This window comes from Oryzias latipes, chromosome 16 (genome assembly GCF_053564925.1).
Source record: "Oryzias latipes strain Hd-rR chromosome 16, Olatipes_Hd-rR_3.1".
Lineage (NCBI taxonomy): Eukaryota > Metazoa > Chordata > Actinopteri > Beloniformes > Adrianichthyidae > Oryzias > Oryzias latipes.
This window is the reverse complement of record NC_136252.1, coordinates 31,381,911-31,643,814: the sequence shown is the minus strand read 5'-3', so window position 1 is coordinate 31,643,814 and position 261,904 is coordinate 31,381,911. Positions and strand designations below refer to the sequence as shown.

Here is a 261,904-nt window from a genome sequence, read left to right as displayed (position 1 = left end):
AACTGGTTCATCTATGTGGATTTTAACATGTATAAATTGATCTATATAGATTCCGAGAAATTGTATTGAGTCCAACTGTTTTAGAGATCGTCCATCTATATTTATGTTTAATTTCCCATAAGTGGATTTGTGTCTGGAGTTGAGGATGGTGCCGACTCAGCCGGCTAAGCGGACGCACCACGTAACAAAGTCAGTTTTTTGTGAAAAGAGTGAAAAAATAACAAGCATAAATAACCAAAAACAGATTGAATTTTTATTTATTTTATAAAGGTATAAGCGGGACAATGGCCATCGAGGTGCGTATTATCAGAAATTAATGCATTTGGAAGTGCGTTCATTTCTGATAATACACACTTTGAAGGCCATTACACCTTAATTAACTAACTATTAATAATTTGGTAACTAGGTATAACTAATATTTATTATAAATATATATACAAATACATATATACTTCTATATTCCCACATGGGTGGGATTATATAAATTCACTGCCTTCTACTCCCTTTTAAAGTAATATTTAATTTTATGTCTAATTATCACTGTATGAATATGTAACTGATGATTGTATTGACTTTGTGTATTGTTCTTATGTGGTTGCTTGAAATAAACCATTTCAAATAAAATAAAAATTGTTACCAAATTTGGATTGACCACAGTCTGTATTTCAGGATCATAATTAGACACCGCTACAAGAATTGTCTCAAGGCTTAGAGAGATTTCTTCAGGTTCTCAAGCAGAAGTCTCAATATAAATGTGTTCACATCCGCTGCTGGATTTGAACTCCTAGCGCCCTTTGACCGGATTCTGAGCTGCCACAGTGCTAAAGCGGTTACCACACTGTATGTAGAGCTCCTTTTAGCCAGTTATGAAGAACCTTACTGAGTTGTATTTGCTCTGAGTGTGATCCGAAAACTTCAACTGTTTAAATGCCAAAGGGCAGGTGGGGCAGATTGGTAAATGGCAAATGCTTGACTCATAGTTTTATTCATCCATGTAGGCACACATTTACGCACTGATGGCGGCTTTGCTTCCAAACACTAGCTGCGTTTTCATCAAACAAGTGCAAAACTTAATTAAAAAACACAATTTCACAATTACACTTTTTCTTTTAAAGCCTAATTATGCGAATGAACACAAACAAACTGACGCTATGAGTCATTCAAAAACACAGCGAGGGATGTGAAAAATACTTTACAGTATATTTATTATAATATAATAAATATATAATATATAATATATAATATTGGAATAATTATATTCCAATTTACAGTAGAACATTCACATTTCTACCACGGCACTAGCGCTCATTATCATCTATCAAAGGAGACGTTGGCGTCTCTGAGGCAGTGGCTATAGATGAAGCCATTGTGGGAAATGTCGGTTGGTGATTTTACAGAGGACCTGTGGATCTAACAATTCCACATGACACGCTCAGCTTCTGGTGTGATGCTGTGGGACCTCTGGTGGCGCCCACTGTGCAGCCAGTTCCTACCAACAAGCGCGTCGCCATCGCTAACTATCTGACTCATTTAATTTGTAAAAAACGAAAATAATTTTTGCGAAAATGTGTCGAGTTCGATACGCCTCAAAAACTTTTTTTGTTAAATGCATGTTTTTAGGAATTGTCGTGTTTCACTTTGGAGACTATGTTATCGCAAATCCAATTTGCGCAATTTCAGTCGATTGAAATGCAGGCAAGGGTACCAACCTTCAACCAGCAGAAGCAGTGTGGGTTCAGTGTCTTGCCCAAGGACACTTCGACACACAGGCGGGCAAAGTGGGAATCCTCCAATCAGATGTCGATCACCCTACCTCTGCACCACGGTCACAGAAAGTATTTAGGGTTTCAAAATCATCCCCTTCCCGCAGATTCTCTCTTCTGTTGTGTTTGTTTTCATGTGAAGGGGTTCACATCACACACAACAGAGGATAAAAAAGCTGAGCGGCTTTTTTGATGGCATTAACCCCTACCTCATTATTTTTCCAGGTAACTAACCGCATGGACAAGTTCCGAATCTCCTCGTTCTGAGAAGGAGTTTGACAAACCTGCAGAACTGGAATCATTTGCTGCTGCTAGACTTGGCATGAAACTGAGGAGGAGCAAGTTCTAACAACCTGGTTCTTAAAACCAACTCGAGGTTGGAAGGAGTTGATTGAGCACTCACTGATAAGACAGAGGAGCGCGTAATGTTTCAGCATGTGCTTCTGTAGATAACAGAGGATGAGGGGGGGGGGGGGGGGGGGGGCAACCTTCATTTCAAATTTAGTCCACAAATCCTTTATTGATCCCTGAAGGGAAATGAAATGAGCTTGTTCTTTTTAAAAGCAAGACCTTCAGTCCCATTCGGTTTATGGCACCCACATTGACAAATCCTCTCATGTGTTAGACAAACGTCCAAAAAGCTCCACACAATCCCAGTTTCATCCAACTGAATCCGAATTTGATCCAAATTTTGAATCAATGACGCAACATTTCCTTTAACTTCAATAACAGCCATCTTAAATCCACCAAAAAGTTCAGTTTTCCACTAAAAACAAACCATTTCTAATTTACCTGTGAAATGAGATGAATTAAATGGTTTAGATTTAAAACAAACACCGGCTGTAACCCAGAAAGAAAGGGGGAAAAAATCCAAAATCATACAAGCATAACATAGAAATCTAATATATATAATGTAAATAATTGAAATCTATTAATGTCCAAAACAGTTCAGCTAAATGAAACTCTTAAAACGAGTCGATGGAACAACTTTAGAACACGGTAGGTCACCGAATCATTTGACTCCATTTTTTATTTTGGAAAATCCTGGAAGTCTGGACAGCTGGTCCACATCTGCTTTATGGATCTTAGATGACATCTGACTGATGCGGTGTGAGTCTAATACGCCGGCCTCTGCAACACACGTTCAAGCGGCCTCTTCCAATGAAAAGTTGTTGCAAACGTCTTTACGCACATTTTTAAGAGCGTGAGCCACAGAAAAGCTAGTGTCAGGAGCATTGATGCCCAGTGTTCTGCTGGTTGGGATGTTTTCTCAAGTAAAAAATTAATGAACGGACGGAGATTTCTGAAAAAGTTTGAGAGTTCAAAATGATCAGTACATCCACTGAGAGAGAAAACACAAGACTGAGGAATGGCACTAAGGAACGTCATGGCTTTTGTTGAAGCTATGGGTATTTAGATGAAAAATATAAAACGCATGTTTTGCCACGTAAACAAACTCATTCCTCAAAAAGAATCAGAATTCAACTAGGACAAGATAAACATTCTTTCTCACCTCACCCAAACCTTTAGATTCACAAGTGGTGATGTCAGTTTGGTTGGATGCATGCCCAATGACTCCACCTTTGTGGCTGCTCACTTCCTCACACATCCACGTAACCCGGGCCCCTCTGAACAGTTTAACATTTAGAGATCCTTCTGCTGAGTTTTGTCATTTCTGTCCCTTCTTTGTCCCGTTGATGACTTCAGACACAAAACAACACAAAGACGCCCATGGATCTATATGTCCGAATGGCTCGAAGACTGTAGCACCCACGTCACCTACCCCTGATTCACAACAGTTTGAATAAAGAAATACTCATACCTACAGTTTAATCTAAAACCATGAAAACTGTGAAAAATGCTAGAAGAACATGTTGAAAACGCCCAAAACATGATCATCATTGGAGTGGGTCTTTAATCCTCTGGTTCACAGGTTATACACAGATATAAACTGAGGTGTCATCAGCATATTAATGAAACTAAAATCACCATTCTAGTTAATGTTTCTCAAAGGGAGCATGCACTGTGAACAGATCAAGTCCAACTTATGAACCCTGTGGTACACCAACAGTTAGAAAAATAAAGAACTTGAGACACTCCGTTACACCAGGAATCAATCCCTGGATTCCTGTATGGCAATCCTTCACCCTACCAACCAAGCTATCCAGCCACATAGATGACATTGTAAGTTGGGGCCACATCTGCAGATATTCCCTGAGATTCTACAAATTCAACGTTTAATTTTGTACTTTAAAATGCAGCAAGAGTGACATGAGGGATTTGAAATTTAACAATGATTTACCCATTAGTTCAAGGGTTTGTATTTTTATCATCCCTGATAACATGCTGCCTTGCTCAGAGGACATGCCCAAAATGTTGGAGGGTAACACTGCTCGCCTTATAATGATCTAAAAAATAAAACAAAGCATTTTTCCTTGTTGATTTTCTTTACGTCAATCATGTTTTGGGTGTAAGGTTGAAGTTGGTTGTACGTCTTTTACTTTTCTGTGTTGGAGGCTGTTGATGTTCTTCACAATAAGGGGAATTTGTGGATTTGTATTTCAGATTTGCTTTAAGCTCCATACGTTCTTCCAAAGTTGAACTTTCCTAAATTCTAGTTGTGATGTATTCATCAGGATGCTTCTGAGATAGGAAATCTTCTTGAGTTGTGGCCGAACCCTTAAGGTATGTGTAACTGTCACTCAAAGTTATTTATAATAAACCAGGTTCAAGTTGAAATGGGAAACCCAGGTCACACAAGCTGGATTTTCCCATGGTATCCCCAAAACAAACTATCCGCTGACAAAGTCTTGATCTTATCCAAGAACTGGAGCAGGTGAAGCATAGGCTCAGCTTAAATCAAAAACAGGGCTTTGTGGCCTTGGCCTGGTTCTATACTGCAGCCCAGCACCACCCAGATGCAGACCCTCTGCTTTTTAAAGCAGACATAGTTTTCCTGTATTTCAGGCGTTTGATCCCTAATTGACATATATTTGAAACAGGAAGAGAAGTTCATGCAACTACGTCTATGTAGAGGTGTGACTGGTAGAGACTAACCTTGTTAGTTTAAGATTTCCAGCAGAGGACGAACTGCAGGCTCATTTCTAACAAGAGTTCCTGCAAACTAAATATGACAGATAATCCTATGTTCCCGACCCAGGGTGAGGGAGAAGAAGGTGTAACAAAGAAATAAAAGAATGGAGGGCTGGGCCAAAGTGCTGTTTTTACAGTTTTTCTCAGTTGCTTTAGTACAATTCTCAGATCAGAAGGAAATTCCCAAAACTATTTGTTCAATCTTCACATCATGATGTCACTTGTGCACATCATATAAGCAGTTTCTCACTTCTTTGAACAAGTTGCAATTGCTTTGGTACATCCATGCAAATGATTATGTACAATTCTCTGCTCTTTGCTACATTATCAATTGTTTATGTCATGTTGATCAAAATGTATTATAAAGTTCACTGTGCAATAGTCTTATACTTACTCCTCAAAACACCTAGTCATTAGTTCATCGTATTAGTCATCAACTGCAAAATGGTTGACCAAGTTGTCATAATGTGACAAACATATTTTGCTGCATTGCAAGAGAGGATATTCGCTGTAATGTGGATGAGAATTTGTGGCCTAACATACAGGAACGACAAGAGGTCATCACATCACTGTGAGTAATCAGGAGATGTCCCCTCAGTGCCCTAACCGCCAATTTTAACTGCACCCCCTTAGTACACACACCCTTTACTCCTCCAAATATACATTCCAACATAAACATACATACTTGCACACACACACCCTCACAAACACACACGCATTTCGCAAGGAAGGTGGAACCTTGGACCATCTGTCTCCTACCCCATCCCTGGTAGGGGGTACTGGTCCCTTGGCAACGTCCCCTGGGTGCTGGTTTCCTGGGCCCGGCAGTGCTCTCTCCACGCAGGGAGAGGGATCCTTGAGTTCTCTGGCAAGGCCAAGAGCCATCACACCTGAGCCGGAGTGTCCGTGTCCCTGTGGTGTGGGTTCTGGTTCTTGCCCCTGAGTGCTGGGCCTCGCCAAATTTCCAACGGTGGCCGAGTCTGGTCGGGCCAAGTTTACAACACCCCTTGTGGGCCCCCTTTTCTCCTGGGTGCCCTCCTCCTGGGCGGGGACGGCTGGCCCCTGCCTTGCTCCTTCCTGGACCAGCCGTGGGCCAGCTGAGTGGCTGCCTGGAGCGCAGAGCGGGTCTCCCTTTGGGGGTCCTGGCCCGTACCTGAGGTGGGGCAGGGGGATGCCCAGAACTCCTGGGTGGTGATGAGGTGCTCGTCTGGGGCTGCGGGCACTCTTGCCGGGTGGGGCCCAGCGTTGGGCCCTCCCGGCGGGGGGGCTGCTCTCCTGGTTGGGCCGGGCGGCACTCTCTGTCCCTCCGTGCCTCCCTGCTCTTTGGCTCTGGGGGCCTCGGGGCGGTCCTGCTGGCCCTGGCCTGGGTGGCGGATGTGATCACCCGGGGCGCGGTTGTTCTCTGGTTGCTGCCGAGTGGCGTTGGGGGGTTCTGGCTGCCGCAGCTGCTGCGGCGGGGGTCTTGGTGTGGGGGTGGCTGGGAACTCTCCCTCCTTCTTTTCACATTCCACCATAAATTTTAGAAGAACATGAACACTCACCTGAGCACAGGTGTTAGCTCACCTTTGCACAAATAGTTTGCGTGATTGAATGAAATATTTCACACTAGTTGGCTTCGAGGCATAAGTATGCGTGTGTGAACACCATCTGTATTGTGTACATGTTGACATGTGGACATTTTTGCAGCCAATAGGTGTGTTTATAACATTTGAGTGTGTGTGTGGACAGGCCCCGCCCCTTCTAGATTTGTATTACATCTGAACCTGACCGTATTGATAAACATCCAGCAACTTGTTGCTTTATGCTGCTTTATGATTTCACCCTTCTAACCCCCCCCCTCTAAAATCCCTCTCTCTTCTTCCCTCCTTTCCTTTTCTGTCCGGTCCAACACAAAAGATTTTCAAATACGATTAAAATGAATAAAGTTTGGCCTGAAGTACAAAGGGGGTTTATTCAGACATACCTCTGGTTTGTCAGAAAATTCATAACCACTGATGTTAATTAAAATATGTCCAACACAAGAGGCCTTCAGCTCTCATCTGTTTGCCCAGCTATTGGACAGGACAAGTAAAAAAAAATAATAATAAATTCATTTCTTTGGGCTAACATGGCTTTAGAGTTAGATTGAAAAATTCTTCTGCATTTTTGCTTCATTCTGGGTGAATACACAATAGCCGCACAACTTTGTCATGTGATTCTGTTATTGTGAGATAATTTTTAACCTTTTATTTTCGCTTTTCTTTATCACTATAAAGTAACTTTTCCAAACATTACTCGGTTCTTGTTTTGAACTTCCACCAAACGGTCCGCCTACAAAGTGTTTAGCAACAATACCAGTGTTGCAAAATAGTAAGAATTTGAAATTAAGTCCTGAAGGCAAATGAAAATGAAAAAGACGGAGGTGGTTCATCTGGTCTGTTACAAACAAATGTTTAAAGAGATGTCACTGTATTAAAAATAGACTAACTAAACCCTGATCTCATTTGAAAGTACAGATCTTTCTTCAAAATCATATCTGCAGTTTTATTTAGAAATATTCCATTTAATTCTTCCTGTTTCTGAAGTCCAACTTGAGGCCCAAAGCCTCCAGACTTTCTATTTCATGAGGTCATCATCGCACAAGCAGCCGAACGAGCACTGTGGTTGTGTCAACAAAACTCCATCATGACAAACCCACTCTAGCAAAAAAACACGCATACATACAAACAAACACACACCAACCCAAACAAACACACATATATATGAACATGCACAAACACACGCAAAAAAAAACAAATAGACACAAACACACACTAGAAGAAGGAAACATAAAAAATACACATATACACCCAAACACAAACACACATACTTGTACATACAGAAAAACAGACATGTGCACATGCAAACACGCATGCAAATAAACAGACAAACACAAACAATGACACAAAACACATATACGAATAAACTCACAAAAATAATAATACACAAACAAAAATACACATACACAAATAAACACATAAATGCACAAACACACACACACAAACTAACAAATAAACATACAACAGACACACACACACAAAGAGACAAAAACTAACACAAAAAATGCTGTCTCTAGCAGGACACACAGTCTAATTCTGACCCGTCACACCTGACCGCCTTCAAAGCTTATTTTTTAAAAATGTTTCCAAAGTGGTTGTCAGACACACTCAAGCACAAAACCCACCAACACTCTTTCACTAAGGACATCATTTCAAGGGTTGGTCTGGAGAAGTATGCACACATGCACAACGCTGGGAAACTTGAAGAGGTCGAACCGCAGCTTTTGTATTTAGCGGTGGACCAGCTAACCTCGCATGTCCTTCAGGCTGTCATGTTATGACCACAAAAATGGCAGCATTCTGGCTGATGGTTTTATCTTTATTGTGTCTGCGAAGGCCTGAAAAGTCTGACCTTTCAGGAACCTTTTCAGTTCTTTATCTTCTTTGTTGTTAAATACATTTAATGTTAAACAAATACAGTTGAAACCAGAAGTTTAAATGCACTACATAAAAACAAATGTGTTTTTTGAAAATGATAAAATATCCTGAAAGTAAACTTTTCCTGTTTTAGGTCAATTACATTTTAAAAGACTGTGTCCATTTGCTAAATGTCAGAATAATGAGACTAGGGATTTTTTAGAAAAGTTTTTATTACTTTACCTTGTTGCCTTTAAACAATTTGGAAAAACCCTAGATGACGATGTCATCTTTTTGGAAGCTTATGATACATTTATTGACAGCTATTGAGTTAATTAGAAACACACCTGTGAATATATATTAGGGCACATTTGAAACACACTTGCTTGTTTGTAAAAACTCATGTCCATGGATGTGTGATTGAGGCCCCGGGAGAGACTTTGGACCTCGCCCCAGCCTTCGACCACAAGTGGCTGGGAAAGGCTCCGGCAGCCCCATGACCCTGAAAGGGACAAAAAGGGTTTAGAAGATGAATGGCATTTATTGTCGGAGCCGAAAAGGCGTACATGTGTGACCTACAAACTTGGCTCATTTACACCAGTTTTGTCAGGAGGAATGGACCAAAATTCTTGTGAGAAACTTGTGGAAAGATATCCAAGACGCTTGACCCAAGTTGTACAGTTTTAAAGGCATTAGTACCAAATACTAATAAAATGTATGTTAAAGTAATAAAAACATGTTTAAAAAACCCTTGTCTCATTATTCTGAAATTCAGCAAGTAAAAAATGATTTTGTTAATTGTAATTGGCCAAAAACAGGAAAAGTTTACTCTTATTTCATGTCTGACGGTGAGAAAAAAAAGCACGTGTGTTTTTTATATGGTATACGTAAATTTCTGGTTTCAACTGTCCAAAAACGAACGGCCCCTGTGTGGCAACACTGAATAAGACATTTATCTTTAACATTTAAAAAGGCCTCCCCAGAGGCCGTGTTCATCTGCATATGTGCTTTTTTTATTAGTGTTGTTCCTCTTGGTACAGCAGATGGAGAAGTTTGTTTTACATTGGGCGTCTTTCACTTCTGAGATCTGCAGCCAAGTTTAATATTTCATTTTGAAAAGGTCTCCAATAGAATACACCTAAAACCTTTTCAGTATTACTTTGGGTGATTTACCTCAGGTTCATTTTACATTTAGCTAAGTCTGACTCATTTTTTTAATTGAACTCAATATTTAAAAAATAATATAAAAATCACAAATAAATAACATCAGTAAATGGGATTTAATCTTTGTTGTTACTCCACTGTAAGGTCAGTTGGCAGCCAAATAAGCAACAGGAAACTACCATCACTTTGTGCAGCACGGCCCTGAATTTAGTCTTTCCTTTAGGCTTCTTCCTCACATCATATTTCACAGTAAATTTAAGTTTATTTTATGGAGAGGTTTGTGTGGTTTTGTGCTCTAGCTTTTATTTTTTGTCTATCTTGGATTGTAGGATCTGATCTGCTCTGTTCTTTCATGTTTGTCTTTAATCAATGATCACTGATTCATCATTGATTAATCCTCGTTGTTTTGAAGCCACTGGTTTCCGGTAATCAGTTTTTGACCCTTTCATTTTCACCCGGTTCTTTAAGTCATTTAGGTTTAGTTACATTTAAAAACCCGCTCTGATCATCTTATGATTTATTGTTAAAGTGTTCACAGTGGTCTTGTAATAAGGCTGTTTTTTAAGGGTTTATATGTTGTTTTTCTTAAGCGGGGAGCCGATTTAGCTCGTGCTGGTTTGCGGCACCTTCCATCCGTGAACCCAGGTTCGAATCCGGGCTGCTCCCTGTTCCCCTCTCTGCCTCTGTGCCGGTCCCAAGCCCGGTTGCTTTGAGAGGGTTGCGTCAGGAAGGGCATCCGGCATAAAACATTGCCAAGTTTACCATGCGACTTGTTCGCTGTGGCGACCCCTGATGGGAAAAGCTGAAAGGGAAACAAACAACATATGTTGTTTTTCTTAAGCCTTTCAGAGTAAACGACATCCATATATACATATATTACCTTTGGCACAACAAAGAACATTTTTTAAATAAAATATTAGTTATTTTTTTACAGCTAATTTTCCTGCCCGGAAGTAAGACGGCTCAATCTCTAATGCAACGCCTCTTGCTGCTTTTTGGGTGCCGCCTCTTTCAAGATGTCTGTCATTCTTTCTTTTTATTTTTGACAAAAGCAGCTTCATTTTGAAATGAAAAGGCATTTCTGGTATTGACTTTTTTTTTAAATTATGCTATAGAAATTATGCTTTTGCAAAGATGGATGTGCATATTGTTCATATAAAATAAAAGCGTTTTGCCGATCACCGCTAGCACCATGGAGAAAGTGGGTGTGTGTGTTAGCCTGGGGGCGGGGCTGGCTCTTCCTGGAAGGGGCTGTTCCCCCCTTGTGATGTCACAATGTGGGGACCCAATTGTTTTTGAAGATTGGGAGAGGCTGGTGATCAGAGAGCAGGTTTTTTAGAGGAATGCTGAGAAATGCGTAAGTGGATCAAAATAACGCTTTGGGGTTGTTTATAGTGAGGAATGAACAATATAATACAAACTGTATTTTTTTTTTTTTTGTCTGCTCCTGATTCACAACTGAGAAACACGCCTCTGTAATCGGTGTGGCTCTTTACATTTGTCACATTTGGGTTTAGTTTAGTTTAAATTCTGTTCTTGGTGTACGCAAGACTGTGTGATACATTTTTCACTTCTGCTTTTTTTGGATTGATTAAAATTTAACCTAAAGATGTTGAATTTTCACACTTATGTTATCACCTCACGCAGGTGGCCGCACAAATTTATGATCTAATATGATAATTTGATCTCACCTCGTGTTCATGTGTTTGGGTTTTCTTTAAGTGAACTTCCTTTTTAACTGTTCATGAAACATTTGTGACGCAGAAACAACAGAGTTTAATCCATTTGACCGCTGAAAATGACCTGAAACACAGAACTGAACCATCAGTGGAGGTGTGTTGACCAAGCAGAGGAATTAAAAGAAGTGGCATTTACCTGACCCCCCCCCCCCCCCCCCCCCCCCCCCCCCCCTCCAGCTGGCTGTTTTCACTTCAACATTCCTGTCTGCAAGTGTTACCAGACAGAAAAACCCACCAGGCTTCACTATCTTGTGGGGAGCTCTCAGTTCTCTCTGACCTTTACGGACCTCAGCTCTGTTACAGTCATTTAGGATGCTGAGATAACAGGAACACAAAGAGAATTTAAATGCTTTCATGCCCCCACTGGGGTCACGCTTCCTCTATTGGGACTTTACATTCAGCAGGAATCAAACATTGCCCTTACCCGCCCCCCCAAACACAGTAGTGTGATTGCTGACAAGTTATCCTGTGCTCTTTTTCATGTTAATATTTAACTTGCTGCTATAATTAGTAACAGATGGCGAGTAGCTGTTGAAACAGTGATCATTAATGACTGAGGTCATAGAAAAAAAATAGATAATCTTTTATGATAGAACAACTAACATAACAATAAATATTGCAGAATTTGAAAGTAAATTAATCAAAAGTTTCTCAGCAAAAGGAAGAACGGAATTCCTAAAAATAGAAAATGACCTCATAGAAAATGATGTCTGTGAGGTGCAGATTAAAAGTAAATATCATCAGTGGAAAGGAAAAGGCTCATCAAAACAAACCTGACGGGACTGCAGTCCAGGAGGGAAGTCATCAGCCCTTATATGGAGCCGGAACGGGAAGAAGAATGGAAATATGAAAGAGAAAGAGATGTGTTTGTTTGTGCTCACAAAGAAACGTCCTGTGTGTAAAAACTCTTGTGTTTTGCTGTCAGACCCAGATTCTCATTGGAGAATCATGATGTTTCAAATACATGAAACATTAAAAAAAAAAGGTTGGGGTTATATCAGGGTGGGGTTATATCAGTTCCTCCCAATTCCTGTAACCAATTCATTGAACTCTATTTGACAATTATTTTGTGTAACGGATTTAATGTGATGTATACTGTCAGTCCTTTTGATGTTTTTGATTTATTTTCTTATCAATATGTGAATAGGTGAAATAGATTTGATATATCTACGTATTTTAACTTGTATTGTCTTTTCTTTTGTTTTTAGTGCTACAAATAGCTTGAAATAAAATAATAAAATAATTAATCAGTGCAGCAGATTTAGTGGCTTTTTACGGCAGAGTTCAAGGCCAGTTAAACCAATCTTTTTTAATTCGACTTCAAAGTTATACAATTACGAGACTAAAGTTGTAAATTTACGACTTTAAATCTCATAAATTCACAAGAAAAAAATTCATAATTTTATGATTTTATTTCTGCATTGTATGCTCACTTTAATTGCGTAATATTACTTTTTTTATTTATTCTGCTGGCCATAAAACTCAGTCATTGCTTTTGTACATACATTTAAACATAAAAAGCACATATAAATTACATTTTATTACTGTATTGATTAAAACATCATAATAGTTAAAAATATATATTTTGATCGTGTTCTCCAACATTAAAATATACTGAATTCAGTTTACTTTCACAATTTGTTTGGTCCTACATGCTGAGTCAACGGTAGATTTATTGCTCCAGCATGCCCTGCGTGAAGACAGAGAGCAATAACTAACCTCTGACAGGAAGTAATCTCCAGCAGAACCAGACTCAGAACTGGTGGTCATCTATTATGATGGGCCGGGGTCAGGAAGGACATGGAGGAGGTGAACACAAAACACCAGAACATCTTTTGAAAGACAGAAGAGAAGTCGGTGTCCATATAAATGATATTAATGGAGGCAGGAAAGAGAAACTAGATGTGCAGTTTGTGACAGATTCACACTCAGTTTTCCACAGTGTGTTCGGCTCCATTTCACGCTCAGACACAATGAGGGGAACCGTCCTAACTGAGGATGGCTAGGAAAGGGGGTCCCAAGCTCTGTTCAGTGGACCTGCTGTGAAACGTACTCTATAGAGCCATTTAGTTTTCTTTTTAACTTGTCCTGTCCAGCAGCTGAGCAAACAGATGAGAGCTGAAGGCCTCTTGTGCCGGACATATTTTACTTTTAAAATAGGGGGTTAAAAATGAAAGTTAGACAAACATGATGGCTTCTTTAACTCTCACCAGAACTTTGGCTGTAGAACTGTAGAGCTGATTGTAGAACTAGAATCAGCTGGCTTTAGAAAAGATCACAGTTATCAGAGTAATCTTCAATCCTGAAAAACTCAGTATTTTTTTAATGTTTACAATTTTATTTACTTTTTTGTATTTTATATTTTTGACTACTTTAATGGCCTGTAGTCAAAATGAGAATTTCAAATTTTCACATTAGAATTAGATTTTTGCTGCGCTCCAAAACTAAAATCTTAATCTGAAATTTGAAAAATGTGCCAATAAGTCATGTTTTTGTGATGAACAGTCAGAGTTTGTGTTTGTGTGTTTTTTTTTCATGTCCGCAAGCAATTAATCACAGTCAGCCCACCTACTCTGCTGTGCAACTCAGACACCAATACTCACTGTTTTATATTTTGCTGTCAAGGAATCTGACTGTCTTGTGACCTTTTAGAGTTTACCAAGGCAATTCATCTATTACCGGTGTGAAGCCTCCTGAGACAACTGTGTTGTGATATTGAACTATATAAATCAAATTAAATTGAATCTCTAATGTGTAGAAGAAGAAAAAAAGTTCATAGTTTTTTTTTCTTTTTTTAACTTTTATTCTGACAGATTTCTTTTTGTCTGGTTCCTTTTGTTTGTCATGTGGACAGAAGTTGCGTTTGTTTCCGCCACCACCACACAATAGCAGATGAGCTCCTCTGCCATGGTGATCTGTAAACGTTGTGCTTTTTAAGGGAAGGAGCCGAATATATTCACCTCATCACGTTGTAATGTACAGACATCAGAGTTGATCATTCTGATTCATGTTCTCTTACTATTTTCTGGTCCCAACGTGCTTCTGCATGCTTTCCTTGATCTATAATGAGCATGTCACTTCCTGACATGCCAATCACACCTCCACCGTCATGCTTGACCACCAAAGATGATGCTACAGATCTGCATTTGCCTTTTAAAAGGGTAAGGTCGTGAAAAGCAATGAGATAAATAGTTTCACCAACCATGAAAAAAGGGGGGTGGAGGCGATGATCTCCTGTGTTTTTGTTACAATGAATGCACCTCTTTGAGCATGAATTTTCACTGTGTGGGGAATTACTGCAACACGGTTTGCAATCACAGAAAAATCACATTTGGAGAACATAAAAATTCAATTTTCAACAAAAATAATAAGTATCCCATCACTTTCTTTTTGAAATACAAAGGGACTGGCTCTAAGTCCTTAAGTGAGTGTCGAGTCTTTTGGTCTCCCCCAGCTCCTGTCCGACTCGATAGACCATGTTTTCCAAAGGCCATGGAATCAACTCAATCACTCATCTACTTTGCTTTGCCTTTGTGTTTATTTTGGCTGATATTTGATGAACATGATAGGTTGAAAACCGTAAAAGACATAAATCAGAATTTCCATTGAACATTTCAAAAACTTAACATGTTAAACACATATCAAAATGCTTTTAAATTTAAATTGTGACCGATAACCAGCATTCAACAGAAAATATATTCTTAACTCATTATTAGTCCATACCGGTTGTGTCTTTGGTTTGGTTTCTGGAGCTGGAGTGGAATCAGACCAAACGAAGCTGTAAGTTTGTTCAGTGATGAAGGTGATGAGTTGGGTGTTTGTTTGTTGTTCACATGGGCATGTCTGGCCCGGGTGGAGACTATAGGCTTGCCCCGGGTGGAGACATTCCCAATTGCTGAGATGTTGAACATGACAGTGAGTTCGACCTCAGGAGGTCATACAAAAGGGCGCAATATGCCGCACGCGGCATGCTAGCTTAAAACTTTATACAGGCTCTGTAACACATTTTCACACTCACATTTTTCTCATACATACCTGGTAATAAACAAAGAGAAAAACAATACACTGTGTGATCCGGCCCACTCCAGTTCCTCTACAAACAAAACAAACCAAAATTAAGCTTTAACAGTGAATCCCCAAAATATCTCTCCTAAACCATCAATCCCTTTGAATCATCACATCACAAGTTAGAAACAAATATTGCTGTAGTTATACAAATAAAAATTAAACCCAAAAGGGCAATAAACAATAGGATGGATTGGGATTATAAAATTATTTTTGAATGATGGCACCCACCTCTCTGATAGGAGGTCATACAAAAGGGGTGGGGAACAGTAGCCTTGGGAATACATAGGGAAGTCAAAAGAAGTAGAAGAAGAAGAAAGGAAGGAGGGGCTATGACTAGGAGTGTAATGCAGCAGTTTGTTGGAGATCCCTCAGGTATGGTAACCCTTGAACAGATTCTGTGCTATTATAAAATAAGATAAAGGCTGTCCCGGTTACACTTGAACTAAATTTACATTTGCTTCTGGAGGACCTGATACATACTTTTGAATCATGTCTGAAGGCTGGATAGGCAGGGAAACCTAAAAAATACAAGTGCTTCACCCAGGATTCACTGCACAGATCCCCTCTGCTGAATCACTTTACCTGTAACGCCTGTTGAAAACCCATCGAAAGCTCAGAGTCTGTGCGGAGCTTACGTTCACGACAGACCCTAAAAGGTCATAAGTGAGTAAACTAGATACTGTTGTCACTGTATGCGTTAGTCATCTGTCTTTTCGAAGCAGCTTCATCTCACCAACATGAAACTAAAACAGCCTCACACAGCCTGGATGCCTTTGATCTTCAGAGCAAGCCAAGGTGTTTGCGGCTGGATTTGTTTTTACACCCACGCAAATGTCAAGAAAAGAAACAGGTCTGTCGTGAAAATCTTTGCACTTTGCGTAGGAACACTATTGGTACAAATGACTAATAAAAGGACGACGAAGAGCAGGGATACAACACTTTCCTTGGTGTAAATAACCCATAAGAACCCAGACCCATTTTTTACTTTCAATTAAAATTATGTGTACTTTACCACAAACCAAGTGGACCACAGAATCCTTTTCTGATATGTTTCTGTGACGCTGATGTCACCATGGGATTTCATAGGTGTTTGGCAGGACTTACATACAAGCTTTAAATACAACATTTTAGCTGCAAAAACTAAACGAAAGGCAAGCTGCAACAGAAAACACAAAAGATAGAAGATGCAACAATTGACAGTTTCAACACTTAAAGGATGCACAAGCTGCAACAATTGAACAACAGCGGGACTACAAGTTTTTTGCAACACAAACGCTGCAGGTTTTCCTTACATGCTAACTGTTTGGACATTATGGGTCATAGGATTTTCCTTAAATAAAACCAGCATTTGAATGGCAGCTGAAGCAACTGTCTGTCTAATGCATGAGTCCTTAAACCAGCATAAATATGTCAAGTTAGGTACAACTGTTAGTTATCATTTTCTACCTTAATCACACATTTAATTTAAAAAGTTAGCTACAAAGATTGTAAGTAAACATTCACTTAAACTTAATGGAGAACTCAGCGTCTGTTTTTCTTCTCTGGATGTTTTATTTAACGAAGTATAAAGATGTAGTTTTCTTTGACATGTTCTGACTGCTGGCCTGCCGTCTTCCTGAGTTTTTTTTTTTTGCTCATGACACGCCACTATGAGCTGATCTGAACGAGTATCACCCACCAGAAAAAACAGACAGTTGCAGCACGCATTGGAACGCTGCCGCTGTAGACCAAGAAAAACAACAGGAGGAAAACAAGGAAACAAGAAACACAACAAAAAATAACAAAAAGAACACAAGAAAAAGGCAACAAATAACTATATTCCATAAAACTGGGGAATGACAAAAGTAATACAAAAATCCATTAGGAGCAGCATAAACTCTACACCTCAGACACTTGTCTGAGGTCACCCAAAGGACAAAAAAAGAAAAGAAAAAACAGAAAAAGTCTAGTGGAACATTGGGAGAAACAGGACACACATTTAAGGCTTAGAAAAAGGGAGCAGTTAAGCAGAAAACCGGAAGATTCACAGGATCAAACAAAAAGAAGAATAAGCAGAGCCACAAAAACCTTAAGCCAGAAATAGCAGATCTTTACAAAAAAGAAAACAATCCCATCGTGCACTGGGACAAAGTGAAGGTAACAGGAATAGGAAGAAGCAAATTTTAAGAGTGGATCTAAGAATAAAAAAACCATAAACCGAGATGGCGAGGGCACATATGCTGTCACGTACTTGGGATGCTCTCCTCCAGAAGCACAGCCGGACAGAGGGAGGTCAGACAGATCGACCTGACAGGTTTGCCTGGAGGGCCACGCCCATCATGAACAGCTAAAAATGACACCGGATGATGGTCCAAAACCCTTCTGAGGAAGAGTAGTCTTCCTCACACTTGATATAAAGAAAAAAAATCTTCATCTAAGTACATGTTCCCCGGATGTTTGTGTGACTGACCAAAACCACTGCAGAGTGCTGCAGGTTAACGCACCGACAGGAAGTCAGTCTGGGACACCAGACACCAGTTGTGAGTGTCACGAAAAGTTGGGTTTTCTTTTCCAAACAAGTGGAACGTACAAGTGTGCCTTTCTCCAGTTTGAAAGTCTGATTACTCAGAAATCCTGCTCGAAGCTTCACCGTTTCCATATGTCACCGCAGAACTGGCAGGTGGCAAGTGTCGTTCGAATGTTTCTCGGTTGCAGTAAGATCTGAGTAACTTTTAATTTTTTTCACAAATGCTATACAGGTTATTTGTACTTTGTATATATAATTATTTGTTATATTATTACTCAAAATAGTCTGCACCCTCTGTTCTATTTGTTAAATTTAAAGAAGTCCCAATAGCTGTCATGCACCTAGTTTGTTCTTCACATTTGACCCATCCCCTGGGGCAGCGGTGAGCTGTGGACACAGCCGCAATGGGGAACCATTTAGTGGTTTCACCCCCCCAATTGACCATGCTGATTGTCAAGCAGGGAGGTACTGGGTCTCATTTTTAAAGTCTTCTGTTTGACCTGGCCTGGATTTGAACTCACCATCTTCAAGTCTTAGCGCAGACACTCTACCATAAGGCCGCTGAACTAATAATTGGTGGTGGTCCCCATCATTATGCGGCTGGTCTCCCAGGACATGGAATTCGTCAGCCTGCTTAGTTTCACATGCAGGTAGGTCTGGGCCACTGATAACACAAATACACACATGTAAACGTAATACATATGCAATTGTGCATGATTTTGCTACGTCTGTTACGTGAATGTTGTGATGTGTGCTTATGTGATGAATAGATGTTTGAGTGTGAATATGTGAGTGTGTGTGCCCAGAAAACTTGAATTTTTAGTATTTATATTAGTATAAATTTAATTGTATCTTGATGTAAATTCTGTTTATTAAAAATTATTTAAATTATGAATAAAAAAAACTAAACAGTTAATACAAAACAACATTACATTTCAGACATCAAATCAAAATTCCAGAAACCAAAACGTAATTAAAAAAATAAAACAAAATAAAAACCAAAACAAAAATAAAAACCAAAAATTCCCAGAAAATGAAATGTTAAAAAAATGAGACAAGATAATGAACAGGAAAAGGTAGGACATCACTGATTGGATGATAATGTTTGTTCACCTTTTTTATCAGAAGTTATTTGGCATAGAAACATCTCCTGACACGCCCACTTGAAAAGTTCAGTGATCGTTCAATCAACTCTGTTCTGGAAAAACATTCCTCTGCTTTCCCTTTTCTTCAAAACTGAAACATCATTATCCAATCAGTGACATCCCAACTACCTTCTGATTTCTGGAAATTACTTTTGCTTTCCAAAATGTTTTTTTTTACTTTTTGGTTTCTGGAATTTTGCTTGGATTTCTGATATGATGTGTTGTCGTCCTTTTATTTGTTTTGCTTTTTTAATTGTCGTTGCAATCTTTTATGTTTTTGAGATGAGTGATTTGTTGATTTACACTTCAGGGCCGCAGTAGTTGTAGTTTTTATGAAACAGCCGTTTACAATCAAGGTTGGCTTTAAGCTTCACAAAAACAACACCAAATCATCCACATAACCTTAATTACTTACTAATTGTAATAATTGGATTTATTTCAGATTTAATAGTCTAATTTAGTGCAGATGATTTCATAAAAGCCAAACTGTTGTAATTATGTACAAAGAGACGGTGACAGTGGAACCCTCCAGCGGAACAAAAATCTGTAAAAAACACCGGAAAACCTGTTGCAAGATAAGGTGGTTCCGAAACTCTAGCAGTGAGAGAATGTAATCATAGACATACTGAACAGTTCATCTATCTATAGGATTCTCAACAGCTAATGTACCGCCTAGAGAATGTCTAGCTAAAGTATTTTGTGGACGTAAAATGACACGTCAGGAAACTTTGGATCCACAAAATGAAATTTGTGTGCTTTTGAAATACCACTTTGAAATTTTGTTTAAAACAAACATTTTTGATTTGGAGGAATGAAAGAAAGTTTGTAAAAATCAGTAAAATTTTTGCGGTCTAGTTGGCCTGTGCAATGCAGTGTGCTGATTGGCTGGTTGGTGACCGAGAAAGAAGCTGATTGGTTGATCAAATCTGCCTTAAAAGTCGCAGGTTGTTACTTGACTAGATTAGTGCATGTGCTCTGTAAAGAAAAAGACTTTTGCATGTGTGTGTGTGTGTGTGTGTGTGTGTGTGAGTGAGTGAGTGAGTGAGTGAGTGAGTATGAGGAAATTGCTCCTTTATGAAACCAACCTCTAGTGGTTGTTTGTGGAACTGCAGCTTGATGAGTTTCAAATAGAGCAGATTACACAGGGCCCACTGTAACATTAAACCAGTTAATTTCAAAAGATTATCAGGTTTTATCTCTTTTTTTAACTGCTGCACAACATAAAATGCATAAAGGTAAAACTATTTTTTTAGTTTATGGTCATTTTTTGTTTCTTTTTAATTTTGCTGTGCTATACTATTCAAAATGTATCTTATTACCTGACAAAAATAGTTTTTTGCATCAGTAGCTTTTAAGAAAGAAACTGGATATTATTGGAAATGTTTGTTTTTTATAGGTAAGACATCATACCCCTGGAGATGTGATGGAGTTCTGAGATGGGTGAGAAATCCAGCTGTGTGTGAAACTAAATACTAAAAAGGTTTCCTCTGTGATCCACTGTTAGCTTCTGCTGTGAGAACAAGAATTGATTTTATCATTAATCTGAGATTAAACTTTACAGGAAATGAAAAAGTTCACATCATTTTTTTGGTCTAACTTTGAAGCCACAAGAGGTTTTAGGCAGCAAGTACAAAATAGAAATGAGTTCTCATCATAAACCAGCGCTTTTTAGACTATAATTTTACCCCAAAACAATTTAAATGTTTCTGATTTTTTTACGCGGGTTTGGAAATAGATGTGTAACCTAAGGACATAAAAACTTGTCAAACCTGGGAATTGAAGCAGCAGATATAACAAGCAGTAGGCGGCGGTTCATGCTACCTAATAAAAGCCGGTTAAAATGACTGCAGCTATCTTACAAGACAGACAGCTGTTGTGAGGAAAGCAGGACCCAAAAACACAGATGAAAGAGTTTAAGTCTTTAGGAAATTTAGCTCATGAAATTAAAAAAAATAATAAAGTTTTGTTTGCTTCATTTTTCCTTTGATTTTGGGCAGTTCGTCTCTTGTAATTGGACATATACTGAGTATAATATTCCACGTGAGTTCCTCTCAACAATCATCTCCTCACAAACCTTTTATAAATAACATCTAACACCTAAATACATTGATTTTTGATCCACCTTGGTCTCAAACCTGAGGTCCTGGACTGTTTTCATTGTTTTATGTTCTATTTCCTCCTCGAGACGCCGTCTCGGATCCAAACCAGTCAAGGTGGATGTTACCCTCATTTTTGGTTTGTAGACAAATGTGTCATTTTTGCCACAAGTATGTGGGTCATTGAGTGACACACGGGTTTGTGGGTGAAACTCCCAGCAGCTTGATCTTGTTGATCTCGCCCCACTGACTCAGCCTGGGGAAGGGGTGAGAAGAAAACAACTCGGTGATGTGAACTTCTCGTTTCGTGACAACCTTGCACCTGGTGACTGTCGAGTTAAAGTGTAAAGCGGGTCACCCGCGTGAGCAAATGGCGTTTGCCTGCAACAGCTCCCTGCATTAACCCTCCTTCTGCTTTCCATCCTTCACTTCCCTGCTGGGTCATCCGGCTCCAGCGCCTGATGACTTCACATTTCGGGGATTTCACGATGCAAACCATGATCAAAATCAGTGAAGGACAAAAGAAACCTTTTCTCACGGACTGATGGAGGACAAAGGTGGGGGAGTTGGGAGAGGAACAAGTCGACATTTTGGACTGAACAAGGGAAGATTTAGGGGCTGAGGGGGGAGGGAAAGCAAAAGGTCAGTCAAAACCAAATCAGGTTGGAGTATGTCCAGCGCTGATGAAAGAAGCTCCTTGTGTTTTGCTGAAATTCAATGCAAAATGGTGAGTCACAACTTCAAAATGACCCAAGAAAAATCTGTTGATGTCAGCTTTGGGAGGATTAACTGATCCTCATCCAAGATAAAACTATTTCCCCTGTGGGGGTGGGGGGATGAGCTAAGTCAGTAAATAAAAAAGTAAAAAACAGAATCCCTTGTGCTTGAGGGTCATGCTAGGGAAGGCTTATTTAAATAAGTTGTTTATTTTTAGCAATTGAAATGGAAAAAAAGGGAAATACGCACACCCTCATGCAGTGCAACCCCCCACCCCCACCCCCACGGAGCTACCAGGCAGAATGGAAACATTCAAATCTGCTGAACTGAACGCCATCTCCCGACTGTAACCGATTAAGGTAGTGTTTACATTAACAAATAATGTGGAAAAACAAATGATTGTAGCAGGTAAAAAGCTGGAACACAAATGGAGGACAGTGGGGAAATAAACAACCACAGAAAGAAAAACAGCTGAGCAAACACATCCTCCTGGGAAGAGACATGATCCAAAGCAAAAATGGGCAAAACACAAACAGATTCCTCCCAGAGTCCACCACCGTTTATCAAAGATTCCTTAGTATGAATGAACCGCGAATATGCAATCTTTCGGGTGTTTCTGCTTCATTCACTTGTTTAGCGAGCTTTTGAGCAATCCTCCGCCTGCTTCACAGGAATACAGGTCTAGACCCGGCACCAGAGGTAAACCGTCGGGTTAATTCCGAACCATGCATCACTTAAATGACCTCAACCTGTGTCTGATGTGAGAAAATTGCCTCATTATTATGATAACATCCTCTCTTTCCTTGTGAAGTCCCCCATTCTTTCCTGCAGCAAAACAGCCCAATACCATGATACTCCCACCTCCATACTTCACAGCTGGAATGTTTTTGAGATTTATTCTTCACACTGGGTTTTCTTTAAAAAAACAGAAGAGTCCATTTCCCTCTTTTTTTGTTGTTGCCTGTAATCGTCCGTCTTTCTTCTGTTTCTCAACTGACTTTGCTTTTTTAATCTTTAACCGTATCACTTTAATTTTTAATTTAAAAAATACTAATAATGACAGAAAAAATTACCAAAAACGTTTTAAACTCATTAAGGACTTTTTTTTTTTAAATTGAGACACAAGTCAAGCGTGGCCTCTGCATGAAGCCGTCCATATGAATGCCTCCCGTTCTTCTGTTTTCATGTGTGTTAAAGGAGTAACTTCCACCCTGATGTCTGTCAGTGCCGTCCTCGATCTGTGTGACCTCGTAGAGCCTTTCGGTTTGTGTTGGGACAACTTGTTTTGCTGACAGTAACGATCTTTACCAGCAGTTTCTGCTGCATGTTTGCCTGATTTTTTTCTTGGGTTTGTTTGAACATTTTGTACCAAATCATCTCTTTAATGGATGACCTATAAAAAAGTTATGATTCACAACATTAAGCACGTTGGACCAACATGTTTTCGATGATCTATGGTTATTTTTTCTACTTATTAATTGATCTGAAACTAGAAAACCTTCCTGGAGAATGTTGTCGCCAATAGCAGCTGCTCACAAACGAGCATGTCAGGATGTCCAAGTCAAAGTCTTCATCTGTATAACTGAGAAGAGGAGGGGGCCACAGGAAGAAGCATAATCGTCTCTGAGTGAACGTTTGCCGTTGTGTTACATGGGAGAGTACGATGATGGAGACGACGTTATCACACGGCAAAATCTTGTGGTCGTTTGTGTTTGCATGCTGGAAACAAAGAGTCACAGCAAGATGGGAAGGTGCAATTTCACCACCACAGATTTACACACGAGGGCCAAACAAATAGTTTGTGTGTTTACCCGCTTTCACAGCATTTCAGCCACAACAATTTAACAAATCTGACAGTTAAAACAGGCCACAGAATTAACCATCACAAAACAAAACACTTCCACAAGAAGGAACAGAACGCCTTAACGCCGTTAAAACAAAGAAGGAAGCATTCGGTGTACCACAAAAAGCCAGAAAATCATAGAAAACACGGAAAATCTCCCAGATAGCTTTACAATCAATCACAGTCTAAATTATATTAAATATCAATTTTTTGCTTCTATTAACGATCAAATAAATATGAATAAATACAAGGCAGAAAACAACAGGAAATTTTCACAAAGCTGCCACGAATGACATAAAATGTACACAAACTTTCACAAACATGAAAAAAAGCCAGAGATGAACAGATGTGACTGCACTTTATGGAAGGAATGAGAAAAAAAATCCCCCAGAAAACTCAAACTGAACCACAAGGAGGTCTACTTAAATAATCCAAAATGACCACAGACAAAACTCAACGGTCATGTGATAATAATCCAGAAGAAAGCAGAAATAACCCACATGTAGCCTCAGCACCACTTACAGGGCCCATCTTTAAAAGTCGCCGCTCAGAGCTTCCTAGTAAATCCAAGAGTGTAATCGCTTTCACTCCACTTCTGGCCAGAAGGCTAATCCTCCTACACTAGAAAAACAAACAACCTCCACTTTTAGGAAATATCTTGTTGATCGCATGTGCCATCTTACCTTAGAAAAAAATCAGATTTTCAATGAAGGGTTGTGCCACAGGATTTTTAACGTCTGGCAGCCAGTTCTGAGCAAGATCAAAAATTTTGATCCATCGCTTCTTTCTGAGGGGTAACACTGTTACTCCAATCAGTAAAATTCTTGTAAATTGTATTGAATAATTTTTTCTTTTATGGTGCAACAGGGTGGGTTTGTTTGTAAGGGGTATATAATAAAAAAATAAAATCAAAACTAAAGTTTAAATGTCTTTTACACTGTATATGTTGCTGAATACTCAAATAAAAAGAAACTTGGGTAAAAAAAAAAAGTCACCGCTCAGTAATGAGAGTCTTGTGGTTTCTGGTTTAATCAGTCCGATACTGCCTATCTGCTTCTACGCAGATGATGTAATGAAGAGTTTGGTGCAGCCACATTGTCTTATCATTAGCCGGAATCTGTAGAAAACCAAATGTTGAGCATGTTTGGTCCACACCTTCTGCTTGCTTTGGCCCACATGTGTGCAGTTCGGCTGAAGTGGCTCAGGCGGTTGAGCAGGTCGGCCAATGATCAAAGGGTCGGGGGTTCGGTCCTGCTCCCTCCAGTCTACTGTCGTTGTGTACTAGGGCTAGACACTTCACCCTCCCTGCCTCCAGTGTGGCGCCACTGGTGTGTGAATGTGCATGAATGTCCCAGTGAAGGTCTGAGGGGCCGTAGGCGCGGCTACATCAGTAGCTTACCATCACCAAGTTTGAATGAATAATGGACACATTGTAAGCGCTCTGAGCGTCTGGATAAATCCAATTAAATCCAATCCATCAATAATATTATTAATTCTTCCATAGCCAGACTGGTGCTTTAAGTTAGGGGGCCAAATGTAGCACAGATAAAGTCCCTATAGAGCAACAATGGTTCACACTCTCATTCACTTTTATGGGGGAAAGTGGAGATGCTGTCCTGTAGAGCCAGAAGAGGAGGTTCTGTTTGCATTCTAATTTAAATAAACAATAAAATGTCACAATGTTGTGGGGGAAAAAAGTCATTTTCTACTTGACCTTCTTTTATTAAGCTCTAAAGTGCAGCAGCTGCAAGTTCCACTTTCACAGTAACGTTCCACTCTGGCAGAAAGGCACTGCAAAGTGCTCCCTGTACACACATGCTGAGGTGACTGCAATGATGCAGCACATCCCTCAAAACCAAAACTTAGAATGCACCAGCTCAAGTGGGGTTTTGGTAGGGGCGTGCATTTTTACTTCTAGCAGGATTTGATATGCATCGTAACACTTGAGACATAAAACAATCAACTCACTTCATGACGATGTTATACAGTCCAATTCTCTAACCTGAATGGATACAATCTTGATATTTATTATTTTATCTGACATTTAAAACTATAAATAAAAATGCTTTTTAACAGAGAAACTTTTTTTTTCTAACTGGCACTTTTGATTTTAATGAAGTCAAAATTTTAGCTTCAAACATTAAAACTTGTCATTTTAGGTTGTTTCGACTGTTTTGTTCTTTGTGGTTAAAAAATGGTCATTTTAATTTACTCAGGTATTGTTTGAAGTGAAAAAAATTGTTGGTGCACACGACACACATCCCTCGCTGTGGTTCAGCTTCAGTTGTAATTGACTCGACTTGGTAGAAGCTAGCTTGTGATTGGATGTCATTTTGCTTGTATCTGACAACAGGATGAGAAACTAACAACGTTTTCCAGAAACCGAATATTCACTTCCCGATGGATGTTGTACTTTTTTATCAACACAGTCTTGTGGCTTTTAACCAATACTACTGTTAATCTCAGTACTAGATCCATTTTTTTAAATCCTTGTCCTTTACATCCCTGTATTTGGAATTTTGCATCTATAAGTGAGACATTATTGGTGTTTATAACTACTTCAGACATCACTGGGAGATCAGACAAACACAGCAAATGCTTTATGTTGTGTTCCACTGGCTGTGTGAAACTGCGGGGCATGAGTTCTGTGCACACTGTTGAGTTTCAGCCACACAAACGGGACCGATTATCTCTGACGTCACTGGAGGGATTCTGATGGGCAAGATTTAAGGCTGAAGTGGGTCGGGCATTTTTACCGGGGTTTACTGTGCCCACCACAACCATGTTACAAAAAGGCCAACAGGTAGGTCAAAGTAAAGTGAGAGTTGAATCTGAAGTAAGAAAAACCACATACCTTCAAATGCCCAAACTTCAGGCCTGAAAGAATGAAAAGTGCTGAATCTAGGATATTAGCTGCCCCCCCCTGTTGTCATTAAAGCCCCACTCCAATCATCGGTAGATCAATTTTCTATGACAGAGTTTTAGGGCCAGTTTAGTTTAGTTTTTTATTTTAGTTTTAGGGCCGGCTCTCCAGGTTTCTGTGTCGGTAAAGCGGAGTTTCATATGTAAAATACGTAGCTCAGATACATGTTTGGTTGTAGAGGACTCAGAAGCAGAAGTGTAAAACCCGTCAGTCGAGCGCTTTGAAAAAAGTTGCATCACTGTGAAACAGAAAGCCAGACTTTCTGTTTTTCCTTTCCACGCTGGAGTGTGTTTTCCAAAAGTACAGAATGTCATAAGGAAAATGAAAAGGTGTAAGTTATATTTTGAAAAAAAAAAAAAAAGGATTTCTGTTCAAAGTAGAACTTTTTTGATTTTTTGTTGCTTCTGCATTTTGTAACAAGCTGCTGTAAAAGTCACTGTTGTATGTTTCTGCTTAAAATAAACACCATGAGTGGAACGCTTTCGAACACATCAGTGTTTACCGTCTCATATTTGCATACTTGGCATAACCTCTGCTTTTGTAGTAAAGATAGATTTGCGTAAACATTATAAACAGAGTCGGAGAAAGTTTAAGGCTGTTGGTGAACACAACAGCAATGATGTCATAAAACTCAATTGGTGTATAATGAGAGTTCTTTCCAGCAGCGGAACTCAGCTGCTAATTTGATGCCATGTAGGCTAATGTGTGAAGTCAATAACAAAACTAATACCGTGTATTTTTTTGAAGCAGTACACATGTGTATAAGTAGTGTGAAATCTTAACATGTTGGCCATGATTTGAACCTGAGCCCTTTAGAACAACATTTGGGCTTAAATGTATGTCATTTTTCGAACCGCGGCCGCTTTGCCATCCTAAAACCACTGCTCACTGCGGTGAAGCTGCATGTTCTGAGACTTTCCCTGCCGCCCTTTCCTCTCTGCGTCCTGGTCGCTGTGCTGCCGCCGCTGCTGAGCCTCCCGCTCTGTCTCCACTTACAGAGTGACATCACTGGAGTTTCCCTTCTGCACGGGCAGCTGCAGTAGCATAAATACTACAAGCGCCCTTGCAGAAGTTCATTCTAACACATAGAGAAGTGCGAGGAGACAGTTCACCCAGGGCGCAGCATCCAGACGACAAAACAATGGTGGAGTACTCAGCTGCAGCAACTGATGTGGAGGCCGGCGTTGAGCAGAAGATGGCGGTTTTGGTGGAAAAGAAAAGATCCATTGGCTGGATGTGGAAGATACTTGTGGTCCTGGTCTTGGCAGCCCTCTGTTTAGGAGGCGCCCGGCTCTTTGTTTGGTATTGGAGTGAAAGGCCAGAAATAATGGTGAGGAGCATCTCTATCCATCACAGGTTGTCATCCATGTTCTATGTTAGAATTTCAATAATGGAACTTTTGCTCTCCATTCAGAGTCCTACAGAGCTGCCAGAAACACCAACTGCAGAAAGCTCTTTCCACAAAACAGGTAAGTTCAGGCGGGGCTCGTTACAAATGATTTTAACCAGGGGAATAATTTAAGACGAGCTCACGGTTCTCTTTTCTCCTCAGATCCTCATCACTCTCTGAAACAAATCAGCAGCAACTCCAAGGCGGCCATCCATTTACAAGGTGAATTTGGGTCTCCTAAAACAAGAACTTTGCACTTTTTTGCTCCAACTGTGTAATATTAGCAGCTGGTGCAACCCTTGTGCTATCCTAGGCACTTTAACGTTGAGAGTTGGGTCATCTAGACCCACTAGACAGTGCTCTGAACCTTTTTTCTTCAATGATTTGTGATCTTCACTGGTGTCCATGGATTACATGAAATCTTTCCACCTTTATCCACCTTTGTCATGGTAGGGAGAACGTGTAAATGCAAGGGTGGGGTCATCTAAGATAGCACAAGGGTTTTAACAAGCGATTATTTAAATTCCTGTAAATCTGAAAAACAGGACCGACAGCTGTAAAATAATCATTTGAAATGAATGAATGGCTCAACCTCTCATCTCTTTGCAGGTCTTGAGGAAAACTCTGTGCTGAAGTGGGCTGATGACGAAGGCCATGCGTTCTCTCGTGGCGGTCTCAAATTAGTGAACAACGAAATTATCATCCCCAGAGAAGGCTTGTACTTTGTCTACAGTCAGGCATCATTCAGGGTGTCCTGCGGTGACAGCGACACAGAGGGAACGTCAAAAAACCCCACACACCTTAGCCACAGGATCCAGCGCTTCTCAAAATCAGTGGGAGGAAAAACTTCAGTGATGAGCGCACTGAGGTCAGTCTGTCAAACCGGTGCACAGGTCGCCGGCAGCGCCGAGCACAACTGGTACAACGCCATTTACCTGGGCGGCGTGTTTAGCCTGAACCAAGGAGACAGGCTGTGGACAGAAACCAGACCACTGTTGGAGCTGGAGACCGACGACGGCAGCACGTTCTTTGGTGTGTTTGCTCTTTAGGAACAAGACCACATCCGAGCAGAGCCAATTTGGCTTCACAATGGCCTTTTTTTTTTTTTTTTAAATATTCAGATTCATCCTAATGATGAAGTAGAAATGTTTAGATCTCAATGGAGATCAAATTATTTTAAAAACGTTATAAACTGTAACAGTTTGCAACTTTATTTCTATTTTAGGCACTTTTATTTAAAATGACCTAAGACTGTAGTACGCTACACTTTACTTGAGAGTTTAGATGTGAGAATTATGTACAGATGATCACAACTTATTGTCCAAACACATTTGTATTTATTTGTATTTATTTGTATTTAAATTTGGTGGGTTTTGGTGATGTGCATTATGTTCATGTATTTTTATGATTAAATACAAAAAAAACAAAAAACTTTTATCTGCAGTTTGTCTCATTTTGTATCAAAAATCAATTATTTAAAGTTATTAGACAAAGAGAACGATATTGGCTCGAGTGTCAATGTGTAACATGGATTGAACCAGAGGTAAGCAGTTTTATTCTGAAATGAAACAACAAATCAAATGGTCCAATTAGATAACAGCTGGCTTTTTTGCTATGTGCTCTGTTGCAGGTCCTAAAATATAGGATAGTGTAATAATTTAAAACAGAGGTACTTTCTCTGATTTAATGTTTTAGTAAAAAAAAAAAACAAGGTTGTTTTTTAACATTTGGAGAAAAAAAGTGAGAGTTTTATTTTGTTTATCCTTATGGTCACAGGGGTGAAAGTGTAGTTGAACTTTTTTCCTTTACTTTCAGGACTTGAAGCAGAACTGATAAAGGAAGTGAGGGTCATGTGACCGGTTACATTTAGATGTTAGTTTGAAGTGTAAAGAGTTGGAAATTTATTTTCAGAAATTTATAAATATTTTTATTACATTATTTTTAAGTGCACAGCGCTAATATTTCTTTTTTTTTGCAAGTCCATTTTGACTTTAATTTGAGCTCATTACGTCAACACATGAGCACACAAACTTGGCAGACGCTGCCTTGAAATTCCTCGGCAAACTGCAAATACTTCCTTTGTTAGATCTCACAAGTGGAGGGGAATTTCCTCTTTTTTTCTCCCTCTGACTGCTGTGTCAGGTGGAGTCTCAGAAGCCTCAACTCCGAGCGGGTTTTCCCCAGTGACGCCCCCACCCGCCCTCACACACACACACGCACACCCTGCAGAGCGCCTCCACCAGCATTACCACATAGCTCGCCTTCAGTCAGCTGGAAAGAGGCATGACACGGGAAGCTGTGTGCACTGTGGGATCATGGGACAGCACCACATCTGGTCTTTGTCACGCTGTCATCGTCTAAAAACATTCACTCTACAAACAGCGGATGCACTTGGGAGCAATTTATCTCCTCTTGTGTGATTTGCTTGCTGACATCCTGGTATTGTCTCGGTAATGAGCTTCTCATGCTGCCGGTCATTGAGGTGAAAACCGTTTGTTTAATGAGGTCTTCTTCTGGGGTTCATTTGCTTCTTGGTGGATCCAAACAGGGAAAGTGGAGTTTTTCTAAAACCGATAGTCTTAACCTTTCAGAATGAACCGCTGCAAAGGTCACAGCAGCTCTGGAAAACGACGGACAACTGCTGACATCTAGTGGACGGATTAAACAGCTGATTGTGAGGAATTCATGAAGCTTTTTCAAGGTCTTTTCCAAACATTTTACTTCATAATTTATATTTACTTATAGGATGAGTCCCATTAAAAGAGAGGCTAAAACTCTGAGCTGTGTTGTGGGAGGATGAGTAATTTAGGCCAACTTGGACATGTTTGCCTTATTGGTTTTGTGAGGCTGTCAAAATGACAGTTTCTTAGAATACGTTAGGCGTTTTTAAGGTGCCATCTATCAAAAGTTGAAAAGCATATGAGATGAAGGTTACATACGTTTTCAGTTCTGTTTTTAATCAATTAAATCCTGTGGTATAATAAACAAACACCACTTTGGGAAAACAGTCCAAATAAATATTTTATGGACCATGTCTGTGGATTGGAACGGCCAAAGCACGAGTCAGCAGATGCACTCTCTTGTGATGAGTTTGCAAAACAATAAAAATAAAAATCGCTTATGTGCTTGTAGTTGTTTGCAAAAGTAAAAAAAAAAGTTCATCTTCGTGTGCAGCCTCAGCTTTGTTGTCAAGGCAACAGTCTGGGATGGGAGACTGACCCCTTCTCTCATGCAGATCATACTAGCAAAAAAATAAGCGATTACAGCGTCCCGCTATAGTTAAAGTGTTTACCTCAGCTAATACATTTGGCACATTTGACATTTAATAAATAGTTTGTTGAGTCCACTTCATTCGGAGTCAAATTAAATTTGGATTTTTGCATTTTTGGTTCAATAGTGTGCAGTCATTTTTAGGGCTGTAACAGAATCAGCCGTCTGTCATTCTTTTCGCAAGTTTTATTCCGTCTTTGAACCACGTACCCCGAAAACCCCGAAACACAACCAATCGAGTGAAAAAACATTGAATTTATTCACTTTTCCCATATACTTGCATACACATACTCTGAAATAACATTAAAGATCATAGATAGTGAATACAAATATCCCCACAATCCATGTATATTAACATATATGTGCAAGATAATAGAACTTTTTTTATATTTCTGCATTCATATGTTACACTATGTAGTCCATGTTCTGCAGAGTTAATAAAATGGCCTGTTTCATTCATTCCAGTTGACCATTGTGCCTCAAAACCCTGAGCTTTCGAACTATAATGTGTGATCATTTCAGGATAAAGTGCTCCATCAGATGAATATAGCTTAACAGATACTGAAACATTTGTCATTTTACCCGCCGATCGAGCTCTTTAGGCATCATTGCTTCGTAGGTCATGAATGAAATAGAGCATTCAGATTAACTGCTGGATATATAAACGGTTCCTTGTGTTACTCTTTGTTCACCTTTCAAAACATCGCGATTTATTTGAAGACCTCAAAAGAAAAGAAAAAAGTCTGCTATCATTCTCGATTGTCACATAGAAATTAAAAGAAAAAAAATGCTCACAAGAATGACGAGAAACAGGTTCCAGGTAAGAAATCTCAAGGAAAAACTGTGCTTTCTCTAAATACCTGCAGGAAAGGCCCTTATTTTAAAGCAGGAAATCAGGAAGTGGCTTGAAATTTCAGCTGGGGGGGTAACTATTTTTGCAAAAACAGGAAGGAGAGACAGACTATACCCATTCTGATGTAAAGTTTCCCTTTTACAAGCTGAGTCTGTGAAGATTGTGATGATTATCACAAAGTAATTGTGCCTCACACATTTGGAACCTGAAATGTTAAGACGTCTGTCTGCGCGGATGTGCTTTTGCATAAACTGCGGCATTTTTCTATTGTCAGCAGATGCTTCTCCAGCCTGAACCGCAGGGGTGTGCGGTGGAAATGAGTCCAGTATTGCTTTGGAACAGTATGGGACCAAAGATTCACCAAAAATGCAGGCGGCGGCGACGACGGCGACGGGAGGGTGGGGTGAAAATCCTCCAAACAAGAATTGGGAGATTTTTTTCTTTCGTTCTACAAAAACAAATACCTCAACTTTCATAAGGATCCAAACTTTTCTCTGCAGGCGTCCAGCTGTTCCTCTTCGACACAGTTTGTTAAGCGAACATCGGTAAAGGTCATTAAAATGCAGTACTCAATACACAGCCCCGACACCACACATGCGAAGCTCTCTGGCCTGTAGGTTATGGCTATTTCACTTCTGCGTGAGTCTGCTGCTCCGCAGAGCTTCTTCTTCTTCTGTCAGACAGTTCAGAAGAACCTCATGACAAATAGATCAATCATTACAGAACAATAAAAACCACAAAGTGAAATCGACAAACTCGAAGGACGAAAGATGAAATACCAAAGACACAAACACGGTTCCTCCACCTCCTCCTCCTCCATGTGGTGTCTCCACAACATAAGCAGATAACGGATGAGGAGGCACTCCAAAGTTTGCTGGAGGTGTCGTGCTGCTCCTCAGAGATGTGCTTTTGTTTTCGGCTTGAACGCAGTGAGATCAAAGCTGTGAGGACGAGCGTGGCTTCCTCCACAGCTGCCGTGTTCTCATTGTGTTTACGTCGCACCTCTGCGTGCTCCACCCGAAAGAAGTGAAAGTCACAGTGTCACGTTGTGTTTCGTGTCCCCAACCCCACCCGTGTGCGCACCTTGAGGCCCCGCCCTCGCGTTTTTTACTTGTACAGCAGAGGGATCTGGCTGTTGTGACAGTGGTTGCGACCCATCTTGCTCTCCGCTGGGTAGAGATTGGACGAGTTGGAGAAGGAGGGCGGCATGGAGTGATTATCCATGGTGGGGTTCGGGTAGCCCGGTGGGGGAAGCAGCGACTTGGGGTCGGCCTGGGCGTTGTGGTTCTGATTCTGGCCAGAGGAGGGTCGGCGGCGGTTTCGCAGAGCCTGCCGCTCGGCCAGCTGGTTGCGCAGCGCAGACACCCGCTCCTCTTTCTGCAAATGGGAAACAGACAGAGCTCTGTAGATCATCTACCTCCCTTTACAGCAACAGCATGCAAACTAAAAGATAAAAAAACAGAAGCTTTGACGGCATGTGCCCCCCCTGTTACCCCTGAGGCCTAAAGGACATATATGATGCTGTTCTTAAGCCTCCCAGAGTAAACTATATCCATATATATAATATTTTTTTTTTAATTTGGCACACTAAACAACTATTTTTTTTAAAAATTAGGAGTTGTTGTTTTTATGCAGTTCATTTTTCTACCCGAAAGTAAGGTGACTGGATCTCTGAGGCTCCGCCTTTCACTCCTCGTGGGTGCCGCCCATTTAATGACGTCATCCCAGAGCCGGCCTCAGCAGCGCTTCTGCTTCTCGCCCACACAAACAAACAACATCTGAACTTTCGCAAAGATGGATGTGGAGATTGTGGAGCCTCATAAAAGCTTTTTTTGATTCTCCACGGAGAAAGTGGGCGTGTGTGTTAGCCTGGAGACAACGGTGGCAGCAGGGCTGTTTCTCACTTTATGACATCACAATGTGAGGACCCACTCGCTTTCGTGGATTGGGAGGGGCTGGTGCTCAGAGAGCAAGTTTTTAGGAGAATACTCAGAGATGCATGAAAGGATCAAAATGCCACATTGGGGTTGTTAATTAGAAATTCATCTCAGTGTTGTGGGCAGCACTGTTGGCATGGAGCAATCCCGCCCCCTTCCCCTTCCCATTGATAAGAGCTCTGCATATTTTCTATGTCAGAGATGAACTTATGCCAACTGCTTTTTTTCTTCTGCTCCTGATTCACAATGTTTTGAATAAAGAAACACTCAGAAATTCTATTTTAAGCTTAATTCTTTTACTACATGTCCTCCATCCTCAGAAAAAGATGCAGGTTAAAAACACTATTTTCATGAGAGTGGGTCTTTAAAGTAACTCAAAGCCACAGTTTATAATTACAAAAGCAGTTGAAGAAACGAAGGAATTTAGGGCCAAAACTGCATTAAAATTAGACTTAATTCCAAAGCGCTGATGAATGTGCGCTTGCATGTTTGTCTCTCGATGTTCAGTTATTCTTGGCAACCAATATTTGTTTACGTTCTTCATGCCCACATGGTTTGCACAGTTGCCACAGCAACGTTTTTGGTGGAGCGGAGTCACCGACTGGATTATTGTGACTCGCACAAAGACTGACGAGTGTGCCAATGTGTGTTTGCCTGTGGATTTAGAGGCTTAATTTTTTTTGGAAGGTTTTAAAAGAAGTTCCGGGGTTTTACTTTATTTTGAAAACCTGATGATTACATTTTTGGTCTTTTGTGTTGATTTGCTGTTGAAGGACCTGGTTTCAGAATGACGTCTTCACATTTGGCTTTGACTGAAGAGTTTATTATCCATTTCCTGATGCTGGGGCTGTATAATAACCCCACATGACCATTACATCACCACCGTGCCAGTAAGTGAAACATCTAGTGAGCCAGTTTTTCTGTCTGAGAAGCAGATCTTGCTTCGGTTTGTCTTGTTGTTGCTGAATTCCTTGAACCTTGAGCTTGATGCTAAACTTCAACAGATGATGTTTACTCCAGTTTAGAGGCTAGAAGTTGGGGATGGATTTGCAGGACAACTCTGGCAGAAGTGCAACATGATGTAACGCAGAAGCAACAGCAACTTAAATTAGATCATGTTTTCATTCACCTGTGTCAGAAACACTCAGACTACTTTTTGATTTGGTCTTATTTTTTATTTTCAATTTTCCAGTTGCCCTCGTCAGCTGATCTGGCTCAGCTAGACAGACTGTGAGTCTTTGATTTATTTATTTTTTATTTATGTTTATCATCTAAAACTGAGATTTCAGGGATTTGATCAAGGCCTTTTTTTTTTTAGACTAAATAGTTATGAATTAAGCTTAAGACGGTTCCTGCTGTAAAGCAGTTTCTTTTGTCTTTTTTTTGTCATTAAAAAAAAAAAAAAAATTAGGATATTTCAGTAAAAGTAACTTCACTTATCCTAAAATGTGGAGCATAAGAAACCCAAATTTTCTCCATGAACAGTAAAACATCACAGCTAAAGACAAAAGACAAGACTCTCTGCCACTTTAAATCATGTAAAAAAAAAAGTTAATTACTCTGAAAAATCGGCGTTGGATGGAAATTTACCAGAGATCCAATAATTAAATTAAAGCTACAAGTAGCATTTAGCGGGCCCGAGCACGTGCCACCGCCTGGCACGAGCGACCGCCCCGTGAGCAACGCCCTGCTCGAGCCATTCTCGTCGTTTTTTCTTGTCCATTCTGGAGCTCCAAGCTAATGTTAATATGACAGCAGCCTGTGGGGGGGGGGGGGGGGGGGGGACTATAATCTGTTGCCTTAAAGGACAAAGACTTTTGCATATAGCATGAAAAAAATTCTTAAATCTAAGCCTCGTTTAGACCTGCTCATTTTCTCATCAAGTAGAAGGTTTTTATCAGATTAAGAAACAAGCAATGATGATAATTGCTATCACTGTCCCTAAGGATGAGAACAATAGAACTCATTCAATTTTCACTACAATGTCTAGATGAGTGTCAGCTATGTCTGATAACTTGGCCAATTAGCTGGACCGGGATCTTACAAAGTGCAGGTGGTTAACGTCCAGTGTGATGAGTCTGTGGACGGCAACAGTTCAGCATAGCTTTTGGTTTCCACAAGAGAAGAATTCCTGACACATCTGCCCTAACAGACAACTACAAGAGGAGTTGAAATGTATAACACGGTGAAGGAGTTTTTGTGCAGAAAAAGGTACCATTAGAAAAGCTGGTAGCAGTGACTGCAGAAGGGACTCCTGCTATGATCAATAGACAAACAGGTTTCATCACTCACTGTAAAGCTGACCCAGACTTTCCAAAATGTCTGCATTACTGCTGCTTCTTTCACCAGTAGGCCTTATGTGCAGAAGTGATTGGCTCTGGACATATAATGACTCCTATTGTGAAAATCATAAAAAACCTCACCTGCAAAGCAAAACAGAACAGGATTTTTAAGGTGCTATTGGTGGAGATATCTGCTGAATATGGTGAATCTGAACTTGTATTCTTGACTGACATTACTGGAAAACTAAACCAGTTGATCTGCGAGCTGCAAGACATTGGCAAAACTATATTTTTTTATTGACCAGCCTGCCTGAGCCAGTGTTTTTCTTGTGGGGATCTTTTCTGCCAGGGCTTGTCAGCTTGGTCAGTGGATGTTGCTGCAGTTGTCTCCCTTGCTGGGACAGCTGGAGTTAAACACAGCAGCTCACGGCTCTGAAGTGGACCCCGTTGCTGTCCCAGTCTGGATGGGCACTGTGGTGATGTTCCAATGTTCAGGCTGGCTCCTGGTATGAAGAGATTCCCAAGTACCATTTCCTAACCGCAGAGCCAAGGATGTGTTTACATGTTTAGGTCAAAAATGTGATGAACAGCTTCATGTTGTCTATTGATGTAAGTTTAAACCTAAACATGTTTCCCTGTTACTAATCCAGTTGATGTGGTTCTCCATCTGTGTCTAGGTGATAGAAAAGCATTTTTTTATATTTAGAGCTCTAAGCAAACAAACAGTTGTCTATATAAGAGCTTTTACAATTGTGGACTTTTAGCAGGTCTCTGAATACATGTGACCAATGTATGGTGGATTTTCACAGACTTTGTGTAAAACTGAAGGTGACAGAGACTTTGGAGAAGTGGCTACATTGCTCTGGACTTCTTTGTTTCATCCACAGAAGAGTAAAATATGTGATTGATTTTGAAAAGCTGCTGAAAAATGTATCTTTTTAAAATTGCAATTTCTAATTTGGGTTTTACATTTTGTGTTCCATTTTTTGTGATTGTATTAGAAAGATTTGTTATTTATTTGGTGTTTAAAGGTGGTACATAATGTATATACACAATCTTCTTAGAGACATTTGCTATATGTTGTGTTTGTTGTCGTTGTAGTTTAATTTCTTTGGATGTATTGAAAGGAAATGAAAAGAAGTTGCAGCATTGATTAAAAAAGCATAAAAGAGACATTTACTGTCTGATGTTACATCTGTAGGAGTGTACTGAGACTGGGTTTTGTTTTGGAGGGGGGGGGGGGGGGGGGGGGGGGGGGCTAACTCCACTCCTGCAGCAGGGGAGACTGATGAAAGCTTGAGGATGTAAGATTGAATAAATAAAATCCTAGAGTTGACCAGTTCATTTTATAAATGTAAATATTTTTTATTTTGGTGCTGATAAACTAAACAGATGTTATGATAAAAATATTTGTTTGAGTCAAAATGTCCAAAAATTTGCTTTCAGCACAATAGGGTGATTAAGGTGGTTAAATGTTTCTCGTACGTATAGTGCTGCTTTTCAAACGTGGAGCTTTGTAAGACGCATTTAATTCTGAAATCTCAGCTTCCTGAGACAAACGGCTGATTTCCTATGAAGCTTGATTATATGATCATGCTTCATGATCATTTATGAACATATATAGCTCGTCCAAAATTGTCATATCCATGGGTTCAGAATGGAAGTTTCATCAAATCTATTTAATTTCAGTGAGATCAGACAAGGAATGTGAACGTGAGAGCAACATTTGTGCATGGCGAGATACCCAACTTCGCCGCTCTGTCACGACCACACCCCCGCGTTGAAAGATTTGTTTTTCATCAGAGTAAACTTCAATGGTTTTTCAACAGGTGGACGTCATTTTGAGGTGTGTTTGCTCATCCTACTTGGAGCAGTGATGCTCCAAGTAAAACATGTCATTTCCTGTTGCCAACAGGTGGCGCTACACCTGTTTCGGATTTTTCCACTGCAGATTTGTTCAAAGTCAGACTACAATCATGCACAACAAATTTGGATCAGATTAGATTATTTATGGCTGAGTAATGGCCATTTTTCTTTTCATGGCGTGATTTCGAAACAACCTCAAATTTTGACGCGCCGCCACGGTCACATACAACCGTAAAAACTTAAAAGCTTCACAATTTAAGATCGGACATGTGTTTAGTTTACAAAACCAAAGTTTGGAGTCATTGTTCAAAAATCTCTAGGAGGAGTTCGTTCTAGAACGAGGCCTGCAAAGGACCAAAATAGAGCAAAACTGACATATTGACATCAATATAGCAGACTTCCTGTGCGACTGACAGCTTGGTCCCAAGAGACTTTTTTGTAGGTTTCCATCTGATGAACATGTCCTGTAAATATCAAGCTTGTATGTTAAAGAACATGGCGGGGCTCTCAAAAACAAACATGGTAGGTGGCGCTATTGAGCTGTTTTTGTTCACCCATGCAAGTGCTGTATATATAAGTTGGAGATATGTATGGAGGCATCTCATTCTGAAATCTCAGCCTCGTGATACAAACGGCTGATTTTTTATGAATTTTTAATTATCTGACTGCAACGCAATCAACCACTTCCTGTTTGGTGGTGGCTTGCGCAGGCACCGTCAGGTGTACACCCATGAAACTTTAGACGATGAGAGAAGACCCTTATGAGTATCTCCTGTTGTAATTTTATGAATGTCGGACAAAGCACAGAGAAAAGATAGGTCAGAATGTGACATAAAATGTATTTGTTAATATCTAGGTGGCGCTATGGAGCTCGTCCAAGATTGTCATATCCATGGGTTCAGAATGGAAGCCTCATCACCTCTATTGAATTTCAGTGAGATTGGACAAGGAATGTGCACGTGAGAGCAACTTTTGTGTGCATGGCAAGACGCCCAACTTCGCCGCTCTGTCACGACCACACCCCCGCATTGAAAGTTATGGCTTTTTATCAGAGTAAACATCAATGGCTTTTCAACAGGTGGACATCATTTTGAAGTGTGTCGGCTCATCCTACTTGGAGCAGTGATGCTCCAAGTAAAACATGTCATTTCCTTTTACCAGCAGGTGGCGCTACACCTATTCCAGATTCTTCCACTGCAGATGTGTTCAAAGTCAGATTACAATCATGCATATCAACTTTGGATCATATTGGATTTTGCATGGCTGAGTAATGGCCATTTTTCTTTTCATGGCGTGTTTTCAAAATGACCTCCATTTTCGACGCGCCGCCACGGTCACAAACAACCGTAAAAACGTAAAAGCTTCGCAATTTAACATCGGACATGTGTTTAGTTTACAAAACCAAAGTTTGGAGTCATTATTCACAAATCTCTAGGAGGAGTTCGCTCTAGAGTGAGGCCTGCAAATGTCCAAAATGAAGCAAAAATGACATATTGACCTCAATATATCAGACTTCCTGTGCGAGTGACAGGTGGGTCCTTTCAGACTTTTTTGTAGGTCTCCATCTGAAGAACATGCCCTGTAAAAATCAAGCTTGTACGTTAAAGCGTATGCGGGGCGTCGGGACAAAAGTCACTGTAGGTGGCGCTATCGAGCCGTTTTTCTGCGCCCATGCCAATCTCCTATAAAATACGAAATTTTTCGCGACTCCTGATGTGTGTGCCAAATTTGGTGAGTTTTGGGGTATGTTAAAGGCCTCAAAAAGGCGACTCTTCCGGTAGAATAATAATAATAATAATAATTAAAGCTACAAGTAGCATTTAGCGGGCCCGAGCACGTGCGACCGCATGGCACGAGCGACCGCCCCGTGAGCAACGCCCTGCTCGAGCCATTCTCGTCGTTTTTTCTTGTCCATTCTGGAGCTCCAAGCTAATGTTAATACGACAGCAGCCTGGGGGGGGGGGGGGGGGGGGCTGTAATCCGTTGCCTTAAGGGACAAAGACTTTTGCATATAGCATGAAAAAAATTCAAGCAATGATGATAATTGCTATCACTGTCCCTAAGGATGAGAACAATAGAACTCATTCAATTTCCACTACAATGTCTAGATGAGTGTCAGCTATGTCTGATAACTTGGCCAATTAGCTGGACCGGGATCTTGCAAAGTGCAGGTGGTTAACGTCCAGTGTGATGAGTCTGTGGACGGCAACAGTACAGCATAGCTTTTGGTTTCCACAAGAGAAGAACTCCTGACACATCTGCCCTAACAGACAACTACAAGAGGAGTTGAAATGTATAACACGGTGAAGGAGTTTTTGTGCAGAAAAAGGTACAATTAGAAAAGCTGGTAGCAGTGACTGCAGATGGGACTCCTGCTATGATCAATAGACAAACAGGTTTCATCACTCACTGTAAAGCTGACCCAGACTTTCCAAAATGTCTGCATTACTGCTGCGTCATTCACCAGCAGGCCTTATGTGCAGAAGTGATTGGCTCTGGACATATAATGACTCTTATTCTGAAAATCGTAAACAACCTCAGCTGCAAAGCAAAACAGCACAGGATTTTTAAGGTGCTATTGGAGGAGATGTCTGTTGAATATGGTGAATATGAACATTGTGAATCTGAACTTGCATTCTTGACTGACATTACTGGAAAACTAAACCACTTGATCTGCGAGCTGCAAGACAATGGCAAAACTATTTTTTTTTGACCAGCCTGCCTGAGCCAGTGTTTTTCTTGTGGGGATCTTTTCTGCCAGGGCTTGTCAGCTTGGTCAGTGGATGTTGCTGCAGTTGTTTCCCTTGCTGGGACAGCTGGAGTTAAACACAGCAGCTCACGGCTCCGAAGTGGACCCCGTTGCTGTCCCAGTCTGGATGGGCACTGTGGCGATGTTCCAATGGCCAGGCTGGCTCCTGGTATAAAGAGATTCCCAAATACCATTTCCTAACCGCAGAGCCAAGGATGTGTTTACATGTTTAGGTCAAAAATGTGATGGACAGCTTCATGTTGTCTTTTGATGTAAGTTTAAACCTAAACATGCCACCCTGTTATTAATCCAGTTGATATGGTTCTCCATCTGTGTCTAGGTGATAGAAAAGCATTTTTTTTTATATTTAGAGCTCTAAGCAAACAAACAGTTGTCTATATAAAAGAGCTTTTACAATTGTGCACTTTTAGCAGGTCTCTGAGTTCATGTGACCAATGTATGGTGGATTTTCACAGACCTTGTTTAAAACTGATGGTGAGAGAGACTTAGAGAAATGGCTTCATTGTTCTGGAGTTCTTTGTTTCATCCACAGAAGAGTAGAATTGGTGATTGATTTTGAAAAGCTGCTGAAAAAAGTATCTTTTTAAAATTGCAATTTCTAACTTGGGTTTTACATTTTGTGTTCCATTTTTTGTGCTTTAATTGGGAAGCATTTGTTATTTGTTTGGTGTTTTTAAGGTTCTGCAAATATACACATCATTTTTTAGAGACATTTGTTATCAGTTGTGTTTGTTGATTTGTAGTTTAATTTCATTGGATGTATAGATGTCGTGTGGGGGGGAGGCTCGAGAGCAGGTAGGACCCAGGCGCAGAGACGGGAGGCAAACGGGTTCAGGGCAAGTGGGTTTATTTAACTAACAAAAAGCGCTGCAGAGCAGGATGACAAAACTAAAAACAAAAACTTACTGTGGCATGGCAAGGGACATGGACGCCAGACAAGAAGACGTGATCAACATGAGCAGAAGTTAATGGACCAGCACAGGAGGAAGGGAGAGACAAGACTTATATACAGACAGGGCAGACAAGACACAGGTGAACACGATTAGGGCAGATGGGGACCAAAGGAAGTAAAACTTAAGAAACATGACAAGACAGGAAACCTTTCAAAATAAAACAGGAAACAGAACCAAACAAGACAGAACAAGAACTAAAGCGAAAAACAAGACAACAAACTGAAACCATGACAATAGAAAGGAAAAGAAGTTCAAACATTGATTATAAAAAAGGATATAAGAGATAAAAAAAAAGAAAAAGGAAAAGAAAAAAGATAAAATATTGATTTAATTGCATTTTGAATGAATAAAAAACAATGATTAATAGAATCAGAATCAGAATCAGAAATCAGAAAAAGTTTTATTGCCAGGTTCAGTAGAGCGCACTTTACAAAACGAGGAATTTGACTTGGTGTATAGTGCAATTAAGAATAAGTTAAAAATTAAGTTAACAACAACAACACACTATATACAGTAGAGTAAGGTGAATTAAAGTGGGAGCACAGATGGGCTGGGATGGTGGGGCCTGTAAGTGGCACCGACAGTCCTTTGGTGGGCGGGGGGGGAGGGGGGTCACCTGGGGGAGTTGGGGTACTGTTCAGCAGGCTGGCTGCAGTGGGGAAGAAGCTGTTCTTGTGGCGCGAGGTCCTGGTCCTGATGGACCGGAGCCTCTTGCCAGAAGGGAGGGGCCGAAAGAGATTATGTCCTGGATGAGAGGGGTTGGCTACAATCCTGGCTGCCCGCCTCCAGGTCCTGGAGATGTGCAGCTCCTGGAGAGACGGGAGGTGGCAGCCGATCACCTTCTCTGCTGAGTGGATGACGCGTTGCAGCTTGGCCTTGTCTCTGGCCGTGGCCGCAGCGAACCAGACTGTGATGGAGGACGTGAGGGTGGATTCGATGATGGCATCGTAGAAGTCTACCAGCATCTTTTCAGGGAGGTGAAACTTCTTCAGCTGCCTCAGGAAGTACATCCTCTGCTGGACCTTCTTAGTGATGGAGCTGATGTTCTGCTCCCACTTGAGGTCCTGGCTGATGATGGTTCCCAGGAAGCAGAAGGACTCCACAGAGGTCACCGGGGAGTCACAGAGGATGACAGGGGGGAGGGGGGCTGGGGCCTTCCTGAAGTCCACTGTCATCTCCACTGTCTTCAGAGCATTAAGCTCCAGGTTGTTAGCGCTGCACTATGACACCAGCCTGGCTATTTCACTCCTGTAGGCCAACTCATCTCCGTCAGAGATGAGGCCGATGAGTGTGGTGTCGTCAGCAAACTTCAGGAGTTTGACAGACAGGTGACCAGCTGTGCAGCTGTTTGTGTACAGGGAGAGTAACAGGGGTGAAAGGACACAGCCCTGGGGGGATCCGGTGCTTGTGGTCCGAGTATCTGAGACGAGCTTCCCCAGCCTCACATACTGCTGTCTGTCCGTCAGGAAGTCTGTGATCCACCTGCAGGTGGAGTCAGGAACATTCATCTTGGAGAGTTTTTAATACTAAAGATGTATGAAAGACATACCGAAAAATATGTCTTTCAGTGTTTAACTGGCTGTCTTTGGATTATGCATGCCTGAGTAATGGCCATTCTTACTCCTCATCTCTCTGTTCACTGCTTGCTAATTTACATAGCAGGGGTCCCAGCAGGAGGGGGCGGGGTTGTAACACGACTCCTTCAGCAGAGCCAGGCTGAGAGAGGCTTTGACATGTAAGATGTTAGATGTTAGAATGCTAGATGTTAGAATGACCAGTTCATTGTATATCTATGAAAATATTCAGGGAGCTATGGGACATGTTCAGCTATAGGTGTGTGAAAATTGGTGTCGATTGTTGAAACATAAGTTACCATAAAAAAATGTTTGTTTGGAGTCTAGACAGATTTAACACAGGTTTTTGGATGAAAAAGGATTTTTTATAAATCATCTGTTACACTTTTAAGTCTGAAAAAAATATGGAAGGCAGCAAACACAGATCTCTACCGTTTTTAATTTTTTTGTGCTGATATTTGAAAGATAAGTTATGCAAAAAAATAGGTGTTTGCAGTTTTGCCTAAAAAGACGTTTTCGGACCTTTTTGGATCAAATGTTGTCTAAAAGTTCACCTGTAACTTCAATCATTCTGAATTTTTTTAGGAAAACTAAACCACTTCAACTGTGATCTGCAAGGCAATGGTAAAACTATATTTTTTATGGAACAGCCTGCAGTGTTTCTTGTGGGGATCTTTTCTGCCAGGGCTTGCCGGCTTGGTCGGTGGTTGTTGCTGTTACCAATCCAGTTGATATGGTTCTCCATCTGTGTCTAAGTGATATAATCAGAATCAGAATCGTTTATTGTCATTGTACATGGGGATACAATGAAATTGCAGCAGCCTTGGAGTGAAGGAGTTACATAAAATAAAAATAAAAATAGAATAGAAAAAGAAATACTGTATTTACAACTCTTAACAAAAAATGAACAATATGGACAGAAACTGTTAAATATTAAATATTTGTGAATAAAATAGAAAGGAATTACATGAGTTGCTGTGAGCACAGCTTAATAAATATCAAGTTATTGCACAGTGACCCGGTTAGACAGTCAGGATATTGCACGCATTGTAGTAAAATTAGAGTGAGGTGTGGTTGGTGGACGTATGTGCATTCCGTATGATAATTGCCTATGGAAAAAAGCTGTTTCTTAGTCTGTTTGTCCTGGTTCTGATGGACCTGTACCTCCTTCCAGAGGGCAGCAGTTCAAACAGAGGGAAAGCAGAATGGGTGGAGTTAGTGGTGATGCTAGTCACTCTGCTGATGCAGCGAGACTGGTAAATGTCCTTCAGTGAGGGGAGGGGGCAGCCGATGATCCTCTGCGCTGTCTTTACCACTCTCTGGAGACTCTGCCGTTCTGCTTCAGTGCAGTGGGAAAACCACACTGTGATGCCATAGGACAGAATGCTCTCAATGGTTGAGCGGTAGAACGTTACCAGCAGCTCCTGGCTGACGTCGTTCCTCCTAAGTTTTCTCAGGAAGTGCAGGCGTTGCTGGGCCTTCCTGATGACAGTCATGGTGTTGTTAGACCATGTGAGGTCAGCAGAGATGGTGGTGCCCAGGAGGGTGAAGCTGTGGACCCTCTCCACACAGTTTCCATCGATGTAGAGTGGGGGTGGATCTGTTCTGTTCTGCAAACTGGTGGGGGACGAAGATTGGAGGGAGGGAGTCTTTGATGTGTCCCAGGAGCAGCCGCTCCAGACACTTTGTGATTACAGCAGTGAGTGCAACTGGGCGGAAGTCCGTGAGGAAGGCTGTGGATGAGGACTTTTTGAGTATCGGGATGATAGTGGATGACTTCAGGCAAGCAGGGATGAAAGCCTGAGCTAGCGACAGGTTGAAGATTTTTGTGAAGACCTGGGAGAGTTGATCGGCGCAGGCCCGCAGAACCTTTCCGGGAACTCCATCAGGTCCCGCCGCTTTCCTGGGGTTTACCCTGCTGAACATCCGTGCCATCCGTGCCACGTCCATAAAGGCATTGTTTTTATATTTAGAGCTCTAAGCAACCAAACAGTTGTCTATATAAAAGAGCTTTTACAATTGTGCACTTTTAGCAGGCTGAAAAAATTATCTTTTTAAAATTGCCATTTCAAATTTGGGTTTTAAATTTTGTGTTCCATTTTTCTGTGCTTGTATTGGAAGGATTTGTTATTATTTTGTTTAAAAGTGCTACATATTGTATATACACATAATTTATTTAGAGAAATTTGCTATAGGTTGTGTTTTTTGGTTTTGTAGTTTAATTTCATTGGATTTATATTAAGGAAAAGAAGTTGCAGCATTGATTAAAAAAGGATAAAAGAGACATTTACTGTCTAAGTCTTATGTTATATCTGTAGAACTGTACTGAGAGTTGGGTTTTGTTTTGGAGCACATTCATATGTTTTGTTTGTAAAAAAAAAAAGATAAAATATTAAGTTAATTGCATTTTACATGACTAGAAAAGCAATGATTATTCATAAAAATCTATGAAAGACATACAAAACAAATGAAAAAGCAGTCTGCCCTCCCTCTTGTGTCTAAACTATTGTCACCTCACTTCTGGGTTAGTTAGCATATAAACAGGCAGCTGGTGTTTGTGTGTGTGTGTGTGTGTGGGGGGGGGGGGGTGAAATTTGACTCCAGCAACAGGGATGATTGAGGAGCAGGCTGCAGCATGAGGAAAAGACTGAACCATGTAAGAGGAAATGACATCCTACAGTTGACCAGTTCATTTTATATCTGTAAAGAATATTCAATAAGCATTTAGACATGTTCAGCTATATGCGTGTTAAACTTGGTGTGGATATTTGAAGCATAAGTAATTTTAAAACACACTTGTTTGGAGTCCAGACGGAAAAAGCACAGGTTTTGGGATGAAAAAGGATTTTTTTAAAATCATCTGTTTCACCTGGACTTCTGAAAAAAATATGGAAGGCAGCAAACACAGATCCCTACATTTAAAAAAATAAATGGTGTTGATATATGATGATTAAGTTATGAAAAAAAATAGGTGTTTGTAGTTTTGCCTAAAAAGACGTTTTCGGACCTTTTTGGATGAAATGTTCTCTAAAAGTTCACCTGTAACTTCAATCATTCTGAATTTTTTTAGGAAGCAGTAGCACATAAATGCCTATGAAAGTTGAATTCTTGGTGCTGATAACCTAAACAGAATTTATGCTAAAAATCTTTGTTCAGTCCAAAATTTCATTAAAAAAATCAAGTGATGAAGTTTCTCGTAGACCCTATAGTGTTACATATCAAAGCTGGAGGTTATTAAAGGCATCTAATTCTGAAATCTCAGCTTCCTGAGACAAACGGCTGATTTATAATAAATTTCTATTATTTGGGTGCACATAATCGACCACTTCCTGTTACGCAGGCACCGTCAGGTGTACACCCATGAAACTTTACATGATGAGAGAGGACCCTTCTGAGTATCTCCAGTTTTAATTTCATGCACATCGGACAAAGCAAAGAGAAAATACAGGGCAGAATGTGCCCAATGCAATAACTAGGTGGCGCTATAGAGCTCGTCCAAGATTGTCATATCCATGGGTTCAGAATAGAAGCTTCATCATATCCATTGAATTTCAGTGAGATTGGACAAGGAATGTGCACGTGAGAGCAACTTTTGTGTGCATAGCGAGATGCCCAACTTTGCCGCTCTGTCACGACCACACCCCCGCATTGAAAGTTATGGTTTTTTGTCAGAGTAAACTTCAATGGCTTTTCAACAGGTGGACGTCATTTTCAGGTGTGTCGGCTCATCCTACTCGGAGTAGTGATGCTCCAAGTAAAACATGTCATTTCCTCTTGCCAGCAGGTGGCGCTACACTTTTTCCAGGTTTTTTCACTGCAGATGTGTTCAGAGTCAGACTACAATCATGCACATCAATTTTGGATCAGATTGGATTATGCATGGCTGAGTAATGGCCATTTTTCTTTTCATGGCGTGTTTTCGAAACGACCTCCAATTTTGACGCGCCGCCATGGTCACAAACATCCATAAAAACTTAAAAGCTTTGCAATTTAACATCGGACATGTGTATAGTTTACAAAACCAAAGTTTGGAGTCATTACTCTCAAATCTCTAGGAGGAGTTCGTTCTAGAGCGAGGCCTGCGAATGACCAAAATACAGCAAAAATGACATATTGTCATCAAAATATCAGACTTCCTGTGCGACTGACAGCTTGGTCCCAAGAGACTTTTTTGTAGGTTTCTATCCGATGAACATGCCCTGTTAAAATCAGGTTTGTACTATAAAGCATATGGAGGTGCTCGCGAAAACAAATTTTGCAGGTGGCGCTATCGAGCCATTTTTGTTTACCTATGCCGTTCTCCTATAAAATATGAAATTTTTCGCGACTCCTGATGTGTATACAAAATTTGGTGAGTTTTGGGGTATGTTAAAGGCCTCAAAAAGGCGACGGAAAAGTCGGAAGAATAATAATAATAATAATAATAATTAAAGCTACAAGTAGCATTTAGCGGGCCCGAGCACGTGCGACCGCATGGCACGAGCGACCGCCCCGTGAGCAACGCCCTGCTCGAGCCATTCTCGTCGTTTTTTCTTGTCCATTCTGGAGCTCCAAGATATTGTTAATACGACAGCAGCCGGGGGGGGGGGGGGGGGGGCTGTAATCTGTTGCCTTAAGGGACAAAGACTTTTGCATATAGCATGAAAAAAATTCAAGCAATGATGATAATTGCTATCACTGTCCCTAAGGATGAGAACAATAGAACTCATTCAATTTCCACTACAATGTCTAGATGAGTGTCAGCTATGTCTGATAACTTGGCCAATTAGCTGGACCGGGATCTTGCAAAGTGAAGGTGGTTAACGTACAGTGTGATGAGTCTGTGGACGGCAACAGTACAGCATAGCTTTTGGTTTCCACAAGAGAAGAACTCCTGACACATCTGCCCTAACAGACAACTACAAGAGGAGTTGAAATGTATAACACGGTGAAGGAGTTTTTGTGCAGAAAAAGGTACAATTAGAAAAGCTGGTAGCAGTGACTGCAGATGGGACTCCTGCTATGATCAATAGACAAACAGGTTTCATCACTCACTGTAAAGCTGACCCAGACTTTCCAAAATGTCTGCATTACTGCTGCGTCATTCACCAGCAGGCCTTATGTGCAGAAGTGATTGGCTCTGGACATATAATGACTCTTATTCTGAAAATCGTAAACAACCTCAGCTGCAAAGCAAAACAGCACAGGATTTTTAAGGTGCTATTGGAGGAGATGTCTGTTGAATATGGTGAATATGAACATTGTGAATCTGAACTTGCATTCTTGACTGACATTACTGGAAAACTAAACCACTTGATCTGCGAGCTGCAAGACATTGGCAAAACTATTTTTTTTTGACCAGCCTGCCTGAGCCAGGATTTTTTCTTGTGGGGATCTTTTCTGCCAGGGCTTGTCAGCTTGGTCAGTGGATGTTGCTGCAGTTGTCTCCCTTGCTGGGACAGCTGGAGTTAAACACAGCAGCCTCACGGCTGTGAAGTGGACCCCGTTGCTGTCCCAGTCTGGATGGGCACTGTGGCGATGTTCCAATGGCCAGGCTGGCTCCTGGTATAAAGAGATTCCCAAATACCATTTCCTAACCGCAGAGCCAAGGATGTGTTTACATGTTTAGGTCAAAAATGTGATGGACAGCTTCATGTTGTCTAAACATGCCACCCTGTTATTAATCCAGTTGATATGGTTCTCCATCTGTGTCTAGGTGATAGGTAAAGCATTTTTTTTTATATTTAGAGCTCTAAGCAAACAAACAGTTGTCTATATAAAAGAGCTTTTACAATTGTGCACTTTTAGCAGGTCTCTGAGTTCATGTGACCAATGTATGGTGGATTTTCACAGACCTTGTTTAAAACTGAAGGTGAGAGAGACTTAGAGAAATGGCTTCATTGTTCTGGAGTTCTTTGTTTCATCCACAGAAGAGTAGAATTGGTGATTGATTTTGAAAAGCTGCTGAAAAAAGTATCTTTTTCAAATTGCAATTTCTAACTTGGGTTTTACATTTTGTGTTCCATTTTTTGTGCTTTAATTGGGAAGCATTTGTTATTTGTTTGGTGTTTTTAAGGTTCTGCAAATATACACATCATTTTTTAGAGACACTTGTTATCAGTTGTGTTTGTTGATTTGTAGTTTAATTTCATTGGATGTATAGATGTCGTGTGGGGGGGAGGCTCGAGAGCAGGTAGGACCCAGGCGCAGAGACGGGAGGCAAACGGGTTCAGGGCAAGTGGGTTTATTTAACTAACAGAAAGCGCTGCAGAGCAGGATGACAAAACTAAAAACAAAAACTTACTGTGGCATGGCAAGGGACATGGACGCCAGACAAGAAGACGTGATCAACATGAGCAGAAGTTAATGGACCAGCACAGGAGGAAGGCAGAGACAAGACTTATATACAGACAGGGCAGACAAGACACAGGTGAACACGATTAGGGCAGATGGGGACCAAAGGAAGTAAAACTCAAGAAACATGACAAGACAGGAAACCTTTCAAAATAAAACAGGAAACAGAACCAAACAAGACAGAACAAGAACTAAAGCGAAAAAAAAGACAACAAACTGAAACCATGACAATAGAAAGGAAAAGAAGTTCAAACATTGATTATAAAAAAGGATATAAGAGATAAAAAAAAAGAAAAAGGAAAAGAAAAAAGATAAAATATTGATTTAATTGCATTTTGAATGAATAAAAAACAATGATTAATAGAATCAGAATCAGAATCAGAAATCAGAAAAAGTTTTATTGCCAGGTTCAGTAGAGCGCACTTTACAAAACGAGGAATTTGACTTGGTGTATAGTGCAATTAAGAATAAGTTAAAAATTAAGTTAACAACACACTATATACAGTAGAGTAAGGTGAATTAAAGTGGGAGCACAGATGGGCTGGGATGGTGGGGCCTGTAAGTGGCACCGACAGTCCTTTGGTGGGCGGGGGGGGGGGGGGGGGGGTCACCTGGGGGAGTTGGGGTTCTGTTCAGCAGGCTGGCTGCAGTGGGGAAGAAGCTGTTCTTGTGGCGCGAGGTCCTGGTCCTGATGGACCGGAGCCTCTTGCCAGAAGGGAGGGGCCGAAAGAGATTATGTCCTGGATGAGAGGGGTTGGCTACAATCCTGGCTGCCCGCCTCCAGGTCCTGGAGATGTGCAGCTCCTGGAGAGACGGGAGGTGGCAGCCGATCACCTTCTCTGCTGAGTGGATGACGCGTTGCAGCTTGGCCTTGTCTCTGGCCGTGGCCGCAGCGAACCAGACTGTGATGGAGGACGTGAGGGTGGATTCGATGATGGCATCGTAGAAGTCTACCAGCATCTTTTCAGGGAGGTGAAACTTCTTCAGCTGCCTCAGGAAGTACATCCTCTGCTGGACCTTCTTAGTGATGGAGCTGATGTTCTGCTCCCACTTGAGGTCCTGGCTGATGATGGTTCCCAGGAAGCAGAAGGACTCCACAGAGGTCACCGGGGAGTCACAGAGGATGACAGGGGGGAGGGGGGCTGGGGCCTTCCTGAAGTCCACTGTCATCTCCACTGTCTTCAGAGCATTAAGCTCCAGGTTGTTAGCGCTGCACTATGACACCAGCCTGGCTATTTCACTCCTGTAGGCCGACTCATCTCTGTCAGAGATGAGGCCGATGAGTGTGGTGTCGTCAGCAAACTTCAGGAGTTTGACAGACAGGTGACCAGCTGTGCAGCTGTTTGTGTACAGGGAGAGTAACAGGGGTGAAAGGACACAGCCCTGGGGGGATCCGGTGCTTGTGGTCCGAGTATCTGAGACGAGCTTCCCCAGCCTCACATACTGCTGTCTGTCCGTCAGGAAGTCTGTGATCCACCTGCAGGTGGAGTCAGGCACATTCATCTTGGAGAGTTTTTAATACTAAAGATGTATGAAAGACATACCGAAAAAATATGTCTTTCAGTGTTTAACTGGCTGTCTTTGGATTATGCATGCCTGAGTAATGGCCATTCTTACTCCTCATCTCTCTGTTCACTGCTTGCTAATTTACATAGCAGGGGTCCCAGCAGGAGGGGGCGGGGTTGTAACACGACTCCTTCAGCAGAGCCAGGCTGAGAGAGGCTTTGACATGTAAGATGTTAGATGTTAGAATGCTAGATGTTAGAATGACCAGTTCATTTTATATCTATGAAAATATTCAGGAAGCTATGGGACATGTTCAGCTATAGGTTTGTGAAAATTGGTGTCGATTGTTGAAACATAAGTTACCATAAAAAAATGTTTGTTTGGAGTCTAGACAGATTTAACACAGGTTTTTGGATGAAAAAGGATTTTTTATAAATCATCTGTTACACTTTTAAGTCTGAAAAAAATATGGAAGGCAGCAAACACAGATCCCTACCGTTTTTAATTTTTTTGTGCTGATATTTGAAAGATAAGTTATGCAAAAAAATAGGTGTTTGCAGTTTTGCCTAAAAAGACGTTTTCGGACCTTTTTGGATGAAATGTTGTCTAAAAGTTCACCTGTAACTTCAATCATTCTGAATTTTTTTAGGAAGCAGTAGCACATAAATGCCTATGAAAGTTGAATTCTTGGTGCTGATAACCTAAACAGAATTTATGCTAAAAATCTTTGTTCAGTCCAAAATTGTATAGGAAAAAAAGAGGTATGAAGTTTCTCATAGACCCTATTGTGTTACATATCAAAGCTGGAGGTTATTAAAGGCATCTAATTCTGAAATCTCAGCTTCCTGAGACAAACGGCTGATTTATAATAAATTTCTATTATTTGGGTGCACATAATCGACCACTTCCTGTTACGCAGGCACCGTCAGGTGTACACCCATGAAACTTCAGATTATGAGAGAGGACCCTTCTGAGTATCTCCAGTTTTAATTTCATGCACATCGGACAAAGCAAAGAGAAAATACAGGGCAGAATGTGCCCCATACAATAACTAGGTGGCGCTATAGAGCTCGTCCAAAGTTGTCATATCCATGGGTTCAGAATGGAAGCTTCATCATATCCATTGGAATTCAGTGAGATTGGACAAGGAATGGGCACATGAGAGCAACATTTGTGTGCATGGCGAGACGCCCAACTTTGCCGCTCTGTCAAGACAACACCCCTGCGTTGAAAGATATGTTTTTTATCAGAGTAAACTTCAATGGTTTTTCAACAGGTGGACGTCATTTTGAGGTGTGTCGGCTCATCCTACTTGGAGCAGTGATGCTCCAAGTAAAACATGTCATTTCCTGTTGTCAGCAGGTGGCGCTACACCTTTTCCGTATTCTTCCACTCCAGATGTGTTCAGAGTCAGACTACAATCATGCATACCAATTTGGGATCAAATTGGATTATGCATGGCTGAGTAATGGCCATTTTTCTTTTCATGGCGTGATTTCGAAACGCCTTCGAATTTTGACGTGCCGCCACGGTCACAAACAACCATAAAAACTTAAAAGCTTCGCAATTTAACATCAGACATGTGTCTAGTTTACAAAACCAAAGTTTGGAGTCATTGTTCACAAATCTCTAGGAGGAGTTTGTTCTAGAACGAGGCCTGCAAATGACCAAAACACAGCAAAAATGACATATTGACATCAATATAGCAGACTTCCTGTGCAACTGACAGCTTGGTCCCAAGAGACTTTTTTGTAGGTTTTCATCTGATGAACATGTCCTGTAAATATCAAGCTTGTATGTTAAAGAACATGGCGGGGCTCGCGAAAACAAACATTGTAGGTGGCGCTATTGAGTCATTTTTGTGCACCCATGCGAGAGCTGTATATCTAAGGTGGAGATATGTAAGAGACATCTCATTCTGAAATCTCAGCCTAGTGATACAAACGGTTGATTTTTTATGAATTTTTAATTATCTGACTGCAACGCAATCAACCACTTCCTGTTTGGCGGTGGCTTGCGCAAGCACCGTCAGGTGTACGCCCATGAAACTTTAAACAATGAGAGAAGACCCTTGTGAGTATCTCCTGTTGTAATTTTATGAACGTCTGACAAAGCACAGAGAAAAGATAGGTCAAAATGTGACAAAAAATGTATTTGTTTATATCTAGGTGGCGCTATGGAGCTCGTCCAAGATTGTCATATCCATGGTTTCAGAATGGAAGCATCATCATCTCCATCGAATTTAAGTGAGATCGGACAAGGAATGTGCACGTGATAGCAACTTTTGTGTGCATGGCGAGACGCCCAACTTCGCCGCTCTGTCACGACCACACCCCCGCATTGAAAGTTATGGCTTTTTGTCAGAGTAAACTTCAATGGCTTTTTAACAGGTGGATATCATTTTGAGGTGTGTCGGCTCATCCTACTTGGAGCAGTGATGCTCCAAGTCAAACATGTCATTTCCTCTTGCCAGCAGGTGGCGCTACACCTGTTCCGGATTCTTCCACTGCAGATGTGTTCAGAGTCAGACTGCAATCATGCACATAAATTTTGGATCAAATTGGATTATGCATGGCTGAATAATGGTCATTTTTCTTTTCATGGCGTGTTTTCAAAATGACCTCGAATTTTGACGCGCTGCCACGGTCACAAACAACCGTAAAAACTTAAAAGCTTTGCAATTTAACATCGGACATGGGTCTAGTTTACAAAACCAAAGTTTGGAGTCATTATTCATAAATCTCTAGGAGGAGTTCGTTCTAGAACGAGACCTGCAAATGTCCAAAATGCAGCAAAAATGACATATTGACATCAATATAGCAGACTTCCTGTGCAACTGACAGCTTGGTCCCAAGAGACTTTTTTGTAGGTTTTCATCTGATGGACATTCCTTGAAAAAATCAAGCTTGTATGTCAAAGCATGTGGCGGGGCTCGCCAAAACAAATTTTGTAGGTGGCGCTATCGAGCCATTTTTGTGCACCCATGTCAGTCTCCCATAAAATATAAAATTTTTCGCGACTCCTGATGTGTGTGCGAAATTTGGTGAGTTTTGGAGTATGTTAAAGGCCTCAAAAAGGCGACTGTTCCGTCGGAAGAAAAATAATAATAATAATTAAAGCTACAAGTAGCATTTAGCGGGCCCGAGCACGTGCGACCGCATGGCACGAGCGACCGCCCCGTGAGCAACGCCCTGCTCGAGCCATTCTCGTCGTTTTTTCTTGTCCATTCTGGAGCTCCAAGCTATTGTTAATACGACAGCAGCCTGGGGGGGGGGGGGGGGGGGGCTGTAATCTGTTGCCTTAAGGGACAAAGACTTTTGCATATAGCATGAAAAAAATTCAAGCAATGATGATAATTGCTATCACTGTCCCTAAGGATGAGAACAATAGAACTCATTCAATTTCCACTACAATGTCTAGATGAGTGTCAGCTATGTCTGATAACTTGGCCAATTAGCTGGACCGGGATCTTGCAAAGTGCAGGTGGTTAACGTCCAGTGTGATGAGTCTGTGGACGGCAACAGTACAGCATAGCTTTTGGTTTCCACAAGAGAAGAACTCCTGACACATCTGCCCTAACAGACAACTACAAGAGGAGTTGAAATGTATAACACGGTGAAGGAGTTTTTGTGCAGAAAAAGGTACAATTAGAAAAGCTGGTAGCAGTGACTGCAGATGGGACTCCTGCTATGATCAATAGACAAACAGGTTTCATCACTCACTGTAAAGCTGACCCAGACTTTCCAAAATGTCTGCATTACTGCTGCGTCATTCACCAGCAGGCCTTATGTGCAGAAGTGATTGGCTCTGGACATATAATGACTCTTATTCTGAAAATCGTAAACAACCTCAGCTGCAAAGCAAAACAGCACAGGATTTTTAAGGTGCTATTGGAGGAGATGTCTGTTGAATATGGTGAATATGAACATTGTGAATCTGAACTTGCATTCTTGACTGACATTACTGGAAAACTAAACCACTTGATCTGCGAGCTGCAAGACAATGGCAAAACTATTTTTTTTTGACCAGCCTGCCTGAGCCAGTGTTTTTTTTGTGGGGATCTTTTCTGCCAGGGCTTGTCAGCTTGGTCAGTGGATGTTGCTGCAGTTGTCTCCCTTGCTGGGACAGCTGGAGTTAAACACAGCAGCTCACGGCTCTGAAGTGGACCCCGTTGCTGTCCCAGTCTGGATGGGCACTGTGGCGATGTTCCAATGGCCAGGCTGGCTCCTGGTATAAAGAGATTCCCAAATACCATTTCCTAACCGCAGAGCCAAGGATGTGTTTACATGTTTAGGTCAAAAATGTGATGGACAGCTTCATGTTGTCTAAACATGCCACCCTGTTATTAATCCAGTTGATATGGTTCTCCATCTGTGTCTAGGTGATAGAAAAGCATTTTTTTTTATATTTACAGCTCTAAGCAAACAAACAGTTGTCTATATAAAAGAGCTTTTACAATTGTGCACTTTTAGCAGGTCTCTGAGTTCATGTGACCAATGTATGGTGGATTTTCACAGACCTTGTTTAAAACTGAAGGTGAGAGAGACTTAGAGAAATGGCTTCATTGTTCTGGAGTTCTTTGTTTCATCCACAGAAGAGTAGAATTGGTGATTGATTTTGAAAAGCTGCTGAAAAAAGTATCTTTTCAAATTGCAATTTCTAACTTGGGTTTTACATTTTGTGTTCCATTTTTTGTGCTTTATTTGGGAAGCATTTGTTATTTGTTTGGTGTTTTTAAGGTTCTGCAAATATACACATCATTTTTTAGAGACATTTGTTATCAGTTGTGTTTGTTGATTTGTAGTTTAATTTCATTGGATGTATAGATGTCGTGTGGGGGGGAGGCTCGACAGCAGGTAGGACCCAGGCGCAGAGACGGGAGGCAAACGGGTTCAGGGCAAGTGGGTTTATTTAACTAACAAAAAGCGCTGCAGAGCAGGATGACAAAACTAAAAACAAAAACTTACTGTGGCATGGCAAGGGACATGGACGCTAGACAAGAAGACGTGATCAACATGAGCAGAAGTTAATGGACCAGCACAGGAGGAAGGCAGAGACAAGACTTATATACAGACAGGGCAGACAAGACACAGGTGAACACGATTAGGGCAGATGGGGACCAAAGGAAGTAAAACTCAAAAACATGACAAGACAGGAAACCTTTCAAAATAAAACAGGAAACAGAACCAAACAAGACAGAACAAGAACTAAAGCGAAAAAAAAGACAACAAACTGAAACCATGACAATAGAAAGGAAAAGAAGTTCAAACATTGATTATAAAAAAGGATATAAGAGATAAAAAAAAAGAAAAAGGAAAAGAAAAAAGATAAAATATTGATTTAATTGCATTTTGAATGAATAAAAAACAATGATTAATAGAATCAGAAATCAGAAAAAGTTTTATTGCCAGGTTCAGTAGAGCGCACTTTACAAAACGAGGAATTTGACTTGGTGTATAGTGCAATTAAGAATAAGTTAAAAATTAAGTTAACAACAACAACACACTATATACAGTAGAGTAAGGTGAATTAAAGTGGGAGCACAGATGGGCTGGGATGGTGGGGCCTGTAAGTGGCACCGACAGTCCTTTGGTGGGCGGGGGGGGGGGGGGGGGGGGGGGAGGGGGGGTCACCTGGGGGAGTTGGGGTTCTGTTCAGCAGGCTGACTGCAGTGGGGAAGAAGCTGTTCTTGTGGCGCGAGGTCCTGGTCCTGATGGACCGGAGCCTCTTGCCAGAAGGGAGGGGCCGAAAGAGATTATGTCCTGGATGAGAGGGGTTGGCTACAATCCTGGCTGCCCGCCTCCAGGTCCTGGAGATGTGCAGCTCCTGGAGAGACGGGAGGTGGCAGCCGATCACCTTCTCTGCTGAGTGGATGACGCGTTGCAGCTTGGCCTTGTCTCTGGCCGTGGCCGCAGCGAACCAGACTGTGATGGAGGACGTGAGGGTGGATTCGATGATGGCGGTGTAAAAGTCTACCAGCATCTTTTCAGGGAGGTGAAACTTCTTCAGCTGCCTCAGGAAGTACATCCTCTGCTGGACCTTCTTAGTGATGGAGCTGATGTTCTGCTCCCACTTGAGGTCCTGGCTGATGATGGTTCCCAGGAAGCAGAAGGACTCCACAGAGGTCACCGGGGAGTCACAGAGGATGACAGGGGGGAGGGGGGCTGGGGCCTTCCTGAAGTCCACTGTCATCTCCACTGTCTTCAGAGCATTAAGCTCCAGGTTGTTAGCGCTGCACTATGACACCAGCCTGGCTATTTCACTCCTGTAGGCCGACTCATCTCCGTCAGAGATGAGGCCGATGAGTGTGGTGTCGTCAGCAAACTTCAGGAGTTTGACAGACAGGTGACCAGCTGTGCAGCTGTTTGTGTACAGGGAGAGTAACAGGGGTGAAAGGACACAGCCCTGGGGGGATCCGGTGCTTGTGGTCCGAGTATCTGAGACGAGCTTCCCCAGCCTCACATACTGCTGTCTGTCCGTCAGGAAGTCTGTGATCCACCTGCAGGTGGAGTCAGGCACATTCATCTTGGAGAGTTTTTAATACTAAGTCTAGACAGATTTAACACAGGTTTTTGGATGAAAAAGGATTTTTTATAAATCATCTGTTACACTTTTAAGTCTGAAAAAAATATGGAAGGCAGCAAACACAGATCCCTACCGTTTTTAATTTTTTTGTGCTGATATTTGAAAGATAAGTTATGCAAAAAAATAGGTGTTTGCAGTTTTGCCTAAAAAGACGTTTTCGGACCTTTTTGGATGAAATGTTGTCTAAAAGTTCACCTGTAACTTCAATCATTCTGAATTTTTTTAGGAAAACTAAACCACTTCAACTGTGATCTGCAAGGCAATGGTAAAACTATATTTTTTATGGAACAGCCTGCAGTGTTTCTTGTGGGGATCTTTTCTGCCAGGGCTTGCCGGCTTGGTCGGTGGTTGTTGCTGTTACCAATCCAGTTGATATGGTTCTCCATCTGTGTCTAAGTGATATAATCAGAATCAGAATCGTTTATTGTCATTGTACATGGGGATACAATGAAATTGCAGCAGCCTTGGAGTGAAGGAGTTACATAAAATAAAAATAAAAATAGAATAGAAAAAGAAATACTGTATTTACAACTCTTAACAAAAAATGAACAATATGGACAGAAACTGTTAAATATTAAATATTTGTGAATAAAATAGAATGGAATTACATGAGTTGCTGTGAGCACAGCTTAATAAATATCAAGTTATTGCACAGTGACCCGGTTAGACAGTCAGGATATTGCACGCATTGTAGTAAAATTAGAGTGAGGTGTGGTTGGTGGACGTATGTGCATTCCGTATGATAATTGCCTGTGGAAAAAAGCTGTTTCTTAGTCTGTTTGTCCTGGTTCTGATGGACCTGTACCTCCTTCCAGAGGGCAGCAGTTCAAACAGAGGGAAAGCAGAATGGGTGGAGTTAGTGGTGATGCTAGTCACTCTGCTGAGGCAGCGAGACTGGTAAATGTCCTTCAGTGAGGGGAGGGGGCAGCCGATGATCCTCTGCGCTGTCTTTACCACTCTCTGGAGACTCTGCCGTTCTGCTTCAGTGCAGTGGGAAAACCACACTGTGATGCCATAGGACAGAATGCTCTCAATGGTTGAGCGGTAGAACGTTACCAGCAGCTCCTGGCTGACGTCGTTCCTCCTAAGTTTTCTCAGGAAGTGCAGGCGTTGCTGGGCCTTCCTGATGACAGTCATGGTGTTGTTAGACCATGTGAGGTCAGCAGAGATGGTGGTGCCCAGGAGGGTGAAGCTGTGGACCCTCTCCACACAGTTTCCATCGATGTAGAGTGGGGGTGGATCTGTTCTGTTTTTTCTGAAGTCCAGGATGATCTCCTTGGTCTTGGTGGTGTTCAGGATGAGGTTATTAGCCTGACACCACCTTGAGAGTTTCAGGACTTCGTCTCTGTAGGCCGTCTCGTCGTCCCCAGAGATCAGCCCCACCACAGTAGTGTCGTCTGCAAACTTCACCACGGTGTTGCTGGTGTGGGCTGGTCTGCAGTCTGCTGTGTACAGTGTATACAGCAGAGGACTCAGCACACATCCCTGTGTGGAGCCTGTGCTCAGCGTCCGGGTGGAGGAGAGGTGGGGGTCAAGTTTGACTGTCTGTGGTCTGTTTGTCAGGAAGTCCTTGATCCACAAGCAGGTGAGTGGGTGGAGTCCTAGTTCAGACAGTTTGTTGACCAGAATGTCAGGAATGATTGTGTTAAAGGCTGAGCTATAGTCCACAAAGAGCATCCTGGCGTAGGTGTCTCTGTGTTCCAGGTGGCTCAGCGCAGTGTGGAGGGTGATGGAAATGGCATCATCCGTTGATCTGTTTGCTTTGTAAGCAAACTGGTGGGGGACGAAGATTGGAGGGAGGGAGTCTTTGATGTGTCCCAGGAGCAGCCGCTCCAGACACTTTGTGATGACAGCAGTGAGTGCAACTGGGCGGAAGTCCGTGAGGAAGGCTGTGGATGAGGACTTTTTGGGTATCGGGATGATAGTGGATGACTTCAGGCAAGCAGGGATGAAAGCCTGAGCTAGCGACAGGTTGAAGATTTTTGTGAAGACCTGGGAGAGTTGATCGGCGCAGGCCCGCAGAACCTTTCCGGGAACTCCATCAGGTCCCGCCGCTTTCCTGGGGTTTACCCTGCTGAACATCCGTGCCATCCGTGCCACGTCCATAAAGGCATTGTTTTTATATTTAGAGCTCTAAGCAACCAAACAGTTGTCTATATAAAAGAGCTTTTACAATTGTGCACTTTTAGCAGGCTGAAAAAATTATCTTTTTAAAATTGCCATTTCAAATTTGGGTTTTAAATTTTGTGTTCCATTTTTCTGTGCTTGTATTGGAAGGATTTGTTATTATTTTGTTTAAAAGTGCTACATATTGTATATACACATAATTTATTTAGAGAAATTTGCTATACGTTGTGTTTTTTGGTTTTGTAGTTTAATTTCATTGGATTTATATTAAGGAAAAGAAGTTGCAGCATTGATTAAAAAAGGATAAAAGAGACATTTACTGTCTAAGTCTTATGTTACATCTGTAGAACTGTACTGAGAGTTGGGTTTTGTTTTGGAGCACATTCATATGTTTTGTTTGTAAAAAAAAAAGATAAAATATTAGGTTAATTGCATTTTACATGACTAGAAAAGCAATGATTATTCATAAAAATCTATGAAAGACATACAAAACAAATGAAAAAGCAGTCTGCCCTCCCTCTTGTGTCTAAACTCTTGTCACCTCACTTCTGGGTTAGTTAGCATATGAACTGGCAGCTGGTGTGTGTGTGTGTGTGGGGGGGGGGGGGGGGGGGTGAAATTTGACTCCAGCAACAGGGATGATTGAGGAGCAGGCTGCAGCATGAGGAAAAGACTTAAGCATGTAAGAGGAAATGACATCCTACAGTTGACCAGTTCATTTTATATCTGTAAAGAATATTCAAGAAGCATTTAGACATGTTCAGCTATATGCGTGTGAAACTTGGTGTGGATATTTGAAGCATAAGTAATTTTAAAACACACTTGTTTGGAGTCCAGACGGAAAAAGCACAGGTTTTGGGATGAATCAGGATTTTTTTAAAATCATCTGTTTCACCTGGACTTCTGAAAAAAATATGGAAGGCAGCAAACACAGATCCCTACATTTAAAAAAATAAATGGTGTTGATATATGATGATTAAGTTATGAAAAAAAATAGGTGTTTGTAGTTTTGCCTAAAAAGACGTTTTCGGACCTTTTTGGATGTAATGCTCTCTAAGATGTCACCTGTAACTTCAATCATTCTGAATTTTTTTAGGAAGCAGTAGCACATAAATGCCTATGAAAGTTGAATTCTTGGTGCTGATAACCTAAACAGAATTTATGCTAAAAATCTTTGTTCAGTCCAAAATTTCATTAAAAAAATCAAGTGATGAAGTTTCTCGTAGACCCTATAGTGTTACATATCAAAGCTGGAGGTTATTAAAGGCATCTAATTCTGAAATCTCAGCTTCCTGAGACAAACGGCTGATTTATAATAAATTTCTATTATTTGGGTGCACATAATCGACCACTTCCTGTTACGCAGGCACCGTCAGGTGTACACCCATGAAACTTTACATGATGAGAGAGGACCCTTTTGAGTATCTCCAGTTTTAATTTCATGCACATCGGACAAAGCAAAGAGAAAATACAGGGCAGAATGTGCCCAATGCAATAACTAGGTGGCGCTATAGAGCTCGTCCAAGATTGTCATATCCATGGGTTCAGAATAGAAGCTTCATCATATCCATTGAATTTCAGTGAGATTGGACAAGGAATGTGCACGTGAGAGCAACTTTTGTGTGCATAGCGAGATGCCCAACTTTGCCGCTCTGTCACGACCACACCCCCGCATTGAAAGTTATGGTTTTTTGTCAGAGTAAACTTCAATGGCTTTTCAACAGGTGGACGTCATTTTCAGGTGTGTCGGCTCATCCTACTCGGAGTAGTGATGCTCCAAGTAAAACATGTCATTTCCTCTTGCCAGCAGGTGGCGCTACACTTTTTCCAGATTTTTTCACAGCAGATGTGTTCAGAGTCAGACTACAATCATGCACATCAATTTTGGATCAGATTGGATTATGCATGGCTGAGTAATGGCCATTTTTCTTTTCATGGCGTGTTTTCGAAACGACCTCCAATTTTGACGCGCCGCCATGGTCACAAACATCCATAAAAACTTAAAAGCTTTGCAATTTAACATCGGACATGTGTCTAGTTTACAAAACCAAAGTTTGGAGTCATTACTCTCAAATCTCTAGGAGGAGTTCGTTCTAGAGCGAGGCCTGCAAATGACCAAAATACAGCAAAAATGACATATTGTCATCAAAATATCAGACTTCCTGTGCGACTGACAGCTTGGTACCAGGAGACTTTTTTGTAGGTTTCTATCCGATGAACATGTCCTGAAAAAATCAAGCTTGTATGTCAAAGCATATGCGGGGGCTCGGGACAAATGTCACTGTAGGTGGCGCTGTCGAGCCGTTTTTGTGCGCCGATGCCAATCTCCTGTAAAATACGAAATTTTTCGCGACTCCTGATGTGTGTGCCAAATTTGGTGAGTTTTGGGGTATGTTAAAGGCCTCAAAAAGGCGACTCTTCCGTCGGAAGAAAAAGAATAATAATAATAATTAAAGCTACAAGTAGCATTTAGCGGGCCCGAGCACGTGCGACCGCATGGCACGAGCGACCGCCCCGTGAGCAACGCCCTGCTCGAGCCATTCTCGTCGTTTTTTCTTGTCCATTCTGGAGCTCCAAGCTATTGTTAATACGACAGCAGCCTGGGGGGGGGGGGGGGGGGGGGGGGGGGGCTGTAATCTGTTGCCTTAAGGGACAAAGACTTTTGCATATAGCATGAAAAAAATTCAAGCAATGATGATAATTGCTATCACTGTCCCTAAGGATGAGAACAATAGAACTCATTCAATTTCCACTACAATGTCTAGATGAGTGTCAGCTATGTCTGATAACTTGGCCAATTAGCTGGACCGGGATCTTGCAAAGTGCAGGTGGTTAACGTCCAGTGTGATGAGTCTGTGGACGGCAACAGTACAGCATAGCTTTTGGTTTCCACAAGAGAAGAACTCCTGACACATCTGCCCTAACAGACAACTACAAGAGGAGTTGAAATGTATAACACGGTGAAGGAGTTTTTGTGCAGAAAAAGGTACAATTAGAAAAGCTGGTAGCAGTGACTGCAGATGGGACTCCTGCTATGATCAATAGACAAACAGGTTTCATCACTCACTGTAAAGCTGACCCAGACTTTCCAAAATGTCTGCATTACTGCTGCGTCATTCACCAGCAGGCCTTATGTGCAGAAGTGATTGGCTCTGGACATATAATGACTCTTATTCTGAAAATCGTAAACAACCTCAGCTGCAAAGCAAAACAGCACAGGATTTTTAAGGTGCTATTGGAGGAGATGTCTGTTGAATATGGTGAATATGAATATGGTGAATCTGAACTTGCATTCTTGACTGACATTACTGGAAAACTAAACCACTTGATCTGCGAGCTGCAAGACAATGGCAAAACTATTTTTTTTTGACCAGCCTGCCTGAGCCAGTGTTTTTCTTGTGGGGATCTTTTCTGCCAGGGCTTGTCAGCTTGGTCAGTGGATGTTGCTGCAGTTGTCTCCCTTGCTGGGACAGCTGGAGTTAAACACAGCAGCTCACGGCTCTGAAGTGGACCCCGTTGCTGTCCCAGTCTGGATGGGCACTGTGGCGATGTTCCAATGGCCAGGCTGGCTCCTGGTATAAAGAGATTCCCAAATACCATTTCCTAACCGCAGAGCCAAGGATGTGTTTACATGTTTAGGTCAAAAATGTGATGGACAGCTTCATGTTGTCTAAACATGCCACCCTGTTATTAATCCAGTTGATATGGTTCTCCATCTGTGTCTAGGTGATAGAAAAGCATTTTTTTTATATTTAGAGCTCTAAGCAAACAAACAGTTGTCTATATAAAAGAGCTTTTACAATTGTGCACTTTTAGCAGGTCTCTGAGTTCATGTGACCAATGTATGGTGGATTTTCACAGACCTTGTTTAAAACTGAAGGTGAGAGAGACTTAGAGAAATGGCTTCATTGTTCTGGAGTTCTTTGTTTCATCCACAGAAGAGTAGAATTGGTGATTGATTTTGAAAAGCTGCTGAAAAAAGTATCTTTTTCAAATTGCAATTTCTAACTTAGGTTTTACATTTTGTGTTCCATTTTTTGTGCTTTAATTGGGAAGCATTTGTTATTTGTTTGGTGTTTTTAAGGTTCTGCAAATATACACATCATTTTTTAGAGACATTTGTTATCAGTTGTGTTTGTTGATTTGTAGTTTAATTTCATTGGATGTATAGATGTCGTGTGGGGGGGAGGCTCGAGAGCAGGTAGGACCCAGGCGCAGAGACGGGAGGCAAACGGGTTCAGGGCAAGTGGGTTTATTTAACTAACAAAAAGCGCTGCAGAGCAGGATGACAAAACTAAAAACAAAAACTTACTGTGGCATGGCAAGGGACATGGACGCCAGACAAGAAGACGTGAACAACATGAGCAGAAGTTAATGGACCAGCACAGGAGGAAGGCAGAGACAAGACTTATATACAGACAGGGCAGACAAGACACAGGTGAACACGATTAGGGCAGATGGGGACCAAAGGAAGTAAAACTCAAGAAACATGACAATACAGGAAACCTTTCAAAATAAAACAGGAAACAGAACCAAACAAGACAGAACAAGAACTAAAGCGAAAAAAAAGACAACAAACTGAAACCATGACAATAGAAAGGAAAAGAAGTTCAAACATTGATTATAAAAAAGGATATAAGAGATAAAAAAAAAAAGAAAAAGGAAAAGAAAAAAGATAAAATATTGATTTAATTGCATTTTGAATGAATAAAAAACAATGATTAATAGAATCAGAATCAGAATCAGAAATCAGAAAAAGTTTTATTGGCAGGTTCAGTAGAGCGCACTTTACAAAACGAGGAATTTGACTTGGTGTATAGTGCAATTAAGAATAAGTTAAAAATTAAGTTAACAACAACAACACACTATATACAGTAGAGTAAGGTGAATTAAAGTGGGAGCACAGATGGGCTGGGATGGTGGGGCCTGTAAGTGGCACCGACAGTCCTTTGGTGGGCGGGGGGGGGGGGAGGGGGGGTCACCTGGGGGAGTTGGGGTACTGTTCAGCAGGCTGACTGCAGTGGGGAAGAAGCTGTTCTTGTGGCGCGAGGTCCTGGTCCTGATGGACCGGAGCCTCTTGCCAGAAGGGAGGGGCCGAAAGAGATTATGTCCTGGATGAGAGGGGTTGGCTACAATCCTGGCTGCCCGCCTCCAGGTCCTGGAGATGTGCAGCTCCTGGAGAGACGGGAGGTGGCAGCCGATCACCTTCTCTGCTGAGTGGATGACGCGTTGCAGCTTGGCCTTGTCTCTGGCCGTGGCCGCAGCGAACCAGACTGTGATGGAGGACGTGAGGGTGGATTCGATGATGGCGGTGTAAAAGTCTACCAGCATCTTTTCAGGGAGGTGAAACTCTTTCAGCTGCCTCAGGAAGTACATCCTCTGCTGGACCTTCTTAGTGATGGAGCTGATGTTCTGCTCCCACTTGAGGTCCTGGCTGATGATGGTTCCCAGGAAGCAGAAGGACTCCACAGAGGTCACCGGGGAGTCACAGAGGATGACAGGGGGGAGGGGGGCTGGGGCCTTCCTGAAGTCCACTGTCATCTCCACTGTCTTCAGAGCATTAAGCTCCAGGTTGTTAGCGCTGCACTATGACACCAGCCTGGCTATTTCACTCCTGTAGGCCGACTCATCTCCGTCAGAGATGAGGCCGATGAGTGTGGTGTCGTCAGCAAACTTCAGGAGTTTGACAGACAGGTGACCAGCTGTGCAGCTGTTTGTGTACAGGGAGAGTAACAGGGGTGAAAGGACACAGCCCTGGGGGGATCGGGTGCTTGTGGTCCGAGTATCTGAGACGAGCTTCCCCAGCCTCACTTACTGCTGTCTGTCCGTCAGGAAGTCTGTGATCCACCTGCAGGTGGAGTCAGGCACATTCATCTTGGAGAGTTTTTAATACTAAAGATGTATGAAAGACATACCGAAAAAATATGTCTTTCAGTGTTTAACTGGCTGTCTTTGGATTATGCATGCCTGAGTAATGGCCATTCTTACTCCTCATCTCTCTGTTCACTGCTTGCTAATTTACATAGCAGGGGTCCCAGCAGGAGGGGGCGGGGTTGTAACACGACTCCTTCAGCAGAGCCAGGCTGAGAGAGGCTTTGACATGTAAGATGTTAGATGTTAGAATGCCAGATGTTAGAATGACCAGTTCATTTTATATCTATGAAAATATTCAGGGAGCTATGGGACATGTTCAGCTATAGGTCTGTGAAAATTGGTGTCGATTGTTGAAACATAAGTTACCATAAAAAAATGTTTGTTTGGAGTCTAGACAGATTTAACACAGGTTTTTGGATGAAAAAGGATTTTTTATAAATCATCTGTTACACTTTTAAGTCTGAAAAAAATATGGAAGGCAGCAAACACAGATCCCTACCGTTTTTAATTTTTTTGTGCTGATATTTGAAAGATAAGTTATGCAAAAAAATAGGTGTTTGCAGTTTTGCCTAAAAAGACGTTTTCGGACCTTTTTGGATCAAATGTTGTCTAAAAGTTCACCTGTAACTTCAATCATTCTGAATTTTTTTAGGAAAACTAAACCACTTCAACTGTGATCTGCAAGGCAATGGTAAAACTATATTTTTTATGGAACAGCCTGCAGTGTTTCTTGTGGGGATCTTTTCTGCCAGGGCTTGCCGGCTTGGTCGGTGGTTGTTGCTGTTACCAATCCAGTTGATATGGTTCTCCATCTGTGTCTAAGTGATAAAATCAGAATCAGAATCGTTTATTGTCATTGTACATGGGGATACAATGAAATTGCAGCAGCCTTGGAGTGAAGGAGTTACATAAAATAAAAATAAAAATAGAATAGAAAAAGAAATACTGTATTTACAACTCTTAACAAAAATGAACAATATGGACAGAAACTGTTAAATATTAAATATTTGTGAATAAAATAGAAAGGAATTACATGAGTTGCTGTGAGCACAGCTTAATAAATATCAAGTTATTGCACAGTGACCCGGTTAGACAGTCAGGATATTGCACGCATTGTAGTAAAATTAGAGTGAGGTGTGGTTGGTGGACGTATGTGCATTCCGTATGATAATTGCCTGTGGAAAAAAGCTGTTTCTTAGTCTGTTTGTCCTGGTTCTGATGGACCTGTACCTCCTTCCAGAGGGCAGCAGTTCAAACAGAGGGAAAGCAGAATGGGTGGAGTTAGTGGTGATGCTAGTCACTCTGCTGAGGCAGCGAGACTGGTAAATGTCCTTCAGTGAGGGGAGGGGGCAGCCGATGATCCTCTGCGCTGTCTTTACCATTCTCTGGAGACTCTGCCGTTCTGCTTCAGTGCAGTGGGAAAACCACACTGTGATGCCATAGGACAGAATGCTCTCAATGGTTGAGCGGTAGAACGTTACCAGCAGCTCCTGGCTGACGTCGTTCCTCCTAAGTTTTCTCAGGAAGTGCAGGCGTTGCTGGGCCTTCCTGATGACAGTCATGGTGTTGTTAGACCATGTGAGGTCAGCAGAGATGGTGGTGCCCAGGAGGGTGAAGCTGTGGACCCTCTCCACACAGTTTCCATCGATGTAGAGTGGGGGTGGATCTGTTCTGTTTTTTCTGAAGTCCAGGATGATCTCCTTGGTCTTGGTGGTGTTCAGGATGAGGTTATTAGCCTGACACCACCTTGAGAGTTTCAGGACTTCGTCTCTGTAGGCCGTCTCGTCGTCCCCAGAGATCAGCCCCACCACAGTAGTGTCGTCTGCAAACTTCACCACGGTGTTGCTGGTGTGGGCTGGTCTGCAGTCTGCTGTGTACAGTGTGTACAGCAGAGGACTCAGCACACATCCCTGTGTGGAGCCTGTGCTCAGCGTCCGGGTGGAGGAGAGGTGGGGGTCAAGTTTGACTGTCTGTGGTCTGTTTGTCAGGAAGTCCTTGATCCACGAGCAGGTGAGTGGGTGGAGTCCTAGTTCAGACAGTTTGTTGACCAGAATGTCAGGAATGATTGTGTTAAAGGCTGAGCTATAGTCCACAAAGAGCATCCTGGCGTAGGTGTCTCTGTGTTCCAGGTGGCTCAGCGCAGTGTGGAGGGTGATGGAAATGGCATCATCCGTTGATCTGTTTGCTTTGTAAGCAAACTGGTGGGGGACGAAGATTGGAGGGAGGGAGTCTTTGATGTGTCCCAGGAGCAGCCGCTCCAGACACTTTGTGATGACAGCAGTGAGTGCAACTGGGCGGAAGTCCGTGAGGAAGGCTGTGGATGAGGACTTTTTGGGTATCGGGATGATAGTGGATGACTTCAGGCAAGCAGGGATGAAAGCCTGAGCTAGCGACAGGTTGAAGATTTTTGTGAAGACCTGGGAGAGTTGATCGGCGCAGGCCCGCAGAACCTTTCCGGGAACTCCATCAGGTCCCGCCGCTTTCCTGGGGTTTACCCTGCTGAACATCCGTGCCATCCGTGCCACGTCCATAAAGGCATTGTTTTTATATTTAGAGCTCTAAGCAACCAAACAGTTGTCTATATAAAAGAGCTTTTCCAATTGTGCACTTTTAGCAGGCTGAAAAAATTATCTTTTTAAAATTGCCATTTCAAATTTGGGTTTTAAATTTTGTGTTCCATTTTTCTGTGCTTGTATTGGAAGGATTTGTTATTATTTTGTTTAAAAGTGCTACATATTGTATATACACATAATTTATTTAGAGAAATTTGCTATACGTTGTGTTTTTTGGTTTTGTAGTTCAATTTCATTGGATTTATATTAAGGAAAAGAAGTTGCAGCATTGATTAAAAAAGGATAAAAGAGACATTTACTGTCTAAGTCTTATGTTACATCTGTAGAACTGTACTGAGAGTTGGGTTTTGTTTTGGAGCACATTCATATGTTTTGTTTGTAAAAAAAAAAAGATAAAATATTAAGTTAATTGCATTTTACATGACTAGAAAAGCAATGATTATTCATAAAAATCTATGAAAGACATACAAAACAAATGAAAAAGCAGTCTGCCCTCCCTCTTGTGTCTAAACTCTTGTCACCTCACCTCTGGGTTAGTTAGCATATGAATAGGCAGCTGGTGTGTGTGTGTGTGGGGGGGGGGGGGGGGTGAAATTTGACTCCAGCAACAGGGCGGATTGAGGAGCAGGCTGCAGCATGAGGAAAAAACTGAAGCATGTAAGAGGAAATGACATCCTACAGTTGACCAGTTCATTTTATATCTGTAAAGAATATTCAAGAAGCATTTAGACATGTTCAGCTATATGCGTGTGAAACTTGGTGTGGATATTTGAAGCATAAGTAATTTTAAAACACACTTGTTTGGAGTCCAGACGGAAAAAGCACAGGTTTTGGGATGAATCAGGATTTTTTTTAAATCATCTGTTTCACCTGGACTTCTGAAAAAAATATGGAAGGCAGCAAACACAGATCCCTACATTTAAAAAAATAAATGGTGTTGATATATGATGATTAAGTTATGAAAAAAAATAGGTGTTTGTAGTTTTGCCTAAAAAGACGTTTTCGGACCTTTTTGGATGTAATGCTCTCTAAGATGTCACCTGTAACTTCAATCATTCTGAATTTTTTTAGGAAGCAGTAGCACATAAATGCCTATTAAAGTGTAGTCTTTGGTGCTGATAACCTAAACAGAATTTATGCTAAAAATCTTTGTTCAGTCCCAAATTGCATAGGAAAAAAAGAGGTATGAAGTTTCTCATAGACCCTTTTGTGTTACATATCAAAGCTGGAGGTTATTAAAGGCATCTAATTCTGAAATCTCAGCTTCCTGAGACAAACGGCTGATTTATAATAAATTTCTATTATTTGGGTGCACATAATCGACCACTTCCTGTTACGCAGGCACCGTCAGGTGTACACCCATGAAACTTCAGATTATGAGAGAGGACCCTTCAGAGTATCTCCAGTTTTAATTTCATGCACATCGGACAAAGCAAAGAGAAAATACAGGGCAGAATGTGCCCAATGCAATAACTAGGTGGCGCTATAGAGCTCGTCCAAGATTGTCATATCCATGGGTTCAGAATAGAAGCTTCATCATATCCATTGAATTTCAGTGAGATTGGACAAGGAATGTGCACGTGAGAGCAACTTTTGTGTGCATGGCGAGATGCCCAACTTTGCCGCTCTGTCACGACCACACCCCCGCATTGAAAGTTATGGTTTTTTGTCAGAGTAAACTTCAATGGCTTTTCAACAGGTGGACGTCATTTTCAGGTGTGTCGGCTCATCCTACTGGGAGCAGTGATGCTCCAAGTAAAACATGTCATTTCCTCTTGCCAGCAGGTGGCGCTACACTTTTTCCAGATTTTTTCACTGCTGATGTGTTCAGGGTCAGACTACAATCATGCACATCAATTTTGGATCAGATTGGATTATGCATGGCTGAGTAATGGCCATTTTTCTTTTCATGGCGTGTTTTCGAAACGACCTCCAATTTTGACGCGCCGCCATGGTCACAAACATCCATAAAAACTTAAAAGCTTTGCAATTTAACATCGGACATGTGTTTAGTTTACAAAACCAAAGTTTGGAGTCATTACTCTCAAATCTCTAGGAGGAGTTCGTTCTAGAGCGAGGCCTGCAAATGTCCAAAATGAAGCAAAAATGACATATTGTCATCAAAATATCAGACTTCCTGTGCGACTGACAGCTTGGTCCCAAGAGACTTTTTTGTAGGTTTCTATCCGATGAACATGCCCTGTTAAAATCAGGTTTGTACTATAAAGCATATGGAGGTGCTCGCGAAAACAAATTTTGCAGGTGGCGCTATCGAGCCATTTTTGTTTACCTATGCCGTTCTCCTATAAAATATGAAATTTTTCGCGACTCCTGATGTGTATACAAAATTTGGTGAGTTTTGGGGTATGTTAAAGGCCTCAAAAAGGCGACGGAAAAGTCGGAAGAATAATAATAATAATAATAATAATTAAAGCTACAAGTAGCATTTAGCGGGCCCGAGCACGTGCGACCGCCTGGCACGAGCGACCGCCCCGTGAGCAACGCCCTGCTCGAGCCATTCTCGTCGTTTTTTCTTGTCCATTCTGGAGCTCCAAGCTAATGTTAATATGACAGCAGCCTGTGGGGGGGGGGGGGGGGGGGGGGGACTATAATCTGTTGCCTTAAAGGACAAAGACTTTTGCATATAGCATGAAAAAAATTCTTAAATCTAAGCCTCGTTTAGACCTGCTCATTTTCTCATCAAGTAGAAGAAGGTTTTTATCAGATTAAGAAACAAGCAATGATGATAATTGCTATCACTGTCCCTAAGGATGAGAACAATAGAACTCATTCAATTTTCACTACAATGTCTAGATGAGTGTCAGCTATGTCTGATAACTTGGCCAATTAGCTGGACCGGGATCTTACAACGTGCAGGTGGTTTAACGTCCAGTGTGATGAGTCTGTGGACGGCAACAGTACAGCATAGCTTTTGGTTTCCACAAGAGAAGAACTCCTGACACATCTGCCCTAACAGACAACTACAAGAGGAGTTGAAATGTATAACACGGTGAAGGAGTTTTTGTGCAGAAAAAGGTACCATTAGAAAAGCTGGTAGCAGTGACTGCAGATGGGACTCCTGCTATGATTGACCGACAAACAGGTTTCATCACTCACTGTAAAGCTGACCAAGACTTTCCAAAATGTCTGCATTACTGCTGCTTCTTTCACCAGTAGGCCTTATGTGCAGAAGTGATTGGCTCTGGACATATAATGACTCCTATTGTGAAAATCATAAAAAACCTCAGCTGCAAAGCAAAACAGAACAGGATTTTTAAGGTGCTATTGGTGGAGATATCTGCTGAATCTGGTGAATATGAATATGGTGAATCTGAACTTGTATTCTTGACTGACATTACTGGAAAACTAAACCACTTGATCTGCGAGCTGCAAGACATTGGCAAAACTATTTTTTTTTATTGACCAGCCTGCCTGAGCCAGTGTTTTTCTTGTGGGGATCTTTTCTGCCAGGGCTTGCCAGCTTGGTCAGTGGATGTTGCTGCAGTTGTCTCCCTTGCTGGGACAGCTGGAGTTAAACACAGCAGCTCACGGCTGTGAAGTGGACCCCGTTGCTGTCCCAGTCTGGATGGGCACTGTGGTGATGTTCCAATGTTCAGGCTGGCTCCTGGTATGAAGAGATTCCCAAGTACCATTTCCTAACCGCAGAGCCAAGGATGTGTTTACATGTTTAGGTCAAAAATGTGATGAACAGCTTCATGTTGTCTATTGATGTAAGTTTAAACCTAAACATGTTTCCCTGTTACTAATCCAGTTGATGTGGTTCTCCATCTGTTTCTAGGTGATAGAAAAGCATTTTTTTATATTTAGAGCTCCAAGCAAACAAACAGTTGTCTATATAAGAGCTTTTACAATTGTGGACTTTTAGCAGGTCTCTGAATACATGTGACCAATGTATGGTGGATTTTCACAGACTTTGTTTAAAACTGAAGGTGACAGAGACTTTGGAGAAGTGGCTACATTATTCTGGACTTCTTTGTTTCATCCACAGAAGAGTAAAATATGTGATTGATTTTGAAAAGCTGCTGAAAAATGTATCTTTTTAAAATTGCAATTTCTAATTTGGGTTTTACATTTTGTGTTCCATTTTTTGTGATTGTATTAGAAAGATTTGTTATTTATTTGGTGTTTAAAGGTGGTACATAATGTATATACATAATCTTCTTAGAGACATTTGCTATGTGTTGTGTTTGTTGTCGTTGTAGTTTAATTTCTTTGGATGTATTGAAAGGAAATGAAAAGAAGTTGCAGCATTGATTAAAAAAGCATAAAAGAGACATTTACTGTCTGATGTTACATCTGTAGGAGTGTACTGAGACTGGGTTTTGTTTTGGAGCACATTCATATATTTTGTTTGTAAAAAAAAAAAAGATAAAATATAAAGTTAATTGTATTTTGGATGAATAAAAAAGCAATGATTAGTGCTAAGGATGTATAAAAGACAAACAAAACAAAGGAAATTGCTGTAATTTAGTGTTGAACTAGGCTTTCTAACTGTTCTACTTTCTGTCTGCCACTCCTGGCTAATTTACATGTGAGCACACAGCCGGGGGTTGGGGGGGGGGCTAACTCCACTCCTGCAGCAGGGGAGACTGATGAAAAGCTTGAGGATGTAAGATTGAATAAATAAAATCCTAGAGTTGACCAGTTCATTTTATAAATGTAAATATTTTTTATTTTGGTGCTGATAAACTAAACAGATGTTATGATAAAAATATTTGCTTGAGTCAAAATGTCCAAAAATTTGCTTTCAGCACAATAGGGTGATTAAGGTGGTTAAATGTTTCTCGTACGTATAGTGCTGCTTTTCAAACGTGGAGCTTTGTAGGACGCATCTAATTCTGAAATCTCAGCTTCCTGAGACAAACGGCTGATTTCCTATGAAGCTTGATTATATGATCATGCTTCATGATCATTTATGAACATATATAGCTCGTCCAAAATTGTCATATCCATGGGTTCAGAATGGAAGTTTCATCAAATCTATTTAATTTCAGTGAGATCAGACAAGGAATGTGAACGTGAGAGCAACATTTGTGCATGGCGAGATACCCAACTTCGCCGCTCTGTCACGACCACACCCCCGCGTTGAAAGATTTGTTTTTCATCAGAGTAAACTTCAATGGTTTTTCAACAGGTGGACGTCATTTTGAGGTGTGTTTGCTCATCCTACTTGGAGCAGTGATGCTCCAAGTAAAACATGTCATTTCCTGTTGCCAACAGGTGGCGCTACACCTGTTTCGGATTTTTCCACTGCAGATGTGTTCAAAGTCAGACTACAATCATGCACAACAAATTTGGATCAGATTAGATTATTTATGGCTGAGTAATGGCCATTTTTCTTTTCATGGCGTGATTTCGAAACGACCTCAAATTTTGACGCGCCGCCACGGTCACAAACAACCGTAAAAACTTAAAAGCTTCGCAATTTAAGATCGGACATGTGTTTAGTTTACAAAACCAAAGTTTGGAGTCATTATTCACAAATCTCTAGGAGGAGTTCGTTCTAGAGCGAGGCCTGCAAATGTCCAAAATGGAGCAAAAATGACATATTGACCTCAATATATCAGACTTCCTGTGCGAGTGACAGGTGGGTCCTTTCAGACTTTTTTGTAGGTCTCCATCTGAAGAACATGCCCTGTAAAAATCAAGCTTGTACGTTAAAGCGTATGCGGGGCGTCGGGACAAAAGTCACTGTAGGTGGCGCTATCGAGCCGTTTTTCTGCGCCCATGCCAATCTCCTATAAAATACGAAATTTTTCGCGACTCCTGATGTGTGTGCCAAATTTGGTGAGTTTTGGGGTATGTTAAAGGCCTCAAAAAGGCGACTCTTCCGGTAGAATAATAATAATAATAATAATAATAATAATAAACATTCGAATTACAATAGGGTCCTTGCACTCCGTGCTCGGGCCCTAATAATAATAAACCTAACAGATACAATAGGGTCCTTGCACTCCGTGCTCGGGCCCTAATAACTCTTACAGATACAATAGGGTCCTTGCACTCCGTGCTCGGGCCCTAATAATCCGAGTAAATACAATAGGGTCCTTGCACTACGTGCTCGGGCCCTAATAATAATAAACCTAACAGATACAATAGGGTCCTTGCACTCCGTGCTCGGGCCCTAATAAACCTAACAGATACAATAGGGTCCTTGCACTCCGTGCTCGGGCCCTAATAAACATTCGAATTACAATAGGGTCCTTGCACTCCGTGCTCGGGCCCTAATAATAATAATAATAATAAACATTCGAATTACAATAGGGTCCTTGCACTCCGTGCTCGGGCCCTAATAAGAAAAAAATCCCACTAAAATCCTTCAAATCCTTAATTAAATTCCCTCTTGTGGGATCAATGAACATTCTAAAGTTCTATCTAAAGCAGAGGAGTGAGTCTTTACCTCCTGGATGATCTTCTGCAGCTCTCTGTTCTCGCGCTCCAGCTGCCTGGACTTCTCCTCATCGTTGTTGTTGGTGGACGAGCCGGTCTTCAGCGTGTCCTGCTGCTCGGACTGCCACTCACCGCGGGTGATGAGGCGCCGCATCTGCAGGAGCCACAACTCAGTGAAGAACGCACTTGTTCTGAGAAAATCTAATTAGACATCTCTGATGTTGGCAGGCATTTTAGTTACATCACTCTGAAGGATATTTTCAGCTCATAAAGTGTGATTTTTTTTTCTCCTTTCTTTTCTCAACAATTATTCTGATGACATCTCAGCTGCTCAGCGCTCGCTGCTGTTCGTTCCCCACAACTCCAGAAATAACCTGACAATCAAACTGTGATGGCGATGCTGCCATCTCAAGTTAATGAGGTTTGCATTTCTGCAGATGGATTTTTCTGCTGTCTGAAATGAAGGCAGACGTGTGGAAAAAAAGCAGAACACTTTTTCCCTCTAACTATAACATTTGACAGCCGCTACAAAGTCAGAAGCTTCATTTATGCTTTCAATGAGAAACAGGTGGGATTCTAGTCAGTTCAACGCTGCACAGGACGCAGGGATGTCGAGATGTTTTCAGTTGGAGTTTTGTCTGACCTTCTTTTTTGAAACTTTGCATAACAGTCTGACATGGAGATGAGAGTGAGTCAACAGTCAGAGCACCTTGGGTACAAAGAGCACCACCAGAGTGATGTAGGCTGAGAAGACGATTGCAAGAGAAGCGAAGGCGAACGAGGCGTCCTGCTGCGAGGACAGGATCATCGTCACCGGAGCCGTGATCAGACACAAAACCTGCGAAAGAGGAAGATGAGACCATCGTCACATTCATAAAGGCATCAGGCATCTGTTCATCACTCTGCAGAGGACTCCTGTGTGAAAACAGCATTAAAAAGTCATGAGTGGAGTGACAGCGGCGTGCTGACGATCACCACACTGCTGTCTCATCAGGGCCCGAAGCTCAGAGAGGAAGGAGGTCCCCCAGCAGATGTCATTAACTATTGACATCGTCATAAAACTGAAATGTGTGCATCATAACATTAAACAGCAACATTAGACTTGTCCCCCGTCACGGGGCGGCGTGATGAAAACAGCATGCAAGCTTCATTTAATGGTCTCGTAAATAAGCACAAGTGATGGATAAATGATGTGTTTATCATTATCTGTTTGTATCTCATTACGGTCCTGTCTGATTTTTATGTAGCAATCAGTACAGAAAACCTGAAGGAAGAAAAAAAATGATGGAAATAGAAAAAATAAGAAAAACTGAAACTTAGAGCAGAGAGATAGAAGCATTGAAGAATTGAAGCGTAAAATCCTATTTCAGTTGAAGTTTAGAACATCTTAAAGAGTGTCAAATGATGCTGCTTATTGTAAAAACCCAAAGAGCCGTTCTATTTTCTCCTCTAGTACTTCATAATTGGAGGATTTTCATTTTGATAGATGGAGTATCAAGTGAAGAAAGCTCAATGACCCCCATTCCAAAGACGGCGATCGCATTTCGCTGACATCGTAGGCTGGATTTCAGATTAATGCTTTTAAGCTCGCAATGAATCATATCTCTTTAATTTTTGAAATAGAAACTGTTGAAGAGCTAACAATGCTTTCGATCAGCAAAACACGAGAAAGAAATTTGTCAATAAAACTGAGAGAGAAAAAGATGGTGTTTTTTAATTCCACTGGTGCCCCCCAATAATCAGCGTGGATTGTGAGTGGCGGCGTGGCGGCAACCTAGTCATAAGAACCCATAGGGGATCAAGAACCTGTGATCAGAAAAATGGAATCCAGATTTAAACGGATGTTTCTAACCATGACAGGTCTAAGGCAAACACTGTGTCCATCTCTGCAAAAGGGGGCAGGCCGATGTAATGCCACAGTAGTTTCCGATGAGGAACTAAAAGAGTTCAGGTCAGGATTTCTCCGTTTCTGTTCTTCTTAACTGCAGTGATAAAATTAATGCAAAATCAACTATTTACCTGTGCTTACATTGGTAATTACTCTTTACAAAAATTAATGGAAAAGTTGCTTTTAAAACGTAATTATAAAGAAACTGGAGGTGTGGATAAACCCTGATGGCCAAATGGACATTTTGTGCTTTTAAGCAACAGTAAGATAATTGCAGCATTGGTTCAGAACCCTCCAGAGACAGGAAGACAATGAAACAGTGTGATGGAGTGCCGGTGTGAACTCACAGCTACGTTGTAAATAGCCATCCCTACGGCTCGATGGTCGTTGATCTTTTCAGTGGAGACAGACTTGGTCTCGTAAGCCAGGAAAATGCCCAGCAGCAGCAGCAGACCCTTGTAGCCATAAACCACACCTAGAAGAGAAACAGAAGACGAGGAGGAAACAGAATAACATTTCTCTGCTTAAAAACTGGTTTTGTTTAGCAGATTTTGTGACCTCAGTCTAACAGGAGACCTCAGCCCCCGTTCTTTCACCAAAGTTCCCCTCCTTATTAACTGGAAAAATTGTTTTGTGAGACCTTAAAGCTATTTTCTCTGTTTGGTTACTGCAAAAGCTCCCAATTACTTTTAAGATAAAAAGTCTGAGAGTTGATTAAAAAAAGGAATTATCCCTCCACAGTTATTATGAACAGAAATTAAATTTTAACACATCAAAAGTATATTTGTGATGTAAAACCAGACATATTACAACTTTAAAAAAAAAATAATCACAGAAGTTTACACACTAAAATAAAAATATCCACCCAACTTGAAAAATTCTACTCTGATGAGCAAAACACCTCAGCAGATTTGCAAAACTCCAAACATTTTCACCCCTTAGACACAGAAAAGGATTGGGAGGAAGTCACTTCCTTGTCCTTATGAAGCCCTGGATCGCCAACGACCACACTAACGTACGAACTGAAGTGCCACATCCCAGGTGTGGAAGCACACCTGCTAATTCGAAAACACATCACTCAGCTGTGCTAGAACAGGCAGCTGGTGAGTTCTCCTGTCTTAAAAAAAAGTAAAGGAAGAAGACGAAGAGGAGTGAAAATGAGAGGACATAAAGAAGGTAGAGAAAGAGGAGAGGGACTGGACGAGTTGATAGAATCTGAACAAAGAAGACGAGAACCAAATTTGACCCAAACGTCTGTGAAGCACTTTTGTTGTCGATCATAGACTGACACTGATGGAAGCCAGACAAAGAGTTCAACCAAATCTCAGCAGAAATCCTTTTGTGTCAGTACTTTGAACATTTCACCTTGATAAACACACAGTACATTTAAAAAAACAAAGCACGCTGTACTTATCATCAGCATTGTTCACTGTAACATTTGACAGTGGGCGGTAGAGGTTTACCTTCTATATATTACTTTTCCATAGGATTGCTTTCTCAATGGAGACACAGCCTGTGATGTGGATAAAATCATATGGTCTGATCCAGCCAGACGGAGAAATTACAGTATTATTGTTGCTTTTGCAGGAGTTTCTCTTCCAAGTGTTAGTACCTCATGCAGTCATTCATATTTATCTGCAGATTATATGTGCTTCATTTATTTCATTGTTGTTTGATTACTGTAACTGAATAAGATAGAGAAATACCATAAGTTTTGAAATAAATTCTTGAAATCTTCAGTCTGCAGTTTCAGTGTTGTGCAGTGCATGGTGGGCCTGTTTGTCTTCGTTCGTCCTATGTGTCAATCTAATCATGAAGAATGTTGTGGGTTTGTCTGGGCAAAATTCTAGTGCATGCTATTTCAAAACCTTGCTTTTTTGTTTTTTCAAATGTGCTTTCTATTCATCACAGCAATGTCTGACTGACTGCAATACGTCTGATTACTGATGACTGTATTTGATAACTAAAAGCATTGTCACTATTATGTGGATGTTTTGACAAAGAATTTGATAATTTTGCAGATAGAGTATGGTGTCTGGATAGCTGTGATAATATCTTGATAAAATGAAACTGATAAAAAAAGATGTTGAAACTGTAGTGGCCTAGTGGTCTTTTGAGGAACTACAATAGTTGTAGTTCAAAGTTGTCTTAAAATTTTGATTGAAATAGTTAGAAACATGAGTGAGTGGTTATTTATTTCAAAGTTTCAAATTATTATTTTTATTATTACTATTACAATAATAAGTAGATTTATTTTGGAATCATAAACCAGTTTCTCTTTTTTGTGTTGATAGTCTACCCATTCAACTATTATCTGTAGTAGTTAGCCTTGTTAATTTAGAATAGGAAGTATGTCTGAAATGTTTTTTTCATGTCCATTCTTTTAGTTAAAATTAGATTTTAAAAGAAAATTTAACAGAAGAACTTTTTTACTTAAGAGTCTTTCCTGAAGCTGAAAAAGATCAGCTTTCATATAAGCAACAAAGCAGAAAAACAAGCTATCAAGTAATCGTCTAGTTTTTGTCTTTTGTTCCCGATGTTAGCTCTACAGGCTCTTCTCTAACTTGCAAACAGATCAGTGGAAGGACTTGTTTATCTTCTCTTTAAGCCCTTGTTGAATTTTATACTCAGGCTCTCATATAAATGTCCATGACTGGGTCAGCAGAACCCTCAGAATAAAGTTTTCACATCTTTTGAATCACTGGTTCATATTTGTAGAGTCCCTGGGGGCGGCATCCAAAGCCAAACTAGTTTCAATCACTAAGTAGCCACAGAAATTCTGTTTTAAAGTTTTCTAAGTGTTTTGGAGATGAATTCAGAGCTTGAAAGCTTTTCACAAACGCCTGGGAAATATGCAAACGGTGCTCTTTGGAGTCGCTGCTCTGATGCTCCACAGCAACAATATCAGGCACCAACAGCAAACACTGCAAATGCCATCTTCAAATGTTAACTCCTGACAAGAAAAGGTTTTTAGAAGACGGCCAAGGGGTAGCTGAAGAATGTCACTGAACCTCCAGAGATCACACAGAGTTCAACTGCCTTTACTTCTAACCTTCTGCCTTTTGTTTCCTCGTTTTGTGCTTTTTCCTTTTATTCTCTGCTTTTTTGTGCACAAACATTTATCAGTGTTAAAGGAACATTAAAAGCTGTCTTTGTTATCTAGGATTCCCAACAAAAAAAATCCCAAAACAACACCTTCCCTCCCTCTGGTACAATTCTTAAAAAAACATCTAAAACAGTAGATTTGCTGTCAGAATGATACAGTTTGTAATCAGGCTTTTGAAAAGGAAGAGATCCTGCTTAATGTACCAAACATAAGTGGTTGTTTTTACGTTTTTATCCAAATTTTAACTGTATCCACAACATCCCTTAGAGACCCCTCGAGAGGAAAAACACAGTTATGCCCTTTGGGTTGTTTTAGTTCCATTTAATTAACAAACGTGGTTTTAAACTGAAGAAAACGCCTAAAAGAGAATTCTCAACCATCAATAAAACTAATTTGATGGAATTAAAGTGCACTTTTGTACAAGCTTTATATTTCATACAGGTGTTCAAAGTTACTTTGGTGAATTTTAAATTTATTGTTAGATTGTATTTGACTTTTATTTTATTTATTTTTATTGGAAACCATTTATCATTTGTCCCTCATGGGTCTGCATAGCAGAAACTCCAGCACTGCTGTTTGCTTTAAAATGAGAGAACAACTTATGTTGCCTCATTGCTTAGAACAACTCGAGTGTGAGATTCTTCACATTGGTCCACATCTTTTAGGAAGTAAATGAGCTCATCAAAAGGTTGAACTGAGCGTCACATGAAAAAGACTTAAACAACCAGAGAAAGGGGCTTCAGGGGAGATGGTTCATATATAAAACTTTTGGTTTTAATCGTTAAAAGTGATAGACTTTTAACGACCTATTGTAGGCTACACAATTCATCTTTTTATCTGCATTCTTATTTCCTTTACATCTTTTTTTTGTCTTTTTTCTTTGCTCCCAAGATCAGTTTTCCTCACTTTAAAAATTATCGGTTTTACTGCAAATGAGAAATGAGAAATTTAGAAAAGCATTGAATTGTAAGACATGAATGCAGCCACTAGGGGGCCTAAGCCGGGGTCTCACTGTGCCACTCCCATGCCCGGATAAATACATAAATATCAAACGTACATTCTATGCCAAACCAAATATGCAAACTGACTAGTAAAACATCCCTTTGGATGTAAAAAAAGGCTGAATCCAAATTCTTCCCCTACCCCTTCTGCTTCTCCCTACCCCTCCATTTGCGGGGGCATTTGAAGCTGTCGTGGTGTCCGAAAGTGTTTTTTTAACGGATAGCCGTAGTGACTTAGGACTACAAATCCCTCTGTCGAGAGGGTGATCCGTGTCGTGCTGTGCCACAGAAAAAAAAAGCATTTCTTCTCGTGGTTGTGCTCTGAAGCACAGACGTGTTATGTTCTGCACGTGTTTGTTTGGTTTCTGCTGGTGTTTCACCTCTTCAACCTGTGCAGGCTGACTGTGGCTCCTCCCAGCTGATCCACACCCTCATCTTAAAAGATTTAGCTTGCTCCCTATTTAAGCTGGCTTCTTTCTGTATTCAGTGTTGCTTCGTTTTAGTATGCTCACCCGGTGTTTGTCAGTTCAGCTTGCTCGCTTGGCTTTACTTTTTTTCCTCTGGTGAGGTTTTATTTGTTATTAAATCATTGGACTTCTTGACTCGTGCCTCACCCTCTTTCCCTGCATCTGGGTCCTCGCAAACCAGCCCGTGACATAAACGTTTACATTCAAATCTAAGTAATGACTATGAGTTTTAGCATGACTTTTTAAAGTTACAAATCCGATGTTTTGTATTGTCCGAGCACTGGCAGCTACATGCTAACGTAGTTCACCGACGATTATTCGTGATGTCATCGAAGGGTAGTTTCGTCCAAATATTTTTCCATTACTCTTCTCTTGGACGGCTAAGTTTAAGGGGGGGAGAAGATGGAGGGATAGGGGGAGTAGAGTAATTCATCTGATAATTATTATCTTGGAAGTGTTTGCACATATTAACTTAACCAGTCTTTTATAATTAACAGTTGAAGAAAAGCCGGGAGGCGGGAACGAGGGTTTGGGAAGTGACCTATGAGAGTTCAGCAGATGTTGAGTGTGAGGCTCTAAGCTTTGCGCGTGGCCCACCCGGCGCCCTCTGGAGGACACTTTCTGTGTGCGCTCACGAAGCAGAACTGCTTCTTCTTGATTAGTTTTGCTCTCAGTGACATTCATAAAACCTTCAGGTGCTCAGTGTTTTCCAGTGTTTTTCAGGGAGGGCACACTTCGTCACATTTTTGAGTTTCAAAACTGATGTAGAGCACGAAAAGACTCAGAGAAAACAAGATGCTTCAAAGAAAAAAGAAAAACACATGGTTGTTGTTTAAAAAAAAAGTTCAGTCAAACTGGCTGCTGAGCTACTGAAATAGAATTATCATCCTTATTTCTTCAACTTTATCTTACAATACATTTGTCATTAACACTTCAGTTTCCCCTTTAGGGGACACTACAAAGTGTAGAAACTTCCTGAAACTGCTTTTTAACAAGAGCTCACTCTAAAACCCCATTTATACTTCATGAGAGGAAAACTGCTTTGAGCCTCTGTCCCAGTTTGTGACCCACATTGTCTTAATTTTAAGATGATCACACTTTTATAAGAGCAGCCACAATAAGAAAGCCATCAGGGACATTGTAGAGAAACGACAAAGACAGAGAAAAGATAGAGGCAAAGAAAGAAACATCAGTGGGAGGGGCTTAAAGAGTATCAAGAATGGTGACTTAAGCTTAATGTAACTTCTGTACTTCTGCTGAAATTTCCTAAAAACATAAACTTTTGTTTTGAACTCCATGATAAAATGGCTCTAAGATTTAGGATTTGTTTTCTTCCTGATCAAAGTGACTTCCAGGACCTATTAGACGCTTTCATTTACCATCTGATCGCACCGCTTCAGGAAAACTGATCATAAATAAAACAGCAGCAGAGATTTTATGAGGTCTGTGGGAACAAATAAGACGGTGTGACTCATGGTCTCCGGTTGTCATGGTGATCCCTGTATTTTTGGGAGCTCTGCAAACCAGGGATACAGTTGGGTGAAACATTTAGCAATAATCAGCGCTGAGCCTGTTTCCACAGGCGTTAGCCTGAGATACCCTGAGAACTTCTGAGGCATAAAGCTTCATTTGTTTCTGCGCTTAGTGTCACCATGTGGAGCATCAAGCAGCAACGCTGAAACCAGAAAAACATGTTCAGAGCCTAAAGTATCAGTATTCTGCACCAGTGCATCATCATTTAAGGAAAAGAACAAAATTCTGGTGTATTTTTAATTTTACATAGAGTTTCAACATATTGATTCAAATATTTCAAGTCTTTCTTTCTTGTAATTTTGATGAATATGATTGATGACAAAACCACAATTATTAATTTTGTCGTCCGTGTTGATGTTTACTGGCACCTTCGTGATTGAGAAAGAACGCCGCCCATACGCCACTGCCAAATCAGAGTCCCTGACTGGTCAAAGTTCAGCTGTTTTGTGATTTAGCAGTCAGAAGTTCAACGGGTTGACCTTCCAGCGTGCGATCAACAAACGTCTGTTGAGTACTTAGAGCTTGAGACTTCTGAACACAGAAGCCCAAAACGTGGATTTACGTGCGTTTACTCACATTTTTCATGGCAGCTCCACTGGCACCAACCTTTAACCACCGGGAGCAATATGGGGTTCAGTGCCCAAGGAGACTTCAACACATGGGTGGGCAAGGTGGGAACTGAACCTGTGAGAGGTTGACCGCTCTTCCTCTGTACCACGAGCGCCCCAATATTTATGATGGTTATAATTTGACCTCTATAACCTGTTAGTAATACTAACTGACTGCAGTCACAAAAGGGCAACAAATATACTAAGCTGTTTTCCACTTTGCTCCATCATGTCTAATTATCCTAAGTTAGATATTTATATGTATAGATACATATTTCTTTTGTTTTTCTTCTTTAGTTGTTTGTTTTTATTGCTTAAAATAGATAACTTTTTTACTGTTTTTAATGGTCTCTTGCACCTGACTGATTCATGCTAGATCATAACTGTTATTCTAGAACGAATCCTCATCAAGTCTTGCCTTGAATCTAGTTATCTGGGCCTAAGTACGGATCCCCCCACCCCTAAGAACCAGGCGGCAGTTTGCCATAACCAGCAATAATTCAATTAGGAAGGGCTTTTAGTGTTCCCGACATCACAGTTCAACAAATTTAGGAATGTTTACATGTGTGCTCAGAACTGATCGATCCCTGTACTAAAGTGTAACGAATCCAACTGGAAGAAAGTGGGATAAAATTCCTTCGATTTTGTGTGTTTTAGGAGGTTAAATATCTAGAAATGAGTAGTTTGCCAAACAGCTTTTTCAATGGCTGCTTTTCACTGTATTGACAAGTTTCACCTTGCACTGAATTTTCTGCTTTGTGTGATTTTTAGAAGCTCTTACCATCTAATATTATAAAGATAAATTGCAAATGTTCAATGCCAAACACGCTTTCATGAATAAAAATAGGAGATGGACTCAGTTCAAGTCTCTTTTTTTCCTCCCTTGAGGCGCAGTGAGTTGCAGAAACAGCTGCGTTCTTCAACCCTTGATGTCCCTGATGGTCAAACGGGGACGCTGAGTGGCATTTTTAGAGACTTTGGTGTGACTTGCCTAGGGGATTCGAACCCACATTGGTTTAGGGCAATCGCTGCAGCAGCGAGCTGGGATTGGACAGAGGACAGTGGTATGTGCACGTCTGTATAAACACAGGAGACTGACCGAGCCACGTGTTCATCTTCTCTGAGCTGCAGTGCTCCAACAGCGGCTGAATCAGGACATCCAGATCTTTTTTGGGGGCCTCCTTCGTGAACTTCTACTCATGCGGCAGATCAGGAGGGAAAGGAGAGAAGAAAAAAGACAGATAATGAGAGAAAAATGAGGATAACTCAGTAATATAAGTGACTTCAAACGCAAAATCCTGGTCACTAAAAAACAAGAAGATGAAGTTCTAATGGAAAATATTGGAACCTACTAATGGACTTTTCTGACAATCCTTACAGTTTACTTTTATTGTGTGTTTTTCCTTTTGTTTTGTTTTTTGTTGCTCAAATTATTTGCATTTTGTATCTTAACCAGCGCACGTCTGAGGATTTAAATGAAGATCTGCGGTAAACATCGCCGCCGCGCTCCAAAGCAGATCGGCGACGTCTGCAGAATTTAGTGGAAAACAGGAAGTGAAACTCATCAAATGCAACCACAGAGGTGATTCAGCGGGACAAACACTTGATGCGTTTACAGCTCATGTTTTCCTTCATTACAGCTGTTTACGCGTTGCTCCCAGCTGCTGCAGCCAGATGGTTTGGGTAAAAAAAGCCCTGAAACAGCTCAGCAAGAGGATGCAGCTGATGAACGCGGAGCAGGAAGCTCCTTCAGAGGCTCACGAGGAAATGGCTGGAGGTCAGAAATTCCAGCTCGTAACAACGTTTGTTTTAATGCGAATCTTTAAAAAAAAATCTGAAATTCTTAACCTAATTTAAAAAATCTTGCTGAATTCAGGATAAAAAAAAAACACTTAAATCAAATTCCCATGTTGTCAATGATGTGAGGATGGATGTGTTTCTGTCTTTACGTTGAAAACCATGAAAATGAGGTTTTTACTGTTTTTATCATGTTCTGCTGGCATTTTTCTGATGATGGAGGATATTTAAGAGCAAATCTGCATTTCTAAGTATTTCTTTATTCAAATTGTTGAGATCAGGAGCTGTGGATGTTTTTTCACGCATAATTCAAAGTCATATGCAATTCTTTGTGGAGAGGAGAATCGTGCACCATGACAATATCTTTTGCAATTTAGAATTATTTATGAAAAATTACAATCCTCTGTGACAATTTTAAAAATAAACTTAAAAAAAAAATCAAAATCAAACGCATTGAAGACTGTGACTTTTTTTTTCTATAATTCAAAGGAAAATCTATTTTGCAAATTACAATTCAATGTTGAATTTTGTCATTTGGCATTTTGGAAATGACGCTTGCAATTTATAATTCAATACCAAAAAGTTACATTTCAATACATCGTTTGTTTTGCGGTTTTTCTCCCATGGTTTGGCTCATTTCTTGAAACAGAAATTACATTCTCAAAACTCTAAGATCATTTGGCAAAACAGTTCAGCACAACACTATAGCTCACTTGCAAAATCTAATATATCTCCCAAAACTGTTCACTCATGCTTCAAAACTAAAATCCTTTCCCATGTAAAGAGTCAGTGCCACCAAAATACTTTTTTCCTTTCGCATTGTGTAAGCACTGCAAGTCAAAATGATTAGATGTTTTGCCACTATAGCAGAGGACCATTGAAATAACCCTCATGTCCACCTTTCAGTCTTAGCTCAGTCCTTTATTGACAATGGTAACTGTACTGTTTTTGTATAGCTAACAGAATACAATTTTGTATAAAAGTGAAAAAAAGAAAAAGGATTTCAGGGTAAGAGTAGCCTCTTAGGTTTAACTGCACACATTAAACTCATACTGCCAAGGAAACTGTAACCATTATCATTCACACACATAAAGTGACTTTCATACATCAGAGTAAAAAGAAAATGTATACAGCATAATGTACTTTATAATTTAAACACAAACAAAAAACAGTGAAAATGATATGCAGCCTACAGTGCTGTAAATAATGGTTGAGCTTCACAACTAACAGTTCTTCACTGGTCGCTGTCCTCACCCTCCCTCTCCTGGCTATCGTCCTCACCCTGCTGCCCATCCACACGCTGCTGTCTGTCTGGCCACAGATTCTCGTCCACATCACAGTGTATATTCATCCATGGGATGCAACGAAGGAAAAAAACGACGTGCATGTCGCAACCATCCCCTACACTGATCTCCTGAAACATCCTCACACGCAGCATCCATTGCATGGAGCAGGGACCTCTGATCTTGAGCCCGATGCTCATACACTCTCCACCTCCAAGCGGAGAAAAACTCCTCAATAGGATTTAGAAAAGGAGAGTATGGTGGTAGGAACACTATGAACATCCTTGGATGAGTAGTGAACCAGGCCCTGATGAGCAGGCCATGGTGGAAATTCCCATTGTCCAATACATTATAATATAGTCGTAGGTGAGGCCCTACGAGAACTCTCTCATTTTCAGGGATCAAATCAAAATGAATCCGAGAAGATGAGGAGCTTCTGTGTATTGTATGGGCCAAGACTGGGGATATGAGTGGCCACACCATTCTCAGATATGGCAGCACACATAGTTATATTGCCCCCTCTCTGGCCTGGGACATCCGCCTTCGTTAGTCAAGTTCTAGTTTCACCTGACTGTCAATTGCTGTAATAAATGTATCAAATTTTCCAAGGGATTCATATACCATATTCATGGTATTATGTTCTCGACTAATTTTGACGATTGAACAAACTATTGTACATGTGATGACTTACACAATGAAATGATGCTGACTCATTTTGGAACAATAATCAACAATCAGTTTACATCAACAAGATCTATTCACTTGGAAATTGTGCTAAATAAAGGCTACCTGTACTTAGTCAATTGAAAGATGTACTAAGACATTTGCAATTTGATGAAACTAATGATAAATTCCATTCTGTTGTGAACAATTGCCAAGTGGTTGTTTTGTTGTTTTGAGAATGTAATTTCTGTTTCAAGAAATGAGCCAAACCAAAGGAGAAAAACTGTAAAGTAACTTAAAATCTATTGTATTTTATTATTATTTTATTTACAAATTCAAAAGAACTTGCAAAACAGCACATATTAGAATTGCATATTACTTTGAATTACAGGGTAAAAAAGCGTCCATGGTTTTTGTTTGTTTTTGCAGTTTTTGTTTGTTGTCTGAGCTGGCATCTGTTTCAAACTGTACAGCTAGACAGCTCTGATATTGCTCAACATTTTTGTTACTCGGGTAATGTTAGGTTGGGGGTGTGAGGAGCTGTAAGCTAACGGGAGAGATTTGCAAACAAAGGGATGATGGGAAATGAGGGAAGGCTTATTCTGCACCCACAACTCTGGGGCAAATTTCTAATGAACTCCTGCCGCTCTGCAGAAACTATGTCCTAAAAAAATGACATAATAATATTAATAATAATAATAAAAAGGGCACTGGGAAGGATTTGAATGCATATCAAAATAGGACCAGATCTGGACTTTAAGACGAATAAAGATGAATTATTTAAAATCACAAGTCAAGTACTTTTGTGTTTTAGATTTTCTACTGTTTAGTTTCAATTTCGTTTTTTTTATAGATATATATTTATATATATATCTATAAATAAACCCAAACGGGTTTCTTCATACACCATCATAGAATCCTATTATCTGCCTTTAATTATCTTTGTAGTAGTGTGAATATTTTTCTTATGAATAAATCAAATCAAATCAAATCATAGAGAAGTAGACAGATATATACTTTCATTGCAGCTGCTTGTCTGAGCAAACATTAAGGTTTAATGTGTTGTTTCCCCTTCATCTCACTGGGATGAAGGGGATAAGTAGATGGAAAGAACAACAACATATCTACCAATCCATCACAATAATTAGCCCAAAGTAGGTCAAGCTTATCGACTGGAGTCGACAACCCCACATGTTAGAAATGCTCATCAGGCTGGAAATATGTTTATTTTTGGTGTAAAATCTGACTCTTATGCATGAGACTCAATGTGAAACTTTGGAGAAAACGTTGCTGGTTCAAATCCAAAAATGTAGGTGCTCGGTAGAAAATGAACATCTCTACTTTTAGAAGAATGTATTGAAATAATGCCGTTTTTTGGGGGACAAACAATGAACTTCTCGACTCCCAACACCGAGCCTCAAGAGATTCCAGAGAGGACAAACCTGTCTGCTGCACATTTGAGTTTTCCACGATTTAAGAACAAACCAAAATGGAAATTTCATCTATTTTGGCAAAATATATTTATTTATGCATATTCTAATGCATGTGAAAATGTAATGTTCACTGTCAATTGGGCTATATCTTCTTTTTATCTGGAAAAAAAAAATAGTTTTTCCTCGTATTTTTGATTCAAGCAGACCCATGACAGGTTATCCGTCTGTGAAGGCTCAGAGTCTCACGTTGAATGAGAAACACCTGCTGGTGTGTACCTCCACGGTGATGTGCAGGGGATCCACGCCCTGCCAGATCACCAGCGACAGGAAGTCGATGCCCAGCAGAACTCCAACTGTTGCGTAGAGTTTCCACGGCTCCAAGGGCTGCTGCAGGAGCAAACACACACCGACACAGGAAATCAGACACACAGCGGCCGCCCTCCAAGGGTATCTCCACAAACGAAGACAAACTACCCGGACCAACAACACGCCGGGCGTCCTTGTGATTTCTGCATGAGTGGGCATGATTGTGTTTTTCTGTGCGTCTGAGGAGCGCCGGGAGACTCTGCAAGCCGCAAAGGCTGTTTTTGCTCCGCCACCTGAGATCCGGCCTCACAGGGAGGATGCTGCCCGTCCAGCCCTCAACAAAAATGAGCTCTTTTCTTTCTATAATTGAACCATCAAGGTTGCAGCAGCAGAGAAAAACCTCCAGAGCTGAGACACACATCACAACCCGTTGCAGGGAAGGGGCAGCTCTCTCCGTTTGTTTCTTTCTACATGCACACAAAGCTCTCTGGCAAACTGCCCTTCTGCGGACATGAAGAGCTGAAAGTCAACTCAATTGGATGTGCTGGAGCTCCAATAGTAAAACCCTAAAGGCTGGATTTCTGTGTGCAGCTTTAATGCTCATCTATATTCATAAATATTCCGTAAATGGGTTTAATCTCTCATTCTTTTGATTAGGTTTTCTACAAAAAGTCGCAGATTGTCAGCATCAGACTGGCTGCAGGATACCCTATCTGACGTTATCTGCGCCGCTGCGGGCGCGTGCAGAGGCGCTGGCCTCTCACAAGCTCACGTTTGAAAGTTTTAACTGAGCTTTTTATCAGCCAAAGCCACGCGCGTCCCCCTACACTCCCACTCCTCACCTTCTTTTTCTCCTTCTTCTCATCCTTCTTGGTGAAGAGGGTGTGAACCCACCAGATCTTGGTGAACATGCTACCGTACGCCAGGCTGAAGCCGAGGCCCAGGAGCCACAGGCGAAACTGCAAAAACGAAACCAAATAAAGACATTTAGATGTAACTTACAGGAAGGAAATGCAGAAATTATTTTAAAAATAGATTTTGATTTGACATCAAGTGGAAAGAAAATCGGTTTCTATTTGTTAAAGTAGTTTATGTTTATTATCGGGGAGGCAGTTCTGTTCACCCCCAAAGATAAAAGTGGGAAATTTCTACAAAAATCCTGACACTTTCCAAAAAATATTTTTGATTTTCTCTCAGTTGCAAATCACATCAACAGATTCCTCAACGCAAAAGCAAATTAAATCTCACAACGACGATGAAAAAAAAAAGATAAAAAAAAAAAATCCCAAGAACTACAATGCCAAAAATAAATTGGAAAACTAAATAAAAATGAAACAAAATATGAAACAGTAAAAGGTAGATATTATGGGACATCACTAATTGGATAATGATGTTTGAGTTTTGAATTAGAGGGAAAGCAGAAGGATGTTGAGCCCGAACCGTGGTAAAGATTGATCACTGAACTTTTGCGGTGGGCGTGGCCAGAAGCTAAAAGAAATATCTTCTGTCGGACAATATCACCAAGCCAAATAACTTCCTGTTGAAAAGGTTAACAAACTTCATCATTCAATCAGTGAATGATTGAAAGTAGGTCCCGTTTCATTTTTTGTGTCATTTTTTAACATTTCATTTTGATTTTGTGAAATTTACTTTTGCTTTCCAAAACGTTTCCATTTCATTTTTTGTATTTTTCTTTTTAAGAATTACGGTTTGGTTTCTAGACTCATTTATGACGAATGAATCTTCAACTCCACTCTGATACATTGTTAACTATCAGCTGACCCTAAAACCTATAACTCATAACTAAAGTTAGAAGTAATTTATGTATTTTCTCAGTTTAATTTTATAAACTGACTGTACGCAGTTGCAGGCCAGAGTGATGAGCTGCACAAATTCAATTTCTGTTTATTTAAAAAACAACCATCAACCTTTAGGGCGTTTAGGGTTCTGAACATTCCTATCTTTTCTATAAAAATTCCACAGCTGTTGTGTTTCTTGTCGTTATGCTGCAGTATTTTTTCCACATTCCAAAACCTGTTTATAGTGGAGTTTTTGTGTTTGCTGCGGTTCCAGCAGCTTTTTGTTTTGGGTTCAGCCCGCGCTGAGACCAAAGGTCAAACAAGAAGTGAAGAAAACCCACAAGTAGGTCAGGGCTGAGTGAGACCAACATTTTTCGAAACTCCTGTTATTGTGTCAACACAATTCAGAGGAAGAAAATGCACCCAGACAGGGCGAGTTCAGTGTGGTTTTACCAGTATTGAAAAGAGTTTAACAAATAAATACATATGACAAAACAGATTTCACAAATATTCATCAGAAAGGAAGATGTTTTGGTCTTCTGTTGAATGAGGAAAAGCAAAACGCCTCCACTTTTGGAATATTTGCACGCTAAGATAGCCAAGTATGTTTTTACCCAAAACGAGTCTCAAAGTCTCAAACCTCGAGTTCAAAGTTGTTAATGCACTAAATAGGAGTAAGCCCTGGCTGCAGCCTGCAGAATGGCTCAACGTAGTGGAATGCTGGAACGCAGAGGAATGTGAACACGCTGTGGAATGTTAACCCCGCCCACGCTGAGCCCGTGCATTTGATTCACCTTTGTCACAGCAGTTGTGATAGCAGGAAAGGGGAAGAATCAGTGGAGCACATTTTGTGTCATTGGTAATAATTGTATGAGGAAGAAAGAGAACAGAGGGGAGGAAAATTTGAATGGTACAATGTTTTTTTCACTCAAAATAATGATTCAAGCCCCTCTTTCATGTAACACAATAAATTTCTGTTTGTTTTATTTAAAAATATTTATTTTAAAAGAATGTATCTACATTTAATTGACCTAAAACAAAATGTATTAATAGTTTCCCCTATAACTCCAGTACAGTGATCCCTTGCTATAACGCGGTTTGCTTTTTACGGTTTCGCTACTTCACGGATTTGCATCGTGCATTGTGTTCTGCATTCTGATTGGCTAAAAAGTCACTCCGCTTCTTCTCTACCTGTGCGTCAATAACGTTGCCGTTTTAATATGTGCACGTACTTAAATCAGCTTGCCAAATTTTCATTACTACGTGCAAATTCTCTTGATGGTGGCATGTCGGTGTATAAGATCTTTTTGCAAAGCAGAAAAAAGAGCGACAACAACTGCCTATCACTATGCACTTCTCCCGAACAAACACAGCTGCACCGCGGGCTTCAAAAGAAGAAAACACTGCAGAGCGGAGTCAGGATGCAGCGGCTCAGTCTGTAGAGCAGTGAAATACACCTGAGTCACTATTTGTCCCACTGTACTTTGTATTTTTTTCATAATCATTTTAAATTTTCTCCCGTTTAATCCAATACTCGGGTCGCGGTGGGCGGGGCTAATCTCCGCGATTTGAAGCCTTCTGTTCACATTCATTAAAATTATTATTTGTCAGTACAGTACAGAGTTATTTGTTGAAAAAAAGGTTTCTAAAGTACTTTTATTTGTGAAACAAATGCTTGAGCCTGTAAAGTGGTTTGTTCTTTCTTTTCAATGTATAATAGAGTATTTAATTGTATAATAATAGTTAAAAAAAATAAAGGTTTCTACTTCATGGATTTTGCCTGTCACAAGGTCTTTTTGGAACGTAACCCCCGCGAAAAACAAGGGTTTACTGTAATCCAAAATAATTGAGTTCAAGTAAGGGGCATGCTGTTGAATGCTGTTTTCCTGTTTCTCTTTATTTATTCTTTTTGCCATCTTACGGCTACAATTTTTCACCTATTTTAACCATTCAACTATTAAAATGTTCAACTCCTTCGTCTAATGTAATGCACGGTATGACTTTTGGTCCTTCAAATCCTTCGACTTTTCAAAAGTGAAAACTTTCATTCGTTTTTTCCACGTAAAAAACGAACTGTGGCATGAAATCGTTTCAACTCAGCTTCTCCCAATAAGACAATTCACAACGAGCCTCATTTATGTAAATAACAAATCTATTTGTTTATACCGGCAGCTTTACAATAGCACAAACCTTTTGGCTCAGTGGATTAGTTAGCGGGTTTAACATGCAGAGGTTCTGAGTTCAAGGCTGGCTTCAGACTGTTGTTGCATGGTTTTTTTACCTTGCCTTTCTTGATAAAATGAAGTTCGATTAACTCAATTATATTTCGTTACATGGAAGAATTTTCTTTGAGGTGGGGTTACTCATATTTATTGGATGGAAATCCTGCCCACAATTAAATTGAGTTCATCCAATGAGTTATTTTTTTGAGTCCGTGAGGCCAGACAAAATTTATCAACTCCCTAATACATGCACATGGAAACTTGTAAAAGGCATAAGAAGACAGCAATCACTGTATAAATTCTCTAATTCAATTAAATATTTTTTTTTATTTAGCGCCAATTCGAATTGCAGACGTCTCAATGGGCTTCATACCGGTAATTGTAAGGTAAACATACAATGAAAAAGCGATCATTAATACAAAGAATGCATTAGGATTAATACTAAACTTTAACAAAACAGATTAATCTAAACTGATATTCCTGCCCTTAGACCCCCCCTTCACGGTAAGGAAAAACTACTTAAAAACCGGTGGGTGGCAATATTGCACATGGAAACTTGTGAAACCAAAGAAGAAGACGGGCTCAGCATGGGCGGGGTTAACATTCCACAGCATGTTCACATTCCTCAGCGTTTCAGCATTCCACTATGTTGTGCAATTCTGCAGGCTGCAGCCAGGGGTAGTTGCTAAATAGGGCATTTGACATTTTTTGGGGAGTGTCCAAATAATTTCCCAGAAGTCTCTGCAAAAAATTGTGTGCACTGATGCTCACTATTGGTAATGCACTTTTTACTTCAGCAAATGGGTGAAAATGTAGTGAGCATGAGCAGTGAGCTTCTCCTCTCCTCTATTCTTCATCCTTTATTCATCATTTGGTTCTCCATGCCTCTGCTTGGTGCAGCGTGATGCATGTGTTGTCCCTCATTTTCAGATTGCAGTTGGCTCCGACTTCGCCTCTGGCTTGTCTCGCGCCCCCAGCCAACCCCCAGTTCTATCTGGATTAGAGCCCATCTGCACTATTCAAACATGTAGTTGTAGAGTTAGATAAGCTAATTCTTCTCTAAGAGTCCTGGCACAATTTTCCCTTTTTATTTTCTTTTTTATGAACAAATCAACTTTGATCACATTTTGAACCAAAGAATTAAACAAAGGGTACAAAAGAAAAGCTTATCTTTGATTCATATTTAAAAACACAATTTAAGTTGCAATTGATCTGTGTAAAGAGGCAGTTTATGAAAATGCCCTACTTTGAAAACAAAAGATGGAGGGTTACGTATTCCCAAAATCACTCCACTTTTTTATTTAATAGGCTGTGGTTCAAATCTAAACACCGCCTTAAAAAGTGAAAGAAAAAATACTTTTTAGTCCATGAAGGTTTTCTTATAAAAATACTACACATTCACACACGACCAGCGCATGTTACACTTTTTTTTTTTAAATCAAAACTGATCATAACACCTGCCAAAGCAGACATTTTCCCTTTTTCTTGTCTCTGCATCGGTGAGGAAACGAACGCAGAGCGAATCGACACGGAAAAGGAGACAGAAAGATGAAAGTGCCAAAAGACGAAAGAGTTAAAGAAGGACAAAGACTGACGGACAGATAAAAGAGCGCAAGAGGCAACAGGGGAGGCTGAAGAGGGGGCAGGAAAGAGGCGATGATGAAGGGAAAAAGCAGACAGTAAAAGGTAGCAGCAGAGAGAAAAAGGCTTCTGAGTGCAAGAGACAATTACTGGACAGGAACAAAGAGGCGAGAGTGGCAGAAATAAAAACCTGTGTCCCCCACAAAAGCTCAGCATGGCTGACCGAGCCGTACTCCCACTCCTCATTAGACTCCATCATCCACACTTTTCCAGTTAACAGGAAGTCCCGGCCGCGCAAGAAACAAAAAGTCAAGCAAGAATTTGTGTCTGTGTGTGAATTTGTGCTGCTCTTCTCTACGCTTTTAAACATCTGAATGGAACATTGCAGAGTAAACTTTAAGGAGACATTTACCACGGTCTGGGTGAATGCTCCAATCTGATTGGGTGCAGGGTGTCCATTAAAAAGTTATAATGGACACCTGAAAAAATTGTTCTGCTCATATTGCCTGAATGTTCCATATTATTGCGCTGGTGTAAACGTCAATTGGTAACTGGAGCAATAAAAAAGTGGACCATATGTGGACATCCATTATTTTAGTTTATCACAACAGTGGAAAAAAATTCTGTCCTTCTAATGTCTCTATGATGGACATAATAGGATTTCTATCAACAATTTTGCCTTTAATTTTAAATAGTTTGTTGTCTTTATTTATCTTTTGCTTGATACAGAGTAAATATATGTATACAAATAATCTATTATTAATAAATGAAAGAAATTGTGTGTTGATGCACATTTAATGGTGGATATTTCTTCAGCCAAAGCGACTGAAGCAAAGGAAAAAACTGAGATGGATTGTCATGGTAACAGCTACTGAACTTGCAGCTGGTGTATTAGGACTAACCAGCGGAGGAAAGTGGTTTATATGCTAAACGCCATGTGAAGAGACACAAAGCAACATTTCAGAGGGGAATGGTTTACATCACATCGCATATTAAATACTCCTCTTCTTGTGAAAAACAATTCAAAAGTAAAAACAAAAATAACAAGATTAAAGTACAAATATTTGAAGTAACATTTACTTCTGGACTCCTGGAAGTTCTAATGAAAGGAGTCTCTTAACAGAAATGAATAGGGGTGTAAGGATTAATCGATGAATCGATGCATTGATTAATTCAAACAGGTCAATCTGTCTGGGGAAAGTTGTTAATTGAATCAAATGGAATCAACCTACACCAATTATAAAATTGTTTCAAAATTAAATAAATCGATAATATGGATATTGGAAAATACTATTTGGATTGAGGCATGGTAGGTTTATTTGTCTATAATGTAAAAATGACTTCACAGCGCACAACACAAAGAATGTTCTAAGAATGTTCCCTTTGGATTATGTTGATGTGGAAAAACAACAGTGGGTTGAAACTAAAATGTTAATTGATTTGCCATAAATTCTTGTTTACTTGTTTGTTTTTACACATTTTTAATTTACATTTGCCTCTCTTGCAAGAAAAACAAAGAATCTGGAAAACTTTCCCTGTACTGTTCAGTAACAGGCATTTATCTTTACGTCACACCGGTTGAAGTTTTGGCGAAAGACTTCCTGGATCCATTTTTCGGTCAGTGAATCGGATCAGAGTCGTTGTTAAAATGAATCGTTACACCCCTAATAATTGGTGGATGTTGCGAAAGCGTGAAACATCTAATAAGCGGGGGGACGGTTGTTTCATTGGGCATTATCCCGTAAACAAAACAATCTAGATTGACTTTTCCTTTATATGTTTCTCCACCCAAATGAATTATTTATGAGGCTGTCAGTTACAGTGAAGTTCAAAAATCCTTCGACATTTAAAGTAATCTGGACTCATTCAACAGCCAGTGTGCCAAAGCCCTGCTTTTCCTTTTCATTCTTTTTCATTCTTTTACTCATCTTCTTTTTCGCATTGTCTAAATTCCGTCCATGCCTTCACATCTATTTCATTTCCTGACTGGTTAACTGTTGATGCTTTATGTGAAAACCTGCATACACCTCACCCCTCCACTCCCACCTGTCTGCCCCCCCCCCGACTCCAAACATTTGCATAAGGCTGGTCGCTGCAGACTAATGTCACGCAGCACAGAAAAACAACCAGCTTGTTATGTGGATCTGGGCTTGCAGAGGCGTTTCTTACTTGTTTGAGCAAAAGAAACATCCGCGTTGACTGTAGGATGACACGACGCTGCCTCTGCTTCTCGCTGCTGCCTGCTTTAGTGGTCTCTGCTGTGTACATTTCCAATAGTTCTCCTCATTCCTGCCATGCTAGTATACTTATATTTTTATGTTAAAATATTGTTTCAAAGGCAACTTTTGTAGTCTTTGAAATGTTGTTTTCTTTTCAATAGAACTGCAGCGTTTCATGTTTTAAATCAACTTTAATTTATTAAAAATATATATTTTTTATCATAATAGGATCGTTTTTTAGTGAGTTCACGAGGTCGAGTGTGTTTTCTTGTTTGCAGCTTGTTTGAAAGTGATTTAATGCTCCGCTCTTCTTCGACGTACCAGCAGTTTACCAGCTTACCCATTTTTCTGTCTCTCATGCCTTCCAGCTAATCTCAATCAGTCAAAAAATGTTATTAATCGTAATTACATACATTTATTTTTATTATAAAAACAATAAAAAATACATTTAAAAATTTGCTGAGGCTGTCTTCGACTGACAAAAGTGGTTTTAGGGAGCTGAGGTTTTGTTAATTAGAGTCTGACATTTGAATGTTTTTGTGACTTCTTTTAGATTTAATGGGATTGGATATGGATGTGCCCTCTAGTGTGTGTCTGCACCCCCTCTGGTACCTGGCAGACGACGGGGAACTGTGATCTGTGGACGTGGTGGCCGTCGATCCCCAGCGGAAACACTGCAGCCAGCGCCATCATGCAGCCCACCGCCGTCATGTTGTTCAGGTAGGGCTGGGAGTTCTGGATGTAGCTGGAACACAATCAACCCAAGACACAATTTAAGACCCTTTGGACAAGTCATGCCTCTGCTGAAGGGTAAACAGGTGGTAATTGTTTTTTGCCGTCTTCTGCAGTCGCTCACAAATGCCACCAATTGATCTTAATTGTTGTAATGTTGTTTTTCATTTACTGCTTTTGTCAGGTTGGCTGGTTTTTGTCACACAGAGAAGAGCTCCAAACACGGAAACCCTCCAGGGTGTCTCCTTTGAAGTGTGATTTCCAGGCACAAGTCTAATTAGTGTTGACAGAAGGTGACAACCCGTCATCTGCACAGCAGAGCAACAGGACAATTTCAGGTGAGGAAAAAACATTCGTTTTCACCAATTTACACAGAAAAATATGTATTTGTTATGAAGAGGAGGAGAAACTATTATATTTTTCTGCTTAACGGTAAATTGGCACAGCTGGAAAAACTGGTGCAACCAGATTTTATCTGTTAAATCTTTATTGAAAAAGGCCAAAGCACAGTGGTAAATAATCACCACCAGCTTGCAGATGTAAGTGTTGCCCCAGATGCACACTTTACTGGTCATCAATCAATCAATGTTGTATGGTTTTCTGTCTCACAATAGCATCAATTCTACATCTTGATTCTGTGTTGAAAATGTACCCAAAAAAAAAGAGAAAAAGAATCTGAAATTATACTAGAAAACTGTAGTGAACCTATGAAGAACTGTTTTGATTTATTTGTCAACAGAAGTTTAACATTTTTCTTCACTCTATGTTTTTGGGTCTGCACCTCAATGGCTCCAAAAGATGGAAACAACTGATAGATTTCTATGTTTTTGTGTCAGAAAAACTGACAAAACTAAAACACATGAGAAGCTGGAAAAGAGACACAGCTGCAGCAAAGTCCTCAGATGTGCTAATTTTGTCCCTTTCTTTGCACCGTAGCCTGAGCCTGCTTTCCTCCGTATAAGGTCACATTAGTATTCAAGTTGACTGAATGTCCTTATGGATTCTCTGAAACCTCAAAAACTCTGCCTTTGCAGTAAGTAAAGCAGTCTAGCTTATAATAAAGTTGTTGGAAAAATGGGGGGAAAAACAAAGTAAATTGTTATTTTGTTTTGTAACCCTGGAATTTAAAACAGTGCAAATAGAAGCAAATTAAAAAAAAACATCACAAACAAAGTGAGATGATTTTTAAATCATTACAAATGTTTAGTTTTGACTTTTTGTTATATTCTTCCTTATTTTAACTATTGTGCAGAGGTCTGGGGAAAAGCTTAGAACACCCACACACCCACCCACACCAACGCAGCCGAAAGAACACCTACAATCACTAATAAATGAGGCGGTAGAAAACACACCAATAATTTGTTTGCAGAATCCCGCCTGCTCAAGTTGCCAAGTTGCATCTGATCTAAAAATTGTTTTCATTATGATTAAGTCCAAATTAAAAACACTTGTCAATCCTCATTTGTCTCAGAAGCTGATAATAATAGGAGAAAAAATAGAGACAGACACAAATCAGTTTATGATATTAGTTTGCAGAATGTACTGAATATAACATTTAAACAAAGTACAACACAGTTCAAATGAAAAAAAATGTTTAAAGATAATACATTAGACAAGATACACTACAATGATGGAGATATTTAATTATGTTACCTCAAACTGGATCGTTCTGGAAAGAGATTATGATTTTGGACAGAATTATTGTAGTTGTTATTGAATTAATGTAGTTGTAGAGTTAGATAAGCTAATTCTCTCTAAGAGTTCTGGTACATTTTAGGAGTTTTTCCTTACCAAGAAGGAGGGTCTAAGGCAGGGATACACAGTTTAGCCTAATCTGTTTAGTTTAGTCATTACCTATTAAATTCTATGAATTCATGTTCTTTATGACTTCATGTTTATTATAAAATTACAGGCATGAAGCCTATTGACACGACTGTTGTTGTAATATTGGGCTATATAAATAAAACTGAATTGAATTAAACTGCTGATGTGCTGAAGGTGCAGATAAAACAAGATCATTTTCTTCTGTCTCACTCCTGTTGTTCAAAGGAAATAGCCTCTTTTATTTTGAAATGTCTTGTATGAACAATGATCAATAAATATATTTTTTTCAAACTGTAAAAAAACGCACTTTTGGGGCTCAGAAAACGTACAGCACAACAAGCTGTTTTCGCTGCAAGACAAAGGGTCCTGGGAAACATTTTAAAAATGACAAAATTACCAACAAAAAAATTAGACATTGCTTTGTAGTTGTTGTTCCGTGGAATCCTTAATAAAAAAGTTCATTTTTGGACAATTTTCAACAAAATGTTGACTTCATTGAGAGTTTATGAATGTTTTTTTAGACTGAGCTGACAAACAGAAAAGTTTGTTCATTCCAGGGCAACTGAGGAAGATGAAAATGCTTCGTCACTCTTCAGATGAGACCTGTGGCGCTCTGAGAAAAGAGTCATGTCTGAAACACAGTTTGCATCTGTCAAACATTGATTTCTGAAAATAAATTAGTCACAACTGCAAAATGTTTAAGCATTTGAAGCTTTCGCAGCTGCCATGGTTACAAATTTACCAGGTGGCTGACAAAAATAATTAGTTTTTTTGATTTGATATTTCTTTATGTTTTTCAGTCATCAGACAGGTGTTTCAAATGCTCCTTTAAACTTTTAACCCTGAAAAACCCACGGGGTCAAATTTCCTCACGGTTTTTCTTTATTTCTTATTTTTCTTATATTCATCTCTTTAATTTTAACAACAAAAAAAGTCAAATTAACTCTAAAATTCTAGAAGAAATTTGTACTTGGACTATGAGACCCTCGTTAAAAAATAAAAAAAGGCTTATTTTCTGTCTTGCAAGAAAAATAATCCTATCAAGAAAATTTTTTAATTAAAAAAAAAAAGAAAAAAACCTTTTCTTAAAAGATGATGGCAATTTTTCTTTCCCTATTGGCAGATTGTTTTGCCTATTTGTAGAATTTCTGATGCAGTTGTTTTTGCAGTGCGGGTTCTGCGGGCTGAACGGATGCAGAGTTTCGGGCTGACCCTAATCATGACATCGGAGAGTCTGGGCTGTTTGGGAGGAATCCTCCCTCCTATTTGAAGCGAACACATATGTTTGACAAAAACAACTTACTGTCTGTAAATGCAGGCATTTATGGAGCACCTGGTTGATTGTTTTGTATTTTTTTCATAATTCTTTTACCCACCTGGATCTGTTCATTATGACTCACGCTTGGTGTTACGATTGAAGCCGTTTGTGGCTCATCTGCAGCTGTAGACATGAAAAACTGAAACTGCCAGCTTAGAAACTTTGGTTGAAGTAGAGGTGAGCAAGATGAAAATGCGCTTGAAGGCCTAAATGTGTTCAGATTTTCGTTTACGTGGTCGCTTGGAGACTTTAGATAGATTTCAGCGGAGAGACTCTGCAGAGGAGGGCGTGTCTGAAAGCTGGAAGCAGCCGTCTTCCCCCTCTGCGGCGTTTCTGACCAGAGCACGTCATGGACATTTCATTAGGACCCCAAATGCGTCAACTGGAGAAAAAAAGGGCATTATTTCTCTCCTCTCAAGTTTCAAGAGCTTTATTGTTCACAGTTCTCTGCCTCCGTCTTTGAACTCAGATTAAAGTTTGGTCTCTGCATTTGAGTGTGACGGTGGCATTTATGTTGGAAAGCTTTATAGCTAGTGAGTTCAAACTGGAGCTTCAATGATAATTAAAGCGTCTAGCTGTAGACTCGTCTGTGCACGGACCTTCTAAGTCTTCAACCATCACAATAAGTGTTGGGTTTAAACAGAGTCAGCTGCTTAAAGAATGATGGAATGTCACAGTTTTGGTTTGAAGCCACTGCCCTAATTTATCGAGAGCTGATAAACTTTTTATGTCAAACTCTTTTTTTAAAGATAATTTTCCACAGCAACTAGTCTACACACACTCTAAAATTATTTATGGTTAAATCAATATGTTGCAGTTGATGTATTTATCAGTTAAACTCAGACATTATTTTTTTTATTTATTGGGTTTGTTTTTGTTCGTTTTAAGTGAAAATTTACCCTATTTAACCCATAAAAACCCAGATCCATTTTTTCTTAAAAATAAAATTATGCGTATTTTACCACAAATCCATTTCTAATAGTTTTCTGTTACACTGATGTCACCATGGGTTCCTATGGGTTAAGGTGCGGATTCGTAAAGAAGCCAGGATAACGTGATTTTTCATCTTTCAGTTATGTTTCTTATATCAAGTCTCAAAGGTTATTTAACTAAAACCGGACAATATTTAAGTTTTTACAGGGTTTGTCATGCTACCATTAATTAATACTAAAGGAAATATCAGTATGTTGAGCTTTCATCCAGTATGGTATTGTGCTTCAGTTTGACGAAGTTGCCAGAGCAACTTGAGTAATTTCCATACTTGCTTTTAAGAAGATTTGAGTCTGGATTGAACTAACCCAACAATGAGCCTGAAGATGAGCTCATGAGAATTTAAGGTTGGTTGAAAAAATAGCATCTTTGCTTGTACAAAACCAGGAATTAGGGCCACATCGGTTCTGTCCTCAGCAATTTGCACCAACTGTTTCTCTGGGAATACATTTTAAAGGGCCTACATCATGCAAAATCCACTTTTTTGAGCTTTTAAGTGTATTATAATGTTCATTCCTCACAATAACCAACCCCAAAGCGTTATTTTGATCCTTTCATGCATCTCTGAGTATTCCACTAAAATCTTGCTCTCTGAGCACCAGGCCCTAACAAAACGAGTGGGTCCCCCACATTGTGACATCAAAATTGAGAACAGCCCCTTCCAGGAAGAGTCTGCTCGGCCGCCCCCAGGCTAACACACATACCCACTTTATTATGAAGAATAAAAATACATTTAAAAATTTGCTGAGGCCGTCTTCGACTGACAAACGTGGTTTTAGGGAGTTGAGGTTTTGTTAATTAGAGTCTAAAATTTGAATGTTTTTATGACTTAATTTAGATTGACTTCATTTAGTTGATCACCAGAGCGGTGATCAACTAAATGCTTCCATTTCATATGCACCATTGGCACATCCATCTTTGCAAAAGTTTGTATGTTTGTTTTCGTGGGCGAGACACAGACACGCTGCCGAGGCCGGCTCTAGGGAGACGTCATGAAATGGGCGGCGCCCACAATGAGAGAAAGGCGGTGCCTCAGAGATTGAGTTGTCTTACTTCCGGTTTAGAAAGAAACTTACTAATATTTAATTTAAAAAAATTTGTGTGCCAAATATAATATGTTATATTATCATGGATATTGTTAACCATAAAAGGTTTAAGAATAGCATGGAGGCCGTTTAATGCAGCTCTGCTTGTCTTCATGTCTCTCCATGGTTTAGCACTGACGTGCTGCTCTCATATGGACCAGCTGGGACTGCCACTTTCTCATTTTATTTATTTAAATGTTACTTTTTCATGTTTCAGTTCATTTAATCAGGTCTTTAATTTCCTCCTAAGCCTGCTTCAGGTCTTCCTGCATTTTGGTTTTTGCTGCCTTTGCTTCATAACAGAGTAGACGAAAATGGAACTTCCCCGTTCAACTCCATCCAGTGCAACGCCTCTAAAGGCAGACTGTATTAACATGACAGGACCGCTTCATTCAGGATCTCACAACAAAAATTGAGGCCCACACTTCTGAGAGGGGAGCCGACAATGGATGTTGATCTTATTTGGCTTTACTTTGATGCTGGGGAGTTTGGTGAACATGAGGGAGAGAATAAATAAAGAAATCGGAGAAATAACATCATGACCTCTCTACCCTTATTTTGACAGTTAAAGTCATAACGGTGCAAAAACTCTTTGGATCCGTCTGTGTTTATCCATCTGTGTCATGAATTTTTATTAAAAAGTTCTTAACTTTCTCCCCTTTGCATCTGTCTTTTAGTCGGATTTTCCCATTGACGTTCTAGGCGAGGTTGCCCTGAGGCTGCACTTCCTACTGACTCTGCAGCCTCACATTTACATATAAACAATTTTGGTCAGCTGCACTGACCTCAAATCTATCCATTAAAGCCCCTTAAACTTTAAACTCGGCCTTTAATTCTGGAACATTCCAATAAAGTATGATGGAGTTATCTCCTGATAGGAAGAGCTGCTTTTTATTTTGCACAGTGTTATCTTGCAGCTTTGAATGATGGAGGGCAAAAAAAGCCATCTTTTTTTGGCATGTTTTTCTCAGAGCAACTGTTCTTAGGAGATATCAGGTGTACTCCTTTCTGTCGTTTCTTTTTAAACTCTGTGACACCAGAGAACATGCATTTATACATCAGCAGCATGAAATGCTGCAGCATCTGCTGCCTGTTGCCAGATTTTTCTTCCTCAATGAACTGATTCAGAATTGGCACTAAGCTCTCTGTAAGTACAAACAATGAAGTCACAAAGCAGAACTAAAAAGGAGCATCTGCTTTTTTTTTTTTCAAATTAACTAATCCCAAACTGTGAAACCACTGGAAGGTCGAAGGTTTGATGAACGTCAATGAAGCTCTGGAGAAATCCAAAGGTCAAACATTTCAGGTTCAGCTGCCAACAGACTGCACCTCAGAGACTGTTTTTCTTGCTCTTAAAGTAAATCGATTTTGAATTTTCACCCTCTAACAGGCCAAACTTGTTTGTAAAAGCAGCTCTGCTGAATACATTTGATTTGATCTGACTCACACTGTTTTGGCTGCTGAGTGCAACTCGGTGAAACTGGGTTTGAATGCCATCAAAGCTGGAAGAAAGCCTGACGAACACGTTGGAGCCAGCCAGAGATCCCCAACGGAGGGAAACTCGCCAGCTCTGTAAACAACTCATAAGCTATAATCTTACAGACGTTTTGGACGTTAACTTTTTCTGACCCCAGACAAAATAAAACACCTTCAAAGGATGTAAGACAGAGACAGAGCCCCTCATCTAGATACACATATGGGGCTTAAGCATTTTAAAATATGTCAAAGCAATGATTGCATCAAGTGAACTTGAACCTTGGATTTCAAACTTTTTTTTGTCTCACATCAACTCACAACAACTCACATTCACACTTGGGCTGTGAATGTGGTGACTGATCAGCACATGTGGATCAGCTAGAGGTTGTGTGAAGACGTCATCCCCATTCACTTCATGCAGCTTTGCCCCCTTTCATCCAAACTGAGACTGCTCTACTAAAACGAGCTCATAAAAACTTTCTTTTTAGAGGTTATTGCCTAAACAGACCGAGGTGTGTTCCATCAAAAGCAGCAAACGAACCAATCCAACACAAGCCTTAGTCACATGCACCTGTTTGGATACCTGTGTCCTGCAGGTATTTGAGTTTGGTCCCGTGGAGGGTCGTGAAGAAGAGCGGCTGCGTCTTAAAGGGATTGCAAGTGTGTCTTGCAGTTTTCTCAAGAGACGTCATGAAAATGGACCCTTCCATTGTCAAATGCGCGGTAAATGTATTAATAAGCATTAGTGCCCTCATGCCACACTCTAGTCATTAGTAAGGTGGGCGCACTGGCTCCTTACTGACCGCACACAAATGCTTTCACGTATGGGGTGTGCACGTGATGTTCAATTGCCAAGAAGACGCCCATAGGATTTCCACACAACTTACACTCTGATTGTCCAATTTCCTCATTTCTAACAGTCAGGGTTCACTCACGGAGCGCACACTTATCACGTCTACAGCACTAACGGGCTCCTTTGTACAGTGCTGAAGGTTTAGGGGGTAACATACGACATGTAAGGCGAAGTAAAGGTTTTAGTAGGCTAGACGCAGCGTGTTGAACATATGTTCACGACGACCTGTCTCCAATTTCATGCTGGTAGGAAAAAAAAATGTGCATGAACATTTTCTTTCTACAGGTTAAGCGAGCGGTTTACGACTTTGTTATTTTGTGTGAACCACCTGCGTGCCCTGTACAGGTTTGCCCATTGTTCACCCGCAGACACCCCCAGTCCAACCACAAGGGCAGTTGGGTCTAAAGCTCAACTGGCAGTCCCTAAGAGCTGGAAACTGTTTTCAAAGTGGCCTTGGAGGGCCTTTGCTCCAGCACAGCTGTGGCTGTGTGACCCGTCTGCAGGAAAACTGCTGTCCCTAAAACGTTGCAGATTCTCAGCTGACTCTGTGATGGGTATACATTTGAAATGTTTACAATTTTGTAGAATTTTCGTAAATTAGCCACTTTGCTTTAACCTTGCACAACTCATCTTTTCACGTTCAACGCCATCAATGTTCTTTTGTGGATTTTCCTCGTTTTAAATACACAACCTTTTAAACATGTGTGGAACCTAAAAATGTCCATTTCCATACCCTCACACGCGTGATGAGTTTTTAACCACAACACTTTTTCTCTACACACCTGAAGTTGATGGATATGTGGCAGTTTTCCCGTCTCTACTTCAATTCATTTTGATTAGCAGCCAGCCTGAAAGTTGGACTGGTCTGCATATCATTAGAAATAAATTATAGACTAAAGCTTTTTATTTAAAACAGACTTTCAAATGTGTGCCATTTTGCATTCATTTGATAACTTTTGAATGAAATCCCTCTAAACCCAAGGATCGCCATCTTTTTAAATGTTTTTGGTAACATCCAATGGTGCAGATCTTCAGATCACAGTGACCAAAAACAAAAGAATCAGTTGGAAGACTTAGACAAATACAAATGTATGAAAATATAACAAATCAGGTTCTCCTTTGTAATAAAGTAGTGTCATTCTTAACAGCAAGGAGCTGCAGCAATGATTTAACAGCTGGACGAACAATGAGATCAGCGTGGTCGCACATCCCCCCCCCCCCCCCCCCCCCCCCGTGAGATGTGTTGCCGTTAACTCTAAAAACACGTTTAACTCGTCACTGTTGTGCTATTGCCCTTTTTAGTGATATTTGATTGAAATGTTTAATAAATCTTTTTGTTTATTGGAAGAAAAAAGTAAGAAAAAAAATACTCAAGAAATTACAAGTTTGCTACATTAATAAAAGAAAAAAAATGATGCAAGATCGGGCAAGTCTGTTCGAAAGAGTCAGGAAATAAGTAAATAGAAAAATCCTGCAGAAAATCCATACTCTGGCAGGACCGGAGTTCCCCGGCAAAATGCTCAAACATCGCTGTGCTTCACTCAGTCTTTCTATCCACATCTGACTCCTTGAAACTTCAGCATCTTCTAATGATGCTTCTATTATTGGAAATATCATTGAAAATAAAGAAGAGAACTATATGGAGTTTTTGTCACAGTGCAATCACGACTCTGTAACACAGCATAGGTGCAGCAGGAGGTCCCCTCCACGACCCTTTACGAGGATAAGATACCAAGGATAGAACCCAAGCCACAAATTAGGCAGGTCTCACCACACAGATGTCTTCTGTAGCTTCAATAAAGACCTGGCTGCTCTTCATGACTCACAAACTCAACATCTGCATCCCAGTTTAGTAATATTTATGTTCTGAGCAGCATCAAGAGTTGAACATTTGGTGGATAGATTTTCTCTTTTTAGGGTCTTGATATTCTAGAGACTGAGGCTGAGAGCAGAACGAAGGAAAAAAAACATCATCCTGGATGAAGCCTCATCCTCCACATGAGGAAATGGAGTAGATCCTTCAGCCATAATGGTTTTTGATGGATGTATGGTAAATGAATAAAATTTCGCTTGTTTCTGGGAATCAGGTGGAGTGCTGCATTCAGACTCACCACTGCACCAACTATTTCACTTCCTGCCGTTTACCTCCTGAACGAACAACTTAAACAAATGATTTCTTGAGTGTCTGTGGATGAACTCAGCAGCTCATCTGTGACAGAAAGGTGAATGGGGACGATGACTGCTGTTGTTAGTGATGAATTTTGATAAATTTAATGTCCGTAATGCATCCATTTTGTCACTTTTCCCAGTAAGTTTATGTTATCTGATTAAAACATGAACTTACATCAGTTTTGCCTCTAGAATATCTCATCCAGGGAAGATGAACTTACCGTACGTTGCCGTTATAGATGTTGAAGGTCAGGCAAACAATGCCGAGCAGAATACCAAGGCCGGCAAAGACGGACACGGCTGCAAACAGCTTCTGAGACAGGAACCTGTACTCCTCAATAACTACTGTCCGATCTGCTGGAGGCCCCGCCCCTGAACAGAGATGAAAAGCAGGAGCCGCTTAAATATTTTATTCTATACATCTTTAAAATTAGTGCTTTTTCACGATCAGATTTTTATTTTAGGAAGAAAAAGAACAGCAGAGGTTGCTTTTTTCAGACAAATTGATCCAGAATAAATACAAAAACCCTTAGGAAGAAAGGAAAAACTGGGGTGAACAAGACAACCCAGTAACATCTGTAACACATTTCACCAACAAATCAGAAACAACAAGAAGATGGATTTCATGCAGTTTTCAAAATACTTTAAAATGCCTCAAACAGGAATTTGCAGCTGATTTAAATCTCTGGGGAATGGAAATTTAAACAAAGTGAAACACTATTAATTACTAAAACTATAGTGTATACACTTTCTTTAATGTTTTTTTTGCCATATTCATACAATTAGACTCTTATGAAAGTATATAATTCAAAATTAAAAAAGGAGGTAATAGTGTCATAAAATTAATGAGTCTTCCTTTATTTCCCATCATCCCTTTGTTTACACTCTCTCCCAATAGCTTACAGCCCCTCACAATCCTAAACTAACATTAGCTGCACATCAAAAATGGCGAGCAATATTGGAGCCATCCAGACGTACAGTTTTAATCCAGATTCCAGCTCAGACAAGAAAAACAAAGACGTACATGGATCCTGCTAGTGGATGCATCAGAATGGAGCAGAGCAGGCATTTAATAGTAGCTTGTTCACATTTTCCAACATCATTTTTTCAATTTGGTCCTAATTTACTATGATTTGAATAAAGGAATACTTTATAGATGTCCTCCATTATCATAAAATGCTAGAAGAACACGTTAAAAACACCAAAAACACTATTTTCGCCAGAGTGGGTCTTTAATAATGTCACTGCTGAATTTGATTTTCATTTGTACATTTTACAAAAACTTGTTTGAGTGAACGTGTTTGAGCTTAAAGTGAACCACAGAACTAAAATGTATCCTTAACTCCTATCCTTACCAAACAGATCTCCTTTTTTTCCTTCTGTTGCCAAGATTAACATATTCATTCCCAAACAGATGCCAAAAAATGGACCAAGCACAGGCTGGAATCCTGCAGTGCTACTGAAGATGGATGTCCAAATAATTTCCTAAATTATTTAGTTCAAAATTGCTACCAGATCACTTGTCGATTCTGCCAAGAGACAGCACATCTCTTCTGCTTTGCTACTCATTAACCATGAACTGCTGACTATTTTCACAGATTTCTAAAGAAGACCCAATTTATGTTTGTTGTTTATTTTCATGAGCGCTCCTAACCCTCCGCAGACTCATTGGTTGATTATCGTTTCCAGATTAAAAGAAATATATATATGTTCAAAACATTTTGGTTTCCTCAATGTTTTGGATTTCTTATTTACTTACACTTTTTTTTCTTCCCCCTGTAAAATACTTTTATAGTCAAATGCTACATAAATGGAAAAAAAAAAGATTTTATTCCTGTTTATGCAAAATTTGGACAATTCAGGCATGAAACAAATAGCCTGTTCTTTTTTAACCAAAGTTCATATAATAAACGCATTTGTTTAATTGACTTAATCCAAGAAAAAACATGACATTTCTTTGAAAGCTCTCCTTAAAACCTACAGGCTGCTGCTTTTGTGTTTCAGAAAGACTCGCCACAGCCTCAGGTTTCTCCAGGTGGTGGGCACTTTACAAGAACATTCTGCCTCTGTCGGCCTGTGCGTCTGCCTGTGTGGGCGACTGAATGACTGAAGCACTTTGCAGAAAATAGCCAAGGTTAAAAGCCATCATAGGAGTGCAGACTGTTTAGCATCCATAACTTTCCATCTGTGTCTGACAGTTTCTTGAACATAAAACCACAAAGTGACACTCGCACTCCTGCTGTGCAAAAAATAGACAATAAGAGCTCGAACTTCTTCTCCAACCCCTTAGTCATTCTTTGTCACACACTTGAGTTCTGCCACTTTCAAGCCCACACGCAAATGCAAAACACAAACCATCAAGTTGGGAAAATCCAGTTTTTAATAGAGAGTAATTCCAACTCAAGCTGTTGGAAATCTTTTAGTAATTCTACCTCAGACATCCTTTACATTAAAAGCCAACCATAGATCAAACTTCCCAGTTATATACCACTCCGACCCCTGCTTCAGCCCCCGGAGACTTCTTAAAAAATGCTTGATAGACCTTTAGGTAAAACTTAGTTGTATCATGTTCAGTTAAAGGTGGCTTGTCTTCTCCATGCTGGTCGTACTTATGGATCATTTACTTGCAGAAATGATAAATAAATCTGTTCATCATCTGCATATATGAGAACACAAGTTTAGTTTGTAAAGTACTTCGTCTTTTTTTCCCGACTCCAACCTTCATGGAAGATGGTCATCCTCACCAAGTCTGGTTTGGCTCAGCAGCCCCACAGATTCTTCTTCAGTGTGGGGAATTGCACCAGAAGTTCCTCAGTGTAAACCTTGTATACAGTTCACATAACTAAGAGTTCCTGGAAAGATCTAAACTCAATTGGAATATACAGTAACTATCTCATAATTTTTGTTGATTTGTTTTTACTTGCATTTGTTCTAAAGTTATATAGCACAAACATGGAGCTTGGAAATAAATTGATTTGAATTAAATTAAATAAAAAAGAGCCCTAGCACTGTGCCCTGAGCTTCGCCTTTAGGGAGATGACTCTTGAAGTTTGTTCTTGAAATCCCAAAAACCAGGAGTACCCAGTCAGTTGGGACTTAACCCATGAAGTGCTGAAGATGCCCAAAACGGAGAGCAGATGACAGGAATCTGCTATGTCAAAGGTGGATGAGAAACGAGCAGTTGTTGCTCTGCAAGCATTTGTCACAGGCTGAGAATCTGGGATTCTTCTTTTCAATGGTTATGCACCTGAGCGTTGTTTTTTTCCGAAACCAGAACAGTCTTTAACAAAGATTTAGGGAAAATACTTGATATCGGGTTTGAGGACAGGACCTCCTCAGGAGTTCAGATGATGCTGAGCCTCCATGAAAGGAGAGGACTGGGGGACAGATGGGCTTTTCGGGAGGAATCAGGACTGAAGACTCCTGCAGTCATGTCTGTCTGAAAGAACTGCATATATTCAGAACCGGATTAACTCTTGAACCCCCCGTATGCCAGCATTTATCCACTGAGATGCAAACTAATACACAGCTTGTTTTACATTCTCTGCCAATGAGAAACCCAATTAAAAATGTCAAACAGTTTTGCCCTGAAAAATCACACTTATTCCCCAGCTCTCATCCAAAGAGCCCAAGGTTGTTCTTTTACCCCTGAGATCTCTCACTGACTGGATTTGTGGATTTTCTTTTTCGAGAGAACATGTTAAAAGAAAAAAAAATAGCCCTTGGGCTTTAGGGGTTAAAGATGGTATGTGTGTATGAACTACCAAATTATTCATGCTCCTACAGCTTTACACCAGAGGAATTTCTGGTGAGGGGTGTTCAAAGACACACAGATGGACAGGGAGTCTTTTTTAAACCCAGCAGCCTCGGACTATCTGTCCGCCTGAATCTGGGGCTGCCAGCGGATCCCGGTGTTGGGTTGTGTGTGTGCTCCTGAGCATCCATATGCAAATGAGGACTGAATAAATCCCATACGTATGTAGATCTACACTGTAAGCATGAGTGAACAGGCTGAGAGGGTGCACATGAGTGCCAAGGACCATTTATGCATGCAAAAAGCAGGGAGCTGTGCAAAAACTTTGATCCAGCTTTCATTTTTTGGAATATTTTTAGATTTAAAGAGTGAGTTTGTTGTCATGTGTCAGCCCCCATCTTTTGCTGTGGGTATTGCCTGCTGCTTCACTTTTTTGGATCAGTTTTTACAGCTTTTTTCAAGAAAATCTTTTTTTGTTTTTTTCCTCCTAAACCATCTAACTAACCTGTGAATCCTCTTGGGAGACAATCCAGGTTTTGAAAGGTTTGAAAATGTTCAGATGAAAATCTGAGCTGAAAATGATGCAGAATAAATGACAACTTGATCTTTAAAAACACTTTAAGATAATAAAGCTGCTTGAAAACTAATTGTATAAAGTGTGAGTGTTTATTTGCTGTGTGTGTGTGTATGTGAAGCAAAGAAAAGCAAGGCGTGAAGCTGATGTGTCAGATGTCAGAGGGAAGTGTCAGAGTGTTGTCCTTGCTTGGCTTCCAGACGCCCATCACACTCTGTTAGGATGCTTGTCACTGTCGTCATGTGGCTCCCTGCAAGCTGGTTGCTTCTTACTGAGAAGGCATTTTTAATACCGCACACATGCACGCTGTTAGGACACACGCTGTCACAACAGCTACGATTTGAAAGGCACCGGGGGGGCAGAAAACACCCACAACTGCGACTGGAAAAAAAATATTTGAGAGGTAGTTTCAGAGAAAGAGGTACAAAGATGCAAACAATAAAAGGAAGATTTGTAGAAGCAGAAGAACATTGGTGTCGATGTGTTTTTCTTCTGTTGACACATCTTTTGCCTTCCTTTGAATGATTATGATGCCATTAAGCTAAAAAATGATGAAGAAACCATCAGTTGAGGCAGAAAGGTTGGACTTCATGTTCAGTATCTGAAATTTTCTGCTCCACTAGCCTACTAATGTGTCTTTGGGAAGGACATTAAACCCCTGGTAGTCATGCCCTGCATGGCAGCATGGCGTGTGGATGGATGGGACTGTGACATTGACTGCATAACACAACTGGACTTAGTGATCTGACTCATTGCATTGGTCAGAATAACCATTCTTGCTCTGATATCTTTTTTTCAACATATCCCTGATAATCCAATATTTTAATTATTTTTTGTAATTTTGTAATTATTGTTATTCAAGCTATTAACTGACCAGTTAGATGCATCAATTAAAGTGTGTGGTGCCTGCTGGCCCCCACATTCTACGTTCAAAACAGCTGATCGACAGTCTCATAAGCTGGCTTTCAAGTGGTAGGGGTTTGGACTTCCAACAAGCTCACTCCTGATTGGCCACAGTGGTTGCCATAGAAATGACTCAGACTCAGTTCCCTGTCCCATCAGATATTATGCAACTGCTCTAACTACTTAAAACACAAAATACGGCAGAACCCTGACGGAAAAAAACAACAAGATGGTCTATGAGCAAGAAGAGGGCTCACTCCCACCCGATAATCACAATCAACAGAAATCACCCCCCATCCTTGAGTCTGGACCAAAACCTAAGGAAAGTGTGGATGGAGCATCTTTACTTGGATATAATCTTTGTTTTGGTAAAGCCAACAGCTTTAATGGTCTAACCCAAGGATAATCTACAGAAATTCTTCCCTATAAAGACAGGTTACTTTAATGCAAGTGGGTAGTTTTTTTTTTTTTTTTAACATTCATTCTGTGCTTAAGTGCAAGTAAAAGTACAGACTAAACTTTTCTTTAGGCAGCTCATGTAACATTTATTTTTTTAGCAGCTTTTCGTGCAAGTATTTATGATTAGTGATCAAAATTTTATTGAAGTGTCTGAAACGGAAAAAGCTGGCGTTACTTTCTTAGCAGCTTGGACATTATAAGAGCAGAAACATGAAATGTATTGCATTTTAAAGATTTTTTGGGGTGTTATTTGTAGATTTGTGAGTTTAGTACTTTTAAGCCCCATCAGGAACCTTGTATAAGGGCGTTTGATGTCTGGAAAAAAGGACAGATTAGAAAAATCAAGAACCAAAACCTGTGATCCTGCTATAGAGGTCGACTGCTCTCGCTCCCAAATAGTAATTCATTGGCGATTTTTCCGTTTTATGCTAAAATAATAGGAAGAAACACCTTCTTAGATTCTTCAGAAAGCCTTTTTTAAGACTATCCGTGATTTTTAATAAACCTTTTTATCATATTTTGAAGTAGAGGCTTGTTCTTGTAGGCAGCAGATCAAGGAATCCAGTTTTTAGAGTCTAAAAACGTTTCATTCTGTCCTCTGAACGTTCAGCATGAGAGCAAGGAGTGTGCAAACATTTGTTAATGTGCAGATGAGTAATTATGCAGTGACCCATATTTTTCCACACCCCCACTATGATTTCACAAAAGTGAAGCAGCATGTGAAGGTTAAACATTACACAGAGTGTGAACCGACTCATAATGATCCCCACAGTGAACTTCTGTGCGTTTAATTTTTAATTCCAAATAGTTAAAAGTTTACATATTTAATCAGTTGTTTTTCCTTCACTGTTTGGTCAACAAAACTGCAACTTTAAATATTCCAGCAGTGCAAAAACTGAGTCTGAGAGCTGCTGCTTCACTCCATCATATCATGTTTTTCCTACAAAGAAATCCGAGAATGTATTCAGATCATTTATGCTTTGGATGGACATATTTTTCAGATAAAAGGGAATTTGGTAACAGTGTATCTAAGACTGTGGGACAGAACTATGAAGTTAAAAAAACTAAAACTACATTAAAAACATGTCAATCACTTTGTCGGTTTCGTTCTTTTCCTTTTTTGGCAGATTGGAAATGTGCTCGGTCAGACATCGGTCAAAGCGTATCACCTGAAATTTGTTCTATTTGCCGGTTGGTTTATATACCCATTGCTTTCTTGAAGGCAGTTTTACTGGATGCTATTTTTTTTTATTACTTTTCTATCAGCATAATTCATATTCAGCATTGCTTGTCCAGCATAAGAAGCTGGCCAAAGGAGAAAAACCAGACCCATGGCATCAAGACAACGAAGCTCCTTACATGGAGAATTTTACCCCAATTCCAGAATGCTCAGACTGTACGCTAAAGGCCACGTCTCACAGTCATTCTGTACATTTTGCTCAATTTTTACGTATGGAAGTTCAGTATTTGGTCATACAGTTCAGTTTTGCGTAGTTTATGCGCGAGTATTACATAAATCCTACAAAATTGTGTGCGATTTTTGCAAGATGCATATGCAAATTTGTACCTTTCGACGACCGTTCCACGTACATCTAACAGACTTTTCATGCATGTACCACTGATGTGTAACTTTTATATCGCGTATACGGCGCACATATCACATTATATTACATAACTGACTCGTGTATCACTAATTAATTGCATATAAACAGTACAATAATAATTTATATTAACTGCAGAAAACTATCGTACCTTTCATTCATTTTTGCTCCTTTTAGAGATTGGGCGACAGAAAAATGACAAAAATATATTTTTACAAATCGACTTAACGCAATAAGTATATACAAAGAAAGGGGATTAGAATGGGAGGGGTTAAATTGTCTAGATTTTTGTATATTTTTTTGAATGCACGCAGAACAGATTTAGACCTAGATCCTGTTCCAACTGAAGAAAAAGAAAATCAAGAAATATAAGAACATTGCACTGAAATCCCCCAAAAAATCAAGTAAACTGACATCTTATTTTGAAAAACCATCGTAGCTGTTTGTAAATGTGCTCCGGTTTAACCAAACCTGATGCCATTTCATGCTTTTCCGGGTTCAGATCATTTTCTCTTTGAGCTTCCTCTTTAGTGAAGCTACGATTTTCTGCCTTCATCTCAGTTTTGTAAGGCGACCTTGTAATGTGCATCCTGAATGATGTGCATGTTTTCGAAACTGTGGTGACTCTTCACATCTGGCTGAAATCAGATCCAGCCAACAGGAAGGGAAAAGGCAGTTTCTGGTCGTGTAAACTCACTCAGGAAGAGTAAAAAAAATATATATATATTTATGTTGGCAATACAGCTGTGTTCTGCTTAGTGTTTTTCAGAGAAATACTGTGTTGTTGTTTTTTGCTTCACGTCAAACTATTTTTGACTGACAAACTCACTAAATCCATCATCATACATCCACAAAAATGTCCAAAGTGATATTTTTCATATGATTTCTGTGTGTGTCTGGTTATTCTGGAGAAGCTGGTGCAGGACATTGTGTGTAAACATGAAAAACCTGAAAACTTACATGTAACAAACAGAAGGTCTGCCTCTGAACAACAGAAACCATAAGCACAAATACACTAGGACAGCCAGTCTGCGGTAAAAATCACAGCAAGATACAGAATTTCTTTGTCTCACCAACAGGAAAGACTTTTTTGTCTGCACTCAGTGTTTGATAGCCTGCAGTTACAGAACATGTCAATTTTCAGAAATTGTCTGCTCAGTTTGAAAACCACTCATGCTTTTATAAAAAAATCCATGTCCAGAACTCCTGAAATCACTTTAAATGCAATCTTTCTCAAAGACTTCCTGTTTGCAACCTCATTGTGACATAAAAATGTGATTTTGTTGCAGCAGCATGCAGTGCAGCATCCTGACCACCTCACAGATGCAGCAGTTGCAGCCGTGGTGACGGTCGGTTGCACCGGGAATGTTAGGTCGGGGGCTTGAGGGGCTGTAAGTTAGCAGGAGGACATGTAAACAGAGAGCTCTCTGCAACAAGGAGGGAAAGAGGGGCGGGCTTCCTCCAGGTCAAAGATTTCACCCACAACACAGAAGTGAATTTCTAATGAACTCCTGCCGCTCTGCAGAAACTATGTCCTAGGAAAAAACACAGGGGTTTTTTTGACAAAAAAGGACATAATAATAATTTTCAAAAAACACTGGAAATGCGAAGAAAATAGTTCAAAAGATGATCAAAGTGGGACTTTAAAACTGTTCTTGAACTGCTTTTTCCTCAGAGAATTGAAGGTGTAAGGATCCATACCTTGGGTTTCATTTACTTGTTTTATGTTCATTTTTTGTAAATAGTTCATTTCCTTAGTTGGAATTTATTGCAGGAACTTCCCATGAAGTCGGAATTATGGACAGTCATACTTTAGCTGCTGCTCGTCTTAACAGATGGAAACTCTACTTCCTTTTTCTACAGTTTACATCAGAAAAACATGTAGTGTTATGCGTTTGAGAGCCAGCAATGGACATGGTGATATGCTAGTGAACCATAAACAAACTGTCAGATTTAAAGCTTTTCTTTCTGCTGAACATAAATAATTTGGCGTCAGTTGTTGCCAAACTTTTGGTGGATCTGTCAATCAAATAAATGCTCAGTGGAGACGGGCTAACAATGTCTAGAAACAGTTCAACTTGATTGATGTTTAAAAGATCTGTCAGCTGAAATTTTGGAATATTTTCAAGGTCGAGTATTTGCACGCTTTAATGGCGCCTAAAGGAGGTCAGTTGGTTGTGTTTTTCCCTGCCAAGACAAAGGCGCCGACCTGTAAGAGAGAAGAGAGGCTACCAGATGAGGCAACATGGATTTAATAAAGGTTTTTTTTTATTTTATGTCAGACAGTTGGTAGGATTGGTGGAGCTGTTTTTCTCGGCTTCAGCTCCAAAGTGTCATGCAAAAGAAAAAAAAAGAAAAAAATCACAGAAGACATCCAAACGCTAAATCAAAAATTTTGATTTTAAGTTTTTTAACTAATGAGTGTTGGAGTTATGTAATTTAGTCCTTATTTTATGAATGCAATTCCAAATGTATCTAAATCATACATTTATTATTCGGTGATTATTAGATATGAAAAATACTTGAGCTTTTATTTTATTTTATTTATTTACGTATGTTTAATTACAAAACCTAAAAATGTAATTAATTAGTTAATTATTGCTAAATTAAAGTAATTCAAGTTTTATTGTATATCTTTCATTCCTAAAGTTTGTTCTGCACCACATTGAGTTATTAATTTAATGACACTCCTGGTCTTTCATAATCTAACTTTCACTAGTTAAAAAGAATTATTTTCTATTTACTTCCATTTTGTAACAACAAAGCATGAACTTCTGTTTTTTGTTCTTATTAGTTAAATCATTTGCATAATCTTTTTCGTTTAAATAAATGTTTAACTGTTTTAAAAAAAATCACCTTAAGGTTTTGCAGGTTAAAAAAATTCTATTAGCCACTAACTGGGTTTCCATTGACCATGAAATTGAGCAAATTGGATTTGCAATAATAAACTACCCTAATGGAAACATGATAATTAAAAAAACACTTGAATTTATTGAATAAAGAGCATGTCATGTGGAATTGTTGGATCCACAGCTGCTCCATAAAATTACCAACCACCATTTCCCAAAGTTGCTTCATCCATTTCCGCTCCCACGTGTAAGGAGCTCGCCGCTCCACGGCCTGAATGAGACGCCAACGTCTCCTTTGATAGATGATGATGATGAGCGCTAGTGCCGTGGCAGAAATGTGAATGTATCTGCTGTCAATCAAAGAATTCACATCCGTCGCCATGTTTTTGAATGACTTCTCGCGTGAGTTGGTTTGTGTTTATTCATATAATGCTATGCAGATAATTATGGCAGAAAAAGCAGGAAGTTGCGGCTGTTTTTTTCTAAGAGATGAACCACCAGCTAAAGACGTGCTTCAGCTGGTATTTTTGTTAGAACTGAGCGACTTTATCAGCAGAATTAAGAACAAGGAAGTGAAGACTTTAACCACTTCTGATTGACTGATCTGACTGATGACATGTGATTAAGCCTTCAAGAATGATTGGCGGAGACAGTTAAAGGGGCGGGACTTTTCCTTACACAGTTATAGCTGCAGCTAAATCGCGGTACCGTGATTCTTATCAAAATGTCTTTAATAGAATTAAATAAACACAAAGAAAAAGTAATTTTAAGATCTTTTATATTTCTAACTACTCAGTGTTTTATCAGGGCCTGTTTGGATGAACAAAGAGCTGAAATCCTGGAGATGGAAAATGTTTTTAGATCAGTGAATGAGGGCAATTTCTCCACGGCGCACTTGACCATCTCCCACGGCACACTAGTGTGCCGTGGCACACTGGTTGAAAAACGCTGATATAATGATTGAATAGAAACAGCCTAATTGAGAAGTTGTGTTTTTTGTTTTTACATTTCTAGAATTGAGCTAAAGTTTTGCACATATGTGTGATGGAAACGCAGCTATTGACACATAATCAATTGCCGGCACACTTCCGTTGAGTTTGCCTGCGGCTCATCTGTTTGGCCTGCAGCCCTTTGATCACAAGATGAAGATGAAAGCAGCAGCGCCTGCCGTCCCTTAGATGAATGAACGCGGATCGGTAGAATCTCTGTTGTGTTTGTGTGCGCCTGTGGATGTCAACCGGCCATTCAGTCTTTGTGTTTCCAGCAATCAAACCATCCCACGTCCTTGAGAAAAAGAATCGGGATGGGGTGTTGCCATGGCGACCCCGCTCCGTGGCAGTTGCCACAGCGATTAGAAGAGGAGCAGATCTGAAGGCGGTTGTTAGGATGACAGAGGCGAGTGAGAAAATAGACGCGGGGGTGGGGGGTGAGGGGATACACATGGGGAAAAATAGAAAAGCAGGGGTTAAGTTGCAAACCGCTGTGTTTGGCCCACCCTGTCAACACATGGCAAATCAAGCATACCCCTCCTCCCCTCCTTGCTAAACGTCTCGCAGACAATAAAGCTCCAGAGAGAGAAAAAACTTGACAAGAAGGTGTCAGGAGGTGTTTGTTTTGTAAACAATAAAAATGGGGGCAATTCTTAAATTCTAAAAATTCTCTATGGGGGCAATTAAAGACTATATACCAGAAACAAAACACTAGAGGTACCACAGAGGCTGTGACAGTGAAACAAACAGAAGTGCAGGGGCTGGCTCTTCTTGCATGCAATACAGGTCAGAAGCCCCGCCCTCTTTCTTTCTGACCTGGAATCTGGAGCCCTTCAGGGTTCTGCTCAGCCTTGGCGACCTTTCGTTTCCTTAAAAGCATACAAGGGCGGCTCTCTGCAGGCCGGTGGCCATGCAGGATTGATTAGTGATCCGTTCTGTCCAGGCACAAGTGTGTCACCTCTCCAGGGTGTGTGAGTGTGTGTGTGGGGGGCACAGGCCTGTAAACAACCACAGCTCCATGGTCCACAGAAATCAATGCTAAAGAGTTTTACGGCCGAAATGAAGAAGGAGAAATGACCGAGCCGGTTCTGGTTGGAGAGTCTGAGCTCGCTGACAGATTCGCCGACCGTGAGACATCAAGCAGGACGCACGGTTTAATGATGTCCCACTTTTTAACAGACAGAGGCGTTAAAGCTGCTCTGAGAGGAAACGTCTGCAGAGGCTGAACGACAGTTCAAACTGACCAATCAGCTGATACTGGTTGAAGGTCACAACCCTGCATTGGCCGGTTACAGCTCACCAGCAGCTATTGATCTCTGTGATGATGATCTCTGTGGTTCCGAATTATGTTGACTGTTGGTCACGAGATATTATTAGCAGTAACCAGGTGAATTTTTTATAATTTCTCTAAACCCTAAAGTGATTCTGGCTTGTCTTTTTAGGACGTTTTTGAAGCTATGCAAATGTGTAATAAGTCTTATCAGAAAGAAGCAGACACCAAACACCATAAAACAGAAGAGTCTGCAGCTACGACTCGTAAAAACCAAAACCACTTTCAGAAGAAAGATGGACCTCATTTGATCACATACAAAACAAGAGGAGGGGGCCATGTTTGTAGAAGGGGTCATGGCCGACAGGCATCCGGACAGCGACTGTTGGCCGCGAGAGCAAACTGTTGTCAACGGTTCAGTCAGATGCTTCTGCTCTTGAATCAATCCTCAATTGGTAAAGACAGGTTTGTTGTTAAATTGAGGGAAACTTTGGGAAAAAGTGCTGGAAAACTTTGGTTTTCATGTTGTCGGGGCCCGTAGAGGGTCGTAGAGAGAAGCAGCCACACACGTGAAGGCAGCACAGGTGTGTCTTGCAGTTCCAGTACCGCCTCCTCAAGGGACGTCATGAAAATGGAATGTTCCATTGTCGTCCATGTGATAATTGTCTCATGAAGTATTCATAAGGATAATGGAAGTTAAACACACTTACACAGGTGATGCTGTCCTTCCGCCGTACTCTATTCATTAGTAAGATGAGAGTATTGGCTCCTTACTAACCGCATGCAAATGCCATACAAACGCATCATTAAACCTAGAACTCACTTCCTTCACCCTTACTTACCCTTCTGTGTTCTTTAAGTGGTCACTACGATCTGTCGCCTGCAGCATGCCCGTAGAGGAAAATGTGCATGAACATTTTCCTCACAGAGCAGTTTACGATCTGCATTACCTGAACAGGTTTGCCCATTTTTTCCCTACAGAAAGCCTGTATCCACCCATCACGTCAGTTGGGACTAAGGCTTAAGTTGGACAGAAGGTTTAAACCCAGACTGAAGAGAAAAAAGGATACACGTGTCAACAAGTAGGTTGATGAGGCGTGAATAAAAACGAGTTGATGGAAGGACATATGGATGATTTGTATTTTTTTTATATCTTAATGAGCAGGGTTGTTTACATCCATACATTAATGTCTGAAGCAGCGTCTCACTTTGTCACTTCCTGTTTCCTTTGAGAAATGAACTTGTACTTTATTACCCAGTAATCCTCTCAGCGGAGGTAGAGCTCAGCCTCATTCTGAAACACCAGTCTTAAAAAGACTTGGACCCTTTTTCCTGCAACATCATTGTTTAATCTCCGCTGCACGATTTTCTCATACCAGCTTCCCAGCCCTTCAGATCTGAGACAAAGTCGGTGTAACGCACATTTCCTCAAACAAATGAATTCCAAGCGCCTCGAGCCGCCTCTGCTCACATTAATCAGAGTTTTATTTTGATGCAATAACTCTGCATGTCTTGTGCCAGCGCGTGTTAGGAAAAATACATACTAATGTCATTATAAACAACACAGTGTCTGTTCCAACACAGAATCGCAAAACCCAACATTTCTCTGGATGAAGTCCTGGGTTCAGAAACCACTTGACACTAAATAACTTTGATGAGAGTGTAAAATTTTTTCTGCGATGTATTAAGTAAATGTGGTGCTGATGATTAACAAGGTTTATTTTTGACCATAAGAAACTCAATGTACTAATAAATGATTGTGTTTATAACTCAGAGGAGGAAAGTAGCATTTTTTATAAACAGGTTTTTCTGGTGATGATCTCTTAAAATTTAGGATGGAGCAGCAGTTTAGACTTCAGGTGCACACTTAGTCATCGCTACTTTTCAGCAACTCAGCAGTACGGCATCTTAGCCACGCCTCCCACAGTCAACGGCAAAAACCGAGGGATTTGTTTTTCCAGTTTATATGACGGTGTATCGGTTAGTGTTTGGAATGGCTAATGCTTATAGAAATTGTTTGTTTTTGTCACTTCAATTTTCAACAAAGTATGGTCTGAGACAGGGGTGTCGCTGGTCGCTGGCCTAACAGGAACAGGAACAGAACTTTTGTTGAACACACAAACTAAATTTTTCTCTCCATAATAATATATTATATATCTCTCCATAATAAATATTATATATATATATGTCAAAATTATACAAGTTAGAAGTAAACGTTAAAAGGAAAAAAACATAGACATTACTTTACTCTTACATCCTTTCATATAGAAAATAAACTAAAATTTTAAATATACCAAAAGAGTTTACTCTCCTAAAAAATATACCCAGGTGCTGCATAACAAATGAAACAAAACCTGGAAATGTGACTGAAATTTGTGCTTTTCAGCAATAAATCAAATTCTTTTTTTCTTGTCAATGAGAGCTGGATGCCTGGAAACATTTATATCGAAAGAGATCGAGAGAGATCGATAGATAGATCGATAGACAGACATTGAAACAAAACTAAGCCGGGACCTAAAAATCAAGGTTTGAATTGTGGGGAAAGTGAACTGTTGCACCCCTAGTGGCTAGATACATGCTTTTATTTGTCATTGTCACATGTAATAATTAATAATAATTAATAACAATAATTGATTCTTTATTTATCCCACAATGAGGAAATATTTCTCCGCATTTGACCCATCCCCTGGGGGAGCGGTGAGCTGCAGCCGAACCGTGCTCAGGAGACAGTAGCGTTAAGAGTGTTGCCCAAGGACACTCACTGGGTGATGTTAATTGCTCACCATGATATGGTAATTGCCCCCAGTACCATTGTTCATTCCCCTCCAGGAATCAAACCCTGGATTCCTGCGTGGCAGCTTTTCACCCTTTCACCTTACCAACCGAGCTACCTAGCCAATGTATTCCAATGTACATCAGAATTTAAAGCGCTCTTAGGTCAGTGCATCATTCAGTAAAAACTGGGGGGCTATTTGCAACTGGTAACAGTTTTTAAAATTAACATCTAAATAATTGAATTTTTTATTTTATTTTATTTAACCTTTATTTATCTGGGAAAGTCCCGTTGAGATTAAAAAAATCTTTTTTTTATCGTCGGGGCGAGGTGATGCTTGGGGCGAGGTGATGCTGGGGGCGAGGTGATGCTGTAGTATCGCGAGACCCAGCGAGACGAGTGTGGTGAGTCGACTTGGCGGCGCGTAAGCATTTGAACAAACATTTTCGATCTTGTTTCATTTTTCCGCCATATTAAAACATTTCCTGCTAACTAACATAACCTGTTAAGAGTATTAAGCTTCTGTCAGCCTGGAGGACCTGGAGAATTTCATTGACGAGTGTTTTAATACCTGCAACATGGTGAAGCCCAGAACCGCCACCACCACCCCCTCCGCCAAGCGTGAACGGCCTGAGGACTCTCCCGGGGCTGTGTCCTCTCCAGGCAGCGGAATGAGCGATATCCTGGATTCGATTGACAAAAAGCTCTCCAGCTTTGATGGCCGCCTCAATCTGCTGGAGATCCTCCATAGAGAATTTCAAGGTCTGCGGGAGTCTCTGGAATTCAGCCAGCAGCAGGTGCGGGAGCTCGCAGCGGAGAACCAGGCCCTCAGAGAGACCGTGAAGACCCTGAGCAGTGACACCGCCCGTCTCTCCGAGGAGAACCGATCCATCAAGGAAACCCTCCTGGATCTTCAGTCGAGGAGCATGAGGGACAATCTAGTGGTTGCGGGGGTTCCAGAGGAGGTAGGAGAAGACCCCGAAGCCACCGTGAGATCCTTTTTACAGGTCCACCTGAAGCTCCCCAAGGAGGAGGTGCAGAAGATCTCCTTCCACAGGGTTCACCGCCTTGGAGGAAGAAGGTCCGACCACCAGCGCCCGCGTCCTATTGTGGCTAAATTCGAACATTTCAAACAGAAGGAGTTGGTGAAGGGCCGCGGACGGGAACTGAGAGGCACGCATTACAGCGTGAATGACCAGTTCCCGGCAGAAATCCTCCGTAGAAGGAAGATCCTGTTCCCGCTGAGGAGGAAGCATCTTGCTGCTGGTTCGAGAGCGATTGTGGCCGTTGACAAACTGTACGTGGACGGACGGCTGTTCCGGGACCCGGAGATCACCCCCTGGCTGTGCTGAAGGCTTTCAGATCCGCGCTGAGAACATCTGCGCTGCCCAGAAGAAACCCGCTAAATTTACCTCAATGAATGGAAAACCGGATCATCAATAATCCACACCTCGATCGCAGGAAAACAGTCTTTTTTTTTTTTCTTCGTCACTTCAGTCCCACTGATGTTTCTATTGTTGTTTTGTTGTTGTTTTCGTTTTCCCTTCTATCTCTTTTTTTCTTTCCTTTACTCTCCCCCCCCCCTCTCCCCCCTCATTATATGTAAATCACCTGGAAGCAACTCATCCTCGGTAAGTATTTATTTATGCACGGAACGGGCGCGCGCTCACACAAGCGCACACAGGGGCGTGCACATGCGATCCCGCACACACACGCTGACATACTGCAATCACCTCACACAGGCTCTCATAGGACGCACGCGACACGCAGCTCACATAACCAGAAAACGTTCACGCGCACAGCGCTTCTCAAATGCGGGCACGCGCACACGGACTGGCACACAAGCACTACTTAGCTTTACACCTTTTCAGTCAGAGCAGTTATGAACAGTCTTAACATCGTTAGCTGGAATGTGCGTGGACTTGGCTCTGAGCCAAAGAGACTGAAAGTGTTAAATCACCTGGATGGTCTAAAAGCAGATATAGCTCTACTGCAGGAGACCCATTTATCAGATTCTTTGAATCACCTTATGTGCTGCTTACAATTTCCAGTTATATACTCTGCCAGTTACAACTCCAAACAAAGAGGAGTTGCTGTTTTAATTAATAAAAATCTTAATTTTACTCATAAGGATACAGTTACTGACCCAGAAGGCAGATTTGTAATCATTAATATATCCATTCAGAATAAGGACTATTGTATAGTGAGTATTTATGGTCCTAATGTTGACGACTCTTCCTTCTTTCACAGATTCTTCACCTCACTCTCAGTTCACTCTGACTCCACAATCATTATAGGAGGAGACTTCAACCTTGTTTTGGACCCTGAACTTGACAGACTCAGCACAGCAGCAAACCAGCGTACATGGCGGTCTGCAAGTATTCTAAAGCAGTACATGAATGATCTGGGTCTCTGCGACGCGTGGCGCTCATGTCACCCAAGCACTAAAGGGTTCACCTTTTTTTCTCCAGTTCACTATTCACACTCCCGTTTAGACTATTTATTAATCAGTAACTCTCTTTTAAAAAATACTCAAAGCTCCAATATCCATCCAATTATTATCAGTGATCATGCACCAGTCTCTGTAAACATTTCTAGGGAAAAATCCACACCCTCTGGTACAACCTGGAGGTTTAATACGTCTCTGTTAAAGGACCAGGAATTTCTTGAATTCTTTAAAAAAGAGTGGGCAACCTTCTTAGACTTCAACAATACTCCAGACATCCCACCGTGCGTTCTTTGGGAAGCAGCAAAGGCAGTCATGAGAGGGAAAATCATTTCTTATTCAACGCACAAAAAACGCAAAGAGAAAGCAGATTTATTAGAATTAGAAAATAAAATCAAAACCCTGGAGACTGCTTATGCTGCTTCTGCACAGGAGCACATTCTGGGAGATCTGAAAAATTTAAAGCTGCAGTTAAATGACATCATTAATAAACAAACACAATTTCAAATACAAAGGCTACGACTTGAAAGATTTGAAAACTCTAATAAATCTGGCAAATTTCTGGCTAATCAGCTTAAAATTAACAGAGAAAAATCATCAATCACCTCTATTATGGACCAAACAGGAAATGTCACCCATGACCCGGTCAAAATTAATAACGAATTTGAAAACTTTTATAAAAACCTGTACACACCGCAGATCAATCCGTCAGAGCAAAGTATTGACTCATTTCTTAATAATGTAAACCTACCCAGGCTAAATGAGGATCAAATCACAAACTTAGATTCTCCGCTCTTGCCGTCTGAACTTCATGAAGCTCTGTTACTTATGCCCAATGGTAAAGCACCAGGGCCTGATGGCTTTCCTGCTGAGTTTTATAAAGAATTCTGGGAACAACTGGCACCAACATTTTATAAAACTGTCACATCTATTAATGAGAGCCAATCAATGCCACCTAACATGAACTCAGCCAACATAATTCTTCTTCTAAAACCAGACAAAGATCCCACTAGTCCTTCAAGCTATCGCCCCATTTCTTTAATCAATGCAGATGTAAAAATTATCTGCAAAGCACTAGCACAGAGAATAGAAAAAATCACTCCTCACATAATTCACTTCGACCAGACTGGATTCATCAAAGGCAGACACTCGGATGATAATGTCCGTAGACTAGTTAATATAATAGACTTTGCCACCATTAAAAAACAGGAAATGACGGTACTATCGCTGGATGCTGAAAAAGCCTTTGACAGAGTTAATTGGAAGTTCCTTATTGCTGCCCTCCATAAGTTTGGTTTTGGAGAAGCATTCATCAATTGGATCAAAATATTATATCACAACCCCAATGCATCAGTTAGAACTAATAAACAGACTTCAAACAGGTTTTTTCTTGGAAGAGGAACCAGACAGGGCTGCCCACTCTCTCCTTCTCTTTTTGCTATATTCATTGAGCCTTTAGCTGCAGCAATAAGACAGAATGAGAGCATTATAGGAATAAAAACCAAACACAGCCATCATAAAATTAGTCTTTATGCGGATGACATATTACTGTTTTTAAGGAATTTACATTCTGTAAATGAAACAGCAATGATCATAAATGAATTCTCCTCCATATCAGACTATTCCATTAATTGGAATAAGTCTGTTTTATTACCACTTAACAGGAATATGGAACAAAGACTCACAATTCCAGTTAAAACAGGAAATATCAAATATCTGGGTATCTACTTTTCCCCCAAACTATCAGAACTGGTGCAGCTAAACCACACCCCATTACTGAAAAGCATACAGGACGATCTAACACGCTGGACCAACCTGCCTCTGTCCCTTATGGGCAAGGTAGCCACGGTTAAAATGAAAATCTTACCCAAGGTTAATTATCTCTTCTCAATGATTCCCACACAACCGCCATTAAAATGGTTCAAAACATTAGACTCATCCATATCAAGCTTTCTATGGAACAACAAACCTGCAAGAATTAGTCTAAAAACTTTAAAATCTGCAAAAAGCTGTGGAGGATTAGAACTACCTAATTTCCACAAATACTTTCTTGCAAATAGATTACAATATATCTTAAAATGGTTAAAAAATAATCCAGAAACCAACTCATGGTTAGACTTGGAACAGGTGTTATGTGGAAAGATCAACCTGTCACAGCTACCATTTATTAGCCAAACAGTTAAAAAACAGGATTGTTTCAAAAGCATTAATATAAATGCCACCTTAACAGCCTGGTGGGAATTTCTCAAAATATCAAAATCATCAATTCAACCGTGCAAAATGACACCCATCTGGAACAACCCGGACATCCTTATTAACAAAAAAATGATTCACTTCCCAGCTTGGCAAGCAGGGGGCATAAAACAACTAGAGCACGTAATTATTGATAGAAGATTCATAACCCCCCAGGAACTTCAAGACAAACATGGAATAAATAACTTCTTGGAATATCAGCAACTTAAATCAAGTATTACTAAAAAGTATAAAATTAAAGACGACGATTTAAAGCTACCAGATGTAGTTACCACTCTGATTAATTTTTCAATGAATAGAACTCTCTCCAAAATATACAAACTTTTATGTAATTTAGATAACAATATTGCCCTTCCAACAAAAAAATGGGATGCAGATTTGAGCATCAGCACAGATGAAAGCTTCTGGTCAGAACTTTGTCTAAACACCTTTAAACTGACAAAAAGTCCAAATCTGCAGCTAATCCATCTCAAAACTCTTCACAGAATTTACTACACTGGACAGAGGATGTTCAAGATGGGTCTCAGTAACTCAGACATTTGCGAGCACTGTGATAATAATCTACCCGACAGCTACATGCACGCACTGTGGTTCTGCACTCCTGTCAGGGCTCTCTGGCAGCAGGTATGTGCCGATTTATCAGTCTGGCTTAAGGTTTCAATCACTGCCTCACCGTCACTTTGTGTGCTTGGTGACATGAGTGCCATCGATATAGAAGAAGGATTAGCATCTATCATTTTCATAACTCTTTGTATTGCCAAAAAAACTATTTTAATAAATTGGAAAAACAAGAAAAATATAAACATAAGTCAACACAGAAATCTGCTGTTTGATCATATCAGCTTGGAAAAAATGTCAGCCCAAAGCTCAAGTAACTTTGAAAGAATTCAGTCTCTCTGGTCTCCTGTGGTTGACTCCATGACTTAGGGGGTGGAGGGCCTGGTCGTCGCTGCTCCTTGCCCTTCTGCCGTGGTTTGGGGTGGGGGTCGGGGCTTCCGGTGCCTGGCGGGGGCGGTGGGGGGCTCCGTTGGTCGGGGGGTCGGGTCCGGTGCCTGGGTGGGGCGGGCTGGGGCGCTGCGTGGTCCTCTGGGCTTGGGTGTGGGGGTGCGTGGTGGGGGGGTGGGGTGGTGGTCTGGCTTGGCTTGGGGGGGTGGTCCCTTTGCCTGTGCTGGGGGGGGTTGGCGGGGGGCCCTGCTCGGGTGGGGGGGGCCCAGCGGCGCCGGATGGGCTGCCCATCTGCACCTGGGGCTGGGATCGGCCCTTCCCTGGCTCTGGGACGGGACGGGACAACCCTCTCGGGGCCCCCGGTCGCTCTGGGTGTCACCCGCTTCGGCTGCGGGGTCTAGGGTGGGGTGGGGTGGGGGGCTTGTCGGCCCTGTCCTGTGGGGGGGCGTTCTGGGGGGGAGGGGGGGCCCATTATTAGTACGGGTCGGGGGGGCTAGCGGGTCGGGGTCTCCGCTGAGGCAATCAGTGGTTGCCTCGGCCGGTTGGCCTCCTCGGTCCCGTCGAGGCCTGACCAGAGCTCTTCTAGGGCCGGCGTCTGGGGGTGGGGGCCTGGGCTTGCTCCGGGGGGGGGCGACGCTTTCTGGCTCCTCTCTCTCTGTGTGGGGTGGGTGGTGCCGGGCCTGGGGTGTCGGCGCCTCAGGGGGTGGGCCCCTGGGCTGGGTGGCCCTGGCCCCTTTGCTGGGGGTGGGCTGGGGGACGGCTGTTTGACCACCGGGGGACAGTCTACCAGCTGTCCCCAACTTACCCCCTTCCTTATATAACCTCATATTAGGGTGAGGGGGTGGGGGGGTTTAGCCTGCGATGCGCCTTGGGGGGGGGCTACTTGGGAGTGGCCCCCCTCCTGTGGTTGCCGTATGGAGTGGGCCCCCCCTCTTTCGGTTTTATTTGCACCTTAGACACGTAGGGTCCTTGGTAGGGGGGTGCTTGGACATCACTGCCAGCAAGCAGCAGATGTCCTCCTGGCACCCTTCCCGCCAATTTTAACCGCACCTTAGACATTTAGGGCCCCTTGGTGTGGAGGGTGAGGGGACATCACTGTGAGTAATCAGGAGATGTCCCCTTAGTGCCCTACTCGCCAATTTTAACTGCACCCCCCTTAGTACACACACCCCTCCCCCTTCAATATATACATTCAAACATAAACACACACACATGCACACAAACACCCTCTCAAACACCCATACACGCACACACATTTTACAAGGAAGGTGGGACCTGGGTCCATCTGTCCCCTACCCCGTCCCTGGTGGGGGGTGTGGGCCCCTTGGCGATGGCGGCCGTGTCCCTTGGGTGCCGGCTCCCTGGGCCCGGCGGTGCTCTCTCCGCACGGTGGGGGGGTTCATATTACACCTGAGCCGGGGGTGTTTGTGTCCCTGGGGGGTGGGTCCTGGTCCTTGCCCCTGGGCGCTGGGCCCCGCCAAACTTCCAACATGGCCGAGCCTGGTCGGGCCATATTTATAACATCCCTTATGGGCCGCCCTTTTTTCCCCGGGGTTCCCCCCTCCTGGGCGGGGGCGGCGGGCCCCTGCCTTGCTCCTACCTGGACCAACCGTGGGCCGGGTGGGTGGCTGCCTGGAGTGCGGAGCGGGTCTCCCTTGGGGGGTCCTGGCTCGTACCTGGGGTCGGGGCGGGGGGATGCCCGGAACTCCTGGGTGGTGGTGGGGTGCTCGTCTGGGGCTGTGGGCGTCCCTCTCCGGTGGGGCCCTGCGTTGGGCTCTTCCGGCGCGGCGGGGGGCTGCTTTCCTGGCTGGGCTGGGGCGGCGCTCTCTTTCCCTCTGCGCCTCCCTGCTCTCTGGCTCTGGGGGCCTCGCGGCGGTCCTGCTGGCCCTGGCCTGGGTGGCGGTCTTGGTCGCCCGGGGGGCGGTTGTTCCCTGCCTGTTCCCGTGTGGCGCTGGGGGAATTCCGGCTGCCGCTGCTGCTGCGGCGGGGGTATGGGTGTGGGGGTGGCTGGGCGCTCCTCCTCCTTCTTTTCACATTCCACCATCCATTTTAGAAGAACATAAACACTCACCTGAGCACAGGTGTTAGCTCACCTTTGCACTAATAGTTTGCATGATTGAATGAATGAAAGATTTCACACTAGTTGGTTTAAAGGCATAAGTATGCGTTCGTGAACACTATCTGTTTTGTGTGCATGTTGACATGTGGACATTTCTGCGGCTAGCAGGTGTGTTGATAATATTTGAGTGTGTGTGAACAGGCCCCGCCCTTTTTGTACTACATTTGAACCGTACCGTAACGATAAACAACCAGTAAACCTGCCTGCTCTATGCTGCTTCATGGTCTTACCCCCCTTCCCCTCCTATTATCACCCTCCTACCCCCCCCTCTCTCTAACGTCCCTCTCTCTTGTTCCCCTCTTTCCTTTTCCGTCCGGTCCAACACCAAAGATTTTCAAACATGATTGAAATTAATAAAGTTTGGCCTCAATTACAAAAGGGGTTTATTCAGACATACCTTTGGTTTGTCTGAAGATGAATAACCCCTCTTGTTAGAATAAAATATGTCCAACACAAGAGGCCCTCAGCTCTCATCTGTTTGCCTAGCTGTTGGACAGGACAAGTTAAAAAAAAAAAAAAAAAAAAAAAAGGAAAAAAAAAAAAAAAAAAAAAAAAAAAAAATCTTTTTTTTAAGGGAGTCAGCAGCGACAAAAATACAGTTACATAATTAAAAAGAGCAAAATAACAGGAAATAACAAACCGATTATGAAAAACAAGTGCAAGTTCTGGAGTCAGCCTCGAGACCTCTCAGTTTAAATTGAAAAACATTCAAGGAAATCAACTCTGTCAAGTTCCAGTCCTTCTGCAACATGTTCCATACATAAGGTGCAGAGTGGACAAAAGCCTTTTTGTCCAGTTCGGTGCAAATGGAACAGAGAGCAACACATGATCATGTGAACGAAGAGAATAAGAATCAGCCCTTCTCTGTGACTGTAAGGAACAGATGTAGGTCGGCAGTAGTCCAAGCAGTGCCTTATAAATGAAAGTGTACCAATGAATCCTCCTCCGTATGGCCAGGACATGCCAACCCACTCGAGAATACAACTCACAGTGATGTGTCATTGTTTTACAGTTAGTAATGAACCTCAGAGAAGAATGATAAACCGTGTCAATCATTCGAAGACATTGAGCTGAAGCATTCAAGTAAAAAAGGTCTCCATAATCCAACACAGAGAGGAAAGTCGCAGCTACAAGTCGCTTCTTTACTTCAAATGAAAAAACACAGCTTGTTTCGAAAATAAAAACCCAATTTTAGTCTCAGTGTCTTGACAAGATTCTCCACATGAGGTTTGAAAGTGAGGGATTCATCAATCAATACACCGAGGTATTTCTACTCATGAACCACCTCTATGTTGTTTCCTTCAAGAGTGGACACTGTGGGAATTGTATGAGGCATCTTCTTACAATTAGAAAACAACATAAGCTTGGTTTTATCAGCAGATGCATTTAGTCCCAAATTATTGATATAAATAATGAATAGGAGGGGACCTAATATAGAACCCTGTGGAACCCCCCTGTGGACAGTGACACATTCAGAACATAGACCTTCATATTTAATGCACTGGGTTCTATTACTCACAATGAATAGAAGATGCATCGTTTCATTGTGGTGTACTTTGAAGCTAACTCACCGATCAGGTGACACGCTGTTCTTCATTCAGCTGCAACTTAAAACACTGTTTTTTGCCAAAGACTTCATATAAAAATATGTTCCCCAAGTAAAGATCAAACACAAAGAAGAGAAAAATCAAACTCTTTCATTCTTGGTAACAGATAATATCTTGTCATCCTCATAAGTGCAGGTCTCTTTGGATTCAGTGTTCTGCTCTGCTGTCTGGAGAATAAACGTCTGTGAGTTTGCACTCACAGTTGTTATTAATACAAAACCTTCTGCCATTTTTGGAAGGCTGCTGAGCGTGAAGCTTTGTTATCTCTGGAGCTTCACTTTGGGCACAGTAGCAGTCAGGAGCTCGCTGTCTGTCAGCCTGCGCTCTGGTTCAGCGTGGGGGCACAGAGACCGGGCTGGCTGATTCGCTGTTGTGTATAGCATTTACTCACTGGATTTATACATTTCAGAAACCAGCCTCGGGCTTAAAGGCTTCAAGAAACAGATGATCCTGTTATTTCAAACACTCATGGTTTTTGGTCTTCCAGGCTTTAAGTATCTGGGCGATGGACATGATCCGCTGGCCTGACTCACTTTCAGAGCTGCCAGTTCAGCAGAGTTGAGGAAAATAGAGCTAACTCATGGAAGGGGGGGTCATGTTGAATGAAGTCGCGCATTAAGCTTCTGAACAAGCGTTTACCATACAGTTTTGCACGATTTTGCTGCAACTCCAAGCTCAAGGGAGCCAATCCAAATCAGAAAAATTCCAGACTCTTACCTATCCACACATCGTTCCCAAACCAGGAGAGGTTCTTCTGCGAGCTGTCGTAGTAACCAATCTTCTTATAACTGCCACCTATTGGAGGAAAACTGCATTATTTCAATGTGTCTACCAGATTTACAAACAATGAAAATAAAGAACAAAAAGGTGAAAGAAAAGATGGGTTAAAGCTGAAGCATCAAGGTGGAGCAAAGGGGAAAAAATGCTTATGTTGCAGCTTTGACCAAGAATACTGATGAGGTCCAAGAACGATCCGAGGATTCCAGTCAGGTCTCATTTCAAATTACTTCAACACCACAGCAGGAAACTGGAGACCAAATGTGAGGCTAAAGGAGCCCGATTAGAAATTCTCTTCCTTCAGGACGCCAATGACAACAGAGGCAGGAAATAATCCTCCACCTTATCCTGTGCAGGAAAACTCATTAGGCTGCTGGTAACAAATAGGATGTCATATGAAACAAAGGCGTGTGCCCAATTAGAGGCCAGCCTGGAGTCGCTGTGTTCCAGCAGGTGCAGTTACAGCACACTGAGGGCTGCCAGGCTGTTCAGCAATCAATACTCCATCAGAAAAATCTGTCTGTGACATTTATTGTTGCCCACGGACTGCAGTGGGAGGACTCTGGGGGAGAGGTGCGTTTTACCTTGCAGTTGCTCGATGAGGGTCATTGCCATCCTGGAACCCTGAGCGTCAAACACCACCTGGCCCTGAGGTGGAGATGAAGAAGAGGCTGTCAGGTTACAGACTCACAACCAACAGTGCAGCAGGTCTGTGGACCCTCCTGATAAAACATGTTTGCCGGACATTCTTTACGGTAAACAAGGTTTCAGTTGAAACTAACGCGAGCAGAGAACCTCAGTGACATGGAGGCTTATGGTTTTTCAGAGCTGCACTGAATCATAGAAAGGGAAGTCCACAGACACTTGAGACAGTGAAAACGCCCCACATTTCTGCAGTTCGCCCACTCAAAAAGGAACCAATTCACCCTGAACCAAGCCTGAGACCAGAACGTCGATAGTCATGAAGCTGAAACGCCTCAGGAGCCCAGAAGGTTGTTACGAAGAGGAGAAATGATCAAAGATGTTTAATTTTGTTTTTTGAAAACTTAAGGAGAACAGCCTTTGTTCTGATACAAAAAGATGGAGTGAGAAAAAGAGATTTGGTCCATTGGAAACAAGCCACTTAAAGGCAGATTGAGCCAATAGGAATTACCAGGAGATTTCACTTTATTTTATTTAGATCTGATCACGTTTAATCTGCGTTCTGCCTTATAGTTAGTGGTCAGTGTGACTCCCTATCTGACTGACCATCTTAAGTGAAACTTTGGCGTGTTTTCAATAAGAAGGATCTAACTCACAGGTACAGACGGGGTTGTTGCATCACTCTAAACGCCACTCGTCAATTAAGCCTCACTCTCAAGCAATAGCTAAATGGCCAACCTTCTTTTTCTCGTACAATCACAATCATATTTTTACTTTCTAGACCAAAGGTCCCCAACCCTCCCAGGCCGTGGAGCAGTACTGCGCAGAAAAAAACACACCTTACATTTTTTTCATTTTATAATCTAATTTGAAGGAAGTTTTATTTTGGAAAACTACTGGATTCCTCACACTACATCTGACTCATTCTTGAGAAATGTCAAGTCGCTGTGTTGAAAATCCATCCGCTACTTTTTTAAAAGCGGCTCCACTAACCGCTATATTGAAGCACCCAAGCTAGCAAAGTTTCTTTTGGCAGAAAAGAGCCAGAGAGGAAACAGAAGAAGAGTCTTCCACTTTCAAATAAAAGAAAGCTGCATTTAACAGACAAAAACCAGGAGATTCTACTCCGTTTATGGATTTTCTTGTGCTTTATTATTAAACTATAATAATAAAGCAGAATATTTATCAACTAGCTTTTTATTGTTACAAGGATGCTGTTAATAAATCTGTTCAAACTGTGGATTCATGTTTATTATTATATTTAGAAAATACCAGTTTCAGTGACTTTTTTATATTTATTCATTACACCCTAAAAGTCAGACGAGGCTGAAGTTGGCGTCTGATTTTGTATCTTCCACCTTGATGGTTATAGGTTAAGGGAAAAACCGTTATCACATTTTATTGGTTCCTACATGAAATTAAATTTTCCAAATAAAAGTTCACAGCAGCTGCAGATGTGTTTTACAGAGGATGAAGATAAACCTTAGCCTCAAAGGTTAAAGGAGAACTGGAGGCTAAAAGAAAAAAAAAATGGAATCGAAAGCCCACTTTGAACCTCATTCAGGCCGGTCCATGAGAGTATTGTCTGACAATAATATACGGGTGCGTGGCATGAAAAATGTTGGGGACCACTCCTTACTTACTGAAATGCAGCATCCATCCATCAGCAAAGACATCACGCTCAGACAGATGCCCACATCTCAGAGCCTCTGCATGTCTGATTTTCTGATTTCAGCCTCACATAAGTGACATCCCTTAAACTGTCTTAAACGCATGTTAGTCCTCCACCTACTTTAGTGACTGATACCAAAATGAACTGAGCTAAACTGTCGCTGCGGTGATCACGTGTTCACATGTGCCATCTCAGTGAGGACACAACGCAAAGACAGCAGGTTGAAGTATGAAAGGAGCATCTCGCTTAGAAGTTTACCGCCATCAAAGGGTCAGCATGAATGCTCACAGAGGTGCCGCCTCCACTGTCTGAACCTCTGTGGACCAAGATGCACCAAAACCGTTGCCTGCTGGTCCCACACACCATAAGCTGCAACCTTTATTTTACTGGATGACAGTTCAGCCTTTAATGCATCGCCTCACACCGAGGACACCTGAGAGGTGAAGCAACCTTTTAAAACGCACCCAAAAAAACAAATGTTTGCTCTGACCCAAAGCAATGATCATAAAATATTCAGGTCCCAGCATCCTTTTCACTGCTCAGCCGTCCTCTGGACTCACCGAAACCCCTTCAAAGGAGCTGGTGTTGAGCGCTCTGTAGATCTCGGACGTGATGTCGTGGTTGTTGTAGTTGAAGTCCTCCAGGCGTCGACCTCTGGCCTTCAGAGGTGCCACGGTCTTATTGAGAGCCAGAGCCAGAGCCCACACTGCGTCATAGGCTAAAGGGGCTTCTTGAAAGCCACCGGTCTCCTCCGGGTTCTTCCCCCCCAGACGGGACATCAAGGCAGCAAGAAACTCCTGCGACGTCTGATGGAAGGAAAGATGAGAAGACATGAAGGCAAAGCTGCAGATGTTTGAGTCTCTCTTTTGTTTCAGAAAAGATTCAGAACAATACTTTCTCAAAATGCTGCAGGTTTTATACAACATTTTCAGGAGCATTTTTCGGCAGAGTGGCCTCATGCACAGAAACCTTTTCTGACCAAGTACACAAAGTGTGCAGCTAAACATTTTCCAGCCTTTTCCAATGGCAAAGTAATAAATGAGTTTTGACTCGGTTAGTGTTCAGGCCAAAGATTGGTGCTTCGATCAGCCGTGTGTCAAACTGAGGCCCTTTTTTGTAGCACTCCAGCTGAAACCTTTTTTCATTTTCTTGGACGGAAAGGAAAGTGGCAGCTTTGATATACGAGCTGCTCGGGCCTCCCCGTTGTAGAAGGAACCTGAGCTTTTCAAAGTTTGTTTCCCCGACAGAAACGGCCCTCGGCATTCAGAGTGGTGCCAGCTCAGCTGACTGCTGCAGTGTGACATTTGGTACAATATGCCAGCTCGAAGAGTCAGAGGAGAAATTTGAAACAAATCCATAAAGAAATTGTGGAGGTGGAGCCTGCAGGTGATTAGCTTTGTTCAGAAAAGGATCAAACACAGACGTGAACAGCAAGATTGCAGTTTGTAAATGTCACTCAAGCAACAATGAGGAACGTGTTCATCCAGCCTGTTGAAGGACTCGCTGTACTGAATGCTGGTCTCAAATCAACTGAGCTCAGAGATGAAATATGTCTCTTTTATCTCAAACAAAAACTGGAACTTCAAATTAAAAAATCTACATTTCTTCTCCATATTTCTGTCACATGTAACTGCAAAGACAGTTAGGATGAAGCGTTTATGTTTTCAGGCAGAAGTTTGCATCAGATGTGAGTTATTTGTAGTCCCTATGAGTAAAAAGGAAAGTTTGATTTTTTTATTTACTGACTGGAGCAGTAAATCTATACAGAAGTAAAAACACAAAGCTCCACATATGTTTTTCCATCAACGTGTCAATGATTGACCTTTAGATAAGGAAGATCCAGACCAGTACAACAGCCTGGCTACACACCTGAGGGGCATTGTGGGCTTTAATGATCCACAACTGATGGTTTGGTATTAGCTGCACTTTCCGGAGACACAGACATGAAACGCTTCACATAAGCACTTTATGATTAAAATAACTATTTTTTGTTTGAATCTGCTGGAGTGCAGGCGAGTCGGCGCTTGTCAAACCTTCAGCCAGGTGTTGCTAATTAACCAATTAAAGGGGTAAAATATACAAAAAACTACAGAGTGAATAAAGAAACAAAATTTTGGCTCCCATGGGTTCACTTACCGGATAAAAACCCTGAACGTGCAAAAGGTTTTACACATTTTTTAGACATTAAAGTCACACTACAGCCATACTGTGATATATTTTTAAATCACTTCCAGTGGATTTTTAATTATGATTCTCCTGTTTTTAGGCTAAATCCAAAAAAACGTTTTTGGATTTTCTGCAAAGTGGCAGGAGTTTGTTAGAAATTCACCTTTGAGTTGTAGGTGGGAACGTTGGCACAGAGCAACCCCACCCTCACTTCCAAACATCCCTTTGTTTGCACGCTCTCCCGCTAGCCTACAGCCCAAGCTAACAATAGTAGTGGAACTAAAATGGAGAGCAATACAGGAGCTATCCATCTATCCAACAGTTGTGAGCCACATTCCAGCTCAGATGAGGAAAACAAAGACATTTATGGATCTAGTCATCCACAAGAAGATGCATTAAAATGGAGCAGAGCAGGCAATTCAAATTTTTGTCTGCTCCTGATTTGCAATGATTTGAATAAAGAGATAGCTTGATTTCAAGCTTAATTGTCTTTATATACGTCCTCCATCATCTGAAAAATGCCACAGAACAAGATGAGAACACCTTGGAGTGGGTCTTTAAAGTCAATAGGAAAATGCTCTTTCTGAAACCAGTTTTAAGATATGCAACATTTGATATTTCCAGGTTTGCTTCAAACTGGGGAACAAAAGGTGGGGAGGCTTTTCCGCAACAACCAAGAAAATGGAAAGTTTTTGAGTTATTTTGAAAACTCCCGCATGAATGTTCTTGTAATTTGCTGCTAATGGTTATAGCTTGATAAAATAAAACCATGAGCTCAGAGAAAAATTTCTGAGGAAAGCACTGATAAGAAAATCCACTTAATTTGCGTGTTTTTGTTGCAGGTGAGGTTTGGGGGGGGGGGGGGGGGTTAATTTAAGCATTCCTGCCTCACAAAAGAGAGTTTTTGTCGTTTCTATTAAACACCAATCATTACCTTTTCACACCTCATCAAAGCGTCTCTGTGGTTTTCTCCAGACTAAATCGGGCCGACACACCTCCAGTTCAATCATGTCCAATTATCAAGCTGAAACATCCTCTGCCTTTCAGCGTTTCAGTCTGCCCCCTGGAAACCGGCTGACAGTGTTGCTGAGCGAGCACGGCCGGCATTCAGGCTTATCCAACGTCATCCAACTTCAGATTTATGAGACCGGATTGAAAGAAAGTGACTAAAATCAGAGGGTCTCCCTGTAATTGTGAGCAGCACATCAGCAGCTGGATCAGCAGGTAGTGGCAGGTGCTTCATGAATACAAACTACACCTGCTGATGGAGCGAAAGAGAAGGAGGGTGCTGTAGGAGAGGAAAACGCTGAAGGGGAGACGAGTAAACAAGACAAATGAAATGATGATCCATAACCGTTCAGCAGAGCCACAGAAGGTTAAACAAAGGGAGAGATGCGGTTTGGAAAAGACGGAATAAGAGGATTAGCGGAGGGAAAACACGGCGAAATGACAGAAACCTGAGAAGCTAAACAAGCGTCATGCAAAATGATAAAGGACGCTCAAAACCAGGAGCCACTGATACTTAAAGACAGTAATCCACAGCATTCTCAGCGGGTTCTGCACATTAAATAGATCCAGGTCAGCTGTAGTTCACTGAAGCTCTGCCGTTAATGCTCCCAGCACTCAACTTTTCTTTAAAAATAACTCGCAGCTAAAGAAAAAATAACCCAAGAACAACCAAAGAGCTTAAACTGCAACACAGAAAAACAAGACTAACTTCTTGGAAACTATTCTTAACTTCATATAAAAGTATAATAAATAAATAAAAACTATATGATTTTTTACTCCGTCCCTGAAAATGAACATTTTTAGCATTTAGTTTCAGTACCAAAAGTCCATAAATGTGCCTTAGACTAAAACTCCAATCTCACTCGCAGCATGACTGCACACAAAGTCAAGAAAGATCTGTTTCAGATTCTCTCTGCACAGCAGGGGACCAAAAAGAAGCTTCAAGACACATCTACAGAACAAAGGAAGAAGATTCTCGAGGTCCCACACTCGGCCCCCACGCTAGAAACATGCAGAATGTAAATAAACACGGCAGAAACCGAGCTTTCCAGGAAATAATCCCCTCTAGTTTCAAACGTTGTCTCATTGATGCAGCAGCGGCTGCCTAAAGGTGTAACAGTGATTGTGATCACTTTTTACAGTCCGTGTCTCTGAATCAAGCTGATTAAAATACAAGTCTGTCAGTGTTCTTCTATGGAGAACACATGCTTCTCCTCCTTAAGCCAGGTTTGGAATAAAAGTAACCGGAGTTTGCAGGTTTACTTCCAAACAAAACAGATTTTCATTCTACTTTCCACGTTGGTTTCTATTTCTTTTTCTAGTCTGAGTTTTGCTCATGCGTAATTTTGGATGCAGAGAGCTCTGTGTATTTTACAGTTCTGTTTTTTTAATGACTTTAAGCCTGTAAAGCATTTTGCGTTATTCTTGTATGGAAAGTGTTTTATAAATAAAGTTTGATTTGATTCTAGAGACAAAAATCTTTCATCTCTGTAGTTGTTACAGGTGCAAAGAATTATTGGTAAGAAATAAAAATACCTGGTTGATGTAATGTTCTGAATTACTGTATCATGAATGGGTATTTTTTTTTTTAGATTTATCTGGTTAACAAAATCTTTTTCCTGTTACTAAAGTAAAAGTACTTTTACAGTGTTTCCAAGTACTTTAACTACGTAATGGATCTGTGAATTTGATCTGAGGTGTCTATGTGAACGACTACAGGTGAAAGCTGCTGATGATCATCATGCCCGACTATCTAGCCACAAGGGGTCCCAAGTCCCTCACTGTGCTGGTCCCCAAACCACTCCCAAACCACCTGCGTAATTCATTGAAAGCTGATTCGCTGTGGCGACTCCTGATCGGACGTGCCGAAAGGTGAACAACAACAAAAAATGTACTATAAACAAATTTGATCAAAACTGTTGTTTCATTTTACATTGAAGATTAAACTATACAGGCTGCAGCTTTTTGATTGAGAGTTGAGTTTTGAATCTGCGACTCTAAAACAGCCAACAGTCGGGCTCCTTAGTCCCACATTTATTTGGTAAGTTCGAGGTTTAAAGGTATCAAAGTCTGCCGGAGGCGATGACCACGGATCTGAAAAACGAGCATCAATTCAGCTAAACAGGCCAACTGGGGGATACAGTTCTGGTGTCATCCCACATTCAGCTTTGAACATTTTTTGTGATTTTATGCCCATTTACATTTTTTTGTTTGTTTGTTATGAATCTGCATTTACATTAAATTTGCACAGTTGTTATGGGAACTTCATAGAATTGTTGATCCTCTGTTTTTTCTTTTAGTCTCAATAAGAGAACAGAAGAGCTAGGTCATTACCATGTTTCAATATGATCTTAAACAGCCTCATCTTTGTGCAATAAACTTAAGAAATGTGCTTTAATAACATAAAGCAGCTTTTCTGGTTCCATATGGAGGGAAGGAGGCAGATAGGTGCAGGTAATCAAATGCCAGATTATGCGCTTTGCTGGTCTGTAGCATCCAGGTGTTTGTTGACACGATGCCACGGATGAGAGACTCTGACAGATACGCATTAGGATGATCTTTCCAAACTATTTACAGTCTGGAAGCACAAACAGATAAATTTGGAATCCAAAACAAAAAATCCGGCAGCGCAGAAACCTGAAAGCTGCATTCAGCGGGTTGATGCTGGGGTCCAGGACACGACCAGTGAAATAGTTCTCACCATGTTGGAGACCCCGCGGACGGTCTCTGGGTTCAGCATGACGATCTCGGTGGTCACGTGACCCTCCACAGCCTCCGCCATGTTCTCGGCTGTGCAGTTGATCGCCGGATCTTTGATCTTAAACCAGTTGTCAGCATACCAGCCGATCAGGAACCAGACGTACTTCTTTCCGTACAGCTTCTCCTTGTACACCTGCAGTAAGGGGGTGGGGGTCGTGTTGCATAACTCTCAGGTATTCGTTCAGGCATTCAAACGACTAATTACTGAGCTGAGTTTCTGCTAACGGACATGCCTGTTGGAAGAGATGGAGCACGAAATGGCACCCACCTCACAAAACACCTTCCTGGCTTCGGTCTCGTAAAAGAGCCCCACGATGATCCTGGCGTCCTGGCGCTGAAAGCAGTCATTGAGAAGCTCTCTTCATTTTGAAAGAAGGAGGTTTTTATCTGGAAGCACACAGATCTGAGGTCCTGCTGCTTCACAGGACGGCACATGTTGCTGCTTCATAATTAACACGCTGCATTCATTTCCTAGATCCAATCAACTCTATGCTAATGCAGCTTGGAGCAGAAGGAAAGCTGGGGGCGGGTGGGGTGGGGGGGGGGGGAGTCAACCAGCAGCTGAGGTGAATTTTTAATCAAAGTACCTTGAGGTTCTTGACAGCAACAGCCGGGTCGGTGAGGAAACTCTGACGAACGCTGATCTCGATGCCTGCCTCCTTCACCCTCTGCTCCAGATCATCCAGCGTCTGGCAGATGAAAGAGACGGACGGAGAGGAGACAGACGGCGAGGGGGGGGGGGGGGGTTAGAACGGCAGCTGAACGCACAGAGAGGTGACAGGCTGAGATTACAGACAGAGACAAAAGAAAGTCTGCGGGGAGGGAAAAAGCAAATAAAAGATCCTGCCGTTTATATGAGAAATGCCAGGAGAGTGATGGACACTCTGCTCATGTGTGATAAACAAGAGAGGCAGCGTGGGAGCGAGCGGGCCTTTAGACAAAAATGGATACCAGGGAGGAACGCCAAGCCAGCAGAGTCATTAACTTTCATTAGAGGAAACAAGGCAGCTTCCACGCCATCGACCGCCTTTCCGGAGAGAGATATGTGGCCTGATCAATATTTCTCACAACCAATATTCTGACAAATGGCTTCAGAAAATCCCCCATCAGTCATCAGGTGACCGTTAAAGAGGAGCTGCCTGAGGACACAAACGGCTCAGTGAGGCGGGTTTGAGACGAGAAAAAGACAAAAGGACTGACGGAGGTGAAGACTTCTGTGGTCTGCTGGATGGTGGCGATGCGCGTCCACTTCCACTTCTGGAAGAGCTGCACCCTGGTGGGGTTGTGCAGGGTGGCGGAGGGGTGCGTTCGGAAGAAGGTGGGGAAGCGCTGGCGGTTGGACAGGGCGGGCGAGCTGGAGCCATATGACAGCTGAGGAGACAGACGAGAGGGAGGGGGGTGAAAAACTGACAGATAAGCAAAGATACGGGGGGGGGGGCGGTGAATAACAAAACAGAGCAATACGGCTATCTATAGTAAACAGACTTCAATCAAACGCAGGCTCCGAGTCCGGCTCCCCACCACCGTTTGGTTCAGACGGCAAAGAACAGAGAGGAAATCTGCAGAAAGACAGAATGTTCCCATTTCTGACTCTCATCCTCACACCTTTCATCTTCCCCATGAGGACTTCAGATAAACTCTTTGATTCTGATCATAAAAAAAATTACAGAATGGCCCTCGCCTCCAACGCTGCAACAGCCCCCCCCCCCGGCGCCAAAAGCTGAATAAAACTTTGTTTCATAAACTAAGATTGACAGAGAGGTTGTATTGAAAATACAGATCCATAGCCGTCACCTCCTATAATTTATGGGGCAAATCATTATGTTTTTTGAATCTCTGTGATATAATTTACCAAAATATTAACTTAAAACATATTTAATGTGACAGCATTCACTGAAATTTTAATAACTTCAATTTGGGACCAATTTTAGCTCTGAATCTCTTTTCTCTAACAGTTGTAAAAATCTATTCTTGAGAATTAGACACCATCGTTGTGATGTCGCTTTTTTAGTGTGATGTTATTAATTTATGCGTTTGTGCAAACGGACCAAAGCCCAATGATAGGCAAACTCACCCACTTAAACCACAACAATCAAAAAATTGTCCTGTGAGCATAAACAACAATATGTATTAAAACAGAAAGAAGCATTATTTCAAGGTTTCACAAACCTTTGATAGCCTACATTATAAAAGATTTAAAAGTGCAGGAGTCTGCCAAAAGTCAAGGTGAGGACAGGAAGAGATAAAAGTGTTTACCAATATCCAAATATAACAAAATGACCCAAATGTAACTGTTAAAACACGAGCTAATGGAACTTGGAATTGTTGTGTGGTTTCTGCGGCACACGGAGTCCAAAGCAGCCTTACAAAAGTGAGGACTCAATCTCGCCGCTCATTATATGTTCCTTAAAAAAGTGAGATCAATTTGAACGCCGCGCGACTCTCCAGCAGGGCTGGGACATTGAAAAATGTAAAAAAACGTTGGTAATATGAAGATTACACACGAGACAAAACTATAACAGAGTCTCTTGCTTGGATTTTTTGTGGACTGTGGAGGAAACTTTTGTTCTTCCAACCTCGTGGATTTAAACTTTGGGAAGTTGCTATGGTGATCCTTGATGAGGCAGAGTTTCATTTTCCCTGACAGGGTCGGGTTTTTTAATCTCTGCATTTAAATCATGAATAATAAATAGTGATTAGAATACAGCCTTTTCCCCTCAGAATTTCCCACAGGATTTGTCCTCCAGACAAAACAGGGATATCACACTCTACTTTTACAAACCAGACAAGAGAAAAAGTCACCTTATTATCCTGTGGTGAGCAGATTTGTGCGTGTGTGTGTGTGTGTGTGTGTGTGTGTGGGTGCAGCAGTGCGTAACTAGAGCTTGTCCAAACATTTGATGTAAGACAGAAAACTGAGGCAGAAGGTTTGGTGTCTGCAGCAGCAAACAGGAGGCAGGCTGCTGGAACACGGAGGCTGATGCCCCTCTTTCAGAGGCTCCTGCAGCAGCAACTGGAGATAAAACCCACGACAGGTCTTCTTTACAGTGAGGAAAGTGCTGCATAGGGAGCCATTACTCGTTCCAACCTCCACAGCTCTGGTCCCAGCCCCATTTCACGTACAGACGCAGGATGTTAACCAGTGGGGGCCAGAGGTGGCTCCGTGATGGATGTGGGGTAGTGTGCAAAGTCCCCAAAGAAACAAGGGAATCAATAGGACTGGAGAACAGACGTATGTGGAGGCGGCAGACATTAACATGAGACCAGGGGGGTTCATAAGAAAAAATAAAATATATATATATATATATATATATATATATATATATATATTATAAAACATAAAATAAATAAAAAATGTATGCCGCAACTAAAGATATTCAAGAACTGACATGTTTCAGTGCAAAAGGCTCCTTAATAAACATTTCTGCAGCGTTTGGACTCCAGAAAAACACAAAGAGATTTGTCAATCACTCATGAAAAACCCCATGAAGAGAGGAGACCCTCCCAAAATGAGACCAAGAACACAAAAACTCATCCTGGTCATGGAAGAATCAAAAGGAGATAGAAAAAAGGTCACTAGACCCAGTTCATGATTCAACTGGCAGAAAAAGACTTTTGGAAAAATATTTTGATGAGACATAATAGGAATTTTCTGGAAGTCTTTAAACATCTGGACCCAAACTGACAGAGACTGTCAGAACAGGACATCAGACAAACATGGGGAGGTAGTTTGATGGTGTGGTCCTTCAAAACCTAAGCTCCCAGAAACCCTAAAGAACAATGGGGCAGCTGAATGGATCGAACAAATTACAAATAAACATTCTGCAGAGATCTGACTTAACTCCCTGAGATTCTCCAAAGTGTCTGAATTCCAACAATTCGGCAGAAAAGTCAAACCACAAATATAAACATGAGTGAAAAGAATCACAACGTTTCATCCCAGTTGTTTCGGTTTCCAGGCGGAAACACATTTAGATAAAATCCTCATTCAAGCCCCTTTTGTATTTAGTCATAGTTTTTTGCTAAAGTATAATTAGGTTGATGTTCATTTAAAAAACAAAATTACACATAAATCATTTTTAAAAAAGGGTATTTTTCACAGAAAACACCAGAAAATATTATAATTTGACCTTTTAAACGTCAAAATCCCGGAGTCTTTCACGTCTGTTTTCGGTCTCAATTTTAAAACTTGCAGCAGTCCATCACAAACATGTTACTACAAAAAATGAAAAAGCCATAAATCAGTGACAGTTGGTCATCAAAGAAATAATCTGAAATAAACGCACCATGGTAAACAACAAACTGCGTCCTCATGACGCCAACAGAGGACGAATTAAGGCATAATTAAAGTCATTAATTTACATTTTCTAGAAGAGCGCAATTTCAGGGACTATCAGGATTTCTTATCAACTTTGTTGGGAGCAGATGTTCGAGTCTTAGAGGAGAGCCGCAAATGAAATTAGAGGAAGGAAAACAAACATGCTGGTGGAGGAAATGTGACAAATTAGGAAGATCTAGTTTTCTCAATTTGGTTAACAACATGCTTCAAAATCATCTGATCAACAGCAAATGAAAAGAAAAAACCCGGATGTTTTGCTTCTCTTTGCCAGAATCAACTTGTGAATAGAGAAAGAATGTATGCTGAAATGTGAACAAAAGGGAAAAAAAACAGACAAATTTAGATAGGAAAAAAACGAATAATAATAGTGACGCAGTACAGAGAACTGCTAAAGAAGCAAGAGTTGAGCAAAGTTCCCCAAAACCCCAAACAAACCCTCAGATTTTCCTCCCATCAGATCAATGCTTTTACAATGAGAGATCAGATTAGGGTTGTACCAAAAGAAGGCGATGGAGAGCCCCTCCTTGATCGGTGTCCAGAAATAGAGGGTGCTTTTGCCTGGCGGCTGCTCTGATGAGGCTGTTTGACATGCGAGGAGGCTCCTGCAGTCGCAGAGCGTGCAGGAATAATTGAGTGTGGCGGTAAGGAGGCTGCACCAGCGGCGGCGTGTAGTAAAGACAGACAGATCCTTTTGTCTGTGGCGGAGAATCGGCTGCTGGAGCCGAGGCGGAAAGGAAGAGTGGGTGAGAAAGAAAGACGGAGAAAGGGATGGAAGAGGAGGAAGGAAGAAAAAGAAATAAAGCAGGCTGACACAGAGAAAGAACCGGCTCCAGGCAGCAACACCAGATGAGGAGGAAGGCGAGGAAGTCAAAAAGCAGAGAAAAGATTTTAATGAAGAGGGGAACACAAAGAGAAAAGCCAGTGATGAAAAAGGAGGGGGCACACGTCAACCTCTAGAGCTGACTGTTTTCGATGAGTAATCTCCGGGTTAAACTTCAATTATGGGACAAAGCTAATAAGATGAAAGCTTTGAGTGGCAGGAAGACAGATCAAGAGAAGATGGATGCAACAAACAAAGCACGCCGACTTAAAGAAGACACGCAAAAAAGATCGACAGCAGCCACAGATTTCCTCCAGAATGAAAGATCCCGCATGTTTTGAAAAACACCCGTCATAAATCGTTACGCCTCTTTCAGAGCACGGGAGCAGCAGATGGAGTGCGACAAACCCAGCTTGTGAAGTTTCAGCACTAATTAAAGGAGAACAGCAACAAATCAATAAACAACTAAAGTATTGATTTGGGACATTAAGGGCAATTAGTAGAATATCCTAAAGAACAAGTACAGAAGATCAGCAGCAGACAGAGCCTCCAGCAGCTGCAGCCACACATTTCCTCTGCTGCACAGAAACATAAAACGCTACCATCTATTCAGCTTTTTAGCAGGAAGAACGGATGTGATAAGTGACAATAGGATGGAGGAATCAGTCGGAATTTCTCTTCTTTTCTTTTTTGTACTTCCGTGTCTTTCCTCCCCCAAAAAATACAGCAATTACGTTTTCAAATGGCCCCGGGCAGGTGTTTTTCACAGCAAAAAACAAATAAAAAAGCTGAAATTTTCATTTATTTTGGTTTATTTTAGATTATTTGAACAACAGATAGAAGATTTGCATCGCTGAGTTTAAAAAAAAAAAACTTGCAAAAAAATTAAAAAAATAAGAGAATATTTTCCAACAACACTATAAATGCATTTAGCTGTTCTAAATGATACAATGAAGGCTAAGTTAGAACAAGGGTTTGTAAATTTGAGCTCTTTGGGGCTTCGTTACTTCAAAATGTAAAGACTCGCTCCAATGAAAAATCATGCTTTTGGTGTTTTTGTAGCATTTTTCTCATGGAGGAAGGGGCTGCGCCATATGAGGAAAACTTGCGATATAAATGATCAATATTGTGATGACGATTCAACTTGCGGTACATGAGCAAATAGCAAAACAACCAAAAATATCAACAGTTTAAAAATTATACTCCAAATGACCCTCATTTAACATAAAAGATCTCCATCCGATTGGTCAACAATGTGATGGCGTCCATCCGATTGGTCAAATGCATAAATGGATTTATTTGATTTGTTAAATACTTCAAGCTGCTACAAGATTTTTTTAAAGGTAACCATTAAAAGACCACTGGGAACTTTACAATAGAAAAAAAATATAGTTGGAGTGGGTCTCCAAGTGGTTGCAATGGTAACATCAACCAAAAGGAATGGTGTATCAGTTTTGGGTGAGTTTTTAAAAACATTTGAAATCCCATTTTTAGGGATAAGTTAAAGAACGACACAAACTGGCTTCCCTGTGTCCTTAAAGGGGATCCAGGATTAGGAGGTTTGATCTGTTCATCGTTCATAAATGTTCCTGCATCTCTGTTTCCCAGCCATTTTTGCACAACCACAACCCAGCAGTACAGATTTTTGGACACAAAGCAGCAGCAGGAGTTCTTCAACAGCTACATAAAAACCTCTGGAGATTTGACAGCCTTTTTTTCTTTTTGTCTGGATTCTAATTTTTCATTTGAATCTTCTGAGATTTCACGTAGACTCAAAGAAGCTGCAAATTTGATAAAAATAGCACAATCAAAACCGTGTGGGTGACTTCAAGCTGTTTTTGTAAAAACAATCACAACTCACCACTATGAGGTTCCACATACGAGCAGCTTCAGCAACCAGCGTGGAAACGCCGCTGCAGCCGGGCATCAGCACAATCTTGATGGGCTCGGTGTAGAGCAGGTCATACAGCAGCTTGGTGGCTTCTCCTGGGTCACACTGGAAGGACAGAACAACATCAAGTTCATTAGATGACAGAGGAAATAAATTAGAGGAAACCGATGGGGAAGAAGGAACAGTCAACAGTGATGCAGACAGATGAGGAAGGCAGAGAAGACGCAGCCAGAAAAATCAATATTTGCTGTGCAAACAGAGGAAACACAAATGACTCTTTGTTTCCACAAGAAAATGAGTTTTTAGTGAGCTGAAAGAACTCATCTTCCTCAGTTGATGGCGTTTAAATGTAAGTAAAATGAGCTCAAGACACAGTGGAAAACCCTGAATCATGACAAACACAGAGCTGAAGGACAAACAAAAACAGGCAGGAAGAGTCCAAATGCCAGATTAACGCTAAATTACATCCCAAATGAACTAAGTAAGATTTAAACCAGCTGAAAAGAAGAATAATGTGCGGTCACTCTCACTTATCCACACACTAGCTGATTTGACAGAATAGGTCTGAAATACTAATCTTCCCAAATTAAACGTAAAACAGTTAAACAGAAAGAATAAAAGCGCCTCAGCCGTAAGGGATTTGCCCAATCAGAGTACCACAGTATACCACGGCCAAAAGAAATCAGCATTTAATCAAATATTAGCATTACGTGAGACTTGGTTTGACGCGACGACATGGTAACGGCTACCGAGCCTGCACTGATCTGGCTCTGCTGCAGCTGGTGGACGAGGACTAACCAGTGGAGGACAGTGGTATCAAGTGGAATATATTTATGTATATATATATGCTAAACCCCATGTTAAGTAAGGGATCCAATGCATCATTTCAGAGGGAGAGTTCACCTCTTATTGCTCGTTTTTATAATAATAATAATGGATTGGATTTATCTGCGCTTTTCAAGACGCCCAAAGCGCTTACATTATGTCCATTATTCATTCACTCCTCATTCATACTTGGTGATGGTAAGCTACTGTTGTAGCCACAGCTGCCCTGGGGCAGACTGACAGAGGCGTGGCTGCCATTTCGCGCCTACGGCCCCTCTGACCATCACCGGGATCATTCATGCGCATTCACACACCAGTGGAGCCACACTGGAGGCAAGGAGGGTGAAGTGTCTTGCCCAAGGACACAACGACATTTTGGCTGGTGGGAGCGGTGATCGAACCGCCAACCCTTCGATCATTGAACGACCCGCTCAACCACCTGAGCCACTGTCGCCCCTCATGTCGCCACATGTAGTTTTTGTCCAGATGATAAAGAAAAAGTTTGTTTTTGAAGAAAGAAAAGTCCCCAATTAGCTTCTCAGATCACTTTTATTGCACCCTGACCTGCAGCCAATCAGAATTGAGCATTCACCCAGTTGATATGCTAAGTTAGCACAGGGACTACAAATATTTCATTTGTAGCCCCGCCCGAATTCTCAGTTTTAATTAATTGTCTTTAAACCATTGACGCCTACTGATGCACATATGCATCAAAACACTTCGGCTCCAAAATTACAAATTGTTTTGTTTTGAAGGCTGGAATTCAATTCAGGCGCCGAGGGGTTAATAACTAAAAAAATATGACTAGAAAGAATGTAACAATAAAAGATGACTTTAACTTCTTTATTACACAGTTTATTTCATTTAACTTTGTATTTAACAATTTTATTTGTTATTTATTTATTTGTTTCCTATTTTACTATTGTTTTTTTAATCTATTTATAGTAAAATTTTTATTTATTTAACAACTTAGTGTCATTTGAAAAAGAAAAAGGAAAGCTAGTGTGTAGTTTTAAGAGGCTCCAAATCATCGCAACATTTTTAAAACCAAAATTTCCTTTCTTATTTACTAAAAAAAAATATGATCTGGTAGTTGTAAACTTCAGGCTAATGTTTAGTTCAGCAAGTTTGATCACAGAAAGGTAAGTTAACCTAACTTAAATATTTGTTAGTAATTAGTCATATGCAGTGTAGCGCCACCTGCAGTCCAGTGGTTTAAGTACGAGTTCTGAAATTTCAGACTGTTATGTGAATTGCTTAGAATTATGTCCTTAGCAGATGTTCTCTCAAAGTAATAAAAAAAACAGAAGCATCCCTATTTATTTAAATAGATTATGTCTTTTTAAAGTTTTACATTCTGAAGCACAAGCAGAGTTTCAAGGCCTTCGCTTTTTCCTGAAAGAGGCCTTCAGTTCTTTGCTCAGCTGCTGGAAAAGTTACGAAAAATAAAGAAAGAAGTTATCAGGATTACACAGATCAGTACAAGACAAAATAAGACCAGTAAAGCAACTTGACATAGAAGTAGCAGATCTACAAAAAGACAGAAATGACAAACAGGAAACTTCAGCAGACAGGGGCGAGGTCAAAAAGGGACAGAAACAGTCAGAAAAGCTGCAGAGATCAGCAAACAAGCACACAAATGTGGACAGAAAGCTCAAGAGTGCTGGGTTAGAAAAATTCAGCATTTATTTTTTTTCTGTAGGTTTTCTCCTCACAACAGGCAGACATCATCAAAACCCAGCACGCTGCTCTCGGATCAAGACACAGAAACAGACAAGGGTGGGGGGAGAAATCAAAGAAAAGTGGACCCAGTGAGCTGAAGAGCTGCCGTCACGCACATTTCTCCCCTGAATAAAGATGTTTTCAGCATGTCTCTGAGGCAAAAGTGGCGCTGGATGATCCATCAGCGCGTTGTCACTTTGTCTGTGCAGCATCAGCGTCACAGATAAATGGAGCCGACATTCATCATGGAGGAGGAGCCATGATTGTGCAAACACAAGTGTGCAAACGGACATTAAAGATTGCACTCTCGACGAGTGTCACGAACAATCCCGTCATGTGCAATCATGACAGTCAAGTACTGATGCACTAAATCGGGATGCGTGTACCAACGCCTGAACAGTCCCCTAAGACTGCTGGGTGATTTCTCTGAACCATTCCAGACCCTGGAATATGTGAAGTTTCTGGGGTTTCCATTCATGAAGCGTTTCCCAGTTCACAACAGAATTATTGTAGTGACTTGATGGTCAGAACACTGACATGTAATTAGATAGTTCAATCTGACTTCTATTAAAGCAGCTGTGACAGATGTTGTTCTCACATAATTGCCTTTGTGTTGGTTCAGTTGTATTTACAGATGAAATTGTAATTTTAAAAAAATGATTTGTGACTTGGTTAATTGCACCACGGAGACCCGCTTGCTTCATATATCCACAATGTGATTACCTCCTTACTAATAACTGTGCAGATGAGAGGATACTTAGCGGCTTTCTGTAGTGAGAGAAAATTACCATTATGAAAACGTATCAGTTATCATCTTTGAGCACTGGTGGTTTCAAATATCTATATTACATGAAAGGAAATGAAACGCTTAAATCCTGTTTTCCGGCTGTAGCATTATTCCTTTCATACTTCAGGGTGATAGAAGATAAATGCTTGTAGAAATTGTGTCTCATTCTTTGCTTTAAAAAAATCTATTCACACCAGGTAATCTGTACTGACCTGTGCTTGTTGGACTTCTCCCTGTCCAGCTTCTCCTTGTCCATAACAATCTTAGCCTGAGTGCAGATGTTTTCCTCATCAGGTGGTGTTGTGCCCCACTTTAGTGGGTTACTATCCACCAAGATGGATGAAAAGTCTAAAAGATTTCTATTTTCCACTATGGTCAGACATCAGCAGCTATAGTAATCAAAATATAATGTCCAATGTCCTTCAGCAAAAACTAAAGGAATTTAAAAGGATATTTTAGAAAATCCTAATTTCTTGAAGTGAGTTTTAATGTTTTACTTTTGCTTAAACCAAAAGCAATTTAGTTGGATTTCAATTCAAACATGAATTGCAACTCACTTGCAAACATTCTGTTTTTTTGTTTTTTTTTGCGGAGATTGGACAAGTTAGCGATTCGCCAAAGGCAAATTCCGACAAATTATGGGATTCACTATATTTTGGAAGCATTAAAATATATTTTTCTGTTAATGAGATTATTTGTGTTTTTTTTATGTAATTTTTAATCAAATAAGAAGTTGCTTGTGGAAATGTAATAATTGGGCCAAAACATAATTGGCTACTCTTAGTTTGGTCTGATTCAAAGTAGTGAAAATAGTTGAGAAACAACCTGCTTTCACCCCTGCTCATGAAATCCTGCTGTTTTCACACTCTGCCTCGCACAGACTCTTCCTCTGGTGTCGGCGCCCGAGGCACCAATCACAACAGTGTCATTGTGGAGTGTTATTTATGAACATATGATAAGCTCTTCAAGAGGAGGCTGGAGGGGAGGTGACAGTCACAGAGCACTGAGTTTCAGAACATAATGTATTTTCCCCATCTGTTTATTTATCCTCCATTTAATTTGAGTGTATTTTTCTCTGTGATCACCATCACCAAATAAAACTGTTCACATTGGGGTTTGCTTAATTTTTGTGACTTTAATATTTACCTAGATGGCTGTCTGATTTAAATGTATTTATTTATTTATACATCTTCACCTACACGCCAAAACCCGCTGATAGGCAAATTCAGACACTAAAAAACACAGACTTTTCATATAAAATGTACTAAATAAATATATTAAAATAGTAACTACAATAAAATAGGATTAAATAAAACAGAAATTCATTATTTCAAAGATTTAAGACTCTGTGAATTCTTTTAAAAGTCAACTAAAAACTTTTTATTTTTGCAAAGCATTTTAACTGAAACTTCTTTTATTGGGCTTGAGATGATTGTTTTACATGATTTATGCTTTTTATATTTTATGTTTTTATGTTTTTATATGTGTATGTATACATATTTTAACCTGTGAAGCACCTTGTGACTTTTGTCTGCGAAAGGTGCTATACAAATAAAATTTACTTACTTACTTACTTACTTAAAAGTACAGGCGTTAACAGTACAAAAAAGTACAAACTGGAAAAAAACGTGACAAATTTTGCAAAATTGCAAACTTGTAAAATAAAAGACCTTAATTGTTTATAATAATTATAACTATTATAAAGAAAATTAATTATATTTGTTTGTATCTCTAAATGATTTACACATTTTCATTGCAAGATTTTGGGTGTTTTTTTCTTATGATGCCCAGTTTACATCCATGTATGAACAGTATCGTTCATTACAGCAGAAACAAACTTCTTTATCTTCAAAATAAAAAAATTACAGAACTTGGGTCTTTGCTTTTTTCTTATTTCCACGATAAACAGGAAGCAGTCAGTAAGGCAGGGATGACGTCATTACAGAATCAGGGCAGCGGCAGCTCTGATTGGACGATGTGTAAATGTCTCTAGACAGGGCCCATCCATATCAAGTGCTACGCCAGCCACCCGGTAACCTGAGTAACCTGGGTGTATATAAAAAGCGAGCCATTCTGCACCACTGGTCATTCTCAACTCTGTCATTATAATCTATCAATTTACAAATTCTTAGACAACAGGCCTCCCAAGAAACCCAGCAAGAAGAAAACCCCAGCACCCAACAAAACGAAGGTCCAAGCAGTCCAAACACAGCAGAGTCTTCATCACCAATCATCAGTGCCATCTCCCCATTTATATGCAGGACCCACGGGGGCCGGGGTCACCAGATTGACATCTGGTCATCGCTGGGCCCCCGTCCTACGCCAACAGCCCTTGCCGAGTGACCGCGCAGCTACCATACAATTTCTAGTCAAGGATTGCACTCCTGCTTTCCTGTCAATGGACTGCCACAGCGCGATCTCCAAATGTGCCCAGCGGCCACTGACCGATCTTAAAAAAAAAAAAAAAAATCATCCAGTCGCTGTAAAATGATACCCTTTTCTTAAAACCTCCACAGCCACCATGCAGCGTGTAAAAATGCGACTGCCGACTTCCAATTACAAATACCGCCACCAGTCAAAATTTGCTGAACAACTTGCATTTAGGTCACTGTGCACTGGCACCATGACATATGTGATGGCATATGTGACCACAGTCTTAGTGATCATTTCTTTATTGCTTTCCAACCGCAGATAAAAAAATGTAACCGTCTTGTTCTGGAGGCCCCTCCTCCAGGTTCAGCTAAAGGTTTTCCTGAGGTTTTCCTCGCCACTGCCACCCAGTTCATTCTGCATACAGCATACCTAAAACGATACTTCGCTGTTTCTCCAGTTCAGCTTTTTTTAAATAGTGATTTTTTTAACAATTTAGCTTGGCTAAACTTTGAGTCAAAGTTTAGACATTTTACCTGCTTCGAAGCCCTCAGGTGTGTCTTTTCTTCCGGTTTGACTTCCTGTTTACTTTTATAAAGTAAACAGTTAATGCACGTTACCTGTTTCTTCTAAATTTTGCCTCGGAAATTCAAGCTTATAACAGATAAAAGAAGATCTAGAGCTTTTCCAGTAACAAATAGTGAAGTTTCACTGTGTAAGCCTTCGATAATCACTTGAACAGAAACTTTCATTTTACCAGGAAAGCAGCTTCACTATAATGATGTCAATCAGAGGTGAGAGGCTCTAGGTTTTCTGCTCAGACAATCAGCACTCCAGCTGATTCCACACATCACCGCCTTCTTCTGGGTGTTTCTGACAGAAATCAGCTCGGGACGCCCCTGGAGCCTGCAGGGCATCCTCCGCACCCACGGCTGCCTGCTCCTCAAAAGCACCCTGTTCTCCTCTCATGCAAATTGAAGCACGACGCTCTCTAAACAGCCTCATCCCCAAAGGTTGTTTGTGTTCTCTGTCACTGGGGCTGATGTCTGGCTGCACGCTAAGGAGACGCTTGTTAGTTTTCTGCCGTTACCAGGTTTAACTTAACTTGTCTGATGAGCAGTAATTATCCTGAAATAATTTCATCAATCCATCATTGCTGGAGCTCATTACTGGCTTTAATGGCAGCTTGTTTTTAATTGAGTTTCAAAATTACATGTAGAAATTAATATTTAATCAAGATGGGATGCCTCTGATCATGTGCATCCAAAAACAAGACAAACAACTATTAAGCCTCAATGTGTGAAACCAATACAGTTATCTGGGAAAAACACACAAAATGAATGACAAATAACAAAGAGCTGCAGACCTCAAGTATAGAAAAAAAGATAATCACCAGTGAATGTTTGCAGGGAAAATATAATGACACGCATTACTCAGACAAACTGTTTTACTGGGTGGTAAAACCAATTATCAGCGTGCAGATATCTCAAGAAAAGCTTTTAAATGCAACAGTCATGCTGTAAAAGGTCAACAATCACACACAGAATCACAGTTTTTTGGGGCTTTTAACTTGCTAAATATATATAAAAAACTGAAGATATTAATTTGGCATCACAAAAAATAGGATGTGAAACTGTTCCAACTAAATAAATCTCTACAGGAGCCCTTTATTTGAAAGAAAAACGATATTTTTGAATTTTTGAATGAAACGTTTCTTGATGCTTTATAATTAAAACAAAATGAAAAAGGTTTTTTCCCATAAACGAGTTACAAAAGAAACATTTAAGTCAAGTAAAATGGACTACAATGACGGGAGATGCTTAGTACCCCTACAGAGGCAACATGTTTGCAAAAAACCCTACATTTTTTCCATTGTGAGGCTGATAAACACGTTTACCAATTTTAGCGTCTCCACATCATAAGAATAAAACCCTTTGCAAAGTTTGAATGTGTTCAGAAGTTTGTTTCAGTAAAGTGAAATCTTTTTGAAAAGTTTAAGATCTCAAGCGTTTCTGTTGAGTGTCTGTTCTTAAAAAAAACTTCTAGAAGCACAGAATAACTGTGCGTCAGATTCTGACGGCACGTGGCGCTTCTCCCAATCTCTATGGTGTTTCTTTTCTTGTCTTGACAATAACTTAGATGTGTATTTCATCACTTCCGATAAAAGAAATTACATTTTTCTAAATGTGTGGACTTTGGTTTCCATGGAGACATCTGGGTGGCGTTATTGGCCATATCAACATGAGTATCCCTTCTTGCCTGCTGTCCATGTCCATTCTGCTGATTTCATTGAGCCTTTAAAAACCCCACTCATGTTTGGGGTGTTTTTATCATGTCTTGTGGCATTTTTCTGATTATGGATGATATAGTAAGAAAATCACGCCTAAAATGAAATTCTGAGTATTTATTTGTTAAAATTGTTGTGAATCAGGAGCAAATATAAAAATTGCCATTTGAAAAAGAGTGTGTTTGTGAGGTAGAAAACATGCTGGGTGGGGCTATAGTGCCCTCCTCCTCTTCATTCTGATGCATCCACTTGTAGACAGAGAGAGAAATAATACATTTCTCAGCCATATTATCTTTGGAAAGTCCTGTGCCAAAAAGAAAATTTGGTTGGATTTCTTCTAGATTTTCTTAAACCTATTTTCAGCCCAGGGGGGGGTTTAGTGTGCCACCATCTGATGTCCACGTAGTTGAACTGTTCCCAGAAAATGATAGTCGTGTCTCCCACTCATCACCGGCAGGTTTTTTTTCCTGGAGGTTTAAAGCCAATTATATTACATATGCATTAGCAAATGGGTTTTAAAAAAGTAGAAGGGCACAGAGTGTCAAATGAAACATGTTGAGGATAAAAGTAATCACAGTAAGTGGCTCTTACTGTCCACCTCTCAGCCAGAGGTGGGCAGAACTGAGAACGTCTCTCATAAACAGGTTGTTTAGGGGAAAAATCCCTTCACCTTGAGTTTAGCTTAAACTAAAAAAAAATTTCCCAATTAGATATAATAAAAAGCCCCAACCTGTTTGCTCATTTGAGTCCAGATGATGATTTATTTTTTTTTACAATTTTCTGGTCAATTTCTATTACATTTATTTTTATTTTATTATACAGATTACATGTAATTTAGCTTTAACCGTCATTGTTTAAACTGAGTAAAATTGAAGCTAACGGTTATTTTTTTTCTTTAACCTGACAACAGTGATGAACTCACGGCTGCTTCCACCTTCATACAAAAATTCTGAGAAGGTGTGCAATTAAAGGAGTCTATTCTTGGAGAAAAAAAAACGGAAAAAACATTATAACTATAACTATTTATTTTTTTTATCTTTTAGTTATTGAGCATTTGAATGCAGAAAGGGTGCTGCAACAAAATGGGAACAACTGTGCGAGGAGGGGTGAAACGGCACAGCGTCTGCCTCATGAAAGCACACACAGGGAGCGGGGGGGGGGGGGGGGGGGGTTGCTGGCTATAGCGGCTCAGGAATCCCTGCCATTCTTTGTGGTCTGTCTTCAGCAGCTCTCAGGGGTCATCACTATTTCCACTTTCATTTCAGGCCCACCTCAGTCGCAGGGATTGCCTGCTCCGACAGCCCCAACACCACTCACAGTCTCACACGTACAGATTAATGTCACTGTGTGTGCATAGCCACAAAAGCACACACACACACACATGCTGTTCTGTCACTGTCCTTGGTGCTGAAATTCCCACAGCCAATATCAGAGCTGTATTACCGTGTTCATGCTGTCAGGCGCGCCTTCAAAAGAATTAACACACATTTGTTTGTAATAGAAGAGAAAAAAACCTTTGACTTCCAGATTGAAGCCTGTTAGAAAAGGGGAGCCCAAGTCAGTTAAACAAGTAACCAATAGGCCCCTCCAGCATACATCATAAGCGTACTTACAGCCTGAAACACATTTTAATGGGAATTCACTTTGAAACAATTGTTGACATTTTATGTAATATTTAACTCAGATTTGCACAAAATGGTAATATATGTGATTTTTAAATCAAGAACAGCCATGTTCTAACATGTTCAGCCACAAGAGGTCGGCTGTCCCACCCCTCTGTCCATTACTTGCCACTGCCAATACTGTGCTTTAATGGCATTTTATGTTACAACAGTGGCAAAAAAGTCACAAAAAACTGTTTTCTCCATACACACCAGTTAATACCATAGCAAGACAAATCTTAGCAATTTATGCAGAAACAAAAGTCCAAAGACACACAGATTATTTCTAATTAGACAGGTGTTGTCTAAAAGCGATGTCACACAGCCACTATCCATATTGCCTATGTGTCATATGTTAGTACATATGGAAAAAGTGAGAAATGTTGTGGTCTTCATGTGAAACATTCACAGATATATCACAACTGAACCACGTTAAATCCACTGAAGTACAAATAAACCACACAAAGAACTCAATGTAAAAGCAGAATCTGGCCCAAAATGTGTGCATCAATTACATAATTTCTATATAATATGTGCCCCGTATATGTGATAAAAAGGTATGCATTGGTGGTACATACATGAAAAGTTTGTTAGCCCTATGTGGAACGGTCATGGAAAGCCACAATGCAAAATATAAACTACATAAAAATTTGCATAAACTGAATTCACATAAAGACCCGTCAGCCGAAACCCTCAACGGACATCTGCGCACATCGACGAATGACAGACGCAAGAAACACCTGTGAATTACGTGTATCTCACATGTATCACGAAAGACGGAAATTTTATACATTGAAAATGTGCAAAATGTTCGTGGTAGCTGTGTGACAACACCTTAAGCAAACAATGTTTGTCTAACCTGAGGTTTGAACCCCTGACCTGTAATTGACGACTAACCGTGTCACACTGCAGACCACTTGCACTGTGAACTTAAAACCTTGGGTTCTTTTAAGGACAACGTCAATATAGAATTAAAGAAATATATGCAGATGTTCATCAAATGGATTCTTCAAAAATTTCATTTTTTTCTTAATTTCAAAGCTCAGTGACCCAAAACATGTTGGCTCAACCGAATAATAGTAAAAAAAAGGAATAGATAGCTCTGAAATTTGACTCACAATTGAAATATAGTGCAGGAGCGTGAATAGGAAAATGTCTAGGGGACAGCGTATGAATCTCCTTATATCCCCATAATTACGTCTGGCACCTCACCCCAGGCTGCTATGCCAGTGGGCAGAGCGTGACGACCACTAATGAAAAGCGGTCATGCTGCACCGGCGGAGTTTGCGTCACGGCTGCCAATTAAAATAAGAAGCGGAAGTGAGGGAAACACCTTGTTCCACCGATTCTCCATCTCCACTGTCTCACACATCACTGTTAATAATTGATCAAAGTTTGCAGTCTCTGCTTTGATATATCCATGGCAACAGCTCTGTGTGGAGAGCATGTGCGCACGAGCCGCATGCACGTGCCTGTCTGTGCATGTAGATCTCAGAAGGCTGTAAATAGTCTGATGCTGTCACCAGAACAGCCGCAGAAACAAGTCGTTCTGCTACCACAGGGTATCTGCATCCCTTTAAAAGGACAGGCTGGGATTAAGTGTCAAGCTTCATGAATATTGTATGAACTTGAACAAGCTCCATACTCCCGAACCTAATAGTCATAAAACAGCATGTGTGGGTGTGTTTTCTTGCTCCCGTTTGCCAAAAAAAACAAACCTTAATGCATGTGTTGTAGTGGATGGTTTTGAGAATCTGCTGCAGGATTACCCTCCTGCAGCCTTTGATCCTCGGCTTTGAGAAAACAAAAAGGGGGCAGATTACACGAGGAGGAGGTCTGCCCTCTGACAAACTAAACATTAAAGCAAATTTCTTCTCTTGTAATTATATCCCTGTCTCTCGATAAGCTGGATCTGGATTTCTACTGTGGCCAGGTGAGATCAGATAGGAAGAAACCTCATTTTAAAGACCTTAGCTAAAACAGGAGCTCCAAATCCGAAGAGCTACACCAGCTTTGGGGGATTCTGCAAGGGCTAAGGATTCCCAATCCCTCTCAAATCTGGAAGTTTCTTTAACTTTCATGGCAGCAGCCTGCCCGCCTCGGTCCACTTGTCAGAGGATGCACACAGAGAAACAAATTTCATCTGCTTAGCATTTGATTGCAGAGAAGCAGGAGCGTGCTTCCAGAGGACAAGTTTGAACACATATTTTCACAGAGCTGTTGGTTTCTGTGGCTTGCTTCAAGAGTAACTGTGTTGCCATGCCAACCCCCCCCCCCTTTCTCTCTGGCATGCACATGCAGACACACATGCACACAGCCGTGCACTTTTTCCTCTCTCTCTCTCTCTCCCCCCTGTTTAACAGAATACCAATGCAGAGCCAAGAACACCAATCAGAATAAAGCTCGCAGAACATTTCTACCCAGTCCCGGTGCAGCTCACTGCTCCGCGGCTCAGCCAGCTCTCCAGGCATTTGTCCTGCAGCTTGATTGATAATGAGCCTCAATGAAGAGTGTGTGTGTGTGCGGATGTGTGTGTGTTTGTTTGTTTGTTGGCAGGGAAAGGGGGTCCAGTTGGCTTTTTATGACCGTGCACTCTTCTCGCTCCTGAAAAACATGCCTCTTCATGAGAACAATCAAAGGCAGGACGGCAGAGGGAGACCCACAAGTGGGGATGAATATTGATTAATGGAAGTTTTATGGTGCTTGATAGCGCTGGCATTTTCAAATACCGACATGATCAATGATTGATGAGCAACAAGCAGGAGGTGTTTCTCCTCCTTTAGTACAGTCTAGCACCATTTGTCAGGACTCTTTGGCCTGTTTTGGTTGTTTCTTTTCCTTTAGACTTGGAAGTTGGGAAAAGATTGGAAATTTCTGTCGTTTATGTCCCAAATCCCGAGAAAACTCCCATAAAAAAGAAAGAAAAGTCCAAAAGCAGCAAAAAAGATGTTTGAGCTACTCAGGAATTCAGCACACAAGAGTCCTGACAGGCTGATCATGCATCCCTCCCTGACACCTCACATCACTTAAGAGCGCTCCTCCTCTGACTCTCCTTTACACATGCACTCACCATGCTGTCGTAGTGGATGAGCTCCAGCTCGTAGTCCGGCAGGATGTCGCTCCTGTTGTTCACCAGGTCCAGAGCCATCTGAGCGGAGGGCATGCATGCCTGCCCTCCGGGCCAGCCCCCGCTCATGGGGAACAGCGCTCCGATGTACAGCTTCTTCTTGCCTGCGGAAGGCCGTGGCCAAACAAGGAGAAGGACGATGAGAGATGCCCAAAGCAGCGCCGCGCGGTTCGCGCGCGGAGGACATCTGCGCTCCGCCAGCATGCTTCAAGGTGAGCGGACTCCGGCGATGCGGCGGAGGCGCGCCAAGCAAAGGTCAGGCTGCTGTTGGTGAGGGGGCTGCAAGTCAATCTAAAGTGAACTCAACACGTGTCGGGATGAGGGCAGCGTTTGGGTGGATGTCGCAGGTCTCAGGGGAGCCCGCTGTGGCGCGGTTATAGCTGTTATTTAACCGGGATGAGATTTAGAACAGTTTATCCCCGCGTGCCTCATTGTCATCATGGGGACAAAGTCGTTGGGGCTCAGACTGCAGAAGAGGTGGCCGGTTCCTTTTCACTTCCTGCAGCTCCAGGCTTTAAAAACAACCGCAAACCATCATAAAAAAATAAAATCAAAGAACTCACGACTTTTACGCATAAAAAAGCAAAAGGCGACGCGCGGATTAGAAGGAGAATGCAGCCCCTCGTGCGCAGCGAGGGACACGCAGGAGTCGCAGATGGAGAACCCAGCTGGTGCGCGAACACAGACCCGACATATCTCCCGGTTTAACTCGGCTGTGTTCCTTCAGCGCGCCGTGGAGAGCAGAAGCGGGAGACGCAGCGCGCTCGAGCTCTGTGTCTGATCCACTGCAGCACCGGCTGTCTGAGCGCGAGAGAGGGAGCTCCAAATCCACGCTGGGAGGGGGAGCGTGGTGGTGGCATGGGGGGGGGGGGGCTCTAATGAGTTTCCCGCTGAGTTGAAGTCAAATCTTCACATTTTCTCTTTTCCACTTGACTTCTCATCGCAACTGCTGCGGCGCGCCGGTGATCAATAACTGATCGATAGCACAGCATTTTAACTACTGACGTCATCCGGGTTACAGGCGGTGAGTTGTGGTAATAATAAAGTGGTCTTCTAAAAACGGAAGTCAAATTGGTGTTAAGTTGTCTATTGAGGATGCATTCAGGTGCTCTTTCCTTTGCAGCAAATTGGATCTCTCCTCATTTAACAAAATCCCAATGGGTTTGTTAAATTACTTTAAAGCAATAAACAATACTATTATAATTTAGAATTAGAACCAATTTCCGATTTATGGTCCCATTTTCTCCATAGGTACAATTAAATCTGGAGAAGAGAGTAAATATCTCCTATTTATTCCTCTGCAAACAATAAGGCCTAATGGCTTCCGGTTTGCTGGTTTTTGAAGGACTAAACAATATTATTTAATAAATGCGACAAAAAAATTTCTGCGACAAAAAAGCAAATATTAAATCAATTCATTCTTCAGATCAGCCATGTGAACTTTTGGATCAAAAAGTAAGTTGCGGCCCCGCCCCCTGAAGTTCAATGGCGTTTTATTTCTCTGAGTGTGGGGTTTTTTATTTTTTATTTAGTCACTTACAGCAAGCAGTGTATGTATATCTCATAGATTTGTTTTATCTTTTCCATTTTTATGCAGCTCTTAATCTTTGACCCTGTTCTGTTGTTTAGTTTCCTAATATGCAACAAAAAAAGCTTTAAAAAGAAAAAAAAGATCATGTCCGAAGCTCTGGTTTAAGGGTCATTTATAACGTAGATGTTTTTGTACCTGACTGGTTTTGAAGAACTTAAGCAGGACTTTGATTCAGAGGCAATGTCCTCTCATTTTGATGCAGATAACCTGCAGTTTTTGCTAAGTTTGAATGTTTTTTACAAACTTTATTAGATGTCGTAATGTGTCTTTAGCTCCGTATTGGAAACCCAACCTCCTCCCCTCTGCAGTCAGAAATAAACCAGGTAATTGTGGTTCTTCTCCAATATTTGTCACTACTGAAAGATGCATTTAAATGAATAATATTTAGAAAATACATGTTATGAAAACTGACCCAAAAAAATTGCATTTCAGTTCAAGAGAGAGTTTTTGGTTGTGATATAAACATCCCACATGTCTTTAAATAAAATAAAATGGGACAAAATAAAATTAATATTTCAGGGACAATTGCAAATATTAATAATGTAACGTAAAATCAGTAGTTTGATTGATAATCTTTTGATTTTTAGGATTTAACTTCAAACTATTTTTCATATTTTTAGACTTTAAGCTTCTTATTTTTTTTTTAGAATCAAGTTTAGCCTTGGAAAGTATGATTGGAATATTTAAATATCTTTTCAAATATGGCAGGTGCTCTTTTCAACAGAATCTTTTATGACAGGAAAAAAAAACAGCAATATTTCAGATGTATGCATCTGCCATTAGACACAAGTCAGCCACACTTTGGACCAGCCATCGGTCCACAAAGCATCTCTGTGAGTGAGTGAGTGAATAAATAAAGCTTGAAGTAAATCGCTTTTTTGGAAAAACTGTAGAAATCAGTAAAAGTTTTCACTTTAAAGCAGCTGGATTTTCCCTGAAGTCACTTCACATTTCTTCTGCAGAACTTTGATTGGAACCGCCAGGTGTAACCCAATGCTTTGAAATGATGTGCTTTGGTTATCTGCCTGAGCCACATCAAGCAGCAGCGGTGGAGACAGGCCGGATCAAACTGAGCTCATCCACTCCGGCACCCATCCTGCAGACCGGTGCACAGCTGGACCTCTAGATAGAAAGAAAATGAGCTTGGAAACACATGTGGCAGCAGATAATAAAAGTCGCCTAAATGAAAGTTCCCCCCTAAAGAATGATTCATATCCACTTCTCACACCTTATTTTCTAGACATAAATAACATTTGTTTGCGACGATAATTTCTATCCATTTATTTGTCTGCTTTTTTTGCTGGACGTGAGGAACTGAGGAATAGAAAAAATGTAAAATATTAAACTTTAACAATACTCAAAGAGGTTGAGATAATTGGTACCTGATTCCACAGTTTTCTTTTACAGCTTAGAGTAAATTTAACCGTTTTAATTTAAGATTAAGTTACTTTAAAACACGTGAATGTAAATATGTTAGCATCATTTGCAAAACAACAGCACTATTTGAAACTCAAAACTAAACATGGGTTGGTTTGTACAGATGTATAAAAAATAATATGAACCTCGAGGAATTGTGTTTTGTTACCTTTTCACTTTGAATAAAATGTCAAATGAACTACATCTTTTTTCCATAAAACAACATTTTTTGATCATTTTATCATTGGCTAACCTGGTGTGTGCAGATATGCTTTGATATTATTATTGTTGAGCTGCTTAGCTTGACAAGTGTCTGAAATAAAAAGGTTTTGTTAATCCAAAATAGTTCAACTGACTGATTTTAAGTTTGAATCAGGCGGACATCTCAACAAATGCTATATCAAAACTTGGGATTCCATTCAGAAACATACAGAACTTTTTTTTTTTTTACCAGCACTTAATTCTTTATGCACTGAGCTACTCAAATTATTAAAGTTGAAACTAAACATACAAAATGACTTATTGTTATTTACAAATACAGAAAAAGCAGGGGAAAAGGGCCAAAGCAGCTTGCATGAACATCTCTGATCACCGGATGACCAAGAGGCAGAGTGATGAAGTGCAGAGCGACATGCTCTAATAAAGTTCCTTCAATAAATCCTCTTTTCCTAGAGGTTATCGTATAAATAGAGGAGCAGTGAGTTGCTGATTCAGTTTAATGGCATCTTTGCAGCTGCAGAATTTGACTGGAATGCTGTAGAATCTGCAGCTGCAGCTTCTCAAATCTGGAGACCGTCTTTGTGTGATATTTGATTTCAAAATCCTTCAGTTTGAGGATAATTACCAAACAACACATGGTGGTTAACAAGTTGATGCCAAAGGAGTAGGACGGCTTCTCTCATTTTTGCCGTTTTTATGGATCAGAGAAATAAAGACGTAAAAGAGGACAAGCAGATTGCATGATTCATATATGAATATGAACTGGATGAATTGTATTTCCTGTGGAAACGCTTTATTGCGGAAAGTTGTTGCTGCTATTGCTAAAATGCTAAACTGTCCATTGAAGAAGCAAAACGTGCTGAATAGTGCATAACAATCTGAAAACAAGCTCTATGATTATGAACGTCACCTGAAAAATCTATGATTCTGCATAATTAGTGATTATTCCCTGAATGATTTGAACAAAAGGAATGTCTGAACTTAGCTTGAGTTTCCTGAACTTACTCTACATCAAACGTTCCTGAGGACTTTGAAGGCTCTAAGCAAAAGAAACTCCTGAAGAAAGCGGGTTTTGAAAAAGCAAACAGACTTTTATATTTCAGAACAATTGCCGTTAGTTTCTGGAAGAAATTAGCTAAAGACAACAATATTAACCTGAAGTTACCTTGATTATTACGTTCAAATGACAATATTTCACTTAAAGACTCGACTAATATAAAATTTAGATTGTCAGAATCCAGAGGCTTCAGATGAAGATGTCGAGGTTTTCGTTTGGACTTATGAGGATGGAGGAATGAATCCATCAGAGGAACAGACCGTGTTAGATGCTTTGGAGATAAATGCAGGGAAGCAGATTGAGATGGTTTGGACAGAGGGAGAGTGATGATGTTGGTGAAAGGATGCTGAAGATCAAAGAGCAAGTTCATCGATGCAGTGAAGGAGGACAAGAGGGCGGTTGGCGTGGAGGAGGAGAATGCAGAGGATAGATGGTGGTGGAGGATTTGCTGTGACGATCCCTATGAGGGAAAAGCATTGAAGGAGAATCCAGAGGCTCCAGAGTACACAACGCATCGGTTTTATGCTTTTGTGATCAAAGCTGCTCACACAATTACACGAGAGAGACCAACATCTGATCGGAATTCTTCAGAGATTTCTATTCTTGTGGGAAAATGGGAGATTTAATCCTGATTTCGAACAATTAGACAGGAGTCAAAAAAGTGTCCGACCTTTTTGAGTGTTAGATTATTTGAAATAGCCAACTGGTGAAAAACAGTAGTTTGTGTGAGAAAAGGACCTGAAGATGGGGGAGGATTTTGACTCAACATCACCCACAGAAGGGCGGAGAAAGTTCCACCATTCATTTCTACTCTAAATGAGGAGGAGGAGGGTTTTCTATAGCTCCTTGACATCATCCTATAGTCTGAAATGCTTTTAGTTCAAAAATTGTGGATAAAAATCACTGAAATTAGCAATAATAAGCTGAATGTTTTGATGTTTGAAGGCTGAAAAGTGTGCTAAAGACATAAATGAACAAATGAAAGATACGGAATAAACAAGTGATTGCTTAATGCAATCAAACCGATTTATTAAACACAGACGTAATTAACTCAACGCCGACACTCTAACCTTCTTAATCTATTTAATATTATGGAAGCTAAAATGTGGGCCTGATTGCTGTTTGGCATGTAAATCAATAGGCGCATGTCCTGTAACCACTTTAACGGATTCATATTTCAACAGCGCCTCTCCCCGCAACAACTCCGCTTTGAAAAATCAGCAGAAAATGTGGCACACGGCATCAATCATGGCCGATTTTATTTGCCTTCATCTCTATCTGAGCGGAGCAGCGACAGTCATGTAGGCCAGTTAGTGTTGATGAGAAGGAGGCTGAAGTCTGCTCTCAAGCTGTTCGAACCCTCTGTTCACATTCAGCACAGAATCTGTTTCTCTGACACAGAAAGAAGGCCAACACATGACCTACAAACATGTACAGTCACGTGGAAAATGGAACAGTCTCTGAAGGATCAAAAGCCTTATTTGTCAGCCTTTTGTTCAAAGTGGTGTCACTGAGGCCACAATTAACACTTTTCCCAAGATATGTGTACGACTAAATGACAGAAGGATTACAGGAAAGTTGATGTTTAAAGTCCTTTAGACTCATGTTTTCTCAGAGTGTCACCTTCATTTAAAAATAACTGGAAATATGGTTTTATCAATTAAGATGAATTTTATTAATATGTTGCAAACATAAAATTTGAAGGAGAATGTTAAAAATGAAAGCTTCTACTGGCCTCTGACTCTGTGATATGCTGCACATAAGAAATTAGTTTCTTTTTTTTAAAAAAAAGCACTTTTTAAGATGTTTCTGTTAGTTTTATCTCCAGAGCAACCACTTTAGTTTTTGGTCGCCTGGGGTTGGCGAACAGGTCTGTCGCTTTTAGGAGAGTCTGCAAAAGGACATTTTGGAGTTTTCTTGGCAACAGAGGTTTTTGTTTTAACCACGCCCACATTCCTAATATGTTCATACTGTATTGTTTTGTTCAGCTTGAACCAGCAATTTATGCATTACATTTTCACAACATTAACGTTCCAAAATATGGGAGAAACAGGAAAAAGCTACTTTTGCGATCTCGCCACCCTAACGTCGTTCAAAGCTTACAAACTTTAAAACCAAAATTTCTTCCTAAAGATGGTCGAGGAATCCCTATAGGAGGAGTTTAGCTAGTACGAAGGGTGATTTGATTTCTAGGAAAATTTAAGATGGCCTCTTCCCAGTTTCATTGACATTTGACCTCAGCAGGCGTCTGAAATTTTGTTAATATCACTGTAACTTTCACTAAGTTTTTTTTTTCCCTTATAATGTGCAAAAACGTAAAAAGAGCCAAATTTCCCACTTTGCCAGAAAAATGGCTGCTAAGCCTTTGGTCCTGTAGCTATCCCATAATAATTTCAAAACTACATTCAGAATTTATTATGGGATATATCCGTCAAATGTGATTTGGATTGTTAACAGATTTTGAACTTTTTTTGAGCCCTATATCTCCTGTTGAGATGTCATCTCTTCTTTTACCTTTTTTATCCGTTACTGGAAACGTGCTAATATTGGCGAGTTTTTGAGTGTGTGGTGGGGGTAAAATGTTTGGTCTTTCTTTCGCATGAAGGATGAAGAATTGCAAGAACATTACGGTCCTTGCGGTCCTGGACTGCTGCGGGTTTTAATTAATACTTTAAAGTAAAAAAATCTAAACTTTTTTCAAAATATAAAGCTGAGGTATTGATGCTAAAGCTAAGTTAGTAATTTTAACAACCCAGCTGCAAAAATGATATTTTTAAAAATGTAAATTGTGTAGTGAAGTAAAAGTGTAATTTTACAACAGTAAAAAAGTACAAATTCTTGACAATATAGTGTCCCACATCAGTGTCAATAGTGTTGGTGTGTAAGTCTCTATTGCCTCCCAGAGGCTGCAGGTCCAACTGCACTGCAGGGTTTCTGTGAGGCAGTTTCATGAAGGTGCAGCCGCCAGCTCCCCTGCACCAGTTGAGGGTTTCTGCTTGCAGAAAGGCAGCAGCATTGATGGCTTTCCATCTTTTTGGAAAAATGTCTGTGAAGTCATAAGACTGAAGAATTGCTCCGTCACAAACCCAAAGTACAAAGATTTGAACCACTCTGAATGAAGATCTCAACATGATGACTTTATAAACATCCATTTTCCTGTTTTCCCTTGAAGTCAAAGATTTAGAATTTCATCCCGGGGGCAACCCTAAATTGTACCCTTCCTTCTTCCGGGATGATGAACATTTTTCTTTTCTATTCTCCCCAAGATGCTTTCGGAGCAGACCTTATTTAGAGCATTTCCTGTCAGGAAACAGCCCTGAGCATCTCTAGACATCTCCAACCCTCTGTGAAGTCAAAGCTGGATTTATCATCACCCTCACTTGAGCAGTTTGTGATAAATGTATCTGAATCTGATTACGGGATTCCTCCAGGCGAGGAGGGTGGCCGTAGCTCAGCTGGAGCAGTTCACGCGCCTCAGGGAAACTGAGCGGTGAGATCAGCTGCAGGATGAGTGCAGAGGAAGCTGCAGCGCAACAATAAAGAAACAGCTCTCGCCACCCCCTGCCTTCATTAGGCATCAAACAGAAGAACAAGGCTGGACATTTAAGAATCTGAAATGAGTTTACTCTGCAGGGTAGCAACATTTACTCTCCTTAATCAGATGAGAGGATCAGAAAAGTGATGGAGGCTCAGAAAGCAAACACAGAGAAGCCGCTGCCTCCTGGGCGCCTCCGCTCCGGGTTCACCTGCCACAGCCTGCTGGCTGATCATGCAGGGATGATATCTCAGCTGGCATGATGGGAAATACAGAGCCGTTTGGAAAATGATGATGCTGATTACAATCCAGCTAAAGCTTTTGTTTTCGCAGTTCCTGTGTTAGCGCTCTAATTACAACGTAGACCCTCTGCGAAAATTACTTATTTCAACAATTGAGAAGGCAACCATTATGGCCCAAGTCTAAATTAAAAACTCTCTGTAGTTGGCTAATGGAATCTGAGTATTATATAAGCCTGGTTCATTAGCCAGATCTCATTATCTGAACATCTCCATGTAGCAGAGAGTCATTCAGATCCAGCTGCTAACAAGCCCTCACAGGCTGAGAGTAGTAATCATCTCTGGCATTTGCCTTTCACTTCCACCTCCTCTTCCTCTCTACCACCCTGTGACCAATCCAACGCTCTATCAATTATTCAGCTGTGAACTTTATCTGCTGTTCTCCTCCATACGCCCGCAGCCAACACAAGCAAGATGCCGGAGCGGCGCTAACAACCCTCACGGTGGCAAAATGCCTCATTCAGAGACGACTGTTAGCAGTCACACAGGCAGAGGAACGCTCGGGTGGTGCAGCGCCGCCGAGCCATAATGAGAGCTGAATAATGTGCGCCTCTGCCTTCCGCGCAATGGGCTTCTGTAGAGGAGCTCATCTTCCTCCTGATAGAAATGTTTCGATTGTTTTTTTTTCTTTAAACACCACCAGCAGATTACAATCTCCCTCACCTGCAGAGAGCATGTTATTTAGCCTGGAAATCAAATCCCAGGGAAATTCTCAGACAGCATATGTTGTGTAAAATCAATCTCCAAAATGCTGATATTTATAGCTGCAACACATTTGCCCGGTGCTGGCAGTTTTCTCCTGCAGAGATCATGCAAAGGATGTTTGTCGGCATGAACCTTAAGTTTCATAAGGAAGTTTTGGGAGTTTATTTCTGAGCACAAATGTTTGCAGGTGTGCTTTGGGAGGGGTTGCTACAGCAGGAAAAAGTGCTTACATGGATAAAATACACTTATGTAAATGATCCTGCAGAGGAGCGCTCACATGACGAGGTTTCTGCAGCATCTCCACTTTTACGAAAGCCGGAGAATCCGACCAAAACCAATCCTCAAAACTAGAAACATAAAACTTTGATTTTCCATAAAAGTTCAATCAGATCAAGGAAAAGGTTGAGAAATGCTTACACAATATTTTTCAAATTGATGTCTTCTTGTCTTGAATTATAAATCAGGTTACCATAGCTGCATCAAAGTTATGTTCTATAAATCAATACCTATATTTGTCCTGTGAGTCAACAGCACGTTTTCTCAAAGTGTGAAGGTCATTTTCACACGGAATATGTGCGTTTGTGAATTTTAAACACGACCAAATATATGAACACATCTGATGATGAGAAACTTTCAGGTTTGACAAACATGCAAATAAAGAAGACAGCAGGACAGAGACAAAAGCTTTTTTTCACATGGATTTCTAATGTTTCATTATATTATCATTTAAAAAGAAAAGTTAAAAATACACAAAGATGCAAAAGCTGGAGGGAAACAAGTTAAGGTAAATTAAAGTAATAAATATTAAGAGTGATAAAAATTAGGAATTAAATAAAAGGAATTCAATAAAAAAAAACATTTCAATTCAAAGTAAATAGTCTTAGTTGAAATAAATTAAAGTGCTTGTTTTTCATCTATTACAACCCAAGAGTTTGTTTTAGTGAGTATTTTGTGCTATAATGTGTATTTCCTGTGTTTTAAATAAATATTTTGTCCAAATTCTAAACACTGTAAGAACAAATGGCTGTGTTATGTTTCACTTTTTCTTGTAACAACACGCTGCAGGCGTTTGGCAAGTGAGGCGCAGTGTTTCCCCTGAACAAGCCTGACAGGGTTTTAGCTGCTCAGCACGTCACTACAGAGTTTTTACTAATTCATGGCTGAGAAATGAAGGCGTTCCGCTTTGACACCAGAATGTTTTACTGCAGAAGTATTGTCATTCAGCTGTTTATTGCAATCCATTGCTGTCACCAGTCAGGCTACAAATCCACTTTGTATGAGGGCAGAGGGGTGAATAAAATCACACAGTTTAGAGTCTGTGCAGAACTTTTTAGACAAATCTACCCCATCCTACAAGTAAATATATAGTGTAAACACAGCTTTTGAGCGGCCTGACCTGAGTGCTCAAATTTTCGCTAAACATTATGTGACAGGGTCCCAAAACTTTCTTAAGAAAGTGATTATTTTCAATTTTCAGAGCCTTAGGGGGCTGCAGATGAAGCTAGAAATCTAGTAGAAGTCCTTTCTTTCAGCTTTTCCCAGTGATTGATTGATCGCACTTCCAGGAAATGACGATGCCCAGAGGAAATAAACATTTATGCTGGACCCATGACATTGGTCCTTCACACACAGCTTTGTGCATTGAGTAACCATCCAAACTGTTGATTTGCATCTCTTTTAATGCAAATTTTAAAATCCTATGTCTCTATTTATGGTTATAAGTAATTTCTCTGAAAATTGAGTGTTAACTGCAGACCCAGTCACACACTTTTACAGTAGAATTACTCACAGTTGGTCATGCAAAAATCCCCAATATGATGAAAAATTTTTATTAAACTAAACTCAATTATGAGTATATTGTTTATAATAAATGGTTAAGTGTGGGAAAATGGGGCCCAATCATGCTGTTTAATGGTTTTCTAATATTGTCATCTCATGTTAACCAAATAACCAAATTCTTAAACAAAAATACTTCTAGTTTAAAAAAAAAATGTGTTCCCTTTCCCCGCCTGGTTTGGAGGCGGATACCATCAGTCTGTGGGAGGAGATTTATGAAGATAAAGTGAAAAAATATCTGTGGCACAATATTCCAATATTAATCGCAGTAGCTTTTACACATTACTCTAAATCTGTTTAATTTTTAAGCTTTTATAATAATTTAAAACCGCATAGACAATGGAAGCATTCTGATCTCATTCCTTCTAAAATAAAATGTTTTTTGCTTTTAAATGTATTATGATTGTTCTTCACAAAAAACAACCCCAGAGTGGTATTTTGATCCATTCATGCGTTTCTAAGCATTCCTCTAAAAACCTGCTCTCTGATCAGCAGCCCTTCCCAACCCAATGTTTTATTGTTTATTGCTTTTATCAATATGTTCACTTTTTCATTCTCATTTTCCTTTCCGGTGTTTCATCAGTTGGGACTTCTCCCTCTGGGTCGGCTGCTGTTCAGCCTCTGGATGGGAAACTGCATCACCGCTTAGCTGTGGTGGAGCGGTCCCCGCCTGTGATGCTGCATTTGGCTGGTTATGCGGCTGTTCACAGAGAGGTAAGTTCCAATTAGCGTTTCCAACATCTTGTATTCGTTCACAGCCTTTTTCTCATCGTCTCTCCCCATCAGTTAGGGGGGGCTGGGAGGTGTGAAAGAAGTGGGGGGGTTGTGTAGGTACGGGGAGGGGGGGCCCTATTTTTACATTTTTTATTTTTTGTGCTTATTTTAATTTAAGTGCTTGTTTTTATATTATTTATTTTGTTTTGTTTTAATGTAAAGCACTGTGTTATACTTTTATATGAAAAGTGCCTTATAAATAAAGCTTGATTGATGATTGGTTTGATACCGATGACATCACACTCACTCGGTCCAGTTCACTTATACAGTCAATGACACACACACGGGGCCTGCTTGACCCATAAGTCAGTCCACACCACGGTTCCTGCTCACAAACACAGCTAGGATCCATCCAAAGCATGAAGCCTGTTGAGAATCCTGAACATTTCAAAACATTTGGAGGTCACAACATCAGACTATGGAGTATTTATGTCTGCTGCTTTATTTTAGATATTTATTTATGCTGCCATGTTAAGTTATGGGTGTGTAATGGGATCATCCTGTGGCGAATGAAATAGCAGCCGTGTGCTGTGGGATGCTGATGGATTTGATGGACAGAAGTTGAGTTTTTACCCTGACTTTCATCTGCCTCCTCTGACGACTGAAGGATTTGAACATGTGGGTCTTGTACTTTGTGCCAAGTTCTGACATCTTCAGACCATTTTTTTTCACCAGACACATTTAAAGATGTCCAAATACAGACGGATCATTACAATTGTCACAATTAGAAAGAAAAATGTTGATATAATCATTGTGACATCTTATTTAACGTCAAAAGTATTTTTTTTCCATCTGTTGTTTACCAGCTGGGCTCATTATTGAACTGGATCTGCTCTGGATCTACACACAGAGGGGAAGCTAGCTGAGTCCCCCAGACAGGAGCAGGTATTAACCTTTCTCCCGCTGAGGAGGCAGGAAGTGGGTGGCAATGGCCCACGCTGAGGAGTCAGAGCAGCTCCATGAGGAGGTCAGAGCCCAGACGGGCGTCGCTCCTCTGCTGCTGGGTTTGTTGAGCTGCTCTGTGACATTTGCAGAAGTTTCTCAGTAACCTCTGGACTAAAGCTGCAGCTGTAGGGTTGCAAGTTTTGCAAAACCTTGGAGAGTGTGAATCTCTGAGCATGTAGAGGGGGGAGATTCTCGCTGACTGTGTAATACAGATGTATGTGTGTGTGTGTGTGGGGGGGGGGGTGCAGCAGTAATGGACCTGTTCACCATCTTTGCAGGGATTTGATGAAACAGCATTACTGCCACATTTGTTGAGCCTTTGGTTTTTGGGCAGTTTGAAGTTATTTTCAGAAAGGAGCTGCTCTGCAGCAAAAACTCAGATATCATTAGAAAAAAAACGTTTTCTGTCTCTAAAAATGAATCCAAGTTTCCTCAGCAACAAAGCAATTGAAGAACAATTTCCATTAAAAAATTCCAATTATGCAAAGTCACAAGGGGTTTAGTTTAGATTAGCTGAAACTCTTCCACACTATTGAGGCTTTTGAGCAAATTGCTTTGGATGGTATTAGAAGCATTTGAAGAGCGCTTCAGCAGTAATGTTCCCCATGCAATAACCTGGTAAGAAATTAGAAGTTGAGCTGCGAGTGCTGTGCATTTCCTGACTCAACATGTGATGGATAAGAACGCTGAGAAATGTTTAATTGATGCGAGCTCTTCAGAGAAGTTTCCTTCTCAGGTCGGACGCTTGCAGCTGCTGGGGGAGATGTAAAGCCGCACTTACAGAACAGCCACGTGAAAAGGCTGCAGGCTGCTGCGACCTGGCGGAGACAAAGATCACTGCTGCCCTCCTGTGGAGGAAATCAAAACTGCTCTTGCTCAGACCTACAGTTCTGATTTTCTTCAACCTGTTGGCTTCTGCTTGATCTGACAAGATAAGTTTATATTAAAAAAAATGGGGATGATTCCTGCCCAGTTAATGAGGTGACCAGACTAGCATGATGGTCAGCCAGAACTTCCCACATGTTTTAAGCGTCTATTGCAGATCCAGAGGTCCCTCTGTGGGTAGAAACCTGAACTTGAACTCAGTTTGGGATGGTTGTGTAGTTTGGGGTTTAGGAAGGCTTTGGCTGATGAAACAGCAGACTCTCTAAGCTAAAGTTAAAGACATGAACATTAGATGGATGTGAGTCCACAATTGTAGCCGATATGTTAAAAACCGGTGAAAAGCTGAGAAGTTTCAAAGGTTTCCTATGTTCCTTGTTTTGGTCTTTTTCCAACTTAAAGATCCACTTTTTTTAAAATCTATTTTAAAAGCGTTCCCAGTGGTCTTTTAATTAGGATTATACCATTTTTAGCCAAAATCAATAAGCCTGTGTTGTTTTCTCTGAGTTGTGGGGGGGACTGTTGGCGTGGAGCGACCCCCACCCCATACTTCCCATTGCTGAGAGCTCTCCGCTTACACTTTCTCCCATTAGATTACAATCCCTAACCTAACATTATGGGTGCAACAAAAATGGCGAGCACTATCAGAGCCATCCGGCCACAGAGGTTTGAGCCGGATGTCAGAATGACACGGATCTATTTGTCTGTAAGTGGACGCATCAGGATGGAGCAGAGCAGGGAACTTGTGGCCCATCCAGCATATTTTCTAAGTCACAAAGAAATCCTTTTTCAAATGGTGTTTCTTTTCCCTTTTTTACAACAATTTGATTTGAATAAGGACATACTCAGAAATGTAAATTTGAGCTAAATTTTCTTGATACAAGGCCTCCGTCATCAGAAAAATCCCACAAAAACATGTGAAAAACAGCAGAAACAAAATTTCTATTGAAGTGGGTCTTTAATTGACAATTTATGTCAAATAAATGAACTGTGATATTCAAGCTTTTTCTTTTTCATTTAAAATGGTAATATTTGCTAACTTTAGACAATCTGGTCAATAGTTGTTAGATTTAATCAACCTCCTGTAACCAGAGCTAAATGGAGTAAACTCAGCAAATACTAAATGGAGTAAACTCAGCAGGAAGCAGTGGTTGGGAGATATTTACGTTTAGAAATGTTCTCTGCAGAGAACACATTTGCATTGCTAGTTGTCAGGATGCCTGTGTAACGGATTTTCTGTGATTCAGCTCCGTGACTTCCTCTGTGGGCCTCACAGAGAGGAACCACAAAGTAGCTCTGTTGGTCATTTCACTCTGACCAGCAAGGCACAAAGAAGACGTGAACAAAGCAGCTTGAGATGTTTTTCTGCTGAAAATGTGCAGTATCTGAAAGGGGAAGTCTTATAGTACGGGTTTCTTTAGTGCAGCAAAATTCTAGAAGTGAATTAAAAACTTCAATTCAGGTTTGAAGGCTGAATTCTACTAAATGAAACCACCTGCCTGTCAGGTCAGACAGTCTTGAGCGTTGATGTTACAAAAAAAATTAAAAAACCTTAGCAGGTTTTTGCCCACAAGTTTAGTCTTTAAAGCAAATATTTAACTTAACTGTCCAATTTGTGGCAAAACGTTTTCTTTAGTTGGTGTTAGCACCTCATGTCGGCTTGTGAAAGTTAGCCTTAAGCGTTAGTTTTGTGGGCTGTTAGTCAGGTTTTTCTCTAAGTCCTGATCAGTCACAGACTGTTAGAACGTCCACCTGGAAACCTCCTCTCATCCCCGTTTGTTGCAGCAGTTTGCCTGCAGGCCTAACCTACTTTTGGTTAGCGAATCATTTCTCAGATGTTCAGAGATGTTGAGAGTTATGGCATAACCTGATTTTAATTCAAACACTTTATTTTCTAATTCAATTTGACTGAAAAAACTGTAACGTTTTTTTATTGTATAGTATTTAATGGATAATTAAGACATCTACAGCTTTAAAAAGGTTTTTCAAAGTAAAGATTTAAAAATTAATGTAGCGTGTCGTAGGTCCGAGTCTTGTAATGAACTAGTTTGCACAATGAGTCTAACGGTGGTAAAATATTTCAAATGTCTGGCCTCCATAGTGAACAGGGGTGTGACATAATTTGTACTTTTAACAGAAAAAAGGGGTACAAAGACAAAATACAGGGTTAAAGAATTCCAACAGACAGAAATGCTCATTCTTAATGACAAAATTTTCAACTTAAAAAGCTGAAAAATATTAAAGAAAATGTGAATCTTTACATCCTGATGAATTTCTGTAAAAAAAAAGGTAAAAATATATAGTAATAAAACTGCAAACATTTGTGTTTTTACTTTGCACTGATTTGGAGATATTATTTAAAAATTGGCCTGTCAGGTATCTGCAAAAACCTAAACATTATTTAAAATTTAAAGTGATTATAAAACCAAATGAGTCATTTTATGGTATAATGCTGTGCAGAGGATGCCTTTCATTTTTAGTTTTATAGGAAAGGGTCAAAACTGGACGGCAGGTTTGCATTCAGAGCTGGAACACATCAGTCACACAAAAACAGATAAAAGGGAATCAGTGAAACAAAATGAAAGGTCTGTTTTCAGTCAGAAACACATCTTCACACTTGCTGAGAGGAAAAGACAAAAACGTGTTGAATATTTGTTTCTTTTTGGCTCTGTGGTGATGGAAGCTGCATAAAAAAAATATGACTCAGTCACCTGTCGTGTCTTATATGGGCTGTTTTGGATTAATAGAGTAACATTTCCTACATGACTATGTATGTTAAAAAAAGCAAGAAAGGGGAGGATTTTTCTTAAAAGTGTTAAAATTCTTTGTAAGCCATAAAAATAGGGAAATAATTTATCGTTTTTTTCTTCCTTCTTTTGGGTTTTAAGCCTACAACAAACATTTTTGGTAGTATTTAATACACAAATATATTACAGCAGCACAGTACAAAGTAGTGTAAAGAAACAATATATAATAATCTTTGACTTAGTGCTCGCATTACAACAGACTGTCCAAAATGATATTGCAGCAAGAGCAATAGCAATTTGCAGATGAAACAATGCAACAAAAAACATTTTTCTCTGTTCTGTGATTGGTCAGCTTTTTTTTTAATGGTTTTAACGGTTAGATCTAAACTACTGAGCTAAGTGTGTAAATGCTTGGTAGGCCAAACACTTATATCTCACTTTAGTAGTCTGGATCTGCACGCAGAGGGGAAGCTAGCTAGTTTGTTCTGTTTCTCGGAGCTGTCACAGACCTGTTTGCGTCGTCGTAGTGCAGTCATTTTTACCTGCTTTCATTAGCTGCTGTTTGTTTTATTAAGAGGTCAACAGACTACCAAAGAAAGTAAATTAAAAGTAATACAGAAGTCATGTGACGCGTTAAAATTCTGAAAAGTAATATTATAAGCCAAGGGTTTATTCTTAAGTTATAAAAGTAATGTATAACAGTTTGGATGTGTAGAATCCTGGCTATAATAGGTTGAATATTTCTACTTGTTTTGAGCTTGGTGTGTTTTCTGTCCACCAGAGGGAGCCATAGAGTCTTCCTCTAATCAGTTGACATCCTGTGAATCCTTTGCTCTGTTTAAACACTCGATGCTTTTGAATTATCCAAACAAATGTGCAGCAATTTTTCCTACATCTGGAAAGACCTACATAAAAAAAGGAGGAAATCACAACAACCCAAAAAAGATCTCAGCATTTAAATAACTGAGTTACCCTTTAAAGCAATAGATAGGTGTTTCATCAAATTCTGAGATGTTACACAGACACCACTTTGATCATTACTGCTTTCTTTTTCATGATGAATTTATTCTTTGGTTGTCTCCAGCATTAATGTGTCACTTCAAATGACGAAACCATAAAAATCTGATTTAACTTCTTTTCTTTCACAGAAGAATCTCCAATGTTTCTTACTGTGAAGGAGAGAATAGAGACGCCCTGACCGTTCCTATTTTGGCTAGCAAATCATTTCTCACAATAAGGACCCTTTCCTGAGGAAACCATACATCTTTTAGATTTTTAAATAATAAATCAAAGTCTACTTGTGTGAGAGCCAGTTTTGCTTTTTGTACTTACCTGTACTTTTTATAGGGTCAGTTTTAAATGAATCAAAAAACCTAGTTTTGGAGCCTTGTTGATAAGCAGCTGTTTTTGCGTTTATAGATTAAGCTATAAACAGAGGGAAAATATTGTTTTAACTGTTCTACCCTTACTTTATTAATTAAAAAATTCATAAGAAAATATATAAAATGCGTATTTTATAATTGTGAACCACAACTTTCCTAAATTAATCACGGCATAATTTCACTCTAATGAAATAAAAATCCACTCTGAGATTAAATTTATGTTTGGGACTTTTCTTTTCCATTTTTTCTTCATTATTACTAAAGGAAAGCAAGTATATGATGAAAAGCTCTTACCTGTATAGTTTCTGTCGTCTTGGGTGAGCAAACATGAAGAGAGACAGAAAAGCAAAATCACTAGATGGCAGCAAAGCGACACCCTGCAGAGGCACTGAAGGACAATAACATTACATAACTGCGCAGGTTTCAAATAAAACACAACAAAAAGCCCCTCACATTTTTTTATACACAAGTTCAGAAAAGTAAACACATGACTACAATATAAAGTACTCGACTTTGTTAGATTTCAGGGATTACACAATAACTGGTCTGCTTACTGCAGCACATTCCAACTGTCCTGATAATTCCTCTTTCATCTCTTTTAATTCTGCTATTCCCATAGCAACTTTACTGGTTGCCATGCCAACCCCACTAATAACCAGTTGGCAGTCTCCTTTTCATCCCATCTTTGTTTCATCCGAGTCCTTTTTTCTTCTTCTTTTTTTCCCATGAATCCTCATTTATTTGCACTAATGTGAACAAATGGTTCCGGACGGAGGAAGCGCCATCTGTTGTGACTGAGAAAGCTGCTTGGCTGCCTGTGAAACTGCTCACATTGTCATAAATGAATTCATGGCCTGATCAGTGAAAAACAGGAGTATTTCTCCATGTTTTCTTTCTGTGACCCTCTGAGGATTACACTGTGATTGGCTGGGTGATTTATTGCCTAGCAACACTTCTGGTGAGCAGGTGTTTGCAATCATTTGTCATCTTTGAGGCCTAACCTTCCTGTGTTGTGAGGAAAACTGAAAAAAATCTCTAAGAAATCTGCAAAGTGTTTTATTTCATGTAAATCGTTTGTTAAAAGATAGTCAAATAACTTTTTTATAGCATGTTCTAATCATTGGATTAAAGAACTTTTAGAAAAAAAACATAAATGTTTATGTTTCCTGTTTTGATCTTGGGTTCTTGCATATTGAGTATTAGGAAGAAGTCAGATACTCACACAGGCAGGTGGGTTTAGGCGCGTCCCACTTGCCCAGCTTGGTGCAGTGGCTGATGTTTCTCCCTTCCAGGATGAAGCCTGCGTGGCAGCTGTAATGGAGCGCCGTCCCTTCCACCGGAGGTCCTGGGGGATTTGCCGTCACCCTGCCGTTCTCCAGAGAGGTCCACACCCGCGGACACAGCAGCACTGGAGGCCAGAAACACCAAGACTCTGAAAAGGTTTGTTTTTACCCCATTATAAGGTCTAAAATCAAGTCTTTGGGAAAAATCAGCTTTCAGTTCCAAAATTACAATTTTTTATTTTGTTTGCGGGTCTACATTTGCCTTTCTTTTTGTGTCAACTGGTAGCTTCTCATCTGAACCAAAAAAAACATGTGGAGTTCCCCAAAGCTCCATACTGGAGCTACTTCAATTTCTCATCTATATGCTCCAACTGGTCCAATTTATAGATAGACAACATTAGTTACCATAGCTATGCAGATGACACACAGTTTTATATTACAATGACACCAGGAGACTGAGGCGCTGTACAGGCTCTTGGTAAATCCACTGAATTTAAATGTTGATGTTTTAACTTTGTTAAGCTAAACTCACTTTCATTTAAACTTTATGCAAACTTGTTTTATCACAAAAGTACTTCACGGTTGTTTGTGTCTTCACATCACCTATGACTTTATCAGAAAAATATTTTGGTATCACATCACATCATTAAATGATCAAAACATTTAAGAGAAATAACTTAGAAACAAGCTGTTAGATCTGCCGGAGATCTGTGCTTACAGCCACAGGCTGATAGAAAGGCCTCCTCTGAGATCAATAGGGTGATGCATTTTGAGACTAAACTCCAGCAAACTTTAAACCCTGCACACTTGCCAGACAAGACACCATATCTTCAGCCCTATTCGGTCATCACTTTTCTCTTACACCCATATCCAAAGCTGTTGCTGCTGTCGTTCATCTTGTGAGTCTGAAAGTCTAGTCCGAGTCAAGATTCTGCCAGCTATGAGCTGCTAACTGTTGCGCTTTACTTTAATATTTAGTTCTTTTTAACTTTCTTACTTTTCTTTACTCATTTAATATTTCTATTGAATGTTTCTTTTAATGTTTTATGCAAAGCACTTTGAATTGTCTTTGTATACAAAATCATTTGCCTTAAGTGTGCCCCCCTAAAAACTCTAGCTGGCCCATTTCGGTTTAACAATAGAGAAAGAACTATGACTTCGGTTTAGAAGAAAAGATTACACATTGAAACAGAAGAATCATAAATCGTGGCTTTTTGAATCTGACCAAAAAATGTACAAAACTTTGGGGGGAAAAACTACTTCCTATAGTCACTTCTGCAGCTTAAATCTGTATTCTTGGAAGCACTAGTTTGTTGCAAATCAAATTTACTGCAAGTAAAAGCAGTCTGGATAAGTAGGGTCTTTTTGTGATACTGTTTGGTTTTTCTTCTCGTGGTCTGCAGGAGACCGGTTTCACCTCATTGAACAGACTAAGGCCTCAGAGAAAGGCAGCATCCTAAAGACCCCAGCTTCTCCATCTTTTCTGCTGGCTATAAAGGTGCAGATCTTCTCCACTGTGGACAGTTGGAGTTTGTTGGCCTCCAGCTCTATGCCAGGTAAAAAACTAAATAGAAATATGGAGATGGAAAATGCTTTACCCGAGCTCTGGGGTTTAAACCATTTCAAGCTCCTTAAGATTAGTTTCCTTTGAACAGCTTTGCAGAGATTTCTTGAGCTTTGTTCTGCTTTTCCTACACATGACTTTCACTCGGACACTAAAAAGCATCATAAATCTTTGTGAGCTTCCTGCATTCAGTGTAACTTGCAGATGAAAACAACTGTGTGTCTGCAGAGTTGGCTGGATCCCCCTTCCTGTGCAGCTCGTGCTCTTACGTAAGCCAGAGAAAACAGATCAATTCCACAGAGTCCGACCTGAAATAACAGGACGGGAAGAAAAACAGGAAGACCGGGGGCCTTTTTTTCTGAAACACTCAAGTTTTTTACATTTCTTTTTTTAAACAAACTGAACCGTTTTCTCACAATGTTGCTTTGAAGACAAAGCTTCCAACAACCGAACCACTGATCTGCAGAGAGTCTAAGGACGTAATGCTGACCAAAGACAAAAACACACAGCTTCATTGAAGTCAGCATAAATGCTTCTTTTTTTATAATGACTTATAACGACAACCCTTGTCTGCTGGGAATCAGGAGGTACGGAACCCAAACCTCTTCTCGGCTCTGTACTTATCCCAAATGTGAGACTTGACTTGACTGTTTGGACCAGGCAGCCCTAAGAATTACTCCTTTTAAGGATTTAAAAACTCAGTTGACCTGTCTTCATGGACTAAAGCATCTGTCCTGCTGGGATCGGGGTTCGACTCAACGCTTCTATGTCTCTGAACCAGGAGTGACAAACTCCAGGCCATGAAAGGTGTCTTGCTGGTTTTGCAGAAATCCTGCCTTATCTGCTGCTGATTACCTGGATCAGGTGTGTTTAGCCAATAAGGAGCTTCAATGGCATGTTGATTGGAAACATTGACTGTATCAGAGAACTGGACTAAGCGATCCCTCCCCCATAGGAAGTACCCGCTGGCACCAAGAAGCCAAAATCCCATAGACATCTACAGAGAAATAAACAGCTATTACTCTGTCATTCTATTTGACAGAATAACCATTCTTGCTCTGATACTTCCTTTTAACATTTTTTTTAAATCCTAATTTTTTTCAGATTTTTTTTCTTCATCGCAATCAGATGCCTCAGTTAAACCTCGAACATCTGATTGACAGATTCTCCTGAGCCCTCTTTCAGTGGAAGGGGTGTGAACTTTGAACAAGCTCAGTCCTAATTGACAACAGTAGTTGCCATAGAAACATTGACTCAGACTGATTTTGACCAGTCACTGTTGACTGGTTCCAACATGGCTTTGGAACTTATTTCCCGAATATGCGAATGGACCTGCCTGTCTTGACACAAAACCAGACTCAACCGACCTTTTTTAATCTAAGGCTCGGAGTCAACCCAGAGTTTCTTACAAAAAAAGCACAGTCTCTGCTTGTTTGGGATTCAACTTGGCAGCTTTCCTCATCCATCTCTCTGCACTTGTGTGTGTGTGCACACGTGTGGGTGTGGAAATCTAGACCAAATTTGAAACATTATAATTGAAGATTTTTTAAAATATTTTATTTGTCAATTATCATTCCTTGATTCCTCAAAATCTTTTAAGATAAAAACAATCCTTTTACTTCATTTAGAAAACCTGTGTCCCCGCCTTTCCCCATTCTATCAACATGTCTCATGGGTCCATGGAAATAAGTAGGGGTGTGTGTGGGTGTGTGTGTGTTTGCATGCATTTCTCGGGTGTCTTTTTAGCATAAATCCGAGTTTGTTAAAAGGCTGTTTATCCTCAAATGATGGAGTCAGATTACAACCAATATTTAAATCCATGCTCAGCTCAGCTCGTCTTTGTGGAAATCATGAAACTCCCATGAATGAAACTAAACACTTCCTCCAGAATTTTCACAGTAAAGGTGTTGCAAGTTTCCTTTTATAGGTGTGTGCGAAACTCTGAGGAGGAGGTGGGCAGAGAGAAGCGTCTGTCTTTAGTTTCAGTTTAAAATTTGTGTTTCTGTTGTCAAGAAGAGATAAATAAAGATTTGATTGGTTTTAGTATCTGATCCCATTCTTTAGATTCTAAGCTGCATTCTCTGGGATTTTCTCACCATAATAACATCTGCTAGGGACAGGTTTTGGTAGCCATGATCAAAAATCTCATTAAAAATAAACATGAACCAACAGGATGAAGTGAAGCGAGGTGAACAGAGACAGTCCTCACCGTCTGCAGCATCTTCACGCCTCACAGAGCTGTTGACTGGGTTTCAGCTCCCTGGCAGCAGCTTTGCTCTCATGGCTTACTTTGTTTGCACTCATATTGCATTTTTCCAGCCAAGTCAGCGGCTCTTTTGGGAGAAAAATCCTCAAACCGGCTCTTCTAAAAAGTTCAGACAATTCATGAGCACAGTGGACTTGGCGGTGCCAGAAATTTCCTGCAGAACTTAAGAAAGTGAAGGTTGAGCTGTGAGCAGGTGTCACTTTGTGCAGAACTGCACAGCAGTTGAAAGACCCTGCCACCACACACACATGCACACACACAGACACACACACAAGGCAAACGCTTGTGGAAAATCTGAAAGCCATAAACTAGCAGACTTCTCCCTTTGCTGAGTCTGGTTCTTCTACTCAAAGGGAGTTTTCCTCTCCACTGCTAACTCAGTATAAGGATAACCTTTAAAGTTGTCCATATGATCTGCCGAATAAATAATAATAAATTATATAATAAGAAGTTATGTCAAGTTAAAATTGGTAGGTAGGGCACTGAGAGTACATCTCCTGAGTACTCACAGTGATGGCCAAGCACCCCCCCCCCCCCCCCCCCCACACCACCACCACCAAGGTTCCTACATGTCTAAGGTGCAATTAAAATCGAGAGGGGAGGGCCCCGAATCCACGCGGCAATAAGTGATTATGTGAGGAAGAGGGTAAGTCAGGGACAGCTGCCAGACTGGCCCCTGGTTGGGGAAACAACCCCCCAGCATTGGGCCCAGGTCTCCCCAGCCCAAGGGCCCCATCGCTCAAAAAGCCGACCCCCCAGGCCCCTCACCCCCCACAAAAAGAGAGAGGAGCCAAGAAAGAGCTGGTCCCAGGAGCAAGCTCAGTGTCTTCAGCAAACTAACAGACTGCCATGGTCAATATTTGTTATTTGGGGCTATCTTTATTACTGGCCTATTTTGGGCTAACAAAAATCAAACTAATGAAAATGGTGTCCCTATACCCATTCATTATGATCTATATCAAAAGGAAACTTTAACATATTTCCTTACAGGAAAAGCCCTCATGTAAAATAACAATATCTCTGACTTATTGTGAGTAGTGTAAGCAATCAAATCTGCCCTTTTGGAATGATCTGGATAGGATTACAACCACAATAATTCATAAAACTCAGCCTGTGTTTTCTGTTTTTGGAGCACTTTGACACATCTTTGGTTTTGAACTGCCGCTCTGTAAACTGTTTGAAATTTTAAAGGATCAAACGGTGGAGAAAAGACTAAAAAAACACAAATAGTTGAGTGAGCAGCAAAAGGCAGTTTTTCTATTTTCTCTTTTAATTAGGATAATCGTTTGACTTACTTTATAAAGGAAAGATGGTCACGTGAGGTTATTTTAGACATGTCTGTGATTTATCTTTATGAAGTCTCTATTAAGACAACCTGAAAATCAATAATCACTTTTAATGGAGCACATTTCTAGATGAAGACAAAGAACAGATGTTTTTAATCTCCCAAAATTTAAGTTATTTTTATTGTCAGTTTTTCCTTAAAGATGGAAATTTATAACAGGAAAACACACAAAATCTGTTTTTAGGGTTGTAATTTCTTGATCTAAGTGACTTTATGACTGTAAACATTAGTAAAAGTGTCAGAAGGAGCAGAGAACTCACTAACAGAGTGAGCCAATGCGGGATCAATGTTTTTTAAGCCCCCCTATTTAGTTAAAAAAAAAGCATTTGAAAGATTCAAACAATGAATTGTTTGTTATTTAACCAGAGCGTCAGCGTACTGTGCTCTCTTTTACCCAACAGTCATTTAATCAAGCATAAATCCACTCATTTACTTGGAAGCAGAAATGAAAGTCTCAGCACGTTTGTCAGCCTGAACAGCTACATGATTCCTAAAGACCCTCATAAAATACTGGATTCTAAAACGATTCTTGATGCAGAGTCACCATCATGAGCGGCATCAGAGATCGCAGCAGACTCACAGCATGTGCTGGGCAGCGTCATGTCCGTCCATGTGCCGTTGGCCAAGCACTTCCTGACCTTTGGTCCAACGATCACCCGGTTTCCTCTGCAGATGTACTCGATCTCATAATCCACCGGCAGGATCTGCACGCTGCGGATCTGTGAGGGAAACACCAGTCTTTGCTCAGGACGGATGCTTCATCTTTGTGACATTTCAGAGGCGATTTAGCAAACAGGGCTCTCTGCTGGAGCAGTCAATTCTGCTGCAAGAAGCAACACCTGCAGAAAATACGAGCCGTTCCTCTCGGAATTACATGTTTATGACAGGAAGAAACTAAAAGTTGGGCTTCAGTTTTTTTTCCCTTTAGTTTTGGTTCAAGTTTTGTTGTTTCACTCATAGTTGCATGCAAACATTCAAAGTTTTATGGTTTAAGATTTAGTTAGATAGGAGGGAATTTATCTAAAGCAACAAATACGTTTTTCTAAAGTAAAGTAACCAGAGAGAAGCAGCAGGAACCTCTAAAAAGGTTAAGGTGGTTTCTTCCAAGCTTGAAGGTTCATTATGGCTTTGGTGGAAAAACTTGTAAAACACAGAGATGAGTTTTGGAAGTGAACCCTTTGTTCTAGTCAGGACAAAGTCTCAGCTCTTGGAAACGTTTACGTTAGCCATTATGAAGCACGGTAGAGGAAGTATCATGTTTTTAAGTTGCTTTACTTTGACGTGATCAGTTATGTTGCAGGCTTCTAACCACCAAAATGTGATTAAATGTGTATAAAAGGTTCTGAAGTGCAGATCTAGAGGGCAAACTGGAGGTTTGTTCATGCAGAGTTTAGAGGAACTGGATTAAAATAAATAAACTAGAATGACTCAGCATTTCAAATACAATAAGATTTTGTTTTTTCCTTTTCAACCAAATAAACTGTCTACATGTTTGTCCAGGATAATTTTCATGAACAATGCATGTGTTGTTTTTTTTTTTTTTCAAAACAGGGTCTGATGTAAACCACATGATGCTCAGAACAGAGAAACTAACATAGAAGCTCATTGATCATTTGTCATTACATTGAAATTAAATGTTATTTCTAGAAAGTGCTGATTATGTGGAAAAATAAAGAATTGTTTTCTCTTAATCTCAGGGGTGGGATTATATGAGTTTGCTTCCTTTCACTCCCTTTCAAGCAATCTTTGATTTAATGTCTATTTATCCTAAGTTTGATACTTCTTCGTATGAATGAATGAATGCTGATTGTATTGTTTTGTGCATTATTCTTGCTTTGATTGCTTGAAATAAACCATTTCAAATCAAATCAAATCAAAAACATCCTTAGGTCATCATGGAGCATCTGTGTGTGTGTGTGTGTGTGTGTGAGTTTGGTTCATTGGTCTATTGGAGATGCCTTTGTGTTGAAACAGGAAACTTTAGAGGGCTAAAAAAATGAAGCAGTGCCCCTCCTTCCCTCACAGCTGTAACACATCTGTGCTGCAGTCTGAGTTTATGGCTGCCGTTTGTCATCCAACATCCAGAGTTTGGCATTTGCTCAGAGTCCCAGCTTTGTTGAGGTTGCCTGCAGTGTTTGAAGTAAATCATTACAGAAGTAATCTTCTGGCAGTAACATGTTACTTTTTGCTGTAGTAACTGTAAAACATTACTAATCACTTTACCGTATCATTTCACTCATAATGTGTTTGTTTACGGTCATGTTGAACAATTTAATGGATAAAAAACTTTTGAAAAATCAAACCAATACTCTATTTCAGGTCAGTCGTTTTTTTTTAACTTAAATTATTAGGTCACGTTTCTTGTTAGGATTCATTGAGCCAAACACTTTAGTTTTAGTTTTGAATTCTTGTGTCTAAATCCATTTTCACAGCACCAGCTGTCTGTCCTCATATGCTGTGGCTAAAAATAGACCTTTCAAAGTAAAACGTGAATTCACATGTGTCCCTTTTTATTCTGTACCAGTTCTACAGGTATTATGATCAAAGTTACTTCAGAGTAAAATAAGGCATGTAACATATTACAAACCCGAGACAGTAACAATGTAGGGTAACAGATTACTTTGAAATATCAGGAACAAGTCATCTGTACCGCATCACAGCTTGTGAGTAGATTGTACAACACTGTTCATCAGTGTTTAGAACTGTGAGGTACGGTGGCCCTGAAGTGTCAACCTCATCAACAAATCACTCAACGCGAAAACGTATTACAGATCACAATGACAACTAAGAAAAATTTAAATTACATTTAGGAAAAAGAAAAAAATATTCCAGAAAGCAAAACATCCCCAAAAAAACATATTTAGTTATACAGAAATCATTATTTCCAGAAATGAAAATATAATCAGTGACGTCCCATAATCATGTTTCGAGTTTATGGTTTGGTTAAATTTTTGTAACATTTCATTTTGATTTCTGAAAATTACTTTTGTTTCCGAGATGCTTCCTTATTAAGATTTTTTTATTTTGAGTTTCGTTTTTTGACATTTTATTTTGATTTATAAAATGTAATGTTTTATTATTGTTATGAGTATTATTATTTTTAGTTTTGAATTGTTGTTGTGATCTTTAATATGTTTTTGCATTGAGTGATTTATTCATGTGATTTGCACTTCAGGCCCACCGTACTGAAAGATACTTTTTGATTAAATACAGTAAATTACAAGTTGCTGTTATTCAAAAGAGACTCATCCTCCTACAGGATTACAGAGTCAGCATTGTCATTTTCCAGAACTCTGAGATGACTTTGAGTTACTTTCACAAAATTAACAAATGGAGTCAAATTTTCCAGAGCCCTTTTCATGCGGAGCGATGTACTGGACCATCGTGACTCTGGACCTTCCAGACCGATGACAGTTTGCAGCTGACAAAGAAGGAAAAGGGTGCAAGAAAGGACCACAACCAGAAAAACAAGCAGGAGTAAATAGTGGAGCGGTCAAGGCAGAAATAGAGCGGTTGACCTCTGATTGCAGGTTTGGTTTCCGTTCTGCCGGCCATGTTTTGAAGTATGCGTGGTAGATATATATCATTATTATTATTATTTTTAACCTTTAGTCATGTCTATTATTTTTTTCTTGAATGAAAGAGACTCAGAACTATTTACAAGAAACTGGACTTTTGAAATAAATTTTCTTTTTTTTCATCTTGTCGTATCAAGAATGACAGTTGTTCTCATGCTCTGCTGCAGATGCCCAGATCAGCTCTCCTCTAAGCCAGATTGAATCTTTGGAGCATCAGAAACAGCTATGGTCCTTCAGACCAAACAAACAGATTTGTCACATTCACTCCTGGAGGTGCAGCCTGACCTGCAGAGCCTCACACACTGTGTCAATCCCCCCCACCTCAGTCAGTCACGTCTTCCCACCCGCAGAACACAAGCCTCCCCTCATCTCTCACTGTGCTGGAGCCTTTGAAGAGCCTCTGAAGTTACAGTCAGTTCGCATTGATGTTTTATTGAATGCAGCAGAGGCGGTTGGTGCTCACAGCTGCACTACACAAAAATCCCATATTCACCTCATTGATTATTGATCTAGAACATTCAGCAAAAAAAGTAATGAAAAATGGATTTTAGTTTAAATCCCAATTTACAGAAAAGACAAATTTGGATCCAAAAATTTTTCAACTTGTGCTCAGAGTGTACGAGCAGCAGTGTGAATTTGTGTGTTTAAAAACGTGTGTGTTGCGCACACATTTGACCACAAGCAGCTTTATGCAGGTCAATGACGCAGATCACCATCGCGCCTCTGACTAATAGGAGCGAAGTCTCTGACATGCTGCTTGGAATTGTGGAAATTGGTCACTGTGTCTGTGCACCAAAGATCAGACCCTAAATCTGGAGAATGTTTTACTTTGAAGAGATAAAGACATGACAGCCTGTTTTTCCCATGTTTGCCTGATGATCCATGCAGTAAACCTGTACCTGCTCCTGCGTCAGGCCTCGGTAGCGGATCCCGCCGTCCCTCGGAGGTCGGATGATGGCGCAGCCTGAGAAAAAAGGAGAAAAAGATGATGACAGATGCTGATACATCAATGGGAAGCATTATCCATTTGACAGGAGCCATCCTCGCTGCACAAATTACTGTGTTTCATGCAGGTCACTTAAACTCTGCAGAGCTGCTCCTCTCCATGAATGCAGATAGTAAACAGGCAAACACATTTCTGCACATTCACTCACACAACTTACCTCCCGCTGATGAATTATGTATGGGCACAACTGAAGATGGAAGAGTGCAGAGAATAATCAGAAACAATAGCCGCCCCATTTCTGGATCTGAAAGAGAGGAGAGAGAAAGACTTTAGAGCAGAATGGTTGTGGAGAAGAAAGAGGAGGAGAAGGGTTTGTGAGGAAAAATGACATCAGTGGTTTTCCCTTTTCACCAAAATTGGGTCATTTTCTGTATTGCAAACCTGTGCTTGCATGCTTCTGCTGAAGGTTGACTGGTTGATCTGTCAGCAAAGTTTTTCCATGTGCAACAGGTCCGCCGAGTAAAACCCATCGAATACCAAAGTCAAATCTAAGACCTCGTCTACACAGGAGGCGAGCATCCTAAAAGGGATTTATTTGATTTTTTAAGTACTTCAAGCTGCCATAAGATTGTTTTAGCATATTTAAGGTAACCAATTATCGCTTTTTTCACTGTCCTTTACGATATGCAAACTTTGATATAACGATGACAATAAATTTGCGATTTATTATGCAGGCCTAGGTTAAAAACACCCAAAAGAAAGACAGTTTCCTCCTGCTTGATTGACAGCCTTTTCCAGTTCAAACCAGGTCCTGAGACAGACACTAAAGTGGCAGTGATCTGTGTGAACTCTCCTGGGAGATAGTGTGGTCTGAAAGACACAATCACCAGTTCTTAGTGTTAGCATAAGTCTGAATCTCTGACTGTATCACCAGAGACGTCTCCACAAAATAGAACTGACTAGTTCTTTGATAGAACGAGCTTGGTCAGAGAGTAGACTTCCATCCATTTTTCTGTTGTGGTCGTTCCTTATAAAGAACAAAGACAAGTAAATGCAGGCAGTCTCCTTCCCCCCTCACCCTGTTAGCATATCTCTCATGGAACCTCTTCTTCTTATTCATGTTTGTTTTTGTCATTGAAGTAACTCTGAGGGTGTGTTGTGGAGCTGAGGGGACATACTCGTGCGTTCCACCTGGTCGATCTGGCACAGAGTGAGTGCAACAGCTGAAAACCAAGTCCATGTACAAGGCATATTGATGAGATGCACGATGAACCTCTCCAGAGAGTTTAGAGTTCACGGGCTGGTGTGCAACATGTTTTCCAACCAACCTGCCATTGAAGCTCCTTATTAGCTAAACACACCTGATCCAGGTAATCAGCAGCAGATAAGGCAGGATTTGTAGAAAACCAGCAGGAGATTGGGGCCTGGAGTTTGACATCCCTGGTTTGGAGGGACTGTCTCAGTCTACAGGGCTTCTATCTGTGGTTCCATCCCATCATACTAAGCTGTCCCTCCTAGCAAACAGATCCTCTGCTCACACAAATCTGAGATATTTATGTAGTCATTTAAACCTGATGACTCAGCAATACAAGCTGATCTACAAAACTCTGTTTCCAGGAAGGTTTTTTTTTTTTAAATTGATTAAAAAATAATTTTATTCTGTTATTTTACTAATTTAAATTAAAAGAAAATGAACAACAGTGTCAGCCTAAAGTCTGTTTCTCTTTTAGTAAGACCTCTAGATTTTTTTAGTGAGGATGTGCTTTGCTGCACTTCTTAAGGAATTGACTCTTCTCTTTATGAGGCTTCACAGAGTTTTTTTAAGCAGATGGTTCTGGACTGCAGATAGGTTAAATGTGAACTGTCTAGAAAATCAGGTAAAATATGGTCTGGTTCTGTCCTGCAGCAGAACAGCTGAACTCTCAGGAAAAGACGTTAGCTGGATAGAAGGAAGAAAGCTCAATAATCTTCTATGCGATAGAGCTAACCTATGCAGCCTTCAATCTGTCACAGCCTTTAAAAGCTTTACTGTTGCCGTCTGGATCTGAGCTGTTTTCCTCAAATTTTTAAACATAATTACAGTGTCTCTGCACAGAGTTACTCCTTCCTTATGTAACAGCAGATTAGATTACATTTCGGAAGGAGCTACAGACAGATAACAGTTTTCACTCCAGTAAATCACACAATTCTGCCTCAATGAGAATCTGGCTGCCCAAACTTTCAACAAAGCAGTGACTCATGACCATTGACTCATGACCATTGACCCAATCCTTGTGTGCTGCTTTCCTGGCTCTGCAATGACCCCACAAGATGGCAGTACCGTTTTTTGTGCTTCCGATGATGTTAGTTTAGCATCCAAATTCTTGGTCAGTGCAACCTGTTGATTTTTTTTTTCCAATAGAAACAAAAGTTACCTCCCATTATTAACAATAGCATGTTAACTTGTGGCACAGTACGTGTATTATGCTAAAGTTAAAGTTAGCACACAATGTCCCATGTTAATTTGGTGCAAAACTGCCTTGTTTCTGCATGTGTTTTTTTCTGTATAAGGTCCGGGGCTGAAAGTAAGCTCGTGAGAACAGCCCCTTCCAGGAAGAGTCTGCGCTTTTAGCTCCGCCCCCAGGCAAACACAAACACCCACCGTCTCTGCCGATCAGCAAAACACTTTCTTTTTATATGTACAATATGCACATCCGTCTTTGCAAAAGTTGCGATGTTTGTTTTCGTGGGCGAGACGCAGACACGTTGATGACGCCGGCTCTAGGTTGGCGTCATAAAATAGGTGGCACCCACACGGAGAGATCGAGTCGCCTTACTTCCGGGTAGAATAATTAGCTCAGGAAAATAAATAATATTTAATTTCAAAAAATCTTTCCTTTGTATACCAGAGATAATATACTATCATATACATGGACATTGTTTACTATAAAAGGGTTAAGAACAGAATGACATAGACCCTTTAAACTCTTTTAGTTTCTTTTCTTAAACCAATTCAGTAAAAAAAGAACACACAATCTCAAAGAAATGTTCTCCATTACTGATTACAGCAATGGAAAGATGTGACAAGCTGATGTAAGATGTGTGTTATGTTTCATGGTACATAGATTACTACGGTGACCGTTTTATATTGCTGGAAGAGAATATGTGATTAGCTCTGTGAAATACACTGTTGTAATGAGGACCACGATATGCTGTAAAACACGTTTTGTTAATTAACAAGCTTCCCACAGTGCCTGTTTAACATCGATCCTGTTTGCTCAGTCTGACTGCCAATATTTTGGCAGTCAATGCAAGTCAATGCATGTATTTAGTTTATTTCTTTCCTGCCACCTTTGCCTTTAGTCTCTTTGCTAATTCAACATCAAATGAACAAGAGACATGGCACAGTTTCAGATGTTAAGGGCTTTCCCAGATGAATGAATGGACTTAAAAACACCGTCATCACAGGAACATATGTGGGAAAAAGACTTGAGTACCTCCAACCAAGGCTATAAGCTGAGGACTTCATTACAAGCACCATGGGACGGGACAGTTAAACCTATTCACTGTTCCTCCTGATCTTACATTTTAACCAACATCAGTGAAGTACAGTGGGGCAAAAAGTATTTAGTTAATGAACTTAAAAAGATGAGAGAGGTCTGTAATGTTCATTATTGGTACACTTCAGGTGTAAAAGACAGTGTGTAACAAGAGATTTGGGGAATTCACATTGTATTTTTTTTAAAGAATTTATTTGTATACTGGTGCAACTTAGCTCTTACACAAAAACACGAATTATGTCCATCACAGACCTGTTACTTAGTCCTTAAGAAGATCTCCTATCCTCAAGATGTTAATACCCGTTTGGTTATCTGTTCTAAAATCCCCTGACTACACCCTTAAACAGTCAGACTCCAACATGTTCACTATAACCAAGACCAAAGAGCTGTCAAAGAACACTAGGGACTAGATTTGACAACAAGACTGGGAAGAACCAAACTACAATAAGCAAGCGGCTTGATGAACAAAGATCACCTGTTGGAGCAATTAATAGAGAATAAAAGAAATACAAGATCACAGAAAATCTCCCTCCACATTGACCTCCATGGAAGACCTCACCTGGCGGGATACAAATATGCTTGAGAATGGTGAGCACAGAACTACGTGGAGAGCTGGGTCCACAAAACAAAGACTTCTATATTGACACATGTCATGGGTTCAAATCCTGTAGTGCTCCAAAGGCCCCCCTGCTTAAGGAGAACATGCCCAGGCCTGCCTAAAGTTCTCCAGAGGGCATTTAATGCTCCAGAGAAGATTGAGAGAATACCATGTGATCAGATGAGGCTAAAATGAACTCTTTGGTGCAAACAGCACTCACTGTGTTTGGAGGAAGAAGAATCCACTGTAAAGCATAGGGCTGGAAACATCATGATTTGGGCATTTTCTGCAAAGGGGACAGTACAACCAATCTTTAGGAAAGGATGAATCGGGCCATGTATAGTGACATTTTGGGCAAAAACCTCCTTCCATCATTGAGGATGAAGCGTGGCTGGATCTTCCAACACAACAATGTTCCGAAACACATCGCCATGGCAACAAAGGAGTATTTTTTTTTATTATTATTATTCAAAATTCTGGAGTGACCTAGCCAATCTCTGTACCTTAATCAAATAGAGAATCTGTGGAAAAGGATTACCCGACAATAGCCCCAAAACATTGCAGCTCTTTTCTTCATTATTATACAAATGAACTCTTTAAAATTTAACTTCCCCGAGTTATTTTTTTTACCTTCCGTCTCCCACAGCAATCTATGATGAACATTACAGAGCAAACTCATCTTGTAAGGGCAACAACTTAACGTAAAATTGGTGACTGAGAAACACTACTTTGCCCAAGTGTTCTTTGATTTAAAAGATTTATTATACATTATTAATATAGTGCAACTTACAGTTTTATCAAAAAAAGCTTGGTAAAGTTTAGTGATAGCATAATCTTGGATTGGGGCTCTGCTCCCTACAACAAACGTCTTTCCCATTCAGTTTGTTTTTCAAAGTGTAACGTGTTGAAAAGTAAAGTCACAGAAAAACTACCTGTTTTACTTGTAATTGTGTTAGTTATTTTAAGTGAAGTTCCATCGCAAACGGTTGATTTTTTAATTTTTAAAAATTTACATTTTTCCGCATGCTAAAAGCTTTATCTATTTTGAATAATTAGAATTTAAAGTTTCTAAAGACTAAAAAAAAAAAAAAAGCAACGTTTGATTTATTTTTTCACCTTTAGCTCTGGAAGACCACAGGTTGCAGCCTGACTGGCTGTCAACATTATATGCTTTGGGCCTTTCTGGGGTTTTGCAGCTGATGTAGCCCAGAGCTGAAGTTTTCTGACAGCCTCCACATTCACCCTGATTCCTTTCACTGAATGCCATTCATCACTCGTGACAGCCAGAAAAGATTCATAAGACCTGCTGTAGCTCTGCAGTCAGCCGTTCCTCCGCAAACATCTGAACTTTGCAGTTGTATTAGTTTAAAGCTGGTGTGTTTGTGTGTGTGTGTGTGTGGGGGGGGGGGGGGGGGGGGGGGGTTGGGGGATAGCAAAAGTCAGGGATAAGGAAGACAGATGGCAGGGAGGTTTAGGTCTGCAGGAGACTAAATGAGCTTCGTTGGAAGCTTCATTTTCGTAGTTCTGCGTGTTTCCAAGGATTGGGAGCTGCTGTTCTGTGTGGGAAGCAGGGATGAAAGGCGCGATGCTTTCAGCACCGCGGACAGCGCCTTGACGCTCAGCGGCCCAGGCCGTAGCGCCCCCCCCCTCCTGGACACTCGTTCGGACCTAATTCGCGGGTTTTCCCCCTCGTGTCTGTGTCAGTGGTGCATTTCGTGCACGGCTGAGCATGGGGGTCACGGTGGGGGCCGCTTGTTGACGGGGGTGGGGGGGGGGGATCCGCGCGGCCTGCAGAGGAAGGCCGAGCATCTTAACGAGCTGCGTTAATCTGAGCGGCGCTGCCATCTGCCCGAGGCGGCCGCCGTCAACCCCCTCCCTCACAAACGCGCACAGGACGGTGCCATGATGGTGCATTCAAACCGAAGGAGCAAACATGACATCTGTCCACACCGAGCACCGTTTTCAGCGCACTACTTACTCCCAGACAGCGGCGAGTCCTCCGGCAGGGACCCTCCGAGGAAAAGTCCGATTATTTGGTAGAAATCTGCATCTTTGCGGCGGCTGTATGGCTCTGTCGATATGGCTTTACAGTAAATATGCGGGGTGCTCCACGCGTGAACGGTATGGCACAAAAGCAGCACGCCCGCCTTCCCTGTATTGCATTTGTCAAAAAGAAGAACGGAACAAAAATAAAATAAAAATCCTTTTTTTTTAAAGGGGGAGTTAGAGCACAGCACACAGAGCCGACGATTCACCACACTCTCCTTCTCCTCTCACCCCCCCTCTCTACAATCTTGAGCTAATTCACGACGTCATGATGGAGACGCACCGTGCGTAACAGGCGCGCTCGTGCATTTATCAGCCGTTTCTTCCCCTCCTCTGCGCTCACAAACAGCAGCGCCAATGTGGAGGAGCGGCTGCACGTTCATCCCGCTGTGAATAATAACAGCCCGCCAGGGAGGCAGACGGGGGGGGGGGGGGGTGTATCTGTGCTGGTGTTAACATGGTTCAGCCTTTTGTTACCTCTGGAGCCCACGGGATGGAAGCAGAGCCGCTCATTGTCGTCCTCTGTCTTCTCGATCTGCTTCCTCCTCCTGCATCTGCTGAATAATTGAAGGCAGGCCTCTCCCTCCAGTCTCTGCATCATCTTCCTGCACAAATCCTCACATCCAGCTCTTACACACACACACCACTACAGGGGGCATGATCTGTTTTATTGAGGATGACAGCGCCCATCAGAGACTTAAGGAGACATCAGAGCGAGGGGGGGGGGGGGGGGGGGGGGGTCTGTGACTGATTAAGACATCAACAACATCTGTACAGCAAATGTTCACATCACATACAAGTCAGTAACTTCCAGCTCGATGTACTCATTCCCAAATCGTTAAAACTTCACTAGTTGACATTTTCGACTTTGAAAAAGTTCTATAAAGAACTATTGAGTTCATCGTCGATTTAGTGCTTCTTTTGTAAAGAACGGAAACCCGCAGCTGAAGCGGAAGTTTTTGTGAAAGGCGCACATCAGAGTGCGACGGGAGGTTCATCACACACAGACAGAGGGCGTCTGCAGCACAACAAATAAGACAAATGTGGAGGTCTGATTGTTATGGCATAAAATACAAACATGGCTGAGTTTCTGTTCGTTTCAGGAGTGCTGCTTCTCAGCTGAAGCGTGTAAACAGTCTCCAGGAGCGTTCCATAAATCCCATCTTCGCTCTGTGGCGTCAGGAGTGTTTTGTCATTTCTCCTGGACCTCCGTGCGTCTCCAGAGGACCGGGACTTCCCCTCTACCTTGGGGCGGGGGGCTGATTGGACTTGATGTGACAGAGGAGAGGGAGAGGTGGAAGCGGCTTGTTTTTTCACAGTCTCAGCAAATCTCTTCCCCCAAAAAGCCTGAGAAGTAAGAAATGGCAACCTCATAAATATGTCCCCCTCAGACATCTTCATGCTTAGGGGGCGGGGGGAGGAGGACTCAGGACTTCAGTAGTGTTAGAACTCTAGTGTTTTCCTTTAGTGTTATTTACATCAACATCATTCCAGCTTGTCCAGTGGGCTGCCTCTCCTGGACACTGCGCTCACAGGCTGAAGCTGCGGTGGTGCTGCTTGGAGAACTGCAGCTGCCGGTCCCTGACGGAGCTTTCCGGCAGCCTGTTTGTTTTATTTACCACCACCCCTTTGTCTCTTTCTCCCTCATCCCCAGTTACGCTGCCCACGTCGCTGAGGTCGCCCAGGTGCTCCACGGAATCATATTTCTCCAGGTCAGAGGCGATGGTCTGCAGGCTGAAGACGGACAGCGAGTCCGACCCGGCTCGCTCCCTCTCTGGCTCAGTTTTCTCTTTGTATTGATCCACCGCATCAAGGGCTGTATTCAGTTTGTCTTTGCTTATAGAGTTTCCCCTACTGCAGGCTCCACCCTCCTCCTGCACTCTGGTGTCTGCCTCAGCCCCCACAGGGGGGCTCCGCCCACCGCACAGGGAGGAGAGCTCTCCCTCAGCCGGGTCCGTTCCCCTCTGAGCGTGGATCTGCTCGCTGATCTGCTCCAAGTTCCGCAGGGCGATTGAGTAGTGGTTCTTCACTTTGGAGACTTGCTGTTCCAGCTGCAGCACTTTGGTTTTGTGCTCCTGCAGACACAAAAGCAGCCAGCGAGCACCGTCAGTGGCTGGGAAAGGCCGTGCACGCCGTGCACCTGCGTGTGCTTTACCTCCAGGATGTGGTTGAACTGGGCCTTGAGCTCAAAGTAAGGTTTGGACTTCACGATGAGTCTCTTCAGGGACTTCTGCAGCATCTGGACTCGAGCCTCGGCTTCCTGACAGGCGTGTGTGACGCGCATGTGCTCTCGCTCGCTGCGCACGCGCTCCTCCTCAGCCTCGTTCACCTGCAGGACAGATGAAAGTTTATTCCATTTCAAGATATGGACTTTGAATGTGCAGATATGCTCTCAGAACAAATGGTTGGAACAAATCAACAGGATAAAACTGGTTTCAGACTGATTCCAGCAGAGCTGTTCTGACACACACAGTGACCCTGGACTAAGTAAACCACACCGAGCAGATGCAGATCTGAAAAGACAGCATTAGAAATCACAATTAAAGTCTGTAATCTTTCAGCCTTCGAAGACTTCAGTCACTTTCACGCTGTCCAAGACATCACTCCTAAACTGATAAACGACTTTGTTCTGCCACTCCAGCTTTCACACAATGTTAATGCACCTGGAAAAATGTATCCCAAAATCTCCATCACTGTGTAACAACATCCCCAGTGTTACCATAGTAATAACACGCATTCATGAAAAGCTGCAGGTCATCAATGCTAGCATGTCTCCATCATCTGTGGTGCTGCATCTAAACCAGGGGTGGTTGATGATGGCTAGCATAGCGTACTAGCATCTTCTGAAATCGAGCAAGGATGTGAGGAAAACACACGGGGACGCCGGTCTTTGTGGTCTGAAACCTCCCACCTCTACTCTGAACTTCAGTCTGTGTCAAATAAATCAGATTGCTTTACCTCTACATAAAACTATAAGACTGGTGGGAAATTATTACAGATGAAGCTACTCTTCTTCCTCTCAGCAGGATTCAAACACTTGAGTTCAAAGCCAGACTTTCTCTTACAACAGAAGTAAGAAAAGGATCCAGTCAGTTTTGACGTTTCATTTGGGATACAAACCAGAAGCTAAATTAAATTAAATTAAACATCCCAAATGAACGTGGTGAAGCTTTCTTGCATAAAAATATTATTTTCTTCATTTAAACATATTTTTCATATCTACACTGAGGAACAGCTGACACTGGTTTTATGCAAATGTTATACAAAATTAAAAAAGTTACTTTTTTATTGTGCTTTAAGACCCACTCTAATGAAAATTGTGTTCTTGTAGCATGATGGAGGACATGCATTAAGAAAATGCATCTTAAAATTGTGCTTGAGTATTTCTTTCTTCAAATTATGTTGAATTAGGAGCAGACAATAGATGTTATTTGTAAAAGCTGGTAGTTGTCCCTGCTCCGTTCTGATGCATCCACTTGGAGTCAAATAGATCCATGTACATCTTTGTTTTCCTCGTCCGAGCCGGGATCTGCCTCAAAACTGTACAGCTGGATAGCTCCAGGATTGCTCACCATTTTTGTTGCACCCCTAATGGGAGTGTGAGGAGCTGTAAGCTCGTGGAGGAGAGTGTAAACAAATAGATAAGCCTGCCACCAAAAGCCCCGCCCACATTAAAGTAAAGTAATTAACTTCTGCTGCTCTGCAGAAACTATGTCCTAGAAAACAACACCGTTTCTTTTAGTTTTGCCAAAAAACGGCATAATCATAATTAAGAGACTACTGGGAATGCTTTTACAATAGATCTAAAAATGATCTTCCATCTTCCATCCCATCTGCCTACAACATGTTTGATCAAACTGCAGCTCATTCCTCAGGGCTCTCTTCAAATGTCCCTCGTCTCCTCCATTACCTTTGCAGTGGCATGGTTAAGCATCTCCTGCCAGGTGGGATCCAGAGTGTTAGTGCCATCAGCCAGCAGGCCCTGCTCAGCCACGTACACCATCTCCCTGGCAGCTGCGTGCATGGAAACGGCCCTCTCGTAGCTCAGAGCTGCCTTCTGGGTCTCCTGCTGTGCCTACAAAGGCAGCCACACCTCTCAGAGAAACATTATGACAAGGGCACCACTCCACTGCCAAACTGTGGGCCTACTGATTGATGAAATGTCAGTGACATCAGTCTTACTGTTGCATTAAAACATATCCCTCTACATCGCGCAGATTGTGTCTTTCCTTGTGGAATACCTCTTTAGCAAGGCGGCGAGCTTCATAATAAGGCCTGGCCTTGTCGATGCAGCTCCCGAGCTGCGAGCTATGCGCGTTCAGCTTCCTGGCAGACTCCGTCAGGATCTTCCGGTAGCTGGATCTGGCGTCCTGGATGATTAATGCATGAAACGAAGGAGACTGGATTCAGCTCTGCTGAGGCAGCTTATCGGATATCAAGCTAGAGGAAGTAAGGAATCGATGGATGCCAGACTGCAAGCAACCACGTCATTTTCCATCTTACCAGAAACAAAACATCAATCATAACCTGGATGAACGGATATAAAATGAAATCAAAATGAGCAGTTCTCACTTTCTTCATGTTTTATTAACATTCAAGCTGTATGAGTCTTTCAGCTAACAGGTTAGAAGTTTGAATAGATGTTATTTTCCCCAAAAGATTAATATTTCAGTGAAGATCAAAAGTGATTTTTAATTGCACTTACATCTAACAGCAGCTCCAGTCTGTTGATTTCTGCACTGGCTTCATTCAGCTGCTCTAACTCTTGCTGTGGGGATTAAAACACAACAGTCAGTGTCAACAAAAGCAGTGAGTCATGGGGAAATGTTATCAATGAACTAACTAGACAGAAAAGATGACTATTGTTCATGTTGACATGAAACGGAATCACAGATGATAAAACCCTTCACTGTTAAATACCCACTAAATGAGCCAGTATGGCCGTGGGAGTCACACCTGGATCCGTGGATCAAGCTCCTCTTCGTGCGGGCTGTTCAGATGCTCCACGACGTTTCTCTGCTTCTCTCCTTCCTGTTGAGTCTCCCTAAGTGCCATCTCTGCCGCTGTCATCTCCGTTTCCACCGACTTCCCCTCCTCATCCACGCGGGGGGTGACCTCCCGCCAGCAGTCCCCCATGTCTGACTCCCCCGAACCGGCGGGGCTTTCTCGTAATCCACCTGGCTCCATTCCAGACTACACGGTTTCGCAAAGCAATAGAAGACTCGAACCCCGAGCAGACAAATCCGGTCCACTCAAAAACGACAGAGCGTCGCTAAGTCAGAAATGTCTGTTTGCAGTGACGCGAGTTAAATTGGGAGGATCGGCCATAGAACCGAAACCCGCTACTGTTAGCCTAGCTTAGCGCGCTAGCAGGCTAACTGTGTCATTATTAAGAAGGTAAATGTTTCTTTACAGAAGAAAAAGCTAAAAACACAGATGCCCAAAGGACCACTCTAGACGGGGGTTGATTATTAAACCCCCCTGCGAAGCGCGGACCTCCGTCCATCTCTTATTTAGTACTTCATCACTACAGCTAGGCTAGCTAGCTTGCGGCTTCCAACATATCATCGTAACGAATGAAGTAAACACACCAACGGCGTTTGAGCCACTGCGGCTGCCGTAGCTATGAAGTGCCAATCAAATCAATAAATGAAGCTTCAAGAAGCAAGGGGGGGGGGGGGGGTTATCATAAAAATAAAAATAATTACAAAAAAATAAATAATAAATAAATTAAGTAAGTTGGATTGGATCGAAGCTGCTCCATTTCAAACATGTTTTGTATTCCTGTTATATTTATTTTGCAGCTAGTACCATTTTTAAGTTTTCATCATATTGATTGTATTATAATTTTAAACATGCATGAAAAAAAAGTAATAAAAGAATCTTTCAACTAAATTTCTTGAGTTTGGTTAAAAACCCCCACATTGGTGAAATGTCTAGATTAAATATGAATTGCTAGCCTATCATTTGACTGTGTAACTTTACAAGCAAATGTCTTTTTGTGTGACCAAAACTGGATGAATTGCATTAAAAACACAGATGAGCTCAAAACATGAACAAGAAACCCGTTCTGTGCTCAGTTTGCCTGTACTGTATTGGATGCACCATTGAAAATGTTGCTTTCAATGTTGGCAAAGCAAATGGTCATAAGAGTATTGATATTTACATTTTTCAGTCGTACTTAGTCAAATAGTTGAAATGGGGTTTGGCTGGTTTTACCGCAAGAACTTCCTCAAACATTCCATATATTTTAATGTTGAGTTTTAATTACAAAAGCAGCGTGCAAAGCTTTTTTCCTTGTTTGTTGTTCACCTTTCAGCATATACCTTCAGGGATGGCCACAGCAAATCAGCTTCCACTAATTTTGACAGGTGGTACGGCAGAGTTTTCCGCCAGATGCCCTTCCTGACACAACCCAGCATTTTATCCGTGCGGGGGACCGGCACACGGGGACTCAGACTTGGGCCCCTTGTGCCTACTTAATTAGGCAGTCGCCTACAGGGTCTTGCCCACGGACCCACACTAGATTAAGCTCATTGCACCCCCTGGGAATCGAATAGTTGTTTCCTTAGTCAACAAAAATCACCCCGCCTTTCGCCTGATCCAGAGCTGAAACAGCCTCCAGAACAGACTCCAGAAGAATCATAGCTCTGCATGATCATAGTTTGTTTTTATTCCAAAAAATATACACCCCAGGTGAAGTGGTTTGCATAAATCAAACCCTCAGGGGTTTCATCAGAGTCAAACAAACTGACATCAAACTTAAGAAGGAAGAACAGATTTTCATCGACCAGAATGATGAGAGTCAACGGACAGATTACATTGCAGTGATCACAGATGCTACAAATACCCAAATCACAGATTACATTTCCTTATTTGGTCGCAAACTTACAGAAGCTGCAAATAATGTTAACAAAAAAAGGCAAATTTGGATACTGCATTAAATGCATCAATGAATTAATCTGCACAATCAGCATCGTATAAAAATAGATCTCTGGTGAAACACAGCATGTGTGATGCTGTAAGAAATCTTTTGGAAGAGTAAAGACCTGAGTAGTATTGGCAATTCACACCAGACTGGGTGATCCATTCTTTTCTGCGAAGGACAGAGAAACTGGACAGAAACATCTTCATCTTTGGTCTGGGACCCAGCTGGCACACAGAGAGAACAAAAAGGCTTCAGGAGAAAGGCATTTTTCTGGATAATCAGCTTCAGGATGGATCATACCGAGTCCATCCAGGAGGTGGGGCTAGGTAGATCCTCCGTCCTCTGTAGAAGAAGCTCACAACTCCTCTGTATCCTGCTCTTGGCACTCCAGACTTCAAGTCATCCATGATTCCCAGGTTTTTGGCCAGCATTTTGAAACTGTCCTTACTCGAGTATTCAAGGCGGACAGGGCCAGATCCCTTCAGTTGGCCCTGTTTCACTTCTTCGTATTTAACCAAAGGAGCGCTGTAAACTTCTTTCTGAAAGATTTCCTTGTATTTCTCCTCCTTCAAGTAGTTTAAGTCCATTTTGGTGAAAGGCACAAACTCGGTATTCAGCTTTATGTCACGCAGGTACTTGTCAAAGAACTGACCCAAGCTCACACCCTGCCGGCCAAAGGTCAGAGTGCGAGAGATCTCTGGCCGCACGCAGGCCCGGTCACGGCGCTGCTCTGGCTGACGCATCCAGTCATCCCAGAAAGCAGCGGGCCACTTGGGCTCCAGCTCCTCCCACAGTTCTTTAAGGAGCATCCAGCCCAGACCCGGAAAGAAATCTGTCCTGTACAGCAGGTCAGTCTTAGCAGGATCTACGAAGCCGCCCCTGCCATTGTCATTCCACGCTGATACGCACCACAGGGTGGGGTCGGACTGCAGAAGTGGCAGCAAGGCCCGGAAATACTCAAAGAAGTCTGGCGCCACCTACAGTGCGAGATAAATAATGAGCTTTCACTTTAAATGATCCCGTCAACAAGTGAAGTCAACACCAGTTCTCAGGAGTATTCGTGTATTTCAATACAAAAAATAAATAAATAAACTAAAAAAAGAAAAATGTGATGAAAAATAGTGATAATTACCTCCAGGTCATCTTCCACCACAATCACAGATGTATGGGAGAGGGTCTTGAACACCTGGTTGAGGGCCCAGTGGTAATGCCTCGAGATCTTGTAGTAACCCTGAAACTTTTTGTGCTCCTGCCGAACAGCAATGTCCGACAGGTCCGGCTGCTTCAGATGAGTCACCTGATCTCCGTAAGAGCTGATCACCGCCGCCGTCTCGGCGTGCCCACAGTCTTGACTCACAATGATTGGGTAGAGCTCGGCTGAGGGTCGTAGCTGCAGGAGTTTGTCAAGGCAGCGTTTCACAGTGACCCGGTTGCAGGCGATGACCAGGATAGGAATGACAGGCTGACGTGGGACGTCCACCTTTGCTCTGTCGTTATTGGCCGGCACCCACACCGACTGATAAGTCTGGATCTGCAGCAGGATCTTCCTCTGCTTATCCAGCTCATTTGCAAAGGTGTCCAAAATCCCAAACAGATCTTTCATCAGACCGTCGGTGGGCTCCTCTGCCTTTTCCCTCGTCCCATCGCTCTGCTGGCTCGACGACGGGGGTCTGCTCCACAGCAGGAGCACCAGGATGGCGTTCCAGGTGACAAACAGGAGCGCGCCGAAAAGAATGAGGGAGCCTTTTTTTCTGATCATGGCACAAAGTCAGAGGAAGGGAAGGAGGGGTAATCACGAGGACAGAATGAAGAGAGGCGTCCTGGTTACACACAAAAGGAAAGGGATACGGGAGGGGCCGCCTGTGTCCTGTATCATCCCAAATGCATGACAACAGATACGGGCCGGCTCACTGGGAGGGCAGGGGAAGAATGCAGGAACTACTCGGTGAGGGCTGAAGGCAAAAGTCAGGATTCATCTTCTTCATGTGAAGTTGCGGTTGATCATCAGGTTGTCTTCATCTAACAGAAGGGAACAAAACAGGAAAACGGCCATCAGCCAATCGGACTCACGCAAACTGTTTAGGCAGGAAGCAGCCTTAATGATGATTCATCCAACTGGATCCCTGATCGATCCGTGATCACCTGTGGCTGCCGCGCGGCAGGGACGAGCCGGGAGTAACCCAGACTGGAATAAAAACAGCCACAAAAAACAGCCACAAATAGCAACACCCCCCCTCTGCTGTTACAGGAGGAGCGACTTGAAATTAGCTCTCTTACCCTGACAGCGCGCGCGCGCGCGGCCGCTGCCTCCTCGCAGCGCCGTTCCTTTCGATGACAGCCGGAAAAGTTGAAGTGACAGGTGGCGAGAGGAGCGCAGGAACCGCCGCCAAACTGCCTTCCGGACAGTTTTCTGTCGACTGGAGCAACTTGACGCTTCTGGAGACCCGCTGGTTCTCGCAGCGCCGACCCAGGAGGAGGAGGGGGGGAGGACGAGGGGAAAGTAACACGACAACTTCCTGGTTTGAGGCAAAAGCGGAAGTCCCGCCTTCACCGCCGCCACGAAGAAATGACACATTTACGCAATAAAATACAAATTACATTCTTGAAAACTTTAATATTGTTTGATTTGACTGTGTCAACTGTTCTCACAAAATGCTTTTTATATAATAAATCTTTTTATAACAGTAACAAAAATTCATATTTACAAATGCAAATTTTCATCTAAAAAACCATATTCAGTCTTCTATTAATTAAAATTAATAACTATATTGAATCTGTGAATTTCTCTTCAGACCCTAACCCTAATATTGTGGATCTGTAATTTAAGGATTTTTTAAAATATTTTTCTAGTGCGTTTTATTTGGTATTTCGTTTTTAATATCATTCTGGTATTGATGTTTGCTTGTTTGATATGTTAATGAACGTTTGAATATTTACAATAAAAATGAAAAAAAAATCAAAATGAACAATATTTGCTACCTTTAGAAATTGAGAGTAAACCAAATATCTGCAATTTATGAATCCTTTTAGACACAACACTGAAAAGTTTTTTTTTATATATATACGATTATGCTGCTGTAGGCCTAAATGAATTTATTTCCTGCTTAAAATTTGTGTTTTAACCGGTGGGACTAAATAAGTGAAAACCACAGCTTTACTCCGTAAACCTGTGCCTTAAGGTTGCATATGAAATTTTTTAATTGTATTTTCTTCTGTTACCGCCATCTTCTGAAACCAAAGAAAATATTGACTGAATAAAGTCAGGTAGAATAATTACTCACAATCTTTTCCAATTTTGTCATATTTCTTTATTTGAACTAATAAAGCTAAAGCTTTAGAGAAATAATTTAACTCTTGGTTTATTTTATTTTTACTTTCATTGCATGTTTGTTTGCTTGATAGTTTGATTACATAGATTATGTAAATATAAAAATATCTAGCCTAAGAGATTTTTTTTATTCACTGCTAAATTTAGTTTTAAATTTGCAAGCAAATACTAAATATGCCAATAAAAAGCTGATTCGATTTAAACTTCCTAAACAACCATTTCATAAAATCATACAAAGCAAGTGAGGAGTGAGAGGAGTTATCATACGTTTCCAAGCTGAACTCTGATCTGCAGAGGACCCCCCCCTTTTGTTTTTGAAATGTTTGGACAGGCCTTATCAGGACTGCCTATTAAATGCTCCAAGGACATTTGACTCGGTCAGGATCAATGACTGAACATAAAGGTCAAAAGCGGTGAGTATGGTGGAGAAAGGAAGGATGTCAGAATGGAAGCAAAATAGAATATATAGAAGCACAAAGAAAGAAAACTACTTTACTATACACTCACATAACAGGCACAGTTGGGAATAAGTTGGGCTTCAGTCTGTACTTAAGGACCACATTGTTCCACGATGAAGATCACTGATCACCACTTTATATTTTGACTGCGTCCCACAGTTCCAGAGTGTTGCACAGTGGATAGGCCGAATGCTGACAATCTGTTCTCCTATGTGCTTGAAATTCTGCTCCTGTTTCCAGCTGAAGTGGTTTGCAGGTTTGAAGCCTGAAAACAGTGACAGCCCAGCTGAATCCTCTTATGTGACAATGTTATTTCACAACTGCACCCATTTTTTTGTTTGTTTTTTGCATCAGTAGGTTTCAGGGGTGGGAAAAACTAAACCAAGTGAGGCGATGTGATAAAAGCCACCCAAGAAGTAATAAACTGGAAAGCAAAAATGAATCCATGATCAATAAAACAAATATTATTTGTTATGCAAAGCTGTGGTTCTGACAAAAATTAACTTTGCCATCATGTTACTTGTGTTTGTTTTTTTCCCTCAGAGACAAATTTGTTAATCTTTAAAAATAAATAAGGCCATTTTCTGCAAAGGGGATTTCTGGGAATGAGGAAATCCGGCTGAAACCGCAGAGAAGGTCTTTCATTAAATACAGTTTCCCTAAAATTAAGATGGTTAAGCAGAAAAAAAGACTAAAAACAAAAAGGTCTCTTAAGAAACTGATTTAAGAAAGACCAAAAGATCATTTTTCAACAAAGCCTAGCTGACTCAGGAGAGAGCCAACTTATCTGGCATGTTGTCAAACTCTCCCTACTTGTGTCAATAACTATACTTAAATCAATGTGTCCACTTGTTGTGTGTTAAAGTACTGATTAAAACGTTCCTCACGAGCTCACAGGCGCCAGACACCTGGCTCATCCAGGCCAAATGTGGCCCACATTCAAATTTCTACTTGTTTCCAGGCTCCTATCATGAAATCAATAATATGCCAGCCTCCAGAACTTTATGAGAGCTACAATATCATATCTTTCTTGACTAAATTATCTTATAAGCCGTTGTAAATGCAGCAGCTATCTGTGGTTACTTGACCTTATGGCCCAAACAAGACAAACTTATTTGTTTCTGAGATCAAAATAGGAGATCTTTTTGTGTTACTTTCCTGCCCACATGCTTTAAACTTAGAAGTTGACCATGAGCATTATGTAACATTTCATATGAGCTATTAACATTTACAAAAAACAATTCTAGACAGACTTTTTGTTTATTTTACTTCCAGTTTTTCAAGTCAGAATTTCACAATATTTTTGGTAAAAATGTATTCATCGATTTACTCTTCTCTATGTGAAGAAATAAAAAGTACCCATTTGTACAATAAATATGGTAAATAAATCCCTAAATAGTTTATTTGCATTTAATGGTATCAGAGTCCAAAGAAAGCAGGCTGAATTGGCCCTCACACATTTTCACCCCACTAAATCTGTCCCACTTTTGAAAAAGTTCAGACATTCCTGTCGTAGCTCCTGGGATCACATGAGCCCTAAAACCCCTCCACCTCATTTAAGTGGCAGTTAGAGAAATATAGCACAGATGCCTCTCTGGGGAAGTGTTCCAGGCATGTCCCACTGGGCTGAGACCCCCAAGACTAGCTGGGGAGACTACATCCCTCAGCTGGTCTGGGAAGGTCTCTGGGTCCCCCTAGAGGAGCTGGAGGAAGGGATCTAGCTCTTGAAAGAGGATTTCCTGTCCAGCACTTTGTAAAACACTTCACAGGGAGAAGGACGTCCTTATATATGTCCTATACCGTTACAAAATGCAACAAGAACATGTTACAAAGTCGGATTTTCATTGGAGTGGGTCTGCAACAGAACAGATTCAGTTTTGCGGTTGGCTCTCATGTTCGGAGCAGATTTGATAAATGGTGCATGAAACTGGAAAACCAGATGATGTACTATTCCAAACATCACTGCGACTATGAGCCAGCAAGAATGATTGATTTAAGTGCAGAATGAAACAAAAGAGACCCACAGTTTTGGAATTAAACCTTGTTTGATGTTTTACTTGGTTTGGAATGGGGTGGGGGTGGGGGGCATTCCGTTTAACCTTAAAAAGAAGAAGAAAAGCTCAAATGCATCGGGTGGCTGCAGCACCAGCACAGGTGTTGTAAAATGAAGAGTCTAATAATAGTCAAATGTCGACGGCGGGGCTCAGTCGGGTCTGTCTTGGGGGGCTGGAGGCTGAGTTTGTCCTTCCACCTGGATGGAAGAAGACAAACAGGTGAGTTCAGGTCAGCCGCCTGAAACAAAGATTTACTTGCAGAATTATTCTCACCTGCGGGTGATGAGCGCGGCTCCACGCGCACAAACCCGAAAGTCTGGAAACCAGCAGGGCTGTCAGAGTCACACACGCGCTCCGCAGTTTCTTCCAGCCAGGCGAAGTTGAGCCCATGCTCCACGGTGACGTCACGGTGACCTTCAGGACCCTGCGTGGGACGTAGGTCACCAGCTCGAGCGGTAACACGCTGGTTAGTTTTGAGCACCTTTCTCTTCCAGGCAGGTGAGAAGTCGTTTTACGCACGTGAGAATGTTGTTGCCCACGAGGGGCAGCAGCGCGCGCGCTCCCTGAAGAAAGTTTTGGCGAGAGTAACTTATTCATTTTCTCGGAATCTTGCGTAAAAGTATCCCGCGTGACCCATCTGCACGCCACAGACAGCAGCCCTCCCCGCTCCCCCGGCGGGAGCAGCCTCCGCGCGGCCGCGGAGCTCGAACCGCCGCGCGCGGCCGCGGAGATCGAACCGCCGCGCTCGGCCGAGGGCTCGCGCAGCGCAGCGCCGGCTAGTCCGAGGCCGTACGCCGCCGGGGCAGGCCGCTTGGCCGACGGATTCCTGGTCCAGATCTTCCCCCGACAGCGGAGCACCGCGGACAGGGCCGAGGCGGACGGAGTGGAGGCCATGGCGACGGGGGTTCACGGTTCTCGTTCTTCGGGAGGGGTCCTGCTTCACAAGGAGTCACATAATGAGGCCTGCACAAGTTGACTTCTGTTGGGACAGGACGAGCGCAGGGCGGCGGGGGTCCACCACCCCCTGCTTCTGTCATCACAGAAGGGGGGGAGGGGGGTGGAGGGTGTGTCCTGAAAAGATGGTGCAAGAAGCTGCAACACCTAAGAGTGAGAGTCACACACAGTCATTACAAAAATGAACACCCATCCATCGTTTAACCGCAGTATACCCCTCACTTTTGATGTTTTGACCCCCACCACTACACACAAACTTAAAAAAAAAATCCCTTTACCGTTCAAATTGATCCATGTCAGCTTTCAGAGACCTGGATTAAATCTGGGACTAGTTTCCACACCTCCAACATCCCTCATGGTCCAACCTCTCACATGCTTTCATCCAACTGCTCTTCTTTCAGCAGCCTTCTCTGTGTGAAGAAGTTCTTGGAAAAAGTGGAGAAATTCAGGGGTGGACTTTGCCACTAGACAAGTTCTGAACGCCTGGACCCCCCCCCCCCCCCCCAACACTGGTTATCTCTTGCTGAACACTCAATATAAATGTCTACAATAATTTCCATGCCCATTATTATTTCAAGTTCCACTCCAAATTATCTTTTGATGTCAAAGCGTTCCCAGTGGTCTTTTAATAATGATTATGCAATTTTTTAGAACATAGTTTCTCCAGAGCGGCAGTAGTTCATTAGAAAATCACATCTACGGCAAGTTGCGAACGGGATCGTTGGTGCAGAGTAAGCCCCGTCCTCGTTTCCCATCATCCATTGTTACACATTCTCCCACTAGGCTACTCCAAGCATTACAGTGCAACAAAAATGGCGAGCAATATTGGAGCTTTCCAGACGTACAGTTTTGGTCCAGGTGGATGAGGAAAATAAAGACGTACATGGATCTAGTCGTCTGCAGGTGGATGCATCGGAAAGGAGCAGAGCAGGGAGCTTGTGACTGATGTAGGTACTATGTCACATCTACAAGTTTTTTTCAAATAGCATATTTTTGTCTGCTCCGGATTCACAACAGTTTGAATAAAGGAATGTCTTTATATACGTCCTCCATCATGAGAAAAAAACCACACTAACAATCAGAGTCGTCTTTATAAAAACCTGACAAACGAAAGACAGAAGACCCTTATTTTATCTAACTAGAAAGTGACTGGGTATCAAATCAGCACATTCAATAAATTCATAATTTTTCTTGGAAAAAATGAAAGTGATTTCACTTTTTAGATGCTTATCAAAACATTTGGATTCCTGACATTAATGCTGTCCAAAGTTGGACTAGTGAAGAAGTTGTTCAATGGACATTTTACACTTTAGGTAAGGATAAAAAAAAAAAAAAAGATCAAACCTCTTCAAAGGGACCCCATGTTATTGTCCGCCTTGGGCCCCCCAAACACTCAGTCCGCCTCTGATAAATCCACTCGATGAACAAGGTTAACCCTCAGCTTTTACATGACTTTTCCTAGTTAAATGAGCTGATTTTCATGTTTTTTCTCAAAAACGAATACAAAGACAGCATTAACCACAAGCTGCTGTTCAAAGACCAATTATTCTAATTTAAATGTATTTCTACAAATGTCAGGCTTTAAATCCCAGAGATACCAGCAGAAATCACACCATCATCCTGAACAAAGACTTTGAAATTGTAGGAAAGATGACCAAGTCTGAGAACCAAAAGAACTGTGTTTGAGTTTCCTAAGAGGCTTTTCTCTGAGTTTAAAGAGGTCGACACTAAATTTAAGGATAGTCTCAAGGACTTGTAAAGACAGCCAACGTCCACGTTGTAAGAAACTATCAGAAAATCGATTCACAAACGTTCAACTGATGAAATATCTTTGTTGGAAGAGCATCAGAAAACAGTGAAGTCAAAACACGTCAACTTGCAGCTAAAAAAAAGACACACTAATGCCACAAAATATTTGTTGCTCCAATCACACATTGGATTTCAAAGATTCTGCCTTTGTTAAAAAATGTTAAAAAGAAACAAAAATGACAATGTGTAATTCAAATAGTTAAATAGATGGAGGTGAATTGGTCGTGTTGTTTCGTTCTAAAGGTTTTGTAGATCAACAATGAAAGGCAAAATCACAGCAGGGACAAAAATAAGTGGATCAAAGCAGGAAAAAAAAACGGTTGAAAGTCTTTTAGGTAAAACCCTCACCTAAAGCTAGTACCGTCTGTTTTTTCCAGCTTCCATGGGAGTTGGAAGGTTAGCTCGACTCACGTTTTCATTTTGGGTGAATGTAAGGCGGCTCAGAGAACTCTGATCTTGGGTTATGAGGCTGACATTCCCGCAGGCTGTTGTTGACACGGATCACCCGGCCTGCATCAGAGCTAACAGTGGAACAGGCTCGTCAGCCTGAGCCACATGTGACTCAAGGTTAACATTCGTCACTTACCTCCGTTAAGTCATCAAGAAGCAATTCTGAATTTATTTAAACCCAAGAGAAGTTTGACTTTGAAATCCAAATGGTTAGGGACCAAATCCTGGATTTTTGTCATAAAAATGGCTTTATTTGGTAAATTTGATGGGATATACACTATAATACTTAGTTATTTACAAACATATATGGAGAAGAAGTATAAGATATAAACATTTAGAAGGAAACCCTGAGTTTGGATCCATCTGATGTGATCCTCAAACGTTTTGTCCCTGAGTTATGTGCACTTTGAGCTTGTTAATCTTCAGTTGTCCTTTTCAGTGATGCTGGAATAAAAACAGTCTTTTCCTGTTTGTTCATCCACAAAAATGCTGCTGTCCTCGTTTTCCTTCATTTCTTCAGATTGCACCTTGTTTTCATATTTTCCCGTCACACTGAGTCGTTGAGTTTCTAACAGCGTTCCTTCATTGCTCCTCTTCTGTGTGGGGACCCTGGTTTCAGCCGCTGTTTTAAGGGTGGTCTTCATGTGAGATGGACTGGTTCCCCGGTGTCGGGGGTGGGCCACGGGCGGTATTGGAGGACAAAATAAAGGCCAGGATGATCACCAGCACGATCACCACTGTGATGGTGATGATGACGGCCACCACGGCGTAGAAGCACTGGTCTGAGCGGAACACCCTGCGCAGGCGAACCGCCGTCCTGTTGGGGGGTCTGCCCACGTTCAGCACCCCGGATGGCGCCGCTCCTTGCTCCGCCTCACTCAGCCCGTTGCTGGTGGTGGGGGGTTTGGGATTCTTGGTGGGGATGGAGAGGGCCTTGGGCTTGCTGGAGGAGGGGTGCTTCAGCATCAGCTTTCCCTTGCTGCGCTGGAAACGGATAGAGCGCGCCCTCTGCATCTGCGAGGGCAGCTTCTGGATGATCTCCTGGTTGTTGTCCAGGCGGGGCAAGTCCCGGCCGTGCCGCAGCTCGGTCACTTCCCGGCACACGGGACAGGGCAGGTTCTTGAGCTCGGCGGAGGTCACGTTGATGCGAGCGAGGCACTCCAGGCAGAAGGTGTGGCCACAAGCCAGCACCTTGGGGGTTTTGAAGATATTATCGTAGGAACAGAAGCAGATGCTGCACTCGGTGTCCTCCACATCATTCTCTGGGGGCTTCCTCCTCCTCTCTCGTCTCTGGGTGTCTTCACTTCTTCCACGCGACCCCCTCTCCCTTTCCCGCTCCCTCCTCCTCCCTCTCTCCCCCCTCTGGGAGTCCGTACTCCTCGATCTCTTCACTTTTACCGTCTTTTTCTTACTCCTGTGTTCCTCTTTGGTGTTCTTTACATTCTGGTTGGGCTTGGGCTTGACATTGGGAGCCAGCGGAGGGTCGTTTCCCCCCGGAGGTCCGCCTGCCTCTCTGCCCTCATTCATGGTGGGGGCTAGAGGTGGAGGCAGCTACAGTTTGACCAACTCCAGCTGTGGAAAGAGCACATTTTGGATTAGTCCATGCAAGAATGGTATGAAACTGGAACGGTGAGGCTTCAGCAAACTGAAGGAACAGATTCAGTCTGCTCTTGTTTGGGAGAGTAAGCCTTTACCTGCTGAGCCACACTGTTTTAAACGCAAAGCTCCAATGGGACATTTTAAAAGCAGATATCTGCAAAATGTCTAAAGTTCGTATAAATTGAGGGCTGGCTAGTTTTCTCTTTACATTAAGTGAAACCACTGACCTGCTGAGCTGGATAAACCCCAGCTGTGGTCCTCAGAGATGATCCGGCATGAAATCCAGTTGGGAATTTGTGCAGTTGCTGTTGTCCTCCCCACAAAGACGAGGCAGACGTGGAACGAGCTCCTCTCTCCCCGTCTGCCTCGTCTTTCTTCTTTTATCTCACTTCCTAATTCCAGACGCGGCACTGCCTTCTGTCAGCTCTCCATGCCGCCTCCCGCCCGCCTTTTTTCTTTCTTTCCACCCTTGTCAGACCAGTTCAACCAGCTGCCAGAATCTGCCACTGTCACTCTCCCTCCCTCCCTCCCTCCCTCCCTCTGTGAGCTGGACATCAGAGTTGGACTGATATAACCCATGTTAACGTGAGGCTCTAACCTTCACTGCATACTTTGAGTCGGGAAAATTCCACTTCATGTCCCTCCTGAGTTGCCATGCCTCCTCGGCTCTACCTGACAGAGCAAGAACAGGAATCAACCTGATTTCTTGGTTTGTCACCAGAGTTTCACACAGCAATTGTAATGTTTACATATTTTTCAAAGCTGCTCTTCTTTGATATACCAAATGAAATAACCGAAACATGCCGCTCAGTTTGCGTAACTTACTGTTGAAAATTAACCGCACTAAAAAACAAATACATTCAAGAAGAGCAGCTCCGGGGTGTTAATCAGCAACCAAAGGAAAATAAAAGAAACCCAGACTTCCTGCTTAAAGACACATGAGAACAGCAGGTGATGGCAAAGATTTATTACAAGGAAAAATGAAGCTAAAGAGTGGTGTTAAAGGCCAGAGCGGCGTCCTGCGGCCCCAAGAATCCACCCCATGACTCTGCACTTTTTCTTTGTTCTCTTCCTGTTTATGATTAAACCAGTTCATCAGTGATGACTCCTTCGTTGCTCTGACCAGATAAACTGTGCAGATGTGAGCAAATGCAGTTCCTTTGGAATTTCCCGTCATCTTTCAGCCCAGCTCCTCCTTGGCTTTGCCCTGCTTGCGGGGCATCTTCTTGTTGCTGCTGTCCTCCAGCTCTTTGCTCTTGTAGTAGTGGGGAGCCACCTCCAGCAGCCAGGCGCTCTCGATCTCGATCACCTGTGAACGGCAGCGCGATCAGTGGGGAAGGCCCCGACCCGTTTACACTTCAAACACACGCTCACGGCGGCGGCGGCGGCAGCAGACCTGTCTCATGAACTCCTTGGTGGTGAAGACCAGCTCGTGGTAGATGAGCCAACGGGGCTGCTCCTCAAACAGGGAGCTGTTGGGGTGGGTGTAGACCGTCTGCTGGTGCTTCACCGTCTTGTAGCCGCCTTTGCTGAGCCGGGCTGTGTGGTAGAAGTACCCGGCTGTCACTGCCTGAGAGAGAGGCACAAACCCTTATGAGACTCAGCATGACAACAAGGATTTGGTGTGTATGTGCATGTGTGTGTTTGGGGTGGGGGGGTGTCTTATGGCTTATGGACCAAAAAAGATGAAAATCAACACTCAAAAAGTTCCGATTTTTCTTCTGAGGAGACGAGTGCAGAGGTTATCAGAGTGGGATGGAGGTGGAAGTGAAGCACCTGATCAGCTTTCAGTCGGAGTCAACACACAGAACCGGTCTGTCCAGCCGGCTCAGTCAGACACCGGACGGCGTTCCGTTTACCTCCACAAACGCCTGGGTTTCAGGTATGCGTCAGGGCTCAAACAACCATGGATTGAGGAAAAAAAGTACTGGAAACTGGGCTTTCCCGTTTCAGATCAGTGAATCTAAATGGTAATCAGGATAGAAAAACCTCTTGACTTTTTTTTTTTTGATAAGATCTGACGAAGAATGCTGGCAATGTAAAGGAGGGCTTCCTTTCATTTTTGAGAAACAAAATAAACTGAAAGACAAATAATAATAATAGCGTATTGGAATAACTGTTTACTGAAACATCCAAATATGTAATATTGACGTAATGATTATAAAATGGGGCAAAAAACTTTGAGCGCTGCCCGTAATCCTTAATTTTGTAAGTTTCTTTTTCTGCGACTAAATGGTCTCGAAGGGAGGCTTCAATGACGTTTAGTTTTGCAAATTCACCAAATGTCAAAAAGTTTCATTTTCCTTAGATGAAAATCACAGGAGGAAGTATGATTTTAAATTTCAAGTTGCTCGTACTGCTATTAAAGCAGACATGTTTTTCTTTTGTCGGGGTAAAAGTTTGGAACGCTCAGCAGGAAATTCTGAAATGTTGTACTAATACTGGGAAAAAAAAATGTGTCAAGAAGAAGTTGGAGGTATATGTAATGTGTTGGTGTGTGGCAGCAGGCAATAAAGGCCAATCCTTCTTTGAGGTGTGATATAAGGGCAGAAATAAAATAAGACATGTATGCGTCTCACTGCTCCTTACCAGTCATGAAAATGTGTGATTTTTAGGGATGAATCAGTTTTCTTGGTCATTGTGGCAGTTTTTATAACATTTTCTGACTGTGGACTTCACGGAACGAAAGGCTGAGTTCTCCGTAAAGCCCACCAGAAGAGAAGCTGAGCAAATATTTTTGTTTGAGGAACAGAGGTTTGTGATTAGAAGGGGTGGGTTGAGAAACGCCCTGACCTTATCCGAACTACTTTAAGGGTGCGTTCCTGAGGTGCTGTAAAGATAGGAGGCAACCGTTTCTGACAGATGATTATTAAAAAAAAACCTCTGACATCATCGTCTGATTCCAGATTTAGCAGGAACCCACCAAGTTCATAAAAAAAAGTGACCCAAAGGGGACATTCAAAGAACAGGAGGTCTTTAAACAAGTGATTCGTTTAACTTTTGTTCAACAGCGAAGACATTTTTTTTCCTTGTTAGAGGCCTTCTGTGAATTCTTTGTTGACCTCTGGTGAATGAAGTTCTTGGTATTTCAGCTTTGATGTGAAAACCTGGAGTAGTAAACACTTCAAACATAAACTACAATCACATGTCGGGAGAAATTTGTAAAGCTTTTCCTGCTCTCATTTGCCTCTGTTTTGCAGATATTTAAATGGTTAAAAAAAAAAAAAAAAAACCCCAGACTCCGTTTCCTCTTATTTTTTTTAGTAAAAACTTTTAAATTCCTGTATCTAATTCAATTCTTGGCTTGATTTAGAATGTGCTGCCTCTGTGCTGTATTTTTTGCTGCACAAGCAAAACAGGAAGAATTTGATTTAAAAGTGTGAATAAGACTTTTTCAATGACGGATGGTTTTGCATTTCTAAATGTATTCATGGCGAAACAGGAGGCCTCTTTGTGTCAGGGCTGTGTGTGAACGTCACATCTGATAAATGCTTTTTTTTCTTCGTCTAAGTCTGAGCTAAATTTATTACGAAACAGGTGGAGCCTTTCAGAACAAAATTGTTTGTGAAACCAGAATTTGTTTAAATTCAAACCCCAAACTTGCTACCAATAAACAGGTAAAAGTATGGCGAGTATTTTAGTGTGGAGGTCAGGTACTGAAAGAAGTAAGAAAGTAAGAAAACACAGAAATGAGGAGTGGAAATGTAATGTCTTTTGGGAGAGGAGTTTAAAAATACCCACTCCAATGAAAACTGTGTTTTTAACATGTTCTTATAGCATTTTTTCACGATGGAGGACATATGTATAAAAGAATTTAAGATTAAAAAACTGTGTCTCTGAGAATTTCGATGGATCAGAAGCAGACAAAAACCCAGTTTCCAAAAGCTCATGTTTGTGAGGCAACCACTGCTTTGGGGGGGCCAAAGTCTCCCTTCTCTGCTCCAATTCGGATGCATCCTCTTGCAGGCAATTAGATCCATTAATGACTTTGTTTTGCTCGTCTGAGCTGCCGTCTGGCTCGAAGCTGCAGGGCTGGATAGCTCAGATATAACTCACCGTATTTTGCTACGTTAATGTTAGCGAGGAGCTGTAAGCTAGCAGGAGGGCGTGTAACCAAAGGGGTGATGGGAAATTAGCCGAGGCTAACTCTACAGCTAACTTCTGTGTACACGGTCCCGCCACAGGACAGAGGCGGATTTCTAATGAACTCCTGCCGCGCTGCAGAAAATATATCGTTAAAAAAAAAAACGACACATGCTTTTGGAGTTTGGCAAAAAACTGCAAATTAAATTAAAAGACCATTAGCAGTGATGAAAGTCAGGCAAGGAAAAAATCCCTGAACTTTTTTTTGAGCGATATGGCGGGCACAGAGCGAAATTTTGGAAAAATACGTGGTCTTAGATGCATTCTGGTGCATTCTGGCAGCTAGTTATTCACTTCTTTATCAAGAAACTAAGACTAATTGGAGCATCATGATTTGTCATTCAAATTAAAAATCTACGCTTTTCCTTAAAGCTGCAAAACATACAATTGCTAAAATATAGTAACATCAAAGCCCCAAATGGCAAAAAGAACACCAGTAACTATGATATTCTATGAAAATACCTCAGTTATTTATACATTATTTCTGCTTTAGAAGTGACTGATGTACAACATCCACTTGCACTGTTTTCTCAAACTATAATTACATCAAAATATGGGATCTGCTTTAAACTATAATTCTATAACATAATACATCAATTCTTTAACACCAATACTAAGTAATCTGGGAAATATCAAAACAAACATACAAACTAAACTAAACATTGTAAACATTATTTTTTAAGGGAGTGCGGGTCCAAACCATCAAATACTTATAATTAATGTCAACTATACTGAACTAAATCATGGTAATTAGGAAATACAAATAAATTAGATAGAGAAATGTATTCAAAATAAAAACTGAAACTCAAAACTAAAATTGAAATTATTTCAAAATGTGGTTTTGAGATTATTTTACACAAAAAAGTATTTGACCTACACTACCTTAAAAATCTTTTTTTTTTTCCAGCCAAGACCACTTCAATTTGTTTTTTATCGTCTTCTCACAACTGAGGTCGTGACCACGCTCAATAATGACGATGCCTGCCAATATTTTAACACAAATTTGATCGCAAACTCTTCAGGTGTGTTTGTGAAAGTTTAGCGTGGACCGCCAGTTTTGGTCTCTAGGGAAGCAAGTCACGCTGACCACGTGGTGCAGACAGAGCCAATCAGACCCGTCGACGCATCCGAAAGCAACTAAAACGTCCCGTCATTGGTCAATTAGGCCGGGAAGACGAGAAATGGCCACGACCATAGAGGAAGCGATCTGCGGAGAAATATAGAAAATAAAGCTAAAATTATCTGATTTCAGACCATTTTCTAATCCGGAAAGCGATTTGTCCCTAGAGATCAGGTCTTTATTTCCCGGAAAGTACGTTCGGTTTGCTCAAAAACCCGGATTTCCGGGAATTCCCGGAAGACTTTCATCACTGCTTAGGGAACGATTTTGCATTAGAAAGAAAATATAGCTTGAGTGGGACTTTAACATCTCTAGGAGGTTTTGACATTACCGTGACATACGTCAAAGATGAAGATCAGCTGTTTTGCTCTGTGGGGTTTTTAACAGCTAGGTGATTTAAGACGGACAGCAGCAGGACGGGGGTGTTGGGTTTATGGGGGGGCTGAGAAGCACCAACCTTTCGAATCGGCACATTTTCTCCCTGACAGCTGACCACCTCCACCTCGATGCGCTCCATCAGCCCCTCCAGCTGGTCCCTGACATCCCGGGCTCTCCTCATGGAGCGGAACTGGATGAAGTTCTCGTAGCACCACTGAGTGGAGAATCCACTCTCCACCCACTGAAGAGCACAGATGGAACAGTTACTCCTCGTGTCTCCTGCATGGTTTCACAGACGGAAAACTGGATTTCTGTCCCTGTCACCTGCGTGTAGACGTTGAGGAGCACCAGGTGATCTCCTCCCGGAACCACGAAGTTCATCCTGGCGTTGTCGGCGTGCACCACTTTGTCTTTGGGCCGATAGAAGATGGAGTTGTTGACAGAGAGCATGGCCGCTATGGTCAGCACCTCCTCTGAACACTTGTACCTGGAAGAGGTGACGAACAAACAGCTCTTTGACGCTTAATGTCAGACGAGGTGAATTCCAGCTTCTATTAATAATAAGTGGCTTATTGAAAGTTTCAGAAAAAAAAACAGTGGAGATAAAAATACTGAGGAATGAAAAACTGAATTCAGTTTTGTTATACCATTTCTTTCAATGTCATTTAGTGGCTACATAATATCTAATCCACCTGAAACAAACCACAGGAAGTACATTTTCACCTTAAGAGACCAAAAAAAGTGCAACAGTGGGATTTATTTTGAAACCATGTAAAAGAAAAAGACCTAGCTGCACTTAGAAACTGTAAAAATGAAATCTTGAAGACCAGATTAATGGATGTATTAAGACTAAAGGTTTTCTTTAAGCACACACTCACTGTTCAGAGGCCAGGATCATCTTGCTCAGCATTGGATCCACTGGTAACTCTGCCATCCTTCTACCCAGCTGGAAACAAGAAATGCAAAAGTCAAAAGATCGACTAAATTCATCCATCTAACAGCAAGGATTAGAATCAAACAATAGGTCGACCTTTTTTAACCTCTGAAAATCCACTGAGTCAAGTTTGGCATATGTTTTCTTTTCTATTCATTTTATTTATTTCCATTTTTCTGTGTTTTATGATGTTTTTATTTCTTGGCAGCTGTTAATTTCTTACTACCCAATATGAATAAACAAAAGTTGTTGTTAAAAGCTTTAAGACTCCAAAAGAAAATTGTTCTTGGGTTCTTTAACACAACAGTGTTAACACAACATTTTCAAATTTATTGTAATACAAAAAAAAAGATTTGTGTCTAAATACAATTTACTTTGGAAGAGGATTAGGGCCATGGAGAAAGAAGAAAAAGAGCAACAGGAATTCTGACTTTAATCCCAGAATTCTGAAAATTAAGTCAGAAATCTGACTCAGAATTCTGAGTTGAAGCAAGATAATACAGTTTAATGACTGAAATGACCTAAAAAGTATTAAATCGTTCAAGCAATAACCCCATTGACCCTTTCAAACACATTATTCAACTTTGCACCTTTGTGAGCTCCCCCAGGTGGTTTAGGGCTCCCAGAGCGTAGAGCTGCTCCAATGCCAAAACCAGAGTCTCGTGAGGAGGCGGGTCCATGAAGTCAAAGTGAATCAAATCATTGATGCCTAAAAGGAAAACGAAAAAAAAAAAAAATTCACCTCCAAATATGGAACAACCAGCTGTGAAGGAAACCCGCTGTGCCGATCGCCTCACCCAAACTCTTCAGCAGGAGAACTACATTCCCCAGGTTGGTCCTCTGAATCTCAGGCACGGTTGTTTCCTCCATCTCGTGTTTGAAGGCCCAGGCGGTGTACAGCCGGAAACATTTCCCAGCAGCCACTCTGCCTGCACGGCCTGCCCTCTGGTTGGCTGAAGCCTGACATCAAACCACAAACATGCAGACGTCAGGAATCAAAAGCTCAAACGCTCACATGCAGGAACGAACTGGCTTCATTTTTGGTCTGTAGGTGAATTCTGGACGAGTTAATGCACACAGGTTTACATTTTTTACATTTCAAAATAAAAGTCAGTAGTTTTCCTACTGTTAAGTCAAAACTGGAGAGAAAATGGGTTTCAAACAATAAAATGTTTTAAAACAACATCCTTAGTTTTTAACAGAAATGTTAGAAATTCCTTGAAGGTGTAATCTCGTGACTAAAAGAACGATCAACTCCCCCGCCTGTGATTGAAACAAAGCCGTCCTTCGTGTAGGGCCCAGCAACAGCAGCGATTCTGTGGAGCTGCCGCATGGCTTTGCCTCTTCATACGACATTCGTAAACCACACGTCACCGTGACGCTTTTTTAAAGTTAAAAAGGTTTTATTTTTAGTGTTATTATTGATCTGTCTGCTGTTTTTAATACAACTATGGTAACAAGGTAATTCCCCTTTACAGGATCAATAAAGTTTTCTTCTATATTTCCATCATCTTTTATACAAGTTTTTTAATTGTTACCTGAATCAATAACAATTGTTCTTATTTTTTAAGGAATCGGGCCAACTGTTCAATTCTAAGTAAAAATGATGGGAGATTCCAAAGCTTAAAGCCAAACTAAAGCTAACGGGGCGGTGTGTCTGAAACTCTTACTTCATGGTAAAGTCGAGACATTTTTTGGGATCAATATGAAGATTACCCGCGAGCAGGGCGTCACAATGAGCGACTCCATGCCTGTGCGGGCGTTGTAGCTCTTCTGCTTGCAGAAGCCGGGGTCGATGACGTAGATGATGCCGTCGATGGTGAGGGACGTCTCTGCAATGTTGGTGGCCACCACCACCTTTCATTGACGAGAAGAAACAGCATGTAAACAAAAGAGAAGGTTGTTGGTGAACTGAAGACAAAATGACATCATGGAAATCTCAGTTTGAAGCCAATTGATGATAAAAACTTAACGTTTTAAGGTGGAAACACAAAATGCTAAATTGAACACTTCAGGATCAGGTTAAGAAGGTAAAACAGACTCGGGAAAAATAATATTAAAATAATATTAAAGACAAAATATTTTTATTTCAATTGAACTAATTAGTAATTATTTAAATTCTTATGTTTTGGAACAAATGATCTAAACATTCATTTTTATTTTAACAGATTTAATTAATTTGGCCTAAAAACTGTAAAACTGCAGAACTGAAGCCTATTTTACATATAAAAGTAAAATAGAAAGCTAAACTTTTTTAAAAAAAAAGTGTCAAACAGTTAAGTAAAATACGAAGTAAAGAGTTATGCACTAAAGTAGTTGAGAAACATTAATAAACAGCTGGAAATGGTCATAAATCTCTTTAAAAATGTGTAAAAACAGAAAAGGAGCAGAAAAATAAATAATTCTACAGTATTTATTCTTTATTGCTGAATGAAATTTTAAAAGTTCACTGTAAAACTTGAAGTAAATGAAGATTTTCCAAAACTTAAGCATTTCTTGTAAATAAAAAGAACAAAAATTAAGAACTAAAGCTAGGGTTTGAGGGGAAAAACTAATTGAAGAGTATTAGTACAAAGAGTTTGAAACTATTAGAATCTTTCTTATTACTGGTAATTTAGACAAGAAAATGTTGTCAAAAATCATAAATCATAATAGAGAGTTTCTTTATAATGGTTATTTCTGTTTTTACTGAATTGTCTATAACTGCACGTCCCACCTTTCTGGCTCCAGGAGGAGTCGGGGTGAAGATCTTGGCCTGCATGTCAGACGGCAGGTTGGCGTAGATGGGGAGGACGAGCAGCTCTGCGATCTTGGATCCGAGCCGCCTGCATCTCTCTTGCAGAAGCTCGCAGCACGCTTCGATCTCCTCCTGCGGGAGACAGCAGAAGAAAAACCGAACGTGAAGCCAGAGGGAGCTGCAGGTTCACTTCCAGCATCTACTGTGACAACAACCTTACATGAAAATAAAACTTTCTAGATGTTTTCTGAGAAGAAAAGAAAACAGGATTTAACTTTGTCTTTGAGCTATTTTAACCATTTACTAATTACTAAACTAACAATAAAATTATTTACTTGTGTAAATAAATCCCATCCAGCTTTTAAAAGTCCTAACAATCGTAACATAAGCAAGCATGGCAGTTGTTCATGAAGGGACAGCTCAGAAAACATGAAAGAAATACGTGAAAAAAAGTCAAACTTGGCTATTGGACGGCAGTTTAGCTCAGGCAGTAGAGCAGGTCGTCCAACAATCAGAGGGTTGGCGGATCGATACCTTCCCCGCTCTCCCCAGCCAGCTGTCCCCCCCCCCCCCTCTGAAAGTCGTGGCTCTACGTCGTCATCATCATCTCACCCATCTGATTGCTAGACCGCCTCTGCTTCCATTTCCATTTTCAGTTCTTTAGTCACAGAGGAAGAAAGACGTTTCGCTTTGATCATATATATATATATATATATATATATATATATATATACACACACATATATATATATATATATATATATATATATATATATATATATATATATATATATATATATATATATATATATATATATATACACAAACAGTTCATACTTGTCAATATTTAATACTTCCGCAACGATTTGCTCTGCAATGTTTGTGGATAAAGTCAGTAGGAAGAACAAAACAGACTGATGACTTGGTGACGAACACCAACAAAACGGATCACGTCTAGGACACGTTGAGGCTTTTCTACTTTTATTTGTAGGTCATCTAATAGTTTTCATGAGCAGATGAGGTTAGTGCCTGTTTGTGGCTCTCTGCTTTAGTGTAGTTCTTAAAAATACATATTTTTTTAAATCACAGAAAAATTTGAACAAAAAGTCCAGTTTTTCTTTTTTTTTTATTGAATGCAATTTGTTTCCATACAATCACACTACAAAAAAAAAAAAGAAGCAAAAATTCGGCAGTAAAAATTATTCAGTTTAACGATGTGCGGAAAACTGTTGATAAAGAAAAATGGTGGAGTTTTTTTATGCTTATTTGTGTTTGAAATAAATGGTACCTGTCCTGTGAGGAAGACCAGGATGTCTCCTGGAGGCTGAGTGACGTGGATCTGCAGCACCGACACCACACACGCGTCCAGGTAGTCTGCCTCAGGAGCCTTCATCAAACATCACAAGCAACCGTCAACACGGCTCTGATGTTCATGCGAGCAAACATCTGACAAACCTTTGCAAATTAATTACGTTCACATTCCCGATTTCTATTTCAATTTGTTTTTCAAAAGTGTTCAAACTTCAACTCTGCATGTTTTCATGACCTAGAGGTTTAAACTGAACAGAGGAACTCAAAGGAATTTAAACTTTCTAAGCTAAAAGCAAACACAGCATTTTGTAGGTGCAGATCTATTTAAATCAATAAAAGGATTTCTTTAAACACAAACCTTGTTCTCCTCCAACCATGAATCAGTTCATGTTCAGTAATCATCTTTTTTTCTTGTTTTAATGTCAAACTCTGACTTTCCCTCCAGATCGTGTTCCACTTATATTTTTCCCCATTTAAAAGGAAGAAGTCGGAATTAAACAACAGTCTGCCTCACTTTGGTGTAGAAAATATCCACGGGGAACCTCCTGCCGGGAATCCTGAAAACCGGGGCGTCGTCGAAGAAGCTGGAAAAGCGTTCCGTGTCCAGAGTGGCGCTCGCCACCAGAACCTTCAGGTCGGGTCTGAATCTGGCGATGTCTTTAATCAGCCCGAACAGGATGTCTGTGTGCAGCGTTCGCTCGTGGGCTTCATCGATGAGGATCACGCTGCAGGGGGAACAGGCGCTGCTACATTAGTGTGAAGAACGACTCTGGGAGGTTTTATTCTCCTTTAGCCCAAACCACAAGACTTTTAGGGGAAACGAGTTCAGAGCCATGGATGCAGCGGTACCTGTAGCTGGCCAGGTCCGGCTCGGTGAGAAACTCGCGGAGCAGCATGCCGTCCGTCATGTATTTGAGCACGGTCCTCTCTGACGTGCAGTCCTCAAAGCGGATGCTGTAGCCCACCTGATGGACAGTCAGGAGTAGTCAGGAGCGAAAGGAAGACAGATACTCCCATCACGGTATGGTATGGTTCTCACCTCGTTCCCGAGCTTCACGCCAATTTCCTCTGCCACTCTGGCCGCCACAGACATGGCGGCCACCCTACGAGGCTGCGTGCATCCGATCTTCATGCCTCCATTCGTGTAGCCCTGAAAACAGTTTCACCATCAGGCTGCTGAGGCTTTAACACTTTGAGGGAAAACCTTCTTAGAAACATTTAAAGCGTCACGAACATGTCTGAGTTTCTCAACCGTGATCGTGTTTAGACCATTCGTCCCTCACACGGCCCGGGATGTGGTGCTGTTGTGGGACTCACCTCCTCCATCAGGTACTGGGGGATCTGGGTGGTCTTCCCTGAACCAGTCTCCCCCTCGATGACCAGCACCTGGTGCTCGTTGATGGCAGCCAGCAGGTCTTCTCTGTAGGGGAAGATGGGTAGGCTGCGGCGCACCTCCTGCATGGACTGCTTCTTCAGCTCCGCCTGGGACAGAGCGTGGGCCTCCTGATCCTGAGTGAATCATATTCACAATAAAAAGACAGACGAGTGAGAAGCTGAGGGGATTCCTGCAGGGGGAGGACCCAGATTTTTTCCTCCTATATAAAAAGGTACAGGCTCTCATTTTAAGATGCAACAGAATTTTCCAGAATATTTGAGACTTTGGGGTAAAAACGAAAGGAGTCCACATTCTTATTCTATAAACTTCTCCATCCTTCTGGAATTCAGAAAAGCTGGTGGGAACGATTGACACTCTGCCCTCTAGTGGTTGTTGTATTCCTAAAACACCCAAAAGACTGACGCTCATCTGAATTTGTCTGAAAGGATCTACAGATGGGCTCTCATCCATCTGTCATGTTTTTTTTTGAAGCTGCTGCTTCTGTTCATATGGGATCCGAGAATAAACTCCTGGCAGGATTCAACAGAAAACGAGGGCTCACCTTTTCACTGCGGGTCCCCTTCATGGTGATGGCCGTGGTGACAAACTCGATCATCTCCTCTTCCTCCAGGATCAACTGGTACCTCTCCTGCTCCTCCCTCATCCCCTGCTCCCGCTCCTTCTTGGCTCCAAAGCTGAGCGAGGCCGTCTTCAGCCTCTCCTCCTCCCAGCGCCCCTGCTCCCCTCCCAGCTCCATCGGGATTTCCTCCAGCTCCAGGTCCCGCTCAGGAACATCCTGCTCAGCATTGAGAAATCGTTTCAGGCTGAAGCCCGGGGAACTGACCTCACCTTCTGCAGCTCCAAAGCTTACCTTCCGTCTCTTCTCCTCTGGCATGTAGTATCTGTTCTTCCTCTCCTCCTGCTCCTTGGCTCCGGCCTTCTTGTAGTCTTGAGCCAGGTCTCTGAGGATGCGCTTGTGCTCCAGATCCCGCCGCTCCCTCTCAGTAAGCTCGTCCAAAGAAAAAAAGTACTCCTCGTCTTTGATCTCCGCCTCCAGGTCCTCCAGCTTCTCAGCTTCCCTCTTCTTTAAATACGACTGACGAGACTTTTTCCTCAACTCTGGCAACTTTAAGCACAAGGGCACATTTAGCCACACGCTTTAAATCAACCAACTTGAACATAGTGGTTAGAGCCGCTACCATGTTGTTCTTATCATCTTCAGCCATCTTCAGCCTCTTCTGAGCTTCTTCATAAGCCTGAAGGAAGAGAGAGCAGCAGATGAGGTCAGACTGCTGCAAGAAGCTCCTCTGCAGAAAACAGCATCTTTCACCTTTTTGTCCGTCCTCTCCGTGATGTTGCGGGTTTTGTCTTTGTCCTTCTGTCTGACTCGCTCAGCAAAGGCATCTCTCTCCTCGATGTCTTGCAGTCGCTCGCGCTCCTCCTTCTCCCACTCTTCCTCCTCCTCCTCTTCGTCTTTCTTGCCAGAGTTTTGGTCATCTGAGCCGGACTTGCCCCTGAAATTTGACAGAAGAGTTCAGAAGAGCCGTTTTATAGAAACTAGTCTTTCACTTTTACTGTGAAGGATTATGGTTTAATAACAAACAAAATTGTGAAAATAGGAACATTTTCTGAACTTTTTAATGGGAGTCGTCAAATTTGTTAAGACTAGCCTGTATTTTAATGCTTAACATTGTGTCTTTTTGAGGATAGAATCAGCATTCAACCAAAATTAAGAGCCAATCAGGAAGAATATAAAGGAAGATGCTCATTTTGTTTCAAATAAGACTTTAAATACTTTAAATGCTGTTGGCCTGCTGCTACAGATGAAGATAGAAAACGGTTTTGAAGAGCAGCAGAGTTCTCTTTCAAAGAAAACAGAAACATTCAAGAGTAATGCAGATTATTTTTTTGGTTGGCAAGTCCTTCATAATAAATTAATTTGTCCTCTTTCCACAAAAACAGTGAGGAGAGTTTTGGTTTCAAGCCTAAAGTCTGAAAAAAAAGCTAGTCGATATTCCTCTGGCTGATTGAACTTTAAATGATTAATACAGAAAAAAACTGCTTTCAATAATTTCACAGAGGAGTAAAGATCACCTTTTAGGAGCTTCATCCTCACTCGATGACTCGCTGTATTTTTTCTGTCTGATGTGCTTCCTCTTGCCTCCTCTGTCCTTGTTCTTTTTGCCCTTTTGCTCCTCCTTCACAGCGTCCTCGCCACTGTCGCTGTCCTCCAGCAGCGTGTACGTCTGGTTCTTCCTCTGCATTTCCAGGGCTTGTCGTTCGATTGCACGGGCCGGTTTCTCAGCAACCTGCTTGTGAGGAATCTGCAACAGAGCCAACAGATTGTCACTCCAAAATGTATCAAATACAGCGGTCTCTCACTAGACCCTGGTTCATCTTTTACAGTCTCGCTGTTTGGCAGGGCAATTTTTTTATAGTGCGTCGTATTCTGTGTCCTCATTGGCTGTCAGTCAATCTCCTATGTACCACGCCACCCATACAGATATGTGCAGCTCCCCAAATCTACATAAAACTTTGATTGCGATCACATCTTTGTTTTTTATTCTTTAAAACTGGACTTTTTTTTCCCTAGAATTGAACTTTGAGAGTTTAAACAGAAGAGAAAAGTCTGAAAATGTTCACATCTGTCTAAGAAAAGCGTATAAAGTGTGTAGTGATAGGTTTCACAACCTTAAACCATCTGTAATCCTACTTTCACCTATTGCAGGTTAAGTTTGGAACATAACTCTTATGATAAACGAGGGATCACTCCGTAGCACATGAAGTAATCCAATTTAAAATACACACGTAAACTGTAAAGAAGCATGCCTAAAATGTTTATATGCAAGAACAGTTTAATAAAACTACCTTGTCAAAGAGCTCTTTTGCAAAACTCGCCACGGTCTGGTCGATATCAATGGTTCCCGTCTGCTCCAGGCGACTCACAAAGTCCTCCGGGCTGGAAGACTTCCGGGCGATGCCGATCATGAACTGAGACACGTACCTGTCACTCAACCCCAGGATGTCATGGAGACGGTCGTTGACCCACTGCTCCAGGCTGGCCATGGCGCCTGATCAGAGAGACGTTAAAAAAGCAACAAAGACGCACAAACTTAATGATTTTGCAGAGGTAATACATTTACATTCCAGAAGATCACAATGTGATTGGAGGAAGAAACAAAACAACTGGCTCATTTTGACCATTGAGTTTTATTTCACAAAGAAAAGATGGTGGTTATTGACATCAGGTAAGAAGGGAAATAACAAACAAATGTTCTTAAAAATTGACAAATAACAAAGAATGTGGCATTATAAAGGAAAAATCAATAGATGAGGGGAAAAAAAGAAAAAAGTAGGAACAGATTTATTAAAAAGACTTCATCAATATTTCAGCCTACGATGATGAATAAACAACTTTTATCTTAAAAGAAAAACTCTGATCACCTTTTAATCTCTTGTAAAAGCGTTCCGAATGGTCTTTTAATTCTGATTATGCTGTTTTAAAGTAAAAAAAAAAAAAACTGTGCCATTTTTTAGGACAGATAATTAAAAGTTCAACTCCGAGTTGTGGGCGGGACCTTTGTCATGGAGCAATACCGCCCCTCTTCCCCTCTCCATTACTGAAAGATCCCAGTTGACACCCTCTCCTGCTAGCTTAAAACTCCTCACGACGCTGACCTAATATTATGGGTGCAACAAAAATGGCGAGAGATCAGCCAGAGCTCAGATGAGGATGCATCAGAATGGAGCGGAGCAAGGCGCTTGTGGCTGGCTGTAGTTGGTCTTATGTCACATCTATTTACATACAGCATCTTTTTCGTGTGCTCCTGATTCACAACGATTTGAATATGGAAATGTTCAGAAATGCTATTTTTAAGCTTAATTTTATAAATGTTAACACGATTTTCACCAGAGTTGGTTTTTAAGTTTAGAGCACTAAGTGCAGAACAGTCAGTTGCTTTGAAAAACCTTAAAAATAGACAGAAATTTTTTTTTAGAAGTGTGGAGATTTTTATTTTCTCCACTTAGTGACCAGAATAATTTAACTTTTCACCCGCTGAGTTAAGTTATTCCTAAATATGTTGCAGCTGTCAAAAAGCAAGCATACACAAAAAGCTAATTATCATAATATCTTACCGCTTTTAAAAAATCCTCAAACGTAGTTTGTTGTGACCACAGACAGAGTTAGTTAGCCGACTTAGCTAATTCCACAGCGATGCGCCTCGCTTATGTCTCGCGGAGCTCCTCAGTGGACACTTGGAGGGCACGCGCGCCCATCTGAATATTTGTTCTTCCACCCGTGTAGACCGCTCATACCACGCAGAGCGTAAACAACTTAATTGAATACTTTTGTTCAAATTCGTTCGCCGCACGTTAGATGACGACCCGGAAATACATTACTGTCAGCGTATCCGAGGACCTCAGCACACACTGCCCTCGTGTGGCCACACTTGGTAGTACATCATTTTCTTCTTCTGTGGTGCATTGATGGTTGGCAAACAGCTTTTTGGTGCATTAGCGGCCCGTCTGGAACGTAAACATAGTGTGGATCAGGATGTCCCCACAACTCTTCAGCTACACTCTCCAGCCTTTTAGTGCTACCTAGATTCTATAGTCTTGGCACCACCTATTGACTGTATAAGAGAACTGGATCCCCCCCCCCCCCCCCAAAAAAAAAAAAAAAAAAAAAACAACAAAAAACAGGATCAAACAGGAAGTACCTCAAAGAACCCAAAATCCTATAAACCTCTATTGAGAAATAAACAGCTATTACTCATTTATTCTATTCGTCAGAATAACCCTTCTTACTCTGATACATTTTTTAAAAACATCTTCTTGCTAATCCCAAGGACTTCAAGCACGCTTACCCCAGATTGCGACAGTGGTTGCCATAGAAACTTTGACTCAGACCTACTCGGACCAATAGCTGTTGTCTGGCTCCATCATGGTGGAAAAATGGCAACTGAATTGTCTTCATTTAGCTGGAGCTGGTGTTCTAACGATATATACTACTTTGCGAGATTTTCCTACCCGTAACACAAAATGATTGGCATAGTCACCCAATTGTCCTACATTATCAGATAATTCTGCCTACTTGATCAAATGCACCGTTTTGCAGTCAGGCACTTTCTGTATGTGACATCACAGTTCTCTATATACAGTCAATGGCATCACCACAGAATTCACAATTCCCACTCGCATGTCTTCCTTTAAAAGGTGTTGGTTTAGGAAATGTCCCAACTGAAGTCTGGAAATTACATGATCTTCTCAACATGTTTCATATTTCCCACTATCCTCTGTATCCCATACAACCACCTTTGGAAGAACATCCACACGAAGGTGAAAAAGTAAAAAAATGAGAATACCACAAATGTAACAGAAATGCTGAAAAAGAAAAACGGCAGGCGCTCCAAAGGTTTTTTTTTTTGTGCTCTTTTTCTCCTTTGTCTTTAAGGGTCGCCAGATCAAATCATTCACCTCAAACCAACCTCCTCTGCATCTTCCTCACTCACACCAACATGTCCTCATGTCCTTCTTTATTCCATCCTCTTTGGTCTTCATGTAGGCCTCTTTCCTGGTAGCTCCAACCTCAGCATCCTTCTACCTGACCATCTCAGTCTGCCTCCTTGTATTGTCCTCTGTGGTGGCAAACAACACTTTAATAAAACTGCCAGGAAAATTTAGGTCCTTTGTAAATTGTCATGGACAGAAATATTGATTTGGCAGATTTGTGCTATTACTTAATTTTTGTCCTTCAAAGTTTAATACAAAAAGTAAAAGATATCCCTCAGGAAAACGTAGTACACTTGAAGTTTATTTTATGAAGCATTCTTATAGCCTAAATATAACTATATCCAGTATAGTACGCATAGTGTAGGAAGTATTTTAATAATACTTCTTCAGACTAAAAAATTTAGAGTACACAGTATATGTGTACACTTGAAGTATACTGCCTCAATTTTAGTACAGAGTTAGTATATTTGTGCGTTTTGATAGACTTCTTTTTGTTGAGGGAAGGAATTCATCTCTTAGACCTTTGGACATCACATTTTGGGTTATATTTCTAGGCAATTCTGCTTAACTGGAGCCTTGTGACTATGTGTTTAGAGGATTAGCTTAAATATTAGCTTGGGTCTTAGGAGACTCAAATTAGCTGAAGAGAAATACTCATCAGACACAAGCTAATTATGGCTTCCCTAAGCACAATTGCACCCCAGTTTCTCACCAAACACCGGTTAGCACCATGCCAGTGTCCAGGTTAGGTAACAAGGAGCATGACTCCAGCCAATTTGACACAGCAGTCACACGCAACAGCAAAAGGGGCAACCAAATCTTTCAAAAAATCTAACATGAGCTTTTCCTCTGATCCATTCATCCTCATTAGAAAACCTCAACATCTTCAGCTCTGCCTCCAGTGTGGCTGATCTCTCCACTGTTTGCTTTCAGTCTTGCTGACACTCTTGTTTCACACATCACCAAACCTGAAACCTGAATTTGCTTACTTATTCATGTTTCTTTCTTTTTTTTTAGTTCAGACACTCATGAGGGATGCACAGTGAGGCTGTGGTTAGCGCTCTCACTTTACAGTGAGAAGATCTGGGTTCAAATCCCAGCCCTCTCTTTGTGAAGTTCTCCTGGAGCCCACATGGCTTTTTCTCTGGGCATCCAGCTTCCTCCCACAGTCCAGGAAAATTCTTCATGGGTTAACCTGCTGTAATTGGTGTCTCTCAATGGCCTCTATAGTGTGATTGTGTGTGGCCCTGCAACAAGACTGGTGACCTGTTCTGGGTGTACCTTACATCCACCCGATGGTAGCTGGTTCCAGCAGCCCCATAACCCCTTAAAGAGATTTAACGGGTTCTGAAGATTGATGGTCCCTGCAATGACAGTAAAGCATCTTTAATGCAGTCATTCTGTGTTTGATGGTGCAGAGGGCCAAACAGCCTGCCAGTCGGTTTATGTCTGCAATTTTATTTTATAATGAACATTGATTTCACTTATTTGTGCAATTAACCTCACATTACACCCTTTTATACACTTTGGACAAAAATGTAAGAGACTGTTTATTATTATAATTATTCTACTTTGTTATAAACACATGATTTATTACTATTATTATTTGATCTGCAGAGTATTGATGTACTCTTTTGTTTTCATTACATTTGCATTGCTGTTACAAGTGAGTGGCATGCTTCAAAAAAGTTTGTTAGAAGCGGATGTAACACAACCACAACACGCACGCGCACACCCCTCACATATAAACGAACGCCTCTATTCGCTTGGCTTGTCCTCCGCACAGCAGCTGCAGCAGCCGCAGCAGAGCCGCACGAACTGAATCACCTGTGGTCGCGTGCTGAACATGAGGAGCTCGCGCATGATCCCACCTGCGCGCGTGCTGCTGCCGCTCCTCCTGCTGCTGGCGGCGGGATGCACCGACGCCTACAAGCCTGTCATTATTGTTCATGGCATCTTCGACGGACCCAAAGAGCTGGAAACCCTCTCTGGTTTTATTGAGGAGGTAGGACTTCCACACAGCTCTGTTTATCAGACAGAAAACACTCTTATTTTGAAAAAAAGTTCACCCAAACTAGAGTATTCCACTATTGAAATGTTCATTTAAAAGCTGCTGACTGTTTGTGTTTAAATAAAAAATAATAATAATTGTTGCTCTTCTGTTATTTTAGTTGCTGGAGCTGAAACTGTGAACTGTACATATATATAAATTTCTTTGGCAGATTTGCAAAAAATAGTTAATGAACTTAATCAAATCAAATCACCAGAAGATATGAGAATAGAATGGGTTCTTCCACCTTGCAAAGAACCAACACAAGCAGCTTGATGTTGACATTTTATAGCCAACCAACCATTCATTAAACACGACCATCCATCCATGACCATGGATCTGCACTGTTTGGGACTTCAGCTGTCTACACCAGTTTGGATGGACATTATAGATAATTATGCATCTATTAAAAACATGCTTTGATCTGAAACAGTCTCCATAAAGTGGACAAAGGTTTTCAAAAATTCTAAGCAGGTTGATTTCAATAAGATCTAGAAGAAAAGGGAGCTGAGCTAACACTGTGTTCGACTGATGAAAGTGAAAGTAAAAAAATACACACGAACAGGGTGTTTACATCTTTAAATTTATATTTGTGTATGTGCATAAATAAAGTCCTGATTCTGTCTTTCATTTTTCCATTTCATTTGATTTCTTTTTGACATTTGGACTTCACGTAATTCTCGTAAAGTCCTTATTTTGATAAAGATGAACCAAAATATTCACTGATTATCTTAAATCAGTGCCAACGATTTAAAATTCTCGTGAAATGAGTTAATAAACTGCAATTATTAAAGCATTAAAAAAGCAGGTGATGAAGCAGGTGATGAAACAAATCCCCTTATTGAAATCAAATCTCCTATTTTGTCTGTTTAGTCAAAAACAAAAAAGGAAACGCTGTGAGCAGAACCGAGTCTTCTGAAACAGCAGCGTTTTCAGTGAAGTGAAAATCACCTGCAGCCTCATGCCCAAAGATTTCTCTTCCCTTTGTGATTTTCAATTCCTAAAGCTTCCGCTTTCGCTCGGGAGTGTGGCTGCCAACCCGCCTCACGCCGTCTGCACCTGCTGCTTCTGCTTTATTTGGTCAATAAAGTTTGATTCTCCTTTCGGTTACACGCAGGCGCATCCAGGAACGGAGGTGATACTGATCGATCTGCTGAACTACAGGTCAAGCATGGAGCCAATGTGGAAGCAGGTCGACAAGTTTGGAAAGGTCATCCAATCCATCATGCAGAGGTCACCTGAAGGCGTCCATCTCCTCTGCTTTTCACAAGGTCATTCAACCCGTCTTCTTCTTTTAACCCGTCTATGCTCAGAGCTTTAATCTGGAGCCGAGGGTGAACAAAGACTCCAAGAAGCGAAACAAGTCGTTTCATCTCAAATTAGGGTCAAACGTTTAAAACGACCAGAAACAGAGGCTCAAAAATACCAGATTTGTCATCAGACAGAGAAGTGACAAAAAAAAGATGGCTGGAGAGCAGAACACATCTTTTGTCTGTCTAAGTCAGATGTTATGATTCAGCCTCAAGAAAAAGTCACCAGGACAAACGACAAAAATCTTCTTTATCAAGAAGAAAATGAGAAGTCCAGATGTAAAGAAGCAGGAAGAGCCGGAGGTTTTTTTTCTTGTCTCTGAATCCTGAAACTCACCTAAAGTCTTCTCTTTGGAGAAATAAAACCACATGTTAGAGTTTATTCTGTAACAGTTTTATTGTGGTAAAACATGTAAAAGTCCTATAAAACAGTCCTTTATAGAAGCTGAACCTGGAGGATTCTGGTTCATCTTGAGGGTTTATTTTATTTATTTATTTATTTATTTATTTATTTATTTATTTATTTATTTATTTATTTATTTATTTAACAGGCACATTATACGCATTGCTGTAATGTGGCAGAATCAACCCAAAGGCTGTTTTTCATCTGTAGTCGCTGAACAGTGTTAAAAACAGGATCAACTAAACACAGAGGAGGAGGTTGATGTTTAACAGATCAGGAGGGAGGTGTGGAAGCCCCCCCCCCCCCTCCCCCCCTGCAGAGTTCATCTTTTTCCCTTTAGTCAAATTTTGGAAAGTTCTGGAGAGCTCATTAAATCACACCCCACACCTACCCATGCCAGCCACCCCACCTGTGTTCCGAATTCTGCATGAAATTTGGGTTTTTGCCTGATACATTAGATAATGTGCATAATTCATAAGCGTTTCTTGCGTTTCACATTCGTCGATGTTCGCAGATGTCCGTCGAGGGTCTTTACATGAATTTGATTTTCAGCAAATTTTTGGTTGCTTGAGAATTAGGTAGTTTACGCGTATTTTGCGTAGTTTAAACTCAATCATTACCAAAATCTCATGCGATTGTGCGTGATTTTTGCAAGATTCCTACACAAATTTGTGGCTTCCCACTACCCTTCCACGTATGTCGAACAGACTTTTCACGCACGTACCACTGATGTATAGCTTTATATCGCGTATACGGCGCACATATCACGTTCAAATGACATAATTGACGCATGAATCACTAATGAATTGCACATAGACAGTTCAATAATCACGCACGGTTCATGTTCTACAATGATTTACGTGTTCTTTGCATGGTTTGTTTGTACTTCTTCCGTTGATCTAACGTGGTTTGTGATACATCTGTGTTAGTTTCACATAAAGACCACCACCTTTCTCACTTTTTTCAAGTATTTTCATGTATGACCAATTTTCATGTGCAAAATGTACGTAGTAGCGGTGTGACACGGTCTTGAAGTCGTGTAACTTTTTCTTTTTTTCCTTAGATTCTTGGTTGGTTGGAAAACTATGACACTAATCTCTAAAAGAAAGATTAATGTGGATTACTGTGAATTAAACACGTGTGGATCAGTTGTAGGGTCAAAGTTACCTTATCTCATCACAGTAAATAAAGTATCAGAAGCCTGCTCTCAGTGATGCCGTCAAGCAGCTCACGACACAGAAATCTGTTCCAGATTAGACCTCAGGACAGGACAACACAAATCTCAAACCTACAATCTCTGAGCGATTACTCAGAAAGGACGCGTCCAAAAGTCTGTCTGAGGATGACTGAGGGCCCCCCCACCCACGAAGGCTTTGGGTGGGGGTCAGAGCTTAACATGAGATGAGCACAGATCCCAGGTGTATTAAATCAGACCTGCTTTCAGAAGGGAAAAGGTGAGCTCTTTCTTCAAATCAAAGCTTTAACCTCTGAGCAGGTAAGCTGACGCTCTCACAGCGACCTACCTGATGGATGTGATGGCGTCGGCGCTTAAGGGGCCTCAGGTGGCTCCGGTCGAACACGCTCATGACATCAGAGCGGTTGCCATCCTGGTGGGGCCTCAGAAGGGAGGATGCTGCTCATGAGGGCTTGTTTGTGGAGATGGCGTTTCCCCCCTGGGGTTTCTGCAGCTGTGGTTCCAGCAGCAAACAGATTCCCCCCCCCTTTTTTTTCTTGCAGGTGGTCTGATCTGCAGAGGAGTTCTCTCCCTGATCCCAAACCACAACGTCCACACTTTTATTGCTCTATCCTCTCCTCTGGCCGGACAGTTCGGAGGTCAGGAAGCTGCCAACCATGTCTAAAAAAAATCCGCACTTCTTCTTTTGTGAAACAGAATTGCTTCCCTCCACAGATACGGACTACGTGAGCCGCGTCTTTCCTGACCGCGCAAAGACAAAAGTTTATGTCTTTTGCTACAACAAACTTGGGCAGAAGTTGTCCGTTTGTGGATATTGGAAAGGTGAGAACAGAGGAAGAGATCTGAACCTGTGAGGAAGTTTCATGCATGCTAGTTTCTCCTCAGATCCTCACCACACCTCTGCCTACCTGAGGCACAACATTTTCCTGCCGCTGCTGAACGGTGAAAAACCGCACAGCAACATGAAAGGTGGTGGATTTAGCTTCCTCACTCCTATTCTGGCGTGTTTGTTTCATATAAGAACAGCTTTAAAAATGTAATTTCTGCAGAATGGAGAGAAAACTTCCTTCGCATCAAGAAGCTGGTGCTGATTGGAGGACCTGACGATGGCGTCATCACCCCCTGGCAGTCCAGGTATGACTGTCCTCCACCAGATCTGACCGTAAAGCTTCTGCTCTCAGACCTGATAATTAATCTGCTCCATATTTTTACAAGAACAAATAATTCAGACCAGTCTTCAGTGTTTGAGCAAAACAGGACTTGAGGTTTTTGAAAAAAAATTAAGATAAAACTGCATCTTTTGATGTGATGCTGTGTTGGGTCGGTGCTGCCTATGAATCCTGTTTCTACTCAAAAAAGAGTTTCCACGCCTCCGCTTGACTGGTTTCTCCTTCTGTCATAGCCACTTTGGATTCTATGACTGTGAAGAAAACGTCGTGGAAATGAAGAACCAGGAGGTGAGTTCTCAACCACCTTAGCTGCCAGCGTTTAAAACAAGCCCACAATCTGGAAAAGTTTTCAGCTGCAGTTTGAAATGATGATCTCTGATCCTCCTACCTCACTTTTCTGATCAACAAAGTGTTCCGAGCTCAAATCTTTCTTCTTGTCGTTCTCAGTTTTATGTGAAGGACACGTTTGGTCTGCAGACGCTGGACGCTCGAGGCGACCTGTCGGTGTGCGTTCAGTCTGGGGTGAAGCACGTGGAGTGGCACTCCAACTTCACCGTGTTCACCACCTGCATGGAGGAGTGGTTGGTCTGAGGACCACTTTGGTCTTCACCCGACATTCAACCATATGTGAAAGATCAACATCTGCTGCAGGAACTGCATTGAGCAGAACACAGTGGTGAAGTTTAGGACTGCAGACAAATCAGTTTCAGATTCATAAACCTTTGATCAATAATGATAAAATCTGTATTTTTGTTACCAATATTTTCTGTTTGTGTCAATCATGAATTCAAATTTGACAAACATGAACATAATTTGAGGGATATGGATCTATTATTTCTGAATGAATCGTGTGTAATTTGTTATCCCGGTGTCATTTACATCAGTCTCAGAGGCGATCCTAACCTTCTTTTTTTTTCAAAAATAAAAATCGGTCTGTTTCATTTCATACCTTTGTTTCTCCTGTCATGTTGATTGATGGGCTTGCTTTACCTGGAACAAGAGAGAAGATAACAGTAATAAGAGTCATACATGTAACTCCAATGTCTGACAATGTTGTTTCAAATCACCTAGGGATTCAGCGGGATAAGAAAATGGATGTTTCAAGTGTAATGCATTTTTTTGCATACACCAAAAAGTCAAGAAAAGTCACTTTTTATTTTTAATTAACAAATTAAAATTTTTAAGATTGATTTCTTTTTATTTTTTATATATTTAGATGAAAACGACAGTTTTATATGAATTATAAATATGAAATCTTTCATTTGTAAAGTCACGAGTCACAAATGACTTGCTGCCCTCTTGTGGACATATTTGCAACTTCACCAAATACGATTTCACATGTAATAATTTATACTAACATTTCAAGATGTCTTTGTTTTTTAAAATTTCATATATTTAGATAAAAAATTAAGCTTCTGGTGGTTGTTAGATCGCAAATCTTTTATTTGAAAATGTTACAAGTCTGACACATTTTCACACATCTTTTTTCAGGCTAGAAAACACAACAAAAAAACAAGAGTGACTTGCTGCCCTCTGGTGGACATATCCTAAAATTCAGCTAAAAAATCTTTCCGATTTATTTCAAATACTTAGTATTTAAACAAAAAAACATGTTTTTTGTGTGTTTGGTGACTGTTAATCTTTTTGAAATACAAAATATCATGGCTGTAATTTGACTTTTTGTCTTGAAACTTTTAATAAGATTTAAAAAAAAAGCACTACAATTGATCTGATTCTTTCATGTCTTGTAGATCAAACTGTTGGTGTGAACTGTTTTTTTTAAAATTATTTTCCTTAGTGTAATTTTAGTATTAAAAAAATAAAAAGATACGGAAATTTTTGGATTGTATTTTTTAGATAACTGATATGAAAGAAAACGATATATTTTTGTATAACAGTTCATTTATTTTTAATTTTAAAATGTTACCCTTGTAATACATGCTTTTTGCTCGAAATATAAAGGGAAGACCTTAACAACTCAATGATATTACAAAGACCAACAAAACAAACAAAACAGCACTAAAGGTGCTCAAACCACATGAACATTTTGAAAAGGGCCGGGTTATGTTGCACAAACACACACACACATCAACAAATTTACACACAGCAACACATGAACACACTCACAAACATCTGAGTGAAGGATGGGTTGGAGGACAGTAGACCTCCTACTTTTGGGATATGTGTGTGTGTGACTGTGTATTGTGTGTTCTAGTTCAAGGGTGTGTTTATCAAAAGATGCAACAAATGTGACCAAAGGCTGAAGCTCCGTCCACTAAACTAAGATGAACGATTTGATTGTTTCTTCCATTTTCAAAGGTTGCATTGAAATTGAATTTAATGTGAAGCTTTTCTGGACTGAGAGGTCTGAGGTCTTTCCAGGGATCAGTTGTAGCCACTCCTCCAGCTTGGGGGTTACTGCCCTAAATGCTCCAATTACCATGGAGACCACTGTCACCTTCACTTTCCATGTTTTCCCTAGTCTTCTCTGAGTCCCTGGTATTTCTCCAGCATGGAAAGTGAAGGTGACAGTGATGCCTGTGGTAATTGGAGTGCTAGAAACAGCTAAGATCAGAATCAGAATCCTTTTATTGTCATTGTACATGATGATACAATGAAATTGAAGCAGCCTTGGAGTGACGAAGATAAATAAAATAACATATAATAGAAATACTGTACTCACATCTCTGACAAAAAAAATCTACAAGACAGACATGTTAAATATTAAATATGTATGGACAGAATAGAATGGAATGGGTTGAGTTGCAATGAGCTCAGCATATAAGTATTGTTTGTTATTTCACAGAGACCCGGTTATTGTCCAGAATTCAAGATATTGTATACATGTGTAGATTTAGATTTATTTTGTGAGATTTAGCATATGTAAAAAGTCAAAGTGGGGTGTGGTTGGAGTGTGGCCGTATGGTGATTGCCTGGGGAAAAAAGCTGTTCCTTAGTCTGTTTGTCCTGGTTCTGATGGACCTGTACCTTCTGCCAAAGGGCAGCAGATCAAACAGGGGGAAAGCAGGATGGGTGGAGTCAGTGATGATGCTAGTCACTCTGCTGATATCATGTTTTAGACTAATGTCATTGATGATAACATCTGTCACAAGTATATCAAAATAAAGTACAGGCTGTGATTTTTCTACGATGGACTAGAGACAAAACTATTTTTGATGACACAAGGACAGAGATTGTCTTATATTTAGAAAGCACAGACTCATCTCTGGCATTATCAATGTTTGAAACCCAAAAAACACAATCTCCTATCAATCTCTGTGAACACGATCTGTATGTGTGTTCCACTTTGGTCATCTTGATCTGTAAGGTTCTAATCAAAGGATCAAACATTTTTAGTAGTCACTATATCTCAGTTGTCTTTTAAAAATAATCCTCGTCAGAGGTTTCCGGAGATTTGACTCTCAGAAAGTTGATTGGTTGAGCTTCATGCCTCCTTCTGTATATAAACTGAAGCCTCATTAAGCTTGTTTATCTTTATTTTTTTGTGTCCTGCTGCGTCTAAACAACAACAACAGAGATGTGGAAGAGTGCTTTTCCTTTCTTTGCAGCCCTGCTGACTGTTGGATCCGCTCAGGTTCCAGGAGGTCCGACAGACATCAACGCAAATGACCCGGAAGTCCAAGCTGCTCTGAAGTTTGCTATGAAAGAATACAACAAGGGTTCCAGCGACCAGTACCTCTACGTAGTGGTGGATGTGATCAGGGTTCAGGGACAGGTTGGTAACATTTCACTTATACGCCCTGCAGAACCCTAAAATGTCAAATATAGTTTAACAAACGGCTTCAGTCAAACTGCAGGACCTGTTCTTCCTAATCAAGTCATCTACATTTTCACTGTTATTTTTTCACCTTTAGCAGTTTGTTTAATAAATTCAGGCTAAACATTTTAGTTGAGTAACATTTTTTTAAAGATTTTTTTAAAGAAAGTTTTTTTTCATCTTCAACAATTTTTTTTATCTTTTGCTTTACTAAACTATTACAGAAAGAAGCAGTTTGATAAATATTTCATGTATTTCAATGACAAGATAATTTAAGTTGTGCTGGTCTTAGATGTTGTTTTGAATCACAATCCATGCTTGCTTCCTTTTAATTTATATCTTTTTTTCTTAAATACAGGTGGTTGAAGGCTACAATTACTTCCTTACTGTGAAAATAGCCAAAACTCTGTGCAGAAAGAACTCCAATGTTTCAGGGTGTTCTCCCATCAGAAATTCACCCATGGCCAAGGTATTTATTTAAAATATTTTTATATTTAGAGACAGAAGGCACTGAATTTGGTAAAAATGTGATCTGTTATTCTACATTTTTAGTTTTTTTGGGGGGGGTCATATGTTTTTTTTTACCTTCAAGATTTTACTTTGTTGTTATTCACCTTTTTATTAAATCTGTTTTTTAATCAGGTTTTATGTTTAGCTTTAATGTGCTTCAATTTTAATTGTGTTAAATCGCTTTATAAACAAAGGTGATGACTGTTAAAATTCCATTATGTTAATAATGTTTTTCAACCAATCTTAACCATCATTGTTCTGCATGTATTAATGACTGCTGATCTTTTTTTTCCAGACTTACGAATGCACATTCAAAGTGTTCGAACCCCTATTGGCCAATGATATGCAGCTGACGGAACAGCAGTGCCACCAGCTGCATTCTCAACCAAGAGGGGTATTCTAAAGATGCCCATCTTTGTTTAGTCTGTTCAGTTTATTACTGATTTAACGGTTAGGACAACTGTCTTGTAATGTCGGGCTATACAAATAAAACTGAATTGAACTGAATTCTGGACTTTCTGGTTGATTTTGAAAGACAAGGGACTGAAGTTCCCTTTTCTGCTACGATAAATCAGAAATGGTTCTGTGACGTCAACATTTCAGCTCTGTAGAGGAGGTCAGTGTGCCTTCATGTTCATAAAAGCAGAAAGGAGTCTGCTGAAAGCATTTTTGTCAACTGCATGAACATGAAGACTTTCAGCTTTATCCTTTTTAACTGAGTTTTCCGACTTCCTATCGACTATTGTCTTAGATTCTGATCAAATTATAATATTAGGGGATTTTAATATTCATGTTGATGACCCCAGTGACTGTCTAGGAAAGGCTTTTGCAGCTTTATTAGATGATGTTGGTATCACCCAAAGTGTGAATGAACCCACTCACTGTCATAAGCACACCCTGGACCTTGTTCTAACCCATGGTATAGAGATCAGCCAGCTGAGTGTTCTTCCTCTTAACCCCATCATTTCTGATCACTTTCTGATTACCTTCCAGCTTACACTGGAACATTCTTCTGCCCCAGTGAATAAGAAACAGCTTAGAAGAACCTTAACTGACCGTTCTGTGTCTGAGTTTAAACACACAGTTCAGCCAGTACTTAGTGATATTCTGAGAAAATACTCTGAGTCCAGTTCCCATAGCATCAGTCCTAGCATACATGACCAGTTTGTTAATGATGCCTTACAAGCACTCAGGAGTACACTCGATGTTGTTGCCCCCTTGAAACCTAAGTTCGTTAGACAAAACCGAGTAGCACCGTGGTTTAACGCTGAAACTCGTTCTCTTAAACAAGAAACCCGTAAGTTGGAAAGAGAATGGCGCCGCTCCAGTTCAGAGCAGCCTCTGGATATCTGGAAACATATTGTTTATATACTTATGATTAAAAACTACACAGTAAGATAACAAAGACAGAAAGCAGCGACTATCATATGTCATGCTCTGTTGTAAACCATGCAATGCGGGGAGCATGAGCGGCATGGCATTTCAAAGGCGCTGATGGCTCCGTACAAAGCGCGTGCCACAGACAAAACAGCTTCCTTAATGAGCTCGTATTTATCGGGGGAGAACCGCAAAGCTGATAGCAGGAGGACACACACACGGGGCGGCTTAAATAAACACTATGGTTGTCCGGAGTCGTTATTTTGCAAGTTATTTATTCTTTTTGTGCGGCCCGGTACCAAATGACCCACGGCCCGGTACCGGTCTGCGGCCCGGGGGTTGGGGACCACTGTTCTAGGACATAGGTTATGCAGAGCTGCAAGGAGTTGATTAAAAACTTTCCTCTGAGTTTTGGGCGAAAGCCTGCCCCCACTAGCTTACAGCCCCTCACAACCCCATCCTAACCTTAGCAGAGCAACAAAAGTGGCTGGAGCTATCCAGCGGTACAGTTTTGACCCAGATTCCAGTTTAGTCGAGGAAACCAAAGATGTACATGGATATATTTGTCTGTAAATGATTGCATCAGAATAGAGTGGAGCAGGGAACCTCTACTGATTGTAGCAGCAATGTCACTGCTACAAGCTTTTTCCAACTGTATTTTTCATCTGCTCCCGATTCAGCACAACAGTTTAATGGACGGCTTCAGTCAAACTGCAGGACCTGTCCTCCCCAATCAAGTCATCTACATTTTCACTGTTATTTTTTCACCTTTAGCAGTTTATTTAATAAATTCAGGCTAAACATTTTAGTTGAGTAATATTTTTTTTAAAGATTTTTTTAAAGAAAGTTTTTTTTCATCTTCAACAATTTTTTATCTTTTGCTTTATTAAACTATTACAGTAAGGGGAGCCGGTTTAGCTCGTGCTGGTTTGCAGCACCTTCCATCTGTGAAACCAGGGTTCAAATCCAGGCTGCTCCCTGTTCCCTTCTCCACCTCTGTGCCAGTCCCAAGCCCGGTTGCTTTGAGAAGGTTGCATCAGGAAGGGCATCCGGCATAAAACATTGCCAAGTTTACCATGCAACTTGTTTACTGTGGCAACCCCTGATGGGAAAAGCCAAAAGAGAAAGAATAAAAAGAAGCAGTTTGATAAATATTTCAATGACAAGATAATTTAAGCTGTGCTGGTCTTAGATGTTGTTTTGAATCACAATCCATTCTTGCTTCCTTTAAATTTAGATATTTTTTTCTTAAATACAGGTGGTTGAAGGCTACAATTACTTCCTTACTGTGAAAATAGCCAAAACTCTGTGCAGAAAGAACTCCAATGTTTCGGGGTGTTCTCCCATCTCAAATTCACCCATGGCCAAGGTATTTATTTAAAATATTTTTATATTTACAGACAAAAAAGCACTGAATTTGGTAAAAATTTGCTCTGTTATTTTACATTTTTAGATTTTTGGGTTTTTTTACCTTCAAGATTTTACTATGTTGTTATTCACCTTTTTATTAAATCTGTTTTTTAATCAGGTTTTATTATGTTTAGCTTTAATGTGCTTCAATTTTAATTGTGTTAAATCACTTTATAAACAAAGATGATGACTGTTTAAATTCCACTATGTTAATGATGTTTTTCAACCAATCTTAACCATCATATTGTTCTGCATGTATTAATGACTGCTGATCTTGTCTTTCAGACTTACGAATGCACATTCGTTGTGTGGAGTCGCCCATGGCTCAATGATATACAGCTGATGGAACAGCAGTGCCACCAGCTGCATTCTTAACCAAGAACTATATAGTGATTACCCTCCCTGTTTAGTCTGTTCAGTTTATAACTGATTTAACCGTTAGGACAACTGTCTTGTAATGTCGAGCTATACAAATAAAACTGAATTGAACTGAATTCTGGACTTTCTGGTTGATTTTGAAAGACAAGGGACTGAAGTTCCCTTTTTCTGCCACAATAAATCAGAAATGGTTTTGTGACGTCAACATTTCAGCTCTATTAGGAAGTCAGGGTGCCTTCATGAACATAAAAGCAGAGAGAAGTCGGCTGAAAGCGTTTTTGTCAACTGCATAAGCATGAAGACTTTCAGCTTTATCCTAACCCCAGCTGTCCTCATGCTGCTGATGGCAGCCGGCTGGACCAGCGCCTACAAGCCCGTCATCCTTGTCCACGGGATCTTAAGTGGGCCTAGGTCTTTTAAGATGCTCACTGGATTCATCAAGAAGGTATGTCCTTCTCCCTGTGAGGTGTTTGCAGAGGGCTGACAGGAAATCCCTTTTCAAGAGCTAAAACATTTTAAATGTGGATTTCCTCACTTTCAGGTCTGTGTGTCATAAACCCTTGAAACCTAATATAGCACCTGTAAGTCTGTGCCTTTGATTTAAATTTAAAATCATTGTAGTTATTTCTATTACTTTTAAGCAGCTGTTTAAACGGCATATGTAAAAAAAAAAACTACCGTAGACAAAGATCACTCAGACAGAAGAACAAAAAAATCCACAAGTTGGTTCTTTTTTACAGTTCAAGGCCGTGTCACACAGCCACTCTGAAGATTTTGTGCATATTTCACGGATGAAAATTGGTCATACGTGAAAATCAGGGAAAAAGTGAGAAAAGTTGGGATCTTCATGCAAAACTTTCCCAGATGTATCACGAATGAACCACGGTAAAACTACAGAAGGTTAGAACATAAACCGTGTGTGAATATTGCGCTGTTTACACACAATTCATTTGTTATTCGTGCACCAATTACGTAATTTTAATGTGTATTGTGAGCCGTATTCACTATATAAAAGCTATGCATCAGTGCTACACGCGTGAAAAGTCTGTTAGACTTATGTGAAACTGTCGTGGAAAGCCACAAATTTGTGTATGCATCCTGCTATCACGCACATTTGCTTAGATTTACACAATATTTAGGCTTAAACTACGTAAAATACGCGTAAGCTGCGTAACTTCCAACCAACCAAAAATGTTGAACAGCTCAGAACGGAATTGAATGACCGTATGTCATGAAGGTAACGTTTATATGTCCACATGTGTCACAGATTGTAAACTACATCACTTTTATGCACCATGAAACCCTGCAGGCACATCCAGGTACCAAGGTGACAGCGATTGATCTGTTCAACTATGGAAACAGCACTAAGCCCATGTGGAACCAGGTTGAAGGTTTCGCCTTCGTCATCCAAAAAATCATGGAGAAGTCTCCAGAGGGAGTCCATCTTCTGTGCTTCTCTCAAGGTTCACCCAGACTTAAACAGCATTTAATCTGAGATGCAGAACATATCAGAGGAGGATTCATGAGAAGCTCATGGTTACAGCTCTCTCAGACCCAAACAGCCACTTTTAAACTCTGTGGGTTAAGGAGGAAGTACCATCTGAGATGTGGTGGAGGTGCTTTGAGTGCTGCACACAAAAAAAGCTACTTAGTTTTAGTGTGTGCACACAGCAGGCATGTGGATCAGCTGAGAGACAGCCCTTCATCATCTGAACTCAGAGAAAGCAAAGCTGAAACCTCCACCTAAAGTGTAACTGTGCAAAGAAAACCTTTAAGCATAAAATGACTGTATCAATGAGGTTAAAAGAGACAGATACTAACATTTTGTCTTTGTCAGATGTATATATAATTCTTCCTGTTTGCTGCATCAATCTGGTTTTTTAAACGTGAGTTCTCAGTTACTTTATGGATATTTCCACAATGACTGAAAGGAAACTAAATATGAGTTTCAACTGTTGGCTCACAAACATGACTTTAACCCTTGTGCTATCTTAGATGACCCCACCCTTACATTGACGTGTTCTCCCTACCATGACAAAGGTGGATAAAGGTGGAAAGATTTCATGTAATCCATGGACACCAGTGAAGATCACAAATCATTGAAGAAAAAAGGTTCAGCGCACTGTATAGTGGGTCTAGATGACCCAACTCCCAATGGTAAAGTGCCTAGGATAGCACAAGGGTTATTACATGTGCTGTTGATCACTAGAATAGCCACTAGAAGTAGAATTTTTCTTATTTTTTTCTAAGCGTCTTGAATGTGCTCTTTCCTTTATTGTGAAGGGGGTCTAATTTGCAGAGGAGTTCTTTCCACTCTCCCAAACCACAACGTGCACAGCTTCATTGCGCTGTCTTCACCGCTGGCTGGGCAGTTTGGAGGTCAGCAAAGTTGGTGTGAAAGTCATTGATGGAAGCTAGCAACGTTTTAAAAAGAAACGTGTGCTCTAACTTCACAGTGCCGGATGTCTTGCGCAAAATTTTTCCCCTTCCTGCAAGAGAATTAGTGTACCTTTTATGCTACAAAAAATATTCACAGGAGAAAGTTTCAATTTGCAACTATTGGAACGGTAAAATCAGAGATATTAAAGAGTGTTTTTCATTTATTGATTGCAGAAGAATAGAAACTGCAACCCATGTTTTCTCTGCAGATCCTCATCACAGGAAACAATACCTGGAATACAGCAACTTCCTGCCACTGCTGAATGGAGAAAAACCGCACAGCAAGATGGCAGATAGCGGGATTTGGATGCCTCCTTTGGCAGCAAGAAGATGGTTAAATATAAAAAACATTTGCATTTTGCAGCCTGGAGAAAAACCTTCCTGCGCATCAAGAAGCTGGTGCTGATTGGAGGACCGGATGATAATGTCATCACCCCGTGGCAGTCCAGGTATCCGTGTTTCCACTCATTTATCCCTAACAACATGAATGAGTAGAGAGCTGCTTTACATTTGTATGATCTGGAAAGAGTTATAAAAAAATTCTTCTTGGGATGTGAACCAAAACATTTTAAAAAAAAGTTAAATAATAAAACAGATTTTCTTCATTTAATAATGGATTAATATGTAGAAGAAAACGAAAAAAATATTTTTATCCTTCTTTTCTAGACATTTGTTTGACTATATAAAGTCCTGCCTGGAGGTCGTGTTGTTTCGGCTGCAGATGCATCTTAGTTTATTCTTGCATAATAATATCTACCTTCCTCTGCGTCCTTATATTTGTCTGATTTCACTGATGCCTAAAGAAAAAAGAATTAATTCCTGACCACGCTGACATGTTTTTGCATGATGACAAAAGTTTGTGTTCGAAAGAAGTTCCTACAGCTTCCTCTTAGTTTTAATTATCTACTTTTATTCTGCAGCCTCTTTGGATTCTACAACCACAATGAAGAAGTTGTTGAAATGAAGGAACAGATGGTAAGTGGTTGCAAGAGGTTTTAACCACACGTTTAGTAAAACTAGACATCATTTACAGTGATTGTAGGATTATATGGTAAAAAAAAACAGTACCTTTATCAATCCTTAAATAATGACATTTCTATACCTGATCTGAGCAGATTGTTCCTTAACACAAAATCCTGTAAACAAGATAAGAACACTAGAACATGACATCAAACAAATAAAGTCTTACAAACAAAGAGTAGAAAATTCTTCAATCCTTAGTTTCTATACCAGATCTGATCTGAGCAGATCATTCTTAACACACAAACCTGATGTTATTGTCTTCCTGCCTCAGTTTTACAAGAATGACACGTTTGGCCTGAAGACGCTGGACACTCGTGGCAACATATCCGTGTGCAGTCAGCCTGGGGTCAAACATGTTAAGTGGCACTCCAACAAGAAGGTGTTTGACAAATGCATTAAAAAATGGCTTGATTGAAGATGAGAAGAGCCTGGTTCAGCTGAGGATCAGTGCAGTCACCAATGAGCTCTGCACGCGCTTTAGAGAGAATCTGCAACGCCTTCAGGTTCTATTTAGGGACTTTTAGTGAAATCTAGTGGTCAGATGTAGGACTACAACCAAAAAAATGAACACCAATTTTCAAAATGAAATTGTCAGGCAATCAAAGTGGCTGGAGTTTAGTTAACATTCTCCAAAGTAGATTTACATTTTTTGTTTTTATGAAAAAAGAGGGATTAAATCAAAGCATTATATTAGAAAATGGACACACTTTCAACATGGAAAAGTCCAATGATTTTCAGTTGTTGACAGTTCGAGTTCACACAGATCCACTCAGTTGTTTTTGCTTTTTCTTGCTTTCTTCTCTAATAAACATTTTCCTGCTGGCATTCTAATGCAGTCATGCTTTATTTCTGAAATGTACATTTTCTCTTTTGGTTCTTTTTAATTAAAATGCTTTTTTGACAAACAAAACTGGTGACACATGAGAGTCTTACAAACGTACAGATGAAGATATTAACAGCATGTATGACAGAAATGTATCCCCAGCTTTACTAGTACACATGTTGAAGATATCAACGTACAAAAAGAATGTTAATTAATTATTATCTCTAGAGCAGGGGTGCTCACACTTTTTTGGCGTGTGAGCCACCTTTGAATCGACAATGTCTTGAAGATCTACCTCTATATATATATAAATATATATATCTATATCTATCTATCTATCTATCTATCTATCTATCTATCTATCTATCTATCTATCTATCTATCTATCTATCTATCTATCTATCTATCTATCTATCTATCTATCTATCTATCTATCTATCTATCTATCTATCTATATATATATATATATATGTCTATCTATATATAGATATATATATGTCTATCTATATATAGATATATATATATATCTATATACATATATATATCTATATATACATATATAGATATATATATATGTATATATATATGTATATATATCTATATATATATATGCATATATATATTTGTATATATCTATATGTATATATATATATATATATATATATATATATATATATATATATATGTGTGTGTGTGTGTGTGTGTATATATAAAAAATACTATTAGTAAATGTTTGTTAGTTATGTTTATTAGTTACATGTTTATTTGAACTTTATTGTTTATGTACTGATGATTAAAAACTACACAGTGAGATTACACAAAGATACTTTTGTATTAACAGATTAGGCGTTTTATTACAAAGACAGAAAGCAGCAACCATCGTATGTCATGCTCTGCTGTAAACCGTGCAATGGAGGGAGCATCATCATGGCATTTCAAAGGCGCTGCTGGCTCCGTACGAAGCGCGTGCCTCGGACAAAACAGCTTCCTTAATTAGCATGTATTTATCGGGCGAGAACTGCAGAGCTGATAGCAGGAGGAGACACGAGGGGCGGCTTCAATAAACACTCCAAATGTCCGGAGTGATCTTCTCGCGGGGACTTGACGTGCCGCGGGGCAGAAAGCGACTTTCTGATGACAGACAGAATTTTTGAAGTTTGTGCTCAGTGAATTTAAACACGCGTCTGCAGTGACGTATGTATCAGAGGATGTCCGATTGGCCATTCTGCATGTCAATCATGTCCCGTACTTCTCGGTGAGGATTTTAAATGGCTCGGGCTTTTTAAGAAGTACTTTTTTATTTATTTATCCTTTCTGGCCTGCGATCTATCCTCATGTCCTTGAAGATCGACTGGTCGATCGCGATCGACGAAATGAGCACCCCTGCTCTAGAGCAGTGTTTTTCAACCTTTTTTGAGCCACGGCACACTTTAACCCTGACAAAAATCCCGCGGCACACCAGCATCCAAAAAAAAAAAAAAAAAAGCAGAAATTCATGGTCTGTATTGATCGACAGCCCCCCCCCTCCCGCAGTCTCACGTGGATTTTTGTGAAAATTGTGGCAGAAAAAGCAGGAAGTTGCGGCTGTTTTTTTCTAAGAGATGAACCACCAGCTAAAGACGAGCTTTAGCTGGTATTTTTGTTAGAACTGAGCGACTTTATCAGCGCAATTAAGAACAAGGAAGTGAAGACTTTAAGCACTTCTGATTGGTCAGACTGATAACATGTGGTTAAGCCTTCAAGAATGATTGGCGGAGACAGTCAAAGGGGCGGGACTTTTCCTTACACAGTTATAGCTGCAGCTAAATCGCGTTACCGTGATTCTTATCAAAATGTCTTTGATAGAATTAAATAAACACAAAGAAAAAGTAATTTTAAGATCTTTTATATTCCTAACTACTCAGTGTTTTATCAGGGCCTGTTTGAATGAACAGAGAGCTGAAATCCTGGAGTGGAAAATGTTTTTAGATCAGTGAATGAGGGCAATTTCCCACGGCGCACTTGACCATCTTCCACGGCACTAGCACACTGGTTGAAAAACACTGCTCTAGAGGAATCAAAACCTGAATTTTCTTATTTACAGTAATGTTCGGTTTGTAAATAATAAAATTATTCATAAGACACAGTAGATTCTGTGAATGTTTGTCTTTACTAAAAATTCTTTCTTTGGCAGAACCAGGTTTGAATGAATTTTCTGCTTTAATTGTCTGATAACCTCCTGAAAAAGAAGACTAGACGTGTGCTGCCACCTGGTGGACATTACTAGAATTAGAAAATATTTTTTGGAATTCCATTGTCTCAAAAAGGACATTTAAATATCATCATCTCCTTCTTCTGGTTTGTCCCTTTTGGGGTCACGGGGTGGCTGGAGCCTATCCCGGCCACTTGTGGGTGAAGGCAGGGGACACCCTGGATAGGTCGCCAGTCTGTCGCAGGGGCACAAATCACACACCTATGGACAATTTAGAGTTAACAATTGACCTGTGAAGCATGTTTTTGGACGGTGGGAGGAAGCTGAAGACCTCAGAGAGAACCCACGCATGCACGGGGAGAACATGCAAGCTCCATACAGAAGGGCCCCCCATTGATGTTCTGTTTCAAGCCCCCCAGCCAGGACTTGAACTGGGGGCCTTCTTGCTGTGAGGCAGGAGCGCTAAAGACTGTGCCACCATGCAGCCCCATTAAAATATTTATGCAAAATATTTTGTTTTAACAGTAAAATGAGTTTCAGTTTCTACATCAGGTAGAATTTCTCATTTCATTGAACATCCTTTTTTAAATATTATTAAATTTGATTACAGAAAGTATAAAATTGAAAAATTATATTTAATGCTATCTAAAAAAAGCTTGTTGTAAACATATAAGCATGTCAACCACTTTAAATGTATGTATTATTTTTAACTTGTTAGATTTTTAGATGCTGTTTTTGCTAATAAAAAGTAATCAAACGGATTTCTAAACCAGCCATAAATTTGCCAGGCTTTACAAAACTCACCAGTGAGAACCGATTCTGTTCAGTTCTGCTGCTCATCCATGTCGGCTGTTTGTCCTTCACACATGATTGGATTACACATCACAGTGGGTCAGTCAGTCTTATTGATCTTCTGGTTTGAGCTGATAAAAACAAATAAAAATAAAAACACAAGTCTCTTTCAAATAAACAAGTGGTCTATATTTGCTTTCAGACTTTCTAATGATCATAAAAGTGATCATAGAAATCCATTCATCCATCCATAATCTGCACTGGCTTTGTCCTTTGTGGGGTTCCTGTCCCAGGAAAATCATGAACCAGAAATATAATTCAGTGTATTTCAATCTTTGTTATGTTGTTTTTCCTCTAAAATAATATTTAAAAAACATGCATACTCGTTAAAAATGTATGGAAATCATTCGAAAAGGTCAATCTACTGTCATAATAAGAGACATCAACATTAAGAATTAATGTTTAAAATTAATGGGGAATAAGTCTGCAGAGGAGGGGGTGGAGAAAGTCAAAATTAATCCTTGGTTGAATATTTGTCTCTGAAAATTTTACCATTATTTTAAAAATTTCCTTTCTTAAAGTTTGAATATATTTGTTGTAAAAAAAAAAAAAAATCGAAATTTTTTTAGTGAAATAATTCATAAAATCTGTGAAAACAGGGTAGAAAGTGAAACTTTTGGCTGAAACACCTGTTCAAAGCGAAACCAGAAAGAAGAACCCTCCTTCACGCGGCCCCTACCAGGTAGGGCCGGTGACGTCAGCAAGGTGACACCCACCTCTTAGCCGGGCTCCGCGTGTCATCGGCGCAGATTTCAGCTCTGACGAGTCTGTGTTTGGGACGTTCTGGACCAGAACCGACATGAGTTGGATTCTGCGCTCTGAGGCTGCACTCCAGCGGCTCGAAACGGACCCACCGTTCCACAGGTAACTACTGAGTGAGGAACACTTTCTTTTACTTTTTTTACTCTGTCCTGTCCAACAACTGAGCAAACAGATGAAAGCTGAAGGCCTTTTGTGTTGGACTGGTGCCAGAGGGGAGCATGGGCGACCCCAGGTCAGGGCCCCCAAGGCCACAGGACGCCTCCTTGTGCCTACCTCTTTATGGACTGAGGTGCTCGACTGGGTCCACGGTCCACAGTCCCAGTCGAGCAGTTCTTAGAATTTAGCTTATGTGCTGAAAGGCAAGTGAAAGGAGTGAGACACAGAAACCTCCCAGTGACAGACAGCAGTACTCACAAGCAGAATGATGATGTCATTAAATGTGGTTTATTGAACATTCGATCCATTTCCTCTAAGTCCCTCTTAGTCAACGAGTTAATCAATGATAACAACCTTAGTCTTCTAGCCTTAACAGAAACTTGGCTCCAACAGGATGACTGTTAGACTGAATGAAGCACCCCCCCCCCCCCCCCCACACACACACACACTTATGCTAACTATCAGAAATCCAGGATCTCAGGGAAAGGAGGTGGTTTGGCAGTAATATCACAGTCTAGCTTACTTCTCAGCCCTAAAGTTAAACATGTTTATAACTCCTTTGAAAGCATCACATTGTCTATAAATCACCCAAACAGGAAGACTAAAAACCTGTTTTATTCATAATTATTTATTTTTATTAACAGATGAGGCGTTTTATTACAAAGACAGAAAGCAGCGACTATCATATGTCATGCTCTGTTGTAAACCATGCAATGCGAGGAGCGTGGGCGGCATGGCATTTCAAAGGCGCTGATGGCTCCGTACAAAGCGCGTGCCACGGAAAAAACATCTTCCTTAATGAGCTCGTATTTATCGGGGGAGAACCACAAAGCTGATAGCAGAAGGAGACACGCGGGGCGACTTCAATAAACACTCCGGACATCTTCTGCCCCCCGACAGAAGATGTCTTTGACGTGCCGTGGGGCAGAAAGCGACTTTCTGATGACAGACAGAATTTGTTCTTGGTGAATTTAAACACGCATGTCGTGCAGTGACGTATGTTCTGCATGTCAATCAAGTCCCGTACTTCTCGGTGAGGATTTTGATGGTTGGTGGATTTTTTAGAACTACATTTTGTTTTTTGTTTTTTATCTTTGCTGGCCTGCGATCTACCCTCATGTCTTTGAAGATCGACCGGTCGATCGCGATCGACGTAATGAGCACCCCTGAGTCATTGACTGATGTAACAGAGAATCTGGCAATTTTTCAAAATAAAACATCTTTCAGATTCCCAAAAAAATAAAACGGAAGTAATGCAAGTTATTTATTCTTTCTGTGCGGCCTGGTACCAAATGTCCCGGGGGTTGGGGACCACTGTTCTAGGACATAGTTTCTGCAGAGCGACAAGGAGTTTGTTAAAAATTTTCCTCTGAGTTTTGGGCGAAAGCCCGCCCCCACTAGCTTACGGCCCCTCACAACCCCAACCTAACATGAGCGAAGCAATGAAAGTGGCTGGAGCTATCCAGCTGTACAGTTTTGATCAAGATTCCAGCTCAGCCGAGGAAAACAAAGACGTACATGGATATATTTGTCTGTAAATGATGAACCTTTACTGATTGTAGCAGCAATGCTACGAGCTTTTTCCAACCATATTTTTCATCTGCTCCCGATTCACCACAATTTGAATAGATACTCAGAAAGGCAATTTAAGCTTAATTTCCTTCCTATATGTCCCCTGTCATCACAAAAAGGACACTAGAACATGTTAAAAAAAACACAGAAAACACAACTGTTTTTCACCTTTCTCCATCATGAACTTGGTTTTTAGATTATGTTGTTTTCTGACTCCAAAAAAGTCTCGGAAGGTTTTTCCTGTAGTTTCCACTCTTAAGAGAAACATCATAGACATATTTTTTTTATTTTATTGAAGTACCTGGGGGTCTGGAATGATGATGTTTGAAATACACAGGGAAAAACTTGTTTTTTTCCCTTGTAATAAGCTCTACTTTCTTTTTTTCTGTCCTTAAGTCATCCAAGAATTCTTAGCTTGGATCAGACAACTGAATTAGTCATTTCAGTCAATACAAAACAAGGTTTGACGTTAAAGAGGAGATTGCAGGAGCAACATTTTAAGCACATTTTAATCCTTATTTCTACAGTGAGATATTTTTCCTGGAAAACGTTTTTTCTTGTCAGAGACAACATTAAATCTTTGTAAGATTAGATTAGATTTGCTTTTATTGTCATTGTCCATTGAAATTAAAGCATCATCATTCCAGTGCAAGAATAACAAAATATAATATTAAACATCCACTGCTTGTATCATCTTTTTGAACATATGAGTTGACTGATATGTTTCCGACTATTGTCATTTGTGATAACATTTGTTACAAGTTTATCAATATAAAGTACAGGCTGTGATTTTGAGTGATGGACAACAGACAAAACTATTTTTGATGACACAAGGACAGAGATTGTCTTGTGCTTAGAAAGCACAGACTCATCTCTGGCATTATCAATGTTTGAAACCCTAAAAACACAATCTCCTATCAATCTCTGTGAACACGATCTGTACGTGTGTTCCACTTTGGTCATCTTGATCTGTAAGGTTATAATCAAAGGATTAAACATTTTTAGTAGTCACTATATCTCAGTTGTCTTTTAAAAATAATCCTCTTCAGAGGTTTCTGGAGATATGACCCTCAGAAAGTTGATTGGCTGAGCTTCATGCCTCCTTCTGTATATAAACTGAAGCATCATTAAGCTTGTTTATCTTTATTTTTTTGTCTCCTGCTGCGTCTAAACAACAACAACAGAGATGTGGAAGTGTGCTTTTCCTTTCTTTGCAGCCCTGCTGACTGTTGGATCCGCTCAGGTTCCAGGAGGTCCGACAGACATCAACGCAAATGACCCGGAAGTCCAAGCTGCTCTGAAGTTTGCTATGAAAGAATACAACAAGGGTTCCAGCGACCAGTACCTCTACGTAGTGGTGGATGTGATCAGTGTTCAGGGACAGGTTGGTAACATTTCACTTATACGCTCTGCAGAACCCTAAAATGTCAAATATAGTTTAACGGACGGCTTCAGTCAAACTGCAGGACCTGTTCTTCCTAATTGAGTCATCTGCATTTTCACTGTTATTTTTTCACCTTTAGCAGTTTATTTAATTAATTGCGGCTAAACATTTTAGTTGAGTAACATTTTTTTTAAAGATTATAGTTTTTTTTTCATCTTCAACAATTTTTTATCTTTTGCTTTACTAAACTATTACAGAAAGAAGCAGTTTGATAAATATTTCAAGTATTTCAATGACAAATTAATTTAAGTTGTGCTGGTCTTAGATGTTGTTTTGAATCACAATCCATGCTTGCTTCCTTTTAATTTATATCTTTTTTTCTTAAATACAGGTGGTTGCAGGTTACAATTACTTCCTTACTGTGAAAATAGCCAAAACTCTGTGCAGAAAGAACTCCAATGTTTCAGGGTGTTCTGCCATCACAAATTCACCCATGGCCAAGGTATTTATTTAACATATTTTTATATTTAGAGACAGAAAGCACTGAATTTGGTAAAAATCTGCTCTGTTATTTTAAATTTTTATTTTTTTATTTTATTTTTTTTTACCTTCAAGATTTTACTATGTTGTTATTCGCCTTTTTATTAAATCTGTTTTTTTAAACAGGTTTTATTATGGTTAGCCTTAATGTGCTTCAATTTTAATTGTATTAAATCGCTTTATAAACAAAGGTGATGACTGTTTAAATTCCACTTTGTTAACAATGTTATTCGACCAATCTTAACCATCATATTGTTCTGCATGTATTAATGACTGCTGATCTTTTTTTCAGACTTACGAATGCACATTCAAAGTGTTCGAACCCCTATTCGGCAATGATATGCAGCTGACGGAACAGCAGTGCCACCAGCTGCATTCTCAACCAAGACGGAGATCCTAAAGATGCCCAACTTTGTTTAGTCTGTTCAGTTTATAACTGATAACACTGATTTATGTTAAGACAACTGTCTTGTAATGTCGGGCTATACAAATAAAACTGAATTGAACTGAATTCTGGACTCTCTGGTTGATTTTGAAAGACAAGAAACTGAAGTTCCAGGGTGCCTTCATGAACATAAAAGCAGAGAGAAGTCGGCTGAAAGCGTTTTTGTCAACTGCATAAGCATGAAGACTTTCAGCTTTATCCTAACCCCAGCTGTCCTCATGCTGCTGATGGCAGCCGGCTGGACCAGCGCCTACAAGCCCGTCATCCTCGTGCACGGTATCTTAAGTGGGCCTAGGTCTTTTAAGATGCTCACTGGATTCATCAAGAAGGTATGTCCTTCTCCCTGTGAGGTGTTTGCAAAGTGCTGGACAGGAAATCCTTTTTCAAGAGCTAAAACATCTTAAATGTGGATTTCCTCACTTTCAGATCTGTGTGTCATAAACCCTTTAAACCTAATATAGCACCTGTAAGTCTGTGCCTTTGATTTAAATTTAAAATCATTGTAGTTATTTCATTACTTTTAAGCAGCTGTTTAAACGGCATATGTAAAAAAAAAAACTACCGTAGACAAAGATCACTCAGACAGAAGAACAAAAAATTCCACAAGTTGGTTCTTTTTTACAGTTCAAGGCCGTGTCAAACAGCCACTCTGAAGATTTTGTGCATATTTCCCGGATGATAATTGGTCATACGTGAAAATACGAGGAAAAAGTGAGAAAAGTTGGGATCTTCATGCAAAACTTTCCCAGATGTATCACGAATGAACCACGGTAGAACTACGGAAGGTTAGAACATAAACCGTGTGTGAATATTGCACTGTTTACACACAATTCATTTGTTATTCGTGCACCAATTACGTAATTTTAATGTGTATTGTGAGCCGTATTCACCATATAAAAGCTATGCATCAGTGCTACACGCGTGAAAAGTCTGTTAGACTTATGTGAAACTGTCGTGGAAAGCCACAAATTTGTGTGCATCCTGCTATCACGCACATTTGCTTAGATTTACGCAATATTTAGGCTTAAACTACGTAAAATACGCGTAAGCTGCGTAACTTCCAACCAACCAAAAATGTTGAACAGCTTAGAACGGAATTCATGTAAAGACCCGTAGACCGAAACACTCGATGGACATCTGTGCACATCGACGTATGAGGAATGCAAGAAACACTTGTGAATGACGTAGGGTTGTGTTTAGTAATGGTTGAACTTTTGTTATGTTTTGTGTTAAATATGTACTCTTTAATGAATAATATGAAAAAAAATCAGGCATCAAATTGAGGTGAAACTTTAAATAACATCAATTTGACTCAGAAAACATATAAGAAAAACTGAATTCAGGTAAAAAGTCCCACTTTGCTGCTGTAACCTCCAGATCAGCTGTGTTTGCTGACCGTATGTCGTGGAGGTAAAGTTTATATGTCCACATGTGTCACAGACTGTAAACTACATCACTTTTATGCACCATGAAACCCTGCAGGCACATCCAGGTACCGAGGTGACAGCGATTGATCTGTTCAACTATGGAAACAGCACTGAGCCCATGTGGAACCAGGTTGAAGGTTTCGGAAAGGTCATCCAAAAAATCATGGAGAAGTCTCCAGAGGGAGTCCATCTTCTGTGCTTCTCTCAAGGTTCACCCAGACTCAAACAGCATTTAATCTGAGATGCAGAACATATCAGAGGAGGATTCATGAGAAGCTCATGGTTACAGTTTTCTCAGACCCAAACAGACACTTTTAAACTCTGTGGGTTAAGGAGGAAGTACCATCTGAGATGTGGTGTAGGTGCTTTGAGTGCTGCACACAAAGAAAGCAACTTAGTTTTAGTGTGTGCACACAGCAGGCCTGTGGATCAGCTGAGAGACAGTCCTTCATCATCTGAATTCAGAGAAAATAAAGCTTAAACCTCCACCTAAAGTGTAACTGTGCAAAGAAAACCTTTAAGCATAAAATGACTGTATCAGTGAGGTTAAAAGAGACAGATACTAACATTTTGTCTTTCTCAGATGTATATATAATTCTTCCTGTTTGCTGCATCAATCTGTTTTTTTAATCGTGAGTTCTCAGTTAGTTTTATGGATATTTCCACAATGACTGAAAGGAAACTAAATATGAGTTTCAACTGTTGGCTCACAAACATGACTTTAACCCTTGTGCTATCTTAGATGACCCCACCCTTCCATTGACGTGTTCTCCCTACCATGACAAAGGTGTATAAAAGTGGAAAGATTTCATGTAATCCATGGACATGAAAAAGGTTCAGCGCACTGTCTAGTGGGTCTAGATGACCCAACTCCCAATGGTAAAGTGCCTAGGATAGCCCAAGGGTTCTTACAGCTGCTGTTGATCACTAGAATAGCCACTAGAAGTAGAATTTTTCTTATTTGTTTCTAAGCGTCTTGAATCTGCTCTTTCCTTTATTGTGAAGGGGGTCTAATTTGCAGAGGACTTCTTTCCACTCTCCCAAACCACAACGTGCACAGCTTCATTGCGCTGTCTTCACCGCTGGCTGGGCAGTTTGGAGGTCAGCAAAGTTGGTGCGAAAGTCATTGATGGAAGCTAGCAAAGTTTTAAAAAGAAACGTGTGCTCTAACTTCACAGTGCTGGATGTCTTGCGCAAAATTTTTCCCCTTTCTGCAAGAGAATTAGTGAATGATCAATAAATCAATCTGATCTAAATGATCAATCTTTCTTCAGTGAAGCAATGTTACTTTAGTATATTGAACATAATTTGGGAGGGTTTTAGCTTTCATATGAGACATTTCTAAAACCAATGGATTCATTAAAAGTGAGATTATACGCTTTTGTTTCTACAAAATGGATAAGCGACAAGACTTTTGTCAGGGACTGTATATAAACTGAAGCCTCATTAAGCTTGTTTATCTTTATTTTTTTGTCTCCTGCTGCGTCTAAACAACAACAACTATGTGGAAGTGTGCTTTTCCTTGCTTTGCAGCCCTGCTGACTGTTGGATCCGCTCAGGGGCTTCCAGGAGGTCCGACAGACATCAACGCAAATGACCCGGAAGTCCAAGCTGCTCTGAAGTTTGCTATGAAAGAATACAACAAGGGTTCCAGCGACCAGTACCTCTACGTAGTGGTGGATGTGATCAGGGTTCAGGGACAGGTTGGTAACATTTCACTTATACGCCCTGCAAAAGCCTAAAATGTCAAATATAGTTTAACAAACGGCTTCAGTCAAACTGCAGGACCTGTTCTTCCTAATTGAGTCATCTGCATTTTCACTGTTATTCTTTTACCTTTAGTAGTCTATTTCATAAACTGCATAACATTTTAATTGAGTATAATTTCTTTCTTAAGATTTTTTTTTATCTTTTGTTTTACTGAACTATTACAGAAATAAGCAGTGTGATAAATATTTCAAGTCTTTCAATGACAAGCCAATTTAAGTTGTGCTGGTCTTAGATGTTGTTTTGAATCACAATCCATGCTTGCTTCCTTTTAATTTATATCTTTTTTTCTTAAATACAGGTGGTTGCAGGCTACAATTACTTCCTTTCTGTGAAAATAGCCAAAACTCTGTGCAGAAAGAACTCCAATGTTTCAGGGTGTTCTGCCATCTCAAATTCACCCATGGCCAAGGTATTTATTTAACATATATTTATATTTTTATTTTTAAGACAATACAGCACTGAATTTGGTGAGAATTTGGTCTGTTATTTTATATTTGTAGTTTTTTTTGGTGTTATATGTTTTTTTGTTGCCTTCACGATTTTACGATGTTGTTATTCACCTTTTTATTAAATCTGTTTTTAAAGAGGTTTTATTATGGTTAGCCTTAATGTGCTTCAATTTTAATTGTATTAAATCGCTTTATAAACAAAGGTGATGACTGTTTAAATTCCACTTTGTTAACAATGTTATTCGACCAATCTTAACCATCATCACCATCAGCATATTGTTCTGCATGTCCTAATGACTGCTGATCTTGTCTTTCAGACTTAAGAATGCACATTCGTTGTGTGGAGTCGCCCATGGCTCAATTATATGCAGCTGGTGTGTCAGCAGTGCTACTAAAAAAACTCTACAATAATATGGATTGAAATTTTCCTTTGAAGTAATTGTAATGCCATCTTTACAATCCTCACTTTAAACGTTGCCATTATTCCTGCAGAAAGCAGAACAGCTTTGACGGCAAAAAAAACAAATTTGCTCTATAAAAATACAGTGTTGGATCAATTTTTCATTTTCTGAACATGAGTACATGCGAGGGAACACCGTATTGTGAATCCAAATAAAGCTTTCTATCATAATAATCAAAAAAAAACCAGTTGCTACAAGTGCAGGACTTCCACTTGAAATGTTATCTGACAAGATGTCTGAGATTTCTCCAAGATGTTCTTTGCAATTTCTGAATTCTTATAACACTTTTTCTGTAACATTTTTCTCTACACCTCCTCTCATTTCCTGCTCAATCACTTTTTTCCGGCAAAGAGGAACAACTTTCACTTTGGAGACTTCTGCTTCAACGTTGTTTGTGCCATCACATGGACGACAAAAGTCACAGTTCTGAGACGAACATTTCCTAACTTGCAAACAAAATCTTTCGTTTTATGAACAAAACTTTTTAAGTAGCAAATGAAAAATATAAAATGTTTGCTATCAAAATACATTTTTGTGTTTTGCGATAGCAATGTTTTTAGATGGGTTGTCTTGAATTTGGCTTTCTCTAGCTTTGTTTGTTGTGTTCTCCTCTCTGAGCCCAGCCCGACATTTGTGCTACCAAACCAGCCAATCACAGACAAGAGGGTTCGTGCTGATTGAAAAAAACTTGAACAAAGGGACCAATGGAAAAAAAACGCAAATGAAAAAATAAGAAAAAAGGAAGAACAAAATTACAGACCGTATCACTATTCATTACAAACTTAAAAGGATGGGGGGCAAACGACCAATTATTCAAACTGTATTATTTTCAAATATGTTCAAAGTTTTTAAATTCGGGGCCATCATTTACATTTATCAATTCAATATTAGGCCAGACTGAAAATAAAGTATCGGTAAGTAGAAACCCAGACAGTATGTTAAAAACAAAAAGAAACATCAGGAAGAACCCATTTCAGCAGCAAGTCTAAAACACCAGATCAGAATGTTGTACAGCCAACACACCTTCAGTGACAGACAACAGTGCTCACAAGCAGAATCATGATGTCATTAAATGTGGTTTATTAAACATTCGATCCATATCCTCTAAGTCCCTCTTAGTCAATGAGTTAATCAATGATAACAACCTGTCTTCTAGCCTTAACAGAAACTTAGCTCCAACAGGATGACTATGTTAGACTGAATGAAGCAACCCCCCCACTTATGCTAACTATCAGAAATCCAGGATCTCAGGGAAAGGAGGTGGTTTGGCAGTAATATCACAGTCTAGCTTACTTCTCGGCCCTAAAGTAAAGCATGTTTATAACTCCTGTGATGGCTGCCTACGCTGCCACACCATCAGGGCAGTAACCTCCTGCACCACACACTACATATATCTGTTCACTCTATTTGTTTGCATATACTTTTAGATTTCTTTTTCAAAAATAACACACATTTGATCATAAAGTTTATCAACATGTTTCAGTTTACTTTATTATAATTTGCTTTATTAATTTGATGTTATGCTTTGAGTTACCAGTGCTAAAGGGAACCATTGCTGCTGCTACTGCCATCTGCTGCTGGAACAATCAAGTCAGGCCTGACACAAGAATGCATGCCAGTCAGCAGAGGCCTTATATTCAGCAGGCAGCTAATTGGACTGAACCATCACCCAGTGGACAAGGTTTTTTCTTTTGTGTTTCTTTACTTTAGTTTCCATTTTGATGGTCCTTAGTTTCATTCATTGTGTATGTTAATTTACTATAGGATGGACTTTAGTTTAGTTTGTTCTCTGTATTTTGTCTTAGTCTTTTTAAGTTCCCCCTTTTGTGTCTAGTTGGTTT

General features: G+C 40.8%; 11 protein-coding genes and 2 long non-coding RNA genes across 18 annotated transcripts in view; 7 read left to right on the top strand and 6 right to left on the bottom strand.

Annotated features, from left to right (window-relative positions):
• The first annotated feature begins 27,514 nt into the window (after nt 1-27,514).
• tnfb (tumor necrosis factor b (TNF superfamily, member 2)) lies at nt 27,515-28,990 on the top strand. The gene is made up of 4 exons (XM_020710636.3): nt 27,515-27,821; nt 27,906-27,960; nt 28,044-28,103; nt 28,491-28,990. Exons 1-4 carry the CDS (start codon nt 27,633-27,635, stop codon nt 28,928-28,930), a joined length of 744 nt encoding a protein of 247 aa, XP_020566295.1. The 5' UTR covers nt 27,515-27,632; the 3' UTR covers nt 28,931-28,990.
• A 2,401-nt stretch (nt 28,991-31,391) lies between these two features.
• On the bottom strand, nt 31,392-195,454 carry gabbr1a (gamma-aminobutyric acid (GABA) B receptor, 1a). Its single transcript, XM_078932560.1, has 24 exons — nt 195,030-195,454; nt 189,132-189,218; nt 188,868-188,932; nt 184,971-185,109; nt 179,155-179,340; nt 178,227-178,244; nt 160,488-160,648; nt 147,736-147,870; nt 141,916-142,086; nt 141,303-141,404; nt 140,984-141,049; nt 140,657-140,848; nt 135,342-135,587; nt 133,052-133,115; nt 132,408-132,485; nt 107,370-107,520; nt 97,314-97,446; nt 89,723-89,839; nt 88,851-88,961; nt 84,498-84,591; nt 77,031-77,158; nt 75,505-75,633; nt 74,806-74,949; nt 31,392-33,381 (listed from the first exon to the last, which is right to left on the bottom strand). The coding sequence occupies exons 2-24, from the start codon at nt 189,208-189,210 to the stop codon at nt 33,112-33,114; spliced, it is 2,979 nt and encodes a 992-aa protein (XP_078788686.1). The 5' UTR covers nt 189,211-189,218; nt 195,030-195,454; the 3' UTR covers nt 31,392-33,111.
• Nucleotides 160,622-163,205, top strand: LOC144984381 (uncharacterized). The gene is made up of 2 exons (XR_013648006.1): nt 160,622-160,756; nt 163,098-163,205. It is a non-coding gene; the product is annotated as an uncharacterized LOC144984381 (long non-coding RNA).
• A 290-nt stretch (nt 195,455-195,744) lies between the features above and the next one.
• Nucleotides 195,745-200,719, bottom strand: sh3bp5la (SH3-binding domain protein 5-like, a). The gene is made up of 6 exons (XM_004078489.5): nt 200,054-200,719; nt 199,803-199,865; nt 199,339-199,467; nt 199,008-199,172; nt 197,253-197,426; nt 195,745-197,172 (listed from the first exon to the last, which is right to left on the bottom strand). Exons 1-6 carry the CDS (start codon nt 200,282-200,284, stop codon nt 196,627-196,629), a joined length of 1,308 nt encoding a protein of 435 aa, XP_004078537.1. The 5' UTR covers nt 200,285-200,719; the 3' UTR covers nt 195,745-196,626.
• Nucleotides 200,720-201,752: 1,033 nt separating this feature from the next.
• mgat1a (alpha-1,3-mannosyl-glycoprotein 2-beta-N-acetylglucosaminyltransferase a) lies at nt 201,753-204,568 on the bottom strand. The gene is made up of 4 exons (XM_004078360.5): nt 204,303-204,568; nt 203,158-204,044; nt 202,326-203,002; nt 201,753-202,249 (listed from the first exon to the last, which is right to left on the bottom strand). Exons 2-4 carry the CDS (start codon nt 203,782-203,784, stop codon nt 202,228-202,230), a joined length of 1,326 nt encoding a protein of 441 aa, XP_004078408.2. The 5' UTR covers nt 203,785-204,044; nt 204,303-204,568; the 3' UTR covers nt 201,753-202,227.
• Nucleotides 204,569-207,052: 2,484 nt separating this feature from the next.
• Nucleotides 207,053-209,244, bottom strand: LOC111948915 (uncharacterized). The gene is made up of 3 exons (XM_023963909.2): nt 209,098-209,244; nt 208,139-208,966; nt 207,053-208,062 (listed from the first exon to the last, which is right to left on the bottom strand). Exons 2-3 carry the CDS (start codon nt 208,757-208,759, stop codon nt 208,015-208,017), a joined length of 669 nt encoding a protein of 222 aa, XP_023819677.1. The 5' UTR covers nt 208,760-208,966; nt 209,098-209,244; the 3' UTR covers nt 207,053-208,014.
• Nucleotides 209,245-211,307: 2,063 nt separating this feature from the next.
• Nucleotides 211,308-213,066, bottom strand: rnf183 (ring finger protein 183). Its single transcript, XM_004078488.5, has 2 exons — nt 212,905-213,066; nt 211,308-212,650 (listed from the first exon to the last, which is right to left on the bottom strand). The coding sequence occupies exon 2, from the start codon at nt 212,603-212,605 to the stop codon at nt 211,706-211,708; it is 900 nt and encodes a 299-aa protein (XP_004078536.1). The 5' UTR covers nt 212,606-212,650; nt 212,905-213,066; the 3' UTR covers nt 211,308-211,705.
• A 563-nt stretch (nt 213,067-213,629) lies between these two features.
• dhx16 (DEAH (Asp-Glu-Ala-His) box polypeptide 16) lies at nt 213,630-229,203 on the bottom strand. 3 transcript variants are annotated; one of them, XM_011485769.4, is made up of 21 exons: nt 228,813-229,203; nt 227,544-227,746; nt 226,770-226,999; nt 226,006-226,189; nt 225,875-225,931; nt 225,547-225,801; nt 225,238-225,471; nt 224,618-224,809; nt 224,340-224,450; nt 224,150-224,265; nt 223,815-224,025; nt 223,278-223,376; nt 221,969-222,121; nt 220,969-221,109; nt 220,050-220,212; nt 219,843-219,961; nt 219,197-219,264; nt 218,643-218,805; nt 218,398-218,559; nt 214,074-214,247; nt 213,630-213,986 (listed from the first exon to the last, which is right to left on the bottom strand). In XM_011485769.4, exons 2-21 carry the CDS (start codon nt 227,739-227,741, stop codon nt 213,858-213,860), a joined length of 3,159 nt encoding a protein of 1,052 aa, XP_011484071.1. In that variant the 5' UTR covers nt 227,742-227,746; nt 228,813-229,203; the 3' UTR covers nt 213,630-213,857. The 3 variants fall into 3 exon arrangements, with proteins under 3 accessions (XP_011484071.1, XP_078788684.1, XP_078788685.1); XM_078932558.1 differs by having other exon boundaries at nt 229,077-229,203; XM_078932559.1 differs by lacking the exon at nt 228,813-229,203 and adding an exon at nt 228,120-228,175.
• A 2,740-nt stretch (nt 229,204-231,943) lies between these two features.
• On the top strand, nt 231,944-237,262 carry LOC101158556 (lysosomal thioesterase PPT2). 2 transcript variants are annotated; one of them, XM_004078487.5, is made up of 8 exons: nt 231,945-232,194; nt 233,357-233,510; nt 235,690-235,785; nt 235,862-235,969; nt 236,033-236,116; nt 236,197-236,281; nt 236,550-236,604; nt 236,764-237,262. In XM_004078487.5, exons 1-8 carry the CDS (start codon nt 232,036-232,038, stop codon nt 236,905-236,907), a joined length of 885 nt encoding a protein of 294 aa, XP_004078535.1. In that variant the 5' UTR covers nt 231,945-232,035; the 3' UTR covers nt 236,908-237,262. The 2 variants fall into 2 exon arrangements, with proteins under 2 accessions (XP_078788866.1, XP_004078535.1); XM_078932740.1 differs by lacking the exon at nt 235,690-235,785 and having other exon boundaries at nt 231,944-232,194.
• Nucleotides 237,263-239,769: 2,507 nt separating this feature from the next.
• On the top strand, nt 239,770-243,885 carry LOC144984380 (cystatin-C-like). Of its 2 annotated transcripts, none has more exons than XM_078932557.1 (3): nt 239,770-240,052; nt 243,240-243,350; nt 243,677-243,885. In XM_078932557.1, exons 1-3 carry the CDS (start codon nt 239,855-239,857, stop codon nt 243,764-243,766), a joined length of 399 nt encoding a protein of 132 aa, XP_078788683.1. In that variant the 5' UTR covers nt 239,770-239,854; the 3' UTR covers nt 243,767-243,885. The 2 variants fall into 2 exon arrangements, with proteins under 2 accessions (XP_078788683.1, XP_078788682.1); XM_078932556.1 differs by lacking the exons at nt 243,240-243,350; nt 243,677-243,885 and adding exons at nt 240,453-240,563; nt 240,900-241,128 and having other exon boundaries at nt 239,809-240,052.
• A 2,166-nt stretch (nt 243,886-246,051) lies between these two features.
• On the top strand, nt 246,052-248,062 carry LOC101158051 (uncharacterized). The gene is made up of 5 exons (XR_013648005.1): nt 246,052-246,148; nt 246,226-246,336; nt 246,418-246,657; nt 247,129-247,183; nt 247,503-248,062. It is a non-coding gene; the product is annotated as an uncharacterized LOC101158051 (long non-coding RNA).
• A 6,558-nt stretch (nt 248,063-254,620) lies between these two features.
• LOC101170488 (cystatin-like) lies at nt 254,621-256,022 on the top strand. Its single transcript, XM_004085145.4, has 3 exons — nt 254,621-254,971; nt 255,363-255,473; nt 255,804-256,022. Exons 1-3 carry the CDS (start codon nt 254,774-254,776, stop codon nt 255,909-255,911), a joined length of 417 nt encoding a protein of 138 aa, XP_004085193.1. The 5' UTR covers nt 254,621-254,773; the 3' UTR covers nt 255,912-256,022.
• Nucleotides 256,023-257,248: 1,226 nt separating this feature from the next.
• The window catches only part of LOC110013957 (cystatin-like), a 4,847-nt gene continuing 191 nt past the window's right edge, over nt 257,249-261,904 (top strand). Inside the window, exons 1-5 of one of the 2 annotated variants that reach the window (XM_020700531.3) lie at nt 257,249-257,592; nt 258,389-258,484; nt 258,917-259,086; nt 259,452-259,562; nt 259,920-261,904. The exon at nt 259,920-261,904 is cut by the window's right edge and continues 191 nt beyond it. In XM_020700531.3, coding sequence (XP_020556190.2) covers nt 257,418-257,592; nt 258,389-258,484; nt 258,917-259,086; nt 259,452-259,562; nt 259,920-259,925 — 558 coding nt within the window. In that variant the 5' untranslated portion in view covers nt 257,249-257,417 and the 3' untranslated portion in view covers nt 259,926-261,904. Of the gene's footprint in view, nt 257,593-258,388; nt 258,485-258,916; nt 259,087-259,451 lie in introns of both variants that reach the window. The other variant, XM_078932552.1, reaches the window with a different exon arrangement.

What these genes read in the sequence shown, in the direction of transcription:
- rnf183 (XM_004078488.5), bottom strand. Translation starts at nt 212,605, where the DNA reads ATGAATGAGGGCAGAGAGGCAGGCGGACCTCCGGGGGGAAACGACCCT.
- LOC111948915 (XM_023963909.2), bottom strand. Translation starts at nt 208,759, where the DNA reads ATGGCCTCCACTCCGTCCGCCTCGGCCCTGTCCGCGGTGCTCCGCTGT. An exon ending in GCCGCGCTCATCACCCGCAG is followed by an intron (nt 208,063 to 208,138) that starts GTGAGAATAATT and finishes TCTTCCATCCAG; the next exon opens with GTGGAAGGACAAACTCAGCC.
- sh3bp5la (XM_004078489.5), bottom strand. Translation starts at nt 200,284, where the DNA reads ATGGAGCCAGGTGGATTACGAGAAAGCCCCGCCGGTTCGGGGGAGTCA. An exon ending in GACTGGAGCTGCTGTTAGAT is followed by an intron (nt 199,468 to 199,802) that starts GTAAGTGCAATT and finishes TTAATCATCCAG; the next exon opens with GACGCCAGATCCAGCTACCG. An exon ending in TTAACCATGCCACTGCAAAG is followed by an intron (nt 197,427 to 199,007) that starts GTAATGGAGGAG and finishes TCTGTCCTGCAG; the next exon opens with GTGAACGAGGCTGAGGAGGA.
- mgat1a (XM_004078360.5), bottom strand. Translation starts at nt 203,784, where the DNA reads ATGATCAGAAAAAAAGGCTCCCTCATTCTTTTCGGCGCGCTCCTGTTT. An exon ending in TGGTGGAAGATGACCTGGAG is followed by an intron (nt 203,003 to 203,157) that starts GTAATTATCACT and finishes CTCGCACTGTAG; the next exon opens with GTGGCGCCAGACTTCTTTGA. An exon ending in CCACCTCCTGGATGGACTCG is followed by an intron (nt 202,250 to 202,325) that starts GTATGATCCATC and finishes TCTGTGTGCCAG; the next exon opens with CTGGGTCCCAGACCAAAGAT.
- tnfb (XM_020710636.3), top strand. Translation starts at nt 27,633, where the DNA reads ATGGTGGAGTACTCAGCTGCAGCAACTGATGTGGAGGCCGGCGTTGAG. An exon ending in GTGAAAGGCCAGAAATAATG is followed by an intron (nt 27,822 to 27,905) that starts GTGAGGAGCATC and finishes CTCTCCATTCAG; the next exon opens with AGTCCTACAGAGCTGCCAGA. An exon ending in GGCGGCCATCCATTTACAAG is followed by an intron (nt 28,104 to 28,490) that starts GTGAATTTGGGT and finishes ATCTCTTTGCAG; the next exon opens with GTCTTGAGGAAAACTCTGTG.
- gabbr1a (XM_078932560.1), bottom strand. Translation starts at nt 189,210, where the DNA reads ATGGGGCGGCTATTGTTTCTGATTATTCTCTGCACTCTTCCATCTTCA. An exon ending in CCACAGAAGTCTTCACCTCC is followed by an intron (nt 141,405 to 141,915) that starts GTCAGTCCTTTT and finishes TTCATCTGCCAG; the next exon opens with ACGCTGGATGATCTGGAGCA. An exon ending in CCCTGCACATCACCGTGGAG is followed by an intron (nt 84,592 to 88,850) that starts GTACACACCAGC and finishes CCGCATGAGTAG; the next exon opens with AAGTTCACGAAGGAGGCCCC.
- dhx16 (XM_011485769.4), bottom strand. Translation starts at nt 227,741, where the DNA reads ATGGCCAGCCTGGAGCAGTGGGTCAACGACCGTCTCCATGACATCCTG. An exon ending in AAGATGATAAGAACAACATG is followed by an intron (nt 225,802 to 225,874) that starts GTAGCGGCTCTA and finishes TTGTGCTTAAAG; the next exon opens with TTGCCAGAGTTGAGGAAAAA. An exon ending in CAGAGGAGAAGAGACGGAAG is followed by an intron (nt 225,472 to 225,546) that starts GTAAGCTTTGGA and finishes AATGCTGAGCAG; the next exon opens with GATGTTCCTGAGCGGGACCT.
- LOC101158556 (XM_004078487.5), top strand. Translation starts at nt 232,036, where the DNA reads ATGAGGAGCTCGCGCATGATCCCACCTGCGCGCGTGCTGCTGCCGCTC. An exon ending in TCTGGCCGGACAGTTCGGAG is followed by an intron (nt 235,786 to 235,861) that starts GTCAGGAAGCTG and finishes TTCCCTCCACAG; the next exon opens with ATACGGACTACGTGAGCCGC. An exon ending in TGGAAATGAAGAACCAGGAG is followed by an intron (nt 236,605 to 236,763) that starts GTGAGTTCTCAA and finishes TGTCGTTCTCAG; the next exon opens with TTTTATGTGAAGGACACGTT.
- LOC101170488 (XM_004085145.4), top strand. Translation starts at nt 254,774, where the DNA reads ATGTGGAAGTGTGCTTTTCCTTTCTTTGCAGCCCTGCTGACTGTTGGA. An exon ending in TGATCAGTGTTCAGGGACAG is followed by an intron (nt 254,972 to 255,362) that starts GTTGGTAACATT and finishes TCTTAAATACAG; the next exon opens with GTGGTTGCAGGTTACAATTA. An exon ending in CAAATTCACCCATGGCCAAG is followed by an intron (nt 255,474 to 255,803) that starts GTATTTATTTAA and finishes TCTTTTTTTCAG; the next exon opens with ACTTACGAATGCACATTCAA.
- LOC144984380 (XM_078932556.1), top strand. Translation starts at nt 239,855, where the DNA reads ATGTGGAAGAGTGCTTTTCCTTTCTTTGCAGCCCTGCTGACTGTTGGA. An exon ending in TGATCAGGGTTCAGGGACAG is followed by an intron (nt 240,053 to 240,452) that starts GTTGGTAACATT and finishes TCTTAAATACAG; the next exon opens with GTGGTTGAAGGCTACAATTA. An exon ending in GAAATTCACCCATGGCCAAG is followed by an intron (nt 240,564 to 240,899) that starts GTATTTATTTAA and finishes TTTTTTTTCCAG; the next exon opens with ACTTACGAATGCACATTCAA.